At 43.1% G+C, this 288,358-nt stretch overlaps 1 protein-coding gene across 6 annotated transcripts; it reads right to left on the bottom strand.

Annotated features, from left to right (window-relative positions):
- Positions 1-80,764: 80,764 nt before the first annotated feature.
- DBN1 (drebrin 1) lies at positions 80,765-248,078 on the bottom strand. Of its 6 annotated transcripts, none has more exons than XM_073620506.1 (13): positions 247,894-248,078; positions 150,471-150,526; positions 147,374-147,486; positions 122,519-122,593; positions 119,656-119,796; positions 119,495-119,572; positions 101,523-101,674; positions 99,219-99,282; positions 99,060-99,143; positions 96,474-96,597; positions 93,632-94,269; positions 84,314-84,416; positions 80,765-81,795 (listed from the first exon to the last, which is right to left on the bottom strand). In XM_073620506.1, the coding sequence occupies exons 1-13, from the start codon at positions 247,977-247,979 to the stop codon at positions 81,710-81,712; spliced, it is 1,800 nt and encodes a 599-aa protein (XP_073476607.1). In that variant the 5' UTR covers positions 247,980-248,078; the 3' UTR covers positions 80,765-81,709. The 6 variants fall into 6 exon arrangements, with proteins under 6 accessions (XP_073476607.1, XP_073476608.1, XP_073476609.1 ...); XM_073620507.1 differs by having other exon boundaries at positions 96,474-96,582; XM_073620508.1 differs by having other exon boundaries at positions 99,060-99,119.
- Positions 248,079-288,358: the final 40,280 nt, after the last annotated feature.

Below are 288,358 nucleotides of genomic sequence, written 5' to 3'. Positions count from 1 at the left end.
CTGTACTCTGTCCTCTCCCCTATGCTGCCAGGAGCGCGATTGGAGGAGGGAGCAGAGGTAGGAGGAGAGGGGCGGGATGCTGGAAGAGTCATGTCACGTGATGGATTTTTCAGCTGCGGAGGAGTGGCGGCTACTAACTACACTAGCACAGCATAGGCAGGCTGGAGATGGGCTATTTGATTTAAAAGAAACATGCCAATTGATAAAAATGACGACTGTTCTGGCTGAGCTCTCTTTCTAAAAATATTAGCTGCCTGACTTCAGTATTTGGCATCACTGACCTGAAACAAGTATATTGACAAGGTGTTGACTTTTCTCCAACTTTCTTGATGTGCATTAAGCATGGTCCCTATGTTCTAGTCGAATGTAAGTTCGACTCGAACATCTGGTGTTCACCCGTTTGGCGAAGACTGAACATTATGGGGCTTTTGCAGCAAATTCGGGCGCCACGGAATGCCCCATAATGCACTGCATCGCAGTGCATTGATGTCTGATGATTGGCCAAAGCATGCACGTGACATGCATGCTTTGGCCAATCACAGCACACTATATAATCACAGTCAAGACTATATATACAGTGCAGGCAGTGTATTAATATATATATATTCATGTATATATACAGTATCTCACAAAAGTAGTACACCCCTCACATTTTGGTAAATATTTTATTCAATCTTTTCATGTGACAACACTGAAGAAATGACACTTTGCTACAATGTAAAGTAGTGAGTGTACAGCTTGTATAACAGTGTAAATTTGCTGTCCCCTCAAAATAACTCAACACACAGACATTAATGTCTAAACCGCTGGCAACAAAAGTGAGTACACCCCTAAGTGAAAATGTCCAAATTGGGCCCAAAGTGTCAATATTTTGTGTGGCCACCATTATTTTCCAGCACTGCCTTAACCCTCTTGGGCATGGAGTTCCCCAGAGCTTCACAGGTTGCCACTGGAGTCCTCTTCCACTCCCCCATGGCAACATCACGGAGCTGGTGGATGTTAGAGACCTTGCGCTCCTCCACCTTCCAGTTGAGGATGCCCCACAGATGCTTAGTAGGGTTTAGGTCTGGAGACATGCGCGGCCAGTCCATCACCTTTACCCTCAGCTTCTTTAGCAAGGCAGTGGTCATCTTTGAGGTGTGTTGGGGTCATTATCATATTGGAATATTGCCCTGCAGCCCAATCTCTGAAGGGAGGGGATCATGCTCTGCTTCAGTATGTTACAGTACATGTTGGCATTCATGGTTCCCTCAATGAACTGTAGCTCCCCAGTGTCGGCAGCACTCCAGCAGCCCCAGACCATGACACTCCCACCACCATGCTTGACTGTAGGCAAGACACACTTGTCTTTGTACCCCTCACCTGGTGGCCGCCACACACACTTGACACCATCTGAACCCAATTAAGTTTATCTTGGTCTTATCAGACCACAGGACATGGTTCCAGTAATCCATGTCCTTGGTCTGCTTGTCTTCAGCAAAATGTTGGAGGGTTTTCTTGTGCATAATCTTTAGAAGAGGCTTCCTTCTGGGACAACAGCCATGCAGACCAAATTGCTGCAGTGTGCGGCGTATGGTCTGAGCACTGACAGGCTGACTCCCCAGCCCTTCAACCTCTGCAGCAATGCTGGCAGCACTCATACATCTATTTCTCAAAGACAACCTCTGGATATGACGCTGAGCACGTGCAGTCAACTTCATTGGTCGACCATGGCGAGGCCTGTTCTGAGTGAAACCTGTCCTGTTAAACCGCTTTATGGTCTTTGCCACCGTGCTGCAGCTCAGTTTCAGGGTCTTGGCAATCGTCTTTAAGCCTAGACCAACTTTATGTAGAGCTACAATTCTTTTTTTCAGATACTCAGAGAGCTCTTTGCCATGAGGTACCATGTTGAACTTCCTGTGACCAGTAAGAGAGAGTGAGAGCGATAACACCAAATTTAACACACCTGAGACCTTGTAACACTAACGAGTCACATGACACCGGGGAGGAAAAGAGGCTAATTGGGCCCAATTTGGACATTTTCACTTAGGGGTGTACTCACTTTTGTTGCCAGCGGTTTAGACATTAATGGCTGTGTGTTGAGTTATTTTGAGGGAACAGCAAATTTACACTGATATACAAGCTGTACACTCACTACTTTACATTGTAGCAAAGTGTCATTTCTTCAGTGTTGTCACATGAAAAGATAGAATAAAATATTTACAGTATATAATATAGTGTACTGAAGTGGGTCTTTGGGTCTGGTATAGATTTTAAGGGGAACTCCAAGCCAAAATAAATTAAAAAAACGGCGTGGGGTCTCCTCCAAAATCCATACCAGGCCCTTAGGGACTGGCATAGATTTTCATTGGAACTCCACGCCAAAATTTTTTAAAAAATTGGCATGGGGTCCCCCCCAAAATCCATACCAGACCTTTATCCGAACAAGCAACCTGGCAGGCCAGGATCGGGGGTGGACAGGCGAGCGCCCCCCTTCCTCCTGAACCACACCAGGCTGCTTGCCCTCAACATGGGGAGGGTGCTTTGGGGTCCCCCCAAAACACCTTGTCCCCTTGTGGATGGGGACAAGGGCCTCATCTCCACAACCCTTGCCTAGTGGTTGTGGGGGTCTGCGGGTGAGGGGCTTATCAGAATCTGGAAGCCCCCTTTAACAAGGGGGCCCCCAGATCCCGGCCCCCCCCATGTGAATGGGTATGGGGTACATTATACCCCTAGACATTCACCAAACAAAAGTGTAAAAAACCACAATACACAGTTTTTGACAATTCCTTTATTAAAAAAGAAAAAAAGTGTCCACAATGTCTATCCATCTTCAATCACGCTGTATGATTGAAAAATAGAAGAAAAAACCTTCAACGTCTCTTGACTGTGACAGCTGTTATATAGGCAAGGGCGGGGCCACCCGGTGATGTAACTGAGTGACCCCGCCCCTTCTGTCATCATGTGCCGTCAGAGGGGGGCAAGGTCATCCCGTTACGTCAGCGGGTAGCTCTACCCTTACCTATATAACAGCTGTCACAGCCAAGAGACAGCAGTCGGTGGGACGCCTCCCATTGAGTCAGAAGTTTTTTTTTTTTTTTCTATTTTTCGGGTCCTGTGGACGATGTGATTGACGATGGATGTACATCGCGGGACACATTTTATTTATTTAATTTTTTTTAATAAAGGAATTGTCAAAAACTGTCTTTTGTGGTTTTTACTTTTTGACACTTTTTTGGTGAATGGGTAGGGGTACAATGTACCCCATACCCATTCACATAAGGGGGACAGGATCTGGGGGCCCCCTTGTTAAAGAGGGCTTCCAGATTCCTATAAGCCCCTGCCCCCAGACCCCCACAACCAGTGGCCAGGGTTGTGGGGATGAACCCCTTGTCCCCATCAACATGGGGACAAGGTGCTTTGAGGGGGACCCCAAAGCACCCTCCTCATGTTGAGGGCAAGCGGCCTTGTATGGTTCAGGAGGGGGGGAGCGCTCGCTCGTCCCCCCCCTTTCCTGGCCTGCCAGGCTGCTTGCTTGGATAAGGGCCTGGTATGGACTGGGGGGAACCCATGCAGATTTTGTCCTTGATTTTTATCTATATTGCCAGGATCCGGCAAAACATTATGGCCATGAGCAATTTTAAATGGCATTTTTTCCTTTAGAAATGTAATTTTGCTGTGGCACAGTAAAACACATCAAACAGATGTGCCACTTTACAGGAAGACTAAGGGAACCCCCCAGGCACGATATTTAGAGGAATATTACATTTTTAATTTTTCACTTAAAGCATTATTAAAATCACTGCTCCTGAAAAAAACGGCCATTTTAAAAACTTTTTTTGCATTGATACATGTCCCCTGGGGCAGTACCCAGGTCCCCATACAGTTGTTATGGCAATTACTTTCATATAGGCCTTTAAAATGAGCACTTTTGATTTTTCATGTTTGTGTCCCATAGACTTTAATAGGGTTTGCATGTTCGCACAAATTTTTTGCCTTTTCTGGTGCAACCCGAACCATCCCTAATGTGCATATTTGTTTCAGTCAGTGACTCAGAAAGTAGGTAGTTGTGAACATACAATGGTATAGACACTTTCTAATACAGTTATAACTTTGCAGGTTCCATGACTGCTTTTGCTTAGTTTCAGAAATTATCCTTTTTTTTTACAAGGTTAAAACGAACTGAAATGTGACCATGCATGTCTTCCTGATAGTGGGGGTCATAATGCAAGCTGTGCTTGAGAAGGGGGCATGTTCAAGAGGTAGGCTGTGATTGGGAGAGAGTGTGTGCCAGACGCAGGCTGTGATTGGTCAGGAAGCGTGGTGGCTGAACAACCTACTGTAGCACTCACCCCCGCGGGCCACTGGAAATAGACAGGTTCTCCTAAACTGCAAATCTTGTCTCACACTAGCTACCTCCCAGGGACAACAGAGAACTGAAACCCTCCCTGAAGAGGAAAGTACACACTGGAAAGGTCTCCCAGACATTTATCACCTCCCCAGCCACGTTCTGGGCACCTCATTCCCAGGGATTGGCTGGGTTCTGATAAATAATCATAAATCAGGGGTTGACCCTCCTATTCTATTTTCTGGAAGCTTCTTCCAGAAGTAGACAGGAGCAATCAATCACTGACCTTAGGCAAACCCTGACAAGACCAAAAATACTGATCATTGCTTCACTGAGCAGAGGCGTAACTAGAACCTTCATGGCCCTGGTGAAAAAACCATGAAGGGCCCCTCTGACCCACTGGTCCTGAGGTCCTTTCTATGGGCCCTTTCCTCTGGTCCTGAGGCCCTTCACTCCGAGCGCAGGGCCCTTTACTCCCGTCATGGGGTCCTTTATTACGGTCCCGCAGTGGGACCCTTTCATATGTTCTGCAGCGGGCCCCTTTCCTGCCATTTTGGGGCTCCTTACTGTGGCGGAAGGCCAGAGCCTGTTTGCAAATGCTCTGCAGTGCCATGGGATGGGTGGAATTATCTGCAGTGTATCATGGAATAGTTGTCATGTGTCATGGAATGGGTGAAATGCTCTGCAGTTTCATGGACTGGGTGGAATGCTCTGCAGTGTGTCATGGGATAATTTTAATCCTCTGCAATGTATGATGGAATGGGCTGAATGCTCTGCTGTGTATCATGGGATGGGTGGAACGCACTGCAGTGTGTAATGTGATGGGTGGTATGCTATGCACACATATACACACATACATACAGATATAAAAACACACATACACACATATAAACACACACACATACAGATATAGAACACAGATACAAATATATACAGTATATACAGCCTTTCAAAAAATCAGCAGTACAGTACACCTTCAATCACACAGCTGGATACTGCAATGTAGGGTGAGGCAGAGAGCACAGCACTCAGGAAGACACTTCTCCCTCCTTTGCTTTTTCTTTGCAGAGTGTATTTACTGTCTAACCAAACTCCAAGTGCTGATGTATAGTTCAATTGATGATGGGGAGTCTGGTCTGACAGGCATTCTCTACCAGCCAAACGGGCCCCCCAGAACAGGGTCGCCACTGCGACCCCTGTAGCTACACCACTGCCACTGAATATGTAGGCAGGTAGCAGTAGTGGCTGGTGGTTTTTTGGGGGGGAGGAGGCAAACAATCACCCCCCTGGCGGCACCTCAACCCCCCCTCCCGCTGTCTGCCGGTCGGTCTGGCACTTACCCTATCTAGGCAGCAGGCAGCAGGCATCGGCATCAGGCAGGGGGCATCAGGCATCAGACAGAGGGCATCGGGTATCAGGCAGCAGGCAGTGGCCCCTGTGTCCTTTCCTCCCCTCCCCCTAAGTGTCCAATAGGATTGCCTGTCCTTTCAGCCATTTGGGTGACGGGTCTCAGACCCGCTTCCTGATTGGCCGAGAGGAGGATCAGTGTTATAATAGTGAATATTAATTCGCTATTGTAACACACCTGGGTGGGCTCCAAGCGCATTCTCTGCGCCCTCTGCCCACCCTGTTTTTTTCAAATAACTTTTATTCGTTATCTCAGCAGGTAATAAGACAAAAACAGAACAGAGTGAGTTCCAAGAAACATTAAAACAGGAATATAGCAAATACAGACATTTTAGCAGTAGGTGTCATACTATGAACTGTTAGTTAATAGCTGAGGTTTGCCATAGGTTAGGTGAGAGCCTATGGGGTATGGAAACAAACAAAAAAAAAAAAACATAAAAGAGAAAGTAAGAGGATAGGAGGAGAGAGAAAGAGTTGGAAGAGGAAGTGAATAAAGAGGAGATGATAAGGTAGAGTAGTAGCTCAACCATCGGCTCAGGGCGGGTCCTCCCGGCGGTGCCACAGCTCCCAGACTTATTGTGCGCTTTCAGCCTATCCTGTAATCTAGCTGTCATTTTTTCCATTAGCTCCACGTCTTTAATTCTTGCAAACAGAGCGTCTTGGGAGGGAGGAGAGCACCGCTTCCAGTTGAGGGCAACCGGACAACGTGTGGCTGTAAGGATGTGTCTAACCAGCTTCTTGGATGGTTTGGCAATTGGTAATGGTGACACACAAAGTAGGAAGAATTTTGGCGTCATGGAAGTCAATAATTGTTGCGTCGCGGTCCAGAAGGGCACTATTATGGGGCAACTCCAGTAAATTTGGTATAGGGTACCTTTGTCCCCCTGACATTGCCAGGACCAATCAGAGCTAGAAGGGTAGATGGCGTGGAGTACGTCCAGTGTCAGGTACCAAAAATAGAGAATTTTTTAATGCATTTTCTTTATAAAGTGTGCAAAAGGAGCTTTTAGCTGCCTGGGACCAAATTGTCTGCCACGTCATCTCAGGGATTTCTTCTCCTAGTATCTTTTCTCAGCGGAGCATATAAGCATGTTTACCCTGATTTGGTATAGAGTAGGAGTTAAGTAGCCGGTAAATGTCGGATCCCTACATAATTATGCTCTCGACAGGGGATGGCACTGAAGATTGTAGATTCGGGGCAAAGGTTTGGGCATAGTGGCGTATTTGCAAATATTCATAAAACACCTGGCAAGGTAATTCATATTTTTCTTGGAGTTCAGTAAATGGCAGTACTGTATATACTCGAGTATAGGCCGACCTGAATATCAACCGAGGCACCTAATTTTACCACAAAAAAATGGGAAAACTTATTGACTCTTGTATAAGCCTAAGGTGGGAAATGCAGCAGCTACTGGGTAAGCAATGCCATCTGCAGCCTCAGTGTTCCCATCTGCAGCCTCACTGTGCCCATCTGCAGCTTCACTGTGCCCATCTGCAGCTTCACTGTGCCCATCTGCAGCCTCATTGTGCCCATCTGCAGCCTCACTGTGCCCATCTGCAGCTGTACCTTTGATAGCTAAAAAAGCTGGTGTCTCCCGCTGTGTCATGCAGTCTGTTCGGCGGCTGTCCATTGTAACAAAGATCCTCCTCCTCCTTGTCTGTGATAGACAGAACACTGATACAGTTTCCCAGCATTGTATCAGCGCTCCGTCTATCATGGACGAGGAGGAGGCGGGGCTTTGTTACAATGGACGGCCAGCGAACAGACTGCATGACACAGCGGGAGACACCCGCTGTTTTAGCTATCAAAGGTACAGCTGCAGATGGGCACAGTGAGGCTGCAGATGAGCACAATGAGGCTGCACCCTCACTCGAGACCCTAACTTGAGTATAAGCCAAGGGGGGGTTTTCAGCCTAAAAAATGTGCTGAAAAGCTCGGCTTATACTCAAGTATTTATGGTAATTTACGTGATCTAGGGTCCACTAAGTGACCAAAGCGGAATAAATTCTGCAATGCCCAGGGTGATACCATCTGGTGAGTGAGACTAGCAGGCATCTTGGGGTTGCAGAGAAAAGAGGTCAACAGCGACTTTTCTGCGCGAAGCTCATGTTCACGAGACAGTTTGCACCAGAGTGATCTAAGTTGAGACATGGACCCTAAAAGCCTACCAGGGTCCACCTCCACATTCGCATTCCAGAGTAAACTATTTGGGTGTATTGGTGCGAGCCATATCTTCTCAATCTCTGTCCATTTATTGTATGATTGTTGAGGGAACCAGGAGGTTAGGGTACGCAACTGGGTGGCTTGATGGTATTTTACCAGGTTAGGGAATGCTAGCCCCCCATCAGAACGGGATGCCAGTAAAACTGACCTGGGTATCCTGTGCTTCTTGTAGTTCCAGACAAAGCGAATCAGGTCTGCTTTAAGTTTTTTTAAGTGTGCATAAGGGACAGGGATGTGCAATGTCTGGAATAAATATAGGAGTTTAGGGAGAATGGTCATCTTCACAGAGGCCACTCATCCCAAACGGCTAATGTAGCAGGTCTTCCATTTTTGTAGTAGATCCCTTATAGATCGAAACAAGGGCGGAAAGTTTGCTTGATATAATGTGGCAAAGGTCGGGGTGATATAGACCCCCAAGTATGTCAGGGCGGAGGACTTCCAATTATAGGGAAAGCACGTTTGCAGGTGGTGGATTTTGGCTGCAGGGATATTAATCGGGAGTGCCTTGGATTTGGACGCATTTATTTTATAACCAAATAGGAACCTAAAGGTGTCGATTTCAGCATGCAAGATGGGAAGGGAAATCCTGGGTTGAGTCAAAGTAAGTATGACATCATCTGCGAACAGCGATACTTTAAACTCCTTCCCCCTGACTGGTATGTGCCAAATGTCTGGGATTCTACGAATGGATGCCGCCAGGGGTTCAACACATAGTGCAAACAATAGAGGTGAGAGTGGGCACCCCTGGCGGGTGCCATTAGCATTCGGGAAAGAGGGAGACAGAGCAAAAGGAGTTTTCACTTGAGAATTAGGGTTGGTATAGAGGTGTAGAATAGCCCGCAGAAAATGTCCCTGGAATCCCATGTGACGCAATGTGGCAAACAGGAAGGGCCAACCCAGGCGGTCAAAGGCCTTCTCCGCATCCAGACCAAGGACTAAGGACACCAGGCCGTCCCTGTTTGCCACATCAATTAAGTCTATAACCTTTCTCATGTTGTCTCCTGCCTGGCAGAAAGGGACAAAACCCACCTGATCTTTGTGAATTAAAGAGGGTAAAATCACATTCAGGCGTATAGAGAGAAGTTTGGTGAATATTTTTAGGCCAGAGTTCAAAAGTGCTATAGGCCTATAGCTAGCACATGAAGAGGGGTCTTTGTCTGGCTTTGATATCAGGGTGAGGAATGATCTTTGCATGTCTGAGGGAATGGGAGTTTGCTGAAGAAAAGCGTTAAAGAGTTTACGCATATGTGGGAGCAGAAGGGGTAGAAAGGATTTATATTACTCATAGGGAAGACTGTCTGGGCCAGGGGATTTACAGTGCCTTGCAAAAATATTCAACCCCCCTTTGGCTTTTTACCTATTTTGTTACATTACATCCTTTAGTTCAATGTTTTTTTAATCTGAATTATATGTGATGGATCAGAACACAATAGTCTAAGTTAGTGAAGTAAAATGAGAAAAATATATACATAAAGCTATTTTTCAGAAATAAAAATTAATAATTGGCATGTGCATATGTATTCACCCCTTTGTTATGAAGCGCATAAAAAGCTCTGGTGCAACCAATTACCTTCAGAAGTCATATAATTAGTGAAATTATGTCCACCTGTGTGCAATCTAAGTGTCACATGATCTGTCATTACATATACACACCTTTTTGAAAGGCCCCAGAGGCTGCAACACCTAAGCAAGAGGCACCACTAACCAAACACTGCCATGAAGACCAAGGAACTCTCCAAACAAGTAAGGGACAATGTTGTTGAGAAGTACAGGGTTAGGGTTAGGTTATAAAAACATATACAAATATTTGATGATCCCTAAGAGCACTATCAAATCTATCATAACCAAATGGAAAAAACATGGCGCAATAGCAAACCTGTCAAGAGACGGCCGCACACCAAAACTCACGGACCAGGCAAGGAGAACATTAATCAGAGAGGCAGCACAGAGACCTAAAGTAACCCTGAAGGAGCAGCAGCGTTCCACAGCAGAGACTGGAGTATCTGTACATAGGATGATAAAAAGCTATATGCTCAATAGAGTTGGGCTTTATGGCAGAGTGGCCAGAAAAAAGCCATTACTTTCAGCAAAAAACAAAATGGCATGTTTTGAGTTTGCGAAAAGACATGTGGGAGACTCCCAAAATGTATGGAGGAAGGTGCTCTGGTCTGATGAGACTAAAGTTGAACTTTTTGGCTGTCAAAGAAAACGCTATGTCTGGCGCAAACACAACACATCACATCACCCAAAGAACACCATCCCCACAGTGAAACATGGTGGTGGCAGCATCATGCTGTGGGGATGTTTTTCAGCAGTCGGGACTGGGAAACTGGTCAGAGTTGAGGGAAAGATGGATGGTGCTAAATACAGGGATATTCTTGAGCAAAATCTGTACCAATCTGTGTGTGATTTGAGGCTAGGATGGAGGGGAAACGTGTAAATGTGTTGGAATGGCCTAGTCAATGTCCAGACCTCAATCCAATAGAAAATCTGTGGTCAGACTTAAATATTGCTGTTCGCAAGCGCAAACTATCCAACTTGAAGGAGCTGGAGCAGTTTTGCAAGGAGGAATGGGCAAAAATCCCAGTGGTAAGATGTAGCAAGCTCATAGAGACTTATCCAAAGCGACTTGGAGCTGTGATAGCACATTGACTTTTTCTGTTATTTTGTCCTATTTGCTGTTTGCTTCACAATAAAAAAAAAACTTAAAAGTTGAGGGCGTGTTCTGTAAATTAAATGATGCAAATCCTCAAACAATCCATGTTAATTCCAGGTTTTAAGGCAATAAAACACGAAAAATGCCAAGGGGGTTGAATACTTTTGCAAGGCACTGTATATGCACTGTTTATTGCTGACTTTGCTGAGTTGAGTTGATTTTAGTCTGATACAGATCTCTATTGTAATTTATTTTGGCATAGTGATTACATTGTCTGGCAGACTGTGTTTGTATCTACCCACTATATGATCATACCACCATTTACTCTAATCCATACCAATACATTGAGTTCATTTATCACTAAACAGTCTTGTGTCTATTTCCTAGTACTAAATCCTAGCCATAATAAAAGTATCTATACTCTTGCTCTTATAAGTGCTTTCAGTGACTTTAATTTAACCAGGTGTGTCAGAAGGCCTGAGGTTGTACTTGGAGTCGAAGGCGCAGAATAGGAAACCCAAATTACCAAGCAGCTCCTTCAGGGGTAGCGCTACACATATGTATCATGTCGTAGTTGTATTCATCTTCACGAGCATTGACGCACATAGCAAATACAAATGCAGTGTGCTTTGACACATAGATGTAGAATAGTACACATTTTCTCCAGTAAGGCTCCTATTGTGCATTATACAGTATCTCACAAAAGTGAGTACACCTCTCACATCTTTGTAAATATTTTATTATATTTTTTTCATGTGACAACACTGAAGAAATTAAACTTTGTCACTATGTAAAGTAGTGAGTGTACAGCTTGTATAACAGTGTAAATTTGCTGTCCAATCAAAATAAATCAACACACAGCCATTCATGTCTAAACTGCTGTCAACAAAAGTGAGTACACCCCTAACTGAAAATGTCCAAATTGGGCCCAAAGTGTCAATATTTTGTGTGGCCACCATTATTTTCCAGCACTGCCTTAACCCTTTTGGACATGGAGTTCACCAGAGCTTCACAGGTTGCCTCTAGAGTCCTCTTCCACTCCTTCATGACGACATCGGGGGAGCTGGTGGATGTTAGAGACATTGCGCTCCTCCGCCTTCCATTTGAGGATGCCCCAAAGATGCTCAGTAGGGTTCATGTCTGGAGACATGCTTGGCCGGTTCATCATCTTTACCCTGCTTCTTTAGCAAGGCAGTGGTCGTCTTGGAGGTGTGTTTGGGGTCGTTATCATGCACTCATGCAGCCCCACACCGTGACACTTCCACCACCATGCTTGACTGTAGGCAAGACACACTTGTCTTTGTACTCCCCCCCCCCGGTCGCGGCCACACACGCTTGACACCATCTGAACCAAAATAAGTTTATCTTGGCCTCTTTAGACTACAGGACATGGTTCCAGTAATCCATGTCCTTAGTCTGCTTGTCTTCAGCAAACTGTTTGAGGGCTTTCTTGTGCATCATCTTTAGAAGAGGCTTCTTTCTGGGACAACAACCATGCAGACCAATTTGATGCAGTGTACGACGTATGGTCTGAGCACCGAAAGGCTAACCCTCCACCCCTTCAACCTCTGCAGCATTCACATCTGAGACCTTGTAACACTACGGAGTCACATGACACCGGGGAGAGAAAATGGCTAATTGGGCCCAATTTGGACATTTTGACTTAGAGGTGTACTCACTTTTGATGCCAGCTGTTTAGACATTAACCACTTAAGCCCCGGACCATTTGGCTGACTAAAGACCAAAGCACTTTTTGCGATTCGGCACTGCGCCGCTTTAACTGACAATTGCCTGGTCGTGCGACATGGCTCCTAAACAATATTGACGTCCTTTTTTTCCCACAAGTAGAGCTTCCTTTTGGTGGTATTTGATCACCCCTGTGGTTTTTATTTTTTTGCGCTATAAACAAAAAAATAGCAACAATTTTGAAAGAAATGCATTATTTTTTACTTTTTGCTATAATAAATATCCCCAAAAAATATATAAAAAAAAAACATTTTTTTTCTTCAGTTTAGGCCGATACGTATTCTACATATTTTTGGTAAAAAAAATCACAATAAGCGTTTATTGATTGGTTTGCACGAAAGTTATAGCGTTTACAAAATAGGGGATAGTTTTATGGCATTTTTATTAATAATTTTTTTTTATTAGTAATGGCGGTGATCAGCAATTTTTATCATGACTGCGACATTATGGCAGACAGATCGGACACTTTTGACGCGATTTTGGGACCATTCACATTTATACAGCGATCAGTGCATTTAAAAATGCATTTATTACTGTGTAAATGTGACTGGCAGTGAAGGGGTTAACCACTAGGTGGCACTTTAGGGGTTAGTTGTGTCCTAGGGAGTGATTCTAACTGTGGGGGGGAGGGGCTGTGTGTGACACAACACTGATCACCGCTCCCGATTACAGGGGACGGTGATCAGTGACAGTGTCACTAGGCAGAACGGGGAAATGCTTGTTTACATTAGCATTTCCCCATTCTTCCTCTCCGTGAGACGATCACGGGTATCCCCGCGGACTTCGAGTCCGCGGGACCCACGATCACGCTCACAAAGCTCCCGGCGGAGTGCGCGCACCCACAAGCCGCCTCTTAAAGGGCTACGTACAGGTACGTGATTCTGCCTGTACGTGCCCTTCTGCCGCAGTATATATGCGTGAGCTTGTTAATGGCTGTGTGTTGAGTTATTTTGAGGGGACAGCACATTTACACTGTTATACAAGCTGTACAAGATATAATAAAATACTTTAAAAAATGTGAGGGGTGTACTCACTTTTGTGAGGTAATGTATGTCAACACAAATATTAGAATTATACATATGACCATCACATACAAGATTAAGATGAGAATAATAGCTAAAAAGCCATAATGTAAAGCTTCAGCCCAGTACAGTAGCTTTGCTTCTCAGGCTAGGGCTACACATGGGAAAAATCATGCAAGAATCGCCTAAGAACATATTTTTAGCAATTATTTTTCCACTCTATGTCCACTCTATGGAGGAGAAGAGGAGATTAAAGTTTCTGCTACCAGATTGAATTGTGACATTGTGCGATCATGTGAGATTAATCATTCTATTGAACTACTGCAAATGTCTTGAGTAGACAATTCACTTTAAAAATACTGCGGTGCAAAGAGATCAATATCAGATTTTAGTAGCACCACTGAGTTATTAAAATTCACCTTCAAAATGTAAGAACGAGGCAACATGGGAAATGAAATATCTTAGCTTTTGAGACATTTGAACTGTATGTAAAGCCAAAACTATTTCTTTGTCTAGTTTTGCTTAGAGTGGGGAAGGGTTTTTGCAGTCTATACATTCACTGGGGAGCTTCACCCCTTCATTTTTCCTGTTGACCATTGTCTCTGACAGAGGAAGTTATAGGGGATCAAAACTTTTGAGTTGTAATCAGAGCAAGAGGCGAGGGCAAATCATCCAATGGTGACAATTTTCCAGGGGCAACTGGAAAACTCTCATCTCTTTTGTGAACTTTCTTTTAGGGTCCTTTTACATGGGGGAGATCTGCGCTGTTCAGCAGGAGATCAATGTGGAGATCCCCTGCTGAACTGCAGCAGAATGGAACGAATGTGTTTTTTGTCTGCATTTTGGCAGTGGACTATAACGGATCAGTGCTGAATCTGTAAATGGACTTATGTCCACTGACATCAAGTTATGCACAATCCACTACTTAGGTCTGGAAAAACAGAAAAGGACTACATTTGGCTGCCTATAAACTTGCATGGAGCTTCCAATCAGGTTTACCTGAAAAACTGGCAGACAGACCTGATTGGAAAGCCTCTGTGAAAAGAGCCTAACTATTGCTTTTTCAAGACAGGGATTGAGGGGAAATCTCCCTAGACACAGACAGCAAAAAATGCCCTGACCAAGGTTTCAACCCTCCTTTTCTCTGCCCAAGACAAAACAAAGAAAAATAATTGGCTATACATAAACTTTAAATGCCAGCCATCTCATTAGAATCATGTTAATTTTTATGAGCTGCAAATGAGATGACTGCCAACTAGTGGTTAAATCTCTCAGTTGCAAAGAGCTCTAATTGCCTATGTAGCTCTGGCCTAAAACTGGCCATACATGTTTTTTTCTTCATTTACCTGTCGCTGTCAGAATACACTAATCAGTGGCTGCAGCTAATCGCCTGCAGCTGCTGATCAATGTAAAAGCTGACCAATGTAAAAAAAAATCCAGCGATTGAAATTGTGTTTTTATTTATATCAAGACCTTCCCAAGACACGTGTACATGTGAAAAGGGTGTTTTGGGACTTTAAATGAAGCGCTTGGGTAGTGGAGATAAAATAGTACCATATTTAAATTGTATTATGAAATGTTTTATTGATTATAATAGGTAACAATCAGTAAAAGAGTATTCATCTCATATATAGTAAAAAGTAAAAAATGTTTTCATTTCATATATGTATAGGAAATATGCACATAATATAAACATGGTAAAAGATATATACACATATAACAGTATATGGTTTGGAGTTAGAGATAGAGTAACATAGTATTAATAACACGTACATGCCTGGTACCGATAGGTGCATCCACATGGTATATGTACATTAACTAAATAGGAAAGATTTGTATAGTTGAAAAGAGCAGATGGTCAAAATGAGAATGATTCCATATAGGATGTGGTTGGGGCATCAAAAAAAAATTAAAGCTCGACGCGTTTCGTGGGTGTTTCCCCACTCATCAGGAGCTGATGTAACCAAAATTCCTATAAGTACATATAAAAATATAGTAAACCATATTGTCCATATAAATAAGTAAAAAATATATAAGCATGGATGAACATTTTATGTATGCAGATGGTTTGACCAAAGGCACTCACCAACTCGGACAGCATGTGCGGTGCGCGGCGGTGGGCGTAGGGTGGGCCAGAAACATGATCTCTCCACGGGAGCCGAGGCGGCATGAATATAGACACAACAACGGGCATAGTAAGAGAGGGCAAGATAGAATAGAGTGTGTCCATGGAGCAAAAGTGTTTTATGGTAGAAACAAGCATATCTGGGAACAAAATATTATAATAAGTTTGTGTAAGATTTGCAATGGTATTTAGCAAAAAACAAAGGTTGAGTAATAAATAAGTAGTAGACCCAGTAAACTCCAAGGAAAGGTGGTGGTGTGGATGATGAATGAATAAGTGTTTGAAAGATCTGTACTATCAATGAAGTGACATTAAAAAAGGATGTGTGGTAGCCAAGATAGGATAAAGAATGATGGCAATTGGTGCAGAAAAAAGGGGAGGGGGGGGGGGGAAGGAATGCAACTGAGAAAGGGGTGACAAGAAAAAGCAAAGTCACCAAAGAAATAGGCACCAAGACACATAAGAAACAGCCAAAAGGGAAAGGAAGGATAGTGAAAGGAGTAAGTAGTGAGAGGGAAAACAAGAACCTACCCAGTTGTGGTATCTAAAGGCATCCCCAACTGAACGAGAATCCGCAGAGCTGGTGTGCAGTCACCCCAGGAAGAGACCGGCCGTGTCAACAGCTAGCTCCAAGAGGGGGGTATATAAATGCCACCAACGCCACGTGGGTGACGTAAGGGAGGAGCCGCCGCACCTGAGCCGAGTGTACACTCAGCGGTCGGCGCGAAGGAACTCCTGCCATAGTGACACCGAGATGTAGACAACCAAGCGTCGGCGCAGTGACGTCAAGGACTGACGTCATGCTCCCGACGTAGGGTACGTGGCGCCAATGCGCAGAGGGGCGCCCACCCGAATCTCCCGTCACTAAGTGAAAGGGGGAGAACGGGAGGACCCACTGGCGCATCGCAGCTCCCGCAGAGAGAGGAACCAGCAACGCCCAAACGTCCAAACACCACACACAAACACCCGTACTGGCCAGGTGGAAGATATGCCTGGGATACCTGTAAGAAGAAAGCCATGTGGGGCAAGGAATCGGTAGCAAGGATGCTGCCTATGAAAGTTAAGGCATGACATACAAATAAAATAAACAATAACATATCCATAGCTGCATGGAGAATAAAGAGTATATATATATATATATATGAGGGCACTCTCCTGTACATAATGGTACCCTATAAATAAGGGCAAACCTCACACAGGGAGGGTAGGGGAACACTACCAATCCCATATAGCCAATTGCTTCCATCCCGGTACTATGTAGAAGTTGAGGGGGGGGGGGGTTTTGGGACTTTAAATGAGGCACAATTAAGTGCCTCCATCCCGATAATTGGTATATATGAAAAGGGAGTTTTGGGACTTTAAATGAAGCGCTTGGGTAGTGGAGATAAAATAGTACCATATTTAAATTGTATTATGAAATGTTTTATTGATTATAATAGGTAACAATCAGTAAAAGAGTATTCATCTTATATATAGTAAAAAGTAAAAAATGTTTTCATTTCATATATGTATAGGAAATATGCACATAATATAAACATGGTAAAAGATATATACACATATAACAGCATATGGTTTGGAGTTGGAGATAGAGTAACATAGTATTAATAACACGTACATGCCTGGTACCGATAGGTGCATCCACATGGTATATGTACATTAACTAAATAGGAAAGATTTGTATAGTTGAAAAGAGCAGATGGTCAAAATGAGAATGATTCCATATAGGATGTGGTTGGGGCATCAAAAAATTAAAGCTCAACGCGTTTCGTGGGTGTTTCCCCACTCATCAGGAGCTGATGTAACCAAAATTCCTATAAGTACATATAAAAATATAGTAAACCATATTGTCCATATAAATAAGTAAAAAATATATAAGCATGGATGAACATTTCATGTATGCAGATGGTTTGACCAAAGGCACTCACCAACTCGGACAGCATGTGCGGTGCGCGGCGGTGGGCGTAGGGTGGGCCAGAAACATGATCTCTCCACGGGAGCCGAGGCGGCATGAATATAGACACAACAACGGGCATAGTAAGAGAGGACAAGATAGAATAGAGTGTGTCCATGGAGCAAAAGTGTTTTATGGTAGAAACAAGCATATCTGGGAACAAAATATTATAATAAGTTTGTGTAAGATTTGCAATGGTATTTAGCAAAAAACAAAGGTTGAGTAATAAATAAGTAGTAGACCCAGTAAACTCCAAGGAAAGGTGGTGGTGTGGATGATGAATGAATAAGTGTTTGAAAGATCTGTACTATCAATGAAGTGACATTAAAAAAGGATGTGTGGTAGCCAAGATAGGATAAAGAATGATGGCAATTGGTGCAGAAAAAAGGGGAGGGGGGGGGGGGGGAAGGAATGCAACTGAGAAAGGGGTGACAAGAAAAAGCAAAGTCACCAAAGAAATAGGCACCAAGACACATAAGAAACAGCCAAAAGGGAAAGGAAGGATAGTGAAAGGAATAAGTAGTGAGAGGGAAAACAAGAACCTACCGCAGAGCTGGTGTGCAGTCACCCCAGGAAGAGACCGGCCGTGTCAACAGCTAGCTCCAAGAGGGGGGTATATAAATGCCGCCAACGCCACGTGGGTGACGTAAGGGAGGAGCCGCCGCACCTGAGCCGAGTGTACACTCAGCGGTCGGCGCGAAGGAACTCCTGCCATAGTGACACCGAGATGTAGACAAGACACGTGTACAGGAATGTTTATGGCCATATGAATACACTCTGGTACAAGTGTCACAGAAATATCTTGATATGAACAAAAAAAAATATATATATATATATATATATATATATATATATATATATATATAGGAAAAACACGAGGAACGATGCTTGATGCAAAAAAGTGTCCTTTTACTGAAAATTATTCCATTACATGATTAAATTACAAGCAAGCCACTGTACAGTTCCAAGCGCGATCGCTCTTCGTCAGGCTTTTCTGGCTGTGTGTGCCAGAAAAGCCTGACGAAGAGCGATCGCGCTCGGAACTGTACAGTGGCTTGCTTGTAATTTAATCATGTAATGGAATAATTTTCAGTAAAAGGACACTTTTTTGCATCAAGCATCGTTCCTCGTGTTTTTCCTATCCTTTATGGTGGAAGTTTGGGAGTCCACCCTGACGGTGCCTTGATTGAACAAGGATTTAAGAGAAGAAGGTAACCCACCTGATGTTTATATATATATATATATATATATATATATATATATATATATATATATGTAGCACTAACTCTCAGCGGAGCTGCTGGATTAAGCGGCTGTTACCTTCACTCTCCTTCCCTCTGTTTCACCGGCACCGGGTCTAGGGTTCCGTTGAGTTTACCTCTGGATGATACACGCACCAACACTTGAGTACGTTTTCAATGCTTTATTGAACAATTAACGAAGGAAGTAGCAGAAAAGAGGCAGAAGGGAAACTGCAGGGAAGCTCAAATACCTCTCTGTAGGATTCTTGACAAATGTCCTTTAGGGTTGAATATTATAGTAGAATGCGCTCCCCTTGTGGGACACACTCCTTGCTCGCCTGGATAGGCCTCTCTCACTTGCCTAGCAGCCAGTACGTAGCACGAACTAGTCTCTGCCACAGACTTGCTTGGGATGAACAGTGCTTGAACCTTTAAGCCAAATCCGGCAACACTATGCTGTAAAGTTACTTTAGGATACGTCCTCCAACCGAGTCACCAGGCCCCTCTCCAGACCAGCACTCTGCATGATCCTTCCATGACGGGTCCTCCCCTGGGATCTCCTTGGTTGTCCAGCTTCTTCACTCTGGATAGACAGCTCAGGACCATTCCTCGGCTGCTGTGGTAGGCCCCAGACAAGCTTCTGGGCCCACCCATGCGCTGCAGTGACGTGGGCCTCCGGAACGGAGGACCACGAGATAGCACTCTAACGCATACCTGTCGGCCAGGAGGGCCAGCAGGTGGCTGAAAACGAACCCTAAAACATGGCGTCTATCCCATAAATACCCTCTCCACCACATCCACCGAGTTGTCCCCGGGACAGAGGAGCACCCATACGCTTTGACACGTTGCCTTTCCAATACTAGCCAATAGTAACAACAACACCCACCGGCTCAGTATGGAAACACATGCAACGTCAGCCAAGCTGGAACAGAGGCAAATCTAACTTCCCCTAATGAGCAATTTACTAAATTTACCTATCAGATGGTAGATCGCAAATCTACCAGCGCTACATACTCCCCCCACTACAGTAGACGTTGTCCCCAACGTCTGTCCAAAAACAGTGACAGTAACTCCCAAGCCTGGAAGTAGGTATTTGAGCTTTTAATAACTTGGATAGACAAAGAAGAAAGAAAAACAGTGGAAAGACATTATAAGACTTACATCTACAAAACATTATGTTCACGTCCGTAAACAAAACAATCCTATGACTGTACATAACCTCACTATCTATCTAGCTGAAAAGCCTCCCAGCTTGATAGGAGATCCAATAGTTCCTGAAAAGGAAAACATATTTAACACACACACATACTGTACAATATCAGGAGCAAAGCCTCATTTTCTCTTTTTTTTTTTTTTTTTTTTCTTAAATGAGCCTCTCTTCCTTTTTACCTATATCAAAATAATCTTAAGGAGTCCATCCCTGTATAATTTCTTTAAATGAAGGAAATCCGGCTAGCAAAAAGAAGTCCTTGGATTTGAAACACTGAGCAGAATATGTAGATCTCGACCACGAAGATCTCTTCATACTGACACTAACTAACTATCTAACTTCAAAGTTCTTTTGTCCATAATCACCAATAAAACTGGGGATCTGGCAAGGTCAGTGTCTTTCCCGTTTTATCCACTGTGGTAATGAAATATACAACGTCATCTTTTCCGGACCTGCAGATGACCACTTTGTCAGCATAGATGTGCCAACCGAAGTTCCAGTGCATAAAACATCCACTAAAACGTTCATCCGTTTTAACAGAACATCCAGTCTTTCGGAAAGGCTTAGGCACAGACAAATAGTCCCAAACAGCTTCACTGTACCAAAGTTCCCGGTTAAGTTCAATCACTTGCATTATATCCTGGGGCACATAAGGGAATTCCAAACCATACTCTGCAGCCACACGCTTGTTTAACATTCTCTGCAAACGTGCAAGTTTGGGCAAAGATCTGTCTTTCCCTATACCAGGAGGCACACAGGAATCCAATGATTTGCTCACCATAGACCCAGCCGGTGTCTGTAGTGAACTAGCAACTTTCGGTAAAGTTTCAGTAACAGTACTGTGCGGCTCCACACAGGGTGACGTCTTCCCAGAACTCAGGGCTGTCCATTCAGGGAAAGTCATAGCAGAGGCGACATCCTCGCCTTAAGACCACAACAGCTCTTGTGACATAGTCTCAAATAAGTCATCATCACCTGAAAGATCCGACATGGATTCTATTTCTGAATCTCCCAACTCTTCCGCTGGCAGATACTTATTTACAGTCCCAGATACATTCCCCTTCAGTGGCTTACCCGTTCCTGGCGTAGACTTTGGTAGCTCCGGTTCAGATAACCTCTGAGGTAGGCCTCGACCCAGGCCGTGGGAAGCCCTCACATATCCCACCTTCCTCTGAACAGGCACAGCAGGAGTAGGAGTAGTGGACGCAGAAATCACAGTAATGTCCCCTGATGAGACGGCAACAGCAGTGTCTCTCTCCGGAACATTGTCAGTAACAACAGGCAAAGTGGTGGCCTGCCGTTCTCTCTCTGTAGTAGTAGCAGCTTCTACTGTGGCGATACCTGTTGCCCAATCCATCCGATAAGCACGGGGCGACATGGTAGGTTGCTCCACCACAAACAAGTACTCTCCACATTGCGGACATCGGCCAAACGGACGAAGATGCACGGCCAGTCCTTCACATCGATGGCAGATCATGCCCAGTCCCTCAATATCTCCTGAGGTATACAGGACAAACCTCCCCTGCAGCTTCAAACAAACTCCAGTATCCGTAAGCAGGGCTCCGGTCAGCACAGTATTCAACACGGTGCTTGCAGGGAACATTCTCGGTCCCATAATTGGCTGCATTGCCGGAAAAGACATGGCCAGACTCTGATCTTCTCAGCACGATCATGAGGCCTTTCTGTTTCCTGGCGCCAAACACATACACGCGTCCCACGCGGTATCAAGAAGGGTAGGCTCCTCCCACTTGTTCCTCTGATCACGTAGCTCCCGGGCTTTCACTGGCGCCTATGCATTCAGAAGTAAAGTCCTGCAGCTTTAACCCCTTCTCTTCCTGCAAAATTTTGACAAAGTCTAGCTCTCACCGTAAACTCCGGGTGAAACACTTCTCTGGGTTGCGAGAATTGACGGTCAACAAATCCCGGACGACGCCCCCACATGTAGCACTAACTCTCGACGGAGCTGCTGATTTAAGCGGGCTGTTACCTTCACTCTCCTTCCCTCTGTTTCACCGGCACCGGGTCTAGGGTTCCGTTGAGTTTACCTCTGGATGATATACGCACCAACACTTGAGTATGTTTTCAATGCTTTATTGAACAATTAACGAAGGAAGTAGCAGAAAAGAGGCAGAAGGGAAACTGCAGGGAAGCTCAAATACCTCTCTGTAGGATTCTTGACAAATGTCCTTTAGGGTTGAATATTATAGTAGAATGCGCTCCCCTTGTGGGACACACTCCTTGCTCGCCTGGATAGGCCTCTCTCACTTGCCTAGCAGCCAGTACGTAGCACGAACTAATAAAGTCTCTGCCACAGACTTGCTTGGGATGAACCCGTACGATCCTCTGCCACAGGATGTATTGGTTTTGCGGTGAATATCAGTCACAGTGCTTGAACCTTTAAGCCAAACCCGGCAACACTATGCTGTAAAGTTACTTTAGGATACGTCCTCCAACCGAGTCACCAGGCCCCTCTCCAGACCAGCACTCTGTATGATCCTTCCATGACGGGTCCTCCCCTGGGATCTCCTCGGTTGTCCAGCTTCTTCACTCTGGATAGACAGCTCAGGACCATTCCTCGGCTGCTGTGGTAGGCCCCAGACAAGCTTCTGGTCCCACTCATGCGCCGCAGCGACGCAGGCCTCTGGAACGGAGGACCACGAGATAGCACTCTAACGCATACCTGTCGGCCAGGAGGGCCAGCAGGTGGCTGAAAGCGAACCCTAAAACATGGAGTCTGTCCCATAAATACCCTCTCCCAGAATGCAACTCGGAGGACCACGTCCACCGAGTTGTCCCCGGGACAGAGGAGCACCCATACGCTTTGACACGTTGCCTTTCCAATACTAGCCAATAGTAACAACGACACCCACCGGCCTAGTATGGAAACACATGCAACGTCAGCCAAGCTGGAGCAGAGGCAAATGTAACTTACCCTAATGAGCAATTTACTAAATTTACCTATCAGATGGTAGATCGCAAATCTACCAGTGCTATATATATATATTGGGGACGGAAAGTATTCAGACCCCCTTAAATTTGTCACTCTTTGTTATATTGCAGCCATTTGTTAAAATCATTTAAGTTAATTTTTTTCCTCATTAATGTACACACAGCACCCCATATTAACAGAAAAACACAGAATTGTTGACATTTTTGCAGATTTATTAAAAAGAAAAACTGAAATATCACATGGTCCTAAGTATTCAGACCCTTTGCTGTGACACTCATATATTTAACTCAGGTGCTGTCCATTTCTTCTGATCATCCTTGAGATGGTTCTACACCTTCATTTGGGTCCAGCTGTGTTTGATTATACTGATTGGACTTGATTAGGAAAGCCACACACCTGCCTATATAAGACCTTACAGCTCACAGTGGATGTCAGAGCAAATGAGAATCATGAGGTCAAAGGAACTGCCTGAAGAGCTCAGAGACAGAATTGTGACAAGGCACAGATCTGGCCAAGGTTACAAAAAAATTCTGCTGCACTTAAGGTTCCTAAGAGCACAGTGGCCTCCATAATCCTTAAATGGAAGATGTTTGGGACAACCAGAACCCTTCCTAGAGCTGGCCGCCTGGTCAAACTGAGCTATCGGGGGAGATGAGCCTTGGTGAGAGAGGTAAAGAAGAACCCAAAGATCACTGTGGCTGAGCTCCAGAGATGCAGTCGGGAGATGGGTGAAAGTTGTACAAAGTCAACCATCACTGCAGCCCTCCACCATTCGGGGCTTTATGGCAGAGTGGACCGATGGAAGCCTCTCCTCAGTGCAAGACACATGAAAGCCCGCATGGAGTTAGCCTTGAAGGACTCCAAGTTGGTGAGAAATAAGATTCTTTGGTCTGATGAGACCAAGACTAAATACTGAGCAAAGGGTCCGAATACTTAGGACCATGTGAGATTTGTTTTTCTTTTTTAATAAATCTGCAAAAATGTCAACAATTCTGTGTTTTTCTGTCAATATGGGGTGATGTGTGTGCATTAATGAGGTAAAAAAAATTAACTTAAATGATTTTAGCAAATGGCTGCAATATAACAAAGAGTGAAAAATTTAAGGGGGTCTGAATACTTTCCGTCCCCACTGTATATATATAAATATATATATATATATATATGTATATATATAGTATCTAACAAAATCCTTTGTTAGATCCTTTTCTTAATCCTTTTATTAATCATACTTTACCACTCCTGTGATTTATTCAGTCCGTAGCTGCATGTGGTATCTTCCTCATATGATACAAATGGAGCATCGGTCTATCCTGGTCACAGGAAGGAGTCATCCAGTGAAACGGTATTAATATACCTTAATGTTGCCTTTTTACATAAACGGGAATCCATGCAGTCCGTATGGGTCTAAGGATGCCAAGCCTTAAGTTCTTCCTGTTATGCCGGTCAAGTGGAGACTCTCCATCTACTTCCTGGTAAGCCCACCAACTCAACGGGGGATACGATCGTGGCGTCCGGGTGGAAATGACGTCAAAGCGTTTTGCAATGCTATTACGTAGCTTCGTCCAGGGAGTTGGTACTTGATTGGTCCACAGAGTAACAGCAATAACTGACACATTGGTAAGGACCAAGTGGATACAATCAATCCCAATTCATCTGGCGTCCAGACATCTTTGTGATTATTGTTACATGTTTTATGTTGTATTTGTCCCACATATGTGTGAATCGTGGCTTGCCCCATTGTGGCTAGATAAATAATATGTTAATAAGTTCTTAACCAAGACCATAGTCAACCACCATGTTTTAAATTTTTGTTATGAGAATAAAGTGATTATACCTGATAACCTGTGATGTGTATATCTATCACTCAATAAGCCCTCCTTTTTCATTTTTTCCCCCTCTGCTGGGATACATTTTTTCATATGCATTAGGGCTGAATGATAGACTTAATTGACAGAGATACAAACACATAAAAACATACGTTCTTTAAGCCTCGTTTCTAACATTTTTATACTCTACATAATGATGGCCTAGGCTATAAGAAGTTTGCCAAGACCCTGAAACTGAACTGCAGCACGGTGGCCAAGACCATACAGCGGTTTAACAGGACAGGTTCCACTCAGAACAGGCTTTGCCATGGTCGACCAAAGAAGTTGCGTGGACGTGCTCAGCATCATATCCAGAGGTTGTCTTTGGGAAATAGATGTATGAGTGTTGACAGCATTGCTCCAGAGGTTGAAGGGGTGGGGGGGTCAGCCTGTCAGTGCTCAGATCATACGCCGCACACTGCATTAAATTGGTATCCATGGCTGTCGTCCCAGAAGGAAGCCTATTGTACAGATGATGCACAAGAATGCCCACAACAGTTTACTGAAGACAAGCAGACTAAGGACATGGATAACTGAAACCAAGTCCTGTAGTCTGATAAGACCAAGATAAACTTATTTGGTTCAGATGGTGTCAAGCATGTGTGGCGGCAACCAGGTGAGGAGTATAAAGACAAGTGTGTCTTGCCTACAGTCAAGCATGGTGGTGGGAGTGTCATGGTCTGGGGCTGCATGAGTGCTGCCGCAACTCGGGAGCTACAGTTCCTTGAGGGAACCATGAATGCCAACATATACTGTGACATACTGAAACAGAGCATGATCCCCTATTCCAACATAAGGACCCCAAACACACCTCCAAGATGACCACTGCTTTGCTAAAGAAGCTGAGGGTAAAGGTAAAGGAAACGGAAGGTGGATGAAGGTGGATGAGTCTTAGTCCATAGGGTTAAATATTGAGTTGGACCACCCTTTGCAGCTATAACAACTTCAACTCTTCTGGGAAGGCTGTCCAAAAGGTTTAGGAATGTGTCTATGGGAATGTTTGACCATTCTTCCAGAAGCACATTTGTGAGGTCAGGCACTGATGTTGGACGAGAAGCCTGGCTCACAGTCTCTGCTCTAATTCATCCCAAAAATGTGGAATTTGGCTTCAGTGGATGAGTGCCATCATCCCTAATAAATGTAAATGGAGAAATCCCCCAAGGGGTGGGACTATATCGGCACTGGTAGATTAAAGTCAAAGAGGTAGTAAGAATTATAAAAATATCAAATTTTATTACAAACTGACATATACAAAACATCAAGTGAAAATGGTGTATGACAACCATATATGAATATTGGAAAGATTAGATACAGACAACCAACACAATTCGGGACTCCTTCTTCAAAGGTGTCTTCAATATACAGTACATACAACTGTCCGAATTTTAGAGTCAGAGAACCCTGATCAGCTGGACGTGTGTCTATCTCTCCGAAGCTCATACAGGTATGGGCTCACTTTTTGAGCTTGGAAATACTGATGACCACCTAGCTTCATTACCAAACAACTGACTTAGGACTATCTTCAGTTTGGACCATGTTGGTGCAGTGATTTTCTGCACTATACAGTGGTCCCACTAATCCAAGTTCCCGTTTGGGAGTATACCCATCTTCCAACATCACACAGTCCCCGTTTCTTCAAATCATATCCTGGGGGAATCGCTGCAGTCCTCTTCCAAGTGGACCTATGGTCACATCGGGTTGGCTCTCCCTCCCCCTTAAGCATCCAGGTAGCAGCTGTCTGCACACAGGGTTCTTTGATCGGCTGGATGTGTGTCTATCTCTCTGAAGTTCATACAGGTGTGGGCTCACTTTTTGAGCTTGAAAATACTGACCACCTGGCTTCATCACCAAACAACTGACTCAGGACTATCTTCAGTCTGGACTATGTCGGTGCAGTGATTTTCTGCACTATACAGTGGTCCCACTGATCCAAGTTCCCATTTGGGGTTACATCCATCTTCTATCATCACACTGTCCCCATCTGTTCAGACAGCATCCTGGGGGAATCTCTGCGTGCCTGTTTCAAGTGTTCACATCGGGCTGGGTGTCAGGGAATAACAACGCATGGCCTGCTGATGCATGTTCTTTCACGATATGATTCATCACTCAAAAATTTGGAAAGTTGTATGTACTATATATTGAAGACACCCCTGAAGAAGGAGTCCCAAAACGTGTTAGTTGTCTGTATCTAATCTTTCCAATATTCATGTATGGTTGTCATACACCATTTTCACTTGATGTTTTGTATATGTACAGTTTGTAATAAAATGTGATATTTTTATAATTCTTACTACCTCTTTGATTTTAATCTACCAGTGACACTATAGTCCCACCCCTTGAGGGATTTCTCCATTTCCTTTTAATTCATCCCAAAGGTGTTCTATCGGGTTGAGGTCAGGACTTTGTGCAGGCCAGTCAAGTTCCTCCACCACAAACTTGCTCATCCATGTCTTTATGGACCTTGCTTTGTGCACTGGTCCAAACTATTTGGTGGAGGGGGGGGGAGGTTATGGTGTGGGATTGTTTTTCAGGAGTTGGGCTTGGCCCCTTAGTTCCAGTGAAGGGAACTTTTAAGGAGTGAGCATACCAAGACATTTTGGCTTCCTTGGAGATATATGCTAGTAATCTCCTTGTCAAAAGAAGTTTATTGAGTATACAATGTTATAAAGATACATAAAGTAAGTTTACAAGGATCTATAAAGTAAGCTCATTGTTTTACAGTAGGGTTTATATAGGTAAATATCATGAAATTTCAAATATTAAACATTGGGTTCACGTAAACCTAAATTAAAGATATATATCATTTCCTTAGTTACTTTTGTAGGTATTTAAATGATTTATACCTACTATACATATTGTTTACAAGTAGAGTGTATATAGGTCAAATAAATTCTGATAATGAGCTTTAATCGTAAGATGGAGAAAAGGAAAGAGAAAGAAGAAAAAGGGTTGAAAGGTAGAGGTATGGTCCACAAGGTTGTCCCGCTCGTCAGTTTATTATTCTTTTTAGTTCTCTTTGAAGCCTTAGAATGGGTGTCTCTGTAAGTCATTTCATCTGTTACCATGGCAACAGGACAGAGTCATTGAAGTTTGACAGGAACTGTTGTTTTATCCAAGGATGCCAAAGTTTTTCAAATTTTGGAATTTGATTTTGATCGATGGCTACCATCTTAGCATGGGACATTGTATTATTCATTCTGTGAATTGTTTCTGCTAGTACCAATGTAGGAGATTTCCATGCCTTGGCCACTGTTTGTTTTGCAGCCGTTATTAGTTGGATCATAAGTTTGAATTGAGAGAGTGTTAACCATTCCAGTTTTAGATTAAGTAAAGTTAAATATGGATCTGGTTGTATTATTTTTTTAAATATTTTAGATGCAATCACGAAGACTTCCTTCCAGAAGGTTTGGATTACTGGGCACGTCCACCATATGTGTAAATATGTGCCTATTTCTGGGCATCCTCGAAAACAAAGAGTTGAGGTATTAGGTGAATATTTTGCCACTCTAGCGGGTACAAGGTACCAGCGAGTTAGGACTTTATAATTTGTCTCCAGTGCTAAGATGTTGGGTGAAGATGACTTAGATGTGAGCCATATGTTAGACCAGTCCGTGTCTTCTAAAGTTCGTCCCAGGTCCTCCTCCCACCTCTGAACGTAAGAGGGTCTATTAAGATTTGCTACTCCATATAATTGATTATAAAGTGATGAAATTGTACCTTTAGCAAATGGATCTTTTGTACAGATTGATTCAAAAATGGATAATTGGGATAATGGTGTATCCCCCTTTAGGAATGGTGTATAGAAATTTTTGATTTGGAGATATCTAAATATCTCAGAGTTTGGTAGATCATATTTTTCTTTAAGCGATGGGAATGAAAGGAATTATTTAGATGCTATGAAGTCATTTAGTGTCTGAATGCCTGATGTTGTCCAAGCTTTAAAAGAATTTGGGTAGATCCATGCCGCATAAAAGGCCGGATTTCTGATAAAAGAAAGGAGAGGATTGTGTGGAGATTGTAACTGATATTTGGTTTTTAGTTTATCCCAGAGAGATAAGAAGTGTTTAGTTATGGGATTATGAATTTTAAAGCGGTCTTTAGGATCAAGCCATAATAAATTTGATATTAATAGAGGGTCATTTTCTGAAGCCTCTATAAATACCCATAATGGGATTTCCTGTTTTGCATGGTATTTGGACAGACTGGCCAAATGTGCCGCTCTGTAGTAGTTAGTAAAATTAGGGTATCCCAGGCCTCCTTTATTTTTGGGAAGATGTAGTGTGTGTATAGGTATACGTGGTTTAGAAGAGCCCCATATAAACGAAGTTGCTCTTTTTTGTACTATTCTCAAAAAATAGGAAGGAATTGGAATAGGGAGGACTCTGAATAGATAAAGCAATTTGGGTAGAATAGTCATTTTGATTGCATTAATCTTCCCTATCCAGGATAAAGGAAGTTGCGACCATTGTTTTATTAGATTTGTGATCTGTCTTAATACAGGAGGATAATTGGTTGAGAATAAGTCAGAATGAGATGCTGTTAAATGAATTCCAAGATATGGGATTGATTTTTCTGCCCATGTGAATGGGAGGGCAGCCCTAGCCGGGATCAATTCCATGTTTGTGAGTGAAATATTAAGCACTAGGCATTTCTTAGGATTAATCATAAGGCCGGATAGGGCTGCAAATCCATCAAGAGCTGGTATTAAGTTAGGACCAGAGACCTGTGGTGATGATAGAAAAAGTAATATATCGTCTGCAAATATACATAATTTGTGTGTAATACCTCCTACTTCAATGCCAGTTATAGTTTGGTTTGTTCTGATGTATTGGGCCATGGGTTCGAGTATAAGGGCAAATAATAAGGGAGATAATGGGCAACCCTGTCGGGTACCTCTTTCGATATTAAAGGCTTCAGATTTGTATCCAGCATATTTTATATAGGCTTTGGGTTTATTATATAATGCTTTGATCCATGTTAAAAAGTGGGGTCCAAAACCCCATTTTTGTAATGAATATTGCATATATTGCCAGGATACTGTGTCAAATGCCCTCTTAATATCGAGAGATAGAAAACATAAAGGGATTTTCCGTTTTTTAGCAATATGTGCCAATAACACTGCCCTGCGTATATTATCGCCTGCCTGTCTATTTGGCATGAAGCCTACTTGAGCTCTATGTATTAATTTTCCTATAATGCTATTGAGGTGTTTTGCTATTATTTTTGCTAATAATTTAATATCGAGGTTTAACAGAGAGATAGGCCGATAATTCACACAGGAAGTATCATCAGAAAGGGGTTTTGGGATCATACAAACAATTGCCATTAGTGTTTCTTGCCGAAAAGAATGTCCATCTAGAAGTTTGTTAAAAGTTTCAGTGAGAATGGGAGAGAGTATTTCTGAGAATGTTTTATAGTATAAAGCTGAGTAGCCGTCTGGGCCTGGTCTTTTGTTAAGTTTTAGGTCTTTTATGGCGTTAGCAACTTCATCTATAGTTATAGGCTCATCCAAACTGCTTTTTTGATTCTGAGATAACTCAGGTAAGGTTATTTTTGAGAAGAAAGGATTCAGCTTCTGTAGGATTAAATTCATTGTTTGTCTTGTATAAAGTTGTGAGATGTGAGTGAAATTTATGGACTATTTTAACTGGATTATAAGTGTAAACATTTTTTGATAATTTCAAACGTATTGGTTTGAAAGATTTGTTAGTTGAATTTAATGCCCGAGCCAAATATGTACCTGGTTTGTTTGTATTCATGTAGAAATTGTGTTTGGAGCTTTGAGGGATTTATCAACTGACTCAGTGAGAAATAGATCATATTCCAATCTAGATTTTTCCAGATGAGATTTTGTACTCTGAGATGGATTATCTTGAAATGATATGTAGGCTGCATTAAAATTGAGTTCTAGTTTTTTTGCTAGATTTTTGCGTTCCCGTTTAAATAGTGCCATTTGTCTTTGTATTGTACCACGCAAGACAGGCTTATGAGCTTCCCACAGTGTTATTGGGGAGATGTCTGTTGTATTATTAATTGATATGTATTCCTTTAAAGCTTGTTCAATGGCCATCTGATGTAGTGGGTGTTTGAGCATTATGTCCGGTAAGTACCACGTTGGGTCATGCGCTTTTGGTATGGCTGAGGCTATAGTAGTGTATACTGCATTATGGTCAGACCACGGAATCGGAATTATATCTGATGCAATAATTTCTGGTATCATTCCTATTGTTAGAAAAATATGATCTATTCTGGTGAAGGTTTGATGAGGGTGCGAGAAATAAGTGAATTTCTTTTTCATTGGGTTACTTTCTCTCCACGAATCTACCAGATTGTATTTGGAAAGAAGTTGATAAAAAGGTAATCTAGAGGTTATTTTGGATGGTGTAAAAGGTGATTTATCTAGAAATGGGAGGAGAACCTGGTTCGAATCCCCACACATTATCACTGTTCCTATTTTGTGTGTATTAATCACTTGTAATATATGTGAGAGGAATGGTGTAGGTTGTTTGTTAGGAGCGTAGTAGGAAATCACCATGATTGCTGTATCCATTATATAACCCATGAGTATCAGGTATCTACCTTCTGGGTCTTTAATTTCTGATGATAAGGTGAATGGTGTGGATCGGTGAAATGCAATTAGAGTTCCCCTTTGCTTGGTACAGGCAGAAGCCGTGTAAATTTGTTGATAAAAAGGAGAAATATATTTTGGAGTAGAATCTTTGGTGAAGTGTGTTTCTTGGAGGCATACTATGTGAGCCTTCTTGTTATGGAAAGTACGGAAGGCTTTGGTCCTTTTTTGAGGGACATTTATTCCCTGAACATTCAGGGAAAGTATATTCAGTGGTGCCATGGCAATAGATCAAATAGTTTTGACTTACTTTTTCTTATGCAGAGCTGACTGCGCAGATCAACCTGTGTGGACTGAAGAAATGAATAGATAGAAAAGAAACCAGTGAATTCTGGAGTAACGAGTAAACAAAAAACATATGAGATTAGATGATACATTGTATAAATTATTTTTTGCAGGTAATCACAATTTACCCGTGAAAGAGAATAAATATCTCTCTCAGGGGAATAAGTGCCTTCGTCACACTCCCACATAATATGGTTGGGAGAATGAGGAGGGCTAATGGGGGTACACGGATCTTCTGCTTACAGGAGAGAAGTGCTATGTCAAAAGACATCAAAATGATGTTTCATTAATTGGAGTGCAGAATATAGTTTTTGTTGAAATTATTTATTCCAGGGTGGTTGTATATGGTTAGTCTTGCCCTAGGCTAAATAATTCAGTTAGAAAGGTACTGTTAATAACTTTGGTATTAATGAAGATAGTTTGAATTATTTTGGAATTTTAACCCTTTTAGAGTAAACAATTACATATTTTATTCATATGTAACTGTTTAGATATGTTAACTCATAAAATTGAGGTTGTATTGCTTCAGATTAGAATAAACAAAAACATAATTCTAGGAACTAGTTAGGTAATAATATATTTGTTTTAAGAAAAGAAAGAAAAAGCTTCCATTACTTCTGGATTATTGAACATATTTGTCCTAAAAAGTAATAAATCTATTGTTATTACCTGATAATATATAACTGAACAAGAATTTCCTTATTTCACTTATATATTCTAAGGCTATATGAATCAGAAGTAATAAGAAATATAACTGGAATGTAACATGATCCCACACAGTGTGTGACTATCAGAATGCAGTTACATTCAGTTATAAATATAGGTTTTTTATAGAGAACCATCTCTTAGTATAATAAATGAAGAGATATCAGGAATTAGGATGTCAGTCCATTGAATCTTCTTGGTCCATGGATGATGTGGCATAACGGCCTCTTTTGTGAGAATGATGATTCCCATTTTGTTCTGAAATTTTCTGGGTGCTGCCTGAAGGTGAAGATGACGCCATTCTTCTGCGTGTGGGAGTGTTGCTGCTTGTGGGTTCTGTCAGATTTAATTTTAAAAGGGTTTGTTGTAGTTCATCTGCTGATCTGCTTCTGTAAATTGTACCTTGGTAGTTAAATCTGACTGAAAAGGGGAAGCCCCATTGATACATAATGTTGTGGCGTTGCAGTTCCATTAGTTGGGGTTTCATGGATCGTCTTTTAGTAATAGTAAGTTGGGATAGGTCAGCAAAAATTTGATAATTGTGTCCTTGAAAATTAAGTTCCTTTTTTTCTCTTGCAGCAATTAGTATTTGTTCTTTCATTCTGTAATAATGAAATTTTGTGATTATATCACGTGGGGGTCCATCTTTCTTTTTGGCTGTGAGGGCTCTGTGTACTCTGTCCAGTTCTAAACGTTCAATAGGGATATCTGGCTTTAGTTCTTGTAATAGAGCAGTAATAGTAGATTGCAGGTCTGTCACAGTTTCAGGTATTCCCCTTATGCGCAAGTTTGAACGTCTGGCTCTATTTTCGTAATCTTCGAGCTTAGTTTGAAGTATTAAATTCTCTTTTTTTAATTGTTCCAATTCTGTTATATTTTCTTGGGTTGTAATTTCAATTTCATCCATTTTTATTTCTAAGGCTGCGGTGCGGTTTCCCAGCTCTCTTATTTCTTTGGTTAGGCTTTTTGTTATTTGGTCTGAGGTTTGTTTTAAAGCCTTATGAAGCATCTTTTCAAATTGTAATAATATTACTGGGGATGCTGAGGAGGCTTGTGGAGAAGTTTGTGAGAGGATTTGTTCTGTATCTGACTCAAATGGAGAGTCTTGCTGTGACATTTTCTGTCTGTGAGAGCGCCCTGATGCTGTATCTTGTGAGGTGACTGGAGCTGCTTCATCTGCAGTGAGTGCCTGTGAGCTCTTTGTGAGGTGATTTTTATTTCTGCCATGGTTTCCTCCCAGTACCATATTTCCTGCCCAAACTTTCACAGTTTGTTCCCTGGGGCAAAAAGGTTCAAATGGATACCTTTTGAGCCTGCAGGCTCCGCTTTGTCCTTCTCTTCTCTCCTCAGCGGTGTGGAGCTCTAACAATGCATGTCTGCTCTGCTAGGCTCCGCCTCCTTGATATGCTAGTAATCTCAACTTGTAACATAAGATAATTACGTCGCGCTTGATTGTATGTTATATATATGTCCCGCTATTCACATCCATTGTGCATAATTGTGCTAAAAAATTATGAAATTATGTGAAAAAAATAATTATTTAAATAAACCTACAAAATATATATCCAAACCACTAAATCCTAACTGACCCAGAGTGGAGATCAATCTGGCTTACCGCACACAGCCCAGCGGGTGGCTACATAGCGTGGTTTGACACAAGTTAAACACTGTGTCACACGCTCTAAGGTGAGCGCAACCACTGTGGGGGGGGGGGGCATTGTGGCACGCTATTATCGTTTAAAGCACTGGAATTCAGCACATTGGATGACTTGGACGTCTATGGATATTTATGGACACGGAAGCACTTTATAATTTTAATTTTGGGACACTTATATAAGAACTTTGAATCACGGCTATTTAAACGCAGTTTTGCGGTTTTTGCATTTGCATGTCGCATGGTATATGAAGCAGTGCATGCTTTTTTATGGTTTTAGTCACTTCTTTAATATTTTCTTATGCACGATTGTACATATATTTTGGCACTATATGCACTTTATAGTGATTGTTCACAGGTTTATACATATATTGTATGTAAATTGCATAGAAGTGATACTATTTACTTTTCCACAGGAGGGTTTGGATATATATTTTGTAGGTTTATTTAAATAATTATTTTTTTCACATAATTTCATAATTTTTTAGCACAATTATGCACAATGGATGTGAATAGCGGGACATATATATAACATACAATCAAGCGCGACGTAATTATCTTATGTTATGGTTTAGTGCACGGTTATGAGTACGTGAACTGCGTCTGCTGCTGGATATCCATCTTTAATATACTTGTAGTATATAACAACTTGTTACTGATGGTCTATTGAGCATAGGAACATTGTGGCTCGCAAGATTTTTTTCTTTGTTTCTAATCTCAACTTGTAAACTTCTATGGAAAGCAAGGTAATGTCCCAGCAAAGTGCATGAATGTATTCTACTGAGATTTGAGATCATAATTGTTCCTAGGATCTCGCCAGAAGTATGTTACCTTACTTTTTTATGCTGCCATTATACAGCAATTTTAGATTAAGGAGGCTTGATGTAATCTGGTGCTGTTTTTTTATAGCTGGAGATCAGCTGTCATGTAAAAGTGATCCCTTTTATCATGCTCTGACCCCTGATGTCTCCATAAAGAGTACTTGTCATCTGCCCAAAGCTATCACAAGGGTACGGTAGTTTGTTGAAATTTCACAGGCATGTACAATTTTAAATCTTGACATGTTTGGCATCTATTTACTCGGTGTAACATCATCTTGTATATCTTACCAAAAATGTGGGTATTATATTTTGCTTGTGTGCGCTAAAAATCATTTAATTATATTTTGCCTGAAAACTTGGGATTGATAAACAGCTGCGCAAATATCATATGTGATAAACAATTTGCAACAGCCACCATTTTATTCTCCAGGGCCTCTGCTTTCAGAAAATATAGTATGTTTGTGGGTTCTTAGTAATTTTCTAGCAAATAATTGCAGATTTTAACCCATGCAAGAAAGTAAAAAAATGCCCTGGGCTGGTAGGCAAGCTGTTAAAGATGCATGTGGTAGAGGTTAACTAGATGAAAATACTATTTTCAATGTGAGTTAAAGGATTTGTACAGTGTTTTGCAGTGCTACACAATAGTTAAGCTTTTTTTGATTCTGCTAACAATAAAAGTCTATAATTCAGTTAGAAAAAATATTTAAAAAAACGCGCTAAATCATGTGAAATACATAAACATATAAAATTTGAGATTTTTAGGGACAAATCCAAAAGTATATATAATGTGGATAAAAAGCAGCAACTCTAAATTTTATATAACACCCATAAATCACTAGAAAGAGAAAAACACGAGAGTCGCGCTATAAAAACAGCAAAAACTGGTGAAATGTGTAAATCACACACAATAGTGAAATTTGAAAACCATGTATAATAAATAAAATCACATATATGGAAAGCTTAATACTGTAAAGAATACTCATATAGTGAAATTTGAAAACCATGTATAATAAATAAAATCACATATATGAAAAGCTTAATACTGTAAAGAATACTCATATAGTGAAATTTGAAAACCATGTATAATAAATAAAATCACATATATGAAAAGCTTAATACTGTAAAGAATACTCATATAGTATTAATGAGAAGTCTCTGTGAATAGTGGCACTTAATAATAACCACTTGTGCTGGAAACGGAACAGTAAAGTCCATAAAACACAATCCTGATCCTCTCCGTGAAAAATTGTGATCCACCACCGAAAAATAGAAGGGGCATCTCCTTAACAGAAGGCCATGATCCCCCACCACAGAGGATCATAGCAAGCAAGAACCGCTGTGACTCGTGCTCGGCATCAATAATAATTCAGTTGACTTATTAAAAATAATGTACTCTCTGTGAGGCTGTGTTGGAATACAGAATTGTATTTTAGGCAACAAATACAATACAGTAAGTCCCTTATATAAGAAACATAAAACTTACGTACTTTCACAGGTGCGAACATGTGTTTGCACGCCCAATCCTGTAAAGCTGGTTACACACACTAGTTTTTTTTTTTTTCGTTTGACCCAGCGGGCTGTACCAACACAAACAATGCTGGTGCAATGATCTCCAATGCTGTGCCATTGTGTTCTGACAGGAGGGCTCCCCACGCCAGAACACATTGATCAGCACTCGCAGCCTTTGTCTGCAAGCGCTGATCTTTGCTGGACTTACGAACTAGTTGAATTTATGAATGAGCTCCCGGAACAGAACTCGTTCATAAGTAGGGTACTTACTGTATTAGTATTTAGTAAAGATATATTCTTTAAATAGTAGATGGCAGTGTTTATAAGTTTGTAGCTGCTCTATGGTTAAACTCTATGTCTTGTCTATGTAATAAAGTTCCTGTTTTCTGTTTGCAGTAAAGAAGCAGCAAAGCTCATGTGGACTGTGCACTGTCTATTCTGTAGGGCTATATACAGAATGTCTATTAAGTTATGGGCCCAGGCATAGCTCAAACACCCACCCAGGAACCCAGAGAAAAGCTGAGAGCCCAGTCATAGTCCAGTCATAGCCAGCTACAGCAAATAAGTGCAAGATACAGCAACAGAAATTCAAGATGAAAATGCTGCTAATAAGAGACGGTACGTGGAAATGTATAAATGAAGTCATGTCAGAACACCCTTCAGATGAGTGGATAGAGAAAGCTCAGAGCACATTCTCTCTTAGCATAGAAGATGATCAAACCCTACATATATGTATGTGTGAAACTGCTAAAGAAATGTGGGAAGGATTACAAAAGGTGCATGAAAGAGCTAATCTCAGCAATAAACTATTTGATTAGAAAGCTATACCAAACCAAGCTAAATAAAGGCCAGGATATGCAGGATTACATAAGACACACCTTGGAAATGGTAGAATGCCTGAGAGTTATAGGAGAAGAAATAAAAGATTTTCATGTCGCAGCACTATTACTAAGCAGTTTACCAGTAAGTTATGAAATGCTTGTCACAGCACTTGATGAACATCCAGATGATGAACTGACACTGGAATATGTTAAGGGCAAGCTTGTGGATAAATATAAGTGTAAAACAGAAGGCATTAAAGTGATGGTGCTTCCATTGCAGAGTCTGCTTTAAAGAGGCAAAATAGCAATAAAAATGGTAACATGCAACAAGAAACATGTGAATGTTTTGTATGCAAAAAACAAGGTCATTTAAAAGCAGAGTGCAGAATCTGGAAAGCTAGAATGCAAAAACAAACTAAACTACAAAATGCCAAAAGTGTGAAGGAAGATTTTGCTTCAAATAATGAATACGTTTTTCAATCTAAAAGTTGCACCGTATCCTTGCAGACATGGTGTGTTGATTCAGGAGCTATGAGTCACATGACAAATGACAGACATTTCACCTTGACCCGAGTAAAACAGAAAAAATCACCACAGCTAACGGGCAAATAATGAAGTCAGAAGGAATAGTTTTCTTTACTGTCCTATTGTCAAGGCTGGGCTCAGCCCTTCCTTCTCAAAGCTGGCCGCTCAGCTGTCGGCTAATTGCCAGCTCCTATCTCTCCACAGTGACTCACCTGTTGATGATATCTTGCTCGTCAGTCCTGCCTACTTAAACTGTCCAGTCCAGATGATCTCTGCCTTCGCCTTGGTCACATCTCTAGAGACACTCTCCTGTGTTCCTGTTAAAGACTTGCTTGGCTGACATTCCTTCTGGCTCCAGGTCCTGTTTGCTGTTCTACTATGCTCATCCCTGACTTTTGGCTTGTCTGACTATCCATTCCGGTTCCTGAACTCTGGCTATGTTTTGACCACGTTTACTCTGTTTACCTTTTTTTATTATTATTAAAAAGGTGTGATTTAACTGTACTTCTGTCTCAGTGTGATTTATGGTTTCTGACACCTATTTCCCAAAGTGTAACCAGAAACATACCTGTGAAAAATGTCCTTTATTCCCCTGCTCTTCAAACTAATCTTTTGTCAGTGAAGAAGCTCACAAAACAAGGCAATGTAGTGACCTTCCAAGATGAAAGTTGTGCCATCACAAAAGGAGATATCTTACATCCAAAGGCTAAAATTACAGATGAACTGTATCAGCTGAACTGCAGTGAGGTAGTTGATACTGCCATGGAGGAAAAACATTCAAATTGCATTCACACACGGCACAGACAGCTTGGGCATAGAAGTTCTGACATAATAAAGAATTTAACTGAGAACGACTATGCAAGTGCAATAAAAATTAGCCCATGTGATGGAACAATGAAATGCACCAGATGTATAAAAGGAAAATTTACAACAATGCAGAGTAACAGCAGAGCTACGAAATCTCTGGACTTAATTCATTCAGAGCTTTGTGGTCCAATGGAAACATTGGCTCCAGGAAAGAAGAGGTATTTTCTCACTTTTATAGATGATCACTCCAGGTATACTACACTGTATCTGTTACACAACAAAAGTGAAGTACCAGAGAAACGTGACAGTATTTGGCTCAAGTAAGCAACAGATTTGCCAAAATGCCGAGTGTATTGCACACAAACAGTGGAACTGAATATACAGGTAATAACACACAGGCAATTCTCAGAAAGTATGGCATAATAGTTTAAACTACTGTACCATACAACCCAGAACAAAACGGGATTGCAGAAAGAATGAACCATACTCTATGTGAGAGTAGAAGAACCATGCTGTTTCATGCAAATATGCTAACCACATACTGGGGAGTGGCAATTATGACTGCATGTTATCTCTAAAATCGACTACCAGGAAAATCAACTGAGAAAACTCCATATGAACTGTGGAATGGAAAAGGCCAGAATTTGAGCCATCTAAACATCTTTGGAAGCAAAGCTTATGTGCACATCCCAAAACAAAAACGTACAAAATGGGATGCTTGCGCGAAGAAAGGTATACTTGTGGGGTACAGTGAATCTCAAACAGGATACAGAATTCTACACCAAAACACAAAGTAACCACCAGTAATGGTGCAATGTTCAATTAAACTTCAGTGTGTTCAAAATTTCATGAACTAACACTTCAAAATGAGGGAAATTCCACATCAGTGTCACATGAAGATAAGTAACAAAGTGACACAGAAATAGAAATTAATACAGACAATCCAAATGCTGTAAATGAGAAACCAGGGCCAAGAGGCTTCAATCAGGAAATCCGCCAGAAGCAATATAGACATCCTAGCCAAATGTAAAAAAGACTGGAAACTGCGCAAATAGTGCAAAAACTAGGTAAAGCTGCAACAACAAAAAGAAGATATCCCTTCTAGTGTCAGTATGTAAAATAAATGTGTTGCACTAAAGTGCAAAAAAAGAAAGCATTTATCCTTCTTAAGACTTGTACATAGAAAAACTTACATAAATTACAAACATCTTAAACAAACACATACAAAATGTGAACAAAAGCGTCCATGTAAAAACAGATAAAAAAAAAATCCCAAAACCAGAGAAAATCCCTTTTACAGGTGAGTAGTTTAACCGCTTTCCGATCAGCCCTCGCAGTTATACTGCGGCAGGTTGGCTCCCCTGGGCGAGCCGTCGTAGCTGTATGTCGGCTCTTTAAGACGCTGTAGCAGGCACACGCGCCTGCAGCGTGTCCCCGGAGCTGATGTGTGTGCTCGGCGGGCGCGATGACCACCGGGCACCCGCAATAGCTCAAGACAGAGCGAAAACAAAGATCTGTGTGTGTAAACGCACACATCCCAGTTCTGTCAGGGAAGAGGAGACAGATCATGTGTTCCTACTGAATAGGAACAACGATCTGTCTCCTCCTCTAGTCAGCCACTTTCCCCCCACAGTTACACACATAGGGAACACAGTTAACCCCTTGATCGCCCACTAGTGTTAACCCCTTCCCTGCCAGTGACATTTATACAGTAATCAGTGTCTATTTTTAGCTCTGATCGCTGTATAAATGTCACTGGTCCCAAAAAAGTGTCAAAAGTGTCCCATGTGTCCGTTGCGATTATGCAGTCCCGATAAAAATTGCAGGTCACCGCCATTACTAGTAAAAAAAATTATAATAATAAAAATGCCATAAGTCTATCCCTTTTGAGCAAAACAATCAATATACGCTTATTGCGATTTTTTTTTTTACCAAAAATATGTAGAAGAATACATATCGGCCTAAACTGATGAAGACATTTTTAAATTTTTTGGGGGATATTTATTATAGCAAAAAGTACGAAATACTGTGTTTTTTTCAAAATTGTCACACTTTTTTTGTTTCTAGGGAAAAAATAAAAACCATAGAGGTGATCAAATACCACCAAAAGAAAGCTCTATTTGTGGGTAAAAAAGGACATAATTGTTGTTTTGGCACGACCGGGCAATTGTCAGTTAAAGAGACGCAGTGCTGTATTGCAAAAAACGGCCTGGTCAAGAAGGGCGGAAATCCGTCCGGGGCTGAAGTGGTTAAATTTCTCGTTATTCCACCAACACCACACAAGTGTAATAGGGGGGCGGGCTTACCAGTCCACAATAACCCCCTTATTCAGAGCATACAAGCTAAAATGTTGATCATCTACAACCTCCTAATAGAACACCAAGGTGAATATCTGAACCCAGCTCCAAATGTACTCCTTCAGGTCTTTAATTGCTTAAATCCATGTGGGAACAAACAGATCATTTCAGGCTGCTCTTAATCTTTACAACCATGCCCTCTTGGTCCTCTTCCAGTTTGATTGTGGTGTCATCCCAGCGAAATGTCTGTCTATGTTGCTCACGTAGCATTTAAATCAAAAGCCAGATTCATGGAATGAGAAACTCATGAGAAACAAAAGAGGATCAGATGTTTTGACGAAACAGATTTATAGAACTGAGATCCAAAATGGGACTAAGATAAGGAGTAGTTGTTGAGTGGGGGTGTGGAATACAGAATTGTATTTTATGCAAAAACTACATCAATATTAGTATTTAGTAGAGTATTTATGCTCAAAGCCAACAGTCCACATAGAAGAAGGGCTGTAGGATTCATGGCCTCTACCAAAGAGAAGCAAACATTGAACCAGTTATTATGACAGTACAAAAGGAGGGATTAGTAAGTGATTTGTATTATTTTTAAAATACATTTCATAAAATAAAGTTTTTGATGCCTCATGGTGCACATATATCTGCCTATACTACTATTTGTTTCTTGGCGCTTCCAGGCCATAAATAGTTGTATGTTGGAAAGCATAGCTCTTTTAATCTCTAATAAGGCCTTTGCTACATCTTAGGCAAAATGTTAGGTATGGTATAACTGACAATATTGGAGCTCTCAAGAAAATTGTAGGACCCCTTGTGGTCATGATTCACCCATCCCTACCCTTAATGTAAAGCCTGGTACACACTATTAGGTTTTTTTCATTCTACAAAATGGTTGGAGCCGCTGTACCGACCATGCATTAGATCAGCAATCTCCCCCGCTGAGCTGTTATGTTTTGACAGGGGGATGCCCGCCCCCCTAGCCCCCGTCAGCACACTCCGATCAGCGCAGCATGCATGTTCAACAGAAGCTGGGCCAAACGGCTGGCTTCTGTCTGACAGACCAACATACACACAGGACGAATGACGGCTGTCTTTTTTTTTTTTGAACCGGCCGCTGCCTCCCGCCATTCGTTCCGTGTGTGCACGGCTTTAAACTGTACTTTACCCGGGGGCGTGTCCTGACCATGGAGGAGTGAGGTTGTGTCTTGCCTCAGCTCCGCTCCACCGCCGCAATAATCAGCCAAAAACGGGGGGTAAATCGCCGCTACAGACTCCCCACATGTCACAGAGGCTCAGGCAATCTACACAGCCGGCAAGGACCGATAGTTCCAGGCAGGGACAGCTGGATTACTACTTCACAGGGACCCGAGGACAAGGCCGCGAACCATCCAAGATGGCGCCGCCCGGGAAGGCCCAGAAGGCGAGCAAATCCTCCCAGCCAGCTGCAGCCACAACACGGGCACTGAAGGGAACAAACTCCCCAGCATCTCCGGTTCCATCCCCAGGGTCGGTGAGTGATTCTGCCCCCTGTGCTTCCCCAGCTTCTCTAGGAGGCCGCTCTGAGATCTCTGACTATCTCAGTGATGAGGACATTCGGCGCCATATTATGTCCCTGCCTACCAAAGAGGACTTGGAGCGCTTCACAAACAGAGTGGAGAAAGCCTTCACTGAGGACATAGCCCAATTGAAAACTGACACCACTCACTTGGGTAACAGAATAGAATCTATTGAAGAAAAACTGGAGGAGGCTCTCCCCACTATTGCTCTACTGCAATCACAATGCCAAATACAAAGTCAGCAGATTGAAAGCTTGCTTTGCCAGCTGGATGACGCTGAAAATCGCAGCAGGAGAGCCAACATAAGGATCAGAGGCCTGCCTGAAGCCACAGCTTCAAGGGATATTATCCCCACACTGACAGACATCTTCAGGGATATTCTAGGCCTATCTGCAACTACACCAATAGAAATTGACAGGGCACATAGAGCCCTGAGACCTCCATCTCAAGACATAGACAATCCTAGGGACATAATTTGCAAACTTCACAAGTATAATCTGAAAGACCGCATTATGCAAAAAATGCGTGGTAAACCATTCTATGATTTTGACGGCGCGCACTTATTTTTCTACCAAGATATCTCCAGACGCACCCTCATGCAACGCAGGGCTTTGCGTCCACTCCTGAATGCCGTTCAAGAGGCGGGTCTGCCGTACCGCTGGGGCCTCCCTTTCTTCCTACAAGTGACAAAAAATGGACGCGAAAACCACCTTCCTGATCTTATTGTCTCACCCATTTTTACTTAGGCCCCATACAATGTCAGGTTGTTTACGCCCCCCTAGAATGATTCCCCCTGTTTAATACCACGATCTACAGATGCGGTGGACGGAGACGACACCCCTTGTCTCCCCCCGTGTTTAGGTTCATGTTCCCCCACGTAGGCCACCCCTTGTTGGGTATTGTCCCTAGTTGGGACATTAGTCTAAGGTCTGAGGCCTCCCCTGCTATTAGGGCAGACCTCACACCTCACAAGCAGAACCTCTGCTCATTATCACTGTTACTCATAAGTTGTACTGTTTTGTATGTTTTAACAATACTCACTTTGTGTTTTTTTTTCCTCTACCTTTCTGGCCTCTCCCACCCTCTCCCTATCCCACCCCTTTTTTCACAGGAGCGATACTTCACTAGGGGCTCCGTGCCGGACGGGCTCGACCGCGCGACATGCGTCCAACCACCTGACCCATCATGTCTACATTAAAGGTAATATCCTATAACATAAGAGGCATATGCTCCCCAGGGAAGAGAAGCAAATTATGGTGGGAACTCAAAAAACTGAAGGCACAAATAGTTTTTTTACAAGAAACCCATTTTACCCATCTTTCCTTACCTAGACTTCCGACCCATTTATATAACCAGTGGTTTCACAGCACTTCCCCAACCTCCAAATCCAAGGGAACTTCAATAGCGATTCATAAAACATGCCCTTTTCAACTTTTAAACAGCAAAATAGACCCATTAGGTCGATACGTTTTCCTGAAAGGCACCATAGCAGAACGTAAATACACGTTCGCCTCGATATATGCTCCCAACTCAAATCAAATTTCCTTCATAGACAAGGCCCTTGAACTCTTGACAGAGTTTAAGGAGGGATTTGTAGTCCTTGGAGGAGACTTTAACGTCAGCCCAGACCCTTCCATTGACACCTCTAACTCTAGCCACACCCACTCTTACGCCTTTCTAAAACACTTCCGTAAGTCCTTTCAATCACACATGCTAGTTGATGGTTGGAGGGCCCTACACCCTGCGGAGAGGGACTACAGCTATTATTCGGCAATACACAATGTCTATACCCGAATAGATCAAATATATGTTGATCGGCGGGCGCTGGAGCTCCTACAGTCAGCATCCATAGGGAACATCACCATATCGGATCATGCACCGGTAGGTGTGACCCTTAAGCTACCATCCGCCTCTCGCGGGGCATGGACGTGGAGATTAAATGAAAATTTGCTGGATGATGCGGCTGTGGGAGCTGGAGTGTCGGAAGCCATCACAAACTATTTTAGAGAGAATACCACTAATGATCTGAAAGAAAGCATAGTATGGGAAGGCCATAAGGCTGTAATAAGAGGAGAGCTAATATCTTTAGGGGCCAAACTCAAAAAGATGCTCCAAGCTGACTTCATAAGAGTACTGACTGCCCTTCAAGAAGCAGAACTAAAACATAAACAAAATGAGAGCCCTGGGGCATTACAGAGGTTGACTGAACTACGAAATTTGTTGTCACGTCTACTAGATAGACAGACTCGAAAACAAGCCAGACGCCTTTCACACAAATATTATGAACATGGTAATAAGTGTGGGCGCATGCTCGCTAGAGCTCTTCGTAAGAAACAAGCCCAGACCAGTCCACAAGCTACGCTCCCCAAATGGAGATGTTTCGATCCAGTCCTCTGGAATTGCTGCAGGGTTCCAAGAATACTATACTCAACTTTACAATTTGACCACTGATCACCCTTTAGATGCTCAGGCAAATAAGATTACAGCCATACGAGACTACCTGGCTTCAGCCGGTGTTCCACCCCTAAACGAAGATCAATGCACTGAACTAGAACTACCAATATCACCAGAAGAGATAGAGTTAACAGTGAAATCCCTGCCCAAAGGAAAAAGCCCAGGCCCAGACGGCTTTACAGGGACATATTATAAAATGTTCCTACATCTTTTAAGCCCCCACATGTGCAGATATTTCAATACCATTGCAGATGGGAATCCTATCCCCACGGAGGCACTTCTAGCACACATAACAGTGCTACCCAAAGAGGGCAAAGACCCGATGCTACCCCAAAGCTACCGACCCATATCCCTCCTTAATGTTGACATTAAGATTATGGCGAAGGTATTAGCAAACAGACTTGGGAATCTTATACCTAATATAGTCCACCCAGATCAAACAGGGTTCATTAAAGGGAGGGAGGCAAGAGATAACTCAATTAGAGCCATCCAACTCATACATTGGGCGCGCACCCGCCCAAACTTAAAACCTTACGTAATTCTCTCTACTGACGCCGAGAAGGCTTTCGACCGGGTCGATTGGACATTTCTTAAAATGGTATTAGAGACACTAGGACTCAAGCCACGCATGCTTGCCTCGATCCTAGCTCTTTATTCCACTCCCTATGCACAAGTTAAAGTGAACGGAGTATTATCCTCTCGGTTCCCGATTCGGAATGGCACGAGACAGGGGTGCCCACTTTCCCCTCTCCTTTTCGCTATAGTTCTTGAACAGTTGTTATGCACTGTCAGAGCGAACATAAACATAAAAGGCTTGAAGATCGGAACGACTGAACACAAACTGTCTGCCTACGCGGATGATGTTCTATTTCATCTATCGGAGCCCCTGATCTCGCTGCCAAACTTGATGAAGGAACTGAATGAATTCGGAGCATTATCAAACTTTAAAATTAATCTCTCTAAATCAGAAATTTTACCTGTCCACTTGCCTCCCCCCCTGATGAGTAACTTGCAAAATACATTCCCCTTTGCTTGGGCCAAATCTTCAATTAAATATCTAGGAATACAACTGACAGACAGATATGATACCCTGTACACCACAAATTTCCCCCCACTCCTTAATATAATTAAAAAAGATCTCTCACAATGGACTAAGACTGCTTTCACATGGATAGGACGCGTCAACATAATCAAAATGAATATTTTACCCCGCATCCTTTTTTATTTACAAATGATCCCCATACCCCTACCGAACAAGTTTTTCTCCCAGATTAATAGTATACTATCGGGTTTTGTATGGAACTCGCAGAAACCTAGAATAGCCTTGAGAGTGCTGAAACGATCCAAATCGACGGGAGGGCTAGGAATTCCTGACATTTTGAAATACCATAGAGCTATAGTCCTTCAAAGAATCCTCAGTTGGCGCTTCCACACCCAGTCAAAGCTTTGGGTCTCCTTGGAAAAATGGCTAGCGGGTAGGAATCTAGCTTATGCGCCATGGCTACCTGGGGAGTGCAGGGGAATGTCGGAAGATACCTCCCCTCTGACGCTCCACGCACTCTCCGCTTGGGACAAATTAAACTCAAATTTAAATTTGTCTCCTCCTATGTCACCACTGGCTCCACTAGGGGGATTTCTCTGGTTCCCACCAGGAGAACAAATGGCCTTTTTCGGCCCTTGGTTGGATGATGGAAATGCCAGCTGTGGGAAACTAATGCATAAAGGTAAATTAATGGACTTTGAATCTTTACAAAAGAGACACGAAGGCTCCAGAATGAACTTCTGGAGATACAGACAGCTCCACCACTTCTTCCAGGCAAATGGGAATTCAATTAGAGACCTCTCCACTCTCACAAGCTTTGAAAAAATTTTCATAGAAGAAGACCCAATCCCCCACATGGTCTCGGAAATGTATCGCCTATTAAGTAATACTACTGACAAGCTTAGGCCAACTTATATAAGGGCATGGGAAAGGGACTTAAAGATGGATCTCCACCCAACTCAACTAACACACCTTTACCATCTAACCCATTCGAGCTCCATAGAATCCAAATCTCAAGAAACTAATTATAAAATTTTATCGCGTTGGTACCGGGTCCCGGCTGACTTAGCTCGCATCTACCCCATGACATCGGACCTGTGTTGGAGAAAGTGTGGACAAAAAGGTACACTCCTCCACATCTGGTGGGAGTGCCCACTGATACAACCATACTGGAGTGAAATTAAAAACTTAATAAAAGAGATTCTAGATCTTGACATCCCTATGTCACCTGCACACTTCCTCCTACACATTCCACAAATGCCAATCAGTAAATACAGAAAATGTATATTGCCACATCTCCTAAACGCAGCCAGACGCCTCATCCCGATATATTGGAAACAAACCAGGACCCCATCAAAAACAGACTGGATAAAGAAAGTGAATGACATTAGGGAAGCCGAACACTGGGTAGCGACCTGTAAGGGGAAAATAGAAAGATTTGAAATTATATGGACCCCCTGGAAAGAATATATGACAGAACCTGACCATGAAAACTCCAGTTTAGACATAGCCCTGCTAGAGTTAGCAGAACCTTCCCTAAGATCTCGCCTTAATGTCAACAATACCTTATAAAGAATAAGATCCACATTAAATGTTGAAAAGACGTGCGGTGGTCGGGGCCCGTTCGGCGCGGATTCCTGTGACTTCTTCAAACACAAGGTATGCTCCTCTCCTACCTTCCCCACTCTCCCCACCTACCTACACCCTTCCCTTACTCCAACTCTTTATCTATACTTTCTCCCCCTCTTTCACCTACTTTCTATCACTAACTATAATTTATAGAGTATGCAATCTTTCTATACCCATGGACGGGATACCAACTGTATAGACACTCCGCAACAGCGAGCAACAAAGCAATAGTGGCCAATCACAGGGGTGTGGGCCCGGCTCCTCTAGGCCCTGTTGGGACGGGGGGGCCGCGTCTCGCACTCCAGAGGATGGGTGTCGGGGGGGTGCTCCCGCCGAGGTGGCGGCCCGGGGGAGGTTGTTGGAGGCAGAAGGCCCCCCTCTCCCCGGGTGGTCGTCGGGGGGGGCGCTCCATATACCCACCTGAACAACATGCATCCTGGGTGGGGGAGGACCGTCACCGGATGGGGCTCGCGCCCCGGGGATGTAAGGAATCAATAAGATGTCTAAAAGCCACAAAAATTGTGATTTAATATTACTGGTGATAGGGCTGGTTGCAAAACCTTATATTGCTGTAAACCTTCCTTGGGCCACATTATTAATGCTTACTCTATGTAATGTTTCTGTTTTCACTGAAATGTTCTCAAAATAAAGATTATACAAAAAAAACTGTACTTTACCCATGCAGGGCAGATCACCAGCTAGACATATTGACCTTTATTTTGCTCTGTAGGTCCACTGGCTGCAAATATAGGAAACCCTATTTAAGCTTCAAATTGCAACAAGTTGACAACTGAGTCCTCTTCTTTTGTATCAGGAGCACTGACATTAGCTCCTGATACATAGCGCAGACCTGCTGTCAAACAGTCAAGCCTTGATGCGCTCCTAAGATACAGAGTGGGACCCAGTTGTCTGCACAGATTGTACCAGGTGTCAATTGTAGGGCTGGGCTGTAAGACTGACAGCCAGGTCTGCATCTGTGTATCAAAAGCACTGATAGTGGCTTATGTACAACTGCGCATGTTTACGTTAGTACTATACAGGTCACAATCTTATGTCTGCCAAATTTTCATAGCAACCAGACAAGGGCTAAAGTAGCATTTTTGTTTCAGCTTTTCTTAAATCAGCCTCAATTAGGGCCCATTCTCAACAGGGCGATCTGCTATGTTCCATTAAGGCTGCCTAATAATGTGAATGGGCTGTCAATGCACCACAGTGGGCCAAAAAGTGGACAGGCACTTGGTAAGCACAACGTACAGGAGCGGTAGGTCCTTACTGCAGGTTGATGTTAAAGCATAACTCCACTTTTGTTGAGAAAAAAACATTCCCCTTCAGGTGATCTATGTACTGCAGGTGGGGAGGATTGGTTTTCCTTTCCTTCTCCCCGCAGCTCCCCTCACGGGATCCCATTTGTTTGATTCATTTGATGCGCTTCTATTGTGGATATTTTTCATTTTTCTAGCAATATATACATATTTCGTTTATATCTTAATATCAGTGATGGTCATTCATTTTTTGAATGATTGTATACATTGGAGAGATGTTGTTTATCTGTTTGCAGGGTTATTGGTTATATACATTTGATCTGTTCATGTATTGGTATACACATTATATTTTTTATTTGAAATTTTTATTTTTAAATATGTGTTTTTTTTTTGTTTTTTATATTGTATAGATGCTATGTACCTGAATTGCTTTTGGGGCTATGGGGTTTTTGGGGGGAGTAACATCAGTGTTAGATGTGCTTCACCTGCAGCCTCAGAGCTATAAGCAGGTATGTAACCCTGAGTTAATCATCAATGACTAAGCACAGGTGTGTGAAACACGTTTGCTGAACTTTTTGAGCTGGCTGCATGTCATATCCTAGTTTTTAATGGAATTTCAATAAAATAACAATTTTATGCTGAACGTGCCACCACCCATTTCTTTATCATTCTGCATCTTTTGGCTCTGGACCAAGGCTGACACCTGGCTTGCTTTATAGTAGTGGAGACCTTATTATTTGCCTGGAGTGATACAATCCCTTTTTTAAACTACGTTTTACACTATGTATTGGACTTATTTTGATACTACAGTGGTACCTTGGATTACAAGCATAATTCGTTCCAGAAGAATGTTTGTAATCCAAAGCACTTGTATATCACATCGAGTTTCAGCATAGGAGTTAATGGACACTCAGATAATTCGTTCCACAGTGACTGCTATTGTATGCAGTACCGCATGTGGCCAGAGGTGGGGGGGCACCAGAGACACTCAGAAACACTCGGAGACCACTCAGAGCCGCTAGGATGCACTCGGAGAGGCTTGGAAACACTCGGGAATGGAGTGTTTCTGAGTGTTTCTGAGTGTCTTAGAGCGGCTCCGAGTGTCATCGGCACCCCCACACCTCTGGCCAAATGCGGTACTGCACACCCCAGAGGTCTTGTGAGACAACGCTCGCAAAACAAGTCAGGATTTTTTTTAAATAGCTCGTATTGCGAAACGCTCGTAAGTCGCGTTACCCGCAATCCGAGGTATTACTGTACTCTGATATCTTGATCAATACATAATATTATTGTGTCTGACTGAAACCTTTAAAGTCTGTCAAGAGACACCTATATTTGTTTGCTTTTCGAAGATAAGTGGGCTGCTTGATCTCTACATTTACATATTGCACTACTGCTTATAACTAGTTTAAAAGACTGTGATACATTGGGGGTTATTTACAAAAGGCAAATCCACTTTGCACTACAAGTGCAAACTGCAAGTGCAAAGTGCACTTGAAATTGCACTGAAAGTGCACTTGGAAGTGCAGTCGCTGTAGATCCGAGGGGGACATGCAAGGAAAACAAAAAACAGCATTTTAGCTTGCACACAATTGGATGATAAAGTCAGCAGAGCTTCCCCTCATTTCAGATCTACCCCTCAGATTTACAGCGACTGCATTCCAAGTGCACTTTCAGTGCACTTTGCACTTGTAGTGCAAAGTGGATTTGCCTTTCGTAAATAACCCCCATTGTGTCGTGAACATGACTCCACTTAATGCTCAACCTGCTACTAGCTGCACCTTTCGTACACTTAATGACAACCCTCTTAGAAATAATGCTCAGGATGTGCTGCAGACCAACAATGAAGACAATGTGGGGGCTCTCAGATTTATGTTCTGCAAACTTGAACATAACATTGAGAAAGAAATCAGAGCATACTGGGATAAAACCACATTGATGTAGTAGTTAAATCTGGAGAGAATTCTAAGAGGCTTATGGGTGAAAAAATTTCCCACCTTTGAATTGCCCGATGAGGCATTAAGGAAAAAATGGACTGACATTTTGGGGTTTATTTACTAAAGGCAAATTCACTATGCACTACAAGTGCACTTGGAAGTGCAGTCGCTGTAAATCTGAGGGGAAGTTCTGAAATCAGGGGAAGCTCTGCTGATTTTATCATCCAATCATGTACAAGCACAAATGCTGTTTTTTTATTTTTCTTGCATGTCCCCCTCAGATCTACAACGACTGCACTTCCAAGTGCACTGTAAGTGCACTTTCAAGTGTACTTGTGGTGCACTTGTAGTGCAAAGTGGATTTGCCTTTAGAAAATAAACCCCTTTATCTGAGTGCTTATTCAATCTGATGCTCATTGTAATCGAGTATAAAACTATGGAGATTGACAGATTGCAGAATGAAATTCAAACACTACAACAGGACATTTTACCTCTTAACCACTTCCCACCCGGCCACTGCACATAAACGGCCGGGTGGAAGCTCCCTCCTCCTGAGTGGACGTTCCCGAGCCGCGCAATCCTGATGCGCGCGTGTCACCCAGACACGCCACATCTCGGAACGGCAGGAGGGCAATGTGATTTTCCCTCCTGATCTGCACGATGGCTGTGTCTAATCACAGCCATCGTAATGTAAACAGGGGGGAGGGGTGCCATCTGACAGGGGATAGCGCCGCCACGTGCCCTCCTGATCACATGTCGAATGTGTCCAATCACAGTCGTCATGTAATGTAAATAGAGAGCGGTTGTAACTGCTCTCATCTCTTCCTCTCCTTACACAGAGCCTGTCAGTGAGGAGAGGAAGAGAGATCTGTGCTGCAGCCGGGAGATCAGTTAATTTTATAGCTGTTTGTCTGCTGTTTACCCACTGATCACCCAGCTAGTGTCCCCAAAACACAGTGTCCCCAAAACACAGTGTCCCCAAAACACAAAACAGTGAGAACACCTGTCATACAGTGAACATCTGCCCGTCAACAACTGGCACATCTGTCTGTCAACAGCTGGCACATCAGCCCGTCAACAGCTGGCACATCAGCCGCCCACCATCATCAGGCACATCTGCCCGCCATCATAAGGCACATCTGCCAGCCATCATCAGGCACATCTGCCCGCCATCATAAGGCACATCTGCCAGCCATCATCAGGCACATCTGCCTGCCAATCATCAGGCACATCTGCCTGCCAACATCAGGCACAGCTGCCCAACATCCGGCATATCTGCCACCCACCATCAGGCACATCTGCCACCCACCATCAGGCACATCTGCCGCCCACCATCTGACACATTTGCCGCCCGCCATCTGACACGTCTGCCGCCCGCCAACATCTGGCACATCTGCCGCCCGCCATCTGGCACATCTGCCGCCCGCCATCTGGCACATCTGCCGCCCGCCATCTGGCACATCTGACGCCCGCCATCTGACATCTGCCCGCCATCAGGCACATCTGCCCACCAACATCAGGCACATCTAGCCGCCCACCATCTGGCACAGCCGCCCACCATCTAGCACATCTGCCGCCCACCATCTGACACATCTGCCGCCCGTCATCTGCCACATCTGCTGCCCACCATCTGACACATCTGCCCGCCAACATGACGAAAAGATCGTACAGCGCAGAGGAGGCTCTCCAAATACTCCAGAGTATGTCAGACGAGAGTAGTGGGGAACTCTCTCCATCAGACTTGGATAGCGACTATGAGCCAGTGGAAAGCAGTGGCTCCGAGATGGAAACCGAGGAAGATAGAATCCTAACAAGGAGAATCAGGAGAAATGAGCAGACGCAGACATCCACCAGCAGCGTAGCACTCCAGGGCATCCACCAGCAGGCATCCACCAGCAGCGCAGCACTCCAGGATCATATGCAGGCATCCACCAGCAGCGCAGCACTCCAGGGCATCCACCTGCAGGCATCCACCAGCAGCACAGCACTCTGGGATAGGCAGGCATCCACCAGCAGTTCTGCAACCTTCCTAGAGGATAGGCCAGATGCTAGCAATGGAGCATCCCATCAACGAGGCAGTGCCCATTCTAGCCTCCCAGATGTTCTACTGTATCCAACATGGCTGCCCGATACGTCAGTAGAACCTGTAATTCCCCTTTTTACAGCCCAGCCAGGCCCTCAGATACAGATGGAAAATGTAACCCCACTTTATTATTTTCATTTATTTTTTACCAATGATCTCCTAACCTACATTGTGGAGCAATGCAATCTATACGCCAGCCAACATATAGCCAACAATCCAAGTTCTTCAATATGCCCATCCTTTTGTTTGGAAACCCCTCACTGTGGAAGAATTTAAAATTTTCCTTGCCTTAACCCTCAGTATGGGGCTGACAAAAAAAATGAACTCCATTCCTACTGGTCTACCCAACCTATCCACCACATGCCGATCTATTCGTCATTGATGCCCAGAACCCGTTATGAAATGATTATGAGATTTTTACACTTCAACAACAATGCCCAATGCCTCCCTTAAAATCATCCCAGTTACGATAAATTATTCAAAATTCGTCCCTTAATCAATTTTTTTTGCGCCAGCTTCAAGTAGATGTTTACCCCTGATATAAATATTTGTGTAGATGAATCCCTAGTACACTTCACCGGAAGACTCGAAATAAAGCAATACCTCCCCAGTAAAAGAGCCAGACAAGGGGTAAAATTTTATAAGGCGTGTGACAGGGCCACGGGTTACACATATGACTTTATCATTTATGAGGGAAAAGACAGACAGCTAAACCCCCCTGGATGCCCTACCTACATGGGAACAAGTGGCAAAATTGTCTGGCAGCTGATCCAGACAATTTCTACACTAGTCTCCCACTTTTACGCCATTTGTACCAAAAGAACACTGTGGCCTGTGGGACAGCATGAACCAACCACAAAGGCTTCCCACAGAGATGGGTCGCCAATAAATTGAAGCAGGGTGAAATGGCCAGTATGCGGACTGAAGAGGTACTAGCGGTGAAGTGGAGAGATAAAAAAAGAGATGTCTACATCCTTTCCACAATGCATGATGACACCTTGGTGGAACTGCAGAGAAGAAGAGGCCCCATCCAGAAGCCAAAATGTGTGCATGAGTACAACCTATACATGGGGGGGGGTGGATATGAACGACCAGATGATGCAGCCCTATTTGGCCACCAGGAGATCACTGTTTTGGTACAAGAAAGTCACCATTTATTTGATGCAACTAGCCCTGTTCAATTCATATATTATTTTTTTTAAATGCACCCAAAGTCCCCTAAATCTAAAATTCCAAGAAGACGTTGTCAAAGCCCTTCTCCTACCCAAGCCCCTCAACTAATTTGCTCCGATTCATTAGCCAGACTCCATGAAAGGCACTTTCCCGAAATCCTCCCTCTTACCCAAACAGGTCGCAAACCCCCCCAAAAAATGTTGTGTGTGTTGAAGTAGAGGAATTCGCCATGACACCCGATACTACTGTCCCCAATGTCCCTCCCAGCCAGGCCTCTGTATTGGAACATGCTATCGGAGCTATCATACTTCACGACACAATAAGTAAAGTGAAGATAATTTTTTTCCAGTTTCCACTATCTACCATTTCTGTGAATGACCCGGACTGTTAACGACTATGCCTCTGCCAAACATATTTCTGCCTTCAACGTGAATTGACCTCAGCCTGTTAAATGACCATGCTTTTTGCCTGCCTCCTGAACTGATCATTTGCCCTGCCACTGTACAGCACAGGGGTCTCACATATGTGAGGGGCTCCAAAAAGGTTTTCCGTGTGGAGAAAACATTTTTCTCCGGGTTTTTAGTTTTCTCGGATTAGGGTCTGGAGACTCGGAGGCTTCGTAGAGATTTGGGTGGGAAGAAGCCTCTACCCCTGTCCTCAGGTCTTACCTGACTAAGGCTCAATGTACAAAGTGCTGCCTGCTGCCACCTGAACTGGTCATGCCTCTGCCTGCAACCTGAACTGGCCATGCCTTTGCCTGCCACATGAACGGGCCATGTCTTTGCCTGCTACCTGAACTGGCCATGCCTATGCCTGTTACCTGAACTGCCTGCTAAAGCTTGGACTGTACTGAACCATGTTCATACTTTTCCATATCTGTCTGCTGCCTGGACAATTCCTGGACATTTCCTTTGGCTGTCTGGACAAATGCTTTGACTGCTCTGAAACGGTATTCTTGCCTGCTAAAACCACAGGTGAGCTTTTTTTTTTACCCTTTGCTCAGCAGAATGTATTTTGGAGTGTAATTCTTGATGTGTACATGCTATGTGTTAGAAGCCCGGAGGTGCTATTTGGATGTTGGGTCTCTGTATGTGGCCAGGTAGTGGAAAAGTCTCACACATGGGGTATAGTCATACTCAGGACGAGTAGCAGAATGTATTGCGGGGTGTCATTTTGGCTATGTATATGCTATGTGTAAGAAAGATCTTCTAAATTGACAACTTTGTGAGAAAAAAATACATTTTCATTTTCTTTCCACATTTTCCAAAAACTTTTGGAAAGAAATTTCTGAGCACCCAGTATTGCCCACCTTTCATCACCTTCCTAAGACGCACAAAGGTCTGAATCCTTTACAGGGCAGACCAATTGTCACCAATTGTCATAGACCACTGAGCGCCTGGGACAATGGTTAGATGGCCAACTACAGCCCCTGGTACAGTTTTTGCCTAGACACCGCAAGGATACTAACCATCTTTTGAATTTAATGAAAGATGTGTGGAAGTCAGAATTTGTGTAGGTTACGTGTGACGTCACTAGTCTTTATTCCAATATTCTACATAAACTGGCAAAAGAGGCAGTGTCGTTCCTTCTAGAATTCCACACAGATCTACCATCTGTTCAATGTGCTTATATCCTTGAAGTATTAGATTAGTATTAGATCTACTTACACACAATTTTTCCATTTTGATGGTATCTACTACCTCCAACAATGTGGGGCCGCGATGGGGGCCAAAGTTTCACCATTTCTCGCCGACCCCTTCATGTGTTGGTGGGAGTTGTCCCACATTTATGGCATTTCCAATCCATTTAGACCTTACATACATTTCTTCTGTCACTACATAGACGATTTATTGTACATTTGTGACATGAGAATGGGGGAATTGAATTCTTTTTTGTCCTTTTTGAATTTTAATACCTGCAATTTGTCATTTACAGGTCAAATTGATTATCAGGAGATTCCCTTTTTGGATGTTTTACCAGTAGCATCAGGAAATCGGGTTATCACACGACTATATCGTAAACTGGAGGAGGATCTATAGTGAAGATGCAGACTTTGAAGAGGAGTCAGTCTCGCTATTCAACAGATTCAGAAAATAGGGTTACCCCGCTTGGAGCTTAGAGCATGCTTATGGTATAGCTAGAGCAAAAAATCGACAGGCACTTTTGAGTAAATCACACATACCCTGCTCCAAATGGATGAATAGACTGACTTTAGTCACTCTATATAGCAGGGGTCTCAAACTGGCGGCCCTCCAGCTGTTACGAAACTACAAGTCCCATCATGCCTTTGCCTGTGGGAGTCATGCTTGTAACTGTCAGCCTTGCAATGCCTCATGGGACTTGTAGTGTCGCAACAGCTGGAGGGCCGCCAGTTTGAGACCCCTGCTATATAGTCTAGAATTTCGGAAACTAAGTGAGATAGTGAAGAGGTATCTACCCCTGTTATATGAGGATGAGGTACTACAACATAGCATTGAGGTTATTCCTAGTAGAAATCGTTCCTTGGCCAATTCATTAGCTCCAAGTTTTTTCAATGTGGGTACCAAAACAAGCACAACCTGGTTACATTTTAAGGGCAATTACAATGGCGGAGCACTATCCTTGTAAAAAGTGTAATGTGTGCCAATATAATACACTCGGTAGAAGTAAAACACAACAATTTAAATCTACGGTTACTAACTGTTCTTACTGTATGAAACCTTTTTTACATGTGCCACTAAAAACATTGTTTATCTGTTGGCTTGCCCGTTTGGCAAGCAATATGTTGGTAGAACTATCCGTCCTTTTTCAGTGAGAGTCAACTAATACATAGCCAACATTAAAAAAGGAGTTACCAATCATAATGTACCTAAACATTACCGACAACACCATAACCGTGACCCGAGAGGTACAGAATTTCTAATTATTCCATGCATTCCTCCTTGGAGGGGTGGAGCCACTACTAGAGGTGTCTCATGTCTAGAAACTTTCTGGATTTATGAGTTGCAGTCCCGCTCCCCGTCCAGTATGGATGTGGAGTGGGACATCAAAGCCTTTATAAATAGGGCATGATGTTTCCTTACTAGGTGTCCTATAACAACACCTTTATCATTCTACACGTACTTAGCATTATCTATTTGGCTATCATATAAATTACAATGGGGCTATTAGAATATTTAGATGTCCATTTTTTATATTTTTTTAATTACTGATTACATTTATGCAGCTATTGTATACTTATATTTTATAGTTTTATATGTGTTAATCGATCCTTAGACCTATCAGTATGGACCCCCTTCAGATGACCAACCTCAACTCAATTTTTCAAATTTATCCTTTAGATGATTTTTTTGATTTCTTTATATATCATATAAGCCCAATTTAAATACAGAACAAATGCTGTCTAAGCGTGGTTTAACCGTTATTGGTTTCACCCCCTTACTTTTTGCTGTATTTGTTTATTTGAGGGTTGGTAATATAATTTCCGAGTGTTTCTTGATGAAATGGGCCAGTGAAACGGTGGATGTGGATGTCAGCCTAATTTTCAGAACAAACCTTGACCCGCACACGTCCGCGCCATTTAGCCATCCAGGAAGCAAGGCGCCGAAGATGTGACAGATGTAGGTGTTAGCCTGATTATCAGAATGAGGCTTGACCCGCACATGTCGGTGCCATTTTGCCATCCAGGAAGCAAGGTGCCGATGATGTGGCAGATGTAAGTGTTAGCTTGATTTTCAGAATGAGGCTTGATCTGCACGCGTCCGCGCCATCTTGCTATCCATGAAGCAATTGTATAATTACACACACACGGTGTCACAGGTTGGTACTCTATCTGGGGGCCATATTTTCTATTTAAGCACAATGACCATGACAGTCTCACACTCCAGATGATGTCTGTTGAGACAAAATGTGGCAGTTCGAGCTCTGTTGGTGCCATTGCGTTCTACTAGTTGCTACATGAAAGATTATTTGTCAAGTGCTTTTTATTCATGGAAATGTGAGTGTTCTGGATTTTATTTTTGTAATAAATTTTATACCTTACAGTTTTACATGTAGAGCATTTTGTCTCTTTTGGAAATACTGTTTGAGTGGTTTAAGGAAGACACTGCCCATCCTTTGGTCTGAGGTTGCCAGTCCTATACAGTTGTCTCATGACTGAGCCGTGGAACGGACAGAGGGCTCATCCCTTATAGTGGCCACGAAGAAGTGGTGTGGAAGCCCCATCTCATTGGTGTATTGCTTGTGTTGGCTCATTGAGCATAAGCCTGAGTCCACACGTTCGGGTAAGCCTCCTCATAGCTGCTGGTGGTTGAATCTTCTGCAGTGGTGATTCTTACTGTTGTCATTGGCACTCATCTTCCCTCCTTCTGGATCACTTATTTGAACATTTGTTTTTTCACTTTATTTGGACCTAACTGGACTTTTTCGCTCTTGTTATTGTTTATATGTTTATCACATCACTGATTGATATTGATTGGTTTACACTTTAGCTTACCTTGTAGCATTACAGGTACTTCTCATTTGGATTAGCGCTGCACATACCTTATCGGATCTATGTACATTGCAAGGATTTTAACAAACTTTTTTGAAGTTTCCTACCTTTTGTTATTCACAAGATATCCCTGTGTGTTTGTATCCATGTGGTAAGCGAATCTAATGGGAGTGGTTTCATAACCATAAATCAGCTTCTGCACCTGCAGGTCTCTAATGAGGAAAATTGCAGGATCTGCATCCCTTTAGACATGATTTCCAATTGGGAGTATCTCACCAAAAATGACATTTTTGTTGCAGGGGATGCCTGAAATTTGACTATTATTTTAGTGCAGATTTCTGGGAATATCAGTAAGCCAATCACACAAGCAGGAAATTATGTTTCTGGGGGGCATTCTGAACACATTCTGTGTACAGAACACCTCCAGGTAGCCATATTGCATGCATTTTACAGAAAAGTACAATGCATTTTACAGAAAATTACAGAGCTGCAGATTGAAAAGGAAAGGTAATTTTTAATAACATTCAATTACAATATGACTTTTGTCGCAATTGTATACACTATATATATATATATATATTTTTTTTTTTTTATTTGCTATTTTTTCCCCCACGAAAGAGTTACCCTTTAATGGATGCTTATGTTTCTATTCACCTTTCACGTGAAAAAATTCCCATTAAATCTATAAGCATTTTAAATTAATCAGGTGATCAGCTAGGGGAATTATCATTAACAGCAACATCTCTGACTAAAAAATTCTGTGTGCCAGGCTGTACAAAAGCAAATCATGTCAACATATCTCTTTATTAAATCTATGTTAATAATTTAACCATGATCAGTGTATATTTATTAGGTGTATGTTTACCGTTCCCTCACACACACGCCACCACGCTGTAGCATGCAGTTCGGGAACATTTTTTTTCCCCTTAAAATACAACATGTTAACAATATATGATTTTTAAACACAAAGCCCTGTGCCCCTTTCTCAAATAGAGAGAAACAGAGGAGACGAGTGAGGGCATATAATACAAAGAAAGCGAACCGCCTCCTCAATTTTATGGTTGCTATAGCAACAGCACAATTTCTGAGCCCTACTAAATTTATAAATATTTATAGTTGTCTGATTTTAAAAGGTAATCGTCATGATTACACTTATAATGTCATTTCATAGAAACAGACCCACCTGAACGCAGCCCGGGAGGCAGCTAATCACTTGTTCTTTCTAGAATGTCCAACGGAAATGATTAATGTAAAACAAAAAAAAAGCGTGTGTGTGTGTGTGTGGAGGGGGCAGTATTTTTTATGGTTTACAGTGCCAGAAATAATGTTGGAGTAGGTCCCAGGTAGCAAAATAAAAAAATGTAGAAATGTATAGATTAAGCTTTGCTTGATATACTGTATAGAGAACTGCATTTTTTCTTTGACATTTGATGTCAGAAAAATCTGGAACTGACTTAAATCTTGGAGAAGAGTTGACTGTTGCATTTAGAGCTGTCAACTGCCCCCCAGTTCAAGAGACACTGACAGTTTTTAGAGGATTAGGCCATGTTTTTTAGCTTGTCCCTGGAAATGTTCTTGATTTAGGAAAACTACTTTCATCTCTGAAGATGAAGTTGTCACTACAGTGTCAAAATAGAAAAAAAAGACATGCCTGTAAAAATAAGTGGCATTATACCTACCTTTCTGGTGGCTAGGCATTCACACCCCTGGAGATATGGAATGCCTGTAGTGGCTGAAGAGCAGCATCACAGTGGCGCTTCAAGACACAGGCCAAAGGAAAGGTTGGCATAGTGTAGTGCTACCCCCCTAGGAGCTGCTGGATAGGATGGGTCCTCTGTTCTTTGCCTTGACCTTCTCAGGAACCTCAACCCCTCTGACACAGCAGGTTGAGTGAACAAACTTGCAATATCACAGGGAGTCACCAAATGTAATACTTAGTACCCAATAGTAGAAAATAGGCACCAAACAGGGTAGTAAGGACAAACTTAATATATTGTCACCCAATATGGTTAGTAACTAGGCAAGAGCATTGATGTACTTAACCTGCGTTGATGTCCCAGTTAACCAGTTATGTCCCAGTTATAGGTATAGTATAATCTCGGCACAGGTGCATGGTAGATGCATGGTTCAGATGCAGTAAAGGTGCGGCATTGTCAGGGGACTAACCCAAAGAGGAATGAGCAAAGACCTGGCATATGATCCAATCTCCAACATGGCCATGATAATCTGCGCAGGAACATGTGCGCACGCTGTGTGCATTCGTTTATGGCACCCAATGGCTTTTATAAGGACAGCACCCTTGCTTGGAAGTTGCTGGTTGATCATCAGTTTTATCCTGTGTTCCTGTGCATTCAGTATTCTTGCATTTTCCCGTTACCGACTTGGGTTGCTTCTACTTCTGTTCCTGACCATTCTCCTGCTCTTGTTCATTACTGATCCTCTGTGTATGACCCTGGCTCCTAAATATGTCTTCTGCTCTAGTCCTACTGCTCATATCCCTCTGCGCATCCAGTGTGTCACCTGACCTGCTGTCATCCCTGTCTGTTCCTGCCTTCATAAGGTGTCTCATTACCACAGACCATCAGGCAACTACACAGATGGCAACCCATGCTTCTTTGGGTGCAGCATCACCTGTCACCACCTCCAGGGGTGCTCTGTGCTCAGCCACAAAGGGAGCCCTCTCATAACTTCAGCCTCTGAACAGGTATATGACACGTATAATGTGGTCTAGTCTTAGAATAAGTGTAGTATACAGTGCAGTATGTGTGTGGTATGGATTGGGTACTTCCCTCCCCATTCAGGTCAGAATTCTATCCAGGAAATTCCAGGGGGAAGGTGTGACACACCAAACTGGGACAGGGACTTTTGGAGGGCACTAGGGGCTTGCCTTCTACCCACAAATTATGGCCCAGGGAGGAGACCGAGGATTTTGTCTGCTTCTCCCGATCAGAGCATGGAAAAGAGCTCAGTTCACCCCCTGATCCCATGGAGAGATCAGATCATTCTCCAGTGATGGACAATAAATAATGAGGCTTGGGTTAATTCTCTGAATAAAGACAATACAGCTTCCTTTCTGGAGTGGATTTAGTATTAATCTTGTAAAGGTTAATGGTCAGGGGAAATATGGTGGCCCTCTTGCAGACTGAGGTGGAGAAGCTCCACCACATGGAACAATATTTATCTATAATCTCCCTCAAGAAATCTATGAAGATTAATTAATTTCACTTTTTCAGACTGCTGGAACATTGTATGAGTTTTGTCTTACGATGACTTGTCTAGTGGACAGATTATACAAATGAAAGCTGGTTAATGAGATTTGGACTGCTGGGAATCTTCTTTCTGGGGAACTGGTGCTGAATTGTATGGGTGGGCACTGACCAGAGTCACCTAGGCTTGTCTTGTTAATTAGCTTACTGTTTAATTAAAGATCACTGTTTATGTTAGCTGTTCATTAGATGTACTGATATTACTGTTTACAGTTCACATTGTTTAGGATAATGTGATCAAGCTCTTAACTGATTTTCTGTGGTATATATTCTGTGAATTTACAATAAAGTCAGTTCCAGTTTGAACCTAAGCTGGTGCTATGGTGCAATGCTTAGCTACAATACCTGCTTCCAGAATGGAGGAAGCTGTATCTTAGCACGCTGTACGGTGAACGGGGGATTACAACCTCGGAGAAAGTGAAAGTCTTGACCCCTCTATAGTCATCAAAAACACTGACAAGGGGTGTGTGGTGGTAGTTCAGGATTTCAGTAGGTTACAAAGATGAGCCTATCAGACAATTGTCTGATGAACAAACATTTAAAACGAAAGGGGAATTCCACCACAAAGTTAGAGTGTTCTATCTCTGTGCAGAAGGGGGTAAATCTGGGGGTCCTAACTAAACAAGAGTGGGAAGCTTTGATCCCACAAGCATCGGTCAACCCTGTATTTTATCACCTCCCCAAGACTCACAAGGGGGTTAGATCCCTTCATTAATAGGCCCATCATAGCTGGAACAGGTTCGTTAAATGAACACATGGGTTTGTGGATAGATTATCAACTACAACTGTTAGTAAGAGAACTCCCCAGCTATTTAAGGGACACAAAACAGCTCTTGAACATTTGTTAAGTGCTTGATTGGGAAAAGGGATGTGTGCATTGACTGTGATACGTCCAGTTTATATTCTTCAGCTCCCCATAATTTGGGGTTAACTGCTATAACTTTTTATCTGGACCATCGCAGTGATTACACCTTAATCCATAGAGAGTACATTTTGGATTGCCTTGATTATCTATGTAGCGCACCCCCTAATGAGCTGCAAGCAGATTGGGATACCCCCCCTGCACACAGAATTTCCACAGGCACTCAGAGTCAGAGAACAGTCTGTGACTTTGTTTTTTTTTTTTTGTTTGTTTTTTTGAGGGATTAGAACTTGGATGGGGATGGAAAGTTACGGGATGCCCACTTGACCTCAGATCAACTTCAGGGACATCTTTTTCTATATACAGTCTATATACACTCTTCTGCTTCCTTCAGCACTTGCTTTCGGAACTCCACTGGCACACTGATAGTTAATCTGACACAGCAGTCAGATTTAGAGCAAAAGCCTGTTTTAGGCAGGAAGCCGGGCCCCTTGGTTGTGTAGCAAAATTCAGTGTCCAGCATTAATCACTGTGGTTACTGATCCCATCACCAGGCACTCTTCAGGCACTGCCAACCTGCCTGTCTGCAGCTGCCCCTTTCACTAGCCCTCCTGGCTAACTTCTACACAGTCCTCCCAGACTGAACACTCACCAGCCCACCCAGCTGACTTCTCAGGAGATCTCCCAGATGTCCTGTCCTCTCCTTGCTCCCATGCTTCCAGGAAGGGGATCCTTCCAGCACCCAAGCCCAGGCTGAAGTTAACCCCCAGTTTAGGGGGTGCCATGCGAGGGCCTCAGACAGATTCCTCAGCACTCTATCTCCATCTTCCACCCAACTGCCCCTGCTGACATGACACATTCCTATTTCTGAGGTGGCCCTCATAAATATGCCAAGCAGCTCCTCCTAGCCTCCTCCCACTACATCTGGAAGCTTCTCCAAAGTTCCAGAACAGGGGGAGGCACCAAAGATGCTGCTTGTTGAGTCATTCAGCCTGCCTGAGTCACTCGACCCTGATTCAGTCAAGGCCTAGCTCTCAGCCAAGCCCATTTACCTACACTAACAGCTAACTATTTACACCTATCACACTAGCTAGAGGGTGCTACATCTATTGATGCACAACTTTTTCTCCTTTAGGCCGGGTTTACACTGGTGCGACAAACGCTCCGACATTGGGAGCTCATGTCGCATGACGTGTGAAAATTAATGTTTCCCTATGGGAGTCGTCTTGACTGGTCCGACACAAGTCGGTCCGACTTTGAAAATGCTCCATGTTCTACTTTGGTCCGACTTTGATCCTACTTCAGCCCATTGGCTATCATTGAAATCGGATCAAAGTCGGATCGCCGTCTTGCATGATCCGACTTTGGCATGCGACTTGTGCTCTGATGATCTTGAGGGGGAACTCATCGCCAAATTTTAAATAAAAAAACGGCATGGGTTCCCCCTTCAAGAGCATACCAAGCCCTGCGGTCCGATGTGGATTTTAAGGGGAACCCCCTACGCCTAAAAAACAGCGTGGGGGTCCCCCCAAAATCCATACCAGACCCTTATCTGAGCACGCAGCCCAGCCAGTCAGGAAAAGGGGTGGGGACGAGCCATACCGAACCGTACCAGGCCGCATGCCCTCAACATGGTGGGGTGGGTGCTTTGGGGCAGGGAGGCGCCCTGCGGCCCCCCCACCCCAAAGCACCTTGTCCCCATGTTCCCAACAACCCTGGTCATTGGTTGTGAGGGTCTGCGCGCGGGGGGCTTATCAGAATCTGGGAGCCCCCTTTAATAAGGGGGCCCTCCACCCTATGTGAATGAGTATGGGGTACATCGTACCCCTACCCATTCACCTGGGGAAAAAAGTGTCAATAAAAAAAAAAAAATACACTACACAGGTTTTTAAAGTAATTTAAGCAGCTCCGGTGACCATGCCCCCTATGATGTCACCGCCCCATCATGCCCTGGGCAGTGACGTCATAACGAGCGGGGTCACCCAATGACATCACCCTTTGACCACGCCCCATGCTTATATAAGTCGTTGTACACCGCGCACATGGCATTACAGCGGGAGAGAGCGTTGTGTAAACATTGGAAGAAGACCGAAGGGAAGAAGGCGATGGAGAAGACCGGGCCACCACTAGCAAAAGAGCTGGCAGAAGATAGCGTAGGAGCCCGGCAGAAGATACCGGAGAGCAGGAGAAGAACCGGAGAGCGCAGAGAAGAGGCCGGAGAGCATGGAGAAGTCAGAAGAGACCCCTGAAGTCGGAAGAAGACCCCCGGAGCTGCCTAATAAATTACTTTAAAAACCTGTCTGGTGTGTTTTTTTTATTGACACTTTTTATCCTAGGTGAATGGGTAGCGGTACGATGTACCCCATACTCATTCACATAGGGTGGGGGGCCGGGATCTGGGGGCCCCCTTATTAAAGGGGGCTCCCGGATTCCGATAAGCCCCCCGCCCGCAGGCCCCGACAACCAATGGCCAGGGTTGTCGGGAAGAGGCCCTTGTCCTCATCAACATGGGAACGAGGTGCTTTGGGGTGGGGGGGCCGCAGGGCGCCCCCCTGCCCCAAAGCACCCACCCCCCCATGTTGAGGGCATGCGGCCTGGTACAGTTCAGGAGGGGGGCTCTTGCTCGTCCCCACCCCTTTTCCTGACCAGCCGGGCTGCGTGCTCGGATAAGGGTCCGGTATGGATTTTGGAGGGACCCCCATGCCGTTTTTTCGGCGTAGGGGGTTCCCCTCAAAATCCATACCAGGCCTAAGGGCCTGGTATGCTCTTGGAGGGGGAACCCATGCCGGTTTTTTATTTAAAATTTGGCGTGGAGTCCCCCTTTAAGATTCATACCAAGTACAATGCCTGGTACTGGTGGGGATCCAAGTCGGGTCCCTGTTCATTGAAAGTCGGACGTATGTCGGCTTCAAGTCGCAGGGCAAAGTTGGATCCAAAGTAGGACAGCTGTCGTGTCGCACCAGTGTAAACTCAGCCTTAATGGGGATTTCTACCTCCAGAGGTGCGGAGCAGACATGGGTGCCTGTTTTTCCACCTCTCGCCCAACTATATATGGGTTGGTGGGAAAGGGTCCGCATCCTTGGAGGTATAAATCCTTTGATGAAACCATTCACCTAATTTTATCATTGCTACAACAATGACCTGTTTTTATACCATATATTCTTGTAGATTGGGCAATTTTGAAGACTTTCTAGCCTGTTTGAATAAAAATCATTTGAATCTGAAATTTATTGGACAAATGAGTCAAGATTCAGTCTCCTTTCTTGATGTTATACTTTGGCGTGGAGAGGGATAGATTATGTCTGGCCTTTACAGGAAACCGATTTCTGGCAATACAGTTTTACCTATCAAATCTGGGCACACCATTCACAGCATAAGGGGGATACCAGTAGGCCAATTATAAACTTAGAAAAGTGACGGCAGAACAAGGACTGAGTAGTCCATTGAGTCTGCCCATTTTTTTGTTTGATTTTCTGTTTTTTTGTTTGTTTTTTGTTTTTTTTTAGTTAACTTTTTTGTATAAACATAGATCTACGTTTTTCCCAAGCATGTTTGAAGCCATTTACTGTTGACTGTCTACCTCTGCGGAAGTTTATTATAAGCATCAACTACCCTTTCAGTAAAATAATTCTTTCTAAAATTGCATGTTGAAAAAACTGCCCTCCTGAACCTTATTCACCCTCTTGATATATTTAAAGGCTTCAATCATGTCCCCCCTTTCCCTTTTTTCCTCCAGTCTGTACATGGTGAACACAATAAACAGGGATATGGGAAATGATTGTCGTCATGAACACACACCCACACAGGTTAAAATGGATGGACTAGTGTCTTTATTCCACCTCACAAACTATGAAACTACATATTAACCACTTCCATTCCGGAAGGTTTACCCCCCTTCATGACCAGGCCATGTTTTGAGATATGGCACTGTGTATTGTAACTGACAACTGTGTGGTTGTGCGACATTGTACCCAAATAAAATTGATGTCCTTTTTTTCCCACAAATCAAGCTTTTTTTTGGTGGTATTTGATCACCTTGGTGGTTTTTATTTTTTGCGCTATAAACAAAAAAAGACTGACATTTTTTTTAAAAACAATATTTTTTACTTTCTGTTATAAAAAAACACCCAAAAAAAAAAAATGTATAAAAATCTAATTTCTTCATCAGTTTAGGCCAATATGTATTCTGCTACATGTTTTTGGTAAAAAAATCCCAGTGAGCGTATATTGATTGGTTTGCGCAAAAGTTATAGCGTCTACAAAATATGGGATATTTTTATGGAATTTTTATTTATTTATTTTTTTAGTAGTAATGGCAGCGATTAGCGACTTATAGTGGGACTACGACATTGTGGCAGACAAATCAGACACTAAGTGACACTTTTTGAAGACCAGTGACATCAATACAGTGATCAGTGCTAAAAAATATGCACTGTCACTGTACTAATGAGATTGTCAAGAAGGGGTTAACATCAGGGGAGATCAAAGGGTTATATGTGTCCCTAGGTAGTGCTTTCTGTGTGGGGTGCTTGTACTGTCTTCCCTTGTCACAGAATGGCGATCTGCCTTGTTTACATAGGCAGACCGCCACTCTGCCTCTGTCGGGAATGATCAACGGGTCCCGTCGGACCCGCTGTGTCCAATTATTACTATCTTTTTGTAAGTGAGGTCTCCAGAACTGGACACATTATTCTAAATTAGGTCTCACTAAAGATCCACATGGGGAATCAGAACCTCCTAACTCCTGCTGGTGATCCCTCTAGTGATGCATCCTAGAATTCTATTCGATTTCCCCACTACCTAGTCACACTGTTTGCTCATTTTGCAATCATCTGAAATAAGTACCCCCAAATAATTTACTTCTGTAGTGCTGGCTAACACTGTATCTCCTGTGGTGTACTCTCTAAAGGGATTCTTTTTCCCTAGGTGCATTATTTTACATTTAAAAACATTGAACTGCAGTCTCCACTGCTTTGACCAATCATCCAGCAATGCCAAGTCATGTTCCATGTTACAGACATCTCCTGGGATATCAACCCTATTACACACCTTTGTATCATGAGCAAAAAGACATAGCTTGTTCAACAAACCTTCAATTATATCGGGCGAAACATGTCGGGACTATAGTGCTGAGTGACCCCTTATTCTTGCTTTTGATATGTACTGCTGTTGGTTCTATATTATGTACAGCCAGCATAATTTTTAAACTTTGTTTATGTTCAATAAAATGTCATTTATACTTTTTATTCTGACGGTCGTCCAAATTTATTTGCCTGGCGCCCACAAAATCCCACTAAATTACCTCCCTGACCATTATATTATAGAGCTTTGTGTTACACAATTAGTGACTGGTAGAGTTGGACTGAACACCCCACGGTTTGCGCCAGAACTCTTGAACATCGCAAAAGTTCGGAGCCGAACCATTAACCCCATCAAAAGTCCCCATTTTGAAGGCTTATATGCAAGTTATTGGCCATAAAAAGGGTATTGGGGCCCGGATATGTATCATTGCAAACATTTTTTTTTTTAAAGATCGTTTTTACAGGAGCAGTGATTTTAACCCTTTCATGACTAAGCCTATTTTTGAAATTTGGTGTTTACAAGTTAAAATCCATATTTTTTGCTAGAAAATTACTTAGAACCCCCAAACATTATATATATATTTAGAGAATCTAGAGAATAAAATGGAGATTGTTGCAATATTTTTTATCACACGGTATTTGTGCAGCTGTGTTTTTTAAACGCAAGTTTTTGGGAAAAGGGACACTTTCATGAATTTAAAAAAATCCAAACAGTAAAGTTACCCCAATTTTTTTGTATAATGTGAAAGATGATCTTACACCGAGTAAATAGATACCAAACATGTCACACTTTATAATTGCACGCACTCGTGGAATGGCGACAAACTACGGTACCTGAGAATTTCCATAGGCAACGCTTTAAATTTTTTTTACGGTGACCAGGTTAGAGTTACAGAGGAGGTCTAGTGCTAGAATTATTGCTCTCGCTCTGACGATCGTGGCGATATCTCACATGTGTGATTTGAACACCGTTTACATATGCGGGCGCGACTTCGGTATGCGTTTTCATTGCTGCGCGAGCTCACGGGGGCTTTAAAAAAATGGTTTTTTTTCTTATTTTATTTAATTATAAATTGTGTTTTAAAAAAAAAAAAAATTGATGACTTTTATTGCTGTCACAAGGAATGTAAACATCCCTTGTGACAGTAATAGGTGGTGACAGGTACTCTTTATGGAGGGATCGGGGGTCTAAAAGACCCCAATCCCTCCTTTGCACTTCAAAGTATTCAGATCGCCGAAAACGGCGATTCTGAATACTGTGCATTTTTTTTAAATCGGCGCCATTGGCAGCTGAGTAAACGGGAAGTGACGTCATGATGTTGCTTCCGCGTTTACAATTAGAAGGCTGGAACGAAGCCGCCCCCAGCTTCGTTCAAGCCCGCCCCCAGCCGTCGGAGGCAGCCGATTTGTCAACGGCCTCCCGATCGAACGGCAGCTGCGGGCATCATCCCGGTATAACCCCCCGAAAGCCGAGTACACACATCTGCGTACGCTCGGCGGGAAGGGGTTAATGATGCTTAAAATAAAACAATACAAATGAAAAATTCCTTTAAATATAGTGCCTGGGAGGTCCCTTTAGTCTGCCTCTAAAGTGGCGCATCTGTACCATGTATAGAACCTGCTGGTAATAGAAAAAATAAAAATGAAAACGGCATATACACGGTACAGGTGCACTTTACAGGCAGACTAAGAGGACCCCCCCAGACACTATATTTAAAGTGGCGCATCTGTTCCGTGTATAGAAACTGCTGTAGCAAAACTGACATGTATATAAAAAAAAGACATTTAGTTTGTCAGCAATACAATACTATTGCCAGCAATAGAAAAATGTGACTTTTTTTTTTTTAAATACCCCAAAGCACCTTGTCCCCATGTTGATGGGGACAAGGGCCTCTTCTTGACAACCCTGGGCTGTGGTTGTGGGTTCTGCGGGCAGGGGGCTTATTGGAATCTGAAAACCCTCTTTCGCAAGGGGGCCACCAGATTTCAGCCCCCCCCCCCAATGTGAATGTGTAGGGGGTACCCCTACCCATTCACCAAAAAGTGTCAAAAAGAAATAAAAAATACACCGTTTTTGACAATTCTTTTATTAAAATAAAAAATCAATATCCCCTGATGTGGATCCATTGTCACCGCCGAACCCGAAAAAAGAAAAAAAATGCTCCACCTGCGACGAAGGCTAACTGCGGTGTGCCTGCTCTATAACAAAGTTTGTCAAAATCCTTGTAATTTTTTTTATCAACAAAAGTGGAGTTAAGGCCAAGTTCACACTGATTCAACAAGAAAGTTGCGCTACTCGAAGCAACTTCAGGGAATGCCTGTGTAATTTTCCTCTAATTTTGGATCCAAATCACATCAATCAGGATAAGGATCCGACTTCGATGCGATTTCCATTCAATTCTACGGGTTAAACAGATGTTGGACCAAAGTTGTGCAGGAACCTTTTCCAAAGTCGGACCAGTTAAGGCGGCTTTTACATGTCATGCGATATGCGCTCTCAGAGGGATTGTCGCACCAGTGTGAATCGAACCTTAATCCCACAAGTGCTTTTTTACCACCTTCCTTTATACTGGCTTTTGACATTTACCAATGCAGGAATGTAAAAATTGGATGAAAGGTTTAGCATTGGGAAACACTTTTTGAAAGATAAATAGTGAATTTGATATACATTTATATAGATCAGACCAAAATGAGGGACAAATGAGGAGGAAAGAGGGACAGAGGGACATTGTTCCAAATCAGGGACAGTTGGGAGCTATAGGAATTCAATCCGGCATCATCATAAATTAAATAAAAAAATTTAAACAACAGAAGACATTTCAAATGTTGATCCATCTCATATTTCTAGTGCACTTGAGCATATAAATTGTATGTACTGTATGTATAGCAGGACCTGGCATGCAGAGTCGCACTAATTCCTTCCCAGCTGATCAGACCAGTAGCTGGTGGTAATCTGATGGCATAGAAATCAAGTCAGAACTCTAGAACTTTAGTCAGAAAACGAAGTCCTGCAAGATCATGTCAGGCTGGCCCCTTTTGCAGGTATAGCTATGTAAAACAATAAAAATAAGTGTCTATACTGTTTAAAATCATGTAATACACTGTCTCATCCTGCTCTGCACATGCTCAGTTGCTTTCCATTTTAGGCACTGCTGAATTTGTAGAGGCCGATCTGGTGACGGCCTTAAAGCGGAATTAAACCCTCCTATCCTGTACAGCCAAGGGAGGTGCTTCTGTTTGATTTGCAGATGCCATGGTGCTGCACATGTGATCAGTCATGACACCAGCCATTTGATGGTTTGACAGCTTAGTTGAGGACACAAATAAATGTTAGCAATCCAGGCATTCCAGGAATGTAACGGATTTTTAATAAACCAATAAATCTATCGGTTTAGTTCAGGGGCTCTGGGCTTCAACAAAATGGCAGCCTCCAGCAAGAAGAAACAGGAGCAATGTTGGAAGCAATTTACAGCACACACTCATTTTGGTAGCATAATTATTAATATGGAATGTATTTTCCTTGCCAAAGAACGTTATTATTTATCAATTTGTTATGGGTAAAGTTCCACTTCAGGGTTTAAAAAAAAAAAAAAAAAAAAGTACATTCCTATTTTTTCCCCAGCTGAGCTGTTCTTCAGCCTTTTCGTCAATCCATTCCCAAAGTTGTTGTCAGGTTCCATCTTATCCAAGAATGGATGTTTTTTCTTGCAGATCAACAATTGATAGCTCAGATATCTTCTTAAAGCCACAAAATCAGATTATTAGAGGACTGTTCGTTATTCCTCAGGTCACTAGAAAGGAAAAGAGGATTCTCCACACACCTTTGCCTTTGAAGAGTCAAACTGATTCAATGGGCAATTCAAAGCCTTAAGTAATGGTACCTTCCTTGGGAGGTCTCTCCTTATTCTGAGTAGCCTAGGCCAGAGTTTCAGCAGAAACAAATCAGCAGGGCACTTGAGGTAGTCCTCCTTCAAAACTTTTATGATTCATTTTAGAATGCATCTTTTTTTACTGCCCTTTCCATTGATAACATTTCAAGCATTCACCCTCAGAAAACATTTGCTTTCCTTTTAGAATCAACAGTTTATATGGGACACTATAGTTTAAAATACTCCCACAAATGCAGACCATCATTGATTGCAACCAAGATTTGTAAACACACAAAATTATTTTTCCTAACAAACATAGACCATATTGCAAAAATGAATACACCCCAATGAAAGTCTTAGGGGCAAAGCTAAATTTTAGACAACAAAATCCTAATTAACAATTACAACTACAGGTGAGTCTAATTATTCATCAAACAGGTGTCCAGCAGACAGTTGATTATAAAAGGGCAGTACTTAAAGAAAACACCATCCCATTTCATGCTGTTAGCAATGGTCCCACATGGAAGAGAAATGTCACAAGCCCTGAGAAAGAAAATAATTGCTTTACACAAGAAAGGTGAAGGCTACAAGAGGGTCAGCAAAGCTTTATCAGTCAAAATACTGTAGCAAAAGTAATGCAAAAATTTAACAAAGATGGAACTGCAACTATCTCAGAGACGTTCAGGCCATCCACAGATGTTAACAACTCAACAGGAGCATCTTCTGATAAGAAGGGTTGAAGAAAATCACCATGCAAATTCACTGCAGTTAGTTAAAGAAGTTGAAAGCCAAACTGGGGTGATTGTTTCCTGTGGCACAATATGGCGTACACTGCAGAGGAATGGCATGCATGGGTGTCGTCAACGAAGGAAGCTCCTCCTAAAGCTCATGCATAAAAAAAAATCCTGCCTAGAATTTGCCAGGACCCATGCTGAAAAAGACGACTATTGGGGCTCTGTACTCTGGAGTGATGCGAACAGATAAATGTTTTTGGAACTGATGGCACTGCGAAGGCTAGGAGTACAAACAAAAATGCATGGTTCCTACAGTGAAACATGGCGGTGACAGTGTCCTTCTGTGGGGCTGCATGAGTGCTGCTGGTGTCAGGGAGCTGCATTTCATTTATGGTATCATGAATTCACAGATGTACTGCTCTATATTGAAATAGAAGATGCTACCATCATGCCATGCCCTTGGTCGTCGTGCACTTTTCCAACATGACAATGATCCAAAACACACTAAGGCCACTGTTGCAATTCTGAAGAACAGGGTGAAAGTGATTCAGTGGCCAAGTATGTCTCCTGATCTGAACCCAAACACCTATGGGGAATTCTGAAGACAAGTTGAGCATCACTCTCCATCCAGCATCCAGGCTCTAAAAGAGGTCGTTCTTGAAGGATGGAAAAAGATAGATGTTGCAGTATGTTGCCAACTTGTTCATCCCATGCCTAGAAGACTTGGTGCTGTCCTTACAAATCATGGAGGTCATACAAAATATTAGTAGTTTTTGTTGTGGGGTGTATTCATTTTTGCATCAACCAATTTGAGTAAAACTGAAGATTTTGTAATCTAAGGTATATTATTAGAGAATGGGGGGGAAGGGAGGCGAGACTTTGAATGAAGCACATAGGTTTACAACAATAAAATGTAATAATTATACCAGTACTATGGTACATAATAGTAGTCATGATACATAGTCACCTTACCAGGTCACCGCCTCACACAAAGTCCCAAATTGTTCTTTTGCTTTATAATAAGGTATATTATTAACCTTACTTTCATGTATTGAGCTAAAGAAATGTTCTATAAGACTCAGTTTTGTCAACATTTTGGAAATTGTTCTCGTGTTCCTTGAGATATTGAATAAAACCTTAGTTTTCAAAATGGGTGTACTCCTACGGGGCATATTGTACACCAGTTTAGGCACATTTCCATTTACAATCATTTTTCCCCAAAACACTAGAAAATTGTACACTTAAACACCATGTTTAGGCACATCAAGCATTTTTTATGCCCAAAAGCTCTTCTCAAAAACACACTTGTGGTGGCTTTTTTCACCCTGTAAACATTCCTTTTCAAATATGCCTGTAAATGCCCAAATGTGCATGGACACATGGGCTAAAAATAGAGTTGCTTCTACAGGCGGAAGGAAAAAATGTCAAATGCCTGTATATACAGCATTTTTTATGCCCAGTGTACATGAGGCCTGAAAGGGGAACTATAGCCTTAGTATGAAACATTGCTGACAGGTAGTTTTTTATTGCAGAAGACAATCCCCATATGAATTTTCTGCTGTAAATACTTCTTACCCACCTGCCAGCAATGCTTCCTCTGAATGTACACTGAGCCGTGCATGTGCAGCTCAGTGTACATTCTCAGCATGCCCTGGAGCCAGAATTATTTCCTGTGCTCATGTGCAGAAATTACATTTTCAGCTAAGATTCCTGAAGATTCGGAACACAAAAGACTAGAGCTGCACGATTCTGGCCAAAACGAGAATCACAATATTTTTGCTTAGAACAAAAAGATCATGATTCTCGCGTCATAAAATCTTTCACATTATACAAAAAAAAAAAAAGGGCTAACTTTACTGGTTAGTTTTTTGTTTTTTTTTAATTCATAAAAGTAATTTAAAAAAAAAAAAAAAAAAAAAATTGCATTTGAAAGACCGCTGCGTAAGTTCTAAGTAATTTTCTAGCAAAAAAAAAAAATGATTTTAACTTGAAACCAACAAATGTCAGAAAAAGGTTTAGTTTTTCACTTACACACCAAGGCCCCTTTCACACGTGTGGACATTATGTCCGTATTTCTTCCATCCGTTTCGGATGAAATACGGACATACATGCATCCCTATGGGATAGCGGGTGTCAGCGGATGAACATCCGCTGACACAACCGATATCATCCGTCCCCGCTATGGTCCGATTCTGCAGACGGAGGAAGATCCTATTTTTCTATCCGTCTGCAGAGCGGATCAGATGAACATGGACAGACGGTCCGTGTTCATCCGATCTCCCCATAGGGGAGAGGGGAGATCTGACAGAACGGTTCCTGCACAGTGTGCAGGGACCGCCCTGTCATCCGCCAACTCAGCGGGGATCAACGGAGCGATCCCCGCTGAGCAAGCGGATGTTGACTGGGCGGATCATCACGGATCCGTCCCGTGTGAAAGGACCCAAAGTCTATTCCATTGACAAATTGTTACAATGTTTATACTTAAGTTCAACTGACAAAGATTATTTTGATTCTTCACAGACTGCCCAGTTTTTCTCTTCCTTTCTTTTGAGGGCTGTGGCTTCAGAAGAGCAGAGAGAATACTTTGCATAGAAAGAATTGTGAAACACTTCAGTCAAGATCGCCATAACGATTCTTGACAATTATGCAGCTCTACAAAAGACTATTGGGCAAAGTTGTCACCGAAGGCGAGGGAGCTTTCAGCAGTTTTAGTTCCACTTTAAGTAACAAAAGGGTGAAATAACATGTTTTTTTTTTTTTTTGACTGATTGGCAAAGTTTGTGAATCAGTGCGCTGAAGATTTTATTTGATTCTCCAAAAAATATGCATGCAGATTTGTCCAGCTTGCAGAGAATCAAACAATTAATTTATCACGATTGCCTGGATTTCTAAATTGACCGTTTTTTCACCGATCAGACAAATCTACATTCAAATTATTCAGAATAATCATAATGTGATGAATCAGCTAATTTCCTGGTTTGATCTTCCATAATTGTTATACAAATGAAATTAGCTCTTTACTAAAAGATGATAAAAAGGTTATCAAAAAAGGGTAACCTAATCCTTAAAGCGGATGTCACACACGAAGAAAGCAAAGATGCTTTTAAACCTTAAGAAAAGAAAATAGAAAATCCCTCCCTGACCTGTGCCTTCCCTTCACATTACAAAGCCTTAATAAAATCTTTTTATGTGTGTAAAGATTATGAAGCAACTCTTTCCACAGGCAAAAGTTTGTATTATTGAAAATGTCGAAAATTGCTTTTCAATGGCACCTAAAAAAGTGGTGCAGTTTTGAGATTTATCACGTGGCAAAACCACACAGCATTTTTAGGTACCTTTTCAGTAAGTGTAGTAGGAGACCTAGGTGCCATTCATACAGGTCTTTCCCTCTCCATATTGGTCAGGGATTTGCATACAGCCTTCCCATTCTTCATAAGCATCCCATCCAATATCCAGGTTTCACAAAGAGGCATGTCCCCAAAATGCATAACCACGCCCCTGCCCATCCTGTTATACTTGTGCATTTCTGGCTCTGCTCTTGGTTCGAAGCGGACGGTGCGCTCCACGATGGCTGTCGCCAAAGGTCCCAGTTATCACTGCTTCCTACTCCAGCTCTACAATCTCCAGCCACGTATTCTGCATATACAGCCCAGCTACTTCCAGGAGTCCTTCCGTTCTACCTGCCCTGCTGAGTTCTGCAGATACCAGAGAACCTGTAATGCTTTTACAATGGCAGCAGTACATGCAGGAAAAAAAATGTGCAGAGGGTTTGAGGATGGACAGGAGTGCAGAGTGTATGACTGGGCAGTGTATTTAGGAGAGGAATGCAAAAGGTATGACAGCCGATCGTGTACAAAGTTTATGACAGTGGACAAAGTGTACAGGAGAGGAGTGCACAGGGTATGACATGGAGCACTGTGGTCAGAAGTGTGCGAAGTGTATGACATGGAGCACTAGGTTTAGGAGAGGTTTGTGAAGGTATGATAGAGAGCAGTATGTGCAGGAGAGAAGTGTGGAGAGTATGACATAAAGCAGTACAGTGGGAAAAATGATTATTTGATCCCCTGCAATTTTGTAAGTTTGCCAACTTAAATTATAGACCCTTCATTTCTTTGTATCAGAGGTGTATTTTAAATGATAGAGATAGAATATCAACCAAAAATCCAGAAAAGACACGATACAAATGTTATAAAGGGAGTTGCAGTTCAGTGAGTAAAAGTAGTATTTGATCCCCAAGCAAAACATGACTTAGTACTTGGTGGAGAAACCCTTGTTGGCAAGCACAGTGGGAAGACGTTTCTTGCAGGTTTGCACACATCTCGGGAGGGATTTTTTTCCAGTCTTCCCTAAATCCTTCAGGTTTTTTGGCTGTCGCTTGGCAACTCAAAGTTTCAGCTCCCTCCATACATTTTCTATAGGATTAAGGTCTGGAGACTGGCTAGGGCACTCAATGACCTTAATGTGCTTCTCCTTGAGCCACTCCTTCGTTGCCTTGGCAGTATGTTTTGAGTCATTGTCATGCTGGAAGACCCATCTTCAGTGTTCTGGCTGAGGGAAGAAGGTTCTCATCCAAGATTTTACAATACATGGCCCCGTCCATTGGCCCCTCAATGCAGCAAAGTCGGCCTGTAACTTTAGCAGAGAAATAGCCCCAAAGCATAATGTTTCCACCTTGACTTGACTTAACTGTAGGAATGGTGTTCTTAGGGTCATGGTTAGCATTTTTCTTCCTCCAAAACACTGAGTTAAGTTAATACCAAATTATCCGACAACAGGACACTCTCCCAATCATTTAGATGTCCATTGGCAAACTTCAGACGGGCCTGTACATGTGCCTTCTTGAGGAGGGGGACCTTGCGGGCGCTGCAGGATTTCAATCAATGGCGGCGTATTGTGTTACCAATGGTTGGTTTGGTGACTGTGGTCCCAACTGCCTTCAGATATTCACAAACTCCTCCCGTGTGCTTCTGGGCTGATCCCTCACGTTTCTCATGACCATTCTTACCCCATGAGGCGAAATCTTGCATGGAGCTCCAGACCGAGGGCAATTGATGGTTATTTTGTATTTCTTCCATTTGCGAATAATTGCTCTAGCAGTAGTCTCCTTCTCACCAAGCTTCTTGCTGATGGTCTTATAGCCCCCATTGCAGCCTTGTGCAGGTCCACAATCTTGTCCCTGACGTCCGTTGACAGCTCTTTGGTCTTGCCCATGATGGCGAGGTTTGAAAGGAAGAAAGATTTTATGGACAGGTGTCTTTTATACATGTACTGAGTTGTTGTTCAGAGCACCTTCTTAAATTGACAGGACTCATCTGTTTACCACAGGAGCACATACTGTAGCCAGTCTGTGGGAGCCAGAATTATTGTTGGTTGGTAGGGGATCAAATACTTATTTTACTCACTGAACTGCAACTCAATTTATAACATTTGTATCGTGTTTTTTTCTGGATTTTTGGTTGACATTCTGTCTCTATCATTTCAAACACACCTATGATAGCAATCATAGACCCTTCATTTCTTTGTGGGCAACCTTACTAAAACCGCAGGGGATCAAATAATTATTTTTGCCACTGTATTTTCAGAAAAGTGCTGGGGGTATGATAGTGGGTAGCAGGACTGCTGATAAGGGGGTACCACCGGTCCCCCTGAATGGGGCCCGGGGCCCCATCAGTTGATCAAAAGAGGCCCAGGCAGCTGACAAGCAGAAATAAGGAGAACCTGGACAGGAGGGGCAGCATGGACTGAAACTGATCTCCTGTAGCAGATGAAAGCTCTTCCTCCTGCTGGTTTCAGCTTCTGTAGGGGGAGACTACAGGAAATCTGTACTAGTAAATGCTGCCCCTCCTGTCCCGGTTGCCCTTCTTTCTACTACCCGAGAGGGGGGGGGGGGGGGGGGGCTAGTAAATAGGTCATATGTCTCTGTTTCAAAAGTGAGACATCAGGAGTTTATTTAAACCCCTGATATTTCCCCAGAGCTGTTAGAATATTTGTAATCGTGAATGAGCCGCCAGTTACTCTATGGGGACACAGTGGCTGTATGAACACACCCACAGGTCCTAATGTGACAGGTGTACAGATGTGGGGTGATTGGCACTGAATGCATACTCTCTGTGTTCGGGGCCATACAGTACATCTGCATCCACACGCCTGTCAAATTAAGACCTGTGGCTGTGTTCATACAGTTGCTGTGTCCCCATAACATAACAGGCTGCCTGAACACTGCTCCAGTCACCCAAAAAAAAAAAAAAAAAAAAGAAGAAGCTAATTCACACTGTACAGGCCAAGCGCCCATGTAAATGACCCTCAAGAACTCACACACAGAGCTATATTTATTAACGCAATACAGTTTTATCTTTTAGATTTGGCAGGAATTTTGTACGTTATGTTGTATTTGTGTACACTATTAAGGATTTCAACAAAAATGTTTTTTTGGGGGGGTTACCATCAGGTGTAGGCTTTATGGGGCTCTATGATTTCTAACAGGGGCCTTGGTGGGTAGTATGTACAGAAGAGAGTGGTGGTAGGTACGATAGCAGACAGTATGTGTAGGAGAACAGCGCATAGGGTAGCATATGATATGACATTTTGTGCAGTGGTTCCTTCTGCGGACCTGCGTGCCACTACTGTACCCTGTTATGCACAAAGGGCAGCAGTAGGAACCAGCGAGAGTGAGAGACTAAATCAATCTCTTATATACTGTATATTCATCAAAATTAGGACATAAAATAACTGAACTAAAAAGGCAAACACAATAGAAAAGAGCTACTCATTTTGGAATGAAAAACCTATCCAGTCTCAGGCATAGTCTACCTTGTAAGTAAAACAGCCCATTCAGACACAGAGCCCCAGTATATTAACATGCACTGTCCCTTTTAGCAAAATATGTGATTAGCATATGTGCTTACCATACCAGTAAGCCTCTGTTGGCACCCCTGAAGCCTGCCCGATGTACCCCCTTAATGTTTACCTTTACGTGTGCCTAATAGCTTCCGGGAAGCAGCAGAGCTTGGATGTTCATTCTCAGTGTCACAACAGCACACGTCGCTTATTCAAAAGCGGGTGTGTGCTCAGTGTGCTTTTGAAGAGACGTGGGTTGTCATAATGCTGAGAATGAGTATTGGGCAGGCTTTGGGAGATGCCAACATAAACCTACAAATATCCCAAGCGCATTACACTGTTCTGCAAAAAGGCACAGTGCATTGTAATATAACTGGGGCCCCATTATTTCCAGAATGAATGCAATGTGACCTTGTAAAGTTATTTGCGGTAATGTGACTGTGGTCACTTGCATTATACATTGTATAATCCCCCAGAGATTTACCAACTATTAATGCAATGGTCTTTCTAAACAACCCATTCAATTTACATCAGGTTATCTTTATACTTACAGCTGCTGATAAAGCTGAAAAAGATTGCAATATGTGTGGCCAGCTTATGTCAATAATTATGTGATGTTCAAAAAAACTTGAATACATATTTTTAAAAATGTGTTAATTTTTCTATTTCATGTTCATACTCCTTCGTGACTGCAGAGCTTTTAGTCTTTTGTGCTTGGTTTGTCTGATGCACTGCTTAACCACAGATAATGGTAGAAGCAGACCTTAAAAATCAACACTTCAGTTATATTCATAAAGCAGTGAATATGACATTCACCAAACATTACTGCAGGTATATTTTCCTGGTGCATTCCTAGTTATTGTAAGAAAACAGGAAGTGAAATGGCCTTTTAGAGTCAGTTTACACTGATCTGTAGCCCGCACAGCTATTTGGGCTGCAGAGCAGTGTGGCAGGGGGTGGTTTGATTCGTGTTTTATCGTGAAATCTGATTCAGGCCTCGTTCACACCATTTGTGCAGAAAAACTGATGAAGAAAAAACATGCAGATTTCCCTTTCAGAGACACAAGTTTACATGAGTTTTCATGTGCGTTTAAGTGAGTTGCACACTGACAGTTTTTTTCCCCATGCGCATTTTTTTTTTTTTATGCACAGATTGACACCACATCCTTTCTCTTCACATTTATGGGGAGAGAAGAGGACAGTTTAGATTGTTTACTGCCAGTGTTATTGCAGAGCCTTCCTTTACATTATAGTCCCTAACAGATCATCCCTTTACATTATAGTCCTCATCAAACCACCTCAATAACATCCTCCTCATTAATAACCCCATTCATTAGAGCCCCCTCATCAGTGTCCACCTTCATCAGAGCCATAACCTTGTTCATCAGAGACCCCTCTTCAGTGTCCCCTTCCTCAGAGCCCCCTTGGTGTCCCCTGTTTATCAGAGAGACCCCCCCCCATCAGAGCCCCCTCATCAATGTCCCTATTCTTAGAGCCCCCTCATCTGGGTCCCCCTTCCTCAAAGTCCCCTCAATAGGTTCCTTCTTAATCTGAGCATCCCCTTCATCAGAGATGCCTCATCATTAACTGCTTGTTGACTCAAGGCAAATTAAGTTTCGAGTATGCATCTAGATGCATAATCGAGTTCAATGTAGTTGACATTATACAAACACATATGCAAAATGAGGTTTTCCCATATGGAATGAATAACACAAAACCAACAATATTAAATGGTTGGATCCAGACTCCTTTATTAACACACGAGCACAGTCTGTACAGTGTTGTGCTTTCAGAACAGTACTAAACATGAAAAAAAGAAAAGAAAGCTTTGTGGCAAGTAATGAAAAGATGGGCACAAGGAGTCAAAGAAGTGAGCAACAGAATAAAAAAAGTAATCTGTGTGCACACAACCTTCCCTCTTTCTCCATCAACCTACCAGCAGGAGCTTATGATCCAAGAACAAGGCATGTCACCCCCACATCCAGGGAATAAATAGGAGCACAGAGCAACTTAATAATATGGAGGGGAGGAGAGTGCTACAGAGGAAAATATGCCCGCCTGCCCTGTGGGGTTGTGCAGGGGGTACTTAGGGTTAATTATTGCCATAAGTTTCTATTTTTGTTTCCTCAAAAAAAAAAAAAAAAAAAAAAAGCTGCAGGAACAAGTTACAAAGATATAACTACAACAAGAAATCCTTTCTGCATCCTCTCTGCAATCCGAACGCAAAAGGCAGTCGGCACAGGCTGGTCAAAAAAAAAAAAAAAGTTATATTTATATATATACTTTTAAAAAAATCCATCCAGTAACACTGATGGAGCCAGGCATCAGGCTGTGGCTCCTGGCTCTGATACATGACTTCTGCTCAATCTACGGGGGTAATTGCACTTCCCCATGTACTTGTCAAACAAAGCAGAGAGATGCCAGCAATGCTGGTTTATTAGAATATATAGAAAAAGAATAACTGAAAGGTGGGGGAGTGACAGCCTGTCTCCCACCCTCAAAATTCTCAAATGGCGGTAAAGTGTGGGGGGAAACAGGCAGGGTCTTATTAGCATGGCTCCAGCAGGGGCAAAAGCCTCAGCCATTACTACAATACTTTGCTGTTACACGGCTGTGTCACATTTTTTTCTTGATCACGCGTTCTGGGCACGTGTGAGAAAGACAAAATTTACTAAGCACTTTCACCAAAACCACCTCCTTCTTCATCATCATCTTCTTCCATCACAGGGTCAGAGTCCCAACATGTAATATCAATTTCTGAAAAACATGAAACACATGCACATGATTACAGCTGCAAACAAATAAAGATTCACTATAGTTTTCAATTCAAACTGTGACAGCACTGAAATCATGCTAAACGGACTTCCTAAAATTCTTCCAGAGAGGTGCCCTTACAACTTAATGGATCAGGTCCAACATTTCACATAGGAACTGTCTGTGAAACTTCATCTGTACAGTGAAATGACAGCTGTAACGTGAATGTTTGAACCTGACTGATGACTGATGGATCCAGTACAGCAAATGTTTTATTCGGGGAAAAGAAACAAACAAAAAAAAAAAAACACAAAAACAAAAACATACCAGCTCATTTGTGTACAAAGCAGACACACAAATGTGGTGCCAGAGGACTTCCACAAAGCCACCCCTGCTGATTGATGCATGGAAAATATTTCTGCCATAAGCATTACAGCTAAGGATTCCTACTCTGCCAATCCTTCACAAACACCCACTACGACTGTTAAAGGCAAGTAGGGGATGATGCAATATGGAAGTTGCACTACTCCGTGGCAAGTAAATATATACATGAAAAAAATCTCCATAAACTCAAAAACCGATAAGTGCCACATTTGGATACTTAAAGATCCACTGTACTTTCATATAAAGAACATTCATCCTGCCCATGGACCCATACAGCCTACCTGACAGCCACCCCCAATAAAAAATATAAAAACTACAGTGCCTTGAAAAAGTATTCATATCCCTTGAAACGTTCCACATTTTGTTAAACCAAAAACATAAATGTATTTTATTTAGATTTTATGTGATAGACCAACATAAAGTGGCACATAATTGTGAAGTGGAAGAAAAATGATAAATGGTTTTCCAAAACTTTGTAGAACCACCTTTCACTGCAATTACAGCTGCACGTCTTTTTGGGGATGTCTCTACCAGCTTTGCACATCTAGAGTGTGAAATTTTTTGCCCATTCTTCTTTGCAAAATAGCTCAAGCTCTGTCAGATTGGATGGAGAGCGTCTGAAAAGCAATTTTCAAGTCTTGCCACAGATTCTCAATTGGATTTAGGTCTGGACTTTGACTGGGCCATTGTGACACATGAATATGCTTTGATCTAAACTGTAGGTGACAGTTAGACCAGGAACAGGTCTGCGCCACTGACCCCTGCTGCTAGCTGCAATCAGCCTCCTCCACTGTGCCTTCGGTCCTCCTTCCTCCCTACCCTCCTGCCTCCTCCACCACCATCAGTAAACAGCGGAGAGTGAGAGGCAGCACAGGACACAGGGTGGGTGGAGGAGCTGGCCAAGTTAACTTTCTAGTTAACCCACAGGTGATTGGTTGCTAGGTCCTAAGCAACCAACCACCAGCATGTTAATATGATAAGTCACTCGACCAGCTCCTCCTCCCTCTGTCCAGATTGGTGCCGCTTCTCAGTCTCGTGTGCACAGGTAGGATGCAATAGAACACTGTAATTGGGGGAGGGGGGGGCGGTAGGACACTAGAGTGTGAGAGTGTGTATGAGAATGTGTATATGTATGTGTCCTTAGATTTTGTTTTACATTTTTATATTATTTTTGATTTGTCTTTTTCATAATGGAGGAATTGGGGGATTTTTTTTTTTTTGGGGGGGGGGGGGCTTTGGTGAAATATCAAGGGTCTAAATAGATCCTTGATGTCTTACTTGGGATTTTTTTCTGCAGCCTCAATGGACAGCAAATGAGCAGAACGCGCTTCTGTTCATTCACAAACTGAAGCATAGTAAACACAGTTTAGTTAAGTACCAATCATGTATTGCGTTCATTAACAAAAGAAAGTGGCCGGTGGGAAAGGGGAGGAGGGAAGCCAGCAGTGTTGCAGGGTGAGTGGGGAAGGGGGGCACACAGGGTGGCCTGGGTAGCAGGAAGAAGAGGGTGGTTCACAGGGAGGGTGATCGGGTTTGGTGGGGAGGGGCAGTTACAGGAACCGATCCCCTGTGGGTCTTTTACTGTGCAGCTGAAAGCCAGCAGGAGAGTAAAACACAGGAACAGATTGATCCCCTACGCGTCTCTCCCTGTGCGGCTAAAAGACAGCGGGAAGACAGAAAAACAGGCGATTCCTTCCTGTAATCATGTAACCCGTTCCCACAGGTTTACAGCTGGAATTGTAATTCTGCTGCCTGTTCTGTGGGTCCTCATATACTTCTATGGGGCCATCTCCTGTTGGATTTAAACACTAGGCCATGGTATTCAGGTTTAGATAAATATGCATTTGGGGCATAGAAGGGTGGTAATGTTACTCATGAAATGATCAGTAGTCAAATCCTCATGTTTTTGGCTTTAAACAGACCACCAGCTAAACATCCAAAAATATCCCCTGATAGAAGACTAAAGCTGCTGTCGTCCAGAGGCTCTCACCCCTTCCTACTCCATACGCATTACCTTGAGTGAGCTGAACACAAATATATAAAGAGTGATCTTCTAGTAAAAGTCCATGTTCCCCCAATGCTCATACCATCTAAAAGTGATCATTAGAAAAACTGACATTGATACTGTATATATTACCTGGTGGCTTATTGTAAAACACTGGTGCTGTAGCTTTTGCTGACACATCATCCGTCTGAGCAAAGTCTTCATCTTGAGATTGGCTGAAATATCCTTCACTTGCCTAAAAAGTAAGAAAAAAAAAAAAAAAACTTTCACATTTAATACAGAAGTATTTTCCCCACATTATCAAAATTGTATTCTTCCTAATGTCAAACTATAAAATGTGTTAACCAAACACAGAGAACTTGTGTACTTTAACTAGGCCATACAAGGTAAGAATATTCAGTTTAAACAATCATGAAATATGAAGTCATCAGATTAGACACTATCTCTATGAACTGTATTCACCCCCTCCCCATGTTTGTGTGGGTTCCCACTTGGTGTCTGCATTTCTGACACTCCATCATGAAACACCAGTCTGAGGCAGACCATCATGTAGGCTGGAATAAATGGGGGCAGCAGGCTCATTGGCCCTTTATTTATAGTGTGCCGCTTCTTGTGGTAATGTGAAAAGCTAAATAAGAAGTATTCAAATTCAAAAATACTCTTTAATGACAAATGGTAAATTACTCCATAGCCTACTTTCAGCAAGCACATATTTAGGGTTGTTACTGTGATGTTTACCGAGCAAACCTTTAAGTGCATTTTGCACATCCACCCTCCGATCCACCTCCACCCTACTAAATATAGGCACGTAGCTCAGATGCTCTAAAGAGCTACTTTTACACTACCTGCTTTGTGATGTGGTAGGAGAAGCTAAAAACAATAGTGGTCTCTGTGGTTTACCATGGGAGGGGAATGGCCATTTTGGATTTCAAAAACTAAAGTATACTTATATCCTATTTGCTCCCCAACCTAGTTGCACACTAACCAGGCCCTTAAAGCATAGGACTTCTATAGCGCAATCTGCTACCTAGGAAGATGGTCCCATAGGAATTCATGGGGGATCTACTGAGAAAACAAAGGCAAGGGATGGAGCCCAGACTCTGTATGTAGAAAGTGTGTGGCCTGGGCCCATCCAGGCCACACATCCCAATTCATTTCATCCTGCCCAGGGGGCTTAATCATAGGGCATTGTGAAAAGCATTGGAAGTGTGGCTTACATGGAGCCTGGGCTGTGGCTCTTTCACTTCACTGTCTACATACAGGGTTTTGCTGCGAAGTGCAGCTTATGTTATGCTTCTTTCTTCATATCTGTATCCAGGGAGCCTGCACTCTCAGTGGCTGATAACAGAAGAGAACCTATTGGAGCTTAGAGCAGCACCCTTACCCTTAGTGTTGCCATTGGTTCACAAGGGAAAGCGTATTGTTTTCAATGGTGCCCATTCACATCAATGTAACTCAGCACAGAGCAATTTTGGAAAAGGTTCCTGTACTACTTTGGTGCAATTCCAGCGCTATTTTGGCCCCAAAGAATATGCAAACCACATCAAAGTAGCGTGCAAATAGCATCCAAGTAGCACTACATAAATTGCCCTAAAAGTGGAACCAAAACATGTTTCAGTAGTGTAAACCTAGCCCAAGTTAAAGTCAGGTTGGGGGGGGGGGGTTTAAGCAAAATGGGTGAGTATACTGGGTAATTGTACCCTTTAAAGCGCAACTGTTGGAACTGTCACCGGTTTAACTGGATGGACTGGTGTCTTTTTTCAACCTTACTGACTAGAACTGTGTGATTTGTAAACGTTTGTTTCGAAAGACTGGATCCACATGGATTGTAGGTGGCATTTTGCTAGAATACTAACCACCCTCCTGAAGAGCAATTTATTCAAAACATGGCACTAGCATAACTGCTGCAAATAACATACTGTCAGTTTTCCCACATTGTCACTGCTGCTTAGAGGAGTACTTGGCCATTATTACACTGAATTAGCCCTGTTTACGACACTTACTGGGGGCCCCTTTTACAGCAAGTATGAACCCAGACTACAGCACAACAACTAAGCAGCAATTACTAAAATCAAATGAGGCTGCCCACATATATACTCTACCAAAATCACATTTTTAAACATGAGCAAGCATTTAGAATATTTACATCATGACCTTTTTTTCAAAAATAAATCATAGATAAACCCAAAAGCTTAGTTTTCCTTTTAAATGTTGAGCACCGTTGCACATGACAGGAGCGACCTGAATGAAGGACCAGTCTGATGTTAACAGGTAAATCTGTTTTTTCACTTGGAGCAAACACTGACAAATAGGGAAAACATCTGACTTTTATAACATCTAGGTGACAATTTTCAGTTTAGGAACGCCTGACACCTTCCCTCTAAGAAAACAAGTGGTATTTTCACATTGCAGGCACCTGCACTTTAGATGAGAACAGTAAACAGGACAAATAGAGATGAAATCTTATTAAGGCCCCTTTCACACTTATGCCACATGTCCTGCAACTTGGGAATGCAAAGTCACATGACAAGTCATACCCCATGATGTCCAATGAGTACCGTTCATATCTGTGTGACTTGAAGTCCCTGCACTACTTTGGTCTGACTCTGATGCAACTTGAGGTCCATAGACCTCAATATTACACAGGCGTTGCTTCAAGTCGTGTCAAAGTTGCATGACTTTCATATCTTACAAGTGTGAAAGGGGCCTTACAGGGTTACAGACCATAAGAAAAACTGACATGTGTTCCAATCCCTCTCCACTCTGTCCAAAAAAGTTTTGCCTTTAGTTACACTTGAATGCTATCAGACAGCAGACCTAATTGAATTGTGCACTGCAACTCACAGCTACAAACTAAATAATTCTTCTTTTAATTGTGCATTGAATTGGAGAGCAAACAAATGTCTACATTCATTATATGGTTTCTTATTATCAGTTACAGAGCATTTTGCGCATCTGCACCATTAAACAAATATACTAAAAAATATTCAGAACTGACAGTTGTTGACTGTCGCAATTAGTGTAAAATGATGTGTGCTAACTTCTGACTGATCTACATTTGAGTATTGGATTAATGGAACATAAAAATCAGGCCATAAAGGTGTTCATGTATGCAGTAATCAAAAAGGCACCATTATTTTGTCTCCAAACTATACAAGAGCTGACCATACACTATACAATTTGATTGTAAAATCTCCTTTAGATCTAACATCAACTATGTAATGTAAGGGCCTGCACACTGAATTCAAACTGAATGGATGGTTTATGTTTGCCCTCATATTACACAGTTTGGGTAAGGTACAAGAAGACTGTACAATGATTGTTATGTGTGTGGTCACTTACAATTGCAGCCCTGTTATTAGGATTAAAATAAAAAGTCTAGTCATATGCAGTTGTGTATGAAATCATTGTAGAGTCACCATTACTTTTGCCTTCAAACAATTCTATTTGTTACAGCCATACTATGCTATTCAGACTGATCTCCACAATTCCCAGCACTGACACATCTGTCTGAATTAGGTGTTGGCCCTACTGATTGCAATGGACAATCATGTCACACCAAGACAGGTTGGAACAGAGAAATTCATATAAGAAGGCTACATTACCTTACAATAAGGTAGCTTACATTACAAAGCTTGACTGCCTACATAGCTGGAATCTGATGACAAGACTGACAATGAAGCATTTTTTCCCGCACATATGAAAAAAGTCCAGACTAAAGCTGTGGTGAAGTAACTAGCCATAATCAAGCAAATAGTAACTAAAGGTTCAGCTACAGTTTTGGCCTTCTATCCATAAGGCCCCTTACACACGGTACAGACTCCAGCAGCGGATCCACCTGCTAATCCCCACTGAGCAGGCAGATGACCAGTCCATGCCCGCTACGCTTATGCAGAGCAGACATGGACACAGCCCGCTGTTGTCTATGGGTGGTCAAATAGAAACGGGTCGCATGTTCATTACCCTCTGATCCGCCAGACAGATGGGGAACGGATTCCCATTCGTCTGTTTTTAGCAGACCGGATCGGATGCTCCAATGAGGGTAAGCCTAAAAAAACAACAGTTAACCCGATCAGTCCACTTGTGTGAGAGGGGCCCAACAGTATTGCACTGATTTGCTCTTGGAAGTTGATTTTAAAGTATATCTAATTAAGGATTTGAGAAAGCTGCTCAAAACCTGTCAAAAGCATTGCAAAAGCTTGCTGAAAAGTTCAAAGCAATGCTCATTAACGCGCCTATAGCATTTATGACGTGTTTTCGTTATGTTTACGAAGCATTGAAAACGCTTAAAGAATACTTGATAAATGCCCATGGAAGTGTTGCTTTTCTAGTGGGAAGTACTTAAAGGGGAAGTGATGTAGAGGAAATTAGAGGAAATTATCTACTTAAGGTGGAGGATAGGTTGTGGTGTGATAGCAGACATTTTTATTAATTCAATGCAAGATGGATTTGTATACTTTGATCTTGAGGACACTTGGCTTGATCCAGCTCAACTTTTCTGAAACAAAAAGCTTTGCCACTGGCAATAATGCTCAATGCCTCTGCTCCTACCTGGCACGGTCAGTATTACTGGCTGGTTGATGCATTTACCTGCCAACAGAAGCAAATGGTGTTACCACACGGCAGCCCTTAACCAAGAGAAAGTGGTTGCAGCTGCTCTTTGCTAGTTCTCCATTATTTCCCAGTGCATTCTGGAATACGGGAACCTCCACTGCCTCTCTCCCAGAGCCCAGCTAACACTTTATAAACGCTTCACCGACGCACCATAAATGCTATAAGTGTTGTTAAGGTGCGGTTACAGAGCGTTGCCATTGAAATGACAAGCTGCTGACCAGCTTTGATGCCTCATTAAAGTGACATGCTGCTTAAAGTGCTCTTAAACACTTAAAGTAAACAGGTTTATACTTGCCTGCTCTGCACAATGGAATTGCACGGAGCAGGCCCAACCTCCTTTTCTCAGGTCCCCGCTGATGCCCCTGGCTCCTCCTCTCTGGCAAGTACCCATATAGAAAGCTGCTTGCTCGTGCAAACTCGCTTCTGAGTTTCACTGTCTGGGTCTATAGAAACGGACAGCAGGGCTCAGCCCTACCCCCAGCTCCCTCATCACTGATTTGGATTGGCAGCAGTGGGAGCCATTTGCCCCCACTGCCTCAGCAAAGACAGTGAGATCAGGAAGTAAAGGGAGAAAAGAGCTACAGACGGGCACAACGCTTGGATCAATGAGGGCTCAGGTAAGTATAAGGTGGGGAGGTTATTGATGCCTAAACACTGGAATAAATGCATTAAGATGAAATGTTTAGACTTTCTAACCACTTTCATTTTTAAAATGGATGTAAACCTTCACACATACACCCAGTGAAGTGAACAGCCTCAGATGATACACAGGGATGAAACAAATCTCCCTACATAAGTTTTACATCCATATCTGTTGTCTTCAGCTTTATATAAAAGGTTTAGAAAGTGCACAAGGTGTTAGGAGATTTTCTCTTCCTGTTCAGCACTGCAGTGAAGTCTGGGCATACAGCCAAGAGAGCTGATTGGAGAAAGGCACACACCCCCTTCTCCTCATAGGTAGAGACTTTCAGAGCTGATTGTTAAGTAGTTCAGGGCACTGCTAATCTATTTATAGCATCCTCCCCAACACAAAACTGGAGAACTTGTCAGAAATTATCAGGCTGATAACAGAAGAATGGAGCAGGAGACAGGTACAGGACATAAAGAGATAAATCACTACAAATATATATGCCCAGCTCAAATTTCATGAATCGGGTTTACATCCACTTTAAACACAACACTATGCTGCTGCTCCTATGTGAACAGCATTGTGTGGTGCCCATTGTAAAATTTTTAGGCAGGCAATAAATTTAAATTATAAGGCTTTAAAAAAAAAAAAAAATGCTGAATAAATGCCACATATACACAGGGTTTTGACACGTGTGTGAACGTGCCATTGTACAAGCTGAAGCCCATGTGAAACAGACCATACACTAAAACTATATTACATTTTTGCTTTTGGGTTTATACATGCTAAAACCAGCAACTATTCAAGCTGCTCAGTGCTCTTTTGGGAAGACATACCAAATCTACACTGTTGTCAAAGTTCAAAAAACATTTTGAAATACCTAGTTTAAATAAATAAAACCACCCAAGGTTGACAATTGTTCTGAATCCCCAAACTACTTCTATAATTTTTCAGACTCCAGTGGTAGGATTTCAGCATCCCCCACCACTCTGGCTGCTGCAAAGCCAATCAAACTATTCCTTCAGTCTACTTATTTACGTGCTGGTAAAAGTAAGGCTGGCGATACATTATACAATTTTATGGTTAGATTTACCAAAACCATATAATATGAGGTCAAACCTAAACACTTTCAATGTGTATGCAATCAGACAGCCCCTTGTACTACATAGTTGACAATAAATCTAAAGGAAACCGAATAAGAAAATTGTCTAATGTATGGCCAGCTTAAAAGGAGAAGTTTTTTTTCCTTTTTTTAGATAAATAAATGCACATCTTTTTGTAGGTAAAAAAAAAAAAAAAAAAAGTACATTTATTTATTTTACTTGGAGCCTGGAAAGTATTGCACCTGCGATCAGCAGATCATGGGTGCCATGCAGGACTCTGGCAGACTTGTCTGTGTATCGGTCTGCTTATACAGGCAGGCAGATACACACTGACAAGAGGAGAGAATGAACTACCAAAGCACTCAACAGCGCCATGGTAGTTCATTGAAACTACAAGCCGACTCCGGCAAAGGCTGTCAGTACTTGTAGTTTCCCCATTGATAGAGAACTGTGAATGAATGACTTGGCCAGGCGGGTGGAGCCCCACATGGTCACATTATTTTCAAATAGTGACAGCAGGCACCCAGAAAAGATGCCCGCTCGCTGTCACTGGGGAGGGGCTGCAGCTGCTGGAACATGTTACATGTTCCACCATAAATACAGGTGGAAAATGTAACATGGTGAACTCCTGCAACCCCTTTTCAACAGACAGCGGGCTGAAGCCCGTCATCGGCTGACATCACAGAGCTGTTCCAGATCCAGAGGGGGGGGCAGAGCAGAGAGCTGTGACTGACAGTCGACAGCTCTCTGCTCGTGGAGCTCTGAGAACCAAGCGACCAGCAGTGTTTGATCGCTCGATTCTTAGTCTTAGAGCCGGCGGGGAACCAATGCTGCATCCACCTAGGTAAGTGTGATTTTGAAAAAACAAACAAGGCAGCAACTATTGAGTGCCACATGATTCACTATTATCCTATTAGATAATAATAATAATATCAAGGCACCCTCACTTGGTTATTTTTTTTTTTTTGTTTCTTTTTGTTGTTACTGCTTACACCATGTTAGAGGCATATTAGTTTGTGGTATATATGTTGTCCTTCTTATGCCACTCTCAGCTACTGGACTAGGTGATTGTTCACTGGTTTTGTGAGTTTGTCTTAATTAAATAAAAATATTGTGAAAGAAAAAACAAACAAACCCAAACTACTCTTTAGGCGTCATGCACACATGGATGTTTTAAAAAAGAGCAGCGTTAAAAACACGCTGTTAGCTGAGTTTTTGAATAACGTTTATGGGCTTTTTTTCAGTAAAAACTCTCCCTATAACGTAAAAAAGCCTAAAAATGCCAAACGCGGCTAAATGCGGCTAACAGCTTGTTACACCGTTTAGGGGCCTTTTTCGTTTTTACAACTCAACGGCCTCTGCTCCTGGATGCACAGGCTGTTGTTTTTTTTCTACTGCCCCTAAATGCTTATGCCTCCAAACGCCTCTAACAGTTTGTGTGTGCATGGACACATAGGCTAACATGGAGGGGCATTTAAGGGCAGTTAAAAAAAATGTCAGATGCTCCTAACAGCAGCTGTAAAAACGTCCTGTGTGCATGAGCCCTAAGATCTTGCACAATTTAAAAATCATAATATTGGTCCTGGGGAAGTTGTAACAAAATGTCTGGGGCAACCATTACCAAGTTTGTCACATTGGAAAAAGAAAATCTATTTGACAAGGGTAGATTTTGGATGTAAAAAAGTAACCTCTCAAAGACTTTTATTTAGATATAACTCTCATTAGCCACATAGTATATAAATCCCCATTTGGAGCACCAACTGCTTCTGGAAACCCAGATATTATATTGTAAAATAGTTGTGACATCACTCTCCTTTACATAGCCTGTGTCAAGAGCAGAGCTGTAGGTGGGACCCAGTAGGCACTTTTACAGTATGCCTGAAAATAACGACACGATAGGGTTAAAATACCCATCATCCTGCACAGAAGAGAGAGCAGCCATATTCATGCTTTATTACAGTATATTATTATTGCACATAGGCAAACTATAGATGTTTTTAATGCTGGACTTTTGCACACATATGGAAAAAAACAGATAGGACACCAAGATTCAAATATTATTGTCAGGCCTTTTGTATTCTGGCAATATTTGTTTAGCCTAGATCATAGTTTTAAAGCTGAAGTTTAGGCTGGAGAAAAAAGTTCCACTGTTTACTCATTTTCCCTAGGGGCAAAAAGCGCTTCGCTTTGTTGCTCAACTTCAGCCCCATTGTATACAATGCAGGAGTTTGGTTAAGCCGCAACATTGTACGTGAGGACACGGAGGGCCTGCCCACATCCCTGGAGCACCCTTACAGTGTGGAGCGTAAATCACTGCATAGGAAAGTTTGTCTTCAGCTTCAAATGAGGAGTCCAGCCTTAGCTTGTTTGGCTGGGCTTTTCCTATGGGTCACAGTTTTCAGCAGTGAGCGGTATGAAGTCTGCTCTCTGCTGACATCACCAAAAAAGTCCAGGCACCGCATCATCCCCACTCTGGGAGTCTGAAACTGCCAGGTGCCTGTACCGATAGCCCTCTCAGCGAGCCGCTGAGATGGCCACTCCCTGCCCCTTAGCGCTCCAGTGAGCGTGGAGTAGCAGAGAGGAGAGATGCTGATTGAAAGGCAGCAGCTCTCTGCTCGGGGAGCTGAGAGAACTGAGCCATTGGTGAAGTTCGATGGCTCGGTTCTCAGTGCAGAGAGACGCCAGGGGACAGATATCCACCTAGGCAAGTATAATTGGGGGGGGATGGCTTCACATACCTCTCCTTTAATATAAATATCTACCTTGTTTTTTGCATTGAACATACTTTTAACCTTTTTGTGTGAGGTTTTCAATCACTTTTATTTATTCAGCTGCCTGTCTTTGAACCCTCTTCAAAGCTTCTATGCCCTTTTGACAGTATGGTGTCGACAACTGGACCAAATATGCTACTTACACTGCTCCTTCTAGTTGTCACAGCAACTTTAAAGAGGTTGAATTTGATAGACACCAGTCTTTAACCTGTCTATATAAAACTTAGTAAGATAAAAAGTTAGTGTATGATCCAGGAAACTGGTATACACTGACATCCAATCAAAAGGTAATTATTTCTGACTCCTTATCACAAATAACAGAATATTGGCACACCTGAGTTCCTTCTCTCTGTGAAGTTTCACCATTTGTCAGAAGAGAGTCTGTTAGCTCTGGCTGGTGGCAAGAGGCTTCTTGTAGTGCATGTTGATAGCTCAAAGTCATCTGATGAGGACCCTCAATGTGAATGATGCTTTGGGGATCCTCCTCTGCCTCCATGTCACAGAATGTGGGTGGTGGTTGTGGTAGCTCCTCAAAGTTCAGGAGGTTCTCTTCAGGGACATGATGGCAGGCCTCCATTTCTGAGGGTTTTTGCTCTGTTTGGACGTCCTCATGTGAAGTCATCAAGTTTCCATCTGTCCAGGTAGTTTCTTGGGGCCCGCTGTTTTGCCATAGATCTAGCAGGTCTGAAGCTTCCTGTGGTGGCTCTGGATGTGCGTCTGGCATCAGGCTGGCCTCCCCCATTTCCATAACTGCTTCATCTTCGCAACCAGTCAACTGAGGAGCGTCAGGGAAGCCTGCATCCTCATCACGTGTCTCCATAAAGACATCTTCTGTGAGCCCCTGTTGTGCCCATGTACCATCTTGGACAGGTTGGTCTAAACTTAAGCCCTTGTTCCAATCTTCACCTAGACTGCTACGACGTTCTTTTTCAGGAGTACGAGGAGGACCTGCTTCTGAAGAGCTTCTCACTGCTGCAAGAGTAAGTATGAAGGCATTATAAGCAACTCAAACTAAAATAAATAATACAGAATATTATGCTACACTTATTAAGGTAATAACTATTGATTTGAAATGGAAGGAAAAACTCTCTGGGAAGGGTTAGAAATTGAGGTTTTTATTGCAGATGTCCTTTTTTGGGAAAGTATCACCTCATTTCCTGCCCTGGTTAAAATACATGTATTGAGGGGAATATCAAGGGTACTGGAAGGAGGGGAGCGATCGATATGCAAGGTTTTTGAAAATTGACCAGCACGTTGGTAGATTGGTGCCAGAACCCAAAGCTTCCCATTCTGAACAAAGATAACGCGTCCACTCTAATCTGTCACCACTACACCAGATCTCGAGGATGCACACCCATGGTGACTCGCTAACAGGGGCAATGACCTTGTGGGGGAATAAGGAGAGGGCTTACTTTGGGAAGGAATAACCAGCTGTGATACAATTATATTGCTGAATGCCACTAGAGGGATCCAAAATCAAGATGGCTGGTCACACATAGGCAGATACAAATCTTGCAAGGGCTGTGGAGCAGCCAAGTGATTACCACACACTTCGGAGATTCCTCGAGCCATTCTGTGAGCTATTCCTTACGTTATTTTATTTCTGACTGCAACACACCCCCAACTCATTAAACACAACTTAGGATTGCATGCCACCACCTGAACTTTGTCAGCTGAATGGTCTGATACACAACCATACATACACTACACAAACATCCCTATCTTGAAAGATCCGCTAACACATACAGAGTGACAGTAATCTGCATGCAATCCACAGACACACAATACAATTTGATATAGAACAACTGACCTACTGTATGCAGACTCTGGTAAGATATTGCATAAACTTTCTAGGACTCGGAGTATGAATTCCTAGCTTAGTACAGAGAGGGTACGCATTTCAATTTATTATTTCTAACCCTAGGTGGGCAGTGCATTGAAATATGTACAAAGGTAAATAAAAAAACAAAAAACACATGTGGTAGAATGACAAAATGACAAAAATGTGGGATACTTGGTATGAAAATAAAAAAAAGGGAGAAAAAAACCTTTACCATTTTGGACAGTATGGTTTAGCCTACTGGTGGAAGCACTTCGTGAAAGTTTCAACAATCAGCCTTGTTCAGAACAGGCTCTATATAAAATTACTCATTCTCATTACGCATTGGTCATTTTTTATGCTGCTCAGTTTAAGTATGGATGTGGGCTGGAGCTTGGCCAATCATCTTTGAAGGTGTTAACTCACCTGGGGGTTAAGGTTCTGGTCTTAAAATAAATGGACCAGCCAGTACTGATGGCTGGGTCAGGGTTAGGATTACCGACATCAGTGCATGAGCCCAATTGCAACAAGTCCATCCATCATATGGCAGGTGCGAGCATATAGCCATTTTAATGGTCCTAGGAGGTTCTGTACAACCAGGGCTAGCCATATCTGCACATAGTAATACTTGCTATCGGAAGTAATAGTTTTCATCTATGTGTGTAATATTTTGGATTCTATTAGAGATGAAACATAGTGCTTCTAATCTTTAGCAAAATAACAATTGTTTGAAGACAGCTCGGAGACTAAGTATGTACAGCCCTCTTCTCCCCTGCTGGGTTTTGTAGCCAAGTCTAAAGATTCTTTCAGGACTGGCGAGGTGACAGTTGGTTTTCCCTTATCCATGAGCACAAGCCTGCAGGATCTGGTCACAGGTTCGTTAGCATGAGGTTATAGGTTGCTCCAATGCCCAAACCTGAGCAACCTTTTCAAATTCAAAATCTGGACATATGTCAAAAACGGTTAACTAATGAACTCACGTCTCTATTTTAATGCCACACTCTTTCTTCCCTCTGCTTTGTAAGGGAATCTCCCCAACAGGCAACAGGGACAAAAACTGGATCTAACTTCCTACTGTTTAAAAAAAAAAAAAAAAAAGTTTTGGCTACCTTGCCAGCTTAAAAGTCTTCATTAAGGAAGATATCTAGATGACACTGTGACATCACTCATCCAGTGTGCTCTCACTTGTGTACAATAATTAAAGTATGATTCAAGGTTTGCTTAATTCTAAGGAAAGTGTTTATGACTTCACAGTGTGTCCAGAAAAACAAAAACAGATACCCTATATGTCCTTATTAGCCCATGAAATTGCATAATGCAAACTAAGATACACTCAAATATAAATGTACACACATACCTGTCCGTGGAGTCAGCAATGAGGTGTTAACATCTGATGAAGCTTTCTCTTGCTGTTTGAAGAATTCCCGTGGGTTCTCTGTACGCTGTGCAATGATGGCAGCAGCCTCCTGTTGAGAAGAAATCTATTCAGCATTGTTAAATATTGTAATAATATACAGATATACAAATATGGCTGCATACTGTTAGTTGTTAGCTGTTAGTCTGTCTATGCATCTGCAAGTATAATGCAATGAATAGAACCATTACAACATACTCTAACTAGGCATGCTACTTAAAAGTGATTATCTACAAAGCTGGTTCTTCAACCTTTTTATGCAGGGACACAGAGGATATGTACATCTCTCAATTATGTGGTTTATGTTTCCTAGTGGATTCAAGTATGTTTATACAGAAAGAGCAGTGTTGCCAGTTTATATCAGAGGACAGGGTGCAGAAACATGAGACCAGGGACATCTTGAGCTACCACACCGGCTACACACAAGGTTCTAAAACATCTGGGGCAGTTTTATGTTAGATTTTTATTTTATTTTTTTTTTCATTCCAGGGCAGACGGAAAACCAAACCAATGTTATTAGATATTATCGGCTTCCAGACTGTTGCAGTAGCAACTCATAAATTGGCCCTTTCACCTTAGCAGACAAAATAAAGTTTTTCTTGATTTAAAGGATAAGTTCACCTTTGAAACATGTTGCACCCATATTTAGGGTGTTACATGTAACAATACAGCACCTGCCCGAATTGGCCGCGTCATTGATTCACAGAGTTCCGTGGGTGAATAAACTACAAGTACTATTAGCCGCTGTGGCAGACAGCTTGTAGTTCTCAATGGCTACTACAAGAGCGCTGGTGAGCACGCTTATAGTTCATTGATTCTTCCTGCAGTTCAATAACTGCTTGCCCATATAGGAGGTACAGGTATACAGCAGACAGAGTCTGCCGAACCCGGGCATTGCACCCACAATCTGCTGGTCGCAGATGCAATGCTTCACAGGCTGCAGTACAAAAATAAAATACACATTTTTTTTACCTGCAAAAAGATGTGCATTATTTTTTTCTATAAAAGGTGAACCTATCCTTTAAAAAAAATCCTTAACACGAGACAAGGCAACACGTTTAAAGAACCAATGATATAGTAATTTAAAGAATCTTTAGTGTTGTCTGACTAGACAACATTAACTGAAATCTGGTTGACTGCATAAATTATGGAATTTCACACATTACAGCTTTTTACATTAAAGTGGAAAACAATCTTTAAAAGATATCTCCAGTTCGCAAGCTGACCTATATACCGTGGTTGACCAGGTAGCTATATGGCAAAAGAGGTTTCAGTATTGAGGCTACTTTCACACTGGAGGCGCTTTGCAGGCACTATACCCCAAAAAAAAAAGCGCCTGCAAATCGTCCTGAAAGAGCCGCTCAATTTACTCCAATGCGAAAGCCCGAGGGCTTTCACACTGGAGCGGTGCGCTTGCAGGACGGTCAAAATGTCCTGCAAACTGCATCTTTGCAGCGCTATAGAAGCGGTGTATTCACCGCTCCTAAAGCGCCCCTTCCCATTGAAAACAATGGGGCAGCGTCGCAAACCCGCCGGCAAAGCTTCGCTTTGCAGGCAGTTTTAACCCTTTTTTTGGCCACTAGCGGGGGTTAAAGCCACCCACTAGTGGTCGAATATCGCCGCTAAAACGACGGTAAAGCGGCGCTAAATATAGCGTCGCTTTACCGCCTCAGTCTGAAAGTAGCCTAATAAGTGTAAAGAGAGCAAAGTGACAGCTGTTCTACATCTCATTCAGGCTAAGCTTACTCATGTTAGTCATTTAGTTCAGAAAGTATATTCTTTTAACTTAAAAAAAAACAAACTTCATTACAAAGTAAAAATACAGAACTATTTTCTAATACATTATATGCAAAATTATCTAACGAACAATTAGGACTCATGCACACTGCAGCTCTTCTAAATGTCTTTCTTCTGGCAGTAGAAAGCAGTTGTTAAAAACGTGCCAAAAGCTGTATTTTTCAAACGCGTTTAGACACGTTCGGGCGCGTCAAGTGTTTTGGCAACCATCTATTTCAGTGGCCAGAATATTAATTTATTCAGTATAGCAATACATACAGTAACAGAACTAAGAAATACTGAAAATAAAATTCATAGTAATACATTTATCAGATTGCATTTTATTTTCAGTATTTCTTAGTTGCTTTAGTGCAGAGATAGGCAACCTTTGAGAGGCAGAGATCTATCTGAACAACATGAAAGATCAAAGATCAGCTCTATTTTTTTTTTTTGAAAGAAATTAACCAGCAAGGCCTAACTAAATAGTAATAAAACCTAGAAAAAATATAAAAAAAAAAACAAATGTCACTGTAAAAATATAAACTTACACTACCTTACAAGTGGACAGGAGCAGTGGGCAGTGTGTGTGGACACAGTCAGTAGGGCAGGGGATGCCGTCCATAGGGCAGACAAAAACTAGCTAATCACAGGCCTGTCTATGTAAACTGAAATCTGATCGGATGCTATGGATTCCTGTACTTTGCATGTCATCAACATTCTTTAAACTTGTCATACTATCTGGTAAAGATTTACCTCCACTTCACTTTCTGTTCTCTTCTGCTCGACTGCCTCATCCTCGTCTCTCTGGTCCATCTGGCAGGGTATAAACAGACAGTTCTATTAACAATAATAAAGCACTGCTGGCCACATACAAGAGATGGAAAATGTGGGACACTCAAAAGACTGACTCACAAATATTGAGTTGCTCTGTAAACGCTTTTTTGCCTCCTCTGCCTCTTCATCTTGAAGCTTCTTTCTGTCAGTAAGACAACACAATATACTATTGTAAGATAAAATGATCGTCTAAAAGTTCTAAGTGACCAGATTTTATATAGTGCCTTGAAAAAGTATTCATACTCCTTGAAATTTTCCACATCTTGTCATGTTACAACCAAAAATGTAAATTTATTTAGGCATTTAAGTTTCATTTCATGAGATAATTTATGAGGGCATGTTTAGGGGCGAGGCAGGGGTTGGGCGGGGCAACTGGTGGCGAGTAACCCTTGAGGCCTGGCTAGTAGCTCAGAACTTGAAATTTTGAGCACTGTCCTAGAGAATAAAACAGTTGTAATGCCACTTTTTAATGTCACACAATATTTAGTGCAATGGTTTATCAAGTACACAATTTCATAAAAAAAAAAAAAAAAAAAAACACACACACCAACATTAATTTTAGGGCATACAATTGGAAAAAATATTCCCCAATTTTCAATAAAAAAAATAAGAGATGATGTTGCATTGGGTAAATAGATATCCAGCATGTGAAGCCTTAAAACTGTGCATGTTCTTCAAACAACAACAAACTTCGGTACCCTAAATTTTTCATAGGCAGCACTTTAAAACCACCTGTGAATAACAGACGAAGAATTATTGCTCTCACTCCAGCATGCACGGCGATATGTAACATGTGTAGGGCAATCAACCTTTTCATGAGTAGGCACTACCTGTTTCAGAGTTTGGCTAAAAAGACGTTTTGTTGTTGTTGGGGGGGGGGGGGGCTGAATTGTTTGGGTGTGACTATTCTCCCCCCCCCCTTTTTTTTTTCTTAAAACAAACTAATTTCTTATCATATGGGGACACAAAATCTCCCATATGATTTTTTTTTTGTGACAGGTTCTTTGTTATTTACAAGTTAAAATCATTTTTTTTTTTTTGCTAGAAAATTACTTAGAAACCCCAAAAATATATTTTTTTTCTAACACCCTAGAGAATAAAATGGTGGTCGTTGCAATACTTTCGGTCACACCATATTTGCACAGTGGCCTTACAAGCGCACTTTTTTTGGAAAAAATACACTTTTTTGAATTAAAAAAATAAGACAACAGTAAAGTTAGCCCATTTTTTTTTACATTTTGAAAGATAATGTTACACCGAGTAAATTGATACCCAACATGTCACGCTTCAAAATTTCGCCTGCTCGAGGAATGGCAGCAAACTTTTACCCTTAAAAACCTCCATAGGTGATGTTTAAAAAGTTCTTGCAAGTTACCAGTTTTGCGTTACAGAGGAGGTCTAGGGCTAGAATTATTGCTCTCGCTGTAACGATCACGGCGATACCTCACGCGCGTGGTTTGAACACCGTTTTCATATGCGGGCGCTACTCACATATGCGTTCGCTTCTGAGCGCAAGCTCGTCGGGACAGGGTGCTTTAACAAAAAAAAAATGTTTTTCTCTTTAATGATTTTACTTTTAATTTTTCTTCATTTTGACACAGTTTAAAAAAAAAACAAAAAAACATTTAGGTCACTTTTATGCCTATTACAAGGAATGTAAAACATCCCTTGTAATAGAAAAAAAGCATGACAGGAGCTCTTAAATACGAGGTCTAGGGTCAAAAAGACCTCAGATCTCATATTTACACTAAAATGCAATAAAAAAAAAAAAAAAATAAAAAAATGGAGCCTAGAGAGAGCCATCTTCCCCTCAGTCGGCAGCCAGGCATCCATGAGAGTGGACGCGATCGCCACTGCGCCGCTATCGGCGGGTCTGGTAAGCGGCGGATACGACCGCAGCGCTGCAGAAGGGGGGTGGGCACCTCTCCCGCTGCCAAGTGATCTCGTGGCGAATCCGCTGCGGAGACCACTTATCTTAAAGAGAAACGCACGCCGCTCCTGAAAATACCGGGGTTATGGCAGCTAGCTGCTGCCATAACCCCAGTATTTAGCGTCAAAGTACTGATGCACAGGTACGGCGATTTGCATGAAGTGGTTGATAAGACATCAAGGGTTTATTAGAGCCACAATGTCATACTTGACGTCAAACAAAGCTAACGGAGTGCAGATCGCAAGTTGCAGCCAGACCCAGAAGCATAATTTTACATGTCACTTCTAGGTTCTTAGTAGGAAGGGGAGATCAGGGAACAGACAACAATGTTTGACATACATCAGTGGCAGAAAAAGGGTCAATATATTAAATGTTGCTTACAATAGTCCTGTACTGGTGCAGTTAAAAGCATCCATCTACATGCTCAGACAAGATGAGCAAATGCCAATTACCTGTGTTCCTCTATTTGCTGCTCTCTTTCCTGGTAACGTTTCTCTCGCTCTTCTTGCTCTTTACGCTCCTGTTCCATACGCTCTTGCTCAAAGCGAAGCCTCTCCTCCACGGCTTTCTGCCTCTCCTCCTCCTTCCTTTCCTCTTCCTCCCTCTGACAGGCAGGAGACAGTAACAGTGGTTAGTGACCAGGAAATAACAGGGCAATGAAAAGTACAAAACAAAATGGAGAGCAAGCAGTGGAATGACCTATAACATACAACATACAGTATGCATATTATCTACCTGAAATAGGCACTGGTACATTAAAATATTTACCCAATGTTTTAATGACCCGATTCCTAATTCCAGTGATTTTGCACAGAGCAGCCCCGATCCTCCACTTCTCGGGTCCCTTGCTGGCACTCTTGGCCCCTCCCTCCTGCTAAGTGTCCCAAGAGCAAGCAGCTTGCAATGGGGGAACCCTAGCAGGCTCATTTCTGAGCCATGGCTCGGAGTGTCCATTCACACACAGAGCCGTGGCTCAGCCTCAACCCCTCTCTCTCCTCATTGGCTGTGATTGACAGCAGTGGGAGAGTCCCTGGAGAGCTGAGGCACTCTTACACATCGCTTGATCAAGATGGTGCTCAAGTAATAGTGGGGCATAGGATGCATGAAGATAAGGAAACTTGCGCTTTAGAACCACTTTAATATGTATATTTACTGGATAGACATTTACTTTAGTAGATTTAAAGTGGATGTAAACCCTCCATATATCCAATGAAGTCAACAGCCTCAGATGATACGCAGGGATTAAACTAATTTCCCTACATAAACTTTACATGTATATCTTCTGTCTTCAGCTTTATATAGTGTTTAGAAAGTTCAGATCCTGTTAGGAGATTTTCTCTTCCTGGTTAGCACTGCAGTGAAGTCTGGGCATACAGCCAAGACAGCTGATTGGAGGAAAGGCACACCCCCCCCCCCCTCCTCATAGGCATAGTTGCCAACATTGCAAAATTATGGGGTGTGGCATTCTTTTGTAGGCGGGGCATAACGTAACAGAAAAATGTGGCGCGCAAAATGTGCCGCAGCAAAAAAATGGGCGTGGTTTGAGCGGAATAGTGGGCGTGTCTTAACCACTTCAGCCCCGGAAGAATTTACCCCCTTTCTGACCAGAGCACTTTTTAGGATTTTGCACTGCGTCGCTTTAACTGACAACTGCGCGGTCGTGCGACATGGCTCCCAAACAATATTGACGTCTTTTTTTTTCCCACAAATAGAGCTTTCTTTTGGTGGTATTTGATCACCTTGGCGGTTTTTATTTTTTTGCGCTATAAACAAAAAATTAGCCTCAATTTAAAAAAAAAAAAAAAAAAAAAAAAAAAAAAAAAAAAAACGCATTATTTTTTACTTTTTGCTATAATAAATATCCCCCAAAAATATATAAAAAAAATTTTTTCCTCAGTTTAGGCCGATACGTATTCAACATATTTTTGGTAAAAAAAAAAAAAAAAAAAAAAAAAATAATCGCAATAAGCGTTTATTGATTGGTTTGCGCAAAAGTTATAGCGTCTGCAAAATAGGGGGATAGTTTTATGGAATTTTTATTAACAATTTTTTTTTTTTTACTAGTAATGGCGGCGATCAGCGATTTTTACCGTGACAGCGACATTATTGCGGACACATCAGACAATTTTGACACATTTTTGGGACCATTGGCATTAATAGAGCAATCAATGCTATAAAATTGCATTGAGTACTGTAAAAATATCACTGGCAGTGAAGGGGTTAACCACTAGGGGGCGGGGAGGGGTTAAGTGTGTCCTGGGCAGTGATTGTAACTGTGGGGGGGATGGGCTAGCAGTTACATGACACTGATCGCTGCTCCCAATGACAGGGAGTAGACGATCGGTGTCCTGTCACTAGGCAGAACGGGGAGATGCTGTTTACATCGGCATCTCCCCATTCTTTAGCTCCGTGACACGATCGCGGGTATCCCAGCGGTGATCGAGTCCGCGGGCACGGTCACGGAGCTTGCGGCAGACGCGCGCTTGGCGGGAAATATAGATTAAAGTACAGGTACGTTACTTTGCCCAGCCGTGCCATTCTGCCAACGTATATGTGCTGACAGCGGTCGGCAAGTGGTTAAATGGGCGTGGCTCGGAAGGGGTGTGGTAAGAGGTGAATGAGGGATGGAGGGAGAAAGAAAGAGGGAGAGAAAGAAAGAGGGAGAGAAAGAAAGAGAGAAAGAAAGAGGGAGAGAAAGAAAGAGGGAGAGAAAGAAAGAGGGAGAGAAAGAAAGAGGGAGAGAAAGAAAAAGAGAAAGAAAGAGATGAAGTGACAGCAGGCCCATATCCTACACAACAGTAGAAATATGTGTATTACAGAAAGTTTAACAAATCAGCAGATAAAGATACTCCAAACACCTGGTGTTAGCGCTCCAATCATCGCGACACCAAGGTTGTTATGGTGTCAGGATGATTGAAGTGCATTATTTCTATTACTACATTGTAATATAGAATGAAATTATTTAACTCACCATAATGCAGAATCAGTGGAAACCCTGAGCGTGTCACCTGCCACCAGATGCCATCAGGTGTCCCCAGCGGAGTCCTCCCTTACATCAGACATTGCCAGCAGAGTCCTCCCTTACATCAGACATTGCCAGCAGAGTCCTCCCTTACATCAGACATTGCCAGCAGAGTCCTCCCTTACATCAGACATTGCCAGCAGAGTCCTCCCTTACATCAGACATTGCCAGCAGAGTCCTCCCTTACATCAGACATTGCCAGCAGAGTCCTCCCTTACATCAGACATTGCCAGCAGAGTCCTCCCTTACATCAGACATTGCCAGCAGAGTCCTCCCTTACATCAGACATTGCCAGCAGAGTCCTCCCTTACATCAGACATTGCCAGCAGAGTCCTCCCTTACATCAGACATTGCCAGCAGAGTCCTCCCTTACATCAGACATTGCCAGCAGAGTCCCCCCCTTACATCAGACATTGCCAGCGGAGTCCCCCCCTTACATCAGACATTGCCAGCGGAGTCCCACCTTACAACAGACATTGCCAGCGGAGTCCCCCTTACATCAGACATTACCAGCGGAGTCCCCCTTACATCAGACATTGCCAGCGGAGTCCCCCTTACATCAGACATTGCCAGCGGAGTCCCCCCTTACATCAGGCATTACAGCGGAGTCCCCCCTTACATCAGGCATTGCCAGCGGAGTCCCCCCTTACATCAGACATTACAGCGGAGTCCCCCCTTACATCAGACATTACAGCGGAGTCCCCCCTTACATCAGGCATTGCCAGCAGAGTCCTGTCCTTACACCAGGCATCCCCCAATGGAGCCCCCCCCCCTTTCCTTACATCAGGCATTCCCAGCAGTGGAGACTCTCTCCGCCGCCATTATAGAATGGGACAAAATAGCCCGGTGGCTGCCAATAGCAATTGAGCTGCGGCGCCGTCCATTGGTAAAATAATAATTTTCCGGGACATTTCCCGGGAATGGCTAAATCTGGGAAAAGGGTCTAAATCCCAGGAATGTCGCGGGAAATTCGTGACAGTTGGTAAGTATGCATAGGTAGAGACCTTCAGAGCTGATCATTGCATAGTTCAGGGCTCTGCTAATTTAAAGCATCCTCCCCAACACAAAACTCTGGCTGCTTTTATCTCAGTAGATGGAGAATTTATCAGAAGTCATCAGGCTGATAACAGGAGAACGGAGCAGGAGACAGCTATGGGACATAGTGCTTTGAAGAGAGATAACAAAACACTGCAGATGTGTGCCCAGCTCAAATTTCATGATTTGGGTTTACATCCCCTTTAATCTTACAACAGAATGTTAATGGAGTTTAACATCCATATAAATTTAAAGTGGAACTACACTACATTTGAGCACCACAAATCAAAAATGCAGTTTAATTTTTAATATTCACAGCAAACTCACGCATCCATCTATCTATGTCTCCATGCCTTTTGTGGCTACGAAATCACTTTGAAAATCACCCCCTAGCATATCTGTCTGTGGCCATCTTGAGTGAGGGCAGATATACTTTCCTATCTATTTGTGAATGCTAGCAGCATAAGGATTAACCTCTTCTCGTCTGGCCCATGTACATAAATGGCTGGACGGGAGCAGCACCAATACAGGTGGATGTTTCTAAACTCCCCCCCTGCATTCGCCACCTGTGTGCTCTCCCTGGGAACACAGATCACTGTGGGCGGCCCTGGTACCATGTGATCACTGCTTTGCCAGTGATCAAATGCACAGTGGTAAACAAGATGTAATTTCCTGGCATCATTGTTTACTACTGTGAGCATAGTGATCGGTCACAGATCACATCACATGGCACAAGGCCATTCACAGCAACCTTGTACCATGTGATAGCTATGACCAATCACAGCTCTCAGTATTTCTCAATGGCTGCAGGAATGCAGCCAGAGAGAGTGAGAAATGATTGCTTTTACACCAGTCATATTGTCCTTGATCACTGCCACACCAGTCATATTGGCCCTGATCACTGCCACACCAGTCAACCGCTTGCCTCCCATGCCTATTCTGACACCTCTCATATACAAGTGAAAACTTTTTAAAGATAATTACTTAGAACCCCCAAATATTATATATTTTCTGAAAACAAAGGCCAGGGGGAAAAAAAAAAACAAAAACATTGGTTGTTGCAATTTTTTAATGTCACACGATACTTGCGCAGCTGTTTTTCTAACACAATTTTTTTTAGAAAAATTACACTTTAATTTTACTGCACACAAACAATATAATACCCTATTGTTTGTTAACATCTATAAGATGAGGTTATGCAGAGTAAATCGATACCCAACATGTCACGCTTTAAAATTATGTGTGCCCGTGGAAAGGTGACATACTACGGTACTTAAAATTCTCCATAAGCAACTCTTTAAAAGCCTACAGGTTACCAGAGTTTAGAGTTGCTATAATTATTGCTCTCGCTCAGACGTTCACGGCAATACTGCACATGTGTGGTGTGATCGCTGTTTACATATGTGTGCTGGACCAGCGTACACATTCACATTTGCGCATGAGCACAAATTGATGGAGGTGCTTACATTTTTTTTTTTATTTAAATGTATTTTTTTTTAAAACACAGTTTCTATTTTTTTTTTTTTTTTTTACTTTATTGCTATCACAAGGGGATGACCCAGGTCTCTCCTCTACTCTCAAAAGCATCTGATCAAGCCAAGATTGATTTGATCAGATGCTTTCACAGCTGGTAATGGCATGTAAACCACAATCCGAAAGTGACTAAATGCTTGTCGCCTCTGGGCTTTCATAGACCATGGAGATGATCAGAGAAGGCTAGGCTTGCTTGGATTATAGGAGCTGGGGCTGCTATAGGTGACACTACACTAAGCTATATTCCCTGACTACTCATTTAGAGGCGACAATTACAGCACATTGGTTTGAACACAATTGGTTGATACACTGAAAAAGTCTCACAAATGTGAGTCTCATACTCAGGAGTAATAGCAGAATCTGTTTTGGGGTGTAATTCTAAGTACGCCCATGCTGTGTGTGAGAAATAACTCATTAAAACGCCAGCTTTGTATGTATGTAATTATATATATATATATATATATATATATATATATATATATATATATATATATATATATATATATATATATATATATATATATATATACACACACACACAGTGCCTTGCGAAAGTATTCACCCCCTTGGGATTTTTTTTTTTGTTGCCTCACAACCTGGAATTAACATGGATTGTTTGAGGATTTGCATCATTTAAATTTACAGAACTTCCACACAACTTTGAAGATTTTTTAAAATTTTTATTGTGAAGCAAACAAATGGGACAAAATAACAGAAAAAGTCAATGTGCATAACTATTCACCCCCCTAAAGTCAATATTTTGTAGAGCCACCTTTTACGGCTATCACAGCTCCAGGTCGCTTTGGATGAGTCTCTATGAGCTTGCCACATCTTACCATTGGGATTTTTGCCCATTCCTCCAGGCAAAACTGCTCCAGCTCCTTCAAGTTGGATGGTTTGCGCTTGTGGACAGCAATCTTTAAGTCTGACCACAGATTTTCTATTGGATTGAGGTCTGGGCTTTGACTAGGCCATTCCAAACAATTTTACACGTTTCCCCTTAAACCACTCAAGTGTTGCTTTAGCAGTGTGTTTGGGGTCATTGTCCTGCTGGAAGGTGAACCTCCGTCCTCGCCTCAAATCACACAGAGTGGTACAGGTTTTGCTCAAGAATATCCCTGCATTTATCACCATCCATGTTTCCCTCAACTCTGACCAGTTTCCTAGTCCCGACTGCTGAAAAACATCCACACAGCATGATGCTGCCACCACCATGTTTCATTGTGAGGATGGTGTTCTTTGGGTGTTGTGATGCGTTGGGTTTGCGCCAGACATAGCGTTTTCTTTGATGGCCAAAAAGTTCAATTTTAGTCTCATCAGACCAGAGCACCTTCCTCCATACATTTTGGGAGTCTCCCACATGCCTTTTCGCAAACTCAAAACATGCCATTTTGTTTTTTGCTGAAAGTAATGGCTTTCTTCTGGCCACTCTGCCATAAAGCCCAACTCTATGGAGCATATGGCTTTTTGTCATCCTATGTACAGATACTCCAGTCTCTGCTGTGGAACGCTGCTGCTACTCCAGGGTTACCTTAGGTCTCTGTGCTGCCTCTCTGATTAATGCCCTCCTTGCCCGGTCTGCGAGTTTTGGTGTGCGGCGATCTCTTGACAGGTTTGCTATTGTGCCATGTTTTTTCCATTTGGTTATGATAGATTTGATAGTGCTCTTAGGAATCATCAAATATTTGTATATGTTTTTATAACCTAACCCTGACTTGTACTTCTCAACAACATTGTCACTTGTTTGGAGAGTTTCTTGGTCTTCATGGCAGTGTTTGGTTAGTGGTGCCTCTTGCTTAGGTGTTGCAGCCTCTGGGGCCTTTCAAAAGGGTGTGTATATGTAATGACAGATCATGTGACACTTAGATTGCACACAGGTGGACATCATTTCACTAATTATGTGACTTCTGAAGATAATTGATGATAATTGATGGCCAAAAAGTTCAATTTTAGTCTCATCAGACCAGAGCACCTTCCTCCATACATTTTGGGAGTCTCCCACATGCCTTTTTGCAAATTCAGAATGTGCCATTTTGTTTTTTGCTGAAAGTAATGGCTTTCTTCTGGCCACTATGCCATAAACCCCAACTCTATGGAGCGCACGGCTTATTGTCGTCCTATGTACAGATACTCCAGACTCTGCTGTGGTACTCTGCAGCTCCTCCAGGGTTACCTTAGGTCTCTGTGCTGTCTCGCTGATTAATGCCCTTCCTGCCCATCTGTGAGTTTTGGTGTGCAGCCATCTCTTGGCAGGTTTGCTGTTGTGCCATGTTCTTTCCATTTGGTTAATGATAAGATTTGATGGTGCACCTAGGGTTCATCAAAGTTTGATTTTTTTTTTTTTATAACCTAACCCTGACTTGTGCTTCTCAATAACATTGTCCCTTACTTGTTTGGAGAGTTCCTTGGTCTTCATAGCAGTGTTTGGTTAGTGGTTCCTCTTGCTTAGGTGTTGCAGCCTCTGGGGCCTTTCAAAAAGGTGTGTATATGTAATGACAGATCATGTGACACTTAGATTGCACACAGGTGGACATCATTTCACCAATTATGTGAGCTTTTTATGGGCTTCATAACAAAGAGGATGAATACATACGCACATACCAATTATCAGTTTTTTATTTCTGAAAAATAGTTTTATGTATATATTTTTCTAATTTTACTTAGACTATTGTGTTCTGATCCACCACATATAATTCAGATTAAAAAAAACATTGAACTAAACGGCTGTAATGTAACAAAATAGGTAAAAAGCCAAGGGGGTGAATACTTTTGCAAGGCACTGTATATATATTTTCTTTTTGCATTTTCCAAAAGCTTGTGGTTATTTTGTGGGTTTGCTTAACAAAATGTTTGCTTTCCAAAATGTGTTTTTTTTGTGGGTGTTTCCATTGTCCTGGTGCTCCAAGGAATCCAAAAATGCAGTAAGTAGTCAGGAAATTAGATGCACCTGGAATGCCTGAAGGTGCTCCTTGGATTGTGAGCCCCTCTATGCATCTATAGTAGGTTGTGAAAAAGCCTCACATATGTGAAATCTTTGGGGTGTAATTGTAATTATGCCTATCCTGTGTGTGAAAGAAAAACAAAAAAAACATTTTATTTAAATTTTAGTTTTCAAAAAAAGCGTGACAAAAATGTACAGCTTCAAAAAAAAAAAAAAAAAACTCACTATGACTCAATAAATACATTGGACAGTCTACCTTTCAAAAGGGGGTAATTTGTACTTGTCTTGTCACTACATCATGACTGATCAATTTTTATATCTGTCTGTCTCAAAAAAATGATAAAACTTAAATTTGGGTACAGTGTTGCATGCCTGAGTAATTAGCATTCTAATTGCGACAGCGCTGAAATCTGAAAATTGCCCTGGACTGGAAAGGGGGTGAAAGTGTCTGGACTTGCGGTTAAAAATTAGTCACTGTTGATTGAGGGGGTGAAGTTCCACTTTACGTAGCCTACCTGTTCTCCTTTCCTGGATAATGGCTGCCACAACGTTTTACTTGTAACATTGTAATGCATACACCTCAATTTAATCAAGTGTCATTAGGGCACGATGAAAAATCAATGTAAAGTATGAAAGAAATTAGTGGAAATACTTCTTAAAATAAACCTATACCTTTTCACCCAGGCAAGGCAAATTAAAAAATGTTTCATTTAATAGTAATAGAATTACTGCAACAGGAAAAGTAACATTTCCACACCCTCATTTCCCATAATATAAAAAAGAAACAATCTGACTGGGTCCCCTCCCCACAGCAGGTGTGCAGACCTGGGTACTCCATTGCAGTGCTCTCAATAGTGGAGACCTGAGATATACAAGAACTTAAGTAATCCTTCCTCTAGTATTTATCAAAACTGTGCTGGGAAAAGATTCCACACCCATCGCAGTGTCTTGATAACAACAGATGACACACTGTAGCTCCACTAACTCGGCACATGTTGACAAATTAAGCCTGACATTTCAAATACACCAAGTAATGTAGCCCCATTACAAGACCCACTAGTTACCAGGTGCTAAAGCATGCATGAAGAAGTGTTGTTACATTTTATACAATACTGCAATGCCAGAGCTGCCTGAGTGATACGATAGGCATCATATCATATAAGAGAGATCTGTATGAGTAGGAGCATCCGAGTGAATGTACTAGAATATTTAATGAACAGTGTGAAATTTAAACTATAGCATCACATGAAACACACTAATGCAAAGCATTTTCTTTTAGTTTTGGAGAGGGTCCAGGCTTAGAATGGTGGCGTTTTTTCATGACATTTTTTTGCTGTAGATGTGCTATACAGAGATCATGTGGGCAGCACAGTGGCTGCCATCTAACAGCATTAGGGTAGTCGGTTTGAATCCCAACCATGGCACTACTTGCACGGAGTTGGCACGTTCTCCCTGTGCCTGCGTGGATTTCCTCCAAGTACTCTGGTTTCCTCCCACACTCCAAAGACATGCTAATAGTTTAATTGACTCCTGTCTAAATTGGCCCCAATATATGTATAAATGTGAGTTAAGCTGGCCACACATGGAGGATTGAATCTCAGTTCAGCAGGGACCATCCAAGATTCGATCCATGTATAGGCAGGCTGGTTGTACTGAAGTTGATCCATCGATCAAATTTAATACAACCAGCCTGTCGGATTTTTGGTATGCGATTACTGCCTGCAGTTATAGCTGCTAGCAGTAATCACTGCGCTGTGTCGAGAAGGCTCCCTGCGACACCCAACCCCGTCGGCAGGACACACTATTTAATTTATTTATTTCAGGTACTTCTATAATCGCCATCAACATACGCAGCACTGCACATATATATTGCACATTCACAATAACACTGTTGGAGGCATTCCCCAATCAATACTGACTGTTAATGGGGGAAATCAAATCGGTTTTCTTGCCTGCAATCCCATGGTGGCAGACAGGTCTTAAAGTGATTTTAAAGGCTTGTTTTTTTTCTCTAAAAATAAACACGTTACACTTACCTGCTCTGTTGCAGTGGATTTGCACAGAGCAGCCCAGATCCTCCTCTTCTTGGGTCCTTCTTCTGTTATCCTGGCCCCTCCCTCCTGTTCATGTACATGTACGGCGGTCCGTGCATGTGAAACTGTGGGAGCGCGCCCGGGGGTCCCGCGGACCCGATGTCCGTCGGCAACCTGCGATCGTGGTACATAGAGGCAGAACGGGGATCTGCCTATGTAAATAGGGCTGATCCCCATTCTGACAGGGGGCATCACAGAGATCTGCTGTTCCCAGTCATCGGAAACAGCGATTTCTGTCATGTCCCTGGCAGCCCATCCCCCCCTACACTTATAACACACCCAAGCAACAGCGTTAACCCCTTACTGCCAGTGTCATTTATACATTGATAAGTGCATTTTTATAGCACTGATCAATATAATAATGTCACTGGTCCCCAAAAAGTGTCATAGGGTCAGATTTGTCCACCACAACGTCGCAGTCCAGTTAAAATAAAACATTTTTAAAAATCGCAGATCGCCACCATTACTAGTAAAAACATGAAAAAAAATTAAATATAAAAGTCCGTAAATCTATTCCCTATTTTGTAGACACTAACTTTTGCGCAAACCAATATACGCTTATTGCGATTTTTTTTACCGAAAATATGTAGAAGAATACATATTGGCCTAAACCGATAAATAAATTAGGTTTTTTATATTTTTTTTGGATATGTAAATAGTTTTTTTTTCAAAATTGTCTTTTTTTTTGTTTATAGCGCAAAAAATAAAAACCACAGAGGTGATCAAATACCACCAATTTGTGGGGGGAAAAAAAGGACATAAATTTTGTTTGGGTACAACGTTATACCACACAATTGTCAGTTAAAGCGACGCAGTGCCATATCTTCCACATTAGCAAGCACACTGTGCTAGGCTCCCTGTTTAACAATGCCAATCCGAGGAACAGCTTCCTCCAATGCTCCCTAAGTGTCCTCTTCATTCACTTCTGTGCCTGCCTTGGCTGGGGCAGGCATATTTGGATTAGTAGAAGGGGCATGGCATTTTTGAGCCCTGGGCAAAGCTGTATTAAAGCCATTATTTGTCTAAGGAATTGTGACAAATGCAGAAAAATAGGATTTTTTTACTTACCATAAAATCCGTTTCTCTGAGTTCATTGACAGACACAGCCTTCAATCTTCATAACGATAGGGTTATATCACCTCTGCAGGAGTAGGACTAGGCAGAACAAAAAAACAAAACACTTGGCCACTCCCACGGGCCATCCACAGTCAGTATATAACCCCCTCCCTGCTCTAGGTATTCAGTTTAGTAGCAAGCAGTAATAGAAGTATCAACAGAACTCCATAGAGGAGTGGGTGCGGTGCCTGTCAGTGAACTCAGAGAAACAGATTTTACGGTAAGTAAAAAATCTTATTTTCTCATTCGTTCATTGACAGACACAGCCTCATTACGATAGGGACGTCCCAAAGCAGTGCCAACATGAGGGGTGGGAAAACGAAAAATCCCAAGGCTAATACAAGAGCCAACCAGAACTTCACCCAGGACAAGCTGGAACCCAACCTGAACAATACCCCTTCAAGAGGGAATAGACCCCCTAAACAGCTGCCTGCAAAAAAACGTGCAGCCAAAAGAGGCATCCACAGATGCCAAACCATCCACTTCATAGAACTTCTGAAAATGTACACCGACAACCAGTGGCCGCCTTGTCAATTTGTGCAATGGCCGCCTGACGACAGAAGGCCCGAGAAGAATGCACCATAACCGGGAAAGGAGGAAACCGATCCCTGACAGGATAGCCCAGAGAAATCATCTGTCCGATCCATCCAGACCAACAGACTCAGTGGCTGGCAATTACATCTGAATCCCCCAAAACACATCCCAACCAGATAAAGCCAATTCCTTGGGATGTGCTGACCAGGGACACAAGAAGCCAACCCAATGTCCTTATTCAAATGGAAATCCAAGAACGGAATTATGTAAAACGAAGCGCCACCTTAACCCGGTAAGGTGAACGACAAGATAACTCCACCATTCATGACACCCTGCGAATAGAGGTGATAGCCATCAAGAGGTCACCTTCTGAGACAGAGTAAGTAGTGGAACCTCCCGAATATTTTGAGAGAAAGATAGAGAGGTCTTTGGAGAACTGAAAACACCAAGTTCATATCCCACAGCGGTGGAAGAAACCACCCCGGTGGAAACAGACGTCTAACCCCTAGCACAAAAAAGGTACGCACCAGGGAGTGCGAGACCAGGAGACACTGAAGAAGACCGCCCAGGCCGACACCTGGCCCACTATGGTACTCAAAGCCTATTCATGCTCATCCCTCCGTAAATGGAGGTAGGAAAAACAGAGCCACCTAAAAAGAACGAGGACAAATCTGATGAAACTCTGTCCAGAGAAAGGCCCACCCCTAGCCAACTGAGGTATCCATCTGACAGCATTCCACTCCTGGAATGCATTCATCAGAAAAGGTCGGAACTAGACGTTCTGCCCACCGGAGGATACTGGCCACAGCCAGGGTCGCCAACAGCCTTTTTGGCCCACCCTGGTGAGGGACATAAGCCACCGCTGTTGCCTTGTCTGACTGGATCCGTACTGGGAGCCCCCGAAGTTGAGTCCGTGATTCAGACCTAGTCTGATCAATTGAAGTTCCGGGATATTACATGGTAGTCCGGATTGCACTAATGTCCAACGACCCCGAGCTGAGCTCAGTCCCAGGACATCTTCCCACCCGGACAGACTGGTATTGGTGGTCACCCTGTTCAGAACAAGGGGAAAAAGGATCTTCCCCACTGAAGAACCGGAGAACGAAGCCCCCAGACTACGAAACCTCTGGTTCCCTGACTCAGCCGAATCCGATTGTTCAGAGACCTTGGGTATTTTGACCCATTATGCCATGATCTCCCCTAAGGAAGCATACATGGAACTGTGCAAATGACCTTGCCTCAAAAAAGGGCAGATACCATCAGACCCGACATCCACATGTGGATTCTTAAAGGAGCCCACCTGCCGGACTGTAAATGAAACAAACACCGCATGCCACTTCTAGAGTCTGTCCAGGGGAAGAAACACGCTGGCCAGAGCTGAAGCCCGGTCAGGCTCAGATAAATCAACATTCTGGCCGGACCAAAGCAGACTTCCGATATTATAGACACCAACTGAAATCAGAGAAAGTCTGTATAGAAACTACATTGCTCCTCGGGGTAATCGAGAATTCAACACAGAAGATCGCCCAGGCAACCCAGGACCGTCAACCCCCACTGACGTAACCCTGCCAGATCCGGGGCCAACACCTCGTGAACACCCGAGAAGTATTGGCCAGATCAAAGGACCACACCACACGCCGATAATGCTCCGCACCCATGGCAAACGGAGGAAGTGCTGGGGTCGGGCAAACAATAGAATGCTTAAGCATTCTTGATGTCGTAGAAGTCAGAAAGACCCCATGATGGAGTGCCACCGCTGCGTGGACAGACTCCATCCTGAACACCTGTACCCACACAAGGCAAGTCAGGGTCTTGAGGTCCAGAATTAGATGTACCCTCCATCTTTTAGACTGTGAGGTTCGAATAAAACCCCTGACACCGCTCCCAAGAGGCATAGCGGACAAACCGCAGCCCCTACCCAATAGGTCCCCAAGCAGCAAAGGCAGGGGAATTCTGCTCACCCTCCAGGTATGCCAGCTGGGCCCTTAGAAGCCAGAGATTCCTCTACTGGAGCCATGGTTGCCTCTAGCAGCCTAGAGACAGAGGGGTTCACTACTGGTGTAACAGTCCCCTTCTGAAGGGGAGACTCCCTAAAGGGGTACCTTACAACCAGCGTTTTTGGAAACGCAAAAGGCACTTTGGACACTCCCAGTCTTCATGGACAAACTTGTCAAAATAAGAGAGAGAAAGGAATGCTTTCGCCACGCAAGATGGTTTATCCAAGAAGGTACCAGCCATCCCCCGCAGCCACCGCTGCATCCCCATCTTGAAAGGTTCCCGCACAGATGTAAGTGCGACAACCAGCGCCCCTTTGAGCCCTTCTGCCGTCATCCTCACTCCCTGACAGGATTGGGAGCGTGGCCATCAACCCGCAAGGTGGCCACCTCCGTGCGGCAGAGTCAGATAGGATTGTTCAACGGGGGGGGTAGGGGACGGCAGGAGTGCCCTATACTAGGCTATCTGCCTAAAGGCAAAAAGTCAGGGGGGAGGCGGGGGGTCCCACCCACCGGGACCCCCCCTCCGAGGTCCACATAGACAGTGTCAACTGAGGCCCTGCACAGGGGGCACCCCCGAGACCCCTCACAAGGGGACACAGATCCAGGCCCCCACAGACCAAGGCCCCTCAAAGGGGGCACAGACCGGAGCCCCTCACTTAAGGGGGTACAAAAACCGTGGCCCCTCACCGGGGGTACAGACCGTGGCCCCTCGCCGGGGGCACAGCCCGGAGCCCTTCACAAGGGGCACAGACCGGAGCAGCGCCACCCCTTAGGAAAGTAGGCCGCAAAAGCTGCAGGCTAAACTTCTGGCTGCCCGCCACTAGCACGCGGCCGCGGGGGGGGGGGGTCCGGATCGACGAGAGCTGGTAGGATGCAAAAGCCACGGGCTAAATTTTTGGATACCCGCTGCAAGCACGCGGCACACGGGGGACTGGACCGACCCTGAGCCCTGGATGAACACTCGGCCGGAAGGCCACAAAAGCCACGCCCTAAATTTTCACGCAGCCCGCGGGGGGGGACCAGACCGACGAGCCGTGGGCTAAATTTTTGGCCACCCACCGCAAGCACGTGGCCCACAGGGGGACCAGACCAATCCTAGCTGGTAGGCCGCAAAGCTGTGGCCTAAATTAGTCCCAGGACCCCCGATCACCCTCCTCCCAAGGCCTAACCACCAGATACCCCCCCCAATACAAAAACCCGAGGTTTGGAAAAAAGGGGCCGTGTGTCCCAAAAAGTCCCTAGGCCAGAAGCCTGGGCCTCATCCGGGAAAAAGGGGGGGAGTGGAGGAGAACCACAGAGGGACAGACCACCCCCGGGAGTACCCGCGTCCCACACCTCTCCGGGGAGAGAGGAGGGAACTACTTACCTCTCCAGTGAAATGCGCGGGTAACGCTCCCGGACAGATCCTCCTCGCCACCAAAGTGTGGGGGGCTGTCGGCCATGAGGAACGCTGCGACACAGGCGGAGACCCGGTTGTATGCGACCTCGCGAGACGTTTAACTCTCAGGTCCTGTCGCGGCCGACCTAGCACGTAGCTGCGGTCTGCACATGCTCGCTGACTGGGGTGACCCCTGGACCAAGTGTCCAGTCCGTCGCCCAGCCCAGCAGTTGATTGAAGATCTCACCACAAAAAATCCAGGAAAAGCAAAAACAAACAAAAATTCCCAGGACTAGCGATCCCAGCAGGGAACCAAGTCCTTACTCCTGACTAGGCAGAAAAAAAAAACTGAATACCTAGAGCAGTGAGGGGGTTATATACCGACTGGACGGCCCATGGGAGTGGCCAAGTGTTTTGTTTTTTTATTCTGCCTAGTCCTACTCCTGCAGAGGCAATATAACCCTATCGTTATGAAGATAGAAGGCGGTGTCTGTCAATGAACGAAATTCTGCTTTTGTCAAGTAGGCATGCGAATCAGATGCAGAGACCAGCGTTCGAGTCAGCTCCTACTATGGGGTGTCTCTGAGATTGAATGCTCTGCTGGCTTTCAGCAGAGCTATTATTCATTTGTGGTTTTGCAAAGGCTTCCTTTTGCCTGGTCTCTGCCATAGCTACATGTTAGCGTATTCTCCTGTGGGGTACTCACGAAGTAGGGTACAGAAAATGGGGTATGCGTGTCCAGAAGAAGAATGTAACAACTAAGGTGTAGACTATCCTGTAGCGAATCCTCATGATGAAAGAGTGGGAAAAAGCATGTGAGCAACATATAAGGGCTCTAGGTGGGTGTGGTGGTAAAATGTGTATCTGTGGTGTGATGTAACATCTGGTCAGGCACCTGAGACTATATCTGAGTTTTATTTAACACCAAATTTGAAAAAAGTTTACAATGCAGCGAATACTAATTAAAATATCAGCACAGTATTTTACAGTAATGTTTAGAGGATGAGTTTGTCTTAGCCTGTTCACAACACTGGATTATTTATAAAGTTCAGGCGTCACCCATCTTGGTTGGCATACCCTTGAAGGGGTCTTCAGGGACTGGGGTGCATAGGGACCACAACCCTGGACCTGTATAGCACCCTGCAGCTAACTGCATGAGTTGCACTAAGTGCCAAGGTGGGTCCCCATGTAGGATTCAGTTCCGGAAGCAACATTATCGACCACCCCTACAGCTTGGGGTCCGGGTACGACTCCCAAGGTTTATCCAGATTGCACCGATCTGGATACAATAATAATGGAAAATTAACCAAAAACAAAAAAAGGTAAGCTAAAAGTGATTTCTCCGTGAGGTGGAAGAGATCAATCAGCTTAAAGGAGTTGTAAACCCTCAAGTTTTTTCACCGTAATGCATTCTATGTATTAAGGTGAAAAACCTTATGTCACTCAGCAGCCCCCCCGAGCCCCCATTATACTTACACGAGCCCTGTGTTTCCCAGTACAGGGATGAGCACACCAGCTCCGGCCGGTGTCTCATGTCCTGATTGGATAGATTGATAGCAGTGCAGCCATTGGCTCCCGCTGTGGTCATTCAAATCCAATGACCCGGGGGGCGGGGCAGAGTCCTTCTTTCTGTGTCAATAGACGCAGGACAAGGGAGTGCGCCCGCACGGGTATCCCGAAGGAGAGCACTTCTCCGAAGAGGCACTCAAGAAGGAGGAGCCAGGAGCGCCACTGAGGGACCCCAGAAGAGGAGGATCAAGGCCACGCTGCAAAACCAAATACACATTGGAGGCAAGTATGACATGTTTGTTTGTTTTTTTTTGTTTTTAAAAACCCTGAATCTTTACAACCCCTTTAAGACACTAGCACAAAACTGAAGACTCAAGGAGTGGGGCAGGGTTATAGGGGAGGTATCCTGGGGCCATGTCCTCAAAAGCTTTGCCAGTGTTCAATCACCTGAAGGTTTAAGCTTATAACCCAGGGTCTCTTGCCATGGCTTTGCTTGTTCCCTGTACTGTAGAATTAAGATAGCATATTTTTTTCAAGTAAGCTTATATTGGGTTGTCAAAAAAACAAAAAACAAAAAAAAAAAAACACTATGGTTTGTTTCTCTATTACAATGCTGATGTTATAAAATGAAACTGCATGCTGTGACCATTGATGATCTTTAACATGTGCCCCACTGATTTATCTGAAATGTGAACTCTAGGATAGGCCCAATTTAAATTCCTATATCCACTAGATGACACATTAAAGTAGTTTTAAAGGCTCAAGGTTTTTTACCTTCATACATTCTATGTATGAAAGTAAAAAAGCCTTCTCTGTGCAGCAGTCCTCCCAGCCCCACCAATACTAACGGAGCCCAAATCGTGATCCAGTGACGTGCAGGAGAGCCTCGGCTCTCCCGGGACTTTCCCTTCTCCCTCCCCAGGGACAATCACAGCTAGTGAGCTAATGGAGAGGGGGGGCGGGGCTGACTTGCGGCTGTTTGTGTGAATGGACACGCAGAGTCGTGGCTAGCGTACGAGCCTAATTGGGTGCCCCAATTGCAAGCAGCTTGCTCTGGGGGCACTCGACAGATGGGGGGGGCCCCAAGAGCTCTGGCGAAGGACCCGGGAAGGAGGATCGGGGGCCGCTCCGTCCAAACCACTGCATGAAGCAGATGAGCATGACATGTTTGTTATTTGAAAAAAAAAAAGCCTTTAATAATCCAAGGTTCAACATTTTCATTTATAAAAAGACAGGGTAAATAGAAGTAATAAAACCGTGGTTTACTTTTGCTTGCTCCCAGAACTGTTCCCTGTTGAGCCGTTTCATTTCCACGGCAGCATCAGTCTTCTGGTAATTGGTTCCCTGTGGAGGAGATAAAATGTGACATTTCTAGTTGTGATACACCCACATACAAGTCCACATTGTGCATGCAGCCCTCTACTCACCACAGAATCAGTATCTTCCCGGAGCTGCAGTCGCTGCAGAACTGGGCTAGCAAGATGCCCAGAACCATTAGATAGACGCTGGCCTATAGCCATAGGATCTATATCCTCCACGCTGCTTGCATTCACTGTGACATCAACCCCCTAAATACGAAAAGAAATGGTAGGTTTTATGTACTAACAATAAAGGGACTCCACTTGGAAAAATAAATAAATACCACAAAGAAGATAACGCATACAAAGTTTGTAAAGCAGATACAGTATAAGTCCTGCTCACAACAATCAAGCAGAAGGTAGTGCAGGCAAAAACAAAGCACAATGCGAGGAATTTACCTACGGGAGAAGACAGAATCTGGAACAATAATGAATAACAAAAAAAGAGAAATGAATGGTGGGACTTTATATGAAGCACATAACCAAGTCAGACGAGCCAATCCATGTATAACATAATGGTTTATTACAAAAGGTGTACACACATGTAAGATAATAAAAATAATACAGTAATGTAATATAATATTGGATTTCATTGGATAAATAGCATTCCTAGATAATTCATGATAAAACAAATGTCTCTACAGTTTGTGCATAGTAGTTATGATATAATATGGTATTACATTTCAATGTAAAAAACCTGAATAATACATAATATAAAGCACTTGTCTCGGCTTTATATTATGTATTATTCAGGTTTTTTACATTGAAATGTAATACCATATTATATCATAACTACTATGCACAATATGTTGAGACATTTGTTTTATCATGAATTATCTAGGAATGCTATTTATCCAATGAAATCCAATATTATATTACATTACTGTATTATTTTTATTATCTTACATGTGTATGTACACCTTTTGTAATAAACAATTATGTTATACATGGATTGGCTCGTCTGACTTAGTTATGCGTTTCATATAAAGTCCCACCATTCATTTCTCTTTTTTTGCTCAATGCATCGGGGATGGAGGCATATGTTATTATTGCCTCATATAAAGTCCCACTCTGGCTTCAGGCTTTGTTTTTCTCAACTATGAAAAACAACCAATCAGTTTCTAGCCTCAGCTTGTTCAGTTTAGCTTTAAAAATTAAAGCTAGAAGCCAATTGGTTGCCATGTAAAGATGCTCCAGGATTCTGTGTGCTATAAAAATTAGCCACATTTACCTTTTTTCTGCCCTATTCTTTAGTGATTACTATTCCATTATATTCTCTGCAGGGCTGTACTTTGAGTGGGAAGATACAGCGCACTGACACCTCACATTATATCACTGCAGGCTCAAGAACTTTCAATTCAAGGCTCCCTTATAATCAAGCACTGTTGGGCATTGTAACAAGCAAGGACTGATGTGAACCCTGGAACTAACAGGCACACTATACATCAGCACAGCTGACTGTGTTCACAGTGGTGGTGTGAGCACAGAAGGGTGACAACAACACAACAGCATTGGGAGCTGGTGGTTCAAAGTTGTCACCCTGTAACAGGAAGTCAGAGTCTCTGTAAAAACTGGCATTAGCAACAGGTGATTACAAGAAAGCAAAGAAAAATTAACTCTTAGGGTCTATAGTAAGTTGCAGCTATATAGCGAAAAATAAATGTAAGGTTTACAAATTGGGTATCAAATTTAGCAGACAGAAAAATAAAAATATTAAACAAAAAAACTATGGAATTGCACATGCCAAGACTTTACTTTTTAACAGGAAATCATTTGCACTTTTGACATTTGTGACTTAAGAATGGCAGAATCACAGAGGGCTTTTTGACATGATAATTGTGAGTGAAAATGTCTATGGAGCAGATTTATAAAATCGGTGAATGTTAAATTCGCCAAAAAAACATTCACTGGAGTGGAATCAATAGCCAATTTAAAGGATATGTATAGGGTACAGAAAAAAGAAAACATACTCTCCTCTATGCCTAAGCATCAGTGTGAGGCTTCAGCTATCCCACATTAGCTCTAAGCCCGAGAACGGAGATCATATGACTGCTCAGGTTGGAGAGCAAGGACAGTCAGTTACCGGTCTCTGTTTTGCTCCTCCAGCGCTCACTGCAATGCCAGGTTGGAGAGGGGGCAGGTGCAGCGAGCTCCGGCTCTCAGCTGCATGCTGAGAGAGGGAGCCAGCTGTGATGCAGCTGGGTGGATCCAAACAATATGGTCAGGATCCTTCCAGAACCTAGAGCAACTCTGATGTCAGAGTTGTCAGCTGTCGGCTTTAGCCCGCTCTCAGCTGATTCTGGGTCACAGAGGAGAAAAAGTAAGTGCACTCTTGTTACGCAAAAGAGAAGTAGGACAAAAAAAAAAAAAAACCTTAGGCCATACATCTCTTTTAAAAATTAATTGTGTGGTGTTATTTCAAACTGATCTGTAAGTTTAATGGGGAGGATCAGTGAGACTATGTACACAAAACTTATGGAGCTGGCACTAAACAACTTGGTAGTTGACTTAAAGTGGCTTCAAAAAGTATTCACACCCCTTGAAATTTTACACATTTTGTGCAAAGCTGGTAGAGACATACCCAAAAAAAGACTATCAGCTGCAATTGCAGTGAAAAGTGGTTCTTCTGGTATTGACTCAGGGAGACTGAATATAAATGCAATATCATGTTTTCTTCCACTTCACAATTATGTGCAACTTTGTGTTGGTCCATCACATAAAATCCTAATAAAATACATTTACGTTTTTGGTTGTAACATGACAAAATGTGGAAAATGTCAAGGGGTGTGAATACTTTTTCAAGGCACTGTACACTTTTACAAACTTCATTGAGATTATATTTGTCAAAACAGTCTCTCTGGTCCTCTGGATGTTACATGTAAGTTACAGTGACAATGAGAAGTTCTTCAAGTATACACAAAATAATTTTCACCTGGAAAAAGTCTGCAACTTGTGCTACATGACTGGCACAAGCACATTTTCTGGCATCTGGAACATCTTCACCAACCTAAGAAATGAAGAATATATATTAGCACTCAACAGATCATTGTCAAAATGTACACAAAGTAGTATTCTGCTACAAGGTGGTGTTGTATGGTGCGAGTATACCCCCCATAATGTTTTCAAAACCTACAGAACAGCACCCTCTGACATAATCTTGTATGGCTGAATCACCTATGTTTTTATTTCAGCAAGACTGAAATTCAGTAATGTGAGTATCCCTATGACCCTAAATCTTTTGCATATCCATATGAAAAGACATGAATATTCTCCATTCAGTTTCTTGAAGAGCTAAACAACAAGGCAATTTGATGAGCGCAGCCTGCAGTGCATATTGTTGCTTTTTTTCCCCATAGGTGAAAACCACTGTTGATTGCAATACAGCTTTGACTATTCATAAAAATGTGTCCTCTTAAACAATGATCCTTACTTTTGACACTGCTTCTACCATGGGCTCTACGCTTTACTCTCGAGAAGCTACCTTTAAAAGGCACTATAATATAGAACGTTTATTATTATTATTAATACTACACTTTGTCCAGCCTCGATAGCAGGACAAACCGACCATTGGATGCGCATCCCCAACACCTCACAAACAAGCATTCTACTACAGAAACTCAGCTTGCCTAACCACACAATGCCGCAGCTGGTTGAGCTCAGAGCTCTGAGAGTGAGAGATCAGTCTGCAAGTGCAGTTAGGGAAACAGAGTGCTAGCTTTTGAGGTGCTGGGGCTCAGCATCCAGTAGGATGGAGAGGGGGAGCCAACAGTAGAAGCAGCTTCTAAAGCAAAGATAATTAAAAAAAAAAAAAGTTGTTATCATCAAAGGTGAACTAACCCTTTAAAACAAGCTCCTACCCCCAGAACCACATTTCCCAAGAGCCCTTTCTCCACACACACACACACACACACACACACACACACACGGTCTGCAAGCTCTGTTTAGCTGCCAAAGAAATTGAACAATGCATGTGAAATAGGAGAGAGAAGGGTGGTGAACAGGTGGAATTCTTTAGTCCAGCAAGCATTGCTGACAATGCTGCTTTGGATTTCAGTGTAGCAACAGTGCTGTGTTGTCATCTCAAAACAGGAATTAAATTAAACAATAAAAAAACCTCCATGCGGTATTTGTACCTATAGGTACTGTAAATATCTCCTAAACTTGCACCGTTTAGCAGATATTTACTGTATACTACGGCGTTAATGTCATCGGCACATGCGCTCTAACGGAACGGCCGCCCCTGTGCCATTTCTTCAGGAACAATTGCCGTGACTAGCGGCTCCCACGTGCATGCTGCTCCAGCCAGTCACACAGCCTGAGTCCGCGGCCCCAGAAGGAAGACGGTCGAAAATGGATGCGTCCTGCAGCGGGAATTATATGGGCTTCGATTGCAGGCAAGTGCTCATAATGTGCTACTATGCAATGCATACTTGCACATTATGCCTTTACTTTGGGGGGGGGGAGGGGAAACAATTTTTTTTTTTTGGAAGCGTTTACTTCCTCTTTAAGAGCACATTGGATTTCTGGAAATCAGATATTCTGTGCATGCAGCATTTTAAAAAGGTATGAAAGACAGAAATGTGAATTTTTTTTTTTTTTTTATGTTGAACAGACACCTTCTTTAAAAGGCTGAAGGGACCTGTGATAAACATATTGCAAACAGCAACATCAGATTTCTAAAAGCTGTCACCACTAGGGGGAAACATTGCTACCACAAACTCAAATGTGCAAGCCTGTATCATCCCCAAATTTTTTTTTTTTTTTTAAGAAATGTCAGATGTGATAAGAAAGCCATTCAATGTAAAAATTGTCAAATAAAGCAAAAATAAAATGAGGCTTTTTAGTCCAAACATTTGCGAAGAGATAAGATATCATAAAATATACTAGGAGAGCAATGAATTTTTGTGCGGTGGATATAAAAAGTCTACACAACCTTGTTAAAATGTCAGGTTTCTGTGATGTAAAAAATATGAGACAAAGATAAATCATGTCAGAACTTTTTCCACCTTTACCTATAAACTGTACAACTCAATTGAAAAACAAGCTGAAATCTTTTAGAAGGGGGGGGGGTCTGGTGAAAATAAAAAACTAAAATAATGTGAAAAATAAGTGTGCACGCCCTCTTATAATTGGGGATGTAGCTGTGTTCAGAATTAAGCAATTACATTCAAACTCTTGTTAAATAGGAGTCAGTACACACCTGCCTCATTTAAAGTGCCTCCGATTGACCCCAAATAAAGTTCAGCTGCTCTAGTAGGTTTTTCTTGACAATTTCTTAGTCTCATCCTACAGCACAAGCCACGGTCCGCAGAGAGCTTACAAAGCATCAGGGGGATCTCATTGTTCAAAGGTATCAGGGTACAAAAGAATTTTCAAGGCATTGGATATACCATGGAGCTTCTCTAGACCTTCCTCGGTTCCTGTGCCTGCCCTGGTCGGCGTTCGTTGCCGTCTCCGCGGGGCTCCCCACCTCGGCTCCCGGTGGGGGTCACCTGGATGGCTCATGGGGCCCCGCCGCTGCACCGTCACTATACAGTCTCTCAGTGAGTATTCCCATACAGTAACTTTGGGGGCTCGTTTACCACGCTCCCCCATTACCAATGTCTCTTGTCCTATTGCATTATGTAATTATCCCAATATATTTCCAGATACCACACGGGCTCGCTCCTGACGAGTGGCATGGAAGCCACGAAACGCGTTGAGCCAACATATGCCGTGTTTAAACTGTCTATTCAGTCCTCATCAACTATATCTTTTCCAACCCCCCCCACAGGTCTAGTGAGGCCTTAGGTCCAGCAGATATTACTGGTTTTACCCTACTTTACCCTACCTTGAAATCTTGATGTACTAGGGAATTTATTCCAGGTGGTATCTTGAGTTACCATTATTTAACTTTTTACCCTGTTCATCTTTCTATTAATTGTATGAACAATATTATCATGAATGTTTATTATATGACATTATGTACCTACCCGTTTTATCTTGTATGCATTTTGCGATTGTAACGTATGTGCTCTGGTATTATGTCAATAAATTCCTCTATGTTCATCTTATTACCTGCTTGCTGGTACATGCTTCATATAAAGTCCCAACCTCCCCTCTAATAATTCCCTTGTTTGTGCTATAGATTTGGGATGGAAACGCTTGACCTTACCAGGTCTTGGTTTCATTTAAAGTCCCTAGGGATGGAAATGGGTGACCTTACCAGGCCATGATTTCCTCAAAGTCCCTAATACCAAAACCCCCTTCTCTTGTATTTATGCATAGGGATGGAAGCTTGTGCCTTGCTCTATGTGCCTAAACCTTTTACCTTCCCTGCCCCTAATGACATTAGTGACACCTCCCCTGTGTTTTATTCTTAGTATTCTCATTTTACCAAGCCCATCCATAATATCCCTTGTTATTTATATTGTTTATTTTCCTTCCAACCCTGTTACCCTTCTCACATCCCTGATGGGGCTGTGTTGTTGGTGGTGTAGTTCGGCGGGGCCGCCTTGTTGCCTGGTCCTTGCCCCCCTCGGGAGCCGCGACGCGCCTTGCGTGTCTCCTCCCTCCCCCGGGCCTCCCCCTGGGGGGGGTGGACACTTGACCAATGCGCGTCGACGTCACGCAATACGCTGTGCGTGCGGCCTCCCCTGTGCAGCGCCGTCACGCGCAGCGTTCACTCCATCTCGTGGGCCAATGGGGAGGTTCTTCCGCGCCGTTTTGCCGGCTGTGTCCGACTTGCGGTGCTCCTCCCCCCGCCACACGGCGTGACGTTGGTGGGCGGCACTCGCGGCGGCGTTATCTGGACGCTCTCCGGGGCGGCACGGGCACTCGAGGTTCTCCACACAGGCGATCACACACTTCTGGAATTCCTCTCCCAGGACCTCACCACTGTCAGGTACACTCACTACCTTTCCCACCTTGGTTATTACACTTAGTTGATTTGGTTTCTCCACCTCACTTCACTCCATCACGTTTTTTCTCTACCCTATCTACCACACTCTCCATCACTCCACCCCATATCTGGGGGCTCCCTTCCCTCTCTTTCTTGCATTTCTCCTTACATGCCTACATGCCTTCACTCTTATCCACCTTCTCTAGACCTTCCTCGGTTCCTGTGCCTGCCCTGGTCGGCGTTCATTGCCGTCTCCGCGGGGCTCCCCACCTCGGCTCCCGGTGGGGGTCACCTGGATGGCTCATGGGGCCCCGCCGCTGCACCGTCACTATACAGTCTCTCAGTGAGTATTCCCATACAGTAACTTTGGGGGCTCGTTTACCACGCTCCCCCATTACCAATGTCTCTTGTCCTATTGCATTATGTAATTATCCCAATATATTTCCAGATACCACACGGGCTCGCTCCTGACGAGTGGCATGGAAGCCACGAAACGCGTTGAGCCAACATATGCCGTGTTTAAACTGTCTATTCAGTCCTCATCAACTATATCTTTTCCAACCCCCCCCACAGGTCTAGTGAGGCCTTAGGTCCAGCAGATATTACTGGTTTTACCCTACTTTACCCTACCTTGAAATCTTGATGTACTAGGGAATTTATTCCAGGTGGTATCTTGAGTTACCATTATTTAACTTTTTACCCTGTTCATCTTTCTATTAATTGTATGAACAATATTATCATGAATGTTTATTATATGACATTATGTACCTACCCGTTTTATCTTGTATGCATTTTGCGATTGTAACGTATGTGCTCTGGTATTATGTCAATAAATTCCTCTATGTTCATCTTATTACCTGCTTGCTGGTACATGCTTCATATAAAGTCCCAACCTCCCCTCTAATAATTCCCTTGTTTGTGCTATAGATTTGGGATGGAAACGCTTGACCTTACCAGGTCTTGGTTTCATTTAAAGTCCCTAGGGATGGAAATGGGTGACCTTACCAGGCCATGATTTCCTCAAAGTCCCTAATACCAAAACCCCCTTCTCTTGTATTTATGCATAGGGATGGAAGCTTGTGCCTTGCTCTATGTGCCTAAACCTTTTACCTTCCCTGCCCCTAATGACATTAGTGACACCTCCCCTGTGTTTTATTCTTAGTATTCTCATTTTACCAAGCCCATCCATAATATCCCTTGTTATTTATATTGTTTATTTTCCTTCCAACCCTGTTACCCTTCTCACATCCCTGATGGGGCTGTGTTGTTGGTGGTGTAGTTCGGCGGGGCCGCCTTGTTGCCTGGTCCTTGCCCCCCTCGGGAGCCGCGACGCGCCTTGCGTGTCTCCTCCCTCCCCCGGGCCTCCCCCTGGGGGGGGTGGACACTTGACCAATGCGCGTCGACGTCACGCAATACGCTGTGCGTGCGGCCTCCCCTGTGCAGCGCCGTCACGCGCAGCGTTCACTCCATCTCGTGGGCCAATGGGGAGGTTCTTCCGCGCCGTTTTGCCGGCTGTGTCCGACTTGCGGTGCTCCTCCCCCCGCCACACGGCGTGACGTTGGTGGGCGGCACTCGCGGCGGCGTTATCTGGACGCTCTCCGGGGCGGCACGGGCACTCGAGGTTCTCCACACAGGCGATCACACACTTCTGGAATTCCTCTCCCAGGACCTCACCACTGTCAGGTACACTCACTACCTTTCCCACCTTGGTTATTACACTTAGTTGATTTGGTTTCTCCACCTCACTTCACTCCATCACGTTTTTTCTCTACCCTATCTACCACACTCTCCATCACTCCACCCCATATCTGGGGGCTCCCTTCCCTCTCTTTCTTGCATTTCTCCTTACATGCCTACATGCCTTCACTCTTATCCACCTTTCTCTAGACCTTCCTCGGTTCCTGTGCCTGCCCTGGTCGGCGTTCGTTGCCGTCTCCGCGGGGCTCCCCACCTCGGCTCCCGGTGGGGGTCACCTGGATGGCTCATGGGGCCCCGCCGCTGCACCGTCACTATACAGTCTCTCAGTGAGTATTCCCATACAGTAACTTTGGGGGCTCGTTTACCACGCTCCCCCATTACCAATGTCTCTTGTCCTATTGCATTATGTAATTATCCCAATATATTTCCAGATACCACACGGGCTCGCTCCTGACGAGTGGCATGGAAGCCACGAAACGCGTTGAGCCAACATATGCCGTGTTTAAACTGTCTATTCAGTCCTCATCAACTATATCTTTTCCAACCCCCCCCACAGGTCTAGTGAGGCCTTAGGTCCAGCAGATATTACTGGTTTTACCCTACTTTACCCTACCTTGAAATCTTGATGTACTAGGGAATTTATTCCAGGTGGTATCTTGAGTTACCATTATTTAACTTTTTACCCTGTTCATCTTTCTATTAATTGTATGAACAATATTATCATGAATGTTTATTATATGACATTATGTACCTACCCGTTTTATCTTGTATGCATTTTGCGATTGTAACGTATGTGCTCTGGTATTATGTCAATAAATTCCTCTATGTTCATCTTATTACCTGCTTGCTGGTACATGCTTCATATAAAGTCCCAACCTCCCCTCTAATAATTCCCTTGTTTGTGCTATAGATTTGGGATGGAAACGCTTGACCTTACCAGGTCTTGGTTTCATTTAAAGTCCCTAGGGATGGAAATGGGTGACCTTACCAGGCCATGATTTCCTCAAAGTCCCTAATACCAAAACCCCCTTCTCTTGTATTTATGCATAGGGATGGAAGCTTGTGCCTTGCTCTATGTGCCTAAACCTTTTACCTTCCCTGCCCCTAATGACATTAGTGACACCTCCCCTGTGTTTTATTCTTAGTATTCTCATTTTACCAAGCCCATCCATAATATCCCTTGTTATTTATATTGTTTATTTTCCTTCCAACCCTGTTACCCTTCTCACATCCCTGATGGGGCTGTGTTGTTGGTGGTGTAGTTCGGCGGGGCCGCCTTGTTGCCTGGTCCTTGCCCCCCTCGGGAGCCGCGACGCGCCTTGCGTGTCTCCTCCCTCCCCCGGGCCTCCCCCTGGGGGGGGTGGACACTTGACCAATGCGCGTCGACGTCACGCAATACGCTGTGCGTGCGGCCTCCCCTGTGCAGCGCCGTCACGCGCAGCGTTCACTCCATCTCGTGGGCCAATGGGGAGGTTCTTCCGCGCCGTTTTGCCGGCTGTGTCCGACTTGCGGTGCTCCTCCCCCCGCCACACGGCGTGACGTTGGTGGGCGGCACTCGCGGCGGCGTTATCTGGACGCTCTCCGGGGCGGCACGGGCACTCGAGGTTCTCCACACAGGCGATCACACACTTCTGGAATTCCTCTCCCAGGACCTCACCACTGTCAGGTACACTCACTACCTTTCCCACCTTGGTTATTACACTTAGTTGATTTGGTTTCTCCACCTCACTTCACTCCATCACGTTTTTTCTCTACCCTATCTACCACACTCTCCATCACTCCACCCCATATCTGGGGGCTCCCTTCCCTCTCTTTCTTGCATTTCTCCTTACATGCCTACATGCCTTCACTCTTATCCACCTTTCTCTAGACCTTCCTCGGTTCCTGTGCCTGCCCTGGTCGGCGTTCGTTGCCGTCTCCGCGGGGCTCCCCACCTCGGCTCCCGGTGGGGGTCACCTGGATGGCTCATGGGGCCCCGCCGCTGCACCGTCACTATACAGTCTCTCAGTGAGTATTCCCATACAGTAACTTTGGGGGCTCGTTTACCACGCTCCCCCATTACCAATGTCTCTTGTCCTATTGCATTATGTAATTATCCCAATATATTTCCAGATACCACACGGGCTCGCTCCTGACGAGTGGCATGGAAGCCACGAAACGCGTTGAGCCAACATATGCCGTGTTTAAACTGTCTATTCAGTCCTCATCAACTATATCTTTTCCAACCCCCCCCACAGGTCTAGTGAGGCCTTAGGTCCAGCAGATATTACTGGTTTTACCCTACTTTACCCTACCTTGAAATCTTGATGTACTAGGGAATTTATTCCAGGTGGTATCTTGAGTTACCATTATTTAACTTTTTACCCTGTTCATCTTTCTATTAATTGTATGAACAATATTATCATGAATGTTTATTATATGACATTATGTACCTACCCGTTTTATCTTGTATGCATTTTGCGATTGTAACGTATGTGCTCTGGTATTATGTCAATAAATTCCTCTAGGTTCATCTTATTACCTGCTTGCTGGTACATGCTTCATATAAAGTCCCAACCTCCCCTCTAATAATTCCCTTGTTTGTGCTATAGATTTGGGATGGAAACGCTTGACCTTACCAGGTCTTGGTTTCATTTAAAGTCCCTAGGGATGGAAATGGGTGACCTTACCAGGCCATGATTTCCTCAAAGTCCCTAATACCAAAACCCCCTTCTCTTGTATTTATGCATAGGGATGGAAGCTTGTGCCTTGCTCTATGTGCCTAAACCTTTTACCTTCCCTGCCCCTAATGACATTAGTGACACCTCCCCTGTGTTTTATTCTTAGTATTCTCATTTTACCAAGCCCATCCATAATATCCCTTGTTATTTATATTGTTTATTTTCCTTCCAACCCTGTTACCCTTCTCACATCCCTGATGGGGCTGTGTTGTTGGTGGTGTAGTTCGGCGGGGCCGCCTTGTTGCCTGGTCCTTGCCCCCCTCGGGAGCCGCGACGCGCCTTGCGTGTCTCCTCCCTCCCCCGGGCCTCCCCCTGGGGGGGGTGGACACTTGACCAATGCGCGTCGACGTCACGCAATACGCTGTGCGTGCGGCCTCCCCTGTGCAGCGCCGTCACGCGCAGCGTTCACTCCATCTCGTGGGCCAATGGGGAGGTTCTTCCGCGCCGTTTTGCCGGCTGTGTCCGACTTGCGGTGCTCCTCCCCCCGCCACACGGCGTGACGTTGGTGGGCGGCACTCGCGGCGGCGTTATCTGGACGCTCTCCGGGGCGGCACGGGCACTCGAGGTTCTCCACACAGGCGATCACACACTTCTGGAATTCCTCTCCCAGGACCTCACCACTGTCAGGTACACTCACTACCTTTCCCACCTTGGTTATTACACTTAGTTGATTTGGTTTCTCCACCTCACTTCACTCCATCACGTTTTTTCTCTACCCTATCTACCACACTCTCCATCACTCCACCCCATATCTGGGGGCTCCCTTCCCTCTCTTTCTTGCATTTCTCCTTACATGCCTACATGCCTTCACTCTTATCCACCTTTCTCTAGACCTTCCTCGGTTCCTGTGCCTGCCCTGGTCGGCGTTCGTTGCCGTCTCCGCGGGGCTCCCCACCTCGGCTCCCGGTGGGGGTCACCTGGATGGCTCATGGGGCCCCGCCGCTGCACCGTCACTATACAGTCTCTCAGTGAGTATTCCCATACAGTAACTTTGGGGGCTCGTTTACCACGCTCCCCCATTACCAATGTCTCTTGTCCTATTGCATTATGTAATTATCCCAATATATTTCCAGATACCACACGGGCTCGCTCCTGACGAGTGGCATGGAAGCCACGAAACGCGTTGAGCCAACATATGCCGTGTTTAAACTGTCTATTCAGTCCTCATCAACTATATCTTTTCCAACCCCCCCCACAGGTCTAGTGAGGCCTTAGGTCCAGCAGATATTACTGGTTTTACCCTACTTTACCCTACCTTGAAATCTTGATGTACTAGGGAATTTATTCCAGGTGGTATCTTGAGTTACCATTATTTAACTTTTTACCCTGTTCATCTTTCTATTAATTGTATGAACAATATTATCATGAATGTTTATTATATGACATTATGTACCTACCCGTTTTATCTTGTATGCATTTTGCGATTGTAACGTATGTGCTCTGGTATTATGTCAATAAATTCCTCTATGTTCATCTTATTACCTGCTTGCTGGTACATGCTTCATATAAAGTCCCAACCTCCCCTCTAATAATTCCCTTGTTTGTGCTATAGATTTGGGATGGAAACGCTTGACCTTACCAGGTCTTGGTTTCATTTAAAGTCCCTAGGGATGGAAATGGGTGACCTTACCAGGCCATGATTTCCTCAAAGTCCCTAATACCAAAACCCCCTTCTCTTGTATCTACACAACCTTGTTAAAATGTCAGGTTTCTGTGATGTAAAAAATATGAGACAAAGATAAATCATGTCAGAACTTTTTCCACCTTTACCTATAAACTGTACAACTCAATTGAAAAACAAGCTGAAATCTTTTAGAAGGGGGGGGGGTCTGGTGAAAATAAAAAACTAAAATAATGTGAAAAATAAGTGTGCACGCCCTCTTATAATTGGGGATGTAGCTGTGTTCAGAATTAAGCAATTACATTCAAACTCTTGTTAAATAGGAGTCAGTACACACCTGCCTCATTTAAAGTGCCTCCGATTGACCCCAAATAAAGTTCAGCTGCTCTAGTAGGTTTTTCTTGACAATTTCTTAGTCTCATCCTACAGCACAAGCCACGGTCCGCAGAGAGCTTACAAAGCATCAGGGGGATCTCATTGTTCAAAGGTATCAGGGTACAAAAGAATTTTCAAGGCATTGGATATACCATGGAGCACAGCGAAGACAGTCATCATTAAGTGGAGAAAATATGGCACAACAGTGACATTACCATGAACTGGACATCCTTCCAAAATTGATGAAAAGACAAGAAGAAAACTGGTCAGTGAGGCTGGCAAGAGGCCTACAGCAACATTAAAAGGAACTGCAGGAATATCTGGAAAGTACTGGCTGTGTGGTACATAGGACAACAATCTCCTGTATTCTTCATATGTCTGGGCTATGGGGTAGAGTGGCAGGATGGAAGCCTTTTCATACGAAGAAAAACATCCAAGCCCGGCTAAATTTGGCAAAAATACATCTGAAGTCTCCCAAAATCATGAGGGAAAAATAGGATTTTTTAAAACAGCTTACCTGTAAAAATCCTTTTCTTTCGAAGGACATCACGGGACACAGAGCCACAGTAATTACTGATGGGTTATATAGGTATCACTGGTGATTGGACACTGGCACACCCTATCAGGAAGTTCAACCCCCTATATAATCCCTCCCCCTTGCAGGGATACCTCGTTTTGTAGCCAAGCAATATAGTGTATTAGAAGAGGGGCGGGACCTCTGTGTCCCGTGATGTCCTTCGAAAGAAAAGGATTTTACAGGTAAGCGGTTTTAAAAAATCCTAATTTTCTTTCTCGAACATCACGGGACACAGAGCCACAGTAATTACTGATGGGATGTCCCAGAGCAATGCTACCTGAGGGGGGGAATCACGACCAAGTAGGGTGCAATCAGACCTGAGGACCCTGTACCGCTGCCTGCAGCACACTACGCCCAAAGGCGATATCCTCATGCCTTCTCACATCCACCTGATAGAATCTGGTGAATGTATGAACTGAAGACCAGGTTGCGGCCTTGCAGATTTGAGCCATAGAGGCCTGGTGATGCACTGCCCAAGAAGCACCAATAGCCCTTGTGGAATGTGCCCTGATCTGAAACGGAGGAATCTTCTGTTTCAAACCGTAAGCTTGAATGATCAACTGTCGAATCCATTTAGAAATGGTAGCTTTTGACGCTGCCTGTCCTCTATTGGGATCCTCTGGCAGCACAAACAAAACATCCGTCTTGCGGATCTGAGCAGTTGCCCCTAGATAGGCCTTAACTGCTCTTACTACATCCAACGAATGCAGAGATCTCTCTTCCGGAGAACAGGGATCTGGAAAAAAGGAAGGTAGAACAATGTCTTGGTTTAAATGAAAATCAGAAACCACCTTCGGTAAAAAACTAGGATGAGGGCGTAGTACCACTCTATCCTTGTGTATAATCAAATAAGGCTCCTTACAGGAAAGAGCTGCTAATTCTGATACTCTTCTAGCAGAAGAGATGGCCACCAGAAAAATTAATTTCCTTGTCAACAAGACCAAAGGAATCTGACTTATTGGTTCAAAAGGCTGTTTCTGTAACACAGCCAGGACCAAATTCAAGTCCCAGGGGTTTAGGGGCGCTTTAACCGGAGGATTAAGACGCATCACCCCCTGCATAAAGTTTCGGACCAAAGAATGCGAAGCAAGTGGCCGCTGAAATAATACTGATAAAGCAGAGACCTGGCCCTTGATGGTACTCAAGGCCAGCTTCATCTCTAATCCCATCTGTAGAAAATCAAGGATTCTACCTATGACATATTTCCTGGGATGCCAACCTCTGGATTCACACCAGGTTATATAAGCCTCCCAGACTCTATGATAAATCATCCTGGAAGCTGGCTTCCTTGCATTAATCAAGGTAGATATGACAGGACCTGAGAGCCCACGACTCTTCAGAACGTGGGTCTCAATAGCCAAACCGTCAAATTTAGCGTTTGTAAGGCAGGATGGAACACTGGACCTTGAGATAACAGGTCTGGGCGTTCCGGTAGTGTCCACGGGGAACCTACCGTCATCCTTACTATTTCTGCATACCAAGTCCTTCTGGGCCAAGCGGGGGCCACCAGAAGTACCGACTTCCTTTCCTGTCTGATCCTGCGAAGGAGTCGTGGTAGTAGCAGAATAGGCGGGAATGCGTAAATCAGTGAGAACCAATGCCACGGAATCACCAACGCATCCGTCCCGCATGCAAGAGGATCTTTTGTCCTTGCACAAATCTGTCTATCTTTTTGTTGAATCGGGATGCAAAGAGATCTACATCTGGAACCCCCCATCTTTGGCATATGGCCCAAAAGACGTCGGGATGCAGAGACCATTCCCCTGGAAGTAACTGCTGGCGACTTAGATAGTCCGCCTGCCAATTCTCTTTTCCCGGGATGAAAACTGCCGATATGCATGGCACATGCATCTCTGCCCAGACTAAGATCTGGTTCACCTCTTTTTGAGCAGCTCGGCTCCGGGTGCCTCCCTGATGATTGACATAAGCCACTGCTGTGGCATTGTCGGACTGGATCCTGACCGGACAACCCTGTAGCCTGATAGTCCAGGCCTTTAGAGCTAGATGTATCGCCCGGATCTCCAGAATGTTGATGGGTAAGGTCCTCTCTGTCTTGGACCATACCTCTTGGACCATACCCCTTGGACCGCAGCCTGTTCCAGAACTGCTCCCCAATCTGACAGACTGGCATCTGTTGTTACCACCGTCCAGAAAACCGGTAGAAAGGATTTCCCCTTCTGCAGGTTTTCGGGTATGAGCCACCAATTGAGGCTCTGACGCACCGTATGCGACAGGTGCATCGGAAAATCTAATGCTTGAACCTTCTTGTTCCAGGTCGACAGAATACTGTGTTGCAGCATTCTTGAGTGAAACTGAGCATATGGAACTGCTTTGAATGAAGACACCATCTTCCCTAGTAGCCTCATACAAAGGCGGACTGAGGGACCCTTCTTGGTCCTTACTGTCAGAATCAGCTCTCTCAAATCAGTGATCTTTGCCTGGGGTAGAAATATCTTCTCCTGGCTTGTATCTATAATCAGACCTAAATACTCCAGTCTTCTTACTGGTTTTAGGAAAGACTTTTCTAAGTTGAGGATCCAACCCAGGTGTTCTAGATACCTGACCGTGGTCCTCAAGTTTCCATTCAAAGAGGCTACCGACCTGTCTATCAAGAGCAGGTCGTCTAGGTATGCTATGACAGCTATACTCTGAGCCCTTAATCTGGCCAGAGGAGGAGCCAAGATCTTTGTGAACACTCGAGGTGCAGTGGCTATCCCGAAAGGCAGAGCCACAAACTGGAAATGGCGCCCTACTACCTCGAAGCGCAGAAACTTCTGATGAGCAGGAAAAATGGGCACATGCAGATATGCATCTCTGATGTCTATTGATGCCAGAAATTCTCCTCCCTGCAGGGTGGGAACTACTGTTCGAATTGATTCCATGCGGAAGGATTGAATCCTTAGGAATCGGTTCAGATCCCTTAAGTCCAGAATGGGCCTGACATCCCCATTTGGCTTTTGGACCGTAAAAAGGTTGGAATAGAAGCCCAATCCCTGGTCCTTTGCGGGAACTATCATAATGACCTCCTGCGACAAAAGTCGCTCTAACGCTAGAAGGAGCGACTGCTTCTTCTTTGGGTCTCTGGGAACATTTGATCTGAGGAACCGAGGAGAGGGGAATTCCTGAAACTCCAGCTTGTACCCTAAGGTTACCGTGGAGATTACCCAACTGTCTGGAAGTCCTCCTGCCAGAGCTCTGAGAACTGTCGCAGTCTTCCCCCCACTCGAGTGAGTGGGGGCGCCCCCTCATGCAGAGGTCTTAGTGTTTTGCCTAGTAGGCTTCTTTCCCCAGGACTTCTTTTGTCCCTGGGGTTGACTCTTGTCTCTGGACCCCGATGGAGGCGGCCGTCGAGACTGCCTGGAGGCTGAAGCCCCCGGCGCTGGGGAAAGAGTCCGTTTGAAAGAGGGACGCTTACTCTTCTTCTTGACAGGTAAGAGAGTGCTTTTCCCACAAGAGATTCTCTTGATATAGTTATCCAAGTCCTCTCCAAACAACCTTGCACCACGAAATGGAAACCCAGCCAGTAGCTTCTTACATGGTGCTTCGGCTGACCAATTTTTCAACCATAGGATTCTACGTATATGCACCAACCCCAGTGAAAGACGGGAGGTTTGCACGATAGAATCTCTAATGGCGTCAACCACAAAGCATAAGGCCGCTGGAAGGTTAGCAAACCCCTGGGCCTGCTGTTCAGGTAATACTTTGATGACCTGCTTAACATGGTCTCTTAAGTATTGACAGACTCCAATCGCTGCTACTGCAGGTTGGGCCACTGATCCTGCTAAGGAGAAAACATCCTTCAATAGGGATTCCATCCTTTTATCTACAGGATCCCTGAGCATCTGAGCATTGTCTACAGGACAAGTCAGGCTATTATTTACGGAGGAAATGGCGGCATCAATAGCCGGTATTCCCCACATTTTAATAAACTTTTCTTCCATCGGATAAAGCGTTGAAAACTTTCTCGGCGGAAAAAAACGTTTGTCTGGGTGATCCCACTCAGAATAAATGAGCTTTTCAAGTAAAGTATGAACAGGAAAAGCATGTGCTGCTTGGAAAGGTTTCAGTGACCCCAAAGCAGAAGAGGATTCTTTAGCAGTTTCAGGTATGGGCAACTTAAATGTGGAGCGGACCAATCCAGTGAGGATCTGCACTAAGACTTTCTCCTCTTGGGAAGTCGCAGAGGGTCCCTCTCCACCCGATTCCTCCGAAGAGGAATCATCCGTCCCATCCTGAACCTCTGAAAGGGATTCATCTCCTTTATCTCAGAGCTCCTCTGTCTGAGGGTCTTGGGGAACAGAGGAAAGCCTAGTGCGTTTTCTTCCACTGAGTGAAGACGTAATCACGGCCATTAATCTTTCCTCTAGACCATTAATGGTTGAGGAAAAAACCTCTTGTGTAATATATACAGGGGCTGAAGTGCCAGAAGCAGGTGTAGCCCCTGACCCTGATGGCTCTCCCTGGCTAGCCGTCCCTGGCCCATCTTTAGGGGGGGGGGGGGATGCTGCCGACAGGGGGCCCTCAGAACCTGAACGAGATCCCCTAGTGTCTCTGGTTCCTGGGGTGCTTGAACCTCTTCTACCCATAGTGCAAAGCAACAAGGTGTGAGGTATACAAATGAACACTGCCCGCTGAGCGATGTAGTCTGGCTAAAAGCCTTGCTACCCAATGCTCAGTCTGGTGTTACTTCAGTAAATGCTGCCTAGGAGAATGCCTGTGTCCCACCTTACATGCGACCGTCAGCTCTGTGTCTCTCAGAAGGCTGAGTGAACCTGTACAGAGTGCCTTTAATAGCCTGCAGCTGGCCTGAGTGGGAGTCTAAGCACTCTGTGCTGATGTCCCGCCCCCCTCCTCTACCGCCCCCCCCTCAAGTTTTAAAAAAAACGAGCGCTTCCCGCACTGCCGACTCTCCTGTCATGCTTCTGGAGAAAGGCTGGGGATGGGGGGGGGAGGGAGGGAGGCTGGTAACAAGATCTGCCTGAACGGCTATCTTCAGAGATGGTGGCCATTAGGCCGCAGAGCCCAGGTGGTATAACCACTTTCTATACCCCTGTGGCCCCTCTCTAGCCTGGGGGGGAACATTCAAACATGAGAAATCCCCCCTTCCACCTTACCTGTTTGCAGCCTGCTTGAGACGCTGGGACATAATCAGCGATGAAAACACCTGAGACAGACAGTCAGCATGTGCAGGTTTGTGCTCTTGGCAGCCCCCGGTGGTCACAATAGGCATAGCATGCATTTACCTTAAAGGAGAAAAGCCACTAGAACTCAAAAATTCTGTGGAATCTCCTCTTACCTTATCCAGCCGCAGGGTGCTGTTTACACAGACCCAATCTTCACCTCTCACGGTGGGCTCCGTTTGAAAAAACCGTCAGAGACTGGGGCCCCCTACGAATAGGGGGATCCAACAGTTCTGGGACCGTAAAGCACCTCGCCAGAAATTAGGAAGTTTAAAGCCATTTTCTGATCTGCGGGGTCCAGCTCTCTAAAAAGAGAAGCATTACGGGTAAAACCCCATTTCTTCGGACACGAGGCCCGGGTACCATTCAATTCGGCCATGAAAAGACACTTTGAATGGATCCGGTTCGCCTGGCTTGCCCCAGTATAGGATCTTAGGATATTCCCTTTGGAGCTCAGCACAGGACATCTTTACACGTCCATCACCTAAGACACTGGCGTAAAAACTGAGGTATCCCTGCAAGGGGGAGGGATTATATAGGGGGTTGAACTTCCTGATAGGGTGTGCCAGTGTCCAATCACCAGTGATACCTATATAACCCATCAGTAATTACTGTGGCTCTGTGTCCCGTGATGTTCGAGAAAGAAATGTGCTACGGTCTGAAGGAACCAAGGCTGAACTTTTTGTCCATGATTCCAAAAGACATGTTTGGCGCAAAAACACTGCACATCACCAAAAGAACACCATACCCACAGTGAAGCATGGTGGTGGCAGCATCATGCTTTGCGGCTGTTTTTCTTCAGCTGGAACAGGGGCCTTAGTCAAGGTAGAGGGAATTATGAACAGTTCTAAATACCAGTCAATATTGGCACAAAATCTTCAGACTTCTGCTAGACAGCTGAACATGAAGAGAAACTTCATCTTTCAGCATGACAACGACCCAAAACATACATCCAAATCAACAAAGGAATGGCTTCACCAGAAGAAGTTTAAAGTTTTGGAATGGCCCAGCCAGAACCCACACCTGAATCTGATTGAAAATCTGTGGGGTGATCTGAAGAGGGCTGTGCACAGGAGATGCCCTCATAATCTGACAGATTTGGAGTGCTTTTGCAAAGAAGAGTGGGCAAATAGTGCCATGCTGATAGACTCATATCCAAAAAGACTGAGTGCTATAATAAAATCAAAAGGTGCTTCAACAAAGTATTCGTTTAAGGGTGTGCACAGATATGCAACCATATGATTTTTATTTTATTTTTTTTTTAACATCCCTCCACCTAAAATATTTCAGTTTGTTGTTCAACTGAGTTGTACAGTTTAAAAGTCACATTAAAAAAGGTGGAAAAAGTTCTGAAATGATTTATCTTTGTCTCCTTTTTTTTACATCACAGAAACCTGACATTTTAACAAGGGTGTGTAGAATTTTTTATATATATATATATACATACACACACACATATACACACACACACTGTATGTACTGTATATGGCCCCTTTCACACGGTCGGACCGTTCAGGTCTGCCTGTCAGTTTTGCCAGCGGACCTGAACGGGCGCTCCATGTTAGCCTATGAAGCGATGGATGTCGGTGGTGACATGTCCGCTGACATCCGACCCGGTCCGATCCGCTAAAATCAGAGGGATGGCCCTACGTTCGCATCCGTCCTTGGCGGATCGGATAAGATCTGATGAAAACGGACATGCTGTCTGTTTTCGTCCGATCTCTCTATAGCAACCAGCGGCGCTCGACAAGCCCCTCCCCGCTCAGTGAGCAGAGAGGGACCTGTCATCCACCAGCTCAGCAGAGATCAATGGAGAGATCTCCCACTGAGCTGGCAGACAGAGGCGGACTCCGTGGCAGCAGATCCGCCTCGTGGGAATGAAGCCTAAGATAGAAAGTTAAACTGTCACTCTAATACCCCATACACACTATTAGATTTTCTGCAGATTTTTGTCTTCAGATTTACCAAAACCATATAATATGAGGTCAGTTTGTATACAATCAGGCAGGCCCTTGCACTATATGGTTTTGGTAAATATGAAGATAAAAATCTGCAGAAAATCTAATAGTGTGTATGGGGTCTAACTGTCACAACCTAACTTTGTATGGTCAAGAAATCACTGCACAGGGTATGTCAGACAAGCTGAAAAATGTTAAGCCTATTCCTCTATTCCCTGGTGATTAAGCAGAGGTAAGCCAGCTCCATGGATACCCTCTCAGGAGTGCTCACCTGACCTGCAATCAATGGATAGTTCGAATGGCTGAACATTCATACTCTCCTTCTCATGCTATAGGAAACCCCCAAAATCCTTTTCTCTATTGTAACAGATTTCCAATCTTGTCCAATTTTGCCATTACTAATAGGAAGTATTCGGTAATCATAAAAAAAGTCTATGTATATGCACTTAGGGCACATTCACATCATTGTGGCCAATTACCACGTTAACGTGTGTGGTGATAAGGCATCCCTCTCAATTAAATGAGCTGCCTAATGCGCCCCAAAAAAAAAAAAAAAAGCGTTACTGCAACTCAATAGTGTGAATAGCCCCAAAAAGGCAAGGAAATGCTGCATTATAAACAATGTAGTTTATACTTTCTTTAGTCAACTTCTTGCTACTACACAGACTGGTTTTGGACCTTAAAGCAGAAAATGATGCCTATCACTGATTATAACTAGCCATTGCACAGAATGAATTTTAACCGCTTGCCGACCAGTGCACGGCAATATATGTCAGCATAATGGCATGGCTGCGCAAATGGGCAAACCTGTACGTCCCCTTTAAGACAAGCCGCGTACTCCATGACCGTGCCCACAGACTCGATGTCCGCTGGTGTCCCGCGATCGTGTAATGGAGCGGCAGAACGGGGCGATGCCTATGTAAACAAGGCATTTCCCTGTCATCGGGAGCAGTGAGAGCTGTCATGTCAGTGGTAGCCCACCCCGCCCACAGTTAGAATCACTCCCTAGGACACAAAAAAAAAAAAAAAAATCGCATTACTAATAAAAAAAAAAAAGAATAATAAAAATGCCATAAATCTATACCTATTTTGTAGACGCTATAACATTTGCGCAAACCAATCAATATACGCTTATTGCGATTTTTTTTACCAAAAATATGTAGAAGAATACATATCGGCCTAAACTGAGAAAGAAAGAAAGAAATTTGTTTTTTATATATATTTTTTGGGGAAATTTATTATAGCAAAAAGTTAAAAAAAATATTGCTTTTTTTTCAAAATTGTCGCATTTTTTTGTTTATAGCGAAAAAAATAAAAACCATAGGAGGTGGTCAAATACCACCAAAAGAAAGCTCTATTTGTGGAAAAAAAAAGGGCGTCAATTTTGTTTGGGTGCAACCTTGCATGACCGCACAATTGTCAGTTAAAGCGACGCAGTGCCGTATCGCAAAAAGTGCTCTGGTCAGGAAGGGGGTAAAATTCTTCCGGGGCTGAAGTGGTTAATTCAAAAGAGTAGTTCCTCCCTTAGGCCCGGTTCACACTTGTGCTATGCCAGACATTGCATGTAATTCGCAGCGCACATTAATTCGCTGCTGTTCACATTACATGCGATGTCTGTGCGGTGCAATATCAGCCTTACAGATAATATGGCTGATATCGCACCGCATTCGGTCCAAGTGCGCACAAGACCCTTTTTTCTGTTCGGACCAGAATCGGATCACATGTGTGTTCACACATATGCGATCCGATTCATGTCCAAACTGTCAGTTCGCAGTCATGGGCGTCCGCAGAACTTTTTTCAGGGGGGGCATAATTTTATGGACACCCATGCTCGGTCCCTTTTCGACAATGTCATCAAGGAGAGGGGCCCAGCATGGCGCTTGTAGGTCACCATTTTTGACGCCTATTAGAGCCTATGGCTCTAATCAGGTGCTTAAAAAACACCCCCAGCCGCTGTAATTCAGGCGTCCTCCCCCCTCAATGCAGACCCCCCTCAGTATAAACACCCCCCTCAATGCAGTCCCTCCTCAGTATAAACACTCCCCTCAGTGCAGTCCCCCCCCAGTATAAACATCCCCCCTCAATGCAGACCCCCCCAGTATAAACATCCCCCCTCAATGCAGACCCCCCTCAGTATAAATATCCCCCCTCAATGCAGACCCCCCTCAGTAGACACCCCCTCCCCCTCAGTGCAGACCCCCCTCAGTAAAGACACCCCTCCCCCTCAGTGCAGACCCCCCTCAGTGCAGACCCCCCTCAGTATAGACACCCCCTCAGTGCAGACCCCCCTCAGTAAAGACACCCCCCTCTCAGTGCAGACCCACCTCAGTATAGACACCCCCTCCCCTTCAGTGCAGACCCCCCTCAGTAAAGACACCCCCCCTCAGTGCAGACCCCCCTCAGTATAGACACCCCTCCCCCTCAGTGCAGACCCCCCTCAGTAAATACACCCCCCCCTCCTCAGTGCAGACCCCCCTCAGTATAGACACCCCCCCCTCAATGCAGACCCCCCTCAGTAAAGACACCCCCCCTCCTCAGTGCAGACCCCCCTCAGTATAGACACCCCTCCCCCTCAGTGCAGACCCCCCTCAGTAAAGACACCCCCCCCTCCTCAGTGCAGACCCCCCTCAGTATAGACACCCCCCCCCTCAATGCAGACCCCCCATCAGTATAGACACCCCCTCTGCCCTCCCATAGCACCCCCCCATGTCCATCTAGACTACACATAGATAGTAAAGTGTACAGACCTCAGTTCGGACGGATACACACAGCGGTGTCCCTCGGTCTCCTCCTCCTGTGTGGATGTGGGAGGAGGAGGAGGCGGTGGCTTCAGTCTGCTCCGCTGAGGGACACAAGAGATCTGAGAGGAGCAGATTAGTGTAGGGCAGCGGGTAGTTCTAGCGTTGCCGGCATGCCGCTACCCACGGGTGTCTCTTGGGTGCGGACCGCACCCCCCTAGCAACGCCTCTGCTGCCGCAGCATGGGGGTGATCAGGGGGCGAGTTCATAGAAACAGACAAAGAAAAAAAGTCCGCGGCGGCCGCGATTGCGGCGGACACTTCACATACAGTCTGCAAGCAGCCAACAACACCCGATGATTCCGGGGGGGGGGCAATGGCCCTGCCTTGCCCCTATTTGCGGACGCCCATGTTCGCAGTACGATATGCAAGGTGAACTGGGGGTGTCGTTAACAATGTATTGACACTCCCCAGTGATTCGCATATGGCAGTGTGAACTGACATGCGAGTCGGTGCGATGCGGGAACATTCGCGGTGTTTGTGCATTGCACAAGTGTGCACCGGGCCCAACTCAGAACAACCTGCATGCACTTTGGGAAGAAGCAGAATGGTTACGTCACAGAAAGTGAGGAAAGGGCCTGCCACAGTAAGTAAAAAAAAAAAAAAAAAAACCGCGTGTATAGAGATTACATATATATATGGGCCGAAATAAGTAATCGATTCATCAACTAATCAATTATGAAATTGATTACCATTTTCATAATCGATTAATCGTCCAGCCGTTTAGTTGGCCTGCATACAGACTGCATTAATTGTTTACATATCTGGTATTACAGTGCAGCACACATACAGCTCAGTACACCATCCATACATGTCAGTAAGTGCCTGAGAACTTGTGAATGAGTGAGGAGCAATGCCTCATGGGACATGTAGTCCTAGGCAGGAAATGAATGGTTCTAAAAGGTAAAAGTTTTTTACCTTGCTATAGGGGGCGCTTTATACTATACTTTGCAGCTTGCTATTGGGGCACTCTAAAGGCAGGAGGATCCAGAAGTGTCGGCGGGGGAACCCAGAAGAGAAGGATCCAGGCTGCTCTGTGCAAAACCATTACACAGAACAGGTAAGTATAACGTTTTTTTTTTTTTGTTTTTTTTTTAGTTAAAAACAAAAAAACACAAGACTCGGGGAAGATCAGCATCTGAACACAGAGAAGGTGGAGGCTGATAGACTGGAGGTAATAGAAGGGATTACAATTACATTTAATAATTTTCCCCCCACAAATAGAGCTTTCTTTTGGTGGTATTTGATCATCTCCGCGGTTTTTATTTTTTGCGATATAAACAAAAAAAAAAAAAAGCGACAATTTTGAAAAAATAGTAAATATTCCCAATTTTTTTTTCTCAGTTTGGGCTGATATGTATTCTTCTACCTATTTCTGGTAATAAAAATCTCAATAAGCGTATATTGATTGGTTTGCGCAAAAGTTATAGCGTCTACAAAATAGGGGATAGATTTATGGCATTTTTATTATTTATTTATTTATTTTTAACTAGTAATGGCGGCAATTTGTGATTTTTATAGTGACTGCGACATTATGGCGGAAACTTTTGACACATTTTTGGGATGACTGATAATTATACAGCGATCAGTGCTATAAAAATGCACTGATTACTGTATAAATGTCACTGGCAGGAAAGGGGTTAACACTAGGGGCGATCAAGGGGTTAACCATGTTCCCTGACTGTGTTCTAACTGTAGGGGGAGGGGACTGACTATAGGAGATGACAGATCGTGGTTCCTAGCTATTACAATCTGCATCTCCTCTCAGAACAGAACAGGGATATGTGTGTGTGTGTGTGTGTGTGTGTGTGTGTGTGTGTGTGTGTGTGTGTGTGTGTGTGTGTGTGTGTGTGTGTGTGTGTGTGTGTGTGTGTGTGTGTGTGTGTGTGTGTGTGTGTGTGTGTGTGTGTGTAAACAAACACACACACACATCCCTGTTCTGCCCTTCATGTACGCAATCGCTCATGGCCGGCGGTCATTGCGACTGCTGGTCACGAGCATTGGCACCCCCGCAGTGCAGCAGGCGCACCTGCTATCCCGCTTAAAGGAGCCGACATACAGCTAGGATGGCTCGCGGGATCGTGCCAACCTGCCGCAGTATAATGGTGGCTGGTCGGCAAGTGGTTAATATAAAAGCTTTATATCTCCCTTCCACCCTTCATATAGCTTCATGTCTGACTCCTAGTTAAAATACCCATATATCCTAATTCTGGGTGTATATAATATTTATATTACTTTCACTGTTCCACAGTAACAAAATGAACCCCTTATAGTAGCGATTATCTGCTCTTTTTGTACTAAGGGCCAATTTTAGTTTTTTTTAACCCCATTATGACAGGTGATACAGAAAAAAAAAAGCATGCTGCTGTTACTAAACGTCTGAGAGCTGGTTTACACAGGGGCAACTAGACAGTGCGACTTAACAAGGCGATTTGGGAGGCGACTGACGCACGGGGACTTCCCTATGGCTTTCCCCGGGCCATCAGAGGGGGGGGGCGGGGCCCGGTTACGGAAACGGGTTGCCCCACCCCCTCTGACGCCCCCAGGAAAGCCATAGGGAGTCCCGTGCATCAGAGGGGGATGGGGTCACCCGGGAACGTCACGGTGTGGCCCCGCCCTCAGTTATAAAAACTGTGAAAGCAAAGACGCGTCATACGGCGGGAGCCTCCTGTGGAGGCGGGTCAGTCACCTTTTTTTTTTTTTCCGGTCCATCGGCGCAGCAAGAGAAGAAGATGACTTTGTGGGACATTTTTATTTTTTAATAAAGGACTTGTCTCAAGCCATGTCATGTCATTTTTACCATTTTGACACTTTTTTTGTGAAATGGTAGGGGTACATTTGTACCCCGTTACCATTTCACACAGGGGGAGCGGGATCTGTTGTCCCCTTGTTAAAGGGGGCTTCCAGATTCCAATAAGCCCCCCGCCCGCAGACCCCCACAACTACCGGGCAAGGTTTGTGGGGATGAGGCCCTTGTCTACTTGACTACTCCAAAGCACCCTCCCCATGTTGAGGGCATGTGGCCTGGTACAGTTCAGGAAGGGGGGGGTGCTCCCTCGTCCCCCCCTCTTTTACTGCAGCCTGCCAGGTTGCATGCTCGGATAAGGGTCTGGTATGGATTTTTGGGGGGACCCGCACGTCATTTTTTTTTTTTTTTTTTTAATTTTGGTTCGGGGTTCCCCTTAATATTTATACCAGACCCAAAGGGACTGGTAACGGACTGGGGGGATCCCCATGCCGTTTTTTTCAATGACTTCTTTTATCTGTATTGCCGGGACCGAGAATTCATTGTAGCCGCAAGTAGTTTTAAATGGCTTTTTTCCCTTTAGAAATGTCATTTTGTGCAGGGACTGTTCTAAACACGGGAAGCACGCGCCACTTTACAGGAATACTATAGACACCCCCCAGGTACGAAATTTAAAGGAATATTTCACTTTTATTGTTTCACTTATTATATATAAGCATTATTAAAATCACTGCTCCCAAAAAAACGTCCGTTTTTAAAACTTTTTTTTTCATTGATACATGTCCCCTGGGGCAGAACCCAGGTCCCCAAACACTTTTTATAACAATACCATGCATATAAGCCTTTAAAAGTAGCACTTTTGATTTCTCCCATAGACTTTTAAATGTGCCGCGAACACCCGAAATTGTTCGCTATTCGGTGAACACCCAATGTTCAAGTCAAACTTACAGAGAGATTAAAAAATATATATATATATATATATATATATATATATATATATATATATATATATATATATATATATACACATACACACACACACACACATATATATATATATACACACACACACATCTATCTCAATAATATATATATATATATATATATATATATATATATATATATATATATATATATATATATATATACACATATACACACATATATACACACATACACACACACACACACACAAACACAAAAGGTGACACTGCATGACAACACTAATGTCCTACCCAGTTTATAAGGACATAGCGAGCAAGCATGGCATGGGGCTCTTTTACGCTGCAGAATCCATACATCACTTTCTGGTTCTCAAAGTGGCTAGAAAGGTCAGGCAAACCTCCACCTGAAAAAAAAACATAACAAACAAACATACCACATTGACCAAGATTATATAAGAACGTAGACTGAACATGTTTCATGGGTGTAAGTAGCAGAATCTTTATCTAAAACCCAACAGAACTACAAAAATGAACTTAAATGATTTTAGCGAATAGCTGCAATATAACAAAGAGTGAAACATTTAAGGGGGTCTGAATACTTTCCATCCCCACTGTACATATGTGGTCACTTTCAATACCAGGTGTACTAATCTCTGTTGGACAGCCAGCAAATACACCCATAGCATTAGGAGTGGTGCCAAAGTCAACGAGTGGCTGGCAAATTTTGCACTTCCAACAAAGTACCAGTCCATCAACATTCACAACTTCCTGGAGTGTTTGGATGTTTTCTTTCCCCTGTCGCGTACTATGGTTACATCCGCAACCACTAGGCAACTCCTGAGTCCTGTAGTGATGCAGGGGTCAGAGGATGGACACAGGCATCTGACATTCCAGGAAGTGTCAAATGCTGAAAAGACTGAAGGAGGATGCAGTAGTGTAATAAGGCAAAAAAGACAGGGGCTGCAGAAGAGGTAAGCATACAGGAAATTTGCAGGAAATTGCTCTTGCCAGAAATTTGTTGTGACAACAAAGTGACTTCAATGAATAAAACACAGACTAAAGTTCAGTATATGGAAAAAAAATCCATCCTGTTCTGGTCTGAGTTAAAGTGGTTTTAAACCCTTACATATACCCAGTGAAGTGAGTGGCCTCAGGTGATATACAGAGATTAAATAAATCCTCCTACATAAGTTGTACCTGTTTAGCTGCAGCTCTTCTCCACATTCATTCAAACTGCTGAATTTTAGAGCTTGTCTGAGCATTCAGAAAAAAAAGGGCTGTGGAGATCAGTGAGGAGAGCTCTGACAGCTGATTGGAGGGAAGGGACACAGCCCCTCTGCACAGCACACAAGAACAGAGCTGAGGCTGTCAATAGGTTGGCGATCCCTGTGACTTTTTTCTCTTCATGTCGGGAAAACTTGTCAGACGTAATTCATGCTGATAGCAGAGGAACAAAGCAGCAGGCAAAAAAGTGACAATTCGTTATCTTAATTGAAATAAGTGCACACTATAGAGAGATACAGTACATCCGGAAAGTATTCATAACGCTTCACTTTTTCCATTCTTGTTAAGTTACAGCCTTATTCCAAAATGGATTAAATCCAGTAATTTTCCTCAAAATTCTAAAAACAATACCCCATAATGACAACGTAAAAGAAGCTTGTATGAAATCTTTGAAAATGTATTAAAAAATAAAATCACATGTACATATGTATTCACAGCCTCAATACTTTGTTGAAGCACATTTGGCACCAATTACAGCCTCAAGTCTTTTTGAGTATGATGCTACAAGCTTGGCACACCTATTTTTGGGCAGTTTCTCCTATTCTTCTTTGCAGGACCTCTCCAGCACCACCAGGCTGGATGGGAGCGTCAGTGCACAGCCATTTTCAGATCTCTCCAGAGGTATTCAATCAGGTTCAAGTCTGGGCTTGGGTTGGGCCACTCAAGGACATTCACAGAGTTGTCCCATAGACCCCCCTTTGTTATCTTGGCTGTGTGCTTAGGGTCACTGTCCTGTTGGAAGATGAACCTTCGCCCCAGTCTGAGGTTCAGCACGCTCTGGAGCAGGTTTTCATCAAGGATGTCTCTGTACATTGCTGTATTCATCTTTCTCTCAATCCTGACTAGTCTCCCAGTTCCTGCTTCTGAAAAACATCCCCGCAGCGTGATGATGCCACCACCATGCTTCACTGTAGTGAAGGTATTGGCAAGGTCATGAGTGGTGCCTTGTTTCCTCCAGAAACGATACTTGCCATTCAGGCCAAAGAGTTTAATCTTGGTTTCATCAGACCAGAGAATTTTGTTTCTCATAGTCAGAGTCCTTCAGGTGACTTTTGGCAAACTCCAGAGGGGCTGTCATGTGCCTTTTACTGTGGAGTGGCTTCCCTCTGGCCACTGTACCTTACAGGCATGATTGGTGGAGTGCTGCAGAGATGGTTCTTCTGCAACGTTCTCCTCTCTCCACAAATGCTGAAACCCTGTCAAGAGTGACCATTGGGTTTTTGGTCACCTCCCTAAGGCCCTTCTCCACAGATCGCTCAGTTTGGCCTGGGCAGGTGGCTCTAGGAAGAGACCTGGTGGTTTCAAACTTCTCCCATTTAAGAATGATGGAGGCAACTGTACTCATTGGGACCTTCAAAGCTGCAGAAATTTTTCTGTATCCTTCCCCAGATCCGTGCCTCGATACAATCGTGTCTCGGAGGTCTACAGAGAATTCCTTGGACTTCATGGCTTGGTTTGTGCTCTGACATGCACTGTTAACTGTGGGACCTTATATAGACAGGTGTGTGCCCTCCCAAATCTTGTCCAATCAACTTAATTTACCACAGGTGGACTCCAGTCAAGTTGTAGAAACAGCCCAAGGATGAGCAGTGCAAACGAGATGCACCCGAGTTCAATTTTGAGTGTCATGGCAAAGGCTGTGAATACATGTGATTTGTTTATTTTTAATAAATTAGCAAAAAATTCAAACAAACTTCTTTCACTTTGCCATTATGGGGTATTGTGTGTAGAATTTTGAGGAAAATAATACATTTAATCCATTTTGGAATAAGGCTGTAACATAATAAAATGTGTAAAAATTAAAGCGTTGTGAATACTTTCCAGATGCACTGTAAGCTTGGTTCATTTTTCATGGCTGAGGTTTACAACCACTTCAAGCAAAGTCGCTGTCCTTGCACTTTGCTTCCTGTAGTTCACTGAATAAGTCTGATAGTGAACATGTTATAGCAGATTGGCTGATCAAAACTGAAGGCACTCCTTACATCTATTAGACTCAGAACCCTCCAGCAATCAATAGGGAAGAAGCAGTAAAAGGAAGAACACTGCACAGAATGGAACATAAACCGTGCATTTTGTATTGGTACAATGATAGTTCACCACTTACCCCCTGTTGTTGCCAACATGAGATTATCTGTGCCATCCTCATATGTGTAGAGAGCCCTGTAAGAAGACAGAACAATGACTGAAACAGCACTTGCCTAGACATCGAAACAATACAAAAATCGGGATACAGTTCTGAATAGGGGAACATAGAGCGCCTCATTTTTTAAAATTTTCATTTTTTTTTTTTAACCTGTAGCTACTAGCTAGAGATTTCTTGGGGCATATAGGGTGGTTTATTTTTCATTTACATTATGCCACCCTTTTAAATGCCAACAGCACTAAGAGTTGACATGTGCAGAACGAAATAAATTTGTTTTGTTATTTACATAAATTCGTTTGGTTAAATTTGTTTTGTAAAATTCGAATTCCATTTGAAATCCATACGAATCAAATTTCATAAAAAAAAAATATATATAATTCTATTTGAAATTTACATTTCGGAAGATGGTTATATTCTTTCTATTACATTCTTATCTGTTGTTTTTTCCATTCTATTCTGTTATATTCTATGTTTTTCCATTCTATTCAAATGTATTCTATTCGAAATTCAAATTTCAGAAAACTGTTATATAGTTCAGTTCTATTTTTTTGTATTCAAATTTCGGAAAAAGCTTTTTTTTCTATTTTATTATAGTCTTTTTTTTTTCTATTGTATTCAAATTCAAATGTATTCTATTTGAAATTTGAATTTCAGAATATGGTTATATTCTATTTTTATTCTATGGTTTTTCTATTCTTTGTTTTTCTATTCTATGTTTTTCTATTCTATTTGGAAATTTGAATTCAATTCAATTTCTAGTTGATTTGAAAAATCATTGGAATTTGATTCAAATTGAAAATCATTTGAATTTCGTACAAAATGTTGTTTAGTTATTTTGGATTTGTTTAAAATTTGTTACCATTGTAATTCGGATACATCCAAATTTCCAAATAAGAAAAATTTGTCTGAATTTCAATTCGGAAACTAAACAAACCGCACATGTCCAACCAAGAGTATTTGCTTTATGTCATACTTTATATTTTTCGCTTTTTCAAAACAGGTCTTTTACTCATACGGTTTAAACCTTCTTGAAACTCCTCAGTTTGTCCCAACCCCTGTAACTGTCATTTCTACTAAACAGTTTGGTACGTGTGCAAATATGGAGAAAATATAAACAATGGCATGTAAAAGAAAAAAAGGGAATTCATATATAGTTAATATTGCATTGTCTGAAAACATTCAGCCATCAGAATGCAATACCTTTAGGAAATGTCTTGGCACTTTTTACGCACCCAGTTTTCCCTGGTTTCTGACAAGCACTAAAATTCTGGAGGACAAATGATTTATCTATAGAGCCAAGTCAGTGACTAGGTTGAATAAACAGAAATGACATCAACAGACACAGAATTAGACTCAGCAAATTCAAAGTAGGATATCGTCAACATTTCAGCACACCCCAACCACACATTGAGGCTATCAAAAAAAAAACAAACATATTTTGGAAACCAAATACCTGTTTCATTGTAGTTCTATAAAATTTGTGGCACTGCATTTACAGTCAGTCATAAGAATTGAAAAAAAGCAGGCATTGGAACTAAACTGGATCTCTCATGTGTGCAGAGCTGTAGTAAAATCCAGAGTCATTTACATCTACCCCGTTCTCTTACCAATGTTTACAGAATGTGCATCAAAATGCAAACAATTTGGTTCATAAACAACTCAGAAAACAAAAAGTGCTCCAATCTGCCCACCTGAGCCCCATCTTTCCCATTTGGGTGCTAGAAGGAAAAGGTAAAACTTGGCTTTCAGTCTCAGCCCACGTGTTGGAACTTCAGGCCTTCTTGTGACTGTCATGTGTCACTGCTCTCTCTAAGGTAGTATGTGTCAACAATGACAACATGCAAATTGTTTGCAGAGGAGTAGTGTTACTGAAATGATGACAAACTAAAAAATGTCAACCCTGCTCTTTCCAGAGACAGACACTGATACAGACTGTGCACCTTATTTCCTAAGGTGTTTGTGGATTATTTCTTAAAATGTATTATGTTGTAAAGGTTGCCAAACTCATCTTGAAACCATAGTTAGTAGCCAGACAGTGTCAGATTTATCAAGGGCAACAGTAATCTGTACTGTGAGCAAATTATCCAGTTTGCAGCCCTTGCCAAGCTCCGGTCATGTCTCACACCATCTCAACAGGCAGTTTTGTTACATGAAGGTTTGCTAATCCCGTTCCGGGTGTTATTGTAGCTCTTAGAATATATTCGAGCATGCTGGTCGGGAGAAAAGTTGTTCGGCAAATCGGCACCGATAAAGAATTATCTGAGAACCACATTGACCCATGAAAGACTAAAGCAGCCCAAACACAGAGCAAATATATTTCTTGCAACACTAAACTCCCCCATCAAACACAGTAATGATAGGGGGATCCCTCCCACTGAGCCACTGTATTCTCCCACGGTGGCAGGGGGGAAAGCCATCATCGCCCCAGGAGAAGACAGTGATTATTGCCAATGGCTATACAAGCCACTAGTGATAATCAGATGTAAAACCCAGCAGGCTGGTTGTACCCAAGTTGATCGATCAACTTGGTACTATCAGCCAGCCTGGTTAAATCTCAGCCACTTCCTGCTGAACCAGCCAAGATTTGAACAGTCTATGGCTGGCCTAAGTACTCTGTACCTACTGGCTGTCGAGAGCAGTGAATGCAAGAGTATGATGAGTTAGTAAAAGATTTTGTAGATTCTAAGTGTAGGAATACTTTTTGTAAATATTGTAGTGTGATGGATTACGGATGTATGACTTGCTAGTTCCAGTTACCGGTGTAATGTGTATTCTTACAGTCAATATAATTGAGAAAAATCAAAAAAAATCAGACAAGTGTGTTCTTCAGAACCTAACATTTTTTTTTTTTTTTAGAACAAATGAGGTTCATCATTCCAGTTCATTTTTTTATTTGTCATAATTTGATGTCTATGTTGAGGAGCCCCCAAACTTGAAGTGCCCCTGCCCCCCCCCCCCCAAAGTCTAAATCAGTCACTGCATATGGAACCCTATCTTTGCAAGTGATATGACAGATTTAGAGATCAAACGCAACAGCTGGCCCAGATAAGAGTTTTCTAGTGATTGCAAGTGCTTCCAAGCATAAGATGTGGTCATCCACACAGTTTTACAAAATCTTGCCAATTTGTTACATTTTTCATAAAAAGAGAGTCCCATTAAGCCAGCTGATGATAAACAGAGCTCACACTATATTAGATGAGACCTCTTATCTTCAAAAGACAGATGTAAGCCACATTATGTGCTTTAACACTGGGGTTGATTTGCTAAAACTGGAGTGCTCAAAATCTGGTGCAGCTCTGCATAGAAACCAATCAACTTCCAGTTTTTTTTCTTCTTTTTTTGTCAAATCCTAATTGAAAAAGCTGAAGTTAGAAGCTGATTGGCTACCATGCACAGCTGCACCAGATTTTGCACTCTCCAGTTTTAGTAAACTAACCCCAATCTTCTCCAGACTTATACTACTAGAGACTCCCACACATAGGTTCTCTTAAAGCAATGAGAACAATCTATTGCCGGGCGCATGCGCGCGAGCGACGGGAATGGCTGTGTGATTCCTCCGCTCCGCGCCGACGGGATCCTTAACCCGGCCTGACACCGAGCAGAAACAGCGGGGCCGCAGCACACACAGCGATCCGGACTCCGGAACGTCCCGGGACTCTGCCGGTGATGCTCCGGTCCGGAAAAAATAAGCAGAAAGCCAGGCAGCCCCAGAAATCTCTTACAGCGCCAGGCAAGGGGAAATCCAATATGGCGCTCAAGCCTCCAGAGCGGGAGGACGCTGCACACATGTCTGATGACAACCCTGCATCTCCTACGGACAGCTTACAACAGTTCCCTACAGATCTGGTAAGCCCTCTACCCCTGGACTCTGACAATCTTTTGGCAAGATTCCGTAACATAGTAAGGGATGAAATTACTGTGGCATCACGTAAACTCTCCTCAGATTTGGTGCGGGGCCTTAAAGAGATAGGCCACCGCACTAATCAATTAGAGCAACGCATGGATTTGGCGACCACAGTCTTAGAGGGCCATGAGGAAGAGGTAGATAAACGAACAACAGAATTGGAGTCCCTGAGAGACAAATTAGAAGACGCAGAAAATAGGGCCCGCAGGGACAACTTGCGCATCTGCGGTATCCCAGAAACGGTGAATGACCTGCAGGGCACGGCAATGGCCTTTTTTCAGGAATTGGCCCCAGAGATCCCTGTGGACAGGCTTGAATTCGATCGCATACATAGATCTCTGGCCCCCAAACCTACGGATGGCCCCCCGAGAGATGTCATCATAAAATTCCATTATTACCGTACTAAAGAAAAGCTTTTGCAGGCGGCAAGAGAACAACAAACTCTCTCATTTCAGGGAAATTCCCTTCAATTGTTCGCTGATCTCTCGCCGGTCACGATTGCTAGACGGCGGAGTCTCAAGCCATATTTGCAAATACTGCAAACACAGGGGATCAAATACAGATGGGGGTTCCCCTTCAAATTATCCTTCTCCCATTTTGGTCGCCAATTTCAGGCTACATCTCCAGCGGAGTTAAAGCGTCATTTCCAGGATCTCCAACTGGACCTTCCATCCTCCCAGATGGAGGCGGCATCCTCCTCCTCCTCCAGACCAGGACCCTCCAGGCCTTCTCGACAAGGCTCCCAACGCTCGCAACCCGGTTCCCAAGCCCTGCGAGAACTACAGTCCCAGAAGTTCCATAAATCTAACAATGGTTGAGGGTACTCTATTTTGTTTGTTTTCAACGACATCCGGCCCCCTTCTGTAGCCTGATCCCGGGCCGCGATCAGCCCGTTTTTTTGTTGTTTCCTGCTTTTACACCTGGAACTTATAAGTGTTTTGGGTAAGGAATTACTGGTCCCACTACAGGAAATCTAGTCCTATGCTCTAAGAACTTTAAAGGACACCTCACCAAGGTCCGCCCCATTAGTGAGATGGCGGTGTGAGGTGCAAGAAGGGACATTGAAGAGAAACAAATGGACGTTCACCAGCATCTTCCCAGGATGAAGACTACCCACGTTTGAAGAAGAAGTATACATTTTTTTTTTTTTATATACTTCTTCAATTTTTCTCTTTTTTTTTTTTTTATTTCCAGGTTAAGTCTTCAGGATAATTTTATCCATTTAATGCAGGAATGTGACTATAACATCTTTGTTTGTTTCTAGGGTTTGACGTGGTGGGGGGAGGGAGAAACCGCAGCCGCAGGAGTTCCCTTACGTGGAGTTCTGTTATGGCGCGGGCAGTTGTTTCCGTGCCCCGCGCCGCTGCCTCCGTAAGGGGGGGCGGGAGGGGTGCGGAGGGGCTGGATCAATCTCCCCGGTGGTCAAGGGTCTGGAGGCCTTTTGGCTTTCGGGTCCAGGCCGGCGGGGACAAAGTTATGATTGTACCTTCACGTACTATATTGTTTCACCAACAATAATCTAGTTTTGTTGTTTTAAATTTATCTCCACTAAACTTGAGCTTATAGATTTCTAGTTTCTGCTCTCACCGTACACTTACAAGTTATGATTGTTAAATGATAGGCCGGGGGTCCCGTTGGACAAATGCTACCCCCGATGAGTGAGCACTTGACCGAGTCGGCTGTCTCGGCCAATGTCTTACTCGAATGTGGGTCTTTCAGCCCACAAGATAAAGCAACCAAGGTATTGTTGTTTATCCGAATTCGAGATTTTCTTACTACCTCTACCTTACCTGCCTCTCTTTTTCTCTGGTGCCCTTTGCTTGCCCCCCCTCCTTTTTTCCCTTCCCCTAGGTCCGCGGGATGTCTGACTGGAACTTCATATAGGAGAAACCCCCTGATCCCATGACCCTTAATTGGCTTACCCTGAATGTTCAGGGTATGAATTCCCCCCAGAAAAGGGTCAAGATCTTCAAATATCTAAAACAACAAAAAATAGACATCGCTTGTTTACAAGAAACGCATTTTTCTACAACCTCTTGCCCTAAATACTTTGCGGCACAATACCCACAGGTATTTCTGGCCAACGCATCTACTAAACATAGAGGCGTTCTGATCGCCATAAGCAAAAAGGTTCCATTTATTTGCAGTAAGCAGATAGCAGACCCAGATGGTAGATATTTAATTTTGCAAGGCACGATTCAGGATAATGAGATAACGATCATGTCCTATTATGCCCCGAATACTAATCCAGGGCCCTTTCTTACCCATGTCTGTTCTCTGATACGATCTCACCAAAAAGGTACCCTATTGATAGCAGGAGACTCTAATGTAACGTTAAAGCCCTCCCTTGACAAATACCCACCGGACTATAAACCTCCCTCGCCGGCTGCCAACTCCTTTTTATCCTCCCTACAGAACTCTGACCTAATAGACATATGGCGGGAACTCCATCCCCTGAGTAGGGATTACACCCATTATTCTCACCCTCACCATTCTCACTCTAGGATTGACCATATGCTCGTACTTCGCAAACATCTTCCCATAATAGAATCAATCTCTATCCTTACAGCCCCATGGTCAGACCATGATCCCATTCTAACGGTTTGTCGCTCTTTACTGAGTAAATCACAATTCTCCCCATGGGTGATGAATGACTCTCTCCTATCCCACAAAGAGATTCTTGCTGATATCCATGAAGCTTCAGCAGAATATTTTAGAATTAACACAGGTTCAGTACCATCCCCAATTACACTGTGGGAAGCCTATAAAGCGGTCCTCAGAGGACATGTCATACGTATAGCGTCTAGACGGAAAAAAGAGAGAGAGCAAAGGCTCGACAAGAACTTGAATTAAAAGTAGAGACCGCGACCAAGGCCTTCAAACTAACACCTACCCCCAATAACCGCAAACTCTTAGATAAAGCCCGCACAGATTTAGACTTATGCCTGACTGACGAAGCAGAATGAACTCTACGATGGGCCCGACAAAAATGGTATATTAAAGCGAATAAACCTAATACTATGTTAGCTAATAGACTACGCACCTTCGCCCCGAAATTTTCTCCTATCACCCTTCGCACCCGCCACAATTCCCCAACAGGTAACCCCCAAAAAATCCTGGAGGAATTTAGACACCGCCTCACTAAACTTTATTCGGAACCGGATCACCTTTCAACCCAAGGCCTAGATACCTTCCTTAAGAATTTAACATTACCATCCTTGTCTGAAACTCATACATCCCTGATGGACCGTGATATACAGGTCTCAGAAGTACTCCAATGTATCAAGGAGTTGAAAGTGGGCAAGAAGCCGGGCCCTGATGGCTTCACGGCACTTTATTACCGGAAAATGGCAGATATCATTGCTCCACATTTAACTAAAATGTATAATTCAGTCAAGGATGGTTGTCACTTTACACCTAACCAATTGACCGCCAACGTAGTCATGATACCCAAACCAGATAAGGACCACTCGTCATGGGCTAACTTTCGGCCCATATCACTCATCAACATCGACATGAAAATTTTAACAAAGATCCTAGCCACCCGCCTCAACTCCTTCCTTCCACGTCTAATAAAAATAGAGCAAGTGGGATTTGTCCCACGTAGACAGGCAGGGGACGCAATAAGACGTCTTCTCCAAATACAACATATTGTTCATAACAGACACATTGAAACTATGTTCTTATCTTTGGATATCAATAAGGCTTTTGATACACTGTCCTGGCCTTACCTGATTCAAACGTTGAAGCTCTTTGGTTTTGGCACATCATTTATGAGCTGGATCTCAGCTATCTATAACTCTCCTCAAGCCAAGGTGAAGTACTACGGGTTTGAATCCTACATCTTCCCAATTAAAAGGGGAACTCGCCAGGGGTGCCCGCTCTCTCCATTGTTATTCATTTTGGCATTGGAACCCCTAGCGGAAGCCATTAGATCTCATCCTGATATAACTGGCGTGGAGATAGCGGGAACCCCGCATAAACTGTCTATGTTCGCGGATGACATTTTATTGACTATCACCAAACCAAGAATCACACTCCCTAACCTGCTAACTCTTCTGGAAACCTTTGCCACCTTTTCGGGCCTCTCGGTCAACCCCGCTAAATCCAAAGCAATGTCAATAAACCTCTCCCCACCTGAATTAGATTCCCTACAGTCACACTTTTCTTTTCAATGGCTGAATTCTCTACCCTATCTTGGTATTCAACTCACCCCAACATACTCAGGTTTATTCCAAGCCAATTTCCCCCCATTATTTAGAAATCTCACTAAAATGCTCTCCTCATGGTCCGCTCTCCCGTTATCCTGGTTCGGCAGGATAACAACTATCCGCATGTCCTACCTCCCAAAATTACTGTATTACTTCAGGGTTCTCCCGGTACAGGTCCCCTCCCATATTCTCCGTATTCATCAGCGCAAGATTATGCAGTTTATTTGGGGCTTTAAGAAACCCAGGATTAATAAGCAGGTATTATTTGCTCGAAAAATTAATGGAGGTTTATCTGTACCCAACCTACAAGCTTATTACATAGCTGCAGCCATAGCGCCATTATCTCATCTCCATGAAAAAACTCAGATGCCGTTATGGGCCGCTATGGATATGGTAGACTCTCACCCAATACCCTTGGCTTCTCTTCCATGGCTCCCTCGAGAACATCGCCCTAGTGCTATGGGCCCCTGTCTGGCCCATTCACTAAGGTTGTGGGATTCTGTCAAATACTCTGCAGGTTTAATCTCCCCGCATCTCCCCCTACTCTCCCTCCTGCACTGCCCATTGTTTCCACCAGGACAAGATAATCCGCAACAGTTTCGATGGTGGACTGAGCAAGGCTTTGTGGATGTCCACTCTATGCTTTCTCCAACTAGGATCACAACATTTGCGGCTTTACGCTCCTCACATGATATCCCCCTAAGGGAGCATTTTAGATATATGCAAATACGACATTTTCTACTAACCCTGATAAGATCTGATGACCCCCCTTATACTCTAACCCACTTTGAATATCTTTGTAGATCACGACCCCAGTCCCCAGGTCTGATTTCATTAATTTACGCAGCCATTATCAATTCGACAAAACCGCCCACTAGAAAATACCAACTTCATTGGGAAGCGGAGCTGGGTAAAAAACTTGACCCGGAGGACTGGCAGGCCATGACAATCTCATTATCCAAGTGCTCCAAGAATGTTTTGTTCTTGGAAAATGCTTACAAAATATTATATAGATGGTACTACACCCCTGCCAGAATAGCGAGGTTCATCCCATCATATTCCCCATTATGCTTTCGAGGTTGCACACAAGAGGGCACGATGGCACATATTTGGTGGAAGTGTCCTAAGGTATGCAGACTGTGGATCAGAGTGTATACACTTCTCCGAAATCTTTTCAATACTACTATAAAGAGGGACCCTTTTGAGGCCCTCTTGGGGAAACCAATCAATGAACTGTTGCGCCCAGAACGTCAGCTTGCATCCCATATACTTACTGCAACTAAATTAACTATTGCAAAATCATGGAAAACACCAGCCCTGAGTTTTGAAGCAGTTAAAAATCGCATTAATGATACCATGGTTAACGAAAAGCTGACAGCAATTTTATCAGATACCCATGACAAATTTCTCCGAATATGGCAACCATGGGTAAACTATGCCCACCCCTCCAGATTCGACTCGATATTACTCTCCTTGTAATGTGATTGTAGGCACCCCATCCCGCGGATCTCTCCCCCCCCTCCTCCTCTTCCCTCCCCCCCCCCCTACTTTTCTGCTCATCCCACCTTTCTTTTTCCTCTATTTTTCCTCTGCTCCCTTTTTTTTTCCCTTTCTTTTCTTTTCTCTTACTCATTTTGTCAGCCAATGTTTTTCTTTTTTACTCCCATGTTCCATAATCATTTTTTGGAAATTTTTTTTTTTTTCTTTTTTCCATATATCTCTAAATCTGCAAGACTGCTCCTGAAGGAGATAAAGTATAGGCTGACAAATGCTTATGTACACCTTTCTTTTTTTTTCACCTCCAAAAGTGCTTTATGTAATATTACATGATTTTGTGATATGATGCCTGTTTTCATTTCCCATTATTCCTTGTTTTTTTTTCTGTATCAAGACCATACAGACATGTATCTACATAATGCACAGTTATATGCTTCTCTCACTGTACTATTAAGGATTTTTCCTTTATGTTCAATAAAACCTTTTGTACAAGAGAACAATCTATTGCCTAGTACACACGATGTGAAATTCCAACAAAAAATACCACTGTTGGAGCGACCGTCCAATAATCTGAATCTGAAAGGACAAGCACAAAATTTTCTCTTGTACGATAACACAACTAACGATTTTCATTTAATCAGCACAGTGTTCGTCCATAAAAAAAAAAAAGCAAGTGACTCAGACCACACAAGCTCAGAAACAAGAGAATACATTACATCATCACTGGAAGTTATATTCTGTCTTATGAGAATTTTCGTAACTTTAGTAACCTATTTGTTTTCAATATGAGACTAGCATGTAAAAAAAAAAAAAAAAAAAAAAAAAAAGGGGACGATCATTCGTCCAATATTCTCATTGTGTGTAACAAGGCTTAAAAGGCTCACACACTGGAATAGCTAAAAACCTGGTCATAGAATTAGCATAATCAACTTACATTTATTTAGCATGCCAGGCTAAAATACCTGTATTTGCAGGAATGTTATAATTTTTTCCTCGCTTGACAGACAGCTTTGATCACATGAAAACACCCAATGGAGTACTTTAGCACTTACACGATGCTCCCCAGGCAACCCTTGTGCCAATTGGGTCTCTCACTAAGAGGGGTTATCATAGAAGGGGGGAAAAAAAAAAAAAAAAGAAGTTTACTCCTCACTGAAACCTTTACAACAAAATCACACTTATTCCTTTTACCATGGATGGATGGATAGATGGAAGGAAATGGTCTCTTTGGTGCACATGAAACAAATCTGTACATAAATCAAAATTGAGGCAAAGAGACCGCTTTGCATTAAATTTGGGTCACGTCTGGTCATATATGCTTAGTGTCAAAAGGGATATTTACATTTTTTTCCAAATGAGCATACCAAATCCAATGGTTTTAGACAATCTAACCCATTCATTCATTAAAAAAAAAATGTAATCAAATATGAGACCATTCTTTTCTTGAGTTTGAAGAACTATATTATATTATCTTGATTATTCAACTTTTAAAAATCTAACTTTAGCTGCATCAGACAAAACATTGACTGCCTATAGTGATACAGAATTGCTGTAGACACAACTAGATTGTTAGGACTAAAAGCTTTTTAACAAACATATCCATACACAGGGAAATGATTGTTCATTATGTATCAATTGGGCCAGGGGTAGGCAACCTGGGGCCCAAAAAAAAAAAAAAAAAAAAAAAAAACACACAACCATAAAAAGTTAAAAATACAACCCTTCAAGAAGAAGACAAAAAAAAATAAAAGATTATGCCTCTGTTTGAGGCACTGTGGGGTTCTGTAGATGACAATGACCACTGATTATTATTTTATTTATTTTTTTTTACAGAGAAGACAATCCATGTTCAGTCCAAAATGGTTTATTTGATATGGTGGCTAAGTGGTTAGCACTTCTGCCTAGCAGAACTAGGGTCGTTGGTTCGAATCCCAACCATGGTACTACCTGCCTGCTGTTTAAACGTTTTCCTTGTGCGGATTTCCTCCTACACCCTAAAGGCATGCTGGAAGGTTATTCGACTCCTGTGTAAATTGGCCCTAGCGTGTGTATGTGTGACTGAGTTAGGAACCATAGATTCTAAGCTTCTTGAGGGCAGGGACTAATTTGAATGTAATATTATATTATATTAATATATTATATATATATATATATATATATATATATATATATATATATATATATATATATATACACATACACACACATACACACACACACATATACACATATACATACACACACATACAACATACACACACACACACACACACACACATACATACATACATACATACATACATATACACACACACACACACACACAAGGTGGTATCAAGAAGTTTTGAGACTAGATTTGTTACATGCCAACAGATGGCAGCACAAGGCTGCATGCACAGTCACAGGAAGCACCGACCTTCATAAGTCAGTGTGCCAAAATACATCAACTGCTTCAAGAGTGGAAGAACATCACCAAAAGATGAAGACGAGAGATCAGGAAACCCTGAGAAACCCTTCGGTTTCGGCAACTTGTGCATGATGATCTTTGGAGAACAATCGTGCATGCCACTCTAAACAACTTGAATCACTCATTGCAGCATTGCCGTAAACTTGCCGAATCATGTCAAATGTCTCTGTGGCCGATTTGCCCAGTTTCATGCAGAATTTCACGTTTGCTCCTTGTTCTAATTTGTCCATGATAAAATAGCAGATGTGGAAATGCACGTGATCAGAATAGCACCAGTTGTACAGCTCCCGATGTACACAATGATGTCATTTGGCACACTGACTGACATCTTTCTGTATGTAAAGCGCTGTGTAAATTGATACCTGTAATAAAATAAACGTGACCAGCCATCCCACGATCTGAGTTTCTATGGGTTTTGCACTTTGTATATTATCTTTACTCTCCTACTATAACATCTTTAAACTTGAGGTCCAGGCACAAATAAGCATGATCTGCATGGTCTGTTTTAGATTATCAGAACAGAAATCCATGCTTCTTAATGTTCTTTTTAAAATTTGCACAATCATCCAACAAAGTAGCCCTAGTGTTCTAACTTCATGCATCATCGATATCATCATTGACTGTATGAAGACGCTAGGTGAGGGTGGCTGTAGAGTTTGCTCTTCATTTCCACATTTAGCACCAACCTTCTTGGCCACAATTTGTTCCATCACCTTCTCATATTCCCTCCCACCAGTAAGAAAACTGAAATATACATTCTAAATGGTTATTTGTTGAGCAATCCACAAACTGTATTTTTTAGAGCTGCTAAAATTTTTTATATATATATATATATATATATATATATATATATATATATATATATATATATATATATATATATATATATATACACATACATACATACACACACACACACACACACATACACACACATATACACACACATATACACACACATATACACACACACTAAAACCTGAAAGCTGATTGGTTTCTATGCAGAAGTGAGCCTGATTTTGCACTCTCCAGCTTTAGGAAATAAACCCCATTGTAACATTTTAGTTCTTTTAGATCAAAAGCATTAACTTCAGTCTGCAAATGAAGTCAGTTTAACCACTTAAAGACTAAGGCCCCTTTCACACGGGATTTCCAATCAGGTCCGCCTGTCAGTTTTTCAGGCGGACCTGATCAGACGCTTCATGCACCTCTATGGAGCAGTGGATGGCTGTTAGCTGTGACATGTCCGCTGACATCCGCCGGTATCCAACCCGATCCAGTCTGTGAAATCCAGATGAATGGAGACCCCATTTTCCATCCGTCTGGCGGATCGGATGAAAAACGGACAGGCTGTGTCTCTGTAAAGTGAGCGGAGACGGACCTGTTGTTACTTGTCTGCTCAGCAGATTGATCCCCCGCTGAGCGGAATGCCTGTGTGAAAGAGCCCTAAGCCTTTTTCTAACACTTGTTGCTTACAAGTTAAAATCAGCATTTTATGAATATTACTTAGAATAGAAAATTAATAGAATTAAAGTTAAAAGTAATAGAAAATTACTTAGAACTCTCAAACATACATACACACTATATATATATATATATATATATATATATATATATATATATATATATATATATACATATATATATATATATACACACATATATATATATATATATATATATATATATACACACACATACATACATATATATATATATATACATATATATACATATATACACACACACACACACACACACACACACATATTCTTAGCAGAGACCCTAGAGAATAAAATGACAATTATTGCAATATTTTATTTTTTTCTAAGCAAAAAAAATAGTGATTCTCATTTTTTCCAGAATCACGCAGCTCTAGTATAGTGGGTAAAATTTCTCCAAAAGCTTTACTGCACAGCAAAAAACATTTTTTCATAAACAAAGTTCACTTCTAACCAACAAAAGGATTGCCATTATTTAAAATTTAAATGTAACTAGAACAGCAAGTACTTAATACGCAAGTTAGTCAAGGCTAAGCACATGTGCCAAGACAAAGAGAAAACACCTACAAGGCATTTACGATGGTCTTAAAACTGAACATTAAACAAGAAAAATATTCTTTTAAATAATTCACATGTATACAATCTGCACAGCGGTCACATCCAAAGCCCAACAACTTTTGTACAGTGCCAATATAGCAAACCATTTTAACATTCATTTGAATCAAATTAAGGGCGGCCTGACATAAAAGAAGGGCTTTGCACAATTCATATCCATTCTGATAACACTTATAAATAATGCATAACCTTATCTTTTGATAGACCTGGTTTACTTCTCTATTCATACTGTAAACAACAGTACACACTGTAGGTGTATAAGAAACATAATATATTTCTATTATATAGCAAGTTTGTTTATCTCAATAGAAAATTTTACCAATGTTTGTGAAATTGTATCCTGGATACTTTAACAAATAAAAAAGGACCAATATAAAATATAATCTGCCTTATTTAAGAAATTAACTAGAACTCCAAAGTGAAGAAGAATAAACAAATCTGCTAGCTGCAGTAGATAAATAGAATTGCTTGAAATGGATTAGCACACTTATCAATTAAATATAATCCCAAGTAGTCAACTACAGCCAAGTTTTTCTTTAATATAATTTTGGGTAGAGCAGAAAAGAATTTAAATTCATGCGAGATTTTTATCTGTGACCCTTTTGGAATGATTTTTCTTCACTTCCTGTCACCCGTACAAGAATTGTGGGGAGTGGTGGTTATAGGGCAGGAAGGCACAATAAACAAACATTTTTAGGAGTTCCCTTTCCTCTACTGTATAGAACAAACAAAGTGCACAAGTATCACGTGACACCTTCTTAAAACCTTTATTGAAAATAATGAAAACTGGTACCCAAAACATTTTTTTTTTAAACTTGCTTTGTAGTACAAAAGAGTATCGAAGAAGAGACCTGCTCAACACTGCATAGGCGTAGATCCTGTTAGAGAGCATGCAGCTGCTTCCTCTAGCATGGATCATCTCTGGCTGGTTTCCAGGGTGCACTCCATCAGAGCTCAGATAAGAGAATGTGCCTTTAACCAGCTCTTGAGGCACTACTCCTGCCCCCGACACCAACAATGGAGGCACTACTCCTGCCCCCGACACCAACAATGGAGGCACTACTCCTGCCCCCGACACCAACAATGGAGGCACTACTCCTGCCCCCGACACCAACAATGGAGGCACTACTCCTGCCCCCGACACCAACAATGGAGGCACTACTCCTGCCCCCGACACCAACAATGGAGGCACTACTCCTGCCCCCGACACCAACAATGGAGGCACTACTCCTGCCCCCGACACCAACAATGGAGGCACTACTCCTGCCCCCGACACCAACAATGGAGGCACTACTCCTGCCCCCGACACCAACAATGGAGGCACTACTCCTGCCCCCGACACCAACAATGAGGCACTACTCCTGCCCCCGACACCAACAATGAGGCACTACTCCTGCCCCCGACACCAACAATGAGGCACTACTCCTGCCCCCGACACCAACAATGAGGCACTACTCCTGCCCCCGACACCAACAATGAGGCACTACTCCTGCCCCCGACACCAACAATGAGGCACTACTCCTGCCCCCGACACCAACAATGAGGCACTACTCCTGCCACCGACACCAACAATGAGGCACTACTCCTGCCACCGACAAGAATGAGGAGGCAATGTTGCCCTCACTAAAACAACAATGGGGCATTTTTCTCTTGGTTATCTGTCTAATGATTGCTTTTCCAACACACACACACACACACACACACACACAGGTATTTGTTTGATCAATCAGAAGCAACTGACTAAAGCCAGCCATAGATTGATCAACATTCTCCTGTACAGCAGGAACCGACCGAACTTCAATCCATATATGAACAGGTCGGCTGTACTGGTCAACCTATCGATCAACTTCAGTACAAGCAGCCTGAAAAAGTTTTTTGTTCGCTCACTGCCAGCAGCGATCTGACAGCTGGGAAACCTCCCACTGCCAAAATACAATAGTGTAGCGGGAGGGAATCAAGCAATTTTCTTCCCTTCAACCTGTATTAAAACAATTAAATGATCTGTTTTATGATTGTTCAAACAAATATCTGTGTGTGTTGGAAAAGCAATTGACTAATGACAAATATAGATGGATTGCAATCCAGCAGGAACCGACTATATATATATATATATATATATATATATATATATATATATATATATATATATATATATATATATATATATATACACACACACACACACACATATATATATATACACACACACACACACACAGTCCCCGAGTTACGAACACAAGAGGGACTGTAGATTATTATATATATATATCTATATCTAGATATATATATACACACACACACACACACACACACACACACACACACATTTATACATACACACAGTCATGGCCGAAATTGTTGGCACCCCAGAAATTTTTACAGAAAATCAAGTATTTCTCACAGAAAAGTATTGCAGTAACACATTTTTTGCTATACACGTTTATTCCCTTTGTTTGTATTGGAACAAAACAAAAAAAAAGGGGAGGAAAAAAAGCAAATTGGACATAATGTCACACAAAACTCCAAAAATGGGCTGGTCAAAATTGTTTTAAGCATGTGATGCTCCTTTAAAAACTCACCTGGGGCAAGTAACAGGTGTGGGCAATATAAAAATCACACCTGAAAGCAGATAAAAAAGGAGAGAAGGCCACTAATGCCCCGTACACACGATAGGATTTTCCGATGGAAAATGTGTGATAGGACCTTGTTGTTGGAAATTCCGACCGTGTGTAGGCTCCATCACACATTTTCCATAAGAATTTCCGTCACACAAAATTTGAAATCTGGTTCTCAAATTTTCCGACAACAAAATCCGTTGTCGGAAATTCCGTGTGTACACAATTTCAACGCACAAAGTGCCACGCATGCTCGGAATCAAGCAGAAGAGCAGCACTGGCTATTGAATTTCATTTTTCTCAGCTCGTCGTACGTGTTGTACATCACCGCGTTCTTGACGTTCAGAATTTCCGACCAACTTTGTGTGACCGTGTGTATGCAAGACAAGTTTAAGCCAACATCCGTCGGAAAAAATCCCATGGATTTTGTTGACGGAAAATCCTATAGTTTGTACAGGGCATTAGTCTTTGCACTGTGTGTCTGTGTGTGCCACACTAAGCATGGACAACAGAAAGATGAGAAGAGAACTGCGAGGACTTGAGAACCAAAATTGTGGAAAAATATCAACAATCTCAAGGTTACAAGTCCATCTCCAGAGATCTAAATTTGTCTTTGTCCACAGTGCGCAACATTATCAAGAAGTTTGCAACCCATGGCACTGTAGCTAATCTCTCTGGGCGTGGATGGATGAGAAAAATCGATGAAAGTTTGCAACGCAGGATAGTCCGGATGTTGGATAAGCAGCCCCAAACAAGTTCCAAAGAAATTCAAGCTGTCCTGCAGGCTCAGGGAGCACCAGTGTCAGCGCGAACTATCCGTCGACATTTAAATGAAACGAAACTCTATGGCAGGAGACCCAGGAGGACCCCACTGCTGACACAGACATAAAAAAGCAAGACTACAGTTTGCCAAAATGTACTTGAGTAAGCCAAAATCCTGCTGGGAAAACGTCTTGTGGACAGATGAGACCAAGATAGAGCTTTTTGGTAAAGCACATCATTCTACGGTTTACTGAAAACAGAATGAGGCCTACAAAGAAAAGAACACAGTACCTACAGTGAAATATGGTGGAGGTTCAATAATGTTTTGGGGTCGTTTTGCTGCCTCTGGCACTGGGTGCCTTGAATGTGTGCAAGGCATCACGAAATCTGAGGATTACCAAAGGATTTGGGGTCACACTGTAGAGCCCAGTGTCAGAAAGCTGGGTTTGCGTCCAAAATCTTGGGTCTTCCAGCATACGTCAAAAAGCACCCAGAAATAATTGGCAACGAAGTGCTGGAGAGTTCTAAAGTGGCCAGCAATGAGTCCAGATCTAAATCCCCTTGAACACATGTGGAGAGATCTTAAAATTGTTGTTGGGAAAAAGGTGCCCTTCCAATAAGAGACCTGGAGCAGTTTGCAAAGGAAGAGTGGTCCAAAATTCCGGGTGACAGGTGTAAGCAGCTTATTGATGGTTATAGGAAGCTACTGATTTCAGTGAGTTATTTTTTCCAAAGGGTGTGCAACCAAATATTAAGTTAAGGGTGCCAAGAATTTTAAACAGCCCATTTTTGGAGTTGTGTGACATTATGTCCAATTTGCATTTTTCCCTCCCTTTTTTTGTTTTGTTCCAATACACACAAAGGGAATCAACATGTGAATAGCAAAACGTGTTACTGTAATACTTTTCTGTGAAAAATACTTGATTTTCTGGAAAAATGTCTGGAGTGCCAACAATTTCGTCCATGACTATATATATATATATATATATATATATATATATATATATATATATATACACACACACACACACACACACACACACACACACACACACACATATACACACACACACATATACATATATACATACATACACACACACACATACTAATTATATATACATGCACACAGGTTGGTTGTACTGACATCGGTCAATTTCGTCACATTGTATGATCATTTGAATTATGGCAATACATGTATTGCCACCAATTTTCGCTCCATATAGGGAAACAAATTATCCTAGATTGCAAGCTATATGGATTCAGCAAGGACTTATTTTTATCCCTGTGTAATTTAAACAGATTTGGTGCTGAACTACAGAATGTTATGCACGATCTGCCACAGATTTCCTGATGTATCACTAGTTTAAATAAAACACAAGTACGGTCCATTTTTCTCAGAAACAACAGGGGCCATCTTCTCCCTGCTCACATGCCCTCACTTGCACACAAACAAGGTTGCAAATGAGGGCACTTCCAAGAGTAGCGAAATAAAAGGAGCAATATAAACCATCTGATCCTTTCATAGTTTGGGTACAAGTGCAATTACCGTGACAGATGGTGTTATTACAGGAAAGACTATTGGATTCTCAGTTCAGATTTGTTCTGAGGTTTCTTTTTTCTTATGGTACACATAAACTAGTGTTTGTAATATAAGGCAAAAACGATTGTTTCATTATAGTGAAATAGCAGGTGAAATTTACTCAAACTTGCAGAAAACCAATTTAGGCATTAACAGATATATACCTGAGCAAATAAAAAAGGTAGAATATCATTTAAAAATGAGAAGCGGTTAAAATCACTCAATAATACCAAGTAGCACTTTAAAAGGTACTTATCTTGGAATATTAGAGCAACTAATATAATAACAGTTCCCTAGTGCCCCACAGCTTCATAATGAGTTTGTCTGTACCATCCTATTTTCAAGGTCCTGCTGACTGACGACAACTCACGCAGAATGTTCTTTCATGTGGTTATACATATCTAAAAGATGCCAATCAGAAGAGGTAGTTGTGAGAGCTTATGTGGTTATAGCTTGTGCTAGGACAGTCCATGAAAAGCTCCCAATAAATCTTGGTAGCAGAGAAATTTTTTTCCCCAAGCATAACCTGGACATACATTATGCAACCCTTGATGGAAGAAAAGAAAAATTGCTTGATTCCCTCATCAACTCAGTCAGTGATGGAGGAATCCCTCACGCAGTTCTATTGTGTTCTGCCAGCAGGGATCCTTCTTGGGAATGACAAGGGCACTCATACATGGAATAAAATTTGACTGGCTCCTGCTGAACCGGCTGAATTTTGATCTATGTATGGCTGGCTTTAGAAGTATTTAATAAACTTGTGACTCGCGCTAATAACAAACAAAGTAAATATAGGGGTGGTGAGACATCACCTTAAACAAAATTCAAATATGTATGTGACCATATAACATATGGAAAAAGCATGTGCAATAAATAATTTAACTAGCATCAAAGGCTACAATATATAGTGCAACAAAAATTAGAAAATGGTTTGTGTTAGTCCATGTGTGAACACCCGAGTATGGTGTTAAATCAAGTGAGGGTCCAGTTATATGAAAACACAAGTGCTTGGGTCCACCACCATAAATAGAGTGCCTGGCCGCTTACCAGAAACCCATGACCCCCCATTACAGAGAGTCTGAGTGGGCTGTTGAATCTTACTACTCCGGACCACCATAAAGCCAAGATGGATAGCTGGAATGGGACATCAGGGACTATAGTGTAGATGGATAGATCCACGGGAAACCTGGCCCTCAGCGGAATGATGTAACCATAAAAAGAGAAGGGGAGGGCTCCAATAGTGTAAAATCATGAGGCTTTATTAAAACAAATAAAGTATACACTCAGATGTAAGATCAGGAATAAACGTTCTTGGAGAAACAGTCTGTGGCACCGGCCGGATGCTCACAGACCGCCCGTGCCCCTGGAAGACGTAATTTGCTTACGAAACGCAGCGCAGGGCTGAGCGGCGTCATCTCCCACTGTTGTTGCGAAGACCAGCAGGACGGGCTGTCTGTGAGCATCCGGCCGGTGCCACAGACTGTTTCTCCAAGAACGTTTATTCCTGATCTTACGTGTGAGTGCATACGTTATTTGTTTTAATAAAGCCTTATGATTTTACACTATCGGAGCCCTCCCCTTCTCTTTTTATGGTTACATCATTCCGCTGAGGGCCAGGTTTCCCGTGGATCTATCCATCTACACTATAGTCCCTGATGTCCCATTCCAGTTATCCATCTTGGCTTTATGGTGGTCCGGAGTAGTAAGATTCAACAGCCCACTCAGACCCTCTGTAACGGGGGGGGGGGGGGTCATGGGTTTCTGGTAAGCGGCCAGGCACTCTATTTATGGTGGTGGACCCAAGCACTTGTGTTTTCATATAACTGGACCCTCACTTGATTTAACACCATACTCGGGTGTTCACACATAGACTAACACAAACCATTTTATAATTTTTGTTGCACTATATATTGTAGCCTTTGATGCTAGTTTAATCATTTATTGCACATGCTTTTTCCATATGTTATATGGTCACATACATATATGAATTTTGTTTAAGGTGATGTCTCACCACCCTTATATTTACTTTGTCTGTCATTAGTGCAAGTCACAAGTTTATTAATGTTTACGTTGTGTGTTTGTGTCACATACAGGACATGGCTTTAGCTGCCAGCAGTGATCATTGTATTCTGATGGAAAGGAAACCTCCCACTGTCAGATAATAGCACAGAGGAAGGGATTTCCTGACTGTTGTAGATGGAGGGATCAAGAAATTTTCTTTCCTTAAACTCGTGTCCTTTTCCAAGGGTGCTGTACTACAAACTAATGTACTAAAGGCAAATAGACTGTGCACTTTGCAAGTGCAGTTGCTCCAGAGCTTGGTAAATGAGGGCAAGCCCTGTTGACGTCCATCATCCAATCATGTGCAAGCAAAAATGCTGTTTTTTTTTTTGTTTGTTTTTTTTAATTTTTTTTTTAATTCCTTGCATGTGATTGAGTATTCTTTGCAAAGTGAAGCTTAAAGTGTTATGAAACCCAGGACCCTGCATTCACTATATTTGGTCTCCCACAGCACACAGAACATGGAAATGCAATTATTCTAGTAAATATAAACTGCTAAACACCTTTCTCAATTGTAGGATATAGCGCTCTTGTGACTTCTATTAATGGTTAAAGCTGGTAGGAGGAGTTTTCATTCTACTCTGACTGTCCTATGAGGCTGCATGACCCCCTGACCCTCTGTCTTTACAGTGCTGATTGGCCCTCTCAAGATAAATAAAATAAACTCTAGCAATACACACCAAACTGAGCATGTGTAGAGTTGCCCCCAAGGTTCTGTACTATCAGGAGATGGATTGGGGACTGTTGAAGAAGGGGAGGATCAGGGAAGACCGGATCCAGCGGCCTTTTTAAACATTTCAGAGGATTAACCCCTTCAGTTCCACAGTGAGTATAACAAGCATGCTTTACTGCATATACAGACCGATTTTCCTGTTGTGGGGTTAGTAAAACTTTACCGTAAGCTCTGAAGCAACAGCACCTGCAAAGTGTGCATTCTATTTGCCTTAAGGAAATCAATCCCATAGTGTTGGAAACAATAAGCAATACATAAACCATTTCGGCCCCTTTCACACAGGTGCCTCTGCTAAGCAGAATTGGCTTGCTCAGTGGGGGATTTCCCACTCTATGGGAAATCGGATGGAAATGGACCACCTGTCTGTTCCCATCTGATCCACTGGACGGATAGGGAGAAGGACCACATCTGTCTGTTTTTGGTGGAAAGGATCGGATGGCGGCGGGTGTCAGCAGATGTCTCCGCTGACATCTGCTATAGAAGAACTGGAGGTTCCGATCAGGTTCACCTGAAAAACTAACTGGCAGGCCTGATCAGACAGCCCGTGTGAAAGGGGGCCTTTAGAATGACAATTACAAACAGAAAGATTGCCGGCACTTTTAAAGCTTGAGTAGGATTGTTGTATGTCCATTTTAGGTTTAGTAGAGCGTTTTTATTTTTTTTATTTTTGAAGCAAGCTAAATTTTACATCTCCAATTCCTGAAAAACACATCACACAATTTCATGCTATGTTATTTAATTGCTAAGGATTATTTAATTTTATTTTCAGTTTGCTACACTACTATGGTAGTGGAGCTCAGCAGCCTTCCTGTGCAATTATTCTGGCAGACCCTCTAGCTATGAACTATAATCCAATGCCAGACACACAAGTACATTTGTTGACACAAAGCTCTCTCTGCAGCAGCACAGCCACTTAACACGCAGCCCTGGACTAGCAGATCGCTTTACCATCACAGATGCCCAAGGGCATTAGCAGCACCAGCCAGTATGAGGGACATAAGTTCATTGTCAATGCATCACATCAGCTGTACTGGAATGAGAGCACGACCTCCCAGCAACATGCTGCAAATGAAGATACAGAGAAACTCACAGCAGTAGATTATTTCAGCAGAGAAAAACACCATTAATTCCTTCAAGGTTCTGTTTATCATACCACAGCCAATGCAGGCATGCTTTTCATTTTTGCAAAGCATATCAGTGTTTGAAGGACTACTAGCTAAATCAACTATGCTAAAAGATAGCATCAATGCCATTTCTGACATACATATCTCTGCAAAAAAATAATGCTTATGTAATAACTGTGGGTGAAATTCAATAAAGTCCTTATGACACTTTTCTGGTGGAATGGCTCTTTAAAACCTGTGCCAGATTCAAAAAGCCCCACCGCTAGTTTGGTAGCTTTACTGACACCTGCAGCAGATTCCAAGGAAAAGATCTCTAGTTTGTAGATAATGAAACTGGAGTTATTTAGGACCAACCTAAACACGGCTTACAGAGACAGGCAGAGTGCCTGTCTCTATACTCTGTGTAGTAGAGTGACATGTTTGAAGGCCACTGTCGGCTTCACAGCTGACAGACTGCTAGCAGTGACGCTGCCAGTGGGTACAACATGATGGTGAAAATGAGGGACTAGTTCTCTTGTCAGGTTTGCTCTCTCCTTGTAACTGAAAGCAGGCAGTGTGTGGGTTCTATAGCCAATGCCCACTGCCTGTTAATCAAAAGGAGAGAGGACCCGATGGGGAACTAGCACCTCTGAATCCCCATCTGGCTCCCCCCTCCCCCCCCCCCCCACCCACGTACAAAACTCCTTGGTCACTGCTGTCTGCGCGAGACCTGCATCGGCGGGAAGGGATCTCAGCTGCACTGATGGCTGGTTCACACTAGATGTGGTGGTACTGTGTTAGGCAGTCCCACCACATGGACAGGGCAAAATGCCTTGCCTCCAATGTGCCCGGTTCATGCAAAAAAAAAAAAAAAAAAAAAAAAAAAAATAAAAAGGAGTACTGCATGCAAATACTTTTTCCAGCGCAATGCAGTAAGAGGCAGCCCACTGAGTGACCGGCAGAAGAAAACAAAAAAAGGAAACTGATCTGCCAAGCTCAGTGCATCATCACTGCATTGATCTCAGCCAGGTCGCACTGCACACGAGCGGCTATGCAGCTGGTAGAAAGCAGCCCTTCGAACGGATTGTTCAAATGGACAGACCAGCCTGAGTGCACCTCTGCATGTGACGCTTGCCCCAAATTAATGTAATGATTTCATCCTAATCAGATGCAGTCACTGTTCAGGTATCCAGAAAGCCATCCCAGAACAGCAAGAGGAAAAATCTTCCAATGGGGACACTATGTCTGGTGACCTGGGAGTCTTCATGGAATTTCCCTAATTTGCAGTGGTCTTGCACAGAGCAGCCCAGATCCTCCTCTTCTCCCTCGCTAGCACTCTTGCCCCCTCCTTCCTGCTAAGTGCCCCCCAGAGCAAGTAGCTTGCAATGGGGGCACCCAAGCAGGCTTATTCACGAGCCACGGCTCTGTGTCCATTCATGCACACAGCCATGGTTCGGCTCTGCCCCCTCTCCCCCCCATTGGCTCACCGGTTGTGATTGACAGAAGAGAAGAGGAGAAGAGTCCCCGAAGAGCTGAGGCTCTCGTGCACATCACTGGAGGGAGATCGGGCTAAGGTAAGTATTGGGGGGCTGCTCCATAGAGGTAGTTTTTTTTTTTGTTTTACCTTCATGCATAGAATGCATGAAGGTAAAAATCTTGTTCCTTTACAACCACTTTAATCCATACCAGTATGGATAGCGTTAGGCTGCATTCACACTAGCCTTGTGTGGGTTTTGTTTTTTTTAAATGGAGAGAAATTTTATGGGAAGTGTAAACTCACTTTATGCTCCAAGATCAAGTTGTCCTACATTTAGGCTTCATACACACTGGACATTACAATAATGTTATAAAAATGCCAGTAGCTTTGCAGTGAGCTTTTCGTTTTTCCAATAGCGTTTTTTCGCAATTTTTTTTTGGAAAAAAATTATTTTTTTAATGGATCAAAAATGTCAAAAACCGCTAGCGAGACGCGTTTATCAGCGGTTAACGTTAGAACATTTTTACAGCTGAAAAACTCCTCTCAGAACCCACTAGTTTTGGGGTTTTTTTAAAGCCAAAAAACGCCCCAGTCAACAACTGCTGATAACAGCCTATGTGTGCATGGACACATAGGATAACATAATGCGGACTTTGACCGTAGAAAAAAAATGTCTGAAGCCAAAAACAGCTGCTGTAAAAACGTCCAAAAACCTCCAGTGTGCATGAGACCTTTAAAGGAACTTGTAAACATGAGTCAAGATACATTCTGGATACTTAATTTGCCCCTGGACACACAAATGTCTATTTTGTCTAAATGTAGCCAACTGAATGCACCTAAAAAATGTTCAGTATGGATTATAGCAAAAACAACGATTACTATGTATTTATATGCACTGTTATTTTTGCCAGTGTGAATGAAGCCTTACATGGAGCTATGTTTCAGAAGAGAATTCAAAAACCCCAAGAATATAGTCAATTTTGTTTATACAAAAGAACTTGAGGACGTACTTCAATGTGGTGCGTCATTTGTTTTTAAATGTCACTTGCAGCATAGGTTTCTAAACCTTTAACTTCTTTCATCTCTCACAAACCTCTGTGTTGCTAAAATGAATGCGCTGTCAGCACAGCGTCTGCATACAAATGTATTTGTCACATATTAAAGGGGACACACATTTTTGGAAATAAATGCGAGAATAATCAGATAAATGTAGATAATCTTATCAGAAAACTGTGCATAGTTTATAATTCGATAGATTTACAATGGTAGCAATCATGCATTTTCATTACATAAACAGCTTCCGCCTCATCCTGATCCTCTTAGATCAATAAGGTATTGATTGAAAACATCTGACTCTCTACAGTCTCTCATAATGTCAAACACCCACAGTGATGGTTCAACTTTTACTTGTTCCTCCATAAAGCCCAATCCCTCTTTTTTCTCTGATGAGCTACAATGTCACTCCCTAAGGCAGCACTCATATATCTGACCCCTTTCTGACTAATGTTTTCTCATTTTAGGTTAAAGTGGATGTTAAACCCAATTTTTTTTTTTTTTTAATTTAGGCTTGCACCTTGTACAGTATAGGATTCCATGTCATCTGTGCCCAGTCTTGCCACGAAGAGTTAATCTAGCTCTGAGCAGTCCTCTTATCTTTTTTCAGTGAGATAAAAATGGACAGGCAGTGAAATAAAAGTCTGTTTCTCCCCCTTGTTGTGAGTGATAGGTGATTTACATATCTCATGCACAAGCCTTAGAGAGGCATTATGAAAATTAGGCAAAAAAAAAAAAAAGGATTCTTAGATTAGAGAGATTTGTGAGAGGGGGGGGGGGGGTGAAAAAGTGCCTCCCCATTTTCTCTCTTGGGGTACAATGATTATATCACGGTCTCTGCCTCACAGCTCTTTAGAATCGTCCTCTGTAGATAGCTTTGTATCTGCACATGCGCAGGAGTAACATGAGCGCGCTCTGCTTCTTTACAGAATGCGTTCTGCCACTCCTGTGCACGCACTTTAGTCTTCCCTGGTGCGAGGCTCGTCCTTGCAATGCTGGCTGGCCAGGGGAGTGTAGTGGTGGGCGGAGGAGTCCTGACATCATGACTCCACCCACCGATTGCCAGACAGCAGATCCGTCCACAGATTCTGCAATATTGTGGGGCTCCACACAGCTGAAGGGGTGAGTAAATTATAAAACGATGACAGTGGGTTTACATCCACTTTAAGTTTAGATAAAGTGGGGAAGAGTTCAAATAAATTCTGTGAGATTTTCCCTTCTGTCTGTAATACCATTGGGGGATTTTTTTTCATTTACTTTTCTTGTGACACTAGTGCAGGAAATAGCACAGGAACAGAAAGGCACAGACAGAAATAAAAACCAATTTTGGCAGTAAACGGTAGTGAGGCGTGCAACCTTAAGTTGGTGAAAATCTCTTTAAAAGATCGAGATTTGTAAAGTGTATTGTTTGGGGTCTTAAGATATTATGCCTACTATTAATGCTGCTATTAAAAAGGAGAAGTCTAGCCAAAAGCTCATTTGGCTGTACTTCTATGGATCACAAGAGAGCAATTCGTCTTGCACTCCTGTGACCCGTTTTCAGCAGAGAGCAGGCTGAAGTCCGCTCTCTGCTGACGTCACTGATTTCAGGAACCGCATCATCCCGACCACGGAGTCTGGATCCCCCAGGTGCCTGGACTGACACCCCGCTCAGCCTCTCAGCAAGCTGCTGAGAGTCTAAGATGGCTGCTCCCCGCCCCTCCACAGCTCAGCGCTTCATTGAGCAAGGAGGGAGCAGAGCAGAGAGCTGAGAGTCTACAGCTCTCTGCCCACGGATCTGTGAAAAACGAGTGATAGGCGTGTTCAATTGCTCGGTTCTCAGACCATCGGACCAATGCTGCATCTACCTAGGCAAGTATGATTGAAGAAAAAAGTTTACTTCTCTTTTAATGTTTTAATATGTTGGTTTATATTTTAAAATTGTGACATTGTAATAATTGTAGTTTAAGTTCAGTGTGTATACGAGTAGGAAAAGATATGTGGCATCCAATCCGCCCCCTAAAGACATCAATTAGACGAAATGTGTTGGGAAGGGTCTATTGGACATGACGTCATCACGCACGCCTATGTCCGAGCTCAGCCAGGGTACTGCGGCTGGAGCCAGCTCGGCTTAAAGTGATATACAACCTTGCCTGCCTTTTAGGGTCGATTGTGACACATTGCTATGCAAGCTAAATTTATGTTTTTAACAATAAAGTGGGGGGGGAGATCTTTTTCTGCTTCTTCATTTGGGTTTTCCACTGGGGCATTGAATAAATACTGGAGGTATTTCTTTGAAGAGGGAGAGATTAGTTGGAGGTTGGAGTGGATCAGATCTAGCGATGAGAGATTAAAGGCCAATGTTAGTATTCCTTTGGTGAGTTGTTAGAGTGAACACGGTGGCCACACTGGAGGTTTGCACAGCGGTTGGCTATAGGAGGAGAGGGGATATATTGAAGATACAAGCATTGTTTTTAGAATAATTTATTTATGCATTGTGGAACACGGCACACTTTGAACGGTTTTGAAACCACTTGTATTTATTATATTATGATGAACTGCACATAGTGATGATTTGATATTCACTTACAGCACAAGACACTGAGATTTTTTTTTTTTTTTTTAGAAACTTTTACCAATTATGGATTATTGATTAACCTAAGAGAATAATTATTTTTTATTTCAAATGAGTATTTATGCACATTTTTTTCAGTTGATGAATTTGTCTTTTTAGATATTTGATCAAGTTATAGCTCAGTTTATGTGGTAGTGCTGTCATTATTACATTTTCTCTATTTGGCAGTAACCCTTTCCCACTCAAAATATATGTGTTTATAAATCTGCATCCCCACTAGTGATCTTATTTCCTGTCCTGACAAAAAGTGAGGGAAAATCCCGCCAATAGGGATACAAACAGTAACCTAACCGAGACTCTAACCCTTTCCAAAACAAGGTACATTTCTGGTTATAGTTGAGTTTTAAAAACACCGTAAGATGAAATGCAGAGGTGTTCAATGCCTTATAAAAGCACTGGGCCACTTCCTTCTCCCTAGAGATATTCCAGGTGATCAATAGAGAGTTGGGTTTTCTTTCCAGCATCCAACTTTCCATATTCATGTATAGCCTGGTCAACGGGACTCCCAATGGCTTTAATCTTGTATTTCTCCATGCTGCCACTCTGCAAATAAATTTTTGAATAACAACAAAGCACAATTGATTTTTGACTTGGCTGCAAATAAATTCCATCTGGGAGTTACAGAACGATTATTTTGACAACTCTAATCAACATACTGTATCATTTATAATAAAGACTTACTCTCCGAGTCACTGGTTAACCCTAGACATATAGTAGTGGTTTTGCCTCCTCACCACTTTCTTGCAGTATTAGTACACCTTTACAGAACAAATGTAAACATGAACCACCCCCGGACACCCTCCCTACCCCTCTGGTCCCTGCTGTACTGCCCCCAAGGTTGCTGATCCGTTAGCATCCCCACAGCATTTCCAGTGGTCTGGGGGTTTAAAATCCTGGATCTTCACCATCTGCGCTTTCAGGACAGACTAAAATTCCTTTTAATTGGTTAGAGCCATCACATTGACAGCACTGACCAATCAGAATCAATCTGGTCCATCCCGGAAGCTGACAGAGGTAGAAATGCAAAGATTTCAAATCCCCAGAGCGCTGGAGTAGTTGTGGGATGCCGACACCGGGGACCAGTGGCTGTGGGGAGCGTGTCTGCTCTTAGTTCTGTAAAGGTGAACTAGCCTTTTCACCATTACAAGCCCCCAAGTCCCAACAGATTAACCCAATGTGTCCCCATACCCTCTTCATCAAACTGCACAAATCCTCATCATAAGCAGTCCTATGGAGTACCAGTATTCCTTCAAGAGATGTCAATAGTTTGATGAATAGCTAGAAACAGAACAGCTGAAAGAAAATCATAGGGATTGTATTATGTCTATTTGTTTACATATATATATAATATAAAAACAGCAAATCACAAATATACAAGTTAGCTAGAACTAGCAAATTTTTGTGTTGGTTTTGTTATTCCATGGTTTTGTGCAGTTACTAACATTGTTACGTTCATATCATCTGACACATCAAGTTTATAATAGAAAACATTAGATCTCATGAGCACGGCTCTCCTCACCCTCTTGTCTTGCAACTCTGTCTCCCCTTATTTTAAAAAAATCACTGTGCATAATGTTGGTGCTATATAAATCCCGAATAATAATAATAATAATAATAATAATAATAATAATAGTTACATTCTAACTTTTTTTTTTAGAAATTATTGAGAGATCCAGCCCCATTCACCTATACAGGAGGTCCCCGGTTTACAAACAAAATAGGGTCTGTAGGTTTGTTCTTAAGTTGAATCTGTTTGCGTTTCAGGACAGGTACATTTTTTAAGTGTAGCCAAAAAAACGATTAAGCTTTTTGGATAGCATAGGGAAGGGTTAACACCCCTGTAACATTTGTTTTGCTGTCTGTGCCCCTGTTCAGAAGATGTCACCTCACCCAATGACAATTGGATTTTGAAAATTTTGGGTTGTTGGAAACAAGCCTTGGTGATGAAGCTCCAGTAGAGACACCTTTTTCCATAATAACTCTTACAGGAGAGAATTTCCCTTCCTAGGGGTAGATTTCCTCTCACTTCCTGTTGTCTCCCTCCGTTTAGAAGTCATATGTTTGTAACTAGGGGATCGCCTGTATTAGGTTTATATCCCCATAGGATACTCCCAGTTAAGAATCCAATCCCTGCTTTACACAATTGACTAGTAAAAAAGTGTGCTTGTTCCTTAAACAGTGTGGAAGTCCCCCAAAAAATATTACCAGTATTTACAGAATAACTATATGATGATAGGTATGAAGAATGTTATGCACAGCTTAGCGTAAAGAGTAAAGTGGTATGGTACAAAAAGGAGGGGTATAGAGTATATAACATTGTGGCAATGTACAGGGCTGCAGTCCATAGCATGCAGTGTACAGTGCAATGTATGAAATGCAGCACAGCATATGGAGAATTGTGGCCCATGGTATGTCTTCTATAGCACAGCATATAGGATGGCTGTCCAGTGTAGGTAATCCACAGTAACATATGCAACATATAGCACAGCATAGACTAAGGTGATCTCAAACATGAAACCACAGGGCAGTTCTTGGTGTATAACATACAGTGAGCTTGATACAAACAGTGCAGCCTGTAGCATGTATGCAATGTATAGCACAACTATTGTATTCTGCAGGTCCAGTACATGTAATGTACAGTGCAGAATATGGAGGATAGTGATCCTCATTATGCTACACAGTGTAGCATCTGGTGAATTATTCGCAACCCCCCTACATACGCACACCTCCGCTCACCATACTGGTCTAAGCATACCCAGAGGGCTTAACATCTAAGGGAAAGATATATTGATCCACACACTAGCTATAAACCATATGACGATCTATATAGGAGAGGAAATCATTTACATTTTAGTATCTAAAAATGTCAGAAACGTATACAATCTGCTTCCGTTAATGAGTCATACCAGAGTGATAGATACATAGTACGCAGAGGAAATGTAGCCCCCTATTATTCAGCGGTGCCATTTCTATGATGAATGCAGTAACATTCACAGCCACCTTCCCTCAAAGCTCCCTAATCCGCCTGCTACGTACATAGCAGTTAGAAGGCTGGGGGATGGGAGGCTGGAAGCAATGCTGTGTGAGAAATAAACACATAGAGAAAGAGGTGCAGGAGATTTTGGGGCAGTGCCCAGAATGCCTTGCATCCCCTCCTCTCTCATACAGCACACAGACAAAAGCAGACCCCACAGCTTGCAGATATAAACAGGGGGCTTGAGGATGTTGCCATGGAAGCAGACGGAGGAACCTAGTGATGGAACAAATTTGTGAAGCTTGGTGATTAACAGAAAGCTACCTGTTAATAAACATGTCAAATACTGCCGATGTCTACTGAGTTAGTATGACGCTGAGGACGCCAGATACACCACACATGATTTGCAAACAAATACCAATAAAGCAATATTTAAAACTCTACTTTTTTATTGCTATTTCTACAGCTGATGTGAACACTTACCTTCTGTGCTACTTCTCATCATACAGAAGTCATTTGTTCCCCCTAAGTCACGTAGTGCCCACAGCGCTGGCCCTGCTTTCCTGTGTAGGGGTGGCTTCTTCACTTAAAGGATTCTATGGAGCCACCCGTAGGCGTATGCTCCCCAGAGAAACTACAGGGCCACCTAATGACATGCCCAGGCTAAAGCAACCTGAGAGCATTGTGGTTTTTGCACTATGAGGAGTTTTGGGACAGAGGAGCATCAGAGTGTTGTAAAGAAGTAATGAGGAAGCAGCCCTAACAGGATGTTCAGGGAAGCTGTGCAAAGGGACCCAAAGCTTCAGCTGTGATAAGCAATAGTTAGGCCTCATCTACACTGCTGCTGGTAAACTGATGTTTAGGAGCAGTTGGGCATTTTTTTCAGCTGCCCCTGAACTTTCCACTGTTATCGTATCAGTATATGTACACAGGGTCGTTTATAGACAGTTGCGTTTAGAAGCATTTTTTGGAACGTAAAAAAATGGGTTCAGTATGGATGTTCAGAGGCATTTGAAACGCCAAATGCCTGTAAACACTGCTAAACGCGGTAACTCGCGTTTAGTTTACAGACTTTATTTTTACAAAGTCTTCTAGACGCAAACGCGGCATGTAAGGCCCTATGTACACGGGACGCTGAGGCAAAGTCCTCTGAACGAATTTTTTTGACACCTTGAAACCTGCGTTTAAAACGCCCGTTTAGCCGTGCTTGCATGCCGCGTTTAGGTCTAGAAGCGTTTATTAAGATTACCTCATTTAAGACCCTCCCCAAGCTCAAAAAACATAGTTAACTATTTCAGCCATTTTGACCAGAGTGAGTAGCAGCAGCAGAGAGCAGTTGTCTACTTGTATTCGCCTCCATTTCTGTGCTTTTTTTTTTTTTTTTTTTTGCAATGGATCCCATCTATCTATCTCCTCCAGGACTTTTCCAATGCCTCTCCAATCCTATGGAATGCCCTACCCCAATCTGTCCGCTTATCTCCTACTTTATTAGCTTTTAGACGAGACGATCCCTGAAAACCCTTCTCTTCAGAGAAGCCTATCCTACCCACACCTAACAACTGTTTTTTAATTTTCTCCATCAGGTCACCCTCCACAGTTATTACCTTTTGTTTCCACTTGACCCTCCCCTCTAGATTGTAAGCTCTAATGAGCAGGGCCCTCTGATCCCTCCTGTATTGATTTGTATTGTAAGTGTACTGTCTGCCTTCATGTTGTAAAGAGCTGCGCAAACTGTTAGCGCTATATAAATCCTGTTTAATTATATATATACACACACACACATATATATACACATTCCCTTTTACTGAACTGTAAGAGGCCAGCATTTACAGGAACAACATTTCAAAAATATCCTAACCTTGGGAAGCTGTGGGGTCACAAGGAGCTTTGCAGACAATCCCCCTTTGTTTTCTCTACACCATCAGAGATAAATCACAGGCTCTGTACGGTATAGTGCTGAGGGAATCTCATCTGAAATCTCATCCAAGGTCTACTGTGTGCAGACATAGTCTATGGAGATGAACTGAACGTTGATGTTTGTTTTGGAGCAATTAAAAGCAAGTAAGGTGACCAAGTTCATTGGTGAGACAGTTTTGCGCTTTTTAGACACTGTAATAAACCCAAAACAAATATTTAATATATTGCAGCATACCAATCCTTTAAGGAGAAGTATGGGTTTGGGGTTTTATTTCCCCTTATCATACTTACCTAGGTGGATGCAGCATCAGTCTGATGCTGCATCTGTCCTCTGGCGGCTCTTCACTGAGAACTGAGTCATCGAACACCGCCGATGGCTCGGTTCTCTCAGCTCCCCGGGAGGAGAGATGCTGACTGTCAATCAGCAGCTCTCCTGCTCTGCTTCTCCACGCTCATTGGAGCGATGAGCTGTGAAGGGGTGGGGAGCGGCTGCCTCAGCAGCTCACTGAGAGGCTGAGACTGCCATCAGTCCAGGCACCTGGCGGATCCAGACTTCTGAAGTCATGATGATGCGGTGTCTGGACTGAACTTGGTGACGTCAGCAGAGAGCAGACTTCAGTCTCTCACTCTCTCAGCAATAACTATGTTTGATCCTTTTGCTGCTAGCCTTAGTAAATAGATAAGGTATATTATATTTTCTTGCTTTGACTTTTTTTTTTTTTTTTTACATTTCTTCAGTTGCTTCCTGTTTTCTGGCCAAGACCAAATGAGGTCACACATCCCAGAAGTCTTCATAGGTCCTTTTGTTCCTTTATCTGGGAGGAGCAGCTTTCTCAGCTAGGCACATCCTCTTGACTGCATGCATGAGCTCAGGACAGATGGATTCCATGAAGTAAATGCTACATCAATCATCTGCCCTTACTCAAGATGGCCATGGTTAGAAATACTAGGGGAGTGGTTTTCAATGTTTCTCAGCAAAATAAAGCATGAAGACATGAATAGATAAGCAAGTTTGCTTTAAATAAAAAAAAATGAATTAAACAGCATTTTCAGTTAGTGATGCTCATATACAGTGGTGTTCCGCTTTAGGCTTCATACACATAGGATGTTTTGCTATCTCTCCTGGACATGCTTCCACCTGGCAGCAGTGTTTTGGCAGGAAAACGCCTGATGCTTGCAAATGTATGTAATGTGTTTAGGCACGTCAAGCGCTTGGGTTTAATTCACTCCATTGGCCACAATAATAAATTTATTCTGGCCAATGAGGTGAGCCTAGCGTTAACGCGCTTTAAGACGTATTACACGCATCAAGCTTTTTTTTCTGCCAAAATGCTGCTCTTGAACACACTGGCTGTGGATTTTTTTTTTCCTGCCTCCAAAACGCCCAACACACATAGGCTAACATTCTGCCTCAAAATGCAAGAAAAAAAATGCCAAACGTCCCTAACAGCCACGTTAAAATTGTCCAGTGTGCACAAAGCCAAAAAGCGCAACTAAAGTCGGATATTAAAAAAAAATTGGAGTACGTGATGACTTAAATCTACCTACCAGCTCACAGCCTTCTGTAGAATATACACTGAGGCTGTGGGAACATGCAAATAAAAAAAAAAAAAAAATATCATCACATGCTTTCCCACAACTCACAAAAACGTGCAGCCTTTTTGCAGATGCGTGGCGTGGCATTGATGGTTTCATTTTTAATGGCAACGCATCTTGCCAACATAGGCTAACAACGTACCACGCATTTTGGTGCGCCAAGATTTTTTAAAAAGTTTGGTCACTTTTATGCATTTCTCACTCGTAGGGAAGTCTATTAAAAACAGTTGCACTAAATGCTGTGCATAACGCATGCATTCTGTCCCACCTGCATAGGTGTGAATGGAGAGTGTGCTGCACATGTTCAGCTCTGTTAACAGTCTAGCACACTGCCTGTGTGCCAGGAAAACTGCACTCCTGCACATGCACGAGAATGACGTCAACCCGTGCCATTCAACCAAGATTGGCCTGGAGACCAGCAACCGTATGAAGCTGGGAAAAGTTGTCGAGGCGGGTGTCAGAATGCCGATGCCAAAGGAATTTTAGTAATGCTTTAAAATGTGGTGGCAGCCTTCCTTTCTTTGGGTGGAGGGGGGGTTCTTTATTTTCACCTGATGATCTGGCCAGTAAGTCTGTTATTTTTCAGCATGATATAACAGAACAAGCCATCCAGCAAAAGTGGCAGTTAAAGGGTTGAGATAAACCATGTATTAGACAGGGGTGCTTACAATTGTCAGTGTTTATTATCATGTAAAACCTTTATCCCCCCCCCATTCAAAAAAAAACAACACCAGTTTCCTGTAACTGTTTAAAAAGTGTTAGCTGATATTTGGCTTTAATTTGTTACCAAGTCTATGTACATCTGCGGGTCTAACACTACTACTGATCTAACCCAGATTGGCAGGGGTGGCTTTTATTGATCCACCATCTAGAGTGGAGTCACCCAAAGACAGAAGTGTCTTCCTTGCTAGATCACAGGTGAAAATAAAACAAACAAAAAAAAATGAATACAGTCACTACATTTAAAGATTTGTAAACTGCAATTACAATTTAAATACTGCTTTAAATTAACAATAAAATTTTGTTTTAAGACTCCCGCAGTCAGGTCACCAACAATTCAAATATGCAATAATGTGTTCCATATGTCTAACAAGTCATTTAAAGGAGAAGTAAACAAAGAACAGGGAAGTATAGAATAGATACATTCAATTACCAGAGAATGTCTAAAATAATTTTTACAGCAATACAGTATTAAACATGTATTTGAATAACAGAAATAAAATCTACTGATAAAAAGTTATTTCAAACTGTCTACTAGTCCATAGACCACTGTTCACATAGCAACTGTGTCGCCGCAAAGTAGTGCTCAAATTATTTATAAATGTAAAATTATAAAACATTTTTCAAGCTTTTCACTACAGTATTCTTTGTGATAAGAATGAAATGTTATATTTCACCTCTTATTTAGTTAGTTTAAAGCCTTCAATGCTAGGAACAATACAATGATCAGCTCACTGCAGTAAATGCCTAGTGTGGAGAGTCACAAAACATGTACACAGAACCCAAGACACTTTAGAAACACGCAGCTGTAAGTATACTGAAGCTGGTCATATATTATACAATTTCCTTCTAATTTACCTTCAACTATGTATTGCAAGGGCCTGTTTGATTGCATACAAATTGAAAAAAACGTGTTTAGATTTACCAAAACAATATGATATGAGGTCAAGCCTAAAAGGAAACAAAATGTACAAGAAAATTATATACATGTATGGTCAGCCTTAGATGTTATGATACAAATTCTTAAACAGAGTGCCTAGAAAGGCACTTGTAAAATTTTGTACTGGATTAAAGTATATGTAAACGATCACTTTGTAAAACAACCTATTCAATTTAAAATAAAAATGCACGGCAAAACGTTTGTGTATAAACACATACCCTCTTACCAGCTGCATAGGGGCTTGGAGAGGTGGGGGTGGAGACTAGGGATGGGCGAACGTTTCGGCCCGAGCATTAGTTCGGGCCGAACTTTTGTTGTTTGGCGAACATCTGAAAAACGGGTCGTTCGACCGTTTGTTCGGGCCCCCAAACCGACGACAATGCATTGTGGCGTTGAACAGTACATTGCAAGCCCTGATTGGCTGAAGCAGTGAAAGCTTCAGGCAATCATGGCACAGAGCACTGTCAGAGTCATGATTGGACACTGTCATCATGACTTTATCCAATCATGGCTCATTCCCGCCCCACAGTATAAAAGTATTCTTTCAATGGGAGCCATTTTCAGTGTGATTTTAGTGTGGAGAGAGATAGAACAGGGCTCTTTTCAGTGCTATTAGTTAGTTAGTGTGCTATACTGTGACAATTGAAGCAAAATAGCAATGTAGAATATTAGTTTAGTGTCAGTCTAGGGATAGTGTGAGTGAAGTGAGGAGGACCATCATTCAGCTTTTCATAGTGTGCAGCTAGGGACAGCTCAGATAGTTTTACTGTAGTGTAGTGAGACTGTGTCAGTAATCTTGACATTAGTATATAGCTAGAGTAGGAACAGTTCAGATAGCTTCAGTGTAGTGATGGTTGAACACCGTCTATTTGATTGCGTTACTGCCAGTTTAACGCCATATAGTTTTGCGCGCGTTACTGCCAGTTTAACGCCATATAGTTCTGTGCATCACTGTACGTGCATTATATTGAAGTATATTATATTGTATCCGTGGAGTGGGTCGGTGTGAGTACTCAAATTAAAGGGCACCAAACACCTCTTTACATGGATTAAAGTGCATCTATGTACAGATTTCAACTTCTCCTTTACATTTGCTTATAAGCACCGCCCCCTCCCTCCCAATAATGTCTGGGAGAACAACAAGGAGAGGCAGACGTTCCCTTGGCACTGTAAGGGGGCCAGCAGGCTGCCTAGCTATGAGGGTGTTCAATCATTTAACCTGGAAGAAGGTTTTTGGTATAGGTTTCATGGGCACAATTAACACCCCAAGACCAATTTTTCTGACAGGTGCATATCATTTCAAATTGTTTTTCCTTCATCAAGGGCACCTATATAGGGTTACGGTGGGAAGGCACCACTGACACCCAAAGACCCATTTTTCTGCACCTGTCTGACAGGTGCATATCATTGCAATTTTTTACAGCAAGACCAATTCTTGCTTTCATCAAGATTACCTCTATAGGGTTACGGTGGGAAGGCACCACCGACACCCAAAGACCAATTTTTCTGCACCTGTCTGACAGGTGCATACCATTGCAATTTTTTACAGCAAGACCAATTCTTGCTTTCATCAAGATTACCTCTATAGGGTTATGGTGGGAAGGCGCCACCGACACCCAAAGACCAAGTTTAACGCACCCATTATGTCTATCCAAAAAATCTCTAATCGACGCTTTTCACAAACTTTTTTTTTTTTTTTTTTTTTAAATTGATCCATGTCCCCCAGGGCAGGACCCGGAACCCTATAACCGTTGTATGCCTAATTACTTGCATTTAAGCCTTCAAAATGGGCACTTTTGATATTTGATGCTCGGGTCCCATTGACTTTAATGTGGTTCGTTGTTCAGGTCTGAACGTTCGCGGTGTTCGGAAGTTCTGGTCTGACCCAAACAGGGGTCCGTTCAGCCCATCCCTAGTGGAGACACAGCAGTACACTGATCTTCCTAGTGAATGGCTGTGGAGGGGCACAAGTCTGGTCTGCGTCCAGCACAGCCAGAAAACTGACCACGCTGAGGTGGATCTGCTCTCATGCTAAGTGTGGCCAGTTTGAAATAGGAAAGCAAGGGGACTGGCAGGATCACCAGGAATTTCACACAAAAGCAGCAATACAAAGAGAACAGGATACTTTTAAACACAAGTACATGTTACAAAAGGCACATATCAGGATTATGAAATGTTGGGGCAACATATACTTTAAACTAAATAAAAGGAAAACTGAACTGACTGGACCTCTAATAACAATACAGGAAAAAATGTCATATTTTGCTTTATTTCTCTGCCTGTACTAAAGGAGTTAGAGTGTTGTAATTGTGCTGCATTCTTTAGCAGATTCCTATAAAGAAGATTCCTACTTCATCATTACATTTAGTAGGGAACCCCTGCCATGAAAACATTTGAGATCCATGGATTTATACTAGTTGTACGTGGTATGCAACTGGACTTGGGTTACTCAACCTAAGTTCAGCTACCAGATCTGCCAAACCCCAAATGACCTGGACATTTACTACCTGATGTTAAAGCAGAACTCTGGGGAAATGTAGGCTCCATGCACAGTGAAGCTAATAAACAGCCGTTTTTGGGTGTTTGGGTGTTTTGTTTTGTTTTGTTTGTTTTATCAGCCCATAAACTCCCCTCTATGTTATCCAATGTGTCCATGCACACATGGATGTTTTTGGATAAACGTTTAAATGCCCAAAAACATGTCTCACCAGTGTTTAACATTTTTGATCTATTGGAGAAAAAAAAAAGTTTCTTGAGAAATAAATAAATAAAAAAAAACACGCTAACGCTGAAAACTGCCAACACTATTACAAAAACGTTAAAAAACGTTGAAAGACTCACTGCAAAGCTACTGGCGTTTTAAGAATGTTATTTTAAACCGTCCAGTGTGCATGAAGCCTAAACATTTCCCTTGCAGTAGGGCTCCTCACAATAACATTCGAGCTGTAGACAGGCCCTCAGTGACCGTGTCCTCACTTTCAATCCAAAACTGCTGTTCTTGCATTGAATGTGATGATCAGAATGTCTGCAACCAACGAAGTGGCGATAGGAAGAGGCTTCAGGGGACCAGTAGTACAGCTGTAAGGAAGCCCGCGGGAGCGAGAGATATGCAAAACTATTTTTTTTTAATGTTCCCATGTTTTCAATGCAGGGGGAACCACACTGCAAATTACTAAATTACTAGCAATTTTAGAAGCTTGATTAGGCTACTAAAATGTTCTGCATGCTGCTCCCCACACACAGATCTCTTACATCTTTGTCATCTGTATTTATGTATGGGATCTGCTGCTCTTACAAGTAATGTGTGTGCACAACAGTCTTTGTTTACCATCAAGTGAATAGGGACATCCTACCACTGACCATGCAGAAATTCCCTGATGAGACATTAAGGTCGGCCATACATGGTTTGAATCTTGGCCGATTCACGAGGAACCGGCCAAGATTCGAACCGTTAGGCCCCTTTCAAACCAGAGGACAGATCCGTTTTTTTTACGTGGACCCAACTGGATCACCCACTCTATGGAGCAGCAGATGTCAGCAGACATTTGTCCACTGACACCCACAGGCAACCGATCCAAGTAGATAAAAACAGATACGTTTGCCATCCCTCTGGTGGATCATATGGGAATATATAGTCAGATGGAAACGGACAGGCAGTCCATTTCCATCCGACCACCCCATAGAGAACAGCGGGGCTGTGTCCGTGTCCCCTCTGCATAGCAGAGGGGACACAGACCTGTCATCTGCCTGCTCAGCGAAGATCAGCAGAGAGATCCCCCGCTAAGCAGGCAGATTCGCTTGTCAGATTCCACTTCATCTGAAAGAGGCCTTCATGGGCAGGCTGAATGTACAAAGTTGATCGATCGACAACTTGGGTACAACCAGCCTGCTGGATTTGCTTACAATTATCACAAGTGGCTGCTATAGTCGCTAGCGATAATCAGTCTTTTCCTGGCAAGGACGGCTTCCCCTGCCCGCCCCCCCACAGGGAGAAGTCAGTTGCTCGGGGAGAGGGATTTTCCTGTCACTGTCTGTCTATGTTGATGGGGGAATTGTGCAGGAAAGAAATTTGCACCATCTATGGCTGGCTTAAGGCTGCATTCACATCTAAACAGGAAAGTGGGTAGAAACACACATTTCTGCCTGCATTTCCAGAAACGTGTGGGAAAACATAGCTACAGGGTGCATCGTGCTTGCGGTGCCATTATTTCCCAACGGCACCCCAAATGTGGGCAACACTAAAAAGTGCGCATCACAAACTGCTCTTTGCTCACTGCCAAAAATGTATATAAGCTACTTTGGCGTGTTAGTTGCGTGTAGGGCAGCCCATTTTACGTGACTACAGACAAGCCTAAAAGAAAAAAAAAAAAAAAAAAGTTGCACAGGTGCGAATGTGGTCTTAGTACACCGAAATAGGTGCTAGTTTCATGAACCCTTTCTGAAAAAAGCTTTAAGAAAACCCATCACAAACCTGAGCAACGCAAACCGACCATATGATGAAAATTGCATTAACAGAGATTACGGTCAATCCAGCGATATAGACGTCTAAAAATTATACACATTCCTATTTTTTCCTGTAAAACCCATGCTTGGTCCCGCTCTCCAGAGTCTCAGCTTTCATTTTTTTTTGGGGGGGGGGGGTCGCTGGGGATGAACAAATAAGGGACCATGTTCAATGAAGTCAAGATTTGAATATCACAATAGCTAGATCTTATTAGAATGCCAGGTTTCTTACTGCAATTATTCTTTGCTTATGCATTATCTCTATCATGTGCCTTCTTTTATTTCCCAAGGCTTGTGGCAACTACTAATATAACAAAAACATCAGCAGATGAATTTGCATCTTAAACATCCCAGCAAAATCTTCCTTTGTGCAAGTGGGGATTGCTCCTTTGCAACCTTGCATACTGTATCATCACCAGTGTTACAGGCACTGGTCTTATAGCTAGGTACTCAAATGTGTATTTTTGTAAAATGTATAAATTGCAGCATACTGAGGCGAGCGGCATCCCTCTGTTACCATGGCGATACTGCGGCTGCTAAGCTGGGCAGCTGACAGATTTTAGTATGGAAGGAACAAAACGCCTCGACCCATCTTTCTCCTTGTAAGAAATTCAAGCCTTGAAGACACCCTTTCCTCCCCCCAATAATTACAGACTATCCAGAGCAGCTGGGGATAGGAGGAGGGAGCTGTCTATTGTCTGAAAAGAGTCTGATGTGAAATACATCTATCTCCTGCAGCAGCCCTAATGTGTCATCAGACACTCATAAGGGAAGCAGATATGACAATTGATGTTGGATTGGGACAAGCAAGGCAATACTCAGGAAGGGGGGAGCAGACATGAAATGAGTGATGGACCAATGAGGTCATTTCCTGACTCTGGAATATAGTGAAATGTGACCTTGCTTGCTAAAAAGAACAAAGAGCTTCCAATTCAAGCACAGGCAGAAATAAGCTAAAGCCCTGCAAGAATATGATGCCTTCAAAATTCAAAACCTCTTTACTACCTGGTAACAAAGAAGCACCCTTTAGACCTTCTTATGCTGGTCATATACCACCCAGTTTTTGTTAGCATGACTAATCTGAGCCTTGGTATAACACTGGCAATAAATGAATCAAGGGAATTGTAAACTAGTTAAAGTGATTGTAAACGATCACCTTGTAAAACAACCCATTCAGTTTAAAATAGAAACAAAAAGGCAAAACATTTTTGTATAGATCTAACAAAAAATACCTTTTTCCCCCTTTTTTATAAGTGATCATATTCCCTCTGTTCTCAGCTGCATAAGAGCTGAGGGAGGAGAAACAGTAGTACATTGAGCTTCCCAGTGAATGTTTGTGCATCAGGGGCGTGTCAGGACAAGTCTGATCATTGCGGGAGAGTACACAGAGTTCTCAGCATACCTAGAGAACTGACTACGGTGTGCTCTCCTGCTTAGTGTGGTTAGTGTTTAATAGGAAAGCAAAAAAGGGACTGGCAGGAATACCAGGGATTTCACATAAAGGAATCAATACAAAGAGAGCAGGAGACTCTCTCATACAAGTAAATGGTACAGCAGGCACATATCAGGAAAAGGAAGTGTTGGGGGAACAAACACTTTAATTTTAAATTCACCTGAATATTGGCATGCAGACCTGTCTGCTTGGATTTCTGCACTGTGTGAATTTCCACACATCAATCAAGACCCCTGAAGTGCAGGAATCTGCAGAGATGGGACAAATGTATACATTTAAGCAAATCAAAAAATACTCAAGTAAATTTAAAAAAAAAAAAAAAAAAAAAAACACATTTTAAGAATTTTTTTTTTCCTCATGATTGGTTTCCCAACTCCAGGAAATCTAAAAACCTTGCCTGCAGTGCAAGGGGTTGAATGCTTGTTTCTGTCTAGGCAAAGGAAAAGCACTATTACTTACCTGATCTTCCGCTAGTCTATGCTCTGGAGTTGAACTGTTTCTCAGCCTTATCACGTTGAATGCTGTGGTCCCTGCATTGGTCTTGACGACATCAGAGAACCTTAGATTACCAAAGCTTACGAGAAAAGGGGCTGCAGGGACCAGCCTATTTTGTCCTTTTATGAAAGTGCGGTAAAATACCGCTTTTCAGTTCTCAGGCATTCTCAGAGGAGATCGCTCTCCTCTGAGTGCCTGTTTATGAAAGTGTGTAGAGCGCTTCTCATGTTGAGTTGAGGATCGATCTACAAACGCCGGGAACTCCTGAGAATGGCTCCTCTCACTGTAATCTCGTGTGATATAGCGGGATTACAGTATGAGGAACCATAAAATACAAAAGTTTAACACAAATCAGCACACATTATTCCCCAACATATTAATAAAATAATAAAGTTAAATTCCCCCTACACAATATACATTAACCTAATTATAAAAAAAACATTGTTTTTATCAATATTTAAAGATCATACATGTCCCTATTTAAATGTGAATGGTGTATAGTAAATGAATGTAATGCACATATGTAATGCAGCTATACACCATTCATATAAATGCAAAATACATTTATAATCATTAAAAAAATAATTTTAATAAAGTATACAAGTATAAATATTTATTAATAAATTAAAATAAAATATATTTCATTATAGATAAACATAAAAATTGATAAACTGGTGCGATGCGAGAACACTGCGAATCCACTGCGGGTTCCCGCATCGCACCGACTCGCATGTCAGTTCACACTGCCATATGCGAATCGCTGGGGAGTGTCAATACATTGTTAAGGACACCCCCAGATCAGCTTGCATATCACACTGCGAACTGACAGTTCGGACATGAATCGGATCGCATATGTGTGAACACACATGCGATCCGATTCTGGTCCGAACAGAAAAAAGGGTCCTGTGCGTGTTTGCACCGAATGCGGTGCGATATCAGCCATACTATCTGTACAGCTGATATCGCACCGCACAGACATCGCATGTAATGTGAATGGCAGTGTGCTGCAAATAACATGCGATGCCTGTGCGATGTCCGGCATCGCACAAGTGTGAACTGGGCCTAAAAGTTAACAACACCCCCAAATCAGTTCGCATATCGCAGTGCGATCTGCAAACTCGGACAGTAATCGAATCGCATGGGTGTGAACACCCATGCAATCCGATTCTGCTGTGGACCAAAAAAAGGGTCCTGTAAGAGTTTGGTCCGAGGGCAATGCAAATTTAGCAATACTATCTGTATGGCTGAAATCGCATCGCACAGAGATCGGATGTAATTTTGCACTGCGGTGCGAATCACATCCGATCTCGGACACCGCAGCAGTGGGAACTGGCCCTAAATCATATTGCATTTGCACCAAAATGGTACAGGACCCTTTATTTGGTCCGCACTGGAATCGGATCGCATGGGTGTGAACACCCATGCGATCCGATTCCTGCACCATTACATAGTTCGCACTGCGATCTGTGAAATGATCTGGGGGTGTCATTAACTTTACATTGACACCCGCAGTGGTGCGCAGATGTCAATGTAGGTGCGATGTGAAAACCCGCACAGGAATCACGCTGGTTCACGCATCGCACAAGTGTGAACCCAGCCAGAGACGTGAACATCTAAAAAAAAAATATATATATATATATATAGCTATATATAGATACATATATATATATATATATATATATATATATATATATATGTATCTATATATAGCTATATATATATATATATATAGATGTATATTTATATATATATATATATATATATATATATATATATATATATATATATATATATATATATATATATATATATATATATATATATATATATATATATATATATATATATATATATATATATATATATACATATATACACTATAAATTCCTATCCTGCTGGTTTTGGGGTGTGTAATGGTGGGGAAGGTGTGCTCTGACTGTTTGGTGAAAGAAAGAAGTCAAAAGACTTCTTTCTTTCTCCAGAATATCAGCCAGTTTCAGGCTTCTCACTCTGATTCTCCACTTCTGAAATGGTGAATCAGAAAGTGAGAATTCTGTCACAGATCGCCAGTGAGGTGTGGAGATCGCACCTTCATAAACTGGCCGTTTCTGTGAATTCTCACTGTGCTGAGATAATCTCCGCTGATTATCTCAGTTTCATAAACTGGTAAAGCGCTGAGATCAGCGGTGAGACTCGGGATCGCCGCTGATCTCAGTTTCATAAAAGGACACCTATGAGCATAGATTAGAGCAATGGTTCTCAACCCTGTCCTCAGCTACCCCCAACAGGCCATGTTTGCAGGTTTTCCTTTATCTTGCAAAAGGTGCTTTAAGTCAGACTCAATGGCTTGGTATTTTGGACAGCTATTTTATCTAAGCGAAATTCCCAAAACATGGCCTGTTGGGTATACTTGAGGACTGAGGTTAAGAACTACTGGACTAGAGGAGCTTACAAGAGTGGAGGATCAAGTAAGTAAAAGTGCTTTACCAAGTCCCCGAAGCTCTGCTTTCGATATACAGGTGATACTCGAAAAATTAGGATATCGTGAAAAAGTTCATTTCACTAATTCAACTTAAAAAGGTGAAACTAATATACGAGATAGAGACTCCTTACATGTAAAGCAAGATAGTTCAAACCATGATTTGTCATAATTGTGATGATTATGGCTTACAGCTCATGAAAACCCCAAATCCACAATCTCATAAAAATTAGAATATTACATGCAATCAATAAAACAAGGATTGTACATAGAACATCGGACCTCTGAAAAGTATAAGCATGCATATGTACGCAGTTTGGGCCCCTTTTGCAGCAATTACTGCCTAAATGCGGCGTGGCATGGAAGCTATCAGCCTGTGGCAGTGCTAAGGTGTTATGGAAGACCAGGATGCTTCAATAGCGGCCTTCAGCTCTTCTGCATTATTCGGTCTCATGTCTCATCTTTCTCTTGGCAATGCCCCATAGATTCTCTATGGGGTTCAGGTCAGGCGAGGAGAGTTTGCTGGCCAATCAAGCACAGTAATCGTAATTCCACAGTCATTGGACCAGGTTTTGGTGCTTTTGGCAGTGTGAGCAGGTGCCAAGTCCTGCTGGAAAATGAAGTCAGCATCCCCATAGAGCTCGTCTGCGGAAGGAAGCATGAAGTGCTCCAAAATCTCCTGGTAGATGGCTGTGTTGACCCAGGACTTAATGAAGCACAGTGGACCAACACCAGCAGATAACATGGCTCCCCATATCAACACAGACTGTGGAAACTTGACACTGGACTTCAAGTATCTTGCAGTGTGTGCCTCTCCATTCTTCCTCCATACTCCTTGGTTTCCAAATGAGATGCAAAATTTGCTCTTATCAGAAAAGAGGACTTTGGACCACTGAGCAACAGACCAGGTCTGTTTTTCTTTAGCCCAGGTAAGACGCTTCTAACGTTGTTTGCTGTTCAGGAGTGGATTGACAAGAGGAATACGACATTTGAAGCCCATGTCCAGGATCCGTTTGTGTGTGGTGGATCTTGATGCACCGACTCCAGCCTCAGTCCACTCCTTGTGAAAGTCCACAACACTTTTGAATGGCCTTTTCCTGACAATCCTCTCCAGGCTGCAGTCATCCCTGCTGCTTGTGCACCTTTTTCTTCCACACTTTTCCCTTCCACATAACTTTCTACTAATGTGCTTTGATACAGCACTTTGGGAACATCCAACTTCTTTTGCAATTACCTTTTGAAGCTTTCCCTCCTTATGGAGGGTGCCAATGATGGTTTTCTGCACAACTGTCAGGTCAGCAGTCTTTCCCATTATTGTGGTTCCTACTGACCCAGACTAAGAAACAATTTAAAGGCTCAGGAACCCTTTGCCTTATGGCTTAATTAGCTGATTAGAGTGGGACACTTTGAGCCTAGAATATTGCACCTTTTCACAATATTCGAATTTTCTGAGATTGTGGATTTGGGGTTTTCATGAGCTGTAAGCCATAATCATCACAATTATGACAAATCACGGCTTGAACTATCTTTTTTTGCATGTAATGAGTCTCATATATTAGTTTCACCTTTACAGTTGCATTAGTGAAATGAATGAACTTTTGCACGATATTCAAATTTTTCGAGTATCACCTGTATTTCACCATAAAGTGTTTTTTACAAAGCACAGGAGGTTGAGAAAAGGATGAACATAGAGAAGTATTCAACACCACTAAAATCCAAAAGGACATACAGGAGCATATCCACTATATATGCTATAATACATTTAGACAAATGATAAGAATTACAGTAACGGGAGAGCACCATGTGCCACTGAATAGCTTGCACAATGTATATATTGTTTAGGTGGTATAAAGTGAAAACTGCTACTATAAAAACGCTGATGATACGCATTGTATATTTTAATCATAAAACGAAAAAAATCATACCAAAACCACAAGAATCTGTCCGTGTATCATCATAGGTATTATCTTAAGGGGAGGTGCATCATTTTCTTCTCCTATGGGATACCACTCATTTCTTCTCTTAAAAGCATCCCCATTCTTTGTAGTTCTAATTCACGTTGTCTGGGAATTTTCTTTGAGGTCAAGTCGCACAGTTATCATTGAGGGAAGTGCTTACATCCATACAATCCTGTCACTGTCACAAAAAGGAGGAGGCAGGAAATCTGCACTACACAAGCTAGCAGAATCTGGTAGCAGACAGAGGGGAAGCAATGCTTTAGGGGAAATTAAAGGATACTTGGCAACAAGACATGAACACACAGCTGGGAACTGGCAGCTAGTACTGAATGTTCGTGCACTGTATGCGATTGCAAGGAAGATAGATTGAACGCCTTGAATCCTACCACTGTATTCTAATTTGCTATGTCTGCCCTCGCAGCACAGGGGGCAAATGGTGTACAGCAGGTTATTATAACTGCCATTTGTAAACACCATTTTTTTCCTCTGTATTTTGATAACCAACAACCAAAGTATAAGACAGGAATGTACTCAAACCAAGCAAGTTTGGATACCGCTGAACAGTCCTTCATAGTCCTCTTACGGCCTTGCCCCGTGGCTGCCACAGCATATTAAGGTAGTGGTGCAAGCAGCACACTTTAGATATGACAACACACAACAGACATGGGATTTGTTCCAAGCTGGGAGATCTACTTTATAAATCGTCCCAAACATTGACTCTGTTCTGCTCTAGACTATACTGACCCCCCCTGCCCCCCCCCCCCAATACTCCTAAAAAAAAAAAAATCTATATAAAAGCACTCCCAGTCTGGAGCTGAGGTTGCCTTCTCCCACACCTGAATTGCATCGCATGGGTTTCTGGCAATCGCACTGCATTTTGCAATCTGTTTCAGGGTCGATAAGATAACATTGACACACGCAGCAGATCGCACCCACTGCAGAAACTTGTGCATTTCCCGCATTGCATTAGTGTGAACCAGGGCTAAAATGTCAGAATGCAAAGCCTCAATATCATAAAAAAAAAAAAAAAAAACACCACACACACACACACACACACACACACACACACACACAGCACCATCTACATCTATTACGTACAGTTGTGCTCATAAGTTTACATACCATGGCAGAATTTATGATTTCTTGGCCATTTTTTAGAGAATATGATTGATAACACAAAACACATCTTTCACTCATGGTTAGTGTTTGGCTGAAGCCATTTATTATCATTCAACTGTGTTTACTCTTTTTAAATCATAATGGCAACAGAAACTACCAAAATGACCCTGATCAAAAGTTTACATACCCCAGTTCTTAATACCGTGTATTGCCCCCTTTAACATCAATGACAGCTTGAAGTCTTTTGTGGTATTTGTGGATGAGGCTCTTTATCTTCTCAGATGGTAAAGCTGCCCATTCCTCTTGGCAAAAAGCCTTCAGTTCGTGTAAATTCTTGGGCTGTCTTGCATGAACTGCACGTTTGAGATCTCCCCAAAGTGGCTCAATGATATTCAGGTCAGGAGACGGAGATGGTCACTCCAGAACCTTCACTTTATTCTGCTGTAGCCAATGACAGGTAGACTTGGCCTTGTGTTTTAGATCATTATCATGTTGGAATGTCCAAGTACGTCCCATGCACAGCTTCCTGGTTGATGAATGCAAATGTTCCTCCAGTATATTTTGATAACATACTGCATTCATCGTGCCATCAAATTTCCGGTGCCTTTGTAGTTCACACATCAGCGATCCACCACTGTGTTTCACAGTAGGAATGTACCTTTTGTGTACCTTTCATCATAGGCCTCCTCTTCAAATGAAGCGTTTATGGTTGTGGCCAAAAAGTTAAATTTTGGTCTCATCACTCCAAATGACTTTGTGCTAGAAGGTTTCAAGCTTGTCTCTGTGTTGTTTGGCTTATCGTAAGCATAATACTTTGTGGCATTTGCGTAGTCATGGCTTTCTTCTGGTGACTCGATCATGCAGCCCATCTTTCTTCAAGAGGAAGTAAACCCTGATGGGTTTAACTTCCCCTTTATTCCCCTGCAAAGTAAAAGCATAATGGGCTAGGATGCATCGCATCCTAGCCCATTATGTGGCACTTACCTGCAAACGAAGCCTGCGATGTCCCCGCTGGTGGAAGCATCCATCTTCTCCCGTCTTCCTTCCGGGTCTTTGACTGGCCGGAGCCACGTGACGTCACTCCAGCGCATGCACGCAGGTGCTGCCAGTCACGGCACAAGCTGGGGAAGAAACGGCACGGAGGGGCGTTTCTTCACTGCGCATACGCCGATAACTTCATCGGCGCACTACAAGGCAAATACCTCTTAAACGGCGCACGTTTAGGAGATATTTTCAGTACATATAGATAAGGCTTACCTATATGTGAAAATAGGTCAGGGGGGTTTACAACCACTTTCAAGTGCCTCTTGAAACAGCCACACCACATATTTTCAGAGAGTCCTGTATTTCACCTGAAGTTATTTGTGGATTTTCTTTTTGCATCCCGAACAATTTTCCTGGCAGTTGTGGCTGAAATTTGCTTTGGTTTCAACAGAACCCCTCATTTTCCACTTCTTGGTTAGAGTTTGAACACTGCTGATTGGAATTCTCAACAGTTCAACTACCAGCTCAACTAACTTTTCCCACAGATTCTTTGACAATTCTTTTGCTTTCCCCGTGACTCAGAATCCAGAAACTCATTGACCTTTTATACATACATACATACATACATACATACACACACACACACACACACACACACACACACACACACACGCACACACACACACACACTAATTATAAGCAAACAGATCACAGGTGAGGATGGTTACCTTTAATAGCCATTCAAACCCCTGTGTGTCAACTTGTGTGCGCATGTTATCAGGCCAAAATCATCAGGGTATGTAAACTTTTGATCAGGGTCAATTGGGTAGTTTGTTTTAATTTAAGAAGAGTAAACACAGTTGATCGATAATAAATGGCTTCAGCTAAACACTAACCATGAGTGAAAGAAAAGTTTTTGTGTTATCATTCATATTCTCTGAAAAATGGCCAAGAAATCATAAATTCTGCCAAGGTATGTAAACGATGTAGATGGTACTGTTTTTTTTGTTTTTTTTTATGATATTGAGGTTTTGCATTCTGACATTTAGTCCTGGTTCACACTAATGCAATGCGGGAAATGCACAAGTTTCTGCAGCGGGTGTCAATGTTATCTGAACGACCCTGAAACAGATTGCAAAATGCAATTCTGCCAGGGGATGTAAACTTATGAGCACAACTATACGTCTTCAAGTTCCAGGCAAAATTACTTTGTTTAAAGCAGTTCTTAACCCCCAAAGGGAAGTTCCTGGTTTTGATTGGTACCCGCTCCGAAGTTCGGCACCCCATCGAACACTCATCCCATCACAGGTCCTAAAAGGCTGCAGAACCATTCACAAAGTGCAGCGTGGTTCGTGCATATGCAGTGGGGAGCCGCAAGGAGTCACAGCCAGCTTCCCACTCTAAAGATGCCGATGCTGGGGACTCGAAAACCGGTGACGAGCCAGCCCAGGTGAGCAAAGAGCTGGATCCTTAGACAGGCAAGTGTTCTTTTATTAAGGCTGGGTTCAGATTGTTGCAAATTGGATGCAGCTTCTTCGCATAGCATATGGAGCCGATTCACACATCTCCGCAGCGACTCCGGTGCGAATTGCACAGGAGTCCTGTGCGTCTTTTGGTCCGTTTCAGGTCCGAATTTAGCCAAAAATCCAGTCTGAAATCGGTGAACCAGGATGCGCCGGACCCCTGTTGTGAGCTGAAGTGTGCTGCAGTGTGAACCCAGCCTAAAATCAGCAGCTACAGTATTTGTTCCTAGGGTAAAGATCCTCTTTAAGCCTGACAAGTGTACCTAGAAAGAATGACAAACATCTGTATACTGCACACAGGAGGAAGCATTTTCTTCCTGATCACGCACTGGGATTGTATGATATTGTAATGTCCCAACAGCTCACTGGGTCAAAAAAGGCAACAAGCTGTGACCTGTGTGAGCCAACTTATGTGACACTGCCAAGAAAACAATACAGACATGGATTTTTACAGGAGTGTGTTACATGAGGGTATACATGAGCTGGCATCTTAAGTTGGCAAAACATTGGTAGCATTTCAAACAAATGTCAATTTCCAACCAATACATTTGATAATGCACACAGAGACTTGACGTTTGTACAGACAACAGAAATGCCAAAAACACTGAGATGCAAAATAATATTCTTCCTTTCCTAAACAGCCAGCAGGAACAAGTTCTATTCTGACATGTTTGGGCCAAGGCACAGCATGCTACTCCAAAACCTAATTTGCCTTTAACATCTGATTTTGATAACAATGGAAATTCCTGTACGATAATCACATACACAGTTAATTTTATGTGTTCAACAAAAAATGTTTTCAATCCTGCTCCTTCGAATAACATTGTCACTGCAGTTGAAAAATGACCATCAAATTAAGCCACCTAACTATTAGAAAATGTGAAAATTGAACAAAAGGTTTCAACAACAAAGATTATCAAATTAAAAATTCTACTAGTGTATAGCCATTGGCCAGCTTTGGTCCACAAAGAACATGCTAACCCTTGGATGAATCTGGGTTAAAAAAAAAAAAAAGGTGCAGTCCTTCTAATAAAACGGACATCAATACCAGTAGTATCAAGCTGGCCATAACACTGATAAATTCTAGAAAACGAATCGTGTATGGCCAGCTTTACACTTACACATTGCTTAGCAAACATGAATTTCGGAGCACACAGCAATGGCCGCAGCAAGTAGCAGCCACTGATGTGAATGTGCCCTTAGGCCGGCCATACACTGTTTGAATCTCAGCCGGTTCAGCAGGAACCGGCCAAGATTCAAAACGTTAATGGGCAGGCTTAATGTAAAAGTTGATTGATCGATCGATCAACTTGGGTACAACCAGCCTGACGCATTCTCTTGCAATTATCGCTAGTGGCTGCTATAGCTGCTAGCAATAATCACAGTCTTCCCCCCAGCAGGGATGGCTCCTCCCACCGGGAGAAGAAAATTGCTGAATCCCCTCTTGACACTGTCTGTGTTGATGGGGGAATCGTGCAAATTTCAGTTTACACCGTATAGCCAAGCCTTAGGCAATCTTAACCACTTTCAAAATGACTGGGAATTAAATAAAACAATCAAAGTGGTTTCCTGAAAAACAAAACAAACAAACAATCTACCACCCATGAGGTTTGATCCATCACCTGAATGTGATCATTTGAACTGGGCTAAACACCTTCAATACAGGAATAAAAATTAAAAAAAAAAAAAAAAGTTCAAGACCAGAAAAAACTACAGCAATTTTGTCAAAAGTGATCTGGTTTTCTGCCAGGTTTGAGCAAAGCAATTTTGGTCCCATCAGTTTGTGGCTTCAAGAAAGCAGCTAGCTGTGCAATTTGTAAATCTGTTCCTCTGCAGTCAAGCTACACTTGATGAATGGTAATATGTTTAAAACAATGACCACATTTTTACCCAGAAATGGGAAAAAGATTTAAATCGAAAATTAGATAATTCTGAATGGAATCAAATATGGAATACTACAAAAGCAGCATCCTCTAATATATTAGCGATTGAGACGAGTTATAAGGTGTTAATGAGATGGTACCTTGTACCAGCAAAGATAGCAAAATATGTACCAAATTATTCTGCACAATGTTTTAGGGACTGCTCTGAACCGGGAACGTTGTTTCATATTTGGTGGTCGTGTCCAAAAGCACAAACATTTTGGAAGGAAATTTTTGAAATTGCCTCTAACCTATTTGATAGAATAATTCCCTTTGATCCTGCAATAGCGTTAATAAATTTAAAACCTTTAAATCTAACGTATGTACAGTTCAATTTGCTAGTGCAATTATTCACAGCAGCTAAACAAACACTAGCAAGAGCTTGGAAAACATCTAATTTGATCATAAATGAAGTGCTAATTAAAATGAATAACACCATGTCCCACGCTAAAATGATAGCTATTGAAAAGGACACAATCCAAAAATTTGAAATAACGTGGCAACCCTGGATTGATTATACTATACCACAAACCTTTGACAATCAAGTACTACTACCGTGGTAGTTTGAATGTTGAATTGTACAATATATATTTCATCATAGTAGTAAAGGTATATGGCCTCACTTCGCGGACTTTTCCTTTCTTCCTCCTTTCTTCTCTCTATCTCCTTTCCTGTATTTTTCTCATGATTTAAACTATGATTTCGAAGCTCTCAGTTTTTCTTACTCAATAGTTTTTATGTATAATCTACATTTTGATAATTTATGTTGCTGCTTGACATTGTTTTATCATTTTTTAAGGAAAAGCCATTAGATTCTATATAAAAAAAAAAACAATTGAGCTTCCTTTTTGATTGTATTACTATTGCAACATGTAATTTGTGCATTGTTACTTCTCTACTGAATTATAAAATAAAATATTTTGACAAGGAAAACAATGACCACATTTCAAACTATATACATTTCACTTACGTTCCTCGCAATGGGAATGCATTTAAAATGTAGTCCAGTATCCAAAAAACTCTCCTATAAATGTGTGTGTGCACACTCCCACCTATCTATCATATGGCTGACTACTCTGCTAATGCAGGAAAGCAGGAAACTCTCCAACTGCATCAATGGAGCTGCCTTTTACCTGCAGAATACATTTTTAGCTGTGCCATTAGGTAGATAAGATGTGGCGACACAGAAGACCTAAAAATCACACATAAAATGCACAGTTTTCCTGATATAAAATAAACACATCAGGATCAAAATAAAATAAAATACAGTACCTGGAATCAACCAGCACAAGGAATTCAAGCCCTCATATGACTGGTAAAAGTGGGCTACTGGATAAAATGGACAACTAAAGAAAGCTACACATTATTATACAAAGAAAATGTTATTAAACATTCCATTTTGCAGTTGAGTTATTTTCTGATGGGGGGCAAGTATTTAAAGAGTAGAAAAAAAAAAAAAAAAAAAAGCTGGGCTATATTTGTCACAAAGAATCTGCTTGAGTGCTTTATAGACAAATGTTAATATAGGGAATAATTATTCTATGTAGGTGGGTTATATTGTTGCTTTATACAAGGAAAAATTGCTGCCACCATTTCATTCCTTTACCTTACATGTGATCCTGGCTGTGACAGCCCACATTGGCGCTCTACAGAGAAATTCTGCATTGCCAGCAATCCTATTATCACCAGTGCGCTTGGCACAAACCTTGATAAATCGGACAGACTGTCAGCATCAAAACACTGCCAAAAGGAAAGGTGGGAGGCTTACTCAGCTCTCCCTATACATTCTTCATGGATGGCATAAAAGCCAAATTATAATACGAACGCAGAAAATGAAGAACATTTCTAAACTGTATCTACAGCTAAATGAAGCCTATCTGTGGACTTCATTGTTACAAGCTATTGAGAGCTACAGAAAATACAATCAGCGGGTAAGCATTCAGGGCTGTGTGTAATGAATCAGTACAGCGGCACATGCTGCCCCCCTGTCATCAGCCACCCATGCAATTATCACATCCAAAGAGTGAGCAGAGGGTGCAGCAACATCTTAACATCTGAGCCATCCTACTGGAGAGATACCAACATTTTAAGACAATTCTCTCATCTTTATTCCAAAGAATGATCAACATGAGAGGTCGGGGCCAAACATATTTAATTAAAAAATATTTAATCCGAGAGGGCGTTTCCCTGCAGACAATATCTTCACCATGCTGACTGTATATTTTATAAAATGTCAATGCAAATAATAGCAGAGCTTCCCAAAAGATACCACATTGGTGGTCTCATTTTCATCAGGAATCCCACTCTGTGATAGATGCGAGATATACAGATAATTGGTTCAGGAAGGCTCCACTGTGTGTCACATTGGCTTAGTGAAGGGAGTTTTGGTTCCTTTTAACCTGTCCAAAAAAACACCTCAATAAAAGTGACATAAAAGATTAGAGAAATAATAATGAAAAAAGAAAAAAAAAAAGACTTAACAAAAAAGCCCCTGTGCCCAATTCACATCTAAGACACTTCTAGATAATTATGATATTCTTTATTGGGATGCGCTGATTACTCTATGTTAAAGGCTGCCAAATTAAACACATTCACTGTACAGACAAAGCAGCAATAGAAAGAACAAAGAGTTGCTAATTAACATGGCTTCCACTAGGAAACCCTGAATAGATGGGTCTCTACACTAAAGCCGCGTACACACGGTCGGATTTTCCAACGGTAAATGTTCGATCTGAGCTTGTTGTCGGAAAGTCTGACTGTGCGTGTATGCTCCATCGAACAATTTCTGCATGCAAATGTTTGAGAGCAGGTTCTCAAATTTTCCGACAACAAAACTTGTTGTCGGAAAGTCCCATCGTGTGTACACACAAGTCCGTCGCACAAAAGTTCACGCATGCTCTGAATCAAGCAGAAGGAGCCGCACTGGCTATTGAACTTCCCTTTTCTCTGCTCGTCGTACGCGTTTGTACATCACCACGTTCGAAATTTTTGGCCAACATTTGTGCTACCGTGTGTATGCAAGACAAGTTTGAGCCAACATCCTTTGGAAAAAAATGTACGGTTTTGTTGTCAGAAAATCCGATTGTGTGTACAGGGCATAAGCCCCAGACACACTATTAGATTTTCTGCAGATTTTTGTCTTCAGATTTACCAAAACCATAAGACAAAAATCTGCAGAAAATTGAATAGTGTATGGAATTTAATACACTGCAATAGCTTTCCAGAGGTTACCTATGAGGTAACCTTTGAGAAGAACAAATCTCAACCAGAAAAACCTAGGCTTCTGTTTACACTGGATTAGAGGTCCAATTCAAGATTTGCCTATGCTGTGACAGAACTAAGGCTGGGTTCACATTGGTGCGAACACAGACATCGCATATGATTCGCACCGCATTGCTGTGCAGATCACATGCGAATTCTGTTATACCATTTGTATGGCTGAATTTGCATTGGATTCGGACCAAAACGTTACAAGACCCTTTTTTTGGTCCGCACTGGAATCACACACAAGCAATCCGATTCCTGTACCATTTGACAGTTCGCACTGCGATCTGATCTGGGGATGTCATTAACTTTACATGGACGCCGACAGTGGTCCGCCGAGGGCAGTGTGAACTGCCTGTGAGTGACATTAGATGCGGGAACCTGCACTGGAATTGCACTGGTTCCTGCATTGCACAAGTGTGAACCCAGCCGAAGATGCCATTCACACCTGAGCGTAGCAATTTACCGCCATTTTTCTGGCTTTTTTAAGTGTTTTTGCCGCTTTTTACAATCGTTTTTAAAGCGTTTTAGAAGCATATTACAAGTGTTTTACATTATCAGGCATTTTTGTTGAGCTAATAGAGTTTACTAGGGGGAAGAGGAGGGAGAGGGAGAGGAAATTAGGGGTGGAGATCTTCTGTTTGAGCAAAAAAGGAGTGACCAAATGCTCAAGTCAGGCGTTTCAATTAAAGTCTATGGGGCCAAAAACGCTTGTAATCTGCCAAAAAGAACCTCTTGTACTCTTGAGCAGCAGGCATTTTGCTTCAGGCAACAGAGGGCTCATGTATGAAACGGGCCATTGCAATGAATGTGATTTGGCTTGTTGAGCATTTAGGGCTACAAGCTTCAAGCAGAAAATCATTCAGGTGTAAACAGGGCCCAACTCTGCTCTGGATGATGCCCTATTTTAATCTTATATATTGGAGTCTGTAACACGTGGTTGTGGCTTGGCTGCGTATATAAAAGCGCAAATATTTACCGGTTATTGCATTACCTACAACAATTTACTATTATTTATGTAAATTCCATTTACACTAGTACGGATGCATACAGCCATTCACTTGTATGGGTGGTTGTATGCACCATAACTCTTTGGGCGTGGGAAAATGCTGGATTTTACCTTTGCAGCCTTTACATTTCCGTGTGCATGAAGTCTTACTTATGCAGAATTCCAGCTAAGCAGCTAAATGCACACTTGCACTTCATTTTCCCTGTCTGCATTTGATGAAGATTCACCATACATCCGCTAAACATTCACCCTGCAATATTTAGTCAATTTAACAAATTCTGCTGTGAGTGCAAGCAGGCAAATCTGCCTGGACGCTTATACACAAGATCTCTTAAACTTTCTTTTCTATTTAAACCCCCTTCCAAAGCATCAGGTGCCCCTATGCAAAAAGATGCTTCCATAGGGATTTTTCTGTGTTACGCGTTTATTCCATTTTTTTTTTAATCATTGTAGATTTTGGTGCTTGTTTTTCTTGTTTCTTTGTGTAACTGAATATTCCAACGTGAGTATATCTGCATTGCTAACCTATGTTTGTCTGACTGAGGTGGTACTCCCTGGGATGTAAAGGTCAACACTGCTGGTCAGGTTTTCCCGAGTTTTTGAGGGAAGTACTGCCATCTACTGGAGCAAACATCTAAAAAAGGAGAGGGAATCACATCTCGGGGGCGCCATAAATAGTAAGGCGGCCGAAGGTTTGGTCCCAGGTCTCCCCACCTCCAAAACAGAATTCTGCTAAAGATGCAAATGACTTCTTGCACTTAACCACCCTTTGTGGGATCTCAGTTAGGGTTCCAGGGATTTGCTGTTGCTAAATGGACTCTTGCTTACCAAGGATTACTGGACTCACTCACCTATTCAAGGTATGACAACCTCAAAGGGGCACCAGGACACTTACTAAGAAGCACTTAAAAGATCATGTACAGGAACAAAAAAAAATTAAAGGAACACATCAAGTCAATTAAACTCCTGGGATATTGATCTGGTCAGTCAAGTAACAAAGGGGGGAGGGGGGGTGATCAGTTTCAGCTGCTTTGGTGTAAATTAACAGGTGCACTAGATGGGCAACAATGAGATGACCTCCAAAACAGGAATGGTTTTACAGGTGGAGGCCACTGACATTTTTTTTTCCCTACTAGTCTTTTCTGGCTGTTTTTCACTAGTTTTGCATTTGGCTAGAGTCAGTGCCACTACTGTTATCATGAGGTGATACCTGGACCCTACAGAGGTTGCACAGACAGTCCAACTCTTCCAGGATGGCACATTAATACGTGCCATTGCCAGAAGGTTTGCGGTGTCTCCCAGCACAGTCTCAAGAGCATGGAGGAGATTCCAGGAGAAAGGAGAGTTACAAGGTCCTTAACCCATCAGCGGGACAGCATCTACTCCATTGTGCAAGCAGGAACAAGATGAGCACTGCCAGAACCCTACAAAATGACCTCCAGCAGGCCACTGGTGTGAATGTCTTTGACCAATCAGAAACAGATTTTATGAGGGTGGCCTGAGGGCCCAACATCCTCTAGTGGGCCCTGTGCTCACCGCCCAGCATCGTGGAGCTCGATTGGCATTTGCATTGAAATCAATGGCCAGTGTTGCCGAAGCGCCTGCAAAGCACTTCAGCGACGGCGCTTTGCACCCTTTATCGGCCGCTAGCAGGGGTTAAAAGCGCCCACAAGCGCCACTAAACCGATGGTAAAGTGGCGCTTTACCACTGATGCCCCCACCGCCTCAGTGTGAAACTGCCCTTAAAGAACACTGCTATCTCAGGACCAAACATATGGAATGGAGTTCTTCTCCCTTCTGCATTATCAAATCTGCTTAGTGTTCTTTTCTCACGTTATAAGATAACTTTTACACCGCGGGACCTAGATTATAGATTATATGGTAAAAACAACTGGGTCGGCTGTTACAAGGGTTTGCAATTGTACGATCTCAATGGGCACCAATGATGGCTCCTTTTTTTCTATATAATGTTTTATCAAAAGTTGTCAAATGTTTAACCCTCTGGTTCCCTTTACGCACTTTTGGGCTGCATCCCTTTCATTTTGATGCATTATTGTGCATCCTTTACCTTCCCTCACTTTATGGGGATAATCATCCTGTCTTTTTATTCTATGCATGTTCTTTTCCTTAATAAAAATATTTGAACAAGAATAATATTAAAGAACTGTTATCTGGAGTGCATAGATTGTAATGAGGAAATTATATTTGGAATAAAACAATGTAAAGAGTACAGAGGTTGGGCCATGGATTACAAGGAGTTAAATGATGTATACTTGTGGAGGAGCATCGCTTTTTAAAGTAGAAGTTCACCCTAAAGCTCAAATCTGTAAATCTACTTGCATCCACAATTTAAGACTAACCTATCTAGCCCTGTAAAGAAGAAATCAATATACATACCTTTTCCGAAGCGGCTCCGGTCTGGTCCCATGCTGAGCTGTCAGCAGCGGCTTTCTCTGTGTAGGCGTGTGCAGAGGTAGCCGACAATGGAAGCCCCATAGCAACCTCTATAGGCAATGTCACTTCCCTGGCATTTCACAGCCATTGTTGACTATCTCCTGCACAGAGCCTCTGGAGACCGGATCGGCTTCAGAAAAAGGTTCCTCGAGGCATTCACAATCTAGGAAGCTACTTTAGAAAATAGGTTCCTCTTAGATTGTGGATGCCTGTAGTTTTACAGATGATTTTAGCGTTAGGGTGAATTTCTACTTTAATTTGGGAGTGCTGCCTTAAACATCAGCCTAGCGTTGTTCGGCAGCCTCAGCCTGCCTTTTGGGGGCACTAGTGAGCATTCTCTTGGGGTCACCACTTGGATGCAGTAAGCCCTGCCTACAACTATCCTAAGCAAATGTACAAATCTGAATGACCTAATGGTATAGTAAGGGATACATTTCATAGGTTTAAATTTCATATTTCAAAACCAAAGTGGTGGAGTAGATGGCAATTTTGCAGCTCTGGCACCCTGGGATAAATCAAATCTTTTAAAGGTGACTCTGCAAGTATCTGTGAGTACTCTACCTGTGCCACTGTGAAAGGGACATTACACTTCCAATTATAATGTAAAATCAATATAAAACCGGCGGTCACTCTGGAGGCAGCTATTTTGGGTTCCTATGCGGCCCTGAGCAATCTCCCGTTCCGTGGACTTAGAGCCAGCCTGACCATGACAACACTGATGCGAACTACCGTGAAGGTATGGCAGGAGGCTAGGAAAATATATGGGAAGCCCAATTTCATCTCACCCCATATGCCCCTATGGGGTAACCCTATGCTCCCCCACTTTTACAGCATACCGGATCCCTCGCTTTGGGCAAAAAAGGGAATTCTCACATTAAAACATATAGTCAAAGAGGGTAGACTTATGTCTTTCCAAGCCCTGAGGCAATCTTTCGCTATTCCGCTCTCCTTCCAATTTAGGTACTGGCAGCTGAAACACGCCTTTGAAGCTCAGTTCCCTGCCCCCCTCATTCTGGAACCGGACTCCATTGAACGGCTCTTGACTTCCAGCGTGATGGGGAAGCCCCTCTCAACACTATATCTTTACCTTACAGTGGAGTATGATACCAAATTGACCAAAACCTGGGAAAAGTGGAGGGTCGATATTCCCTCTTTGAACGAGGAGGAATGGAAGGAGTGTTTAATCTCCTACATTCCCTCCATGATAGCTGCAAAAGATAGGTTCATACAATTTAAGTTCCTACACAGAGCGTATTTCACCCCACAGAGACTGGCGCGCATTTACCATCAAAGAGATCCCAACTGTCAGAGATGTAGGCAGGAGGAGGGTACTTTCTGGCACATGGTCTGGTCCTGTCCCAAACTTCACCCCTTCTGGTCTGCAGTGGCCTCCACGATGAGCAGGGTTATAGGCTCACACTTGCCGGTTGATCCGCAGGTACTACTGCTTAGTCATTTGGAGGAAGTGGAGGGAGATAGATATAGTAAATTGTGTCTAACCTTTGCATTATACTATGCTAGGCGTGAAATCTTATTGCGATGGAAACTAGTGGAGCCTCCTACTCTGGCCTCGTGGAGAAGGTCGGTGAATATGGCACTTCCTCTTTATAGACTGACATATGAAAGTAGACAATGCCCAGGAAAGTTTGATAAAATCTGGTCCTCTTGGGTTGATGCCTCCGGGGATTCTGAACCCCCATCCCCATAACCAAGAAGTGAAACATTTTAGAGGACATCCTACATCTCGTGTTCATTTTTTGATGCTCGCCCCCCCCCCTCATCCCCTTCCTTCCCCCTCCCCTGGTCCCCTCCCCCCCCCCCCTCTTCCCCCGTCCCCCCCCCCGCCATTCCTACTAGGTTTGACTGCATATTGGTTGCCTACTTTATTCCACCTGAAGAGGTTATTACGCTTTAATGCCATAAGAAGTATTGCTGGGTGTAATTTCTGACGTTTGCATAACTGATATGTCTGCTAAATAGTGGCTTTTGATTGAAGGCAGATCCTACTGTCACTTTTCTCATCGCATTGACTGTACTAATTTATTGTATTGTAATGCTGATTTGTTTAATAAAATCTTCTGTTAAAAAAAAAAAAAATCAATATAAAAAATATATATATATGTTTTTGCCTTTCCATTTACCATAACTATGAATATACAAGGAGTTAACATAGTAACCTCTGCAAGTCCTCTGCTGTACCAGCTGATGGTAGCCATTACAGCACCAATTGTGCTTTCCAAAGCTAAAGCAGCATAAGTTATTTATTAACAAATATTAGGCAAAGCATTTACTATTTGTTGTACTCATACAGTCAGGTGTTTCTGCTGCTCTGTGACCTACGCAAGGTATTTTTGTTATCACGATATTTAAATCTGAACTTCAGACAATGAAATACAAAGCTAATGCACATACTGGACTAGTGCTGTTTTAACTGCCAAAAAAATTCTAATTCAGTTCAGACCAGTTATATAATCCAGCCAACCCACCAGGCAGCATGATCACTGCAGTTAAAGTATAATGCTAAGTCACTAGCCAAGACCCCAGGCTGTTGACCTGAAATCTGAGCATGGATGGAGCATCAGCACACTGAAAAAGCCATCACTTTGCCCACTCTGCTCTCACTCCTGTCTGCAAGCTTGCAGTGAAAAACAACACCGTGCAATATAGTTTAGTCAGACTGGTTCACACTGCTTCTTCTTTTCCATACGATTAGTCTCCCGCACAAGATATGGCTGCTATTACCCAACAAACACTCTTCTTTGAAACCAGCATCTTGTTATTAGGCGCCTGACGTCTCTTATTTTAAGACTAAGGCCCACCACCTGCCATGCCCCTTTTACCACTTTAATTGGTCACCAAGATACTCTTATTGGACTGAGCGATGGCACTGAATGGGGTTTCGCTAAAAGGTTGGACCACAGACACACAAAAAAAAAAAAAAAAAACCCCAAAAAAAAAAAAAAAAAAACCCCAAAAAAAAAAAAAAAACAAACAAAAAAACAAACTAGTTTCCAAGGCACATGTAGGAAAGTTTCCCAGCAAAATCAGTTAATCAAGCAAACTGGGGTTCTCTATTAGGTGGGAATTATGAACAGAACCTAAAGCTGACCATACACAATTTTTTTTTTTAACTAAATCAAGTAGTGTGGCACTAAATTAATACAGGATAGAAAATATACCATACTGGATGTAAATAAAACTCGAATAAAAAAAAATGATAACCATTTCAAATCATAACGTGCAAAAACGTGAAATGCAAATTTCATAAAAAGTTCACCAACATAATCAAATACGTGTCAATTCATGAATTGAAAAAATAGAAAGAATGAATAATTCATATGCAACATCCACAAAAATATAAGGTGTATAGTCCCATATCCAAGTGAATGCCACTCTTATCCAATAAATAGGAGCAATCCAAGAAATAGATAGTTTGGCCTATTCCCCTGAAGACGTCATTTTTTGACGAAACGTGCGTCGGGCAGGGCCTACACGTGGCGCCTTTAGGCTATCTGACTGCCAGAACACCGGTGTTTGGAGGTTGCCTGCTCAGGAAACCACGCTGTGCATCTTAATGTGGAAAATATGTATGTGCACTTCTATTATTAAAGATACAGATTTTAAACATATTGCGCTATGAGATGACGTTTTCTTGCTTTGCATTACACTGCTGGGAGAGTTCACAGCAGGACAGGAAGACATTTTTGTTATTTTAAAAGGTGTTATTGACCATTTAATATGGTCCACACTATCTGGTAAGGAGCCAACCTTATCTTATACCACAGGTGTGATCAGCATTGGATGTAACAACTATCCATTTCTTGAATAAGAGCGGCATTCACTTGCATTTGGATATGGGACTATACAGCTTATATTTGCTTGGATGTTGCACATGAATTATACATTTTTTTGGATTTTTTAACTCATGAATTGGGACTTATTATAGGTTTATAGGATTTGAATATTGATTTTATCATTTTTTTTTAATAAATGTAAATTAGCATTTCATATTTTTGCACTTTATGACTTGAGAGTTTTATAATTTATATTAGAGTTTTAAGCACATTAAGTACGGTATATTTTCTATCATGCTGTATTAATTTAGCTACAAACTATTTGATTTATTTTTGCACAAATTTGGCATCACAAATTTTGGTGTAGGCAGAGTTAAAATCTTCCCCAGCGCAGATTTGTTTTCATTTTTATATTTACTGAATTATTTTGTACAACCTGCAGTAAAAAAAAAAAAAAAAAAATCTAACAGATTCTGCCATCCACACTATACAGTGCAAATGGATAAATCTACAGTGCCAGCTATTGTTTTCTGACAGCCAACACTGGCAGCTGCCAGAATACCTAAACAGAAGCTGCATCTGATTGGATGCAGCTGCTGTTTGGCTGACAATTGTGTCAGCACAAGTCTGATCATCCAGGCTGTTCACCCAGCACAGCCAGAAAACTAACTAACTACGCTGAGCATGATGTGCTTTTATGTCAAGCATGGTCAGTTTAATTTGGGAGAGCAGGGAAACCAGGTGTCTCACACAAAGGAAGTCATGCAAAGAGAACAGGTTACTTTTTAACTTTTAAAGTACTGTGCATGGTACAACAGGGACAAATCAGGAATATGAAATGTTGGACTAACATACTTTAGGGCCAGTTCACAAGACATGCAGTCCAGTAAGTTTTTTTTTTTTTTCTTCATCAAAAAACGCATGGAAAGTAGATTATATGGTTTCCAGTGGCATAGTTCACAAAAATACACTGGAACGCATCCAATGCACCGGACCCCAATACAATGAAAAGAAAACCAGGAAAAAAGAAAAAAGCATCTGGAAACGTACGAAAAACACATTAAAAACGTGCATGCAGAAATGCATCTGGAATGGAATTGGAGTGCATTTTTGTGGTGTGAACCAGCCCTTAAACTTGTAGAAGAAAAATGACAGGTGGCATTTAGAGTGTATTTGAATAGACAAGAAGAAAGTTTTCCTTGGACACTTTATAACACCATGCATGAAATGACAAGACATTAACACAAGTAACATTTATAACCAGCCATGTAAACTTGTTTTTATGGGTCCCTGCTGAAAGAGTTCCTGGAGTTTCTGGGGGGAAAAAAAATATATATGTTGTCTATTGAAGCAGGAACATTTTACACCATCCATAACTATCTGCTCCCAGACAATTTCAAAAAGAATAGCCATCCCGCTCAGTGAATTCCTGCAAAAGTTTAAGTATGAAAAAAAAGAAACAGCATAATTGTGTATTACTATTCATCAACAGGCTGCAAAGCTTACCTTCCAAAAATAAAACTAGAAGAGTTCACGCACATGGCCGTACAGGCTGCTTAAAGCACCTGCATGGATGTATGCTGTAGAAGCATACTGTATGCCTGTGCAATGTGTGGGCAAATTGCACAACTGCATATAGCCACATCTTCCAGTGCATCTCAATGGGCAGCTCTCTGCAGAGGTTGCAGGTCCCTGGAGAGTACCTGTACAGGCTCTGCATGCTATACAGCAATGTGCATGAGCCCATGAAGTAAACAGTATCTTGTTCATCAGCATCCATGCATTCCCTTTGACAGCTGTACAACACACAGCTTCTTCTGGACATTTTACCTCTGTGTTCTGTGTCTAATCAACCTTAAGCAGTGTATATATAGTAACCTTCACTTCTATGCACTGTATAGTATGACGCACTTGGCAATCAATCTCTAATATTAATGTATATACACTAGGAAAATATTTTACATGAACGTCCAACTGTTCAGCATAGGAAATTAGTGGATCTCCCAACTGGAACTGTCATGTTAGCAGGTTGCTCAATTACAGACTCATCATACAAGCCCCTAGCAGTCTTCAGAAATGCTAGGCTTCTGGCTGCTTTGTACAAAAATGCAGGTTGTATTGCACAACCTCTGGCTGCACTCCATGTGCTTGGAAGAACAAACCACCACACAGTCGCTTCTCTTCTGTATAGCAGGATAAATTACTCACTCGGTCCGAGAGCTGCACGATTCTGGCCAAATTGAGAATCACAATTTCTTTGCTTAGAATAAAGATCACGATTCTCCTGGCGTAACATCATTTTTCACAGTATACAAAAAAAATTGGGTTAACTTTACTGTTTTGCAACAACCACCATTTTATTCCCTCAGCTAAAAAAAATTATATATATTATATATATATATATATATATATATATATATATATATATATATATATATATATATATATATATATATATATATATATATATATATATATATATATATATATATATATTAGGTGTTCTAAGTAATTTTCGAGCAAAAAAATGATTTTTAACTTGAAACCAACAAGTGTCAGAAAAAGGTTTAGTCTTTAAGTGGTTAAACTGCCCTCATTTACAGCCCAAAGTTAATTCCTTTGATCTAAAGAACAAAACGTTACAATGTTTATAGTGTGCTCAGGGCTGAGGAATGTTGTGATACTTGGCAGAATGCCTGTTTTTTTGACAGCTGTTGGCTTGAGCAGAGAATTCTCTGCATGGAAAGAATTGGGGAAATGTTTTAAGATTGCGAGGGGGAAAAAAAAAAAAAAATCACGATCTTGAGTCTTAACGATTAATCGTGCAGCTCTAATCAGTCCCAAAATGGTTGGGCTTCCCCCACCAACTCCCTTCTGGCTCTGCTCAGTCTCTGGGTAAAGTTCTCTTTGGTAGCCCCCCCCCCCCAGCTAAGCCTATCTGGAAACTCAACATCCTCAAAAGGCTCCCCAAGCTTCCCCTCTCTGTCCCAATGGTCTCCTCCTGAAGGACTTGACCCAGGCACTCTGCACACTGGCTGCAAGGTCTTTGAATATTTATGAGCTCTCCCTCCACATTCTGGGCACACCGTCCCAGGGATTGGTTGGAGTGCCATAAATATTCAGACTGCCTGTCCTGCTCTCACTCCCACTATACTTCTAGAAGACAGGGGGAGTAGCAGAACAGCAGCCTGTGAAACACTGAACAGCCCTAGGCAATAAACCCCTGATCCTCTATTTACATAGAAGCCACACTAAATTTGAATAGCAGCCTACATTGAACTCGGAAGGTGCTACATAAATATTAAGAGTTGTAAACATACAACAAAACAAACACTCAAAGCCCCATACACACTATCAGTTTTTACGCTGATTTTTGTCTTCAGATTTACCAAAACCATGTAGTGCAAAGGCCTGCCTGATTGCATACAAATTGAAACTCCTAAGGTTTGACATCGTATTATATGGTTTTGGTAAATATGAAGAAAAAAAAAAAAAATCAGCAGAAAATCTGATAGTGTGTATGGGGCTTAAATCTAACCAATGGAAATCTATTAACTAGGTGGAGTAGATAGTTGTTCGGTGCAAAATTGCATAAAAAAATGCTGTTTGTTATGGCATTCCCATTGAAGTCTACTAGGGTCGAAAACATGCAGTCATACCTTAAGGAATCATGAAGTCATATAGGCTGCAACAGCTGACCCTTTTGAGAATGCTTGTTCCCTGGCTGTCATGCTGATTCTTCTACAGATTGGCCCAGAATTAGGAAAAAGATAAATGGCAAAAATGTATCTGACGCTCATTTGTTGCAAGCTTGTTCCAGGTCTGTGGAGCAGAGCTCGCACCAGCCCCTACCTTGCCAGGGCTTTTCTTCCTGAAAGTCAATTTTTGCACAGGGCTAGTCATGCCAGTACAGCTGTGGAGTGGGAGTATAGGTAACATTTTTTTAAAACTGTTAAAACGATGGGTTTAGTTCTGCTTAAAGTGTATTTAACTACTTGCCTACTGGGCACTTTTATCCCCTTCCTGCCCAGAGCAATTTTCAGCTTGCCGCACTTAGAATGACAATTGTGCGGTCATGCAGCACTGTAGCCATTTGAAATTTTCATAATTTTCTTCACACAATCAGAGCTTTCTTTTGGTGGTATTTAATCACCACTTGGGTTTCTATTATTTTTTGCTAAACGAAAAAAGTCCAAACATTTTCAAACCCCTTTCCTTAGTTTCTGTTATAAAATTGGGAAAAAAGGTAATTTTTCTCCTTCACTTTTGTGCGCTGAGGAGACTCTACTTGGGTACTGATGAGGCGGCACCGATAAGAAAACACTGATGAGGCTGAACCGATTTGCACTGATAGGCAGAAAGATGGGCACCGATTATCAGGGCAGCCCCGATTATCAGTGCAGATGTCCCCTTTCACACTAGCCAGTTACTGGATCTCGTCTGACGCTATGTGTTTACATTGAGATTAGCTGGGATTGGACACAGCTAATGACTTGGTAAAGAGCCGCTGTGATTGGCTCTTTACCGATCTGTGATCAGCTGTGTCCTGCCGTATTGTGCGTGCTTATGGGAAGATGTCATTTGACGCCCTCCCATAACTGGATGACCACACTGTAGCTGTCATTTTGCTATAGTGTGGTTGGCAAGTGGTTAAAGTGGAACTTTAGTCAGAAAATTAAGTGCTGCTAGATCACTTCAGGCTGGCAGGTATAGCTATGTAAAACATTAAAAATAAGTGTCTATACTGTTTAACATCCACTAATACACCGTCTCACCCTGCTCTGCACATGCTTAGTTGCTCTCCATGTTTAGGCACTGCCAAAATTTGTAGAGGCCGATCTGCTGACAGCCTTAAAGTGGAATTAAACCCGCCTATCCTTTAAAGCTAAGGAAGGTGCTTCTGTTTGATCTGCAACTTACATGGTGCTGCACATGTGATCAGTTAGGACACCAGCCGTTTGACAGTTTGGTTGAGGACACAAGCAAAATGTGACAGTTGGCAATCCTGGCATTCCAAGAATGTAAATTTTTGAAATCGTTAAATCGAAGGGTTCAGTTCCACTTTATGATTTGCTGCTGTTCAGGGACTGGCCTTCAGCAATGCTGGAGGAAATTTACAGCCCACTCATTTTGGTAGTAGAATTAAAATATAGAATGTATGCTCCTTGCTAAAAAAAAAAAAAAAAAAAAAAAACACACCTTTATCAAGTTGCAATGCATTAAGCCGAGTTCTCCATACCTAAAATTTCAGAGAGTCCCTTATACACAGTATGTATTGGTCTTCTTCCTGAAGCATATTCTCTATCATTTCTTCTCTTCATTATAGGTGCATCACCAATCATATAAAATTCCATGACAAGCATGATTCTGACTGGTGACAGAAACGTTACATCGCTTGCACTTTTGTACAGTGTATCAAGCCTTCTGTATGTGATGTGCAGTCTGCATGTCCGTAATGAACATTCAGACAGATGCAAAAATTACGGATTTTACAAACTGTTCGTAAATTTACTGAAAGTTGGCAACCTTGGTGATAGATGAAAAACAGCTAAACAGGTAAGCAAATGGGATCATTAAGACTGGTTGTGATGCACCAGTGGAGCATCTAAATGAAGTTCTTCTGACACCGGGATCTCAGCAGTGCTGTATGATTTTAAATCATGCAAGCTCAGCACTGATGATACCAGCACAGAAATCCAGTATGGCCACTGTTCTGCTCAGTGTAGCTTTAATGTAGAGACTTATTCTCTGTGCCCCCAGCACCAAGTGCCTAGTATCCAGATCAAACCTCACATACCCCTCTGCCTACACAACCTTGAGCTGAGTTTTCTGTATGCACTGCAGCACTTAATTTTCAATCTTGATTGGAGTGTGCCTTAATGAATATAATAAAGATTATTTTAAAACATTTACAAACATACACAGCAACATAAGTGGTTCTTACCTCAAAATGGCACAGTATGCCTTAGTGCCTGAACATCAAATGCACATTTTGCAAAATGTTAGAGTGTTAGCACAAACATAATAGTATACATTTATGCAATTTACTAAGCTACATGTTAATACAGACCAAAGCCTTTGAGAAACCTAAGATATGTCCTTCAACCTAAACTGTTAGTAAAAGCTGCATCATGATTATCTATTAGCATCTATAGATTCCATCCATCTGCCAGCACCCAAATACTACTGCTGGGGGAACGAGGTTGAACAGAATACACATTGCCTATCAAAACGGTGGTTCTGGCAAAGACTCTCTGGTTCCATCTGAACATCACCCTTTTACAATCCTCTGTAGCAGTTGTGCCTGGGTGCCATCAGCCAGAGGAAGCTAGAGGTACAGATCGGCAAGTATCACAAGGCTTTCATTGGTTTAGGTTATAGGACTGCAGGGGGTTGTAAAACAGGTAGCTTTTAATGTATAGACTTAATAACTGAGGATTCTATTTACTGCTCCCCGACTCCTCCAGATAATCAGGCAAAATTGCTCAGCAGTTGCTGCATAGAACCTTGGGGTTTGTATACAAGTCATTGTAATGAGTGGCTGGGGAGCTGAAACTGGCAGGAAAATAAGGAGAGAATTTCTTCTACATCAGTTTTTTGCTGCAGACAAAGAAATAATGAGGAAAAAACAAACAAACAATCACTTGTATGACACAACATAAATAATGTGTGTAAAATAGGAGATTTCAAAGAAAACATCCTTACAGGAAGAATAGGCCAGCTACAGGTGTATACGGTCAGAATTGGGGAGGTGATGTCAGATGTCTGAAGATTAGCAGATGTCCAAAAGTCAATTAAAAAGAGAGTATTAGCATGTCAATAGGAAACTCCATCTATCTGTGCGAAAGCCTCATTCCCTAAGGACCCCCAAATTATCAATGTGTGATCCATTAATACATGAAGGTCTTTCAGGAAAAAGCCAACAGGACTTGACATGGCTAATACTGTATTTTCAACAGCAGGTGACAACTTGTTAGAATTATACCCCACATCAATTTTAACCAATCAGGGCTCAAAGAAACAGAAGTGGCATTTCTTTGACTGTCTATCTACTAGAGTTGCACGATTCTGGCCAAAATGAGAATCACGATTTTTTTGTTTAGAATAAAAAGATCACGATTCTCGCGACGTAAAATCTTTCACATTATACAAAAAAAGATGGGCTAACTTTACTGGTTGTTTTTTTTTTTTTTTTTATTCATTAAAGTTTTTTTTTTTCTTTAAAAATTGCATTTGAAAAAAACGCGTGTGACTTAAAATATTGCAACAACCACCATTTTATTCTCTAGGGCAGTGATTCTCAACCAAGGTTCTGTGGAACCCTAGGGTTCCTCCAAAGGTTGCTAGGGGTTCCTTCAGCAATGGGCAATTTCTGCCTCTCAGACACGTTCTCACTGACACCATTGATCTTTCTAGCTATCTGTAAGGAGGTAATTCTTCCCAATGACCACAAGTGTAAGGACCATTCTTCCCACTGATCATCACACTATTGTATACTCGTGATACTCTTGTATTTTTAGCAGGGGTTCCCCGAGACCGGAGAACTATTTCAAGGGTTCCTCTGTGTTGAAAAGGTTGAGAAAGGCTGCTCTAGGGAGTCTACTAAAAAAAAATATATATATACAAAATGTTTGGGGGTTCTAATTAATTTTCTAGCAAAAAAAAAAAAATGATTTTAACTTGAAACCAACAAATGTCAGAAAAAGGTTTAGGCCCCTTTCACACTGGAGCGGTTTTCAGGCGGTATTGCGCTGAAAATACCGCCTGATATCCGCCCCTAAACAGCCTCCGCTGTTTGTTCAGTGTGAAAGCCCGAGGGCTTTCACACTGAAGCGGTGCGCTCGCAGGACGGTAAAATAAAGTCCTGCGAGCCGCTTCTTTGGAGCGGGAAAGGAGCGGTGTATTCACCGCTCCTGCCCATTGAAATCAATGGTACAGCGCGGCTATACCGCGGTAATACCGCGGCTATAGCCGCGCTGTACGAGCGGATTTAACCCTTTTTCGGCCGCCAGCGGGGGTTAAAACCGAACCGCTAGCGGCCGAATACCGCTGCAAGAACGACGGTACAGCAGCGCTAAAAATAGCGCTGTTGTACCGCCGACGCCCCCACCGCCCCAGTGTGAAAGGGGCCTTAGTGTTTAAGTGGTTGAACTTTTTTCACTGACACACAAAGTCTATTCCATTGACAAATTGTTACAATGTTTATACTTAAGTTCAACTGATAAAGAATGTTTTGAGTCTTGACAAACTGACCAGTTTTTCTTGTCCTTTCTTTTGAGGGCTGTGGCTTCAGAAGAGCAGAGAGAACAGTTTCATAGAAAGAATTGTAAAACACTTTAGTCAAGATCGCGATAACATTTCTTGGCGATTAATTGTGAATCTCTACTATCTTACACAGTGTACAGAACCAAACCAAGCAGCTCTGTACCTTGTGATCGCTGTGACTGACCGACCACGACAATCACAAAATGTAAACACTGTGTTTACATCTGTGAGTCCTTTCCTTTCTCTTGCAATGAAAGAAAGAGGAACTTATGAATTAAAGATCATTCGTTAGTTCCAAATTAGTATCAACAATTTAAGGTGGAGGGGATTTGATCCCTTGTATCCTTTACTACTCATCTCCATCCTATCCCATATTAGACCTGTATTTTAATCCCTCACCTCCTTTATTCTGCAAATCAACCCCCTCATCAGTATCCTCTCACTGCATGCGACAAGTACATTAACACCTTCACCACCACCTCCCTCTGTGTATGACCTTTACATTAATAAAGTTTTGTTTCTACTGTACCAAACCCCAGATTTTAACCATTTCAATACTAGCATGTTTCTTCATTTAAAACAATTATGGATCCTCTTGGTGTGTCTACTTTCCAAAAAGGGGTCATATACAGGCATGAGCACAAACTATGCCTAAAGGCACTTCTCCAGCTTTAGGGCATTTTCTATTTATGCTTCTGAACACTGTGCACAAATATATGCATAAATGCTGGCTTGTACATGACTAAACTAAACAACATGTAGCTGTGTTCATGGACATTGATCTCCGCTTGGGCCAGCGGATGACCGGTCCCTCTCTGCTCACTGAGCGGGGAGGGGCTTGTCGAGCACCGCTGGTTGCTATGGAGAGATCGGATGAAAACGGACAGCATGTCCGTTTTCATCAGATCTCACCCAAACCGATCTGCCAGGGACGGATGCGAACATATGGCCATCCGTCTGATTTTAGTGGATTGGACCGAGTCGGATGTCAGCGGACATGTCACCGCTGACATCCATCACTCCATAGGCTAACATGGAGCGCCCGTTCAGGTCCGTCGACAAAACTGACAGGTGGACCTTAACGATCTGACAGTGTGAAAAGGGCCTTACTCAGACTTCAGTGCTTTGTGCCCAAGTGCCTAGCCTACACATTGTAACATGGGGGCACATTTTGCCGTGAAGCCTAGTACACACAGGCCGAATGTCGGACGACATCAGTCGGTTCAACAGAAACCGGACGACTTTTGGCTCGTCTGTATGGCAGCCGGTCAGACACAAGCCAGCCGTTTGGTTGAAGGGGCATGACCGAAAAAGATCAAGGCCAATGGCTGCAAGTGCTAACCGTAGTGTTGACATGCGATTCAGTACAGTGTGACTTGAGCCCCTTCGTTCTGAACCTTGCAATCAGTACAGGCAAAACGCACTGCGTTGCGATGCATTTGGGATGTTAGCTTTGTATTGACACCACCAGCAAATCGCAACACATGCCATGCAGGAAATGCACACACGTGTGAACCTCGGCTAAAGTTAAAGTTTAGGATGGATATTTTTGCAGTTACATTGATCTACCTTGGATCAAAGTAAGTATGCATGTTCCGTGCCTGGCTGATCCCCGTAGAAGCTGGAAATCACTGTACTAGACACTACTACAGTGCATCTACAGTGATCGCTACTAGCGTTCAGGTTCCATGCCGTACTCACAGGAGGTCGATCACTCCGCATGGGCACCTTTCAGAGTAGACTCTACATTTGTTTCAATTAATGCAATGCTTTCTCTTGGATAAAGTGAAGAGGCAAGGAAGTGATGTCACAATCTCTACCTCGTCCAACCACTTTGTGGGGCATTTATAAAACTGAAGCAGTTGGGCATGGCAACCAATCAGATGCTAAGCTTTCAGTTGCAAAGCTAAAATGAACGAGCTGAAGCTAATTGGTTACTATGCACAGCTGCTCCCGAATCTGTCTGCTTTAGTTTTAATAAATTACCTGCTTTGCACTCATTGAAAAAAAAAATGCAAAAAAGTGTTCTCTGGATAGCGCCCGTGCCAAGAAATTGACCTCCTGTGTTCACTATGCAGCAGGGCAGCTGCTCAGCACAGACTTGGAAGCTAGAAGCAATCACTGTAGTATCAGTGCCTACTACAGTCGTTTCCAGCTTTTATGGAGATCAGCCAGGTATGTACATACATACATAGATCCAATCTGGACCAAGAAGAGAAAAAAAAAAAAAAAAAAACCCCACACAAAAATGGCCAGCTTTACTTATCCAAAAAAATTAAAAAGCATTTGTCAGAAAAAAACAGCTTCCTTTTATATGTATTTCATTCATTCATTTAGCCCTTTCCCCAGTTCAGCTTTAAGCACACGTGCTGATTACAGGTTAATGAGAAGGGTCCTAATTGCTTATATTGAATTACTGCATTCTGCATATCATCCCAGCCATTGCGTCACTGAATGAGCCTCTACGGTTCACATAGGTGTGATGTGGGAACACTGCAAATCCACTGCGGGTTCCCGCATCGCACCTGACTCGCAAGGCAGTTCACACTGCCATATACGAACTGCTGGGAGTGTCAATACAATGTTAATGACACCCCCCTTTCAGTTTGCATATCGCAGTGCAGGGTGAACACCCATGCCATCCGATTCTGGTGCAGACCAAAATAAGGGTTCTGTGGGAGTTTGGTCCAAATGTGATGCAAATTCAAGCATACTATCTGTATGGCTGAAATCGCTTTGCACAAACATCGCATGTGATTTACACTGCAGTGCGAATCACATGTGATCTTGCACAGCTCACCATTATGAACCCAGCCTAAATCAAAAACCATATGTTACATTCATTCTTCCTCAGACAACAAAGTATATTTTAATCTGAAGTGCAAATGAATACAATATGCAATTAAATCTTCTACATTCAATAAATGCTTGTAAACAGTCACCTTCATAGTATAAATGAAGTAGCATGCATTGTATAAATTGTACGGCTTCTTGAATTTACACCTGCATGATGGATTTCTGCATCCAATGCACCTTGCCAACAGATGCATTGCAGAACAACACTTGGTGATGCAAAAACTTGCATTGTGTTGCACTGCTGAATAGGCAATATTCACCTTTTATGGTGCACTTTTGTTATGCAACCCTATTGAAGAAATGGGCTGCCCTAATGCAACTTGCATTAAACACATGTGTGTTAATGCAGTGCAATATAGTGTGAATGGGCTCCTAGTCCCACCGAGGTGTCAATCACGTAGAGCAGAAAAATAAGCCCTTTGTGGTGGTGACTGATTTGCTCTGGAACTAATCATTCAGAAGGTACTGAATCCATAGGGTCAGCATACCAGTCTGGCTATATTTTAGAAAGAGGAGACAATGGCAGCCACCATATTTCTTTAAGGCTACAGTCACTGAAAACGCCTAAAGAAAAATGTTCAGGCGTTTTTAAATTGAAGTTTATGGAGACAGAAAAGCTCAATCCACCTGAAAAGTAGCTCATGTCATTTTTGGAGCAACAGGCATTTTTACAGGCGACAAAACGCTCAAATTTGAACAGGACAATTGAAATGAATGGGATATTGCTTGTGGAGCATTTCTGAGCGTCGAGCTGAAAAACGCTCAAAGTGTGAACAGGGTCTTAATGACATGGACCCTTTATAAGGCACAGTATGGTGTACGATTTGAGGTATTGCATTTTTTTACCTTTTGATATGACAGTTAGAACTCATTTACAAAAATCTGGAGTCAATGGAATGCCACTGAGGTTCTTATTAAAGCGAAGTTCCAGCCAAAAATACAACTAGGTCTTAAACAAAAAGGACAACACCGCCGCCCTCCCCCCCTTCATTTTTTTTTCTATTTGTTTTGTACCTTTTGAAGTCTACAAATGTGTACTTCCGTCCTAACGCCGCTGCGGCGAGGTACGTCGTTTCCACATCTGGATCGCCTGTGTGTCCCTGAAGACGATGGGGCCATTCAGAAAGCACAGCGCCACTCACGCATGCGCAGTAGGAAACCGGCTGTGAAGCCTGAAGGCTGCGGGGGGGGGGGAGCAGACATGACAAAGATCGCTGCATGGCGATCTTACCAGGAAGTGGGAACGGGGACCTGTCAAAACCAGGTATACGCCCCCCACCCTCTCAAAAAAAAGTGCAAAATGTGGCAGTGGAGGGTACGAACAAGCGGAGCTTCCCCTTTTGGGTGGAGCCCCGCTTTAACTGTGAACACTGTATGTAAGGAATACATTATCTACCAAACATTCATCACTTGCACCAGTGAGAAAATCAGGCCTCTGACACACTCAGCAGTCAGTATTCAGGCTCTGAAAAGCAAAAACAAAAAGGCAGTTCCCTTTTTCTTTTTTTTTTGCATTCCCTATTTGGCTTAGTGCTCTACAATGCACCCTTTGGGAGTCGCTTTGTTTTCTTCAAGGATGTAGAGGGGACCCATCAATTGATTTTAATTTAACAGATGGTGTAAAAGGACAACGGACAGTAAAAGGAAATGTACATCCTCCTGCTCTTTCAACTAAAAACTACCCCACAGCCTGAAGTCAATGGCTAAACAGATGTTAGGAGATATCAAAAGAAGCATGGAACATGATCAGTGCATTACAGCCATGAAATCAGGTCTCTCTTCGGGAGTTTGAATGATGACACACACAATTAGTCTGATGTGTACATGTTTAAAAGGTCTATCCAAATAAGATCAAAATCAATTCAGCATTTCATATACTGCACATTTAAGCCTCGTACACACGATGAGATTATCAGACGAATGACGGTTCACATTTTTCATTTTTGCATGCTAGTCTCCATATCAAAAATAAAGAGGTTACTAAAGTTACGAAAACTCTTGTACGACAGAACAAAAAATAAAAAATCAGTAGTGATGTCATATTGTATTTTGTATTTTGTTTTCAGACAAAGACTGTACTGATTAAACGAAAATCATATGATATGGTATCACACAAGAAAAATGTTCCCTTTAAATAATATCGGATGAACAGTCGTGATCGGCAAATTTTATTGTACAGAGATTATACAATCAAATTGTATAATCTCACCTCGTATGGTGAGCTGGTGAAGGTTCTTCATGCAGCATACTGTCATTATTAGAATTTGTGAAAAAAAAAAAAAAAAAACACTAAAGGTCCCATCTTCCACTGCACTGGAGCACAAGTTAGGTGACATTGCTCACTTATTGTCCACTGATATTTCCTCAGCCCCATAGGTGGGAGGTCCACAACGAGGTAAGAAAAGCCTGCAAGAAGCCTGTGCATTGCACCCATGATCCACTAATGGAAAAAGGGAGAAAGACTAAGGGCTCATTTACACTAGCAAGGAATTCCGCTCTTCTGAAAAGCGATTCACATTTAGATCACTTTTCACAGGCGTTTGACAGGATGTGAGGAGGCAATAGGTCACATCCTCACTGCCTGTTTTAACCCCCCTAAATGTCACACTACTGTGCTGCAACCATAGGCCTTGCACACAGCTGCTGCACAGCCCCATTCACTTGAACATGACAGGGGGTACAATTCCTGCTGCAAAGCAAAACATCGTGGCCGGGGCATGTGTACACCCCTAGCCTATGTCGATAAAGGGGAGTGGTTGAGGGCCAGTAAAAGCATGAGCTGTGTGGTTTTACAGCGACCCAAATCTTAGGGTTCATTTAAATTAACAACACCTTAAAGTACAGTATATGTAAACCCAATCACTAAAATCTTTTATAGGCTTTAAAGGGGACCCGAATTAAAAAAATGAATCTTTGCTATTACATACAGCATATCGCGGTGGAGGGTTAAAGCCCTAAACCTGCGCAAATGGTGATAAGTATAAACAAACTGTAATGTTGGGAGCAGCCCCTTGTACTAAAACGTATGGGAGAAAAAAAAATTAATTGATGAATTAATTTGAACCACACTCTCAAGGCAAAAAAACTTAAAATGTACTATAAAAAGTGCTAGTGCATGAAAATTGCGTGACAATGTCAGCAAATGATTTCATATAAACCAAAAAAAATGTCCATAAATAACAAAATCTAGTGAATGTCCAAAATAAATTCAATTCTGTGCATGTGAATCTTCTGAATTCTGGTGAACAATAAGGAGTGACTGTAGATCTTCCACCACCATCACCTGCCACACATCCTACTCATGACACCCATTACAGGTAGTCAAAAGTGCTGAAAATATTATGCCAATAGGAGGAATCAATGGTTAGACATGGACATGGTTAGTTCGTCCCAAATGAACAACAATGAATTATGTAAAATACATGAAAAGACGGATTTCAGCTTTAAGTTCATCTAAAAGGCAACAGTTGCCTTGCTGTTATGGTGGCCATATACAGTTTGAATTTCACACGATTCCTGTTAAATCAGCTATAATTCAAGCCATAGTGGCCCTGTCAGCACTCCCCACTCTTTGAGAGTGCTGGCCCACTTTAGTCTCACAAGATTTGGAGTATTTAGTGAAGTCACTATTCTGCTACTCAATATTTTTTAGACTGGAGAAGAAGCTGCACCTAAGGACCTGCGGTCAAGGATATCCCTGCTTCTGGTGCATTCATTCTGTGAATTTGTGCTAATTTTTGCTTGAAAATATCTTAAAATATATGGCTCTACCTCCAGTGTTCAGAGCCAGTATAGCTGAGTAACAGCCACACCCTCTAAAGTGTCATCACAAAGACTTGTATTGCAGAGAAGAGAGGGTGGGTGTCTGATCAGGTGCTGATTACCGATAGCAATATGTGCTCTTGGACTGCAGATTCATATGGACACCCTGCACAGCTGTTGCAACAAGAAAAAGGAGGTAAAGCTGGCCATACACATTTATTTTTTTCTCATTCAGCAGAGATGGATGAATCCACTGCTGCAGATGTTGTATTTTGACAGCCAGCCGACTGTCAAAATACCCTAAAGCCAGCCATAGACAGTGATTTTCTTTCCTGCACCCTCGATTCCCCCATCAACATAAAACGCTGTTGACAGGGGAATCCCTCCCGCAGAGCCATTGTGTTTGGCTTCCCCCGCGCCCAAACTTCTGTCCAACTGGATTGTTGAAAAAAAAAAAAAATTCTCGATTAGCCGGCTGCGGACACTGATCAGTCTATTCTATCAGTGGAGAGTCCTGCTGGCAAAATACAATATCACAGCGGGGAGGATTTCACCATCTACCAAGTGGATTTTGCATTTTGGATTTCATTCAGCCCACTGGCTGATAAAAAAAATAAAAATAATCATATGTTCCCAAGCTAAGAATTCTGCCACTCCATATACTCATCTCTCCAGCAATCCCCTGCTGCTCCTTATTCCACCACAGCTGCCATTAAAATACTTGGTGTCTGTCAGCTGGTGTCACCTCCTCCATGGCTGTGTCATGGCTGGTCCTCAGGATTGGTAAGGGATCTAACTGCTTTATACCTCTACCTAGATGTCAACCTTATTCATGTAAATGTGACATTTAACCCAGAGGCCTGTAGATGATACCGACTACCACTTCTATTTGAATAGTGTATTCACTTCAGTAGCTCTGACATAGCAGGAGAATCAATAGGCTAAAAGCATTCTACCAACAAAAGAATTCCTCTGGATTTCCAGAAAAATGTGTACATGTTCTGATTCAGGCAGGAAATGTATAACACCATAAAGGGTTTTCAAGTATGTCAGCAAATACCCAGATTCAGTAGCATGGACCTCTCTCTATAACCCCCCCCCCCCCACACACACACACACACACACACACACACACACACACTGCTTGATGTGGGCGCTTGTGAAACTGATTCCTCCCATCCGGATATAATGGAGCTCCTGGGATCACAAGGGAACTGCAGATGGTTGGGACTCCTCTGGGTTTCTAGGGAGTCATAATCATCAACATTTATCTTATTATGAAATATTCAGCTAAATAATATCACTGTAGAAACATATTCCCAACTCCAAAAACTTAAATGTCTGCACTAACAAACACCTCACTACACCTGATAACTCATGCCTTTAAAAACGTGGGTCTCCAAAGTTTTCAGTACGAGGGCCACATTGTATACTTTACAAATATTTCCAAGCCAGAATAAAATCCCTATCAGTGCCCCCCCTTATATAGATGATGGTCCCCCATCAGACTCCCCCTCCCGACCTCAGGGTCCCCCATCAGACTCCCCCCCCGACCTCATGGTCCCCCCATCAGACTACCCCCCCCCAACCTCAGGGTCCCCCCATCAGACTACCCCCCCCCAACCTCAGGGTCCCCCCATCAGACTACCCCCCCCCAACCTCAGGGTCCCCCATCAGACTACCCCCCCGACCTCAGGGTCCCCCCATCAGACTACCCCCCCGACCTCAGGGTCCCCCCGTCAGACTACCCCCCCCCCGACCTCAGGGTCCCCCCGTCAGACTACCCCCCCCCCGACCTCAGGGTCCCCCCGTCAGACTACCCCCCCCCCGACCTCAGGGTCCCCCCGTCAGACTACCCCCCCCCCGACCTCAGGGTCCCCCCGTCAGACTACCCCCCCCCGACCTCAGGGTCCCCCCGTCAGACTACCCCCCCGACCTCAGGGTCCCCCCATCAGACTACCCCCCCGACCTCAGGGTCCCCCCATCAGACTACCCCCCCGACCTCAGGGTCCCCCCATCAGACTCCCCCCCCCGACCTCAGGGTCCCCCATCAGACTCCCCCTCCCAACCTCAGGGTCCCCCATCAGACCCCCCCCCAACCTCAGGGTCCCCCCATCAGACTACCCCCCCCCAACCTCAGGGTCCCCCCATCAGACTACCCCCCCCCCAACCTCAGGGTCCCCCCATCAGACTACCCCCCCCAACCTCAGGGTCCCCCATCAGACTACCCCCCCGACCTCAGGGTCCCCCCATCAGACTACCCCCCCCGACCTCAGGGTCCCCCCATCAGACTACCCCCCCCGACCTCAGGGTCCCCCCATCAGACTACCCCCCCCCCGACCTCAGGGTCCCCCCGTCAGACTACCCCCCCCCGACCTCAGGGTCCCCCCGTCAGACTACCCCCCCCCCGACCTCAGGGTCCCCCCATCAGACTACCCCCCCCGACCTCAGGGTCCCCCCATCAGACTACCCCCCCCGACCTCAGGGTCCCCCCATCAGACTACCCCCCCCGACCTCAGGGTCCCCCCATCAGACTACCCCCCCCGACCTCAGGGTCCCCCCATCAGACTACCCCCCCCGACCTCAGGGTCCCCCATCAGACTCCCCCTCCCAACCTCAGGGTCCCCCATCAGACCCCCCCCAACCTCAGGGTCCCCCATCAGACCCCCCCCCCCAACCTCAGGGTCCCCCATCAGACTCCCCCCCCCCCTCAACCTCAGGGTCCCCCATCAGACTCCCTCCCCCTCCCGACCTCAGGGTCCCCCATCAGACTCCCCTTCCTGACCTCAGGGTCCCCATCTCTTAAAAAAAAAAAAAAAAAAAAAAAAAAAAAAGGGGGTTTAAAATGCTGTGGCCAATCACATTTAATTTGTACCTCGCATATATTTTACAAGACAATATTGCACTAAAATTGTCACATGAACCAAATGATTCTAAACAAAGTGTGATCTGCCAAAAAGGACTGTACTATATCAGCATTAAACTGCCAGAATAAAGAATGGGCAGGTTGAAAAAGTTTAGAAGAGTTCTCTTGATCTCATGCATGGTTACACAAGCGGTGTGTCAGAAATTCAGCCTCTCATTACACATCATAATGTGTAGCTTTTCATTATCAAGCTGTGATGTGAGAGACCACCTATGCCTGATGACATCATCGCACACTGCCTGGTACCATCACATAGCAAAAGGTTCAAAATGTCAGGATTTTTGTCAAATTACAATATTTGAAGGCCCAATATTTCTAAACTTCAACAAGATGAGCAAATGCCCTTGATCAAGAATTCTGCTGCACCCTCTGGTAGTGTATAAAATCTTCTTATATAAAATGAGGAGTATTTAAAGTACAGCACTACCCCAAAAAATTTCCTACCGTAAATCAAATGGTGCTAGATTGTACCTGCAGTATCCCAAAGCTCACTTGTTGAGTCTATTGAAGTATCCCCACTTCAGGGGTACGGGATGAAGAAGAGCATCCTCTCTATGCTCCACAAGACAGTGCTCAGTGCCTGAACGGCCAACGCCCAAAATACTTTCATATATGAATAGGATCCTCCAGAGGATTTCTACAAAGCTTCACATACAATCTGACAGTGTTTTTTTTTTTTTCTTGCTGCCTACATTACAGTAGCACTTTTGAAGGCTTGCTGATGGCAGAAACTTGGTGTAGCAATCACTTTTCATGCATGGCACAAAATACAAAGATCTGAATTTAAAGATGGAGTATATTCTGATTACAATTAGCCTTTCCTGATTTTTCCCTTTCTCCCTTCATCAACATGTTAATGATTCATTTAAAATAAAACCCATTTTTGATACAAACCTTGTCCAAACCCAGTGAGGTCATTTCTGGGTCTCTGTGCTTCTATATGCAATGCAGTTAGATCATGGATGTTGGGAGGGCTGGCAGGGTGCTCTAGATAGCTTCCTCAAAACATCACAGAACCCTGCCTCAGTACTCCTCTCTCAAGGGCAGTGGGGTGGCTCTTAGGAGGAGTTATGGGTAGTTATCAGTTTGAAAGTGTTGCAATTTCTATGCAGACTACCCTACATAACACCCATATACGATACTGAGCCTCTATGAAGGGCTGGCCAGGGACCGTCAGGCTGGGGAAAAAAAAAAAAAAAAAAGGACCAGATGATGCTGAAGTCCACCAGCCAGGAAATGAGGCAGGCTCTGCAGTTTCTAATGCACACTGTGAGAAGCTCACAGTGTGCAGTGAAATCAGAGTAAGCAATTTCAGTACAGGACATCTGTGCAAAAATGAAGGTGAACAAGGTGGTTGCAATAAAACTTGAATCTATTTTTTTTCCCCCAGACAGCGACCAGCTGTAGAGTTTCCTGATCACTTTTACTCCACTCTGAATCACCCCACGCCTACCATCATTTTATTCTACAGGGTTTCTGCTTTCAGAAAACATAAAATTGATTGGGTTTTAAATAGTTAATACAATTCTCCCGAAGCACGTTCATAATAACGAATGAACCATTAAAAATAAAGAATTCTAGACAGAATTAAGCAATTCTCACAAAGGCGGCCACTCCTTAGGATCCGTTGATTTTCCCATAATATTTTATCAGAGTCGTGTGAGAATATGTCCACACCTAATAGGACACAAGGCCAGGGTGGGCTGAACAGACTTCTAGTAGAACAGAAAAAAATAATAAAAAAAAGTTATCATTTCAAGATGTTCTCTTTTCTTTAGGGTTATAGATCAGGCATGAGATTTCACATCACTACAGTAACATTCTGGGAAAAAAAGGCATAATGAGCATCCTTGTACTTCAAAAACATATACCTTAGATTTCATGAACAATGCTTCAGCACATACACGCAACCCACCCTGAGGCCTTAAAGATAAATCCAATTAGCCAGACAGCCAATGCTTGTTTAAAAAGAACATTACTGCTCAAGCTCAGATTGGGGAGTCTTTTTATTTTTTACTAATAATGGCAATTGAAACATGCTTAACTTATTTTTAAAGTGTACCCGTCTTGCTGCCAATTTTCGCTATATTGAAAAACTAAGCTTGTTGAAGAATTGTCTTCCAACACCTTTCCACTAGCCATTGTGGTTCCCTCTGCCAGCTCCTATGTCACCGATGTATCCTGTAATGACACTGGGTACGGAGGAAGGAGTCACCGAGCACAGCAGGGGACAGGCATCTGACATTCCCGGAAGTCTCGGAGGTCGAAGATTCTTCAGCAACCTTAGCGCTTCAAGTTTGTTTTTATTCTTTATTTAATGAAAAGGCACAGGGAATACAGACTGCTTTAACAACGTTAGTGCAGCTCTTCAAAATTGAAGATTGGTGGTATGAAAAGTATTAAAGTGTTTGTAACCAAAAAAAACAAAAACAAAAAACAAACAAACAAAAAAAAAATAGATAGGAGCACCTATTGCCTTATAGCAGATTAAACAGTACAGTGCTTGTGCTGTCTAACCTGCCCCTCTTTGAACTTAAAAAACCTTGGCTGATCCTGCAACTCCCCCTGAGCTGACCATGATAATCAGGGCTTCTGAGCCCTGACTACAGAGGTCAGCTGCTGTGCCTCCTCACCCCCTCCCTTCCTGCCCATTAGCTCCCTTGTTTGTGTCTCTGTCTCCCCCCTTCCTGATGCTATTCGTATTAAAGAAAAAAACCCTATACAAAACATCCTGGCAGCCCCTCTCCTTTATCTGGCGATAACTCACTCTCTATGTGTTTGTTTAAAAAGATACCTTTTTCCAGTTATCTTCAGGCTGGGCACGTGACTCCTGGCCGCTCTGCTACTACGATCCAGGGCTATAGTGCGGGGTGCTGAGCGGCCAGCACAGCGGTCACATGACTCCCAGCGTCACATGACTCCCAGCCGACATCAGAGGGAGATCTCGGCTCCTCCCACTGTAGCCCTGGATTGTAGTAGCAGAGTGGCTGGGAGTCACGTGACCGTCCTGTAGGTAACTGGAAAAAGGTATTAAGAGGCATCTTTTTTTTAAACACTTACAGGAGTGTGTTATGGATAGATAAAAGGAGAGGGGCTGCCAATGAAAGGATCTTTTAGGGTTACAACCACTTTAAACCTTTGTTTTACAGGATGCACATTTTTATTTATACAGCGATTTACATATACTGTACACTTGGGGCAGCTTCACACATGGACCAAGTATCTGTGCGAGTCCTATGTTACTTAGTGTGGTGCAATTCTCAGCCAATTCATTGGAATGGGTTGAATTCACACAAAAAGTAGTGCATGCACCATTTTTCAAAAACGCACTTCACCAAATGGTGCCATGCAATCTGGTGCAGGTAAACGCACTGTGTTTGTGAACTGCGTTTGGGGGTGTTAGGAATATATTGATACCCGCAGCAGATCACACACACAGTGTTTTGAACACGGAGCAGGAAATGTACATGGAACGTAGGTTTCCTGCACCGTGTTCTGATGTGAAGGAGCCCTCCCTTCAGTCCCTGCCTTTATAGTCTAAGGTCCCTACTATACATGCATACATACTAGGGCCAATTTAGATGGGAGCCAATTTGTCTACCAACAAGTCTTTGGATTGTGGGACCAAACTGAAGTGCCCAAAGAAAACTCACAAGTGCAAGGAGGACATGTAAACTCCATCCAGAGTGTTGTGACTGGGATTCAAACCAATGACCCTAGAGCTGTAAGGCCTCTTTCAGATGGGTGGACTCTGGCAGCAGACCCGCCTGCTCAATGGGGAATCTGTCCGCTGATCTCCGCCAAGCAGGAGGATGATACCAATTACCAATATCTACTTTTAGTGTCAAGTGACAGCTCTTTTAGGGCTCGTTCACACCATATATGCATGAAAACTGCACAGATTTCACATCAGTTTTCATGTGGGTTTCAGTAAGTTTTTACAGCCTCTTCACAGGCCAGCCACAGTGCAATTTGAAAATGAGTCCTCTGCAATTTCACTCCGATTCAGGAGCAATTTCTAATCTCAAACTACAATTTGCATTGGAATTGCCCCTGAACAAAATCGCACTGCTAAGCAGCCTGCACATATATGAACTGACTATTTGCCTGAGTACAAGTACTCAGGCAAATGCTTAGTATCAGCGCTGATATTGGTATTGGTGCAAGGCAGGTTACAGGGTATGCCAAAAGCTTTGCCAGCGTCTAATCACCTGAAGGCAGCAGCCCAAAAACCCAGGCCTATGAAAATCCAGAGATGAATAATTAAAATGTCTTGTGAGCTACCAGTATAAATAAAAATCTAAAATTGATGCTATAGATCATTTTCAGCTGCTGAAACTGTTCACAGTCCCATATAATTGTGCAACATAAACCTTATAAATCAAAATGCCACGCTAAAATACTGATGAACATACAAAATTAAAAAATAACTTGTTTGCAAATAAGTGTTACAAAAATGCGTGTAGCATACATACAAATAAGGGCTAAAGTAACAATCAATACGTCCATTGTGATTAAATCAATAATGGTAAATCATTCCATGTGACATGTGCAATAATTATCCAGCCTGTGTCCTGTACAATTAGGATACTATCTTTCCAATGACCTGAAGATTTTACAATAAAAAAAACTGAACAGGAAATCTGTGTCCATTGTATCCAATTTAATGCTAAAATATGCACAACGTGTAGATTTACAGAACTCGGCTTATTCATGCAGATCTTTGTACCAGATCTTACTACCTCAGGCTATGTTGCTTAGATCTGATATGTGAAGTACCTTTGAGCAAAATAAATGTATTTTCTCTAAGAGGCATAATAAAAAGACATAGCGGCCAAGTTCAAGGCTTTAATGCAGAGGCATTATACCATGCAGCATTCATGACTAGACACCAGCTGCTGCTGCTGCCACTGATCAGGTATATAGACAATGCAGAGGTACAGGACACAGCTGTACCCCCCCACCCCCCTTGGTGTAAGCAGAATGTGTAATGCAGTGGAACGACACTAAACCAATCTCAGCACCAACTGGATAGAGTGCTCATATTTCAGAAGTGAAGCATAACAAAAAGAAACAATGCCAGCTAATGGATTTCTGTACTAATGGATTTATAACATTAAAGAAACACGTTGAGATGGCAAACACATAACAAGTACATAAAATAGAAAGTCACAATACCGTAATGAAGGGGTTTAAAAAATAAAAACACTGTACCTAAACCGTGGTAAGAGATGGAACATGTGATTGAAAGCAAGGAAGAAAATTACTATTCAACCGTTCATAGTCTGCATCCCAAGGGTGTTATTTCCAGGACACAATCTTTCAACTGCAATTGTTAAGAAAACTTAAAAGTGTCTGCCTAGATGTATTACATTTCTGAGGATAATCAAGACATTCTTGGACCACATCTGAGGCTCGGTTCACACTGGTGCGATGCGGGAACCCTGCGATTTTCGTATCAATACATTTTTGTACTTACGCTGTAGAGCGTTTCTATATGGAGCCCCTCTACTAACCTTTAGCCCGGGTTGACACTACAACGGGCTGCGGATCGCACAGGAGCGCTGTGCATCCCTGTTCCCCGTTTCAGGGATGAATCAGGGCCGATTCTATGCCTGAATTCGGCCCTGAAACTGAGCCAAAGACGCACAGCGTTTCTGTGCAGTGCGCTCCGCAGCCGCCCCAGAGATATGTGAACCGGCTCCATAGGGAGCCAGTCACATTCTCCTGCTATGCGAATTAGATGTGCGGAAACGCACATCTAATTCGCATAGGTGTGAACCCAGGCTTACTCTTCTGAGCTCAGGTTCCACTTTTCTGTATCCAGGGTTCCCTCTTCACACCTGACTCGCAAGGAGTGTCAATACAAAGTGAACACCCATGCGATCCAATTCTGGTGCGGACCAAAAAAAAAGGGTCCTCTGCGGGTTTGGTCCGAATGCGATGCAAATTCAGCCATACTACCTTTATGGCTGAAATCGCATCACACAGAGATCGCTTGTGCGATGCACAACTGCAGTGAGGTGTGAATCGGATCACTTATCCCACCTTTAGATTAGAGAATGAAAAGAAATGGGGTAAAAAGAAATAGCAGAAAAGTGCAAGGTAGTTGTCAAAGCAAAGACACTTGGGATAACAAAAAAAGATACTTGTTGTCTAAAGTGTACCACTAAGGCCCGATTCCCACCTATGCGTTTTTCAGTGCGTTTCAGTTTTGCAGAAACGTGCTACAGTCCATTTCACATGATTTCCTATAGGTCACATTCACATCTCTGAGTTTTAAATCTGTGCGTTTTTTTAAAAGGGTCAGCAGGTTGTGTTTTTTGGTTCTATAGACTTCAATGGAAACGCAGCGGAAATAGAAAAAAAATTCAGTGCTTGCATTTTTAATGCGTTTCTGCTGCATGACAAAAAACACCTCCCAAAAACACAAAATGCATAAAATAAAAAATAAAAAAGACGCACAGCATTAAATTTCAGATGCCATTCATTTTAATGGCACTTAAAAATGTGGTGCAGTTCTTGCATGATAAATCGTGCTGCAATCGCGGCAAACCGCTATGCGCAAAGCTTGTTGCCGGAAAGAAGCTCCCAAACCCTTTTTTGTGCGACAAGCTTTGTGTAATGTGGTTTGCGGCAATTTATTTACTGCACTGCCTTTAGGTGCCATTAAAACGAATGGCACCTGAAATTCGCATTGTTTGATTTGTGATTTTAGCAGAGCGTTTTGAAGGCGCAAGCATAATGGCGGCGATTCAAAAGGCCCAGGCGTGAATGCAACCTAAAACTTTTTGGATTGCAAAGGGGAAAAAGGTTAGAAGGGCGGGTCAAGTTTTTCTTACTATCTGTGTCTCCTTGGGGAGATTTGCTCATCTCAATTACATGTGTGTGATAAGTGGTTGAGCCACTACCAGTTATTTTACTACCAGTTGCAATCAGCAGGATGAACTGTTGCCAGATGCAATCCATTTAACTGATTGAGGTCACCCTGCAGCCATGTTTAATGCAGGTTGTTGCCATGTGGTGCTGCCAATTTTCAAAATTTAAAACAGGCATCCGGGGGGCGACATATCAGCTCCGAGCCGCCTGTCAAACTGAAAAGTGATCTACCGCTGTTGCTTTACAGAGGGGTGGTAATGGTGGCTGCAAGTGTATACAAGCCCTGTTTGTCACGATGGCAGAAAGCGATAAGAATACTAAAATGTTAAAGATGTCACAAGTAGTGAGAGGATATCCTTTAATTATTACAACTATCTAAAAATGGCCATAGATGAAATTTTGGACATTTCCTGCTGAATAGGTGGAAGTTCATCCTATGGGTGACCTTGTCAGCACTTCCCGGCCCAAAAAAAAAAAAAAAACCCTTTGATCTGAAGATTGAGGAATTGAGGAGCCATGTTGAAAAGAGTCAGCTGAACAGTGACTGCAGCCAATCACTGCTCAGGCATTCTGACAGGTGCAAGTGTCGGCTGTCAGAATACAACAGCCAGCAGGGGACATTCGTTCATCCATGCCGTTTGTCATCAACGGAGGAATCTGATGCATTTAATTTGTTTAGCTTGCAGACTAAACAAAATAAATCTCTGCATGTATGGACCATTTAAAAGAGGACTTCCCTTCACTGTAGAGACTCCTAACCTTCATTCCCTATTAAAAAATCATAAAAGGTTTGGCTATAGTAACATGTTAATAAAGAGGAAAGACCAATACAAGGCCTGATGTCAAGAAATGATAGATTGTAGAACTTGTTTTCGAATAACGAAGAGAAAACAACAGTGCCATCATGTAATGGCCAAATTTTGAACTATAAATTGTTTAATGGACAAAAATGAATCACTTTTTCATCCGTTTTGTCACATATGGGTAGTGCGAACAGCTACATTTTTAATGGGCTAGAAACACATTAATCTTTCAAATTTATCCTTCATTCGGCAGAAGTTTCCAATCTATTCCTTTGCATTTTCTATTTGTGCCCCGTTAACTGGACGAAAAACGAACGAACGGTCCAAATGACAGATTTTCAAACGATTTTTCATCTAGTGTATGGGGACCATAAGCTGGAGAAACACATGGGAGATGGGGACTTAAGGCGGGTTATAGGTGATCATCTTACAAACAAATGGATGTAACTACACCTGATATAGGTTTGTGGTGATTTGCCCCATTGTTGCTACTGCCGGAAAACAGAAATAAGCTTACTGGTGGGGCCGGTACCTGGCGTCTGTGTGTGGGACTGTTGGGGCTCATTCACATATAGCGATTATTGCTACCACTGCTGAACCTGACCTGTTCATAGGAGGAACCCTGCTGTTGCAGCATGGCTGTTCAGCCATTTAAGGGTTAAACAAGCAGCGAGGAAGCAACATATTGCCTCCAATTCACCCGTCAACCACCCTCTGAAAAACGATCCAAGGGCTGCTTTTCAGAGGGGTGACAAGGGCTACCATATGTTTAAGTGACCCCTTAATGGGCTTTTGGCAATGTCATTTTACTGTTCGTGTACAAAGGCTGCCGATGCTGATCTCTCCTTATCAAAGCTGTAAGCTACTTGGCTTTCCTTAGCCTAAACATTTTAATAATTGCAAAACCAATTTTGAAATTCCCTGGGGACTAGTGTCTCTTACTGGACTTGCATCACTGTATATCTGGGTTAGTCCACCTCAGCTCCCGGGGGCTGATGTTTCCTCGGTCGGCCTCTGGCCTTCTACGCCTATGCTCAAACTCATAGGAATATTTGTAAGTAGTTCTGGAAAAATCTGGGTTTTTCCCCCCACCCTCTCCCTTCACAGACCTATTATATAATTTCTTTTTTAATATTTATAGACACCTACCTAATACCTGCTCCTGAAGGGTGGCAGTCACCACGAAACGCGTCGAGCCAATATATGCCCTTTCGCTTATACTACATTACTACCATTAACTACCTTGTATATCAATTGGATTGTACCAACTAATCAGAGCTACAGCTATTTATCATGGAGACACACTTAAATGGAATTTGGTCATTGAATCTACAATGTTTACAGTATGAACTAATTGTTACTATATTATGGGATTATGAGCCAATAGTTGCCCCCTTATTTTTATAATTGCATTATTACCTTATATATCAATTGGATTTTATCAACCAGGCATACAGTTTTTTATTATGGAGATATGCCTTAAATTAATTTGGCTTTTTACAGTATGAATTAACTATGTTATTTTTACTCGTCATATTTTTATACAATTAAACAAATGAATGCCAATTGATGCTATGTAATGCTTTCATGCAACGTCTTTAGTTCTATAATTCTAGGTACGTGCCATATTCATCGTTACCCTTTTTCTTTTTGTTCAAATTATCGGGGATGGAGGCGCTTGGCTCTACATACCTTGTGCCTCAAATAAAGTCCCACTTTGCTGCTCTGTTTTTATCTTTATTCATTTTAGTAATTGACCTGGAACCACTGCAGGCAAGAAAGTCAGAGCAAAGTTAGAACTCTTGATCTACAGACTTGTTTCGGATCAGTGATTCAAAGCATTAAAGCCTGTGGATCAGCATAATAACCTGAGCAAGGCAAATAACTTCAAAAGCGAATTGGGCAAGATGCCTACATATTCCTCTTGGTGAGTGCAGATTTTATATAGGGGCTTAAAGTGGTTGTAAACCCTGCATTACCCCACTTTTACCTACAGGTAAACCTATAATAAGGCTTACCTGTAGGTACCGTGAATTTCTCCTAAACTTGCACCGTTTAGGAGATATTCACTGTATCCGCATGTGCCGATGTCATCAGCACATGCGCACTGAAGAATCAGCTCGCTCGTGCCCTTCTTCAGTAGCTGTGCCGTGACCGGTGGCTCCCACGCAAATGCGCGACGTCGTCGCGGTTTCAGCCAATCACAGCGCCGGAGTCAGCGAACCCAGAAATAACTCCGGGAGACATGTCGCCAGCCACAGCGGTGTACGTGGACTGCTGTAACAGCTTCAATCTAAGGTAAATATTTCATAATGAGCTAGTATGCTATGCATACTAGCTCATTATGCCTTTGTCTTGCAGGTTGTTTTATTTGTATTTATTTATTTTTTTTTAAGAGTTTACAACCATTTTTAAAAGAGAAGTAAAGAAGATGAGGAGCACAGACTCCATGGCAAAGTACAAAGAGAAAGAAAAAAGGTATGTGGCTGAGATACCTGATCTGCTAGCTGTAGGAATGAACCAATACTAGGTGGTTGGACACAAACTACAGTAAGTGATCATAGGTCACACACCTTATGAATGAAGAGTATCAGGGGAAAAAAAAAAAAAGAACACAGGGTCATTTCCAGAATGCAATACTACATTCACATCATGTTGAAGTGACAGTAAACTATATGCTTACCCTCCAAAAATAATCAGTACACATCCACTTCTCTGTAATCTATTTTCAATTTAACTATTTCTAACTGTCTTTTAGCCTCCTCATAACATCCTCCATGAGTCCTCAGACATCTCCTTCTCCCCCTCACTTCTGTTTGTTTGGAATGAGCAGTGCCTTTTAGTTGCGGTCATGTGCACTGCTCTATGCACACACTACAACTCCCATAGGCCCTAGTTCATCTCTGGTGTTAGCAAGAGAGGGTGACTATGTTCCAACATACAGTGGGACTATGAAGAACAAACGTAGCCACCATTTAGGCTCAGTTCACACTGCCGCAACTTAGGAGACCACAAATTGCATGACATGTGAAATCCCATGTTAGTCAATAAGAGCAGTCTTAATTAGCACTACTGAAGTCCCTCCGACTTTAGAAAAAAGGTTCCTGTACTACTTCAAGGTGAGTTCTATCTGACTTGTGCCCATAAACTTTAATGGAAGCTGCCTCCAATTCGGATCCTCATCTATATTGATGCGATTTGAATCCAACATTACAAGAAGATTACCCAGGCATTCCCTGAAAGTTGCCAGGAAGTCACAATGTAAGTCACAGTAGTGTGAACCAAGCCTTAAAGTGACACTAAAAGGTAATTTTTTTTTAAATAACAAAACATGTCATACTTACCTCCACTGTGCAGCTCGTTTCGCACACAGTGGCCCCGATCCTAGTCTTCTGGGGTCCCTCGGTGGCTGTCTTGTCTCCTCCCCACATTAGATAACCCCCTGGAAGAAGCGCTCTCCCGGGTGGGTTACCTTACCGCCTGAGTCCAGCATTCGGCATCCATAGATGCCAAATGCAGGACTTGGCCGCGCCCCCCTGGCGCCTGCGTCTTTGGATTTGATTGACAGCAGCGGGAGCCAATGGCTGCACTGCTATCAAACTATCCAATCAACAGCCGAGAACCCCCTAGCAGACAGAAGGCTCGTCTCCGTGGGACAAGTTCGAGGGTTCAGGTAAGTAAAATGGGGGGGTGGGGGGGGGGGGGGTTTGTTCTGGGGGCCAGTCACTGGTGAACAAAAACACTTACCTTTACAACCCCTTTAAAAAAGGAAGACAGGTAGTAGAGGCAAAAAAACAAAAAAAAAAAAAAAAAAAAAAGGAAGGCGATTGGATGAGGCTGAGAGCAACAGAAGGTACTTTTTTGAGCAAAGAATAAATACTTGAATATTTTTTCAAACCAGAGCTTGTCACTTTAAAGGGGTATTAAACCCAAAAAAATGTAATATAAGGAGTGGTAAGCTGCAATATGTAGTGGCTGCATTTGTTTTCTTTTTTAGGCTTTTTTTCACCCATGATCTGTATTAGAGAGACACCATTCTGATCGAAGGAGCACAAGAGGCATAGCAGACAACAGCATTGTCAGTTTGGGGGGGGGGGGGGGTAGATTTAAATGGATTAGGAGGTTTAAAAACACTAACAAACTGAAGCCAAACTGCAGCTAACACTTTATGATCAGTTACAGCATCAGTGTTTTTTTTTCCTTTTGGGATAAAGGTTTTACATGAAAAAAAAAAAAAATGTTCATTGCAAGGACCCCTGCCAGTGTTAAATGTTTTGTCTCATCCTTGTAAACTGATACATCTGGAAGAAAACTTGCTCTTGTGAAAAAAAAAAAACAGAGAGATTTGACAAAGAGGCAAGACCTCGAAACATGTCATCTTGGAGACCCTGTATGCTTACTGGCACTGTGGACTCCGGTAATATGGCCGCCTGAGGACTTCCTGTTAGCAGTGATGCACATCCAGTCCGACAGAGCAGCTCTAGCATCCCCACTGGTTTGAATGTGGCAACTTCCCTCCAATCTCACCTTCCAGGGAGCACGGATCTTGCTACATTATACCCACTGGTCCGGTAGTTTGTGAGCGTGTGCCTCAGATAAGAGTCCCACCATGGTTCATCTACTGCACACCAGTGTACGTACCCATTATGATTGCTGCTTTTATGTGGATCCCATTTTCTCACTGTTGACTTTGTTTTTAACCTGTATTGACTCAATAAAGTGTCCATTGGATTTTATATGAGATTGAAACATTAATGCAACTCCACCGCAAGAGAGTGTTCATTGCTTGGGCATGTAGTTGAGGATTATGTGTGGCACTGGAATTTGTCTACAATTGGCACTCACAGCCAAGTACGGTATTTTATAAAGACATCAGCACCATCATCTGGGTTGTTTAATAGGAGAATATATATATATATATATATATATATATATATATATATATATATATATATATATATATATATATATATATATATATATATATTCATTCATTTTTTTTTTTCTCAAAGCCATTGCTCTGTTCGTAAAAACAACAGACTTACTGGCTAGATCACAAGGTGAAATAAAGGGAAATAAAGCCTAAAAAAGGAAACTGATGCAGACATCACATTTAAGAATTGGTAAGCTGCAATATAATATATATGTTTGATGCTGGGTTTAATATTGCTTTAACTCTGTATATTGATGATTCTACTCTAAAACTGCCCATACACTATAACATTTTCTTGTTCAACTTTCCTTTAGATTTACCAAAACCATATAATATGATGTCACACCTAAACCCTTTCTATTAGTATGCAATCAGGCAGGCCCTTGCACTACCTAGTTGAAGGTAAATCTAAAAAGGAAATTAAAATTGTATAGTATATGGCCAGCCTTAGCCACACAAGGACATCTGTAGAGCATAACCATCACAATGCACACCAGAAAAGTCACAAGAGCCGGTGACATTTCAGGCATATATCTGTCTCTCATTGACAATGGGACCTCTGTACCAAAACACAGTGATTGGCAAAGAAGGTCAATCCGCCATAACACACACACACACACACACACACAATGGGACCTCTGTACCAAGACACTGTGGTTGGCAAAGGAGGTCATTCCACCATAACACACACATGGGAAATCTGTACCAAGACACTGTGGTTGGCAAAGGAGGTCATTCCACCATAACACACACATGGGAAATCTGTACCAAGACACTGTGGTTGGCAAAGGAGGTCATTCCGCCATAACACACACATGGGACCTCTGTACCAAGACACTGTGGTTGGCAAAGGAGGTCATTGCGCCATAACACACACATAAGACCTCTGTACCAAGACACTGTGGTTGGCAAAGGAGGTCATTGCGCCATAACACACACATGGGACCTCTGTACCAAGACACTGTGGTTGGCAAAGGAGGTCATTGCGCCATAACACACAATGAAACCTCTGTGCCAAACACTGTGGTTGGCAAAGAAGGTCATTCTGCCATAACACAATGGAACCTCTGCACCAAGACACTGTGGTTGGCAAAGGAGGTCATTTCTCCATAATACACACAATGGGACCTCTGTACCAAGACACTGATTGGCAAAGGAGGTCATTCCGCCATAACACACAATGGGAAATCTGGACCAAGACACTGTGATTGGCAAAGGAGGTCATTCCGCCATAACACACAATGGGAAATCTGGACCAAGACACTGTGATTGGCAAAGGAGGTCATTCCGCCATAACACACAATGGGAAATCTGGACCAAGACATTGTGATTGGCAAAGGAGGTCATTGCGCCATAACACAATGGAACCTCTGCACCAAGACACTGTGGTTGGCAAAGGAGGTCATTTCTCCATAATACACACAATGGGACCTCTGTACCAAGACACTGATTGGCAAAGGAGGTCATTCCGCCATAACACACAATGGGAAATCTGGACCAAGACACTGTGATTGGCAAAGGAGGTCATTCCGCCATAACACACAATGGGAAATCTGGACCAAGACATTGTGATTGGCAAAGGAGGTCATTCCGCCATAACACACATGGGACTTCTGTACCAAGACACTGTGGTTGGCAAAGGAGGTCATTGTGCCATAACATACAATGGAACCTCTGTACCAAGACACCATGATTGGCAAAGTAGGTCTTCCTGCCATGACACTCTGGAGCAACCCTTCAAACGTGTGCCTGCTATCTGGTAAAGTCAGGAAGCATCCTTTTTGCTTATGGCAAGAATGCTTCATTCATTTTCAAACCTAAAGTAGGACAATTCTAAACTGGTTGCAACAGGCTCCAAAAACCATTTCCAAGAGCAGAGGGTAACTGGCTAATGGAGAAGACAAAATGTGATACTGTAAGTAGTGTGGCACCAGACAAAAGCAACAGCACGTGGAACAGTGCAGAGATGAACAATTACATATATACACACACACACACACACACACACACACACACAAGAACCTGAAGCATGTAAACGTTATTCCAAAAGGTTAAGATCCTCCCAGTCCAGTTTATAAGTCACCCCTTCCATGATTAATCGGCTACGGTTTCTGGAAACTGTAGAATTGCACGAGGTGACGGTACGTCATTAGGGTTACAGCCACTGAGACGTTCTTTGACACTGGACAGGGTTACAGAATGGCTGAGCATTTCTAATAAAGGTGGAAGGAGAAGGATAAAGTGGGAGGAGCAGGAGAAATACTGTACAGTGGACCAGAAACAAAGAACAAGTAAAGAAAAGGGTTGCTACAAGAAAGAAGAAAAAAAAAAAAAAGAAGAAAAGGGGGGGGGGTTTGGGGAATGAGGTAATACACAGTCTGGGTGAGGAATGTGAGCCAAGAGCACAATTCACCGGACAGAGCTGGCCGTATACTTTGGTAACCAGAGCTGCATCATCCCATCAGCTAACACCCACTGATTTCTTCCAGAGAACTCATCTATTTCATGTCTCGCTCCCCCATTCCCAGCTCACCTCCAAAAAAGGTGAATGAAGCCCATAAGTCCTAACATTCCATTGGAAGTTCAAACAAACCCAAAAGGCTGATCTCAACCATTTTTTTCTCATGCTGTAATCGTCTTGTCTGATCTCACCCTAACAAACTCACCCCCACCAAGCCTTCTAGATCCTGGACAGACCCACCCAAATGGAGGTTGTCAATGTCTCCCCAAGGTCTCCTCCCACACCAATCCCCCCTAAATCATCTCAGATAACACACAAAAAAAAAAAAGAGCTGGGCTCTCTCCTATCCTGTGACCCACCCTCCCTTGCTCACCAATAATGTCCTCCAATTCCCTTTTTTTGCAGCTCAGCAGACACAAAGGATCTGATCTAACCCAGCAGCCCCCATTCGGCCCCTCTGCACAGCTCAGCATCCTAGCTAGTCTGGGCATTGTGTTATCATCCCATCCGCCTGGCTGTGCAACACCCTCCTGATCTTATTGTCGTCTCCCATAGAGGAATGAGGAGGACAATGAGAATAATAAATAGAGAATTGCCCGCACTGCCACTAAAATGTGCGATCAGGCTGGTGGATGCTTCAGGATAATGCTGGTCTATTATCAGACCCCCATCTTGCCTACTGCAGCACAGAGCCTGGCTGATTGATGGATGAGAACAATGAGCTCCTCTTTATTGGCCCAGATAACTGTCATGTTTGGTGCATCTGTGATCATGGTGTCCAGTATTGTGGGGGTCAGCCATGCAATCAGCAGTCATGGATTCAGTGCACCCCTCCATTATGATAACACACCCCTATACTCCACTGTCACCAAGCGGTGCCCTATATTCTATACACTCAGCAGGCACCCCAATCCCTGCACTGCTCTGCCTATGGCCCCTCCTACCACAACCCTGCCCTGCTCCTCCACATTACCTGATCTACTGCACCATCTAATCATATGCACCCCCATTCACCAGAACCCCATCCCTCCTATTAGTGCTGCACAGTGCATTGGAATGGAGGCTTTACTGCAAGGTGTCCCCCCTCCTCCCCTCCAGTGTCCTGCACCCCAATTCTGCACCACAATGCAGAGTCCACACACGTGCACCCCCCACCACACTGACATGGACCTCTACCCACCACTCTCACTCCTACTCACCAGTCTATGGAGTTCTGGTCATGGATGACATCCTGATAGGCAGCCAGCAGCTCCACACGGTGGGTTTTGAAGCTAACGGAGGACATACCGGCTGCAGGCTGACTGTGTGCCGGGGGATGGAGAGACAAGGCAGCGGACTGAGAAGGAGAGAGATGGAGGGGGCTGGGACTGCAGCTGGGGAGGGGCGGGGAGAGGGAGAGCTGCCGGGTCCTAGTGCACGCCCTTCACCACCACTCAGGGGAAGCTCTGCCTCATACAATCTCATACAATGTAACCATCCACCAATCAGGAGGAGCACTGCCTCATACAATCTCATACATGTAACCATCCACTAATCAGGAGGAGCACTGCCTCATACAATCTCATACATGTAACCATCCACCAATCAGGAGGAGCACTCTGCCTCATACAATGTAACCATCCACCAATCAGGAGGAGCACTCTGCTTCATACAATGTAACCATCCACCAATCAGGAGGAGCACTCTGCCTCATACAATGTAACCATCCACTACAACTCACTCTGCCTCATACAATGTAACCATCCACTACAGCTCACTCTGCCTCATACAATGTAACCATCCACTACAACTCACTCTGCCTCATACAATGTAACCATCCACTACAGCTCACTCTGCCTCATACAATGTAACCATCCACCACTCAGGAGCACTCTGCCTCATACAATGTAACCATCCACCACAACTTACTCTGTCTCATGCTATGCCACCTTCCATCACAACGGACTCTGCCACATGCTTTGCCACCTTTGACCACAACTCACTCTGCCTCAAGCTATGCCACCTTCCACAACAACTCAATCTGTCTCATGCTATGCCACCTTCCACAACAACTCAATCTGTCTCATGCTATGCCACCTTCCATCACAACTGACTCTGCCACATGCTTTGCCACCTTCCACCACAACTCACTCTGCCTCAAGCTTTGCCACCTTCCACCACAACTCACTCTGCCTCAAGCTATGCCACCTTCCACAACAACTCAATCTGTCTCATGCTATGCCACCTTCCACTACAACTCACTCTGCCTCATGCTATGCCACCTAAAACTACAACTCACTCTGTCTCATGCTATGCCACCTTCCACCACAACTCACTCTGCCTCAAGCTATGCCACATTCAACCACAACTCACTTTGCCTCATACTATGCCACCTTCCACTACAACTCACTCTGCCTCATGCTATGCCACCTAAAACTACAACTCACTCTGTCTCATGCTATGCCACCTTCCACCACAGCTCACTTTGCCTCATGCTATGCCACCTTCCACCACAACTCACTCTATCTCATGTTCTGCCACCTTCCATCACAACGAACTCTGTCTCATGCTATTCCACCTTCCATCACAACGAACTCTGTCTCATGCTATTCCACCTTCCACCACAACTCACTCTGCCTCATGCTATGCCACTTTCCAGCACAGCTCTCTGTCTCATAAAATATTACCTTCAACCACAGCTCGCTATGCCTCATACAATCTCATACAATATAACCATCCACCAGGGGGGAGCTCTCTGCTTCATACAATGTAACCATCCACCAATCAGGAGGAGCACTCTGCCTCATACAATGTAACCATCCACTACAACTCACTCTGCCTCATACAATGTAACCATCCACTACAACTCACTCTGCCTCATACAATGTAACCATCCACTACAACTCACTCTGCCTCATACAATGTAACCATCCACTACAGCTCACTCTGCCTCATACAATGTAACCATCCACTACAGCTCACTCTGCCTCATACAATGTAACCATCCACCACTCAGGAGCACTCTGCCTCATACAATGTAACCATCCACCACAACTTACTCTGTCTCATGCTATGCCACCTTCCATCACAACGGACTCTGCCACATGCTTTGCCACCTTCCACCACAACTCACTCTGCCTCAAGCTATGCCACCTTCCACAACAACTCAATCTGTCTCATGCTATGCCACCTTCCACAACAACTCAATCTGTCTCATGCTATGCCACCTTCCATCACAACGGACTCTGCCACATGCTTTGCCACCTTCCACCACAACTCACTCTGCCTCAAGCTATGCCACCTTCCACAACAACTCAATCTGTCTCATGCTATGCCACCTTCCACTACAACTCACTCTGCCTCATGCTATGCCACCTAAAACTACAACTCACTCTGTCTCATGCTATGCCACCTTCCACCACAACTCACTCTGCCTCAAGCTATGCCACATTCAACCACAACTCATTTTGCCTCATGCTATGCCACCTTCCACAACAACTCAATCTGTCTCATGCTATGCCACCTTCCACTACAACTCACTCTGCCTCATGCTATGCCACCTAAAACTACAACTCACTCTGTCTCATGCTATGCCACCTTCCACCACAACTCACTCTGCCTCAAGCTATGCCACATTCAACCACAACTCACTTTGCCTCATGCTATGCCACCTTCCACTACAACTCACTCTGCCTCATGCTATGCCACATTCCACTACAACTCACTCTGCCTCATGCTATGCCACCTAAAACTACAACTCACTCTGTCTCATGCTATGCCACCTTCCACCACAGCTCACTTTGCCTCATGCTATGCCACCTTCCACCACAACTCACTCTATCTCATGTTCTGCCACCTTCCATCACAACGAACTCTGTCTCATGCTATTCCACCTTCCATCACAACGAACTCTGTCTCATGCTATGCCACCTTCCACCACAACTCACTCTGCCTCATGCTATGCCACTTTCCAGCACAGCTCTCTGTCTCATAAAATATTACCTTCAACCACAGCTCGCTATGCCTCATACAATCTCATACAATATAACCATCCACCAGGGGGGAGCTCTCTGCTTCATACAATGTAACCATCCACCAATCAGGAGGAGCACTCTGCCTCATACAATGTAACCATCCACGACAGCTCACTCTGCCTAATACAATGTAACCATCCACTACAGCTCACTCTGCCTCATACAATGTAACAATCCACTACAGCTCACTCTGCCTCATACAATGTAACCATCCACTACAGCTCACTCTGCCTCATACAATGTAATCATCCACTACAGCTCACTCTGCCTCATACAATGTAATCATCCACTACAGCTCACTCTGCCTAATACAATGTAACCATCCACTACAGCTCACTCTGCCTCATACAATGTAATCATCCACTACAGCTCACTCTGCCTCATACAATGTAACCATCCACGACAGCTCACTCTGCCTAATACAATGTAACCATCCACTACAGCTCACTCTGCCTCATACAATGTAACCATCTACTACAACTCACTCTGCCTCATACAATGTAACCATCCACTACAGCTCACTCTGCCTCATACAATGTAACCATCCACTACAGCTCACTCTGCCTCATACAATGTAACCATCCACTACAGCTCACTCTGCCTCATACAATGTAACCATCCACTACAGCTCACTCTGCCTCATACAATGTAACCATCCACCACTCAGGAGCACTCTGGCTCATACAATGTAACCATCCACCACTCAGGAGCACTCTGGCTCATACAATGTAACCATCCACCACAACTTACTCTGTCTCATGCTATGCCACCTTCCATCACAACGGACTCTGCCACATGCTTTGCCACCTTACACTACAGCTCACTCTGCCTCAAGCTATGCCACCTTCCACCACAGCTCACTCTATCTCATACTATGCCACCTTCCACCACAACTCACTCTGCCTCAAGCTATGCCACCTTCCACCACAACTCACTCTGCCTCAAGCTATGCCACCTTCCACCACAACTCACTGTGCCTCAAGCTATGCCACCTTCAACCACAACTCACTCTGCCTCATGCTATGCCACCTTCCACCACAACTAAATCTTTCTCATGCTATGCCACATTCCACTACAACTCACTCTGCCTCATGCTATGCCACCTTCCACCACAACTCAATCTTTCTCATGCTATGCCACATTCCACTACAACTCACTCTGCCTCATGCTATGCCACCTTCTACCACAACTCTCATGCTATGCCACCTTCCACCACAACTCACTCTGCCTCAAGCTATGCCACCTTCCACCACAACTCACTCTGCCTCAAGCTATGCCACCTTCAACCACAACTCACTCTGCCTCATGCTATGCCACCTTCCACCACAACTCAATCTTTCTCATGCTATGCCACATTCCACTACAACTCACTCTGCCTCATGCTATGCCACCTAAAACTACAACTCACTCTGTCTCATGCTATGCCACCTTCCACCACAGCTCACTCTGTCTCATGCTATGCCACCTTCCATCACAACGAACTCTGCCTCATGCTATGCCACTTTCCAGCACAGCTCTCTGTCTCATAAAATATTACCTTCAACCACAGCTCGCTATGCCTCATGGTTTTGATTTTTGATTCAACAAAGTACGTTAAATAATAAAGCAACTGAAAATGGCTCCTGAACCTTGATTCTGAAACCTTTGACTTAATATCTTGTCTGTCTCTCCTGAATCAGGACATGTTTTTCTTCCTTTATACAATACATTAATGTAGCCCCCATACCAAATTAACAGTCAATAGCCAACATTCTTCCCCAATACAAATGTCCAGAGGCACCAGACATGGGATGAGATGACCTCTTTCCCCAATTTTTTCCAACCTTGCACTGGATCCACTTCTTCACCACCTAGAATCCTAACCCATTTTCCAGGGTATAAACCATTACAATTATCACTTTCACAGAGGACCTTCTCCTATACGTTATCCACCCAGAATCTTCTCCATCAATTCCAATAAATCAAAACACTCTATTTAACCACTTGAACTCCAGATGATTTTACCCCCTTCATGACAAGGCTATTTTTTGCTATACCTTGAGCCTCGGTTCACATATATGCAGTCTGATGCGAATTTGTTCAGCAGTTCAGGTGCTATTTTAATGCGAATTGTAGTGTATGAGATCAGAAATCACCCCTGAACTAGTCTGAAATCGCACAGGACTTTTTCAAATCGCACTGCAGCCTCCCTGTGAAGACGCTGTAAAAACTCACTGAAACGCCCATAAAAACTGATGTGAAACTGATGTCTCTGCAAGTAAAATATGTGCTGTTTTCCCGTCAGCTTTCATGCATGTATGGTGTGAACGAGCCTTAAAAAAACTGTCACATGAAAATAGGTATCGGTAATTGTTATCGGCGAGTACTCGTACTCGGTCTTAAAAACTGGTAGTTTGGTTGTAAAGACAGTCAACAGTGCAATGCTGTAGACCACCCTTCTTAGCCCCATAACATAAAGTAACCTAGAAACCTCTATCCAGGTGCTCACTTTCATCAGAATAGTAACTTATGCCCTGTACACACGATAGGATTTTCCAACAACAAAATCCATGGGTTTTTTTGACGGATGTTGGCTCAAACTTGTCTTGCATTCACACGGTCACACAAATCTTGTCGGAAATTCCGAACGTCAAGAACGCGGTGACATACAACGCGTACAACGAGCCGAGAAAAATTAAGTTTAATAGGCAGTGCGGCTCTTCTGCTTGATTCCGAGCATGCGTGGAACTTTGTGCATCGGAATTGTGTACACACGATTGGAATTTACGACAACGGATTTTGTTGTTGGAAAGTTTGAGAACCAGATCTCAAATTTTGTGTGACGGAAATTCCGATGGAAAATGTCCGATGGAGCCTAAACACAGTCGGAATTTTCGACAACAAGCTCCCATAGAACATTTTCCATCAAAAAATCCTATCGTGTGTATGGGGCATTATTCTTCCTCCACTTCTATCCTCTTTCAGGCCAAAACCTTCCTCAGTGCTGGCTGCACCTCATAGACTTGATTGATGCCATACTCCAAATGTCTCCAGTCAAATGTTGAGGTATGCTGGGTGGGATGTTTTCTAGATTAGGTTAATAACCATAAATATGCCTGTTCAGGGGAAGAATAACAGTCCCACCAGCCTTGGTAACATCATGAGAAGTTAACTGGCTACAACATCAGAGAACAGACTACTTGTATAAATGAGATGGTGCGAACAGGGCTTTGGCAGAAAATATAGGCAATCAGTGTGCCTTGGGAAAATTTGCAGATGCCGTGAGGATAACCAGGAAAGCTTTTTTGAGAATGTTAGGTGACACCAGCGTAAGTAGGCTCATATATGGAAGACAACAATGCATTGAAAAAAATGCCTTACTGTTTCCTCTGCACAGGAGCATGCTACACACAAACTAATCAGATACATTGCTCTCTGAACTAAAAAAATAAACGGACTGCTTCAACATTACAGGCACTTCTCTTTCCTCCCATTGTTACAGTCCAGCAAAACATACCAATTGTAGGAGATTTTAAACCATGTGGCTCGTGTAACTTCAAATCTTTGTCTAAACAAAAATATAATGGTAGAGCTGTTTACGTCTTTAAATACAGTGCCTTGCAAAAGTATTCACCCCCCTTGGCTTTTTACCTTTAGTTCAATGTTTTTTTTAATCTGAATTCTATGTGATGGATCAGAACACAATAGTCTAAGCTGGTGAAGTAAGATTAGAAAAATATATACATAAAACTATTTTTCAGAAATAAAAAACTGATAATTGGCATGTGCATATGTATTCCACCCCCTTTGTTATGAAGCCCATAAAAAGCTCTGGTGTAACCAATTACCTTCAGAAGTCACATAATTAGTGAAATGATGTTCACCTCTGTGCAATTTAAGTGTCACATGATCTGTCATTACATATACACACTTTTTTGAAAGGCCCCAGAGGCTGCAACACCTAAGCAAGAGTCACCACTAACCAAACACTGCCACGAAGACCAAGAAACTCTCCAAACAAGTAAGGGACAATGTTGTTGAGAAGTGCAAGTCAGGGTTAGGTTATAAATAAATATCCAAATCTTTGATGATCCCTAGGAGCACCATCAAATCTATCATAACCAAATGGAAAGAACATGGCACAACAGCAAACCTGCCAAGAGACGGCCGCACACCTAAACTCACGGACCGGGCAAGGAGGGCATTAATCAGAGAGGCAGCACAGAGACCTAAGGTAACCCTGGAGGAGCTGCAGAGTTCCACAGCAGAGACTGGAGTATCTGTACATAGGACGACAGTAAGCTGTGCGCGCCATAGAGTTGGGCTTTATGGCAGAGTGGCCAGAAGAAAGCCATTACTTTCAGCAAAAAACAAAATGGCATGTTTTGAGTTTGCGAAAAGGCATGTGGGAGACTCCCAAAATGTATGGAGGAAGGTGCTCTGGTCTGATGAGACTAAAATTTTACTTTTTGGCCATCAAAGAAAACGCTATGTCTGGCGCAAACCCAACACATCACATCACCCAAAGAACACCATCTCCACAGTGAAACATGGTGGTGGTAGCATCATGCTGCGGGGATGTTTTTCAGCAGTCGGGACTGGGAAACTTATAAATTAAAAATTTTTGTGCGCTAGCAAAATATAATTAGAATAATGCCCGGAGCCACAATATATATGAATCCCAGCAGAAGATACCAAAAACAATAAAAAGTGCATTAAATCATATCTCAATAAAAATAAAAAATGTGAAAAAATTATATATATCAGAAAAAGGTGAATATTCTGAAAATAAGATTGGACACTCAATCATCTGAAAGACTCCTATATTCAGTCCATGAACAAGTTAAGCACAATAAAGTGAAAAGAGAGAAAAAAAGTTCCTTTGGTCACATCAAAAAAAACAGGAAAGTGATAAGTTGTGAAAAACACTTCCAAACACTCATTGATTGCAGAAGAGGAGTAATGGATGTACCCTTACCCCATTCGTTGGACCTCCTCTATGGCAAGGTCGTATGGGCTTGCAGATATAACCCTCTGCGGGGACAGATGGAATGTTGATGTCCGGGTCCTGTCAGCGTGCACCACCGACTCCAAATTGGTCCAACTGATCTAACTGCTCCAGCATCAGAGGGGAGACTCAGGATTGGGAGGGTCCATATTTTAAGAAAAGAAGGGGAAAAAAACTCCAATGGTGTAGTAGTATTGGGGATTTATTGGTTAAAATAAACCACAGATAAATATACAAAAAATTCCAGTATAGAAAAAACATTACATCTAAAAAGCCGGCATAAAAAACAGAGGCTGAACGCAAACAAAGAATCAAGAACACGTGATGGCAAGCACTGCGAGGCCACGCCCTACATGTTTCGTCATACGTGACGTCTTCTACGGGGCACGTATATCTTAAAATATGGACCCTCCCAATCCTGAGTCTCCCCTCTGATGCTGGAGCAGTTAGATCAGTCGGACCAATTTGGAGTCGGTGGTGCACGCTGACAGGACCCGGACATCAACATTCCATCTGTCCCCGCAGAGGGTTATATCTGCAAGCCCATACGACCTTGCCATAGAGGAGGTCCAACGAATGGGGTAAGGGTACATCCATTACTCCTCTTCTGCAATCAATGAGTGTTTGGAAGTGTTTTTCACAACTTATCACTTTCCTGTTTTTTTTGATGTGATACACCAAAGGAACTTTTTTTCTCTCTTTTCACTTTATTGTGCTTAACTTGTTCATGGACTGAACATAGGAGTCTTTCAGATGATTGAGTGTCCAATCTTATTTTCAGAATATTCACCTTTTTCTGATATATATAATTTTTTCACATTTTTTATTTTTATTGAGATATGATTTAATGCACTTTTTATTGTTTTTGGTATCTTCTGCTTGGATTCATATATATTGTGGCTCCGGGCATTATTCTAATTATATTTTGCTAGCGCACAAAAATTTTTAATTTATATGCTTTATTACTTCATGGATATTTGGAGTTTTTTTTTTGCAGCTGCATCTTTGTGAATTTAAGTAATTTTTGACTCATTGTGTTTTGCTCATTAGCGCAAGTTTCTTTCACCCTTCCTTGGGACTGGGAAACTGGTCAGAGTTGAGGGAAAGATGGATGGTGCTAAATACAGGGATATTCTTGAGCAAAACCTGTACCACTCTGTGTGTGATTTGAGGCTAGGATGTAGGTTCACCTTCCAGCAGGACAATGACCCCAAACACACTGCTAAAGCAACACTTGAGTGGTTTAAGGGGAAACATGTAAATGTGTTGGAATGGCCTAGTCAAAGCCCAGACCTCAATCCAATAGAAAATCTGTGGCCATACTTAAAGATTGCTGTTCACAAGCGCAAACCATCCAACTTGAAGGAGCTGGAGCAGTTTTGCTAGAAGGAATAGGCAAAAATCGCAGTGGTAAGATGTGGCAAGCTCATAGAGACATGCAAAACGACTCGGAGTGGCTGCTGATTTCTTTAGGCTGTTCTGGGTCTCACAGGCTGCAGATTTGACTATTCCCCCTGCTTTCTAGAAGCTTCTGAAACATAGGGAGGGGAGAGTCAAATAAGTAGCTTAATATTTATTGAGTACCAGCCAACCTCTTGGGGGTGGCCCAGTAGGGGGCTGAACAGCAAGGTCTTCCTGTGAATGGGATTGCACATGGGGTGGCTAAGCCCCCACAGGAGGTTCTACTAAATTCAGTTGCTGTTCATCTAAGTCCCAGCTGTGGCAGAACTGGGGGCCTTCACTTAAGGTTATCCTCAACACCCTGAGACTTCACCTGAGGGATCCAGTCTGCAAAACCGCACTAGAAGGCATCTGGGGGAAGTTTAATGGGCACAGCCGCTCCTGGCTGTTTTACAAGATCTTGGTGTCAGGATTCAATGGCAGAGATTACCAGATCTGCGTGGCTACACTCAGAAAACTGGGACCCAATTTTAAGTGAGATTAAGTGAGACTGAATAACTGTTTAACAGACATGACAAACAGAACCCTAAGCCCCCTTTAAAATAATCACATTTTGTGATTATGATCTGAAATAAAGACAGACACAGTTTTTGTTCTATCCAGCTATATTTTCCAAGTGAAAGCTAAAACACTAAAATGTCAGAAAAAAAAAAACATTTCAAAAACAGAATCACTAAGTTGGAAAAAGGATCACCCTCCTAAAAATGAGACTCGGTTCACATATATGCAGTCTGAATGCTAATTTGTTCAGCAGTTCAGGTGCTATTTTAATGCGAATTGTAGTGTATGAGATCAGAAATCGCCCCTGAACTAGTCTATAATCGCACAGGACTTTTTCAAATCGCACTGCAGCCTCCCTGTGAAGAGGCTGTAAAAACTCACCGAAGCGCACATGAAAACTGATGTGAAACTGATGTCTCTGCAAGTAAAATCTGTGCTGTTTTCCCATCAGCTTTCATGCATGTATGGTGTGAACGAGCCTTAAAAAAACTGTCACATGAAAATAGGTATCGGTAATTGTTATCGGCGAGTGCTACACTCAGAAAACTGGGACCCAATTTTAAGTGAGATTAAGTGAGACTGAATAACTGTTTAAACAGACATGACAAACAGAACCCTAAGCCCCCTTTAAAATAATCACATTTTGTGATTGTGATCTGAAATAAAGACAGACACAGTTTTTGTTGTATCCAGCTATATTTTCCAAGTGAAAGCTAAAACACCAAAATGTCAGAAAAAAACATTTCAAAAACAGAATCATTGAGTTGGAAAAAGGATCACCCTCCTAAAAATGACTTGTAAATTCAATCAGGTGTAGCTAATCACCTTCTGAATAGCACACAAAGCTATTTGACTTTCAACTATGATTAGCTGTGGTCATTTTGATTAGCTCAGCCTGAAAAGAGCTTTCCTGGAGCTTTTCAGTCCCTGATAGTGCAACTGAAGGCTGTAAAGCAACAAAATGTGATTATTTTAAAGCTGGCTGATGCTGATTCTTTTCTATACCCACTGTAACTATATACAATATATACAACATGGAGAACAGAGAAAAGCATGGAAACCGGAGGTGCCGGAAGCAGATGGGGGAACCAAAACTGGGGTAAGGAACAAAGGAGAGTCGGTACAAGGCAGCATGATACAGGGTGAAAGGTACAAGGCAGGCACAAGATCAGGATTACTGGCAACAAGGTCTGGCAGCAGCAAAATACTGAAGTAAGAGTCACCAAAGGGGGTGGACCTAAATATCCTCCCTTCAACAGGTAGAGACTGATCACTGGAGACTGCTGGCTGTGGGGAGACACCCACTGGTGGACGCTGGAACTGCAACCTCCCACTTTGGAAAGCACAGTGCCATCAGCAGGTGATTCAGATTCTGACACCTGGAGACTTTTGGGATATCAGAACCAGGTAGTTCTTCTTCCGTGGCCTCTGGTCTTCCCTTAGTCTCTTGAGGGGAAACTGTATTCTGAGGTCTAGCATAAGATTTATCTCCGCTGTCATCAATATCATCTACTAGCGGGTCCTATCTGGGGTATTGCTACATAATATTAACAATTTTGTCTATTGCCATAGCTGGGAGGGCTATACATGTACAAACCTGAACCAGGTATACCATGTGTTCCTGTGTGGCTGTAGTTTCACAAAAAGGGTCAAGAACCTTTTCCCTGCATTTTCCACACGTATAGCTGCCTATTCACATGAATGAGCTGCTGTGTCCATGCAAACTGGGCCACAGGAAAGCGCATAAGTGTGAAACTAATCTTGGACCTCAGTCTATTTAGCTCAACTCTCCAATAAGATACAATAGTGTAATGCAACATAGTTTTACTTCTTCAATTGTAGTACATGGGATGTTCACTGGTTATTTGAAGTGTATAGAAACAATAAACTTTTCAGCCTTATGCCTGCTATGAAGACTGGCAGCTTATTGAGGGACCATGAAGAAGAAGGGAGGGGTTTATCTAAGTATCTAAGAACTAAACCAACTATCTAAGTATCTAAGGACTAAACCAACTATCTAGGTATCTAAGGACTAAACCAACTAGAACCAACATACAGCGAAGCTGGATTATATAATTAACAAATATATCACTTATAAGATGTGATTACACTGAATTGCTGCTAGATGTCTACATTAAGACATTAATACAGTGCCTTGAAAAAGTATTCATACCCTTTGAAATTTTCCACAAAATTTTGTTGCAACCAACAACGTAAATGTATTTTATTGGGATTTTCTGTGATAGACCAACACAAAGTGGCACATAATTGTGAAGTGGTAGGAAAATGATAAATGCTTTTCCAAATTTTTTACAAATAAATATGTGAAAAGTGTGGTGTGCATTTGTATTCAGCCCCCCTGAGTCAATATTTTGTACAACCACCTTTCACTGCAATTACAGCTGCAAGTCTTTTTGGGTTTGTCTCTACCAGCTTTGCGCATCTAGTGAGCGACATTTTAGCAAATTCTTCTTTGCAAAATACTCCAAGCTCTGTCAGATTGGATGGAGAGCGTCTGTGAACAGAAAATTTCAGGTCTTGCCACAGATTCTCAATTTGATTTAGGTCTGGACTTTGGCAGGGCCATTCCAACACATGAATATGCTTTGATCTAAACCATTCTATTGTAGCTCTGGCTGTATGTTTAGGGTCGTTGTCCTGCTGGTAAACCTCCGCCCCAGTCTCAAGTCTTTTGCAGACTCTAACAGGTCTTCTTCTAAGATTGCCTATATTTGGCTCCATCCATATTCTCGTCAGCTCTGACCAGCTTCCCTGTCCCTGCTGAAGAAAAGCATTCCCACAACATGATGCTGCCACCACCATGTTTCCCGGTGGGGATAGTGTGTTCATGGTAATGTGCAGTGTTATTTTTCCGCCACACATAGCGTTTTGCTTTTAGGCCAAAAAGTTAAATTTTGGTCTCATCTGACCAGAGCACCATCTTCTTCCACATATTTGCCGTGTCCCCCACAAACTGCAAATGAGACTTCTTATGGCTTTCAAGGAAAAAAGGGAGGTACTATTGGGAGTACTACCAAAGACCGGACTTTATAGGCCAGGAAACAATGGAGAAGAAAACAATATAAATAATCACATTTATTGAAAAAATACAAAATACAAACATAATCTTCAAAAAGAGTAAAAACCATCATATATATGCATCTGCACTATATATGCACTAATGCATATATATGCACTAATGCATATATATGCATACTAATGCACTATATATGCACTAATAATTAGTGCATATATGCACTAATAACAGTGCAGTTAGCCCTTGTCCGTCTCTTCTTATGGCTTTCTTTCAACAATGGCTTTCTTCTTGCCACTCTTCTATAAATGCCAGATTTGTACAGTGCACGACTAATAGTTGTCCTGTGGACAGATTCTCCCACCTGAGCTGTGGATCTCTGCAGTGCCTCTTGGCCTCTTCTCTGATTAATGCTCTCCTTGCCCGGCCTGTTTGCTTTGTCCCCCACATGGCTTCTCACAAACTGCAAATGGGACTTCTTATGGCTTTCCTTTAACAATGGCTTTCTTCATACCACTCTTCCATAAAGACCAGGTTTGTGGAGTGCACTATTAGTTGTCCTGTGGACAGATTCTCTCACCTGAGCTGTGGATCTCTGCAGCTCCTCCAGAGTTACCATGGGCCTCTTGGCTGCTTCTCTGATTAATGCTTTCCTTGCAGAGCTTGTCAGTTTAGGTGGACTGCCGTGTCTTGGTAGGTTTGTAGTTGCGCCATACTCTTTTCATTTTCCGATGATGGATTGAACAGTGCTCCGTGAGATGTTCAAAGCTTGCAATATTTTTTTATAACCTAACCCTGCTCTAAACTTCTCTACAACTTTATCTCTATCCTGTCTGGTGTGTTCCTTGTCCTTCATGATGCTGTTTGTTCACTAAGGTTCTCTAACAAACCTCTGAGGTCTTCACAGAACAGCTGTATTTATACTGAGATTAAATTACACACAGGTGGACTCTACTTACTAATTAGGTGCCTTCTGAAGGCAGTTGGTTCCACTAGACTTTAGTTAAGAGTATCAGAGTAAGGGGGGCTGAATACAAAATGCATTCCACACTTTTCAGATATTTATTTGTAAAAAATGTTGAAAACCATTTAAATTTTCCTTCCACTTCACAATTATGTGCCACTTTGTGTTGGTCTATAATATAAAATCCCAATAAAATACATTTACGTTTTTTGGTTGTAACGTGACACAATGTGGAAAATTTCAAGGGGTATGAATATTTTTTCAAGGCACTGTACATACAAAATAGAATCCAATGTAACAGTAATGGACACATGGGGGTCAATTTACTAAAGGCAAAAAGACTGTGCACTTAGCAAAGTGCAGTTGTTCAGAGCTTAGTAAATAAGCAGAAGCTCTGCTTACTTCCATCCTCCAATCATGTGCAAGCAAAAATGTTGTTTCTTTTTTTGCTGTTGTTGTTTTTTTTCCTTGCACATGATTGGGTACTCATTGCAAAGTGAAGCTTTACCTCATTTACTAAGCTCTGGAGCAACTGCACTTGAAGAGTACAATTGCACTTTGCAAAGTGCACAGTCTATTTTCTTTTAATAAATCAACCCCATAGTATTCCAGAATACTATGCCCACCCTGCTTGAAGGCCATACGGGTGCTGTCATATCTGATTTTACTTTGTTAATGATAGTTGACTGACTGGCATGCTAAATGTCTGGCTTAATGTTTTCTAAGATACTGACCAAAAGAAGTATTCAAATCAGACGTTTTGATCGTCAAGTAGAATATTCCCTTTGCACACTTATGCCCCGTACACACTCGGTCGGACTTTGTTCGGACATTCCGACAACAAAATCCGAGGATTTTTTCCGACGGATGTTGGCTCAAACTTGTCTTGCATACACACGGTCACACAAAGTTGTCGGAAAATCAGATCGTTCTAAACGCGGTGACGTAAAACACGTACGTAGGGACTATAAACAGGGCAGTGGCCAATAGCTTTCATCTCTTTATTTATTCTGAGCATGCGTGGCACTTTGTCCGTCGGATTTGTGTACACACGATCGTAATTTCCAACAACGGATTTTGTTGTCGGAAAATTTTATATCCTGCTCTCAAACTTTGTGTGTAGGAAAATCTGATGGAAAATGTGTGATGGAGCCTACACACGGTCGGAATCTCCGACAACTAGGTCCTATCACACATTTTCCGTCGGAAAATCCGACCGTGTGTACGGGGCATAAAATGGGAACCATTATCAACATAAGTCAGAGCATATATTGCCAGCACACACTGCATCACATGTTTGAGGAAGGGATCCTCCATGGCCCCTGAAAGAGCAAAATTTACAGCTGTGTGATCATATTTATACATTTTTGGATGCTATTTTGAAGTTCCATGGTGTGCTGGCGATATATGCTTTGACTTGATTAAATTATCTACTTGTTTCTTCCTGGTGTTCCAGTGTTGAAGTCAGAGATGTCTTCCAAGCAACCAAGTGAGCAGTGGCAGCCCCTACTTTTCTCTCATGAAAGGTTGCTTTAAGATCATTGAAATTTGTGAGGCCACCAACTCCTGATTTATTATTAACAGATGTTATGGACCTGTAGATAATTGTCACCCAATGCAGACATTTTCTGCCAAATGGAGAATAATCTCAAATGTGTGGGAGGCCTCCAACCAATCAGGCTGGCCACTGTTTGATGAACCAATCCCTGATGATAACTGGTGCTGCTAGCTCTCCATTGACATAAACAGGAAAGTTCACCTGAGCAGTTCTTGGTGCCTTGGTGCCATCTGGAGTAATTTGTCTTTGGGCAGATTTCAAAGCAAGGTATTCCCATGCCTCCAGCAGTATGACTTTTTGATGTTCTGAAGATGTTCATTGAGATTATGTTACAGGGCCAGTTGAGATACAAGAAGCATATGTGTTAATTAGAAATTGTGGTTACCACAGGTGTGCCTCTCCTGAGGCTAATCATGGCATCGGTCTCAGTCAGGGAGCTATGTTAATTTAGAACACTTCCTGCAACTGTACTGTAATATAAAACATAGTAATACCTTTATCTACTGTCGATTTTACAATAATAATACAAAATAGTTATTCTAATTTAGCATGTGCCGCTACTTACTCTGTCTTTGGTGCGCAGTATCCAGTGACAACCAATCAGATGCCTTTCAATAGCAAGAACTATAAAAAATCATGGAGATGATTTCTGATTTCCTGAAAGCTTGCTTATATGCTGTAAGGCCCATATCCATCTATTTTAAATACAAAATCCATTGACCAGCCTGTGTTAAAATGAAACATTGCAACTTGCACTGCAACACTCACCACCTCTTTGGCACTGTTCCCACAGACTCACCACTCATTTGTCCAGTGCGGCTACTCTTTTTGGGTTGAAGGATGCCAAAGGAGGTTGGGCTTTTAGATATTAGATATTACTTTTACTTCATCAGTTTACATCAGTGTAGCACCCTCTAGTGTGCTAGGGTTATTAGTGTAGGTTGTTAGTGTAGAGCTGTTAGTGTAGGTAAATTTATTTTAGCTCAGGGCTAATCCTGAGCAGTGAATTTGGGTCAAGGTTCAGTGACTCAAGGCTGGATGACTCATCCTATCAGCCTCTCTGGTGTCTCCCCCTGTTTTCTGGGACATTGGAGAATGTTCTGGACATAGTGGGTGGATGTTAGGAGAAGCTGCTTGGAATATTTATGAGGACCTCAGCCAATCCCCAGTAGAAGGGCTGGCAGGGGGCATGCCCCCTTATAAATGGGCATGAGTCATGCCAGCAGGGGCAGTCAGGTAGAAGATGGAGATGGAGTGCTGAGGAGGCTATCAGTGGCCCTTGAGGGTGCCCCCTAGTCTGGGGGGGTGAACTGGGCCTGGGGCTCGGATGCTGGAAGGATCCGGGCAAAACACACAGAGGAAGCTCTTCCTGGAGGCAAGGAGAGAGGACAGCAGGAGCAGGTCAGCACTACTGGGAGATCTCCTGAGAGTCAGCCGGGTGGGCTGGTGAGTGTCAGTCTGGAGGACTGTGAGGAGAAGTTAGCCTGGAGGGCTAGTGAAAGGGGCAGCTGCAGTCAGGCGGGTTGGTAGTGCCTGAAGAGGTGGTGCTGGGATCAGTAGCCACAGGAGTGAAACAAGCTGGATACTGTTCTTTTGCTATACATACAAGGAGCTTTGGGTTCCTGCCTGTAATGAGCCAATGCTTCACGTCTGACTGAGGGCCTGTCAAATCTTTACGGTGATCCAGCTGGGTTCTGTAAACAAGTGAGCACTGGAGGAAGAAGTGGAACTGTATATAGAGACTGTATATAGGAGGAGTTGTCCCTAAAGATGTTGTTGAAGTCAATGGGCATCCCATAACCTCCCATCCCTATCCAAGTTATTACCCTCAATAAATAACAAAAAAAACAAAGTCACGGACTGTTCTCTGTCTCAAGTATTCCTATGAAAATTTAGTGTGACTGGCTGTGCAGGGTGGGGGATCCCAGTTTATGTGCGACTCCTTAGGGGGTGTGCTACATCAGTTACAAAATAAATATATGAAAAAGACATGCATTTTCTGTTTTGTATACTGCAAGTAAATGACTTGCATGTAGAAGTATGACATTGTTAACCATGTGAATAGCACTAGAGGTTACATAGGGCTAAGGATCCCCTCTCCCCTTCCCTAATTGACAGTGCTTGAGCCTGGCAATTGGCCACTTAGGTAGGTTAATTTGTTACTTTGCCCTAGATGGGCAAAGTGACAAATATGCTAATGTCAGACTTTTTTATATTATGTTTATGCTCTGTATACAATGTGTATGTGTACCACTTACCAGGGCTTTTTTTCAGGGGGAACTTGGTGGAACTCAGTTCCAGCACCTCTGGCTCAGACCCTTTGGTGCCTGCTCACCACAATCACTTGTAAACACAGAAGTCTGGTTTCTGTGTTTACAAGTGACAGCTCTACACTCTGTATGTAATAGGGTTGCCACCTTTTCTTCACGTCAAACCCGAACACTTTAGCGGCGCACGGCAATTATTTTTTCTTATAGTAAGAACTATACATATATTTTGCTGTTAAATAACATTTCTAATCATATGAAGTTAAGAACAAGAGTCCCCCTTTACATCAGAGTCCACAGAGTTCCCCTTTTACATCTGAACTGGCAGAGTTCCCTTTCACTGTAAGGGGGGACTCTGCAGACTCTGATGTAAGGGAGAACTCTGGGGACTCTAACATAAGGGATCCTCTGGGAACCCTGATCTAAGGGGGAACACTGAGAACTCTGATGTATGGAGAAGACTCTGATGTAAGGGGAAACACTGTGGTCTCTGGCGTAAAGGGGAAATCTGATGTAAGGGGTGCTCTGAGAACCCTGATTTGCCTTAGTGTACTCACTCAGAGGCAGGAGAGAGAAGGGGGAGACTTCAGTTACAGATAGGGATGGATGGTGAGCTCACTCACCCCTTGGCAGTCAGCACCTCTCATCCAGATGTATCTGAGGCTGCTGGACTTCAAATTTCCGGCACCAACTTACTTTCCTATTCTGAGGCACAGCGCCGGGGATTGGAGTGTTGGCAGACATAGAGGGGTAGGGGTGGGGGGAAGAGGTGCAGATCGCGCCCTCTCTCCTCTCCTGTCTGTGTGTGTGTTTGGGGGGTTGTTAGTGCTGGCTTTGGGCAGTGTGAAAGAGACAGACACTCTCAGCTTAGACAACTGCAGCCAGCAACCCTGCTGGGAAGCCATAGTCCAGTCTAAATAATGTGTCCGGGTTTCAGGCAGTCTGAAACCCGGACGCCTGATTCCAAACCCGAACTGTCCGGGTGAATCCTGGACAGGTGGCAACCCTAGTATGTAATGCAATCCTGGTATTTAATGCTCCTTTAAGACCCTCCTACTGTTTTTGTGAAATGTGACTGAACATACCCACTATTTGATGTTAATTGGAGGGTTTGTGTAGGGGGAGGGGTTTTGTGGGGCTGTGGTTAAGTTCCAGCACCTATTTTTTGAGAAAAAAAGCCCTGCCACTTACAGATAGGTATTTTACCTCTCACAGAGATCATAGTATGCCCCCTGAAAATGCCATGATTTGCTTTTCGCTTCGGATAGCATCATCTTTGTACAGGCATCATTCAGGGTCAACATCTACCTCCTGGGTTGAAATGCTGGCCAGAGAAGACACAATCATTTATGTGATAGACCAACACAAAATGGCACATAATTGTGAAGTGAAAGGAAAATTATAAATGGTGTTCTCTTTTTTTTTTGCAAATAATCATCTGAAAAGTGTGGCGTACATTTGTATTCAGCCCCCTTTACTCTGATACCTCTAACTAAAATCTAGTAGAACCAATTGTCTTCAGAAGTCATCTAATTAGTAAATAGAGTCCACCTATGTGTAATTCAATCTCAGTATAAATACAGCTGTTCTGTGAAGCCCTCAGAGGTTTGTTAGAGAACCTTACTGAACAAACAGCACCATGAAGGCCAAGGAACACACCAGACAGGTCAGGGATAAAGTTGTGGAGAAATTTAAAGCAGGGTTAGGTTATAAAAAAATAACCCAAGCTTTGAACATCTCACAGAGCACTGTTAAATCCATCATTCGAAAATGGAAAGAGTATGGCACAACTGAAAACCTACCAAGACACGGCAGTCCACCTAAACTGACTAGCTCAGCAAGGAAAGCATTAATCAGAGAAGCAGCCAAGAGGCCCATGGTAACTCTGGAGGAGCTGCAGAGATCCACAGCTCAGGTGGGATAATCTGTCCACAGGACAACTAATAGTGCACTCCACAAACCTGGTCTTTATGGAAGAGTGGTATGAAGAAAGCCATTGTTAAAGGAAAGCCATAAGAAGTCCCATTTGCAGTTTGTGAGAAGCCATGTGGGGGACAAAGCAAACATGTGGAAGAAGGTGCTCTGGTCAGATGAGACCAAAGTTGAACTTTTTGGCCTAAAAGCAAAACGCTATGTATGGCAGAAAGCTAACACTGCACATCACCCTGAACACACCATCCCTACCATGAAACATGGTGGTGGCATTATCATGTTCTGGGGATGCTTTTCTTCAGCAGGGACAGGGAAGCTGGTCAGAGTTGATGGAAAGATGGATGGAGCCAAATACAGGGCAATCTTAAAAAAAGGCTGCAAAAGACTAGAGACTGGGGCAGTTTCAGCTTCCAGCAGGACAACAACCCTAAGCATACAGCCAGAGCTACAATGGAATGGTTTAGATCAAAGCGTATTCATATGTTAGTATGGCCCAGTCAAATTCCAGAGCTAAATCCATTCGAGAATCTGTGGCAAGACTTGAAAATTGCTGTTCACAGATGCTCTCCATCCAACCTGACAAAGCTTGAGCTATTTTGCAAAGAAGAATGGGCAAAAATGTCACTCTCTGGATGTGTAAAGCTGGTAGAGACATACCTGAAAAGACTTGCAGCTTAATTGCAGCGAAAGGTGGTTCTACAAAGTATTGACTTAGCGGGGCTGTATACAAATGCACGCCAAACTTTTCAGATATTTATTTGTAAAAATTTTGGAAAACCATTTATCATTTTCTTTCCACTTCACAATGATGTGTAACTTTGTGTTGGTCTATTACAAAAAAAAAAAAAAACCCCTATAAAATACATTTACATTTTTGGTTGGAACATGACAAAATGTGGAAAATTTCAAGGGGTGTGTATCTGTCGGCTCAGGTCTCCTACTTTACCTCCTTTCAAGTGCAGCAATCTCCATCAGTCTCTTTGGCACTGAATTCCTGTGTCCCCTGCCATGCTCTGGGGTTTTGTCCTCTGTATCCTGTTTAACTTTTGTATCCTGTAGGAATGTAAGGACTAGTGACAGAAATCACAGAATATGGTGGGTCATGCGTGCATCCAACACTTCCAGAAGTGTATTGAATGTGTATAAAATTCGGGTGGTTCTGCTCAGCGAGTGCAGATTCTATGAAATGGCGCTGAGACAAGTACGAAGTGTTTTCTTCTGCAGTAGCATTTCTTTTTTACAGCAACAGGGTCAAGTGAAACTTTAGCCATTACAATTACAATTTGATAACAATTAATGGTCTTTAACAAATGAACATACTTTCAACATTAATAATTATACTACCAAAATAAGTGTGCACCATAAATTGCCTCCAGCATTGCTCCTATTTCTTTTTGCTGGAAGCCTCAGTTTTGTTGAAGCAGTCACTTTTTTATTGGAACCCCCCCCCCCCCCGGTTAAAAAAAACTATATGTGACTTTCTTCAATTAAAATATGCACATTTTCAGCCTTGATTGAATGTCTTGGCTCAGATAGAAAGGATGGCAGACCAAAGCTTTATAGTGCTGATGACGGAGAAAGGAGAGAATATTTGGGAGATAAGATAAGACACTATCCTTATAAGTTTTAGGGCCCTTTCACACGTGCAGGACGATCAGGTCAGTTTCTTCAGGTGGACCCGATCGGACCCTCCAGTCTCTTCTATGGAGCAGTGGCTGTCAACACACATATGTCTATTGACACCCGCTGACATCCAATCCTAGCCACTAAAAACAGATGTTCCCCATCCATCTGGTGGATCAGATGGCAGTAGAGTGTAAACAGACAGGCGGTCCGTTTACATCTGACCGCCCATAGAGGAGAGCGGGCTGTGTCTGTACCAGCCATCCGCCTGCTCAGTAGGGATCAGTGGATAGATTGCCCGCTGAGTAGGTGGACTACAACAGAGCCGACCCTGTGTGTAAAGGGCCTAACTCTTTTGTGTCTTGCTGCCAGCAGAGTTTGTCCTGTCACCTCTCCAACTTTTCTCCCTTTCTAACCCGTGTTCACTCCGCGCATGTCATTTCTGTTACTTTCTCCCCCCTTTGGCAACAGTAAATCTTAAAGCTGTCGGTGGATCAGCCTCTAGTGGCTCTGGTTTTAGGCACAGTGCCAAGAAATAGAGAGCAACTGAGCATGTGCACAGCAGGGTGAGACAGTGCATTACTGGATTTTAAACAGTATAGACACTTATTTGTAAAGTTTTACCTGCAAAGAAGGCCAGCATGAAGTGATCTATCATGACTTAATTTTCTGACTAAAGATCCACTTTAAGGTAAACCCGTTATGAATGAAATAGTGGGGCTGATCTCTTTATGGAAATGCTAGTTACCTGGTCTTTGTGCTAACCTTCTAACTTGGAAAATGCGTGCATATCAAGAAAATAAGAATACTTTATCTGCATACTTGTCCTGGCACAGTGAACTAAGGTAGGGATGCCAGACAACTAGTATTATCAGAGGTGAGATTAGCAGAGACAGCTTCCATATTTTCTTAATTTTTTTGTTATTAAATAAATCAGCTTGCTCTGGGAAAGTACCATGTCTTTATCAGGTGCATTGTTCTAATAAGTAACATTCTCATGTGACTCATCACTGAGTACAATTCTTCATACACTGACAAAAAACAGGGAATGCAGCATGCAGAGCGCTCTGAATGTACACCACATTGTCTCATAGCCTTCTAAATTAGCTACCACTAAATCATACAGCTCAGATTAGGATAAAGACGGATAAATATCCAGAAAATGACATCTGTGAGTAGAAGGAGACTAGAAGGAATTAGATTTACCAGTAAATGCTACACTGATGTAAGAGGGGTCATTATCAAAGGAAGAAATATTCTTTGGTATCTGTTAGAACTTATATTTCATGCTAGATAATGCAGCCTTAAAGTGATTGTAAAGGAAAATATTTTATTACAAAAAAACAAGAAACATGTCATACTTACCTGCTCTGTGGTTTTGCACAGAGCAGCCCCGATCCTCCACTTCTCCGTTCCCCCCGCTGGCACTCTGGCCCCTCCCCCTTGCCGAGTGCCCCCCATAGCAAGCTATTTGCCTATGGTGGCACTTGTGCGTGCTCGCTCCCAAGCCGGCTTCAAAAAGATACAGAGAGTGCGGCAGCCCCGCCCCCTGCTCCCGCCTCACTGGCTGTGATTGACAGCAGCAGGTACCAATGGCTCCTGCTGCTGCATTTCAGCCAATCAGGAGGGAGAGAACCAGGAGAGTCTCGGGTCTCGTGCACATCGCTGGATCGAAATCGGGCTCGGGTAAGTATTAGGGGTGGCTAAGGGGGGAGCTGCACACTGAAGGTTTTTTACCTTCATACATAGAATGCATGAAGGTGAAAAACCTTCACCCTTTACAACCACTTTAAGCAGGGCAAATCTTTCAACAATGATGACCCCAATTACTAATAACTACAAAGTACTTATAAGGTACTTTTAGACACCGTGCAGGTGTCATTTCCTGTATGACACTCACATTTTCACCTTTGTCCTGCAGTCCTAGTATACAGAGGCTTTGTCCTGCATTACTCCATTATATGCTAACAGCCGAGCAGGACCTGCAGAAGTGTGAACATCCAGCACAGCCAGGGATTGGCGGGCAAGCCGGCAAGGGTATGGCCGCAAGGAGAGAGAGTGCAGCTGTCAAATCCAACTTGTGATGTTGGGGATAGCCGGAGCTGATATGCATTTCAGGGGCTCCACCCCTTTGTCAAGCAACCAGTGCATAAACAAACAGCCAGCATTTATACATTGCTGGCTGGGGAAGAAGGTGGCAAGGCCCAGGACCAATTGGAACTATGCATGTGCACCCGCAGTTGTGTATAATAAACCTGAATTATACACCGCTGTGGGTACACATGCAGTAGTTCCAATTGGTCCTGCACCTTGCCACCTTTTTCCCAGCTGGCACTGTATAAATGCTAGCTGTTTCCCTATAAACAGATTGTTTGATTTGACAGCTGCACTCTCTCTCTCATTGCAGCCGTACCCCTGCCGGCTTCCCCACCAATCCCTGGCTGTGCTAGAGGTTCACCCTGTTCACACTGATGCATGTCCTGTTCGGCTGCACTAATTTGTTATCCATCTAAAGCCTGCATTCTTGCCTCGGTTTCTGTATGCTATTTTAGAACGTGAGTGTGCTATGTTTAATTAATTGGTGTCTTTGCATTCTAACTAACTCCTGAACCTTGCACTCTGTAAGTAACGCATTCCTGAACCTTGCAATCTGTACAAAATGCCCTCCTGAACCTTGCACCCTGTTTGCAAAACATTCCTGAACCTTGCACTCTGTCAGTAGCGCACTCCTGAAACTTGCACTCTGTACGAAACGCAGTCCTGAATCCTGCCCTCTGTACCAAATGCACTTCCGAATCCCGCACTCAGTACATAGCACATTCCTGAACCTTGCACTCTGTACATAACGCATTTGTGAACCTTGCACTCTGTCAGTAGAGCACTCCTGAACCTTGCACTCTGTACAAAATACACTCCTGAATCCTGCACTCGGTAAGAAACGCACTTCTGAATACTGCACTCTGTACATAGCTCATTCCTGAACCTTGCACTCTGTACGTAACACATTCCTGAATCTTGAACTCTGTGAGTAGCGCAAACCTGAACCTTGCACTCTGTGAGTAACACACTCCTGAACCTTGCACTCTGTACATAGCACATTCCTGAAGCTTGTACTCTGTACGTAATGCATTTCAAAACCTTGCACTCCGAGAGTAGCGCACACCTGAACCTTGCACTCTGTATGGAACGCACTCCTAAATCCTGCACTCTGTACGAAACACACTCCTGAATCCTGCACTCTGTAGATAGCACATTCCTGAACCTTTCACTCTGTCGAAACACACTCCTGAATCCTGTACTCTGTACCAAACACACTCCTGAATCCTGTACTCTGTACATAGCTCATTCCTGAACCCTGCACTGAATCCTTCCACACTTTGTGTAACGCACTCTTCCACAGTTTGTGTAAAACTATTTGTAATGGAAGCTTTTTATTCTTTTTTTGTTTAATGATTGTTCTGGGGTTTGTGTCTGTGAAACTCTTGCTTGCATATTTTATAAGTACAAGGAAGCCCCGGGTTTTGTTTAACCATGGCCCTTAATCCCCTTCCACTGTTTTTGGCCACACCCATTTTTGCCACGGCATGCTATGCATGCTGCAGGTCACTTCCTTCCCCAAGTGTCCCTCATTCTGAAGTTCAAAATTTGGGAGGTATGAGTGTGACGGACTGCCTGGCACCCCACCTGGGTGCCTCCACCAAGATACAGCTTCCTCCACTCTGGAACCAGAAACCAGGTATTATAGCTGAGAATTGCACTCAAGAACTGGACGACTCTAGCTTAGGTGCAAACTGGAACCTTTTATTGAAAACCCACCCAGAATTTATACCACACAAATTCAGATAGGAGCTTGATCACATTATCCTAAACAATGCAAACTGTAAACAGTAATATCATCAAAACATCTAACAGTACATCTAATGAACAGCTAATATAAACATAAACACATATGGTTCAAAAACATCCCACAATGGTTCGGTAATGAGGTAAGGTTGACACCATACTAATCACATCTCCAAGAGGATTAGCAGACATGCAGAAACAATAGTTGACTAAATTAACAATGGGAATTCACACCTAGGAGGCACACAATAGAGGTATTATACAATGAGAGAAAGACACCTTACTAAACAAATTTACACAAAGCAGCAGGAGACACCAGAATCAGGTTGTTTGAACTGATTATAATCTTCTACTGTGAGTCTCTCAGTCTAGGAGGGGGTTGAGACTGGCTTGGGCTGCTGATTCTATACCCCAACAAAACACAGGGGCCCCAAATCAGTATCCAGGTCCTAGGTTCCCAGAGTCTGTGTATTTTGGGGAGACATGGACCAAAATCCGAAGCAAAACCACTCCAAAGACCCCCAGGCACATACCTCCCAAAGAATAGAGCTCCCTCAAAAGCCAGGGGCCATAGTCAGTAGGCAAGAGGCTACCCTAAAGTCCTCTCCAAAAGCCCCTGTCCCGGTTAGGTCTGTCACATTTCTCCCCCATCAAAGGTAGACTAACGGGGTCCCAGACCTCCACATAATTTCCATTCTTGGCTGCAGGGAATAGTTGTCATCTGTAGGTGATAGGCAGAGGTTGTGTGGCTGCCAGCGCTTCAGCTGGGAGATCTTTACTGTTGTAGGGCTAAAGCTGCTGCTTGGGAGAGAGGCTGACTGCCCCATGGAGGCACTGTAGGTCCTAGGCAGAGGCCAGTGATAATCTGCCAGTGCTTCAGTTGAGAGTAGGGGCTTCATGACAGTAGCCTGTGCCTGGGGAGAGGGGTTGCCGGTGCTGGGCAGAGGTTTGTGGCACTCTGCCAGTGCTTCTGCTGGGGACCCCAAATCACCAAATAATGCTAGTCCTGACAAAACATTAGCCACAAATGGGTAATCATATATAATATAACACAATATGCAGGCAGCAAATGGGTAATCATTACATCATGGAGGCAGCAAACAGCCAAATGTGACACTCTGAGGGCAACATACAGGCGATCATATGGGCAATCATGGGGAGGGTGGTCAGCAGTTCTAGAGTATGCTCGACTGTCTGCATCTGGGCCAAAAAATACCTGTTTTCGCCTTTTTTTCTTCTTTGTTGCATTTGGAGGCTGCTGATCACCAAAGGCCTATTTGCCTGAAATGCAGGCAATCCAGTGTGTCTGCATGACTTTTTTTAGGATAGAATTCCTATCTAATGTGTGTGATAAGCACATATGATAGGGTGACAAAACAGGAGCACAATTTGAAATGACAGGGAAGGAGTGTTTTTACCCTAGGACAAGAAGTGCCTGAAAAAGGCCCTTTACGGCAACACCATCAGACTAATTAAAGCTGTACGTAGGTTTAAAAATATTGAAAATTACTTTTGTATTTGCATTAACATGTTAAAACCTAAACAAGATTTTAGGGATTTGTGTTATACAGTGCCTTGAAAAAGTATTCATACCCCTTGAAATTTTCCACATTTTGTCATGTTACAACCAAAAACTAAATGTATTTTATTGGGATTTTATGTGATAGACCGACACAAAGAGGCACATAATTGTGAAGTGGAAGGTAAATGATAAATGGTTTTCAAAATGTTTTACAAATAAATATCTGAAAAGTGTTGCGTGCATTTGTATTCAGCAGCACCCCTAAAGCAATACTTTGTAGAACCCCCTTTTGCTGCAATTACAGCTGCAAGTGTATTTGGGTATGTCTCTACCAGCTTTACACATCCAGAGAGTGACATTTTTGCCCATTCTTCTTTGCAAAATAGCTCAAGCTCTGTCAGATTGGATGGAAAGCGTCTGTGAATAGAAATTTTCAAGTCTTGTCACAGATTCTTGATTGGATTTAGGTCTGGACTTTGACTGGGCCATTCACACAGTGAACCTCCGCCCCAGTCTCAAGTCTTTTGCAGACTCTAACAGGTTTTTTTCTAAGGTTGCCCTGTATTTGGCTCCATCCATCTTCCCATCAACTCTGACCAGCTTCCCTGTCCCTGATGAAGAAAAGCATCCCAACAACATGATGCTGCCAACACCATGTTTCACGGTGGGGATGTGTGTTCAGGGTGATGGGCAATGTTAGTTTTCCGCCACACATAGCGTTTTGCTTATAGGCCAAAAAGTTCAACTTTGGTCTCATTTGACCAGAGCACCTTCTTTCAAATGTTTGCTTTGTCCCCCACAGATTTGTGGGGGACAAAGGTCAGGTTTTCAGGTCAGATTTGTGGAGTGCACAACTAATAGTTGTCCTGTGGACAGATTCTTACACCTGAGCTGTGGATCTCTGCAGCTCCTCCAGAGTTACCATGGACCTCTTGGCTGCTTCTATAGAGGTGGACTCTATTTACTAATTAGGTGACTTCTGAAGGCAATTGGTTCTACTAGATTTTAGTTAGAGGTATCAGAGTAAAGGGGGCTGAATACAAATGTACGCCACACTTTTCAGATATTTATTTGTAAAATATTTTGAAAACCATTTATCATTTTCCTTCCACTTCACAATTATGTGCCACTTTGTGTCAGTCTATCACATAAAATCCCAATAAAATACACTTACATTTTTGGTTATAACATATCAAAATGTGGAAAATTTCAAGGGTATGAATACTTTTTTTAAGGCACTGTACATGCGAACAGCAATGGCTGAAGTCAGCCTGTCATTACTTTGTAGAAGTATTAATAGCTGCCGCTATTCGCATATGTTAGAAATTGTCAGAAACCATGAACCAGACCGAGACAGAAGTACAGTAAAATCACACTTGTTTATTATTAAAAATAAAAAGGTATATAGTGTAAGTGTAGTCAAAGCATAGCCAGAGACCAGTAACCGGATCAGATAGTCAGCCAAGCCAGAGTTCAGTAACCAGATCGGGTAATCAGTCAAGCCAGAGTTCAGTAACCAGATCGGGTAATCAGCCAGGCCAGAAGTCAAGGATCCAAATAGAGGAACAGCAAGCAGGAAAAGGAGCCAGAAGGGATGTCAGCAAAGCCAGTCTTTAACAGGAACACAGGAGATGGTTTCTTGTGATGTGACCAAGGAGAAGGCAGGAATGAAGTGAGCTGGACGTTTTAAGTAGGCAGGACTGATGAGCATATCCACAACAGCTGGTTAACTGTGGAGAGAGAAGAGAGCTGGCAATTAGCCTACAGCTGAGCGGCCAGCTCAGAGAAGGAAGGACTGAGCTAGCCCTGACAGTACCCCCTCCTCAATTACCCCTCCCCCAACGACCACCGGGCTTGAGGGGAAAACATCTATGGAAATCACAGAGGAGGGCAGGGGCATGTACGTCCGAGGATGAGACCCAGGAGCGTTCCTCCGGACCATACCCCTTGCAATGCACCAGGTACTGTATGTGCCCACGGAACCCATGGGAGTCAACAATGGATTGTACCTCATACTCCTCATGGTTCTCAACCTGTATAGGGTAAGGACGTGGCACCGAGGTGGTAAAGCAGTTGCAGAGCAACAGTTTCAATAAGGAGACATGAAACGCATTTGGGATGCGCATACTAGGAGGAAGGTCTAACGCGTAAGCCACTGGGTTAATTCTGCGAAGGATACGGAAAGGCCGAATAAACCAAGGTGCAAACTTCAGTGAGGGAACACGAAGTCGGAGGTTGCAAGATGACAGCCAGACCCTGTCCCCAACCTGGTAGGAAGGCGCAGGCAGGCGTCTGCGGTCAGCATTGAGTCTGTACCTATCATTAGCATGATGCAAAGCCTCCTGGACTTGTGCCTAAGTGGAAGACCACGGAGATGCTCCTCTAGCGCAGGAATACTCTGCGGGACAAACGAGTCAGGCAACATGGAAGGTTGGAAACCATAATTCGCCATAAACGGAGACAATCAGGAAGCGGAATTCAAGGCACTGTTGTGAGCAAACTCTGCCCATGGTAATAGGTCTGACCAGTTGTTGTGATGGTCAGAAATATAGCAATGTAGGAATTGCTCCAAGGACTGACTGGCTCATTCTGCGGCCCCATTCGATTGCGGGTGATACGCAGAGGAGAAAGCAAGCTGAATTCCCAGCTGTGCACAAAAGGCTCGCCAGAACCGGGACACAAACTGACTACCCCTGTCCGAGACAATCACCTTGGGTAGCCCATGTAAGCAAAAGATCTCCCGAGCAAAAATGGAAGCCAGTTCCTTAGAAGTGGGCAACTTTTTAAGTGGAATACAATGACACATCTTTGAGAACCGGTCAATCACCATAAGGATAACCGTGTTGCCTTGGGAGTTGGGCAACTCCACAATGAAATCCATAGACAGGTGGGTCCAGGGCCTCTCTCCATTGGGTATGGGTTGTAGGAGGCCCACTGGAAGGTGTCATGGAGTTTTACTCTGGGCACAAATGGAACAGGCAGCTATGAAGGCAATTACATCAGCACGCAGACTAGGCCACCAGAATTGTTGGGAAATGGCCCAAACGAGTGGATTCTTCCCAGGGTGGCCAGCTGCCTTGGGAGAATGGTAAGTCTGGAGCACGGCAGTACGGAGACACTCTGGGACAGAGCACCGGTCACAAGGTTTCTCAGGAGGAGCATCGACCTGAGCAGCAAGAGTTTTGTCACCCAAAGGAGAAGTAAGACTGGTGTGAACCGTAGCCAGAATATGATCAGGAGGAATCATAGGAACCGGAACCGACTCCAACTTGGAAGTGGAGGAAAATTGTTGTGACAAGGCGTCAGCCCTTACATTCTTAGTAAGAATGAGACAATGTAATTGAAAATTGACAAGAAAAGAGCCCATTGCACCCTTCTGGGAGAGAGGCGTTTAGCCTCAGACAAGAATGTGAGATTCTTATGGTCAGTAAGAATGAGAACCGGCACAGTGGGGCCTTCGAGGAGATGTCTCCATTCTTTCAGGGCTAAAATGATCGCCAACAGCTCTCTGTCACCAGTCTCGTAATTGCACTCCGAAGGTGACAATTTCTTGGAAAAGTAGCCACAAGGATGCATAGCACTCTCAGAGGTAGGACGTTGAGACAGAAAGGCGCCAACACCAGTCTCAGAAGCATCAACCTCAAGGATAAAAGGTAACGTAGGATCAGGATGTGCCAACACAGGAGCAGAAACAAAGGCAGCCTTGAGACTTTCAAAGGCCTTAATGGACTCCGAAGACCAACTCTGTGGTTTACCGTTCTTTCTGGTCATATCAGTCAGGGGCTTGACCAGAGACGAGAAGTTAAGAATAAACTTCCGATAATAGTTGGCAAAACCCAGGAAACGCTGCAGAGGACGTAAACCCATGGGTTGAGGCCACTGTAGGTCTGCCAAAAGTTTCTCTGGGTCCATCGAAAAATCAGCAGTGGAAATTATATAGTCCAGGAATTTAACCTGTTCCCGATGGAACTCACACTTCTCCAGTTTACAATAGAGATTGTTCTCTCCTAATTTCTGAAGCACACGACAGACATCTGTGTGGTGGCTCTCCAGGGACTTGGAAAATATGAGGATATCACCGAGATAAACCACCACACATAACTGCAACAAATCTCGGAGGACATCGTTAACAAATTCCTGGAAAACTGCCGGGGCGTTACAAAGGCCAAAAGGCATTACGAGGTACTCATAATGGCCTGCTCTGGTATTAAACGCAGTTTGCCACTCGTTGCCCTCCTTAATCTTCACAAGATTGTAAACCCCTCTCAGATCAAGCTTAGTGAAAACCGTTGCTCCCTTGAGGCGATGTCACGTACCTGGTGGCGGAGCCCAGAGTGCAGGGAATGGCCTCTCGTGTGCCTATGGCTCAAGAACCCCTGATAGAGGAAACAGGGGCTCGAGAGTGCAGTGGGCCACAAGCGCCTGGCAGGTGTCTCTGTAGTACAACTGGAGCACTGGAACAGCGGGCTGTAAGAAGGTACACTGGAACTCTGGTAGGAACACTGGAACCACTGGCTGTGAGAGGAAGCACTGTAGCAGGCAGGAACTCTGGAACAGCAGGCAGCAGGGATGTGTTCTGTAGTTCAGCTGGAGCACGGGAACAGCAGGCTGTAAGAGGGTGCACTGGAACTCTGGCAGGAACACTGGAACCACTGGCTGTGAGAGGAAGCACTGTAGCAGGCAGGAACTCTGGAACAGGAGGCAGCAGGGAGGTGTTCTGTAGTTCAGCTGGAGCACGGGAACAGCAGGCTGTAAGAGGGTGCACTGGAACTCTGGCAGGAACACTGGAACCACTGACTGTGAGAGGAAGCACTGTAGCAGGCAGGAACTCTGGAACAGCAGGCAGCAGGGAGGTGTTCTGTAGTTCAGCTGGAGCACGAGCAGGATCAGACAGGCCGGGTCAACACTGGCGGGCAAGCAGGTACCAAACGGAGGCAGAAGAGTAGTCAGGATACAGTCCGGATCGGCAACAGGCTGGCAGCGGATAACCATAGGAAGAGGCAGGAGAATAGTCAAACGAGCCGGGGTCAGGGACTGGCAGCAAACAGGAGTAGTCAGGAACAGGCCGGGTAAACAGGAAGCAGGTAGGCAGGTATTCAGGTAGCTTAGGGTCACAGGGAACGCTGTAGACCGGACAGCAAGAAAGCATGCTGACAGGCTCCTTTAAATAGGCCTAATGGCGCCAAATGCTGTCACACTGCACGTCCGCGCGCGCCTGCGCGCACGCCTGTGTACCGATCGCACGTGCCCGTTCGTACCATCGTGCACCCGCGTACACCCGTTCGTACTCACGCGCACCCGCATGCGTCCGTTTCTTACCAACACGCCTCCGCGCGCGTCCTCTGGCACTATCAACAGTGGTTCTGTTAACCGATCTTCCGCCGATGGCTGTGCTAACAGGACGCCTTTCATGACATTGCCCCCCCCAAGGGGCAGCCACCGGATGCCCAACTGTGCCATCTTACTTGGGTGAGACCTTTTAAAGGCAAGAAACAGCCTCCTCGCATGGATGTTGGACTCCGTCTCCCAGGAGTTCTCCTCAGGCCCGTATCCCTTCCACTTTACCAAAAACTGGACTTGGTTACGTCTCTTCCTGCAATCCAGAATGGACTCAACCTCATATTCAGTTTCTCCGTCAATGATTACAGGTTCAGGGGGATCGACCCTCCGGTTGACAAAAGGATCAGGAACCGTGGGTTTGAGTAGGGCCACGTGAAAGACCGGGTGGATCCGGAATGACTCCGGTAACTTCAGTTCATAGGCCACATTATTAATCTTCCTAAGAACTGGGAAGGGACCCACAAATTTAGGGCCCAATTTCTTGGAAGGACATGTCAATTTTAAATTCAAAGTAGACAGCCAGACCTGATCCCCAGGCTTGAGGTCAACAGAGCGCCTTCCAAAACTTGGAAGTAAATTGCACCCCCCGATCTGAAGTAATGTTTGCAGGAATGCCATGAAGCCTCACCACTTCCTTGATAAATGTCCTTGCAGTCTCAGCAGCAGTAGGTGTGCCCTTCATCGGTAAGAAATGAGCCATTTTTGATAGTCTATCCACTACTACAAAGATTGTAGTATAGCCTTCAGAAGATGGCAGCTCGACAATAAAATCCATGGAGATCATCCTCCATGGCCTCTCCGGAACGGGTAGTGGCTTCAACAGACCCCAAGCCTTACATTTGCTACCCTTGTTTTGAATGCAAGTGGCACATGCTTCCACATAGTCCCTGCAATCTTTCCTTAACTGCGGCCACCAGAAAGTGCGTTGAAGGAGTTCAGACGTCTTGTGCACACCGAAGTGGCAGGCCAACATGTGGTCATGACAGGAACTAAGAACTGCCGCTCGCAACTCCTGGGGTACGAAGATTTTATCTTTGAACCAAAGAAGCTCATCTCTGGACTGTAGCGCTGGATCAGGTGGAGCAGAGGCGTCCCTAGAAGTTTGCTTGATCTGTGAGAGTAGATCCCCTTGGAGCAGCAGGAAGTTTCCTGAGGACAAGATGGTGTCTGGAGATGGAGATGCTTCAGGACCGTTGTACATTCGTGACAGTGCGTCGGGCTTGGTGTTCTTTGATCCGGGGCGATAGGTTATGTGGAATGAAAATCTGGTAAAGAAAAGTGCCCATCTGGCCTGTCGTGGTCTTAATCTTTTGGCAGTCTTTAAATATTCCAGATTCTTGTGATCTGTATAAACAAGAATTGGATGAGCTGCTCCCTCCAGGAGATATCGCCACTCCTCAAATGCGGCTTTAATCGCCAACAATTCTCGATCGCCCACATCATATTTCCTCTCTGCTTCGGATAATTTGCGAGAAAAGAAAGCGACTGGATGCAAAAGAGCCCTAGGCCCCTGTCTCTGGGAAAGTACTGCACCAACCGCTATTTCCGAGGCGTCTACTTCCAAAATGTATGGTAATGTGGAATCAGGGTGTTTTAAGACTGAGGCTGAAACAAACAGATCCTTAAGCGTTGTGAAGGCCACCTGAGCTTCAGTGGACCAATGGAACTTAAGGCCCTGCTTGGTTAACTCTGTAATGGGAGAAATGATGGTTGAGAATCCTTTGATGAATTTCCTGTAGAAATTCGCAAATCCTACAAAACGTTGGATTCCCTTCTTGTCGGTGGGAGCGGGCCAGTCCAGAATGGCAGAGACCTTCTGAGGGTCCATCTTAATACCCTCTACAGAGATAATTAGACCAAGGAACTGGATGCTCTCTTGCTCAAAGACACATTTCTCAGGTTTGGCGTAGAGGCCATGTAGCCGAAGTCGGGTCAAGACATTTCTGACATGTTCATGATGCTCAGCTAGAGAAGAAGAAAAAATCAGGATATCATCTAAGTAGATAATAACAAACAGGTCAAGATAGTCTCTGAAGATGTCATTCACAAAGTGTTGAAATGTAGCAGGGGCATTGCACAGTCCAAAGGGCATGACTAAATATTCGAAGTGTCCAAATCGGGTACGGAAAGCCATCTTCCATTCGTCTCCTCTGCGAATGCGTACAAGGTTGTAGGCACCACGAAGATCCAACTTGGAGAACACTACTGCAGACCCTAGTCTTTGAAAAAGTTCTGGCACCAAGGGCAAAGGGTATCGGTTCTTAATTGTGATTTTATTAAGTGCCCGATTATCCACACAAGGGCGTAGAGAATGGTCTTTCTTCTCCACAAAGAAGATTCCTGCTCCTGCCGGGGACGTGGAGGGTCAGATGAACCCTTTCTCCAGATTGTCATCAATATAAGTCTTTAATGCCCCTAGTTCTAGTTCTGATAAAGGAAAAATCCTCCCAAAAGGAATCTCTGCCCCTGGAAGGAGTTCAATTGGGCAATCGTATGGTTGGTGGGGAGGAAGGGCCTCAGCCCCCTTTTGACTGAAAACGTCCTGGAAGCTGTGGTAGGCTTCAGGTACAATTCGGCAGGTTTTGGTGTCAGTTTCCATGCATAGTAGGGAAGAAGGAGCATCAATGACTTCTGGTAGACAGTAGCCGGCAATAGGAGGATACGAACTCAATCTTTCCCGAAGTCCAATCAATTTGCGGGTTATGTGCCTTTAGCCACGGCATGCCTAGTATGACGGGGAATAGAGGAGACTCAATGACATCTAGACACAGTAGCTCTTGATGAGTGCCGGCAATGGTGGTAGGCAGGGGTACAGTCTCCTGAGTCACTGGCCCTGATCTGAGGGTAGAGCCATCGGCCAAATATACAGAAAGTCCTTTCACTTTGGGCCAAAGGGGAATGTGATGTCTGGAGGCGAAGGACAAGTCTATGAAACCGCTGCAGGCCCCGGAATCAATGATAGCGCTGGTTGGTAAATTCCCTCCTGGGAGCTGTAAGAGAATCGGAACAGCCAGATGAGAAACGTCATTCAGTACAGCAGGGGTAAGAGCAGGGGAAATAGAAAAGCACTTACGAAGCTTTGCCGGGCATGTCCATACAAAATGTCCAGATTCCCCGCAGTACATGCACAGGTTACCAGCCCGACGGCGTTGGCGCTCTTCAGGGGTAAGTGAAGGACGTAAGAGGCCCAACTGCATCAGTTCTGGAGTATCAGAGGCAACGGTGGCAGAAGCTGGAGAAACAGAGTGGGAAGAACTAGGCCACGGGGCAACATCCAGACAGGACGAGAAGGACCAGAGGATCGCTCCGTACGCCGTTCCCTCAGGTGTCTGTCTATCTGGATAGAGAGGTCTATGAGACCCTCTAAAGTCTCTGGAATACCCACTCGGGCCAGTTCTTCCTTTAGAGATTCTGAAAGTCCCATACGGAACTGGTACCGTAAGGCAGCATTATTCCAGTTCGTGTCGGAACTCCAGCGTCTAAATTCCGACACGTAGTCCTCCACAGGCCTGCGGCCTTGTTGTAGAGTATGCAGGGCTGCCTCTGCAGTGGCAGTTAATTGAGGATCCTCATACAGCGATGACATGGCCTGAAAGAAGTCGTTTAAGGTGTCAAGTGAAGCATCCTTCTTCTCTAGAAGACGATGGGCCCAGGACTGGGGCTCGCCTGACAACAACGAGATTATGAACCCCACTTTAGTAGCCTCCAGAGAAAAAGTCCTTGGCTGAAGGGCGAAAAAGAGTTCACAAGAATTACGAAAAGTCCTGAATTTACTCCGGTTACCCGAAAATCTTTCAGGCGTGGGGACCCAGGGTTCAGGCGGCATCATCACCACTGAGGGCGCAGCAGGAGTTCCGGAAGCAGGGGGTGAGGATGCTGCTAGAGCTTGGATTCGGCCTTCCAGTTGAGTATAGCCCTCTTGTAGGTCTTTTACTGCTTGGTTAAGTCCAGCAAGATGACAACAGAGCTCGTCCATAGGAGAGGCTCCCTGCGTGGGCTCAGACATGGCTGTCCGGTACTGTCACGTATCTGGTGGCGGAGCCCAGAGTGCAGGGAATGGCCTCTCGTGTGCCTCTAGCTCAAGAACCCCTGATAGAGGAAACAGGGGCTCGAGAGCGCAGTGGGCCACAAGCGCCTGGCAGGTGGCAGGTGTCTCTGTAGTACAACTGGAGCACTGGAACAGCGGACTGTAAGAAGGTGCACTGGAACTCTGGCAGGAACACTGGAACCACTGGCTGTGAGAGGAAGCACTGTAGCAGTCAGGAACTCTGGAACAGCAGGCAGCAGGGATGTGTTCTGTAGTTCAGCTGGAGCACGGGAACAGCAGGCTGTAAGAGGGTGCACTGGAACTCTGGCAGGAACACTGGAACCACTGGCTGTGAGAGGAAGCACTGTAGCAGGCAGGAACTCTGGAACAGGAGGCAGCAGGGAGGTGTTCTGTAGTTCAGCTGGAGCATGGGAACAGCAGGCTGTAAGAGGGTGCACTGGAACTCTGGCAGGAACACTGGAACCACTGACTGTGAGAGGAAGCACTGTAGCAGGCAGGAACTCTGGAACAGCAGGCAGCAGGGAGGCGTTCTGTAGTTCAGCTGGAGCACGAGCAGGACCAGACAGGCCGGGTCAACACTGGCGGGCAAGCAGGTACCAAACGGAGGCAGAAGAGTAGTCAGGATACAGTCCGGATCGGCAACAGGCTGGCAGCGGATAACCATAGGAAGAGGCAGGAGAATAGTCAAACGAGCCGGGGTCAGGGATTGGCAACAAACAGGAGTAGTCAGGAACAGGCCAGGTAAACAGGAAGCAGGTAGGTAGGTATTCAGGTAGCTTAGGGTCACAGGGAATGCTGTAGACCGGACAGCAAGAAAGCATGCTGACAGGCTCCTTTGAATAGGCCTAATGGCGCCAAATGCTGTTACACTGCACGTCGGCGCGCCTGCGCGCACTTGTGCACGCCTGTGTACCGATTGCACGTGCCCGTTCGTACCATCGTGCACCCGCGTACACCCGCGTACACCCGTTCGTACTCACGCGCACCCGCATGCGTCCGTTTGCACCAACGCGCCTCCGCGCGCGTACTCTGGCACTATCAACAGTGGTTCTGTTATCCGATCTTCCGCCGACGGCTGTGCTAACAGGACGCCTTTCATGACAGGCGATCAAATAACTCTGTAATCAACGGGATTGGGTAGGCATTCTTAATCGTGAAACGATTGAGACCCCTATAATCAATGCAAGGTCTCAGTTCACCGCTCTTCTTCTTCACAAAGAAGAAACCAGCACCAGCAGGAGACGAGGATTTGCGGATGAAACCTCGAGAAAGTGCGTCTGCAACATACTCCTCCATGGCTTTATCCTCCAAGAACGACAAATGGATAACCCCGACCACGAGGGGGAGTGGCACCAGGTTGAAGGTCAATTGCGCAATCATACGGCCGGTGTGGAGGCAAACTAGCGGCTTGACCTTTGTCAAAGACATCGCAACAATCATGGTACTTCTCTGGCAAGGAGGAGAGTGAAGAGGTACACAGAACCTTGGCTACCCTCCGGAAGCATGTTTCACTGCATTGTGGTGACCAGGAGAGAACCTCAGCATGGAGCCAATCAAAAGAGGGGTTGTGCCTCTGTAACCAAGGATAACCAATAACCAGCAGAAACTTAGGAGAGGAAATCACTTTGGAATTGGATTATTTCATGGTGAAGAGCCCCTACGGCCATGGACAATGGAACCGTCTCATGAGTTTCATGGGCAGGCTGTAGAGGTCTCCCGTCAAGAGCCTCAATGGCAAGTGGAGTGTCACGCAGCTGCAGTGGAATTCGAGTGCTTTGATACAAAGGCAGCATCAATGAACAGGCCTACAGCCCCAGAGTCGATTAGAGTCTGTATCTTAATAGATGACTTAGCCCAAGAAAAGGTGACCGAAACCAGGGGCTTATCCTTCTGGATAACTGAGGACGACACAACACCACCTAAGGTCTGTCCATGACAGGACCTGAAGGTTCCGTGTTCCCAGGCCGGGTAGAACAAGACTTCAAAAGGTGACCTGCCTGGCCACAATAAAGGCACAATCTCTCTCTCCTCCTAAAGGCTCTCTCATCCACAGAGAGACGCGTGAAGCCCAAGTGCATGGGTTCATCTTCACTGACCGACTCGGTACCAGGAGGCATGGGAGGTGAGGGAGGCACGGGTGGGACTGCAAAGTTTGGAGGCAAACGTACAGGAGGCTTCCGCAAGCGCTCCTTAAAAGAAAGTCTTTCTCTGAGTCTGGAGTCAATGAGGATGGCAAACGAGATCAAGCACTCCAGCTCAGTGGGTATATCTCGGGCTGCTATCTCATCCTTGATGGAATCCGGGGGACTATGAGAAAAATCGGCCACGAGGGCCTCATTGTTCTGCTGCCAGAGTACGGAACTCAATGGCGTAGTCGGCAAGAGTTCTCGTACTCTGTTTGATGGACATGCGGCACTTGGCTGCAGAAGCGGAGCGTGTGGGAACGTCAAATACCCTTTTAAAGGAGGCTACCATCTCAGGGTAACTCAAGACAACAGGTTTTTGCATTTCCCATAGAGGGTTAGCCCAGGCCAAGGATCTCTCAGAAAGCAAAGATATCACGAAAACTAATTTGCTTCTGTCCGTGGGAAACGCCTAAGGCAGCATCTCAAAGTATATCTCAACTTGGTTCAGAAACCCTCTGCATTGAACTGGATCACCCCCAAATCGCTTGGGAAGCGGGGCGGAACCAGACATACCTCTTAACTCTTATAGAGGTAATACTCAAGGTGGGTGTCTGCACAGAGACTGGCGCAGCAGCAGGGATGGCCTGCAACTCAGATTGTACCAGAGTAGCCACAGTGGGGGATTCCAGGTGAGCCGTGTGACTCAGGAGCGTTTGTAACGCTATGGCAAACTGATCCATGCGGTGATCTTGCTCATCCAATCTGGAAAAAATATTACCAACAAGTGGATTGACTGTATCTTCTGAATTCACAGCCTTTGCCTACTTTCAGAAACCATGAACCAGACCGAGACAGAAGTACAGTCAAATCACACTTGTTTATTAATAAAAATAAAAAGGTAAATAGAGTAAGCGTAGTCAAAGCATAGTCAGAGTCCAGTACCTGGATCGGGTAGTCAGCCAAGCCAGAGTTCAGTAACCAGATCGGGTAATCAGCCAAGCCAGAGTTCAGTAATCAGATCGGGTAATCAGCCAGGCCAGAAGTCAGGGATCCAATTAGAGGAACAGCAAGCAGGATAAGGAGCCAGAAGGGATTTCAGCACAGCCAGTCTTTAACAGGAACAAAAGAGATGATTTCTTGTGATGTGACCAAGGCGAAGGCAGGAATGAAGTGAGCTGGACGTCTTTAAGTAGGCAGGACTGACGAGCAGATCCACAACAGCTAGTTAACTGTGGAGAGAGAAGAGAGCTGGCAATTAGCCAACAGCTGAGCAGCCAGCTCAGAGAAGGAAGGGCTGAGCCAGCCCTGACAGAAATTCTGTGTAGAGTCCTACAGAACAGACAGTGATCAGTCCACATGGGCTTTGCTGCTTAAATGCAGACAGGAAATTTTTTCAGGGAAAAGAACATACAGTATACCATAGATGTAGCTACAAACTTATAAACACTGCCATCTACTGGTTGAAGAATATATCTCTGCTAAATACTGATGTACAGTAGTTGTTGAACAAAATACAATTCTGTATTCCAACATCCCCACTCAACAACTACTACTTATATTAGTCCCATTTCGGTTCTATACATCTGTTTTTTGTAAGTGGTTTTGTCAATGCTTTGATGCACTCCCCGGTTTCAATAAATCAACCCCATAGTGTAGTATACCTGGAGTAATCATCTATAAAAGTGTGAAAATACCTCTTCTTTCTTGGAGTCAATTTTTCCATTGGACTGCAAAGATCTGAATGAATTAAGACCAGAGGTTTCTTAGCTCTGCTGTTACTCTGCTTCATGTCATGTTTCTCTTTTATACAACTGGTGCATTTCATTGTTTGATCACATGGACTCATTTTTCCACTTGCATAGTCATTCTCAGTTAATTTCTTTATAATGCCAGGACTTCGGTGCCCAAGTCCTCTGTGTCATGTGTGAATGCAGTTTGAATGTTTTTCCTCCTTGGCAGTATTAACCACCTCATGTCAGCTCCCTCAGCGGTGACCGGGCGCTGCTGCAGGGCTTCGTTCAAAGGTAAGTATTTCATAATAATCTAGCGCATTATGCTATTTTCTTGCAGGTTTTTTTGTTTTTTTTTTGTTTTTTTTTACTACCGCTTTAACTGCAGACAGGGAACATGAACTTTATTCAAGGAAAATGACATAGCGCATACCATAGATGCAGCTACAAAGGTATAAACACTGCCATCTACTGATGATGATATCTCTACTAAACATTGATGTACAGTAGTTGTTGCACAAAATACAATTCTGTATTCCAACAGCATCCAACTATCATACCTCTTCTTTCTTGGAGTCAATTTTTCCATTGGACTGCAAAGATCTGAATGAATTAAGACCAGAGGTTTCTTAGCTCTGCTGTTACTCTGCTTCATGTCATTTTTCTCTTTTATACAGCTGGTGCATTTCATTGTTTGATCACATGGACTCATTTT

The sequence above is a fragment of the Aquarana catesbeiana genome, linkage group LG03 (genome assembly GCF_042186555.1).
Source record: "Aquarana catesbeiana isolate 2022-GZ linkage group LG03, ASM4218655v1, whole genome shotgun sequence".
Lineage (NCBI taxonomy): Eukaryota > Metazoa > Chordata > Amphibia > Anura > Ranidae > Aquarana > Aquarana catesbeiana.
This window is presented reverse-complemented; position numbering and strand designations above follow the sequence as displayed.

Excerpts from the sequence above, each read along its gene's own strand:
- DBN1 (XM_073620506.1), bottom strand. The coding sequence starts at position 247,979 with ATGTCCTCCGTTAGCTTCAAAACCCACCGTGTGGAGCTGCTGGCTGCC. Across the intron at positions 147,487-150,470 it reads CATGTTGGCAACAACAGGGG|GTGGAGGTTTGCCTGACCTT; the intron begins GTAAGTGGTGAA and ends TTTTTTTTTCAG. Across the intron at positions 119,573-119,655 it reads GGGAAGATACTGATTCTGTG|GGAACCAATTACCAGAAGAC; the intron begins GTGAGTAGAGGG and ends TCTCCTCCACAG.